We start from the raw sequence: 288,358 nt of genomic DNA, 5'->3' as shown, positions 1-288,358 counted from the left end.
TCTTTGAGCGTGTAGCAATCCCTTATTCCTAGAACATTCCTTTTTCCAAATCGTCTTATTAAATCGATTGATCTTGATACGGAGTTTTGGAAAAACAAAGTTGGCACCTAAAGAATTAGGGTAGTACTTTTTAGAACATTTACAACTTGTTTGGATCCTGATATGTTAACATATTATTAATATTGTATCATATTATTATATTAAATATAATATTTGTTTCGATTGTTATTTAAATTTTATTATATCGTATCGTTAAATTCATTATTATGTAATAACGAAAAATGTCAATTTATGGAACGATAGATTTGGTGTGGTGGTGTCGTTTCCTTTCTTTTTTCTCTCATTTTGCCCTTCTTTATTATTAAATAATTATATTTTATCATTTATCTTACTTTTTTATATAATAATTCTGCTCTGTATCCTATTTTTTCTTAGTAATGGTGTAAGTTTATTTTTCATATTGTTGGTGCGTGACATTACGAAACGATGACAAATGATACAATCTATCCAAATATTGTATTAACCAAATAATATAATATAATACAATACGATGCACTATAAAACTACATGTAATAACAATCAAGATGTTAAAGTTGGCACACATCCGTGATACAAATTAAAAAGTAAAAAAAAAGGAAAATATGACTTAATTATGTTTTCTAAACAATTGGAGATCAAGTAGACCATGTTCAATTTTGAAGTGTGGTTAATTATTAGTTTTTCTCACGAGGAGAATAATCGATTGTCATTACTATTTTTGTTTGGTTAAACACAATATCACTTCATAGGCACTGCCACACTGAAGCTGGAAAGTTTGTACATATATAATGGCAAGTTTGATTTTCTAAAAAAGGTTTCATAACTCGCTTCCCTTTGAGTTTTAGTTGCATAATAAAAATCAATTAATTAAACTATATTAACAATGTAGTTTAATCAATAGTGGAGTAACAAGTTACTTTCCTACCTTGTTTTCGATTGTCAATCTACACTAACTAGAGTACAATTTTTTTAGCTAGCCCTTAAATAGCCTAATAGTGTAGAAAGATTTTTACACTGTCAATATATTACACTATAACTGATATAAGTTCACGTTCTTAAAATATGAAGGCAATGTAGGTAAAAGCTTGATAATGAGGAGCTACTTGGGATCAGTAGCATTCAACAACATAACAAGGCTAACATTTGGGAAGAGGTTTATGAACTCACAAGGTAAGGTTGATGCGCAAGGCCAAGAACTGAAAGACATAGTTTCCAATGGGATGAAGATTGGAGGAAAACTCAACCTAGGGGAGTTTGTTCCATGGCTACGTTGGGCTTTCAAGGATGACAACGAAGCTCTCAAGGCTCAAGATAGTCGTTTGGATAGGTTTACTAGGGTTATTATGGAAGAACACACTATTGCAAGGAAACAAACTGGTGAAACCAAACAACACTTTGTCGATGCTTTGCTCACTCTTCAGAAAGAATATGATCTTAGCGATGACACCGTTATTGGCCTCCTTTGGGTAAGTCATGATTAACATTCTTTCCCTCCCATTTCAAGGTTTCAGTATTTGGTTGAGTTTGTTAATTTTCTTGGCAGGCACAATGTTTTGTTTATTACTGCTGTTAGATACTCGGGTTACGCCTAACAAATTTTAAAATTGAAAATTGACTCCTCCTACAGGAGTTAATGGTAATTTGGTATTATCATTAAATGTTTATAATAATAGAAATAATATATATATATACTTAATGCATGAGTAGGTTTTTAAATGAAGAACCAATAAAGTAAAGAAGAAAGAATATAAGCGTATAATAAATTAATGAAAGTGAAATAATTGGATGAGTTAGGTGTTAGAAGTGGAAAACAGCACAATCTTTTTCGCTTTTGGTCATTAGCGTGTCTTCATGATCAGAAGAAAAGTTTTGACTAAAATTAATTTGTTATGAATCAATTATTGTAGGATATGGTAACAGCAGGGATGGATACAGTTGCTATAACAGTTGAATGGGCTATGGCAGAAGTAGTGAAGAACCCAAGGGTTCAACAAAAGGTCCAAGAGGAGCTAGACCGGATTATTGGGTCGGACCGTATCTTAACCGAACCGGATATATCCAAACTGTCCTACCTACAAAGTGTAGCCAAGGAATCACTAAGGTTGCACCCTCCAACTCCACTAATGCTTCCACACATGGCTGGTGCCAGTGTCAAAGTTGGTGGTTACAACATTCCTAAAGGTTCAATTGTACACGTAAATGTTTGGGCACTTGGACGTGATCCAAAGGTGTGGAAGGATCCTTTGCAATTCAGACCCGAAAGGTTCATAGAGGAGGATGTTGACATGAAGGGTCATGATTTTCGACTGTTACCTTTTGGTGCTGGTAGGCGTATTTGTCCTGGTACGAATCTTGCCATCAATTTGGTCACCTCTATGTTAGCTCACTTATTGCACCATTTTAAATGGTCTCCACCTGCTGGAGTCAAGCTTGAGGACATTGACATGTTGGAGAGCCCTGGAACTGTCACTTACATGCTAACGCCTCTACAAGCTGTGCCTACTCCTAGATTGTCTGCACACTTGTATCAACGTCTTCCTATTTTTATATAACATCTTTGATCCTAGTCTCATGTTACACTCACCTTTTCTTTTGCTTTTTTGTTGTTGTAGTAATTTGACAGACTTCGAACTTAATCAATTTACTGCTTCGACTATGAATGAAATTGTGACCTATATATTTTTCTGGAATAAATATAATTGTCGTTCCAAAAGTACAAATGTGAGATTTCAATATATTGTCCTATTCTCAAACGTCTTCCGTTTGTGTATGCATATATACCCACGGATCGTGATTTTCATTGTTGTATATGATGAGATTACTATTTATCGTGCATTTAAACGTAGTATATATATTCTATCACTTCTCATGATTAAAAGTTTGAGGGGATATTGTTGGGATATATGTTATTAACTATGTATTTAGATATAGTATTTATTATAAAATAATATTTAATTATTACTTTCTTTGTTCCACAATAAGTGATTTTTTTGGTTGTTTTCACACAGATTAAGAAATTTACCTTTTAAAGTTAATTAACAATAAAATTGGTCATATTAACCATTACTATCTCTTCATATAAATACTCCAACACTATTTACTCCAAGGGGAGTGTAGGAAAAAAATAATTAATTCATTCTTGAAATCTGAAAAAATCACTTATTTTGGACCACAAAGAAAAGACTAATAAATTAATTATTGTGGACTGGAGGAAGTAAAATTTAATAAATTGTTGCATTAAATAGATCAGTGATTCGTCTGTGTGTTAATTTTCTTATATAATGGAGTAGATAATTTGGTGTATGGAGTAAAGTTTATACACACAAAAATAAATTATTAGTTCTTATAAGTTATGAAGTTTAAGTTCACAATTTAAGATGGAGCTTGGATATGCCATGTAGTACATGATTAAATATAACTTATTTTAATTATGACAATGGTGTAATTTCAACTTCTTGCGATGATATATTATGACTGCATTAAAATGACTAAATAGAAATAAGTATTTAATACTAACTATCTTAAACAAATTATCTAGTTCATTTAATGTATTAATATTTTTTGGATCAATATGCCTAATAGATTATAGATTGGATGATGGCAATATATAATTGTGAAGTAATAATTAGTTGATATAATTCATGTTTTAGTTTACATTTAGAAAACTTATAATTTTTCACGTGTAAACCAGGTCGGTAAATTTCATTTATGAAACCTGAAGTAAGTCAAGCTTAAGTCTAAAGGAATTTATAATTAAGAAATTAAATTTTCAGTAAGTTAATTAAAATGATTGGTATCTATACTCTTAATAAGGGGAGTTAAACAAGATTTTAATGAAATAACTCGAAATTCTATTGAGGAGTGAAATTATGAATTTTTAGTAAAATAATTTAAAATTTATCATGGTATGAACAATTCGGACAAAGGAAATAATTTTCATGAAAGAAATCCTCACTAATTAATTATGGGGTCTCTGTTTTGCCTAAGTCAAGTTAGGACTGAAAAATCTTTTTTTAGTGGAAGAAAACCATACATATTTTGGTAGAGGATTTACCTAAGAAAAAGATATGATATAGAAAGGGGATTATTTCCTACGGAAAAATGAATGCATTTTTTTTTTCTTTTGGAGAGAATGTGTTTTTTTTGTGTGTGGAGAAAAAGACTCTATCTTTCTAGAAAAATACTTGCCCACACAAGTATCAAAGTCCAGCCATTTGGTTCACGCAACAGAACATTGCGGAGGAAGATCAAGTTTGTGGTTAAAATCGGTGGCGGATTCAGAATTTTTCGTCAAGGGGTACCAAAATATAAATAATTAGATACATCAAAAAATCAAAAAAAGTCAACGTATAATAAATAAATAAAAAATATATAACAAAATAATATAATTTTCCGGCGAAGTCACTTCACCCTGTCCTTGCTTCAACGTATCTCCTCCGCTGGCTACAATTCACGCTTCATAAGTAAGTGGCAATACTATGGCTAAAACCTACACGAATATATATATATATATATATATATATATATATATATATATGCAAGTGATTCTTACTTTTTGGTTTCGTACCTTGTTGGCTTGTATTATATTCCTTTAATATAATGTTATCCAGATGTTCAGCCTAGTGTAATCTTTCTTTAGGAAAAGCTTGCAAATGTGTGCCCACGATTGTTTGTCCGAAATTATTCACTATTTCCCGGTTAGTTTGCCATCATTACAAGAACCTTTATACTTTTCTTTTATAACTAGCCTAATGATATTTGCGTGTACTTTATCTAATTAATTAATAAATTTTTAAACGGAATATAAATTTTAAAAGTCCTCGATCATCCACCAATATATTTAAAAATCATCAATCAACTATTCCTCTCAAAGAAGCCAAACAAATCTAAGCATATTGCTACCAATAGATCCTATCATAAGTTTACAGCAAATTACATGCCCAAAGGAGCGCAAACACTAGATCTAACCCTGACATAGTCTTCAAAGGAGAAACCTCTATCCTAGGAATATTTCCTAAAAAACTATGTGCATATTTTACTCTAAGAAAAATCAGTTTCTTCTGTTCGATTTTATTATGTTGAAATTTATTGTTATTTACTTGGTTTTAATTTTTTGTTTAAAAACAGAACAACCAAAATACTGAATTATACATATGTAAATTTATAGGAATTTCGTTTCTTTTCTCTATATTTCGTTATTTTGAAATTTAATTACTGTAACTTAGTTGGATTTAATTTTAAAAAATTAAAAATGAAAAATATATTGAATTATTTATTGTGATGATAAGTTAAAGTTTGACTTGGACTCCATAATGACTAGATATAAAAGACAAATATAGATGGACGACTCCACTGGTAATGAAATTCGAGATCGAGTAGAATTGGTTACATACTTGTGTAATTGCTAATTTCCCGAGAAAGTATTAATTTTTATTAATTGTGATCATAATTTAATGTTTGTTCTAGATGAAGTAAAATAGAACTGTTACACTGCTTATTAATTGTCATTAATTGTATTGACAATTTAATGTTTAATTCTAACTTGGACTTAACAAAAATAAAAATACACAGATTTATTCAAGTCTCCAAATTTTAAATAAAATAAAGAAAATAAGAATATTTAAATTTAGTCGCAATTACAATTTTATCTAACATAAATAACACTTGTTGGGGGTAAAAAAGACAAACGATATTTCAGTAAGGGACCTTTGTGTATTCGATATAGTACTAGTCTTAGGGTACATATCAATGGATATATAATTTTTTGCATTCAGAATTTGTGCTTTTATAATGTTATAGAAAATATAGATATTTTTTAACTCCTTTCTTACTTGAGCAACAATTTTTTCTCTTCGTCGATATTTCACATAATATTTAAAATTACATTTAGTAATTAAAAATTAGTTAATTTAGTACATACGTCTCTCGTTTAGTAGTAAGAATATATAGAATCCTCCTCTTAGAAGTATAAGTTCAAACATATTTCATATAGAAATTGGCACAAGCAAATATAAGCAAAAGAAAATATAATATTCTTATTTCTCCCAAACAATATTTATGTTAAAGCCCTAAATATTAAGACTTCCTACGTAACCCAAATAAGAAAAAATTTAATAACAAAAATTTTAGTTGATTTTAAAGTACTAAATATTAGAAAAATAACTAAATTACGACTTTGTCTAATGTAAAGTTTATTTTTAAAGGATAAAAAAGACGAGCGACATTTCGCTAACGTCATTCCTGCTTTTACATCAACAACAACGACCCAATAAAATCTCACTAGTGGGGTTTGGGAGGGTAATGTGTATGCAAACTTTACCCCAACTCCTACCCCTTCGTGGTTTTAATATAGTATAAATATAGATATATATATATATAGATAGACGGATCTAACAAATTATAAATGCAGAGCAAAAGTCGCTGCACTTACCTATTTTTCTTTAGTATAGCTTTGAAACTTTATATAAGACCTCAAAAGATTTCGACTAAACTTTTTATGGTAAAATCTTAAAACTCAAAGATCGTATAATATCCATAAAGAAAACAAAGAAAATTTAAAAAGAAAAACTAAAAAGGAAAAGGGAAGGGCGAGACGCCTCTATGCCAACTTTCCAGCCCATTTTCCCTTCTCTAGCCTCCTCCTCTCGTTTTCAATTTTGGAGGCAAAAGAGGTAAAGTGTGTGTAGTGGAGGCTAAGACTGAGGAAGCTACCGTATATGTCCGGTTCGCGCACATACTTCCTTACTTGTCTCTTTTTCAAATCCTTTGTCTTGTTGTACTCATCTCTTCTCTTTCTCCTTTTCTTCCCTTTTCTTGTCTTCTCCTCTTAATCTTTGCTATTAATTACTATGAAAAAAAAAATGTGATTAAGTACCTACAGAGCGAGATTTCTAGCACCAAATGACAGAAGGCATGTTGTTTAATTGAGAAGTATACGTGCGTCTATAATAGAACTTAAGAATAAAAAAATTTCTTATTCTCTACAGCTTTTTTCATATAAGTTAATAGATATCGAGATTCAGATTGGAAATAAAAAATCTAGTAATTCAAACTATAAGACATAAGAGTAATTCAGATTGATCAGAACAAATAGATATAGCAAATAAATGGAAGTGGATGCTATGTCAATCCCATATATGGAATTGATATTCACATATATCAAGATAATATTGTAGATTGATCTATAGATCCATATCAAAAGATACATATCAAATGAAGCCTCTATCTTTATTTTATTCCAGGGAGCGCAGCTTTATAACTACAATCTAACTAATAAATAGTATGGTAGAAAGAAATAGATGAATCTTTCTTTCTACCATACTATCTATCTATTAGAATACTGCCGATTCTAGTCCACTCATTTCATTTAAGACATGAAATTAGAATTTTTTTCATTTTATTTCGTCAATTTTGGCTAAGAACTCAGAAGTCAAGTTTCATTCAAATTAGTTAATAATTAATCATTTTGACTGACTGTTTTTACGTAAATGATAAGTAGAAAGCGGTAGGAACTAGAATAAATAGTGCAGTAGCAATAAATGCAAGAATATTTACTTCCATAATCTCATCGGCTTTTTACTTCGCAATAACTCGGGATTTAATTCCATAGAGATGATAAGTCTTTGGCCTGTAAATTCAATGAATGAATATTACCTCTCGATGATCTTGAATCGGATCAATATCATGAATAACAATATTTGAACTATCAAATTAATTTGTCGTCGAGAATTGAATAGTATAACATATGAAGTTCTTTTATTCATACCGCCCCAAACTTGAATTCCTGACCCAATCCAAAATTCCTTTATTTATTTATCATTATCATTTTTTCTCATATGTTCTTTTTCTCTCTCTAATCTATCTAGTTCCTTCTTGTACAATCATCTGATGAAGTCTTATCAAATAGCTCTTCCACTTCCGGTGGTCACATAGTTACAAACCCAAACAAACAATAAAAGCTAAATGGAAAAAGAAAGGAGTTTAAAACTAAACTATTTTTGACTTGGAAGACAAAGAAGTGTGATAAAGATGAGACTGTATAAAATAAATATTTATCAAATTGACTATTTTCTGATTTGTTCTTTCGTCGATGGGGCCTTAAAACAAAATAAAAAATCGAAAAAATGATTCATTCCCCTTTCTAACAGGAGTAGGATCTTTGGTTGATCTGCCCTTTTCCCTCCTTTCTTCGTAGATTATTAGCCCCGGAATACCTATACCAAAAGCTCAGTGTGCAATTTGCATGAAAACTATTTTTCAACTTCAAACTAGTAAGTGAGGTTCCATAAATCCGTAGCCAGAAAAATAAATTGTTTTTTTTTGTTTTTTATGGAAAGTATTTTCTTATATTAAATTTTGTATTGGACAAGAAAGGAATTCCCCTTGTGTATGCGCGCCTCAAAAAGGTAAAGTACTCGATTCCATTACATGCATCGGGAGCAATCGAAAAAGCCAGCATTTCTTGGAATACTGACTATAATGCTACCAATAATTATACTAATCCAACCGCATATGTCTTTCTCCTACCAAAAGTAAAGAAAAAGAAATAAGAATTTCCCCTTTGCTTTGCAGTCATAAGATTTTTACCTATTCATTCTTCCATGAATTGCTGAAAGTGAAAAGAAGTTCATCAAAATTAAATCAAAACATATAAGTGAAAATGAAATGACTCTTCAAATAAATAAAATTAACGAGTTTTTGTCTCTCGAATGTCCAACTGATTAATTAATTCTTTATAACATACTCTATTTTTTTTTTTTTGACAAATAAGCTAGCAGTCGTTGACATTTTTCCAAAATTTTCTTCAAACCTCTCTAAGATAAATAGTCTTTTTTGTGCAATTCTAAATGTGAAGTGAGTTTTCGTATCTTATTGGTGAAATTGAATACTTGAAATTCAACAAATCCTCTCTTTTCTTCTTGAGAAATAACTGAAATGACAGAAATTTTTTACCATAAAAGAATTTTCCCTTTCTTTATTTTACAAATATGGATTTTATCGATCAATAATAATAATAATAATGCCAGTAATTTAAACGTGGTATATAGACTTAATTTCTTTATGAACTCCTAATTTTATCAATTCCAATAAATTAATCAAATTCAAAAATTGATTCAGATAGGAATCCAAAAAGATGGTAGGTACGTTTTTTTCATTCCCAAAAGCGACTAATTTAAACCTAAAATCCTAAAATGAAGAAGATTCTGTTGATTCATTTCTAAATCTAATCGATACCTTATTGATTTAGTATCGTCTACTCGAATTAGATTTGAATGAGATGTAAGACAAAGCATGTGTGCATTTGTTTGCTTTCAGATACTCTATACGAGACAGGGTATATAGTACTATCAATTTATTTTCAATCGTGGATACATATGTATCCTTAAGATACTGAAACGACTACCATTATTGGTATCAAACCAATAACGATTCATACAAGCTAAATCTTCTAATCGATAATTAGGCCAAAGAAAGAACTTCAATTTAATTAATTCATTTTTCTCTTTATAAAGAGGTTTCCTTTCATCCAAAAATTGACTCCAGTTTTTTACATTGTTTTCGTTGCAAAATACTGAATTTCTATCGACGCCATTCCAATTCAAAGAATTAAAAAAACTTCGAATTCTCAATTCTCTACGACGTCTAGACCATAAAATATTTTCAGGAACAAGCAAATCAAAATGATTTTTGTCTGTATTTATTCTTTGAGTTTGAGGTTGCAGAATGAATTCATCAAAATTCTTTTTATCAACATATCTTTGTTCTGGGTATCTTTGATTAGTTTGGTGTTTACTTTTATGAACCAATGAAATACCTATGGTTTGATACATAATAAATTGTCCATTATTTTTTACAGACAACCGAATAGGTTCGATAATCAATATCCCCTTCTTCATCAATTCTGTAAGAGTTAAATTCTTCTGAATCAGCATTATATCCAAACTCATTTCTCTCCTTTGAATTGACGATATAGCAATTTTGCTTGGATTTATCAGTCGAAGCAGGAGACAATATACCTTGATATTCTCGATCATTCTTTGATTCAAAGCATCGTTCCATCTCAATTGAAAAAGCAAATAACGTTTCAAGAACAAATCTAGTTCTGCTTCCGTGTTGCTTTTGTATTGTTTTTTCTTTTTACCCTTCTTTGTGTCTGATTCCGTGTAATCTTTTTTAAGAGCGTTTTGGTGTTTTGAGAGAACAGGGCCCAGATTTCCTTTGTTTTCTATATCTGATCCACGCTCTTTTTCTCCTTGACTTGCGGGTTCTTTTTCTTCTTGAATTCGATTCTTTATTTTTTTATTTGATCGTAGAAAAAAGTTTTGTTTTTTGTTTTTATTTTGACTAACATTTTCATTTGTATTCAAATTTAAAAGAAGTAATTTGCTTGGTATAATCCACGGTTTTATTTTATATACATTATAAAATGGTACAAATTCTGGGAAGAGCCAAAATTCCAGATTCAATATGGGACGATTTAATATTTTTTCATTCATTCCCATCCAATCAAAAAAGTCGTTTTTCGAATTTTTTTGATTGTTTTCTGGATTTTGATGAATCGTAAGATAAAAAAGGCCTTTTTTCTCAATTTTATCAATTATTTGATAATTATTAATACCAATTTTAGTATTTGGATTACTGTTGGTATCGCTCTTAACCCAGGCCTCAATATCTTCTTTTTGTCTAAGAGAAAAATGGATAATTTTCCAATCAAAATATTTTCTATCGAGATTTCTTTCTATATATAGAATATTGCCCTTTCTTAGATAATTATTGATATGAAGATTGCCGAGCATATAAAAAAGGTTGTGTTTGGACGTGTTGGAATTAGAAGAAATTTCGAGGTTCTTATTTACTTGAAAGGGTAATCTACAAATGAAAGAGTCATTTTTATTTTCATAATTAATCGATTTATATGCTAAAAGATCATATCTATAACATTTTTTAAAATTATCTTTTTGGTTTGATAATGAATAGAGTTCAGAATCATTTTCTTTTTTGTAATGAATTAATTGGTCTTTTTCATATGAATTCCATTTGTTTAAATTTCGATTTTGAGCCATACAACTTTGATTAACCCTATTTCGCCGTTTTTGTGGCATTAATCTAGACCATCTAATCTGAGATAAATCGTATTGATAATGCCGTCTTAACCAGTTTTTCCATTGATTGATTCTATAACTCTGAAGTTTCTTATGTTTTAATTCAGAATGAAATATTCCTAGTGTTCTAAAATAGTCCTTTAGTTTAGTTTTAAGGAAAAAAGACGTTCTGTTATATTGAAGAACAGATCTTAATTTAGACAAATTAATAACTTGGGTTTGTGATAATTTGTAAAATACATATGCTTGTGACAAGTATGATAAATCAAAAACAATATGTGAATTTTTCTTACTAATATTATAAAGTGACTTTTTTATAGTCGAAATAAAGTGATTTTCTTTTTAATTTATTTCATTATTGGAAATGTATTTATCAACCAATTTGTTTGTTGATTCAAGAAAGAGTTGGGTATTAATTCTGGGAATATTAATGATAGATAAAAATAGATCGATGTATAATCTTTGAATGAAATTTTTTAGAAAATAGTGAAATTTCTATATTAATCGAGTATTTCTTCTTTTTAATATTTGGAAAATATTTTTTGGTGATTCGAATTTTTTAATATGACTTGTTTTATTAGGACTAATGTCTATTTCTTGAGTTACTTTGTTTTTCTCTTTTGTAATTCTTTCTATTTGATTTTTGATTGTACTTGTTCTATCAGTCAAATCCTTCATTTTGCTTTCTATCAATGAAAATTTGGCCAATTTCCAGATTCAATTTGACTAAATGATTCGTTAATTATCTGATTACTAATTAGAGAATCTTTTTCTTTTTTCATTTCATTCGATTCATCTATTTCTTTGAATCTAAATAATACAATTGGCTTTACTTTTGAAAGTTCATTTTTCATTTTTTTTTATACATAGACTACTTTTGATAAGCCATTTTTTTGGTTTCTTTTGAAACTCTTCGAAATAATTTTATTTTTCCTTTTAAAACTTTTAGAGTTTTAAAATATTTCTTTTTGAATTTTCCATTTTTTTTTTGAATTCCTTAAAAATGGGCTCAAAAAAGGAAGGACGTTTTTGGGGAGAACCAAAGGGAAGTTCAGCTTCCATTCCCCAAACTAGTGACTTTGGCATATGTTATCTATAGTATAGGAGTAATAGTTATTATTAATACTAGTCTTTGTAGTCATGCGTCAAGTATCTCAAGTTATATTGGATTTGAAATAAAATACCATATGTAGTGTTGGATTAGGTTTTAAAATTCTTTTGAATCGTAATACGTTGTTAGTTTCAAATATCAACTCAAAATACTTTAAGAAAACAAAATTAATTTGACTTTTGTTTTTCCCTTGGAATTCAAAACGAAAACTAATAGTTTTTCTTCAATTCTGTAAACTAAATTATTAAGTTAATAAAATTAAGATAGTTGGAATATAGACAATGAAAATTAAACATTCTTTTTCCGAAGATATACCCATTTTGAATGATAGAATGCCAGAAGAAGGACCAAAGATGCACTTTCTAGGCAAAACCGCTCGTGGGAATACCTCTCTCACGTTCTCTTCTTCCTCAAGTTAATTTTATGCCTTCATCCGCTACCATATATCTTTCTTTAAGTATCTGCTCAAACTCGTAAAAACACATGTAATATCAACCTAGCAATCAACATCACAAATGAAAAGAAATATACAAATACAAAACATATTGGACTGCAAATTTGTGTATAATCCGATAAAAATACTAAGCATGTGTATTGCAAATTTATCTATTACCCATACGTCTTTAACAGGAATGTGTACCGGCAAAACGGTGGGCGAAGCATTCCCCGGTTCCCCGATGAGAGAACGAAGGGGAAGCACGGATCGACGTGATTATAATCGAGGCCAGAAACCTATCGTATCGAGACCCGGGAAGTTAATGATGAATCTAAGACCGGACACGATAAACGACACCCCGGACCGAGTACAACTTCTGGATCTTGGAAAAGCGGTGAACGGTTACTAATGACGGATACGGGACCGTAATATTCGCCCTCAACCGGATATTACGGCGCGAACCCCGTTCAGTATCACTTATGGATCAACAATCACCAGAAAAATAAGATTTTAACCCTTTTTAGACTTATATTAAGGCTAAAATTCTCCTACTATATAAAGAAAAAGTTTTTCTTTAATATGATACATGATAACACGCACTTCAAAGCAATAAGAAAATTTACTTTATGTCTTTTAGCTACTGTTCAGGGCGTTTCTTGTATGTTCTTTTCTTTACTCACGACCGACCTTGCACCGTGGGTCCGATCGAGGACAAATTTCACTATTCAATCTAAGATCAGACTTGATCGTTTATTCTGTCTTTAATTCATCTATCTGTTATTCTTAATTATTCGTATTGAATTATACCGCGTATCCTTTAAATCGCATACAAATTTAATTGTTCCTCATTTTTGGGGTAAACAATTTGGCTCCCACCGTGGGGCCAAGGATAATAGTGGTGATTTGATACGAATCTCTATAACACACCCTATTTTACGCTTGTTCTTTGAAATCTTAATTATAGGCCAGCCTAAATATGTGAAACTCTGAGTCTGCTCACTTGAACAATTACGCTGAGTCAGGCCATCACGACGAAAATAATAATGATGTGCCTAGTAATGATGCACTTCCTGCTGATCCCAATGGTGTCCCAGCCGCCGACCCGATTGATCCCAACTCACAAGTGGCCATCAACATCAATTTGACAACTGATCTTGAAAACAGTATTCGCGGGGGATCCCGATCAACGGTTCGAAAAGCGCCTGAGGGTGAGGGTGAAGGTGATGGGGTGAGCCTACGATTGATTTTTGAAATGTTGTAAGCTCAACAAGCGGCAATAGCACAGCTACAAAATCAAAGACACACCCCTAACAGGGTCGAGCCAGAACAATCCCGGGAAAGTACTCGGAGAGATGAACAAATTATCGTAAGACCGGGTGAAGCCGAGCCCAGAGAAACTTCAGAGGTAATGAAGATGCTCAAAGCGTTGACTAAATGCGTGGAGTCAGGAAAGAAAAAGATTGTGGCCAACAACAAGAAGGTGGAAACATACAACTCCAGGGTTGTTCAAATCCGGTAGCACCTCCGATATTGAAGGGACCAGACTCCAAAACATATATCCAAAGCCCTTTCTTTTGAGCGCGACACCAAAGACGATCCCAAAGAGGTTTTGTATGCTCGACATACCCAAATATAATGGGACCACTGATCCAAATGAGCATGTAACCTCCTATACATGCGCGATCAAAGGGAACGATTTGGAAGATGACGAAATTGAATCCGTGTTGCTGAAAAGATTTGGGGAAACTTTGTCCAATGGAGCAATATATGGTATCACAACTTGCCTCCAAATTCTATTGACTCATTTGCTATGCTTGCAAATGCTTTCGTAAAAGCCCATGCCAGAGCCATCAAGGTCGAGACCTGAAAGTCAGATCTTTTCAAGGTCAAACAAAGGGATAACGAGATGCTTAGGGAGTTCGTGTCAAGATTCCCCATAAAGCGGATGGACCTGCCACCAAATGCAGATGTTTGGGACATTCAGGCATCCACTCAGGGGCTCAACCCTCGAAGTTCCGTGGCCTCTCAACAGCTAAAACAAAATTTGGTGGAGTACCCAGCGTTAACCTGGGCCGACGTCCACAACAGGTACCAGTCCAAGATCAGGGTCGAGGATGACCAACTCGGGCCCCTTCTGGATCTAATTACCCCACCAGGACCGATGATAGATCTAAGAGAGACATTGATCAAGAGACGAGACCAATCCGAGATTGATATCAACCATACAACACGGATCGAAAAAGAAATGGATCCGGGCATCACCCAGTAAGGAATGAGAAGAGAAGCGATCGAGGGCCTAGTGGCCGGGGCTTGATGAGCAAAAACGTGTTCGACATGTCGCTCGGGAGTTGGGAGGTACCAAGATTATCGGAGTATAACTTCAACGTAGATGCTATAAGCATCGTATCGGCCATAGGGCACATCAAAGATACCAAGTGGCCCCGACCATTGCAATCCAACCCAACCCAGAGAGATCCTAACTTGATGTGTAAGTATCACGACACTCATGGTCATAGGACCGAAGATTGCTAACAACTAAGCGAAGAAGTTGCTCGACTATTCAACAATGGGCACCTCCGAGAATTCCTAAGTGAGCGAGCCAAAAACTACTTTAGAAACAAGAACGCCAACAAACAGGTCGAGCAAGAGGAGCCTCAGCACGTGATCAACATGATCATTGGGGGAGTCGAAGTCCCCAAGGGCCAATGATAAAAATCACTAAAGTATCTATTACAAGGGAAACCACACCCGGGATTACATTCAGGAGGGAGATATTTCATTCCGCAACAAAGACGCCGAGGGTATCGTACAACCTCACAACTATGCACTGGTAATATCTATGCTTATCAGTAAATCTCAGATTAAATATATGTTGATTGATCCAGGTAGCTCGGCCAACATCATCAGATCAAGGATCGTAGAGCAATTGGGGTTACATGATGAAATCGTACCGGCAGTTTGGGTATTGAATGGATTCAACATGGCGTGTGAGACCACGAAAGGAGAGATAACTTTGTCGGTAAACGTAGCTAGGGCAATCCAAGAAATGAAGTTCTATATTATCAAAGGGGATATAAGCTACAACGCTTATTTCGTAAGGCCATGGTTCCATAACATGAGGGCGGTACCTTCGACCTTACACCAGGTGCTAAAATTTCCCACACCGGCGCGGGGGAGGGGGGGGGGAGGGGAAAGGCTTCAAAACAGTCTTCGGAGAACAGCCGACCGCAATGGAAATATTTGTTGTCGATGAAGTGATCTCGGTGCACATGGTTTCGACATCGAGGTGCACGGAACTTTCCAAAAAAGAAGAGATTAAATAGCAATCAATGATATTGGCCTCAGCCGAATCGGATAAATAGGAAGAACAAGGAGCAGACGATGAGGATGATTACAGTGTCCCGAGATCATTCATAGCTCCCGATGACACCAACGCCACCAAATCAATGATTGAAGAGTTGGAGAAAGTCATATTAATCGAGCATCTACCAGATCGAAGGTATACCTGGGCACGAGGTTAACCCCTGAGCTCAGGAAAAAACTTATTAATTTTCTTAAAGCTAACACCGATTGTTTTGCTTGGTCCCATCTTGATATGACATGGATCCCACCGGAGTTAACACTCACAAGAAGAGTTTGGACCCGAAGTTCCATCCGGTTAAGAAGAAGAGAAGGCCATAGTCCAAGGTCAAACACATGTTCATCAAGGATGAGGTATCCAAACTCCTAAAAATAGGATCCATCCGGGAAGTTAAATACCCGTATTGGTTAGCCAACATAGTGGTAGTACCTAAAAAAGAAAATAAACTAAGGATGTGTGTGGATTATAAAGATCTAAACAAACCATGCCCAAGGATTCTTTCCATTTGCCTAACATCGATCGAATGATTGAAGTGATGGTCGGGCACGAGATATGCAGCTTTCTCGACGCCTACTCCGGGTACAACCAAATTCGAATGGATCGGACGATCAAGAAAAAATTTCTTTCATAACAAAATTCGGCACCTACTGGTATAACGTAATGTCGTTCGAATTAAAGAATGTCAGTGCCACCTACCAACGCCTAGTAAACCGTATGTTCGAAGAACAAATAGAAAAATCAATAGAAGTTTATATTGGTGATATGTTGGTCAAGACCCTGCGAGCAGAGGAACATTTGCAGGAAACCTTCGACATACTAAGGATGTAGAACATGAAGCTAAACCCAGAGAAGTATGCATTTGGGGTCGGTTTGGGTAAATTCCTCGGGTTCATGGTATCTAATCGACGGATAGAGATCAACCCCGACAAAATAAAGGCCATAGAGTACATCACCCGTAGTCGAAAATATCAAGGAGATTCAAAGACTGACCGGGCGTATAGCCGCATTGGGCCGATTCATCTCGAGGTCGTCAGAAAAGAGCCATCCGTTCTTCTCACTATTGAAAAAGAAGAACAAACTTTCTTGGACTTCGGAATGCCAGCAAGCTTTGGAAGAACTAAAGCGATACCTGTCGAGCCCCCATTTTCTGCACACTCCGAAGGCAGACGAACAACTATACCTCTACTTGGTAGTTTTCGAGGTGGCGGTAAGTGGTGTCTTAGTCTGTGAGGAATAAGGTACACAATTTCCTGTTTATTATATTAGTAGAATCCTAGGCGATGCCGCAACAAGGAATCCTCACCTAGAAAAGTTAGCGCTCGCCTTGCTAAGCGCTTCTAGGAAACTAAAAACGTACTTTCAAAACCACCCCATATATGTCGTAACCTCTTACCCGCTGAGGAAAATCATGCATAAGCCGGAGCTTTCGGGCCGGCTGGCCAAATGTGCATTGGATATTAGCGGGTATAATATTGAGTACTGACCCCGAACTGCCATAAAATCTCAGATTTGGCCGACTTCGTGGCTAACTTTAGGCCGGCATTGATACTCGAAGTCGAAAAGGAATTACTGCTCTCTTCGGGGGCTAATGTAGGAATCTAGACCCTATTCACGGATGGTGCCTCCAGCACGAAGGGTTCCGGGCTCGGTATCGTGTTTAAACCACTTGCGAGAAGCGTAATTATACAGTCTACTAGAACTTTAAAATTGAATAACAATGAAGCCGAGTATGAAGCTATGATTGTAAGTGTAGAACCGGCTAAGATCCTTGGGGCCGATGTCATCAAAGCCAAATGCGACCCCCTCATCGTCGTAAATTAAGTCAACGGAAAGTTTGAAGTAAAAGAGGAACAGATGCGGAGATACTTGGACAAATTGTAGGTAACCCTGCACCAATTCAAGTAACGAACTCTGCATCATGTACCCCGAGATAAAAATAGTAAGGCTGATGCACTGGCCAACTTGGGGTCGTCTGTCGACTCTGATGAATTTAGCTCTGGGGCATTAGTGCAACTGATGAACTCGGTGGTAGAAGAAGGTCACGCCGAATTAAACTCGACAAGTTTGACTCGGGATTGGAGAAACAAATACATAGTGTACCTGAAGACAGGAAAACTACCATCAGATCCAAAGGAATCGAGAGCCCTGCACACCAAAGCTACCAGATCTAGCTTAATCAAAGGGGCATTGTTCAGAAGATCATTCTTCGGCCCATTGACTATATACTTAGGTCCGGGAAAGACAGAATACGCTATGAGAAAAGTCCATGAGGGAACTTGCGGGAACCACTCAGGGGCAGAATGCTTGGTTCGGAAGCTAATCAGAACCGGATACTACTGGAATAAAATGGAGAAGGACGCGAAAGACATTGTATGAAAAATGCAACGAGTGCCAAAGATCGACCGAGATCGTTTGCGACAACGGAAAATAATTCGTTGGCAGCAAGTTAAGTATGTGTTTCAAAGACCACAAGATCAAGAAGATATTATCAATGCCTTACCACCCTAGTGGGAATGGGCAAGCTTAATCGACGAACAAAACTATACTCCAAAACCTAAAAAAGAGATTGGTCGGTTCGAAGAGAAAGTGGAAAGAGATCTTGTCCGAAGTCCTGTGGTCATACTGTACTAATTCAAAGTCGAGTACCGGGGCGACCCCGTTCTCTCTAGTATACGGAGCGGAAGCCCTAATACTAGGTTAGGTAGGGGAACTGTAACGACTCGATCAGTCAGTTTGAGGCCTTGAGTAGCTTTACTTCATGTTTTATAACTTGTACGCGTAATCGGAATTAAATTTCGGGAAGTTCAGAGTTGAATTGGAAGGAAAATTCTCAATTCAGAAGCTTTAAGTTGGAAGAGTTGATCAAGGTTTGACTTTTGAGTAAACGACCTAAGAATCAAAATTTGAAGTTCCAATAGGTTCGTATGATGCTTTCGGACTTGGGCGTATATTCGGGTTGAGTATGAGGTGGTCCGGGACCATTTCAGTGCTTATTATGAAACGTTGGCATTTTTAAAGTTTTTGAAATTTCCTAAGTTAGATTTGAAGTGAACTTTGGTGTTATCGATGTCCGTTTGGGGTTCTGAACCTTGGAATAGTTTCATATCGCAATTCCTGACTTGTACGTAAAGTTTGGTGTCATTCCGGAATGTTTAACTATGATTCGGACGCGTTCATCAAAGTTTGAATGTTTGAAAGTTTGAAGAAAGGTATCAATCGCCGATTCATAGTTTTGATGTTGTTTGGTGTGATTTGAGGCCTTGAGCAGGTTTGTATCATATTTTGGGACTTGTTGGTGTGATTGGACTGGGTCCCGGGGGCCTTGGGTATGTTTCGGGATGGTTTCTGACCATTTTCCCTTGTTTTGTGATTGCTAGTTTCTGATGTTCCTGGTAAGCATTGCGATTGCGGTTGAAGGGACACGATCGCGAAGAGAAGCTGGAGTTGGGGAGGAATTTGTGCAATGCGAACACGACAAAGGGGTTGCGAACGCCTAGATGAGGCTGAGGTGCTCTACGCGAATGCAACTGGGCGTCGCGAATGCGATAAAGGAAGGGGAGCTGGGGCCTGGAGGCGCTAAGCCATCGCGAACGTGACCCGAGGACCGCAAACGCGAAGCAGTTGGGACGTGGAGGCATTGGAAATGCGAAAAGGCAACCGCGAATGCGAAGTAGGTTTTTTAGGCAGCTGGGCTTTTGGCCTTCACGATCGTGAGGGTGTTTCCACGATCGCGAAGAAAGGAATTCTGGGCAGATTTTTTTTAAATCGGGTTTGGCTAATTTTCACCTCATTTCTTCCATGTGAGCCGACTTTGGGGAGATTTTGGAGGGCCATTTTCATCATCAATGTAAGTGGTTTCTACACCTTGTGAGTTAAATACATGGTTTATATGTGAATTTAAACATGAAAATTTATGGAAATTGTGGGATTTTAGGAGAAAACCTATAATTCGGTATTTTTGGATTTTGACTACGAAATTGGACATGGAATTGAGAATAAATTATATATTTGAGTTCATGGTATCTTGAGTAATGTTTATGTTAGAAAATGTCGAAATCCGGGCATGTGGGCTCGAGAGTTGACTTTGTTGAATTTTTGACCGGAGTTGAGGATTGTTATAAATTGTTAAATTAGAAACATTGGAGTATATTTTGATTGATTTACATGTTGTTTGGATAGTTTCGGATTGATGGGCATCGATTTGAGGTGTTAGAGAGGCGTTGGAGCCAGTTATGGAACATTAGAGCGAGGTAAGTCTCCTGTTTAACCTTGTGAGGGGAAAATTACCCCTAGGTAATGAAATTGTTATGTGCTACTAGTTGTGGGTGCTACGTACGCACGAGGTGACGAGAGTCCGTATATAGCTAAAAACATGTATGTCCGGGTAGACTTAGGACTTTATTATGTAATATTGTAATTATTTGAATTCATTTTTTTAGATTAATTAAGTGAATTTATGATTGAAATTGATTTGGGAATATATTAGGCCGAGATTTATCACCTTGGGTTGTCTGGCGAGATATTTGATAAACAGTAAAAGTCATGTTTACTTTATGCTCCTGTACCTGTGTAGTGCGCACTTGACTCGTAGTACGATAAGTTTCTTCCTTTCCTGTGGATCGGGCTAAACGCTTCGACAGTATATTGAGATGAATCTCTATTTCGGACCGGTCGACTCTCGGAAATGTACACACCACTCTGGATCGGGCCGTACGACCTTGGCATAATCGTGCGTTATATCGCTAACAGTCCACACATTCACGAGATTTCCCTTCTACTGAGGACTGACATTTTATATGGTATTCCTTATCTGTTTGAGATTGGAACTTGATATTTCTAATATGTTGATATAGAATATGAGATTTTAGAGATTTATATCGTTAAAAGAAATTTTGGAAGATTATGTTAGTTACAATGTTTTTTATCTCACTACTACTGTTGTGCTTCCCATTTGTTATGAGTTATCATATTGATTTATTGGTCCACTAGTAAGTGTTGATGTCGACCCCTCATCACTACTTCTCTGGAGTTAGGCTAGATATTTACTGGGTACACGTTGATTTACGTAGTCATGCTACACTTCTACACTAATTGTGTAGGATCTGACAAGTTCATTTGGTGTTTATTTGGCGCGTTGACACAACTGCTGAGGAGACTTTACGGTGAGTTGCATTCTAGGCTATATATCATAGCCCACATAGTCTCCATCGTATTATTTACTTTATCTTGCATAATTTACATTCTGGACAGATGTATTATTATTATGGTACTCCATAGTAAATGCTCATGTACTTGTGACACTGGGTTTTGGGATACTCTAGTGGTTGTTTATGGTTCGGCTTTATATTGTCATCTTTTATTTTATATCTTACTATTTTTAAGTATTCATGATTTTTAAATGCATTGAATTCATTACTTAATAAGACTTATGATTTTAAAAAAATTTAAAATAAAATGAATAATTGAATTGATAGTTCACCGTTGGCTTGCCTAAGGGCGATGTTGGGCGCCATCATGACCTATAGTGGGAATTGGGTCGTGACAGCTTGGTATAAGAGCTCTGTAGTTATCTTCGAGAGGCTACAGGGTTGTTAAGAGCACTTCCCTTCTTGATTTCTTGTCGTGCAATTTGATTTCATTGAAGCTTATGCCTTTATTTCTTTCCTTCTCATTCTTAGACGATGTTGAGTGTTCGTTATCAAATGGGCATCGAGGAGTAGTAGTGGTACTGCAGATGTGGTCCAGGATATTTATCCATGCGTATTCAAGCGGGTTATTATTTTTGTCTTGTGGAGGGGTGCTCCGTCATTTCAGCCTAGTGCTAGTGTTGCCTAGGGTTTTGAGGCTATGCACAGTGTATTATGATGTCTATGCGTTGTTATCGCGCAGTGTTGGTATAAATGGTATGGTGCTTATTTATGCATCGCAGTTATGAATGACTCGATAAGAGGATTTCTCGGTTCATAGTTTAGAGGTTCGACATTTAATTCCAGTTGAGGAAAGACAATTGGACTATGGATGATCAGGACTTGGTTGACGGAGTAGCGGGACTTGATATTTTTGAACGTGGTGGAATTATTATTGGGGTGTGGTGTCGTCATCCTTGTTGGAAAGCATTAAGGCTGATCGGTGTTATAGTTTACTTTGATTTGCCTTCGGGGCAGGGTGTTATGGAATGGTGCCTTAGTAGCGGTTGTCAGAAATGGCAGTGTGTGACGGCTTCAGGGTCAAATCAGTGTTTCTAATGTTGATGGATCGAGGGAGATGATCCCAATGGAGGCCTAGAACTGGCAACAATTTATTAGTTCGGGTGCTACAAAGATGGATTATGAGTGGAGGCAGTATTTGGGCAGCGAAGGATGAGGAAGGACATGGTGGGAGGTGCCTTGTGGTGGTTGAATTGCTAGCAGGTCAAGTATGAACAACAGAGGTCCAGAAGTTGCTTAAGGAGATGGTTTAACCGAAGTGGGAGTGGCAGGGTAGCATATGGATTATGTGGTAGGATAGCCACATGCCTTGAGAGAGTTTAGAGCGATTTGGGGATCATGGTGGATAGTGACTAAGTCTACGAATTTCATTTGGGATGGTGGCTACTGTGCCGAGGAAGGTTGAATATGACGGAAAAGAGTTTGCCGGGAATGAAAAGGGGTGTAAAAGCTTGATTATTGTTATGGGATGCAACGTGACTTCGAGTTTGGAATGTATTGTCGGACCTTCAGTTTATGCTAATGGGGAATGAACAGACTCTTACATCCGATGGACGAGCGTGGGCTCAGGAGGGTTTTGCTGATTTTGTGGTAGTTATAACCAGGGAAATGCCGTTGGAAGGTGTCGATATGGAATTACATAGGTGGGCTATCTCCTGTGAGCAGGCTAGCAGTTGCATGATTTTGATAAGGTTCCTATGAAGAGCTCTACTTTCTACCCAATGGGAGGCATGTACTGCGATGTGAGCTTGGACTTCTCTTGAAGAAGATGATACGACTGTCAGGAGGTTGAATGTGCGATTCTGGCTAATAATTCTGAATGTTTTATGAAACGTTTAACAAGTGATTACAAGAAATTTGGCGGGTGACGGTGCTAGATCATGGTAATTGAGAAGGATGAGTCATTGTGAGTTCTAGATTTATATGATTGTAGCTTAAAGCTAAGTGGGGGAGCCTACCGTCTACGATTGGGTCACGCGGTTGTGTGCTGATGTAGTTTCTGGTATCAGTGCTTTGGTGGATCAGTTATGACCAAGAAAAGAAAATATCAAGGGTATCTTGGGCAAGGGATTTGATGTATATGTGCTAGATTTCACCTTATAGATTCATGTGCAGATGTTGGGGATGACTCGGAGTTATGCTTCTTGTGGATGTGATGTACAAGGAAAAGAATTAATCCGGTTGCTTCTTTGAGAGTGTTCATGTGCTAACAGAGCGTTGGAGTTTAGTTATATACGGGACCAGGTCAGAGTGGGTAACTCTCATTAATTGTTCTAGTGAGTTCAAGAATTAAAGTGCAGTGTCTGAGGAGTTTGGGTCCGTTGTGTGGTTAAGGATTGAGGTTTTGTAGTGGATTATGAAGGGGACTTAGAGTGTTTCCATGTTATCACCAGGGGTTTGCAGTGCGATGTTAGAGAGATGGAAGGAAACAACTTCGTATTTGTAGAAGATCTTTCAGAACGGGTTTACCAGTTGGAGATACTATTGAGTTCATGAGGAGGGTATGAGATGGCTGATGGGTATTGAGGCGATGTGGTCTCGTGATTTGGGATCACTCGGGATGAGTGTTGTTTGAAGTCCGTTATGTGTTTAAATATAACTATTATTTAAAGGGGAAGTCTAGAGTAAATTGGAAAAAGTCGAGTCGGTTCGTAATGGTTTGGATAAGCATGGTTGTGGAAATGACCCTTTCCTTCAGTGTGTTAAGTTATATAGGTGGTTTGTGGATGTACGTGCGGGCTTGACAACCACCATAATTTGATTGATTTGGGGGATATTCGATTATGATGACCTTATTATATGTAAATGGATCCCAGAATAGTTATGGGAGTTTAGACCATGACTTGAGTTCTGTGTCTTTCACAGTTTTGAGGAGTTGGCTGTGTGTTGCGATTCGTCTTCTGAAATGAGTTAAGTGAAATATTTCTAGCCAATGAAAAGTTTATTCTACCAATGTTTCAGGGGTTATGATAAATTCTTTTACTCTCGCGTAGCAGTATGATAGGTGAATTAAGCGGGATATAAAATGCTAGTTGAGGATCAAGGTTGCAGTTCTGTTTTGATTGGAATGTTACGAGCTTAGAGGAGTGGGGGAAAGAATTCAGATGTTCAGAGTAAGCTGGCATTATCTTAATATCGCCTGAGGACGGTGTTCTGTGATAGAGGCATTGTGCATTGGTTTGTGGATTCTTAATTGGCATTATAGATATAACATGGTCGATGGCCATCGATGTTCAGGTTTTTCTACCTGACACAGAAGGTTGTGGGAGTATATCCCACGAGAAGATTGTATAAGTGTGACGTGTTAGTCATTTGATTATTAAAGACGGAAAGCGGGTATGAATATTTTGGTATTGTCATTGACGGGAGAGGTTATGATTGAGAGGAGCTATATTCCTTTGGTTTTAGACTGTGGGAGTTTGTTCAAGATTTGACGACTGCTCATATATGTCATGGATACGGTCATTGTGGATCCTTGAAAGGTTATTGGCCCAGTAGGGATGATCGGAATTGTCTTGAGGTCCGTTAGTAGATCTAATGTGAATGTGTACTCTACATCAGGTCAGATGTGTTCATTCAGCATAATATTGCTTATGGAGGAGTCTTCGGGTGTTGGATGTTATTCCTTTCGTCAACTATTCTATGTATTACTCTATTATGCAATGTAGGTTGTGAAACACTCGATTATTCGCACATGTTTTATGATCCCGTGTGGATTGTGGTGTTATATGAGCTAGATGCCTGTCTAGATGCAGTTCGTTTATTGCACCTTGGTTGTGCTTGAGTTTTTGTAGCGCATTGCGCTATCTGTATCCCCATGGTTGTATTTATGCACTTGGCATGCTTGTGGCCGATATTCGGGCATTTCGTAAGTATAAGCATTATGGCTTGATGGGTATTTCCTAATTGATTGTCATGTGTGGATCGGGTGGCCCGTCGCCACAAGTATGTTGTTTGGATCGGGTTTCACGCCACAACGATGTCTTGTTTGGATCGGGTTGCATACCGCAATAGTGTCATGTGTGGATCGGGTTGCACGCCGCAACAGTGAGATGTTGAGTACAGTTCCTTATACTTATTTGTGTGCCTTGTTTCACATCTTTGAGATATGTTCATAGCATATGTTCGGCTATTTTATTCGTTACGCGGGTTGGTTAGTTCCTTGCCAGAGTTCATTCTTCCTTATGGGTCATATTCAAGTTGTAGCTTGTTGGCACAATGATTATTCCATATGAGATTTTAGACAGTATTTGAGTTGGCTTATTGCCAAGCAGCTTGTACTGGGTGAGGCGGGGTTATTGGACCTGAGATCAGTGCGATCAGATTCATGTAAGGTATATTTAAGATAAAATATCACTATTCAGTTCAGAATGAAGTAATGGTTCTTGTCGAGCAGAGATACTCCATAATTTATTATTTTGGCAGGCAGTTATGAGCTTTTACGGGTCTCTTTTGCCGTGGCAGTATTGTGAGAGTTAGAACAGGGCTTATATGTGTTATGAGATGTATTACGGGCATCCGATTAGTGAAATTTTAGCTATTGCGGTTGGAGGATGTTATTTTGGGCATACGACTTATGTGGTGCATGGTGTGATTTTAGCATGAGTGCGTGATCATGTTTTTGTACAGTATGTAGATATTGATCAGGAGTTCGTATGTTAAAATCAGGTCTCACAGAGAATTTCAGATGTTGGAATTTGGTTCTAAGGCTTGTGGGCTAAGATGGCTGGAAGGATCTTCAGTCTGGTTCGGGCTGATGTGCCCACATGGGTTATGGTGGCATGGGTAGGTGGACGAGGTGTTAAACAGTGGTTTTGGGTAACTCCAGAATAGTTCTTGTCCCGTTCAAGTACAAACGTATGTTTAAGTGGGGGAGAATGTAATGACCCGACCGGTCGTTTTTAGATCTAGCTCGTCATTTGGTGGTTTGAGGCCTTGAGTAGCTTCACTTCATGTTTTATGACTTGTACGCGTAGTCGGAATTGAATTTCGATAAGTTCAGAGTTTTTGGAAGAAAAATTCTCAATTCGGAAGCTTTAAGTTAGAAGTGTTGACCAGGATTTGTCTTTTGAGTAAACGACCTCAGAATCGGAATTTGAAGGTTCCAATAGGTTCGTATGATGATTTTGGACTTAGGTGTATGTTCGGGTTGAGTATCGGGTGGTGCGGGAGCATTTCGTCGCTTATTATGGAAAGTTGGCATTTTGAAGGTTTTGGAATTTCCTAAGTTAGGTTTGAAGTGGACTTTGGTGTTATCGATGTCTGTTTGGGATTCCGAGCCTTGGAATAGATTTGTATTATAATTCTTGACTTGTACGTAACGTTTGGCATCATACCAGAATGCTTAAGTATGATTTGGACGTGTTCATCAAAGTTTGAATGTTTGAAAGTTTAAAGAAAGGTTTCGATCGCCGATTCGTAGTTTTGATTCTGTTTGGTGTGATTTGAGGCCTTGAGCAGGTTCGCGTCATGTTTTGGGACCTATTGGTATGATTGGACGGGGTCCTGGGGGCCTCAGGTATGTTTCGGGATGGTTTCAGACCATTTCTATTGTTTTGTGATTGCTGGTTTCGGAATTCCTGGGAAGCATCGCGATCGCGGTTGAAGGGATGCAATCGCGAAGAGAAGCTGGAGCTGGGGAGGAATTTGTGCATCGCGAATGCAACAAAGAGGTCGCGAACGCGTATATGAGGCTGAGCTGCTCTACGCGAACTCAATGAAGGAAGGGGAGCTAAGGTCTTGAGGCGCTAAGCCATCGCTAACGTGGCTCGAGGACCGCGAACGTGAAGTAGTAGGATGTGGAGGCATCACAAACGCAGGAATGCAACCGCGAATGCGAATTGGGATTTTTGGGCAGCTGGGCTTCTGGCCTTCGCGCTCGCGAGGATGTTTCCGTGATTGTGAAGAAGGGAATTCTGGGCAGACTTGTTTTAAATCGAGGGTTTGGCTCATTTTCACCTCATTTTTTCTATGGGAGCCGACTTTGGGGCAATTTTGGAGCGCCATTTTCATCACCAATCTTGCGGTAAGTGATGTCTACACCTAGTGAGTTAAATATATGGTTTATATGTAGATTTAAACATGGAAATGTATGCAAAATTGTGGGATTTTAGGAGAAAACCCATAATTTAGTATTTTTTTATTTTGACCACGAAATTGGACATGGAATTGAGAATAAACTGTATATTTAAGTTTGTGGTGTCATGGGTAATGTTTATCTTTGAAAATTTTCAAAATCCAGGCATGTGGGCCCGAGGGTTGACTTTGTTGACTTTTCGAGCGGAGTTGAGGATTGTTATAAATTCTGAAATTATAAACATTGGAGTATATTTCGATTGATTTGCACATTTTCGGCTAGTTTCATATTGTTGGGCATTAGTTTGAGGTGTTAGAGAGGCGTTAGAGGCATTTACGGAACTTTGGAGTGAGGTAAGTCTCCTATCTAACCTTGTGAGGGGGAAACTACCCCCTAGGTAATGAAATTGTTATGTGCTAAAACTAGGTGTGGGTGATACGTTTTCACGAGGTGACGAGAGTTCATATGTAGCTAAAACTATATTTATGTCTGGGTAGACTTAGGACTTTATCATGTAATATTTGAATTATTTGAACTCATTTTGCTAGCTTAATTAAGTGAATTTATGATTGAAATCAATTTGGGAATATATTAGGCCGAGGTTTATCGCCTTGTGTTGTATGGAGAGATATTTTATAAACAATAAAAGTCATGTTTACTTTATGCTCCTGTACCTGTGTAGTACGCACTTGACTTGTAGTTCGATAAGTTTATTCCTTTCCCTTGGATCGGGCCGAACGTCTCAGCAATATATTGAGATGCATCTCTGGTTCGCGCCTATCGGCCCTCGACAGTGTACACACCACTTTGGATCGGGCCGTACGACCTCGGCATAATCGTGCGTTATATCGCTAGTAGTCCTGACATTCACGAGATTTTCCTTCTACCGAGGCCTGTCATTTTATATGGTATTCCTTATCCGTTTGAGATTGGAACTTGATATTTCTGATCTGTTGAGATAGAATATGAGATTTTAGAGATTTATATCGTTAATTATTTTTTTGGAAGATTATGTTAGTTACAGTGTTTTTTTATCTCACTACTACTGTTGTGCTTCCCATCTGTTATGAGTTATCATATTGATTTACTAGACCACTAGTAAATGTCAATGTCGACCCCTCATCACTACTTCTCCGGGGTTAGGCTAGATACTTACTGGGTACGTATTGATTTACGTACTCATGCAACACTTCTGCACTAATTGTGTAGGATCTGACAGGTTCATTTGGTGGTTATATGGCGCGTTGACGCAACTACTGAGGAGAGTTTACGGTGAGCTGCATTCCAGGCTACATATCGCAGCCCACAGACTTTCCATCATATTATTTACTTTATCCTGTCTAATTTACATTCCATACAGATGTATTATTATTATGGTACTCCTTAGTAAATGCTCATGTACTTGTGACACCTGGTTTTGGGATACTCTAGTGGTTATTTATGGTTCGGCTTGATATTGTCATCGTTTATTTTATATCTTACTAATATTTTAAGTATTCATGATTTTTAAATGCATTGAATTCTTTACTTAATAAGACTTATGATTTTTAAAAAAAAATGAATAATTGAATTGATAGTTCACCCTTGGCTTGCCTAACGGCGACATTGGGTGTCATCACGACCTATAGTGGGAATTAGGTCATGACAGGAACGAGCCTTAGGTTCAAGTATGCTATTGAAGAGTCAAACGACAAGGCCATGGCCACGAGCCTGGAATTATTAGACGAAAGGCAGGAAGTCGCACTGGTCCGGTTGGCTACCCAGAAACGAGTAGGGAGGTACTACTATTGAAGAGCCAACCTCCGACATTTCCAAGTCGGGGACCTGGTATTGAGAAAGGTGACACTACACACCAGGAACCCAAACAAAGGGAAATTGGGCTCAAATTAGGAAGGACCGTATAGAGTCAGTCACCGGAATAACCGGCAAAGGCTTGTATAAACTCGAATCGAGAAACGGTGTACAACTACCGAACAACTGGAATGCGGCACACTTAAAATGGTACTACTTCTAAGGTACGAACTTAATTCCGTTTTTAATTTCGTTACATTACGGACTAACGTATGCATGTACTTGGTCAAGGTTGAATATGACTATTAGGTATGAATGCACATGTTGTACTCTTTTTCCTTGAACCAATTTTGTCCCGAAGTGGGTTTTACGGTAAGGTATTTAATGAGGCAACAGTAAAATGTGCTACCTTAGTTTTGAAGACCGGCCTTAAACCAGAATTGATGATCGTTTGCACCAAATCAATAGTATTCGAGCCCTTACAATTTCGGCCTCAAATAATGGTGGCCATTACCCATAGGTTAAGATCCTCAAAAAAGAAAAAATTTATATGTCTAAAGCCAAGGCTTGGGGATTAGGATTCATTGTAAGGGTCAAACGATCATACGAACCGTGCCCATGCAGCCCACTCTAGCCACGACACAAGTCTTACGCACCTCCAATCATGTGCCCTACATATAAGATAATGAAAGAAATCTTTGCTTCACTCATACTACTTCTTCGATGCTTTACAACGGATCCTAGATATTAAAGCCCACGGGCTACCCCAACTCGGGGAGTGTCATGCAATAAAAAATTCTGACGGCCCAGGCTATCGAATCCCGGAGGCACCAAGCCTATCAGGAAGTGCTCGAATATGAAAGGCTACGACCACCCTAAAATGGCTAGTAGATGTCCGATATCCGTACCCAGAAAGTAAGGCCATTACGTATAATAAAAAACTATTAAAAGGTTACCCTCGGCAAAAACATCGTCGTATATGACTAAAATACTTCAGCATCGTAAAGGCCTTTGATTTTATCAAAGTCTCGAAGCCACGAATAATCTGGAGTTGACATTGAAATCAGGCCCCATTCGGGTCTTCGAAGAATGGATGCTCTAGATTACATTTGATTCTATGCTAAGGCATTAAAAATGATACACAAATAAAATAATTGTAAATAGATGCTGAAAAGTAAAGATATGGTATTGCCAAAGGGAATTTTTTTATATATTTTAAAACATATTTACAAAGGCACGATAAAACGGCCTAAAAAAAAGAAAATATAAAGGGATAACCAAAAAATAAATAAGGCATCTATGCCTGGTCTTCACCGGGGCTCGAATCGCCACCAGAACCGTTGGAACGCCCGGAACATTCGGAGCCTTCAGGAACTTCGGGCTCATATAGTTTCTTTGCCTCGTCCTCGAGCCTCTTGGCTTCTTCGATCTTGGCCGACATGCCAAATCCTTGGGCGTGAATCTCCTCGAGGGTATCCCTCCGGGATAGCCGCATTATATACTCGATTTTCGTCTTTAAGCGGGCCTCGACTATCTCCACATCAGCCTTATACTGGGCCTGCATTTCCTAGACATCGGAGGAATTGATCGAAGTTGCCTCCAATTTGGACCTCGGCGTAGTGTATTCCTAGCCGAGGGCATCTCGCTCCATAACGGCTGAGTTTAGCTGTTCCCGGAGTTTATCATTTAGCCGAGACCACATGTCAGCCTTTTCCTTTGCCACCCCGAGTTGGTCCTTTACCGATGCCAGCTCCTCTTTCGTAGCCTTTTTTTCTGATGCCAGCAAGTCCATCATGCCCCTAAACTCCTCGACCGTGGCCTTGACCTCATCCATCTCGGCTCGAAGCTGGTCAGTCAAGTTTATCTTCTTATGGACCTACGAAGTTGCGTCGTTAGTCATCATGAGTAGCTTCTCATTTTTTTCCTCAAAGATCCTTACCTTCTAGACCAGATCGGCATGCTCCCGCTTCATAGTCGAGGCCTCCTTCAGCGCCTTTTCCAGCTCCGGCCAGAGAGTTGGGAGATCCTTAAGAGCCTCGTCTTGTTGTTCACTGAGAGCCCTGTACATGTCCTTCTTCCGGACCTGCTCTTTGAGCTCGAACTCAAGCTGGCTGATTTCCAAGCGCTGCCGAAGGAAGATTTCATGATGAAACACCGAGGCTTGAAAAACATTGAGGTCTTTAGAACATGCTAAAACTAAGCAAAATTTGCAAAGGATAAAAAGGGTAGACGTTTTACCCGGTTTAGTTCCTATTGCGCCTCATTGAAGAGGCTCAATGTGCCTACTTCGTTTATCTTCTCTTGGTCCTCCTCGGTCACCAGGCAACGGAGGTAGATGGAAACACCCACCGGAGCCAACAACCCACGAGCGTCCGTTGGGATAGTGAGAACGACCATTCTTTTACGGTCGGGATCCACAGTTGGGGCAGGGAATTGCCTCACTAGTTTTGGGCTCGAGCTCAGCTCGCCCGTTCCCATTGGCACGTCCTTCTTTGGGACCTCCAGGTGACTAAGCCCAGAGTATTCCTCCAACACGCTCATGTCTATGCCATCGAAGAACATGTTGAGGGCATCATCTAGACCCGGTGCCATCTCATTTGATTTTTCTTTATCGGTTTGATCCTCTTCGAACATGGACTCTATGTGGGATAGTGTCTCCGTGATGTCAATGACACCAGCTACCTCCTTCGTGGCAGGAGTGTCTTCTTGGTAGGATGTTGCCTCCGACTCTCCTTTTGGTTTCTGAGCTAGAGGAGGATCAACCTCTTCGCCACCTTTTTCGATTGACTTCTGCTCCCCTCATTGATGGTCGACGTGTGAGCATTGAACTCAAAGTCGTCATCCTCGGGGTAATTCCTGAGCCGAAAGAGGGAATCAGAGTCCGATATCCTAGCTTTGGTGCTCTTTTTATTGCTTTTCCGGACTTTGGACGACTACTGTTTTCTTCTTGACCTCGACATCCGGGGAGCCTGAGGATTTCCTCTTCTTCTTCTTTTTCTCCTTCTTTGCAGCATCCCTGGGCTGTCCTGAAGCAAAGGGTTCGGCGAGAGAGGACGGATCCTCATCCTTATCCAACAGCCGAAGCTTGGTGGTCTTTGGCAAACCTGTGAGATGGAAGAAGACTTAGCGAAAATACAAGTCAAGCGTGTGAGTATAATTATTCGGTTGAAAGCCTCACAATGGGAACGGGCCTCCCACTTTCCCTTCGAGAGCTTGCGCCATGCGCTCTTGAAATAAGACATTTGTTGCAGTAAAAATAGGCAATTACGAAAAGAATAAAAGAAAATGCCAAATACTTAAGGAGGAAAAGACTTACGGGATGCGTTCCACTTTTCAGGGAACGATAGAAATTTGGGGGGAATAAGGTCTTATGTTTTCACCCGAACTAACCTCCCCAGCCAACCTCGATCTCGATCTTCATCAATGCTCGAGAATGGAGCTTTACTTTCTCGGTGAACGAGTTTGATCAACCCTACTTGGAAGATTCATGGACTGTAGAGACGAAGCATATAGTCGAGGGTGAAGCGAGGTGCTTCATTGTTGTTTACGAAGAGGATTATGATCCTCCAAAAGTACGGGTGAATCTACCCTAGGTAAACCTCGTATATTTTGCAGAAGCCGAGGATTATAGGGTCCACCGGGGCAAGCGTGAAGGAGTAAGTGCAAATACTTAGGTACCCTTCCATGTGAGTGGTGATGTCTTTGCTGGGATCGGGGACGACCACCTCCTTACCCTCCCAGTTACAGTCAGCCCGAATTGTGGGGAGTGTGTCCTCAGTAACGGAGCATATGTACCTCTATACTCCCTCGCCTCTATCCTACTTACTGGAGGCCTTCTCAACTTTAAAGTTGTTCTCAATGGAGAAGCCCCCCAGATGAAACTCTTCAAGGGAGGCTCCTGGGCCACCTCAGCATCTATGGCCGAGTTGGAAGATGAAGGGGCAGTTTGTTGAGGAGCGGATTTTGAAGTTTTTGCCATCAGAATATGAAACATATGATGATTTTAGGAGAATATATGAAGGTATGGAGATGAGAATGAAGATTTGAAGATGGGATGAAGATTAGAAGGCCTGGATTAAAGATTCAAAGAAGTAGTATGAATATTTGAGGATGAAGATATCAAGGTCTAAGAAAAAATATATGAAGATTTGAAGAGGATAGAGTTAAGTGGAGAATTCGAGAGTAAATAAAAGTGCTCTGGAATCGGAAAGTGAAGAAATGAAGAAGGGATCAGAGTTTTTATAGAGGGAAGCTAATCAATGCGTGACGTTTCGCATTCGAGAATAGTCAACCGGTGGCTAACACATGTCCGAATTCAGAGCGACGCGACTTATGGGACATTTCATTGACCCGTAAACTCGGTTGTAACTTACGAAGGAAGGAACCAGGGTTAATTTATCGCTTCCCTTCACTTCGATAAATCTACTTCCCAAAAAATGAGGGGACTATTTGTGTACTTGTAAAACCATGTGCGAAGTTTTCCCCAGTTCCCCAATGAGAGAATAAAGTGAAAGCACGAATCAACGTGATTATAATCAAGGCCAGAAACCCATCGTATCGAGACTCAGGAAGTGAATGATGTATCTAAGACCAAACATGATAAAGCAGCGCACCACAGACCGAGTACAACTTCTGGACCTCGGAGAAGCGGTGAACGATTATGCATGTGCCGTAATATTCTCCCTCAACCAGATATTACAGTGGGAATCCCATTTAGTGTCACTTATAGATCAACAATCACTGAAAAAAGAAGAATTTTACCCTTTTTAGGCTTATACTAGCGTTGAAATTCTCCTACTATATAAAGGGGAAGCTTTTCTTTAGTCCAATACATGGTAACATGCAATTCAAAGCAATAAAAAAATTTACTTTTTGTCTTCTAGCTACTATTCAAGGCATTTCCTATTTGTTCTTTTCTTTACTCACGACCGACCTTGCACTGGGGGTCCGTTCAAGGACGATTTCCACTCTTTTGGTCATCGAATTGTAATTGGTTTGATCATTCATTTTGTCTTTAATTCATCTATTTGTTATTCTTAGTTATTCATATTGAATTAAATCGTGTATCCTTTAAACCGCGTACAAATTTAATAGTTACTCATTTTTGGGGTAAACAAGGAAAACAACACTGATAATTCTTATGCATGAAAAATTAACCTTTAGAAAAGATTTTAATTGAAATTCCATATGATATCAAGATGTAATATATGAAATTTCATTTATGAGTTGTGTTGAAATTTTAGTTGTAAAACATTAAACTTCAGAAACAAAAAGAAATTTATTCTGAAATTCATATGCTAAAACATCTGATATAGGTAATTGACGATTTTCTATAACGGCCTCACCGATCGTTTTTCTTTCTAGAATTCCATTTCCATATTTGAGATTTTTCATAGGTGCTTTTCTTGTTTTATGACTTGTGGGCACAATTGGTGTAGTTTCGTAAGGGGTTGGGTTGCATTTGGAACACTTAATTCCATAGTGGTGGCCTAAGGTGGCCATGTTTGACTTAAGTAAATATTTTGAATAAACAACCTCGAAATTGGAATTTGAAGGTTCCAATAGGTTTGTATAGTGATTTTGAAATGGGCGTATGTTCGGGTTGAGTTTCGGATGGTGCAAGAGCGATTCGGTGCTTATTGTTGGAAGTTGGCATTTTAAAGCTTTTTGAATTTGCTACGTTTGACTTAGAGTGGACTTTGGTGATATCGGATCCGGTTTGGTATTTCGAGCCTGGCACAGGTTCATGTTGTTATATTAGACTTGTGTGTGAAATTTGGTTCCATTCTTAGTTGTCTAAATATGATTTCTCGCGTTTAGAGTTAGTTTAAAGAAGTTGGAGGTTTGAAAAGTTGATTAGTTTAGTTTGGGGTGCAATTCTTGGTTGTGATATTATTTTTTGTGTTCTTAGACCTCGAGTAGGTCCGGGTTAGATTTTATGGACTTGTTGGTATAATTTGACGGAATCTCGGATGGCTCAGGTGAGCTTCAGACCACCCAAAACATTTTGAAGATTGACAGATGTTTGCTGGTATGCTTCATGATCTCGACGAGAGGGGGGGGGGGGGCTGGCAGGTGAGCTTTTGTTCTTCGCGAACGCAATAGGAGGGACAAGAACGTGAACGTGAACACGAAAAAGGAACTGGGGACAAGGGAATTTTTTTCGATGCGAACATGACTGAAGGGGGTTGCGAACATGATGAGGAGGCATCTGGGCAGGTTACTCTTCGCGAATGTTGTTGGGTGATCGCGAACGCAAAGAAGGGGTACTGAGATGGCAGGTGTTGGCCATTGAGAATGTGTTGGGGATCACATGAACGCAAAGGGTCTGGATCACTGTCCTTCATGAACGCGGCCGGAGGTCCAGAAACGCGAAGAAGGGCCTGATAGATGCTTAAAATCAGTGAGCTCGGACTTGGCTCACTTATTTTCATTTCTCTCATACCAAGGGTGATTTAGGAGGATTTTGATGAGCCATTTTTATCATCTAATATAAATTGAGTAATTCCAACTTGTTGTGAGCTAAACATATGGATTATATATGAAATTTAACATCAGAATAAGCAAAGCTTTATTGGATATTTTGACTTTTTATTGAAAAACCTAAAAATTGGTAAACAGGGAATTTAACCACGAAATTGGACTTGAAATTAGGAATAAATTATATTTTTGAGCTCGTGATGCTATGGGTAATATTTATTTTTGAGAATTTTTGGAATCCAGGTGCGTAGACCCGAGGTTGACTTTGATTGACTTTTTATGCAGGGTTGAAAAATGTTTCTAATCTATAAATTACGGATTTTGACTATGTTTTGATTGGTTTGCATATTCTTTGGCTAGTTTTGGATCGTCCCGCATTGGTTTGAGGTGTTAGAGCAGTATTGGAGCCGATTATCAGATTTCGAAGATAGGTAAGTTTCTTGCCTAACCTTGTAAAAGGAAATATTTTCCCCATAGGTGTGGTATTTGCTATGTGCTATGTTTTATGGGGCTACGTACTTACAAGGTGACGAGCGTATGTGCGTATTCTATATTTTAGACATGTCCGAGTAGACTTAGAATATATCATGCTTTAGTTGTGTTATTTGAGTTAATCTTGCGTGTTTGCCTTAATTCATGACTTAGACTAGACTTGTAGTTTATCAAATTTTGCTATTTTAAGGACTTGGTGGAATACTTGATTATTTGTAATGTTATGCCTTTTCTTATGAATGTACTCCTATGTTGTACTTATTTGTTCGGAAGTTCCATGAATTCGTAACTTGTACGTATCTTCACGAGTTGGGCTAGTGACCCATCGAGAGTTTCAACACTCTTATGGAATCATGTCCCTAGCCTCGGCAGAATTCTATAACACTACTCTTATGGGATCAGACCGTTCACCTTGGCAGGAATATGTAACACCACTCTCATAGGATCTTATCGTTCGTCTCATTAGGATTATGTAACACGACTCTTATGTGATTGGGCCATTCGCCTTGGCAGGATTATATAACATCACTCTTATGGGATTAGGCCGTTTGCCTCATGGTTCGGATCTTGATATTTACCCTTGATATTGGTTAATTATACTCTATTCGAGATGGAAATGGGTACTTGATGATTTCATATTTTTCTCTTTCATGGAAAAACATGTTGTTCATTTTTATCTACTGCGTTACTACATGCCATGTTTCATACTTGTTTAGTTACTATGTATATTTGAATATTGGACAACTAGTAAGTGTCAATGTCGACCCCTCGTCACTAGTTCTTCGAAGTTAGACTACATACTTACTGGTTACGCGTTGAATTACATACTCATACTATACTTCTGCACTAATTGTGTAGGTATTGAGATAAGTACATTTGGTGATCTCACAAGCGAGTAGGAGCACTTGCTGAGAGACTTAAATGTGAGTTGACTTCTATGCTTCGGTCCACAACACATGGAGTATCCTTTCACGTTATTTATCGTATTCTATCTACTTCTCATTCCAGACAATAGTTGTAGTAGTATTGCATATTCTAATAGATGCTAGTGCACTTATGACACTGAGTTTTGGGAATTTTAGACCGCTGTTCATGGTTGTAGCGTTGTTATGACATTTAACTGTATATTTTATTCATGCTTCATATCTTGGTGAAGGTATCGGTATTTTACCATGATTTTCAAACTGAATTTTGCTTATTTATTTTATCACTTGTTTTAGAAAGTGTTATAAGCTATTGATTGTCACGTTAATTTATTGTTGGCTTACCTGATGACAGCGTTGTACGTCATCATAGCCTATGATGGGAATTGGGTTGTGACAGCTTGGTATCTGAGCACTAGGTTCATATAGGTTTAACGAGTCATGAGCAGGCCTAGTAAAGTCTTGTCGATCTGTATGAAAATGTATGTACTTATCTTTGAGAGGCTATAGGGCATTAGGAAAATTAACTTTCTTCATTTTCCTATCATGTTGTCGATGTTGTTCTAAGTCTAAACTTTTCTCTTCTTCTCTCACAAGTGGTATAAATGCACGCAACGGTACCAGCTGGAGGTAGAGGGGATGTGCATCTACCCGATAAAGGCCGGGGTAGAGGTCGAGAGACAACCAGTTCTCCTGCCAGAGGATGAGGGCGTCCTAGAGTAGTTCCAAAGGCACCACTAATAGATCTAGTGGAGGCTCCTATTGTTGAGGGTCAAGGCGAGATATCTGCAGCTGAGCAGGCTCAAGCCCAAGCAAATTTCACGACCGCACCGGGCTTCCAGGAGGTCATGGGTCATGTGTTGAGATTTATGGATACCATGACCCATGCAAGACTAGTTCCAACGGATCCGACCATATCGCAGGCGAGAAGAGGGATTATCGACCCCTACCACTCATACACCAACACGTGTTGCTGCTATTTTCAGGCACTAGGGGTATTACCTATAAGCGATGTTCAACTGGTTGCAGCGGCTGGAGCAGAGACTACACCATCCGCGACTATCGATTAGCAGAAGTGGCTGGACATATTTACTAGGCTTCATCCTCCCCACTTTGATGGTGAGCGCCCAGAGGACCCACAAGATTTTATTGAGCATTGCATGGACATGCTGTATAATTGTGACTAATGAAGTCCAATGGGAGTGGACGTCACCACTTTTCAGTTGAGGGGAAAAGCCCGTAAATAGTGGCAGTCTTATCTTCTAGGTAGACCAACATGCTCAATTACCTTGACATGGGATCAAATTACTCAAATATTCCTGGAGAAGTGCATTCCGTCCACCGGGAGGGATAAGTTACATAGCCAGTTTGAGCGACTTAAACAGAGCCAGATGTCTGCGACCGACTACAAGATGAGATTCACTATGTTGTCTCGTTGTGTGAATATAGTACTTCCCATTGAGGCGGAGAGGGTGCAGTGGTTTATTTCGGGCTTGCGCTATGGGATTCAGTTTACTATTGCCCGAGAGGAAGAGTTGGGGATTTCCTTCCACTAGACTGCGGAGATAGCTTAGAGGATCGAGTATGTCTGAAGCCATAGCAGAGAGGACACTACGAGGGACAAGCGACCTTGATATTTTTGGGGGTTCAGTGGCGCCCCCTTTAGGGGCTGAGGTCAGTTTGAGAGGGTCCATCATAACAGGCCTATGTATTCAGCACTGTAACCTGTTCGGTGTGCTCTAGTGCAGTAATACTTCAGTGCCATTCAATAGAGTACCTACCGTCCATCGAATATTCAGGGTTCCTCTAGTAGGCATTCAGACCATCAGGGACAGATTCAGAGTCAACAGTTTCCCACAACTAGGGTTTGTTTCGAGTGTGGGGAGCTTTGTCACATGAAGAGATTTTGTCCCAGACATTGGGGTAAGGCATTGCAGTAGGGCCATTAATCCTTAATTATAGCACCAGCATCCAGACCGCCTGTCCGGCCGTCCAGAGGCAGAGGGTTGGTTGGAAGAGGCTACCTAGAGGTAGAGGCCAGTTAGGTGGTACTCTCAGTCAAATTTTACGCCTTCCCAACTAGGCTAGAGGTGTTGACGATCAATTTTGACCATCCCTTTTATAATTAATTTATTTATACTTATTGATTTTCAATAAGTATGTTGGAAATATTTCTAAATCAATAATACCTATTTTTTAGTAATTAATGGTGTAAATTAATAATTTACTATTGTATAATCATAAATATATTACTCTTACTATTTTTGAGATTATTAAAATAACTTTTATATTCATTACATGGGTTTATAATTAATTTAGTAAGGTTATTCCTTAAATTTGGTCAAATAGCCCACTATTTCAAAATAAATCTGAAATTAGTGTAGTAAGTAGGAAAATAAGATATTAACTAATTACAGTAATTAGTAGTGTATTTGGTGGTTTTAATTTCTATTACATTTATTAAAATTATTTAAGTTTATTTAAATTAATTCTAAAAGGGTTCAAACTAAAATGGCTACATTTGCAATTGTATAATTAATTACAAAATGGCCATTTTAAAAATAAAATACGGCCCAACACCCAAGCCCAAGACGAAAATCTGACCTATGTCCAACCCATCTCTTTCCATCTTGGCGATCCATGACCTCTCTCTAAACCCAATGAAATCGTGCCACGTCACCCCTTCACCACACTCACAAAAGAAACACAATTAATATAAGCCATCAATCCATATGATCAACGGCCCACGTTTTACTTCCTATTTCTTTTAATTTTAAAAATATCACCGGATTTAATCCTAACCGTCAAAATCCAAAGATCCAACGACAATCATATTTTCTCATTTTTAATTGTTTAGTCCCTGAATTTTCAGGCCCGTTGATCTAAAGATTAAAGACCCTAGATTACCTTGTCAATTTTTAACCCTTAGAGACCGCTCCTGTGTCCCCAAAACCCTAATAATTTGCCCTGTTGACTAGCCGCCCATTTCCCCTTCCTCTCTCAATTCTCTCAACCCACAGAACCAAATCAATCACAAACCTTGCACCAATTCATGCAAGGTCATGAATCAGATATAAAATCATCTCCTTTGTTTTCCCTAGTCGCGATTCTCGCCGATTCCTTGCCTATTTCATGACTTGAAATTCAAACGCCCAAATTTGAACCCCTAGATTCAACGGTGCAATGTCAAATCTTCAGATATCTCATATGCTCTGTTAAATCTATGGCATGCATGGCCATCTCTCCTGTGTTAGCATCATTACTCTTGGTCCTGAGGTCAAGCTTAGCGACCTCTAGACATTGGGGCTTTTATCCGGTGGATTTGCTTTCAATGGACAACTTCCCCACCTCAGGTAAAATTTATCACTGCTCTCACCTCCGTCTTCTTTGATTTCATCTGATTGTGTTCGCATCATTAACTCTCTGTCACTCTCCACTATCGTTTTAATCTATTGAATCTTAAGGCATCGAATGCCACTATAAAAAAGGGGCTTTAATGCTCTCAACAACAAGCAGAAACATTGACCTAACTACAAAAATATCATCTACTACACTTAAAGTTCGGAGTAGCAAAATCAAATCTAGGGTTTCTAACTAGGTTTTGATTTCTTTCCGGTTCTGATCTTACATTGATTGAAGTTTGAGTTTTCGATTCTTAAACGGCTAAGAAAAGAATCTCGTTTGGTTTACTACTCAAAAGAAGGTCAGTGAGCCTCGACCTTTCTTCTCTTTGAATCATCTAATTGAAATCATGTGTAGTATGTTGTTTCCTGTTAATTGGCTCTTTTTCTTATATGTTATAGTTAATTATCTCTGCCTTAACATATATGTCATCAGTTTATGATTAATTATCAAACTTTAGATATGCTTCTTTGACAATCTTAAAACAAGATCATATATTAATCAATTACTCTTGTAATCTTAATAAATATGTCTTTAATTAGTCTATGTATTGTTGAGTTTCTATGATTAATAAAGAGTTTTCAAATGATCCCATGTAGTTATCTTAACTTTAGATCTCCCTGATGTTCTACTATAGCTCTCATGTATGCTATACTAATTTGTCTTAGTGTTGTTTGTATTTGGATTGATTCACATGATAAACTAGGCTAAATGGATATGAATCTTTACGAATGAAGACAAGACTGTCACCTTAGTTTGGGTACATTAGCTCATGACATTTAAATCAATTTCTTCTTTCTAATGTTCTTATGCGATTCTATTGACTCTTGGAAGATCATTAATTTTCTATTAAAACTCATGATTGTGTGGTCACATCTGGGATCTCACTATATAAGCATGTTCTAAACTAACTGGATCCCTGTACTTACCCTTGTGTGTATTCTGATAGCTGCTACTCATTTACCCTAAGCTATGGAACTTGGTTAAGATATATTTATGGTGTTTGAGTTTCATCTGTTGTGTTAGAGTGTTAAAATTAATCTTCATCATGACTAAGTTCCCATACTTAACCTGTATAACAGATTTTTAATACAATGCTTTTCAGTGTCTTTTCTGGAACTTATGCATAGTGATACTGATATTTTGAGTCAACCGTCTTTGTGATGTTGTAACCCTATTAAAATGTCCTATGTATGTGCTCCCTTGGATACACAACACTTATCTTCTTCTTGAACAACTCCGCCTGCGGTTCATGTTCATGTATACACCTTCATTATCCCCGAACTTCACCAAGCTTACCTAAATGAATTAGGCTTGACTTATGAATCTAAGATTAATCTTCTTCTATTACTTGTTCTATTTGAGTATAATAGTATGCTTTAATCCCCAATGAGGTTGGTATGAATATGAAGTTAAGAGCTTTTAGAAGGAAGTAATCATGTCATTTGCTTAGAATGAAATTGACATGTTAACTTGCATCTCTGTTAACACCCTTTTAAAGATTCCAGTTGAAGATATTAACTTGTATATCTAATACAAGTTTAAGACTTAGTCTAGGGATAAATTCTTGAACACAGGCTGTTAAGATAATGTGATCATGACTTGAGATTTTTGAACTATGTACCTTCCACTCTTAAGTTATATGATTTAGTTGTCTGTGTTTCTAAAGTAACCTGTTAGTGCTCTTTTCCCCTATGTGTGCCTGTAACTGGTTTCTTTGAGCACACTTGATCATATTGAAAATATCCACAATGCATCATACTTATGTGTCTGGGATTATGGTTATAATAATTTGATTAGCTGTCTTAAGTCATAATGATATTTTGTATAGTTGCTGTGAGAAATGTACATCTCTATGTGTGTTGTTATTACAGTTGTACTGGAATTTACAATGAGTGACTTATTGGCATTTAAACCTATAGGGAAGAGTAAGTGTGAGTGGTTAAGGATATTTAGGAGTAAAATTTAGTTTGTGGTTGAGATACTCTACCTCACACAAGCACTGATCGGGGTCCCTGAGACCGTTGTGATCTTTGAAGTGCCAGGGATCCAAAGGCTGTCTTGGCCATAAATGGAATTTTACCTTAAGCCTTTAATTACTAACATTTGCTAATATCTTTAGTCTTAGTGTTGAATGAAAGTAAAGGTTTCACTATAAATTGCTTTACTCTGTTTGACTTCACATTAATTTCATTTGCATTCCTAATTACTAATGATTGTTACAGTTTTGTCTTGGCCTATATTGATGTTACTTGTGTTTAAATATTATATTGGGCCATATATCTAATGATTTCTTCTCCGTTGTTTTTACATGTGGCTGAATTGGGCCTCCCGAGTGTACATGTTCCCGGGGGTACGATTTCTTCAAAGGCTGTAACCTGTTACTCCAAATATGGGCCACAAAGCGCTTCTTTCAACGAGAGGCCACAGTTGGCTATTTCTTGGGTGTTAGCAATATGATCAGGAGTCACAACAAAAGAATGAGGCATTGGGTCTCCTCGCATGAACAAGAAGAATGGGGATCGATGCTGACAAACTTGAGTGTAGAATGGATAAACTAGAAACTTTCGTGGCTGAGTGGTAGGGCAATTCTAAGGACCCCCTAGAAGTATTTTTTTATTAAAGTCAAATTTTTATTAATCAAAAATATATTTGTACAATTCCAAGTAGTTGCTGACCAACTACTTTCCTGAATATAATTCTAGTCATAGATTACAAATTTTCATCCATGCCTACTACAAATCTAGGAATTGTGCGTAATACTAGAAACAGAAGATGCACAATACATTACATACAAAGAATATAAGCAAATCTATCTCAGCTGTGTAATGTGTGCTGCCATGATGTATATCTTTTTCCTCTAGTGTGCACATGAAGGACAATCTATCTGCAGATTTTGTGTTCCTCAAAAGTGCCCCGCTTGAATCTAATCATGTTCCTTTCCCTCCATATATTGTAAACAAGCATAGCAAACCCATAGCTAGCAATGGAACCATGCCCTGTCTTCTATCTAGCCATTCGACATGCCCAACTAAGCTCCTCTTTCCAGCCAGTTATGTTCCTTTTCATGCCTAGCCACACTAGTAGTCTGCTCTATACTCTCCCTGTTAGTGAGAATTCAAAGAATAGATGCTCAAGTGTTTCAGTAGTTTCTTTGAAGAATGCACAATCTTGACGCACTTGCACTCCTATTTTATATAGTCTATCTATTGTGGCTAGTCTTCCATGTGCAGCCAGCCATAAGATGAATTTGAATATGGGGTGGATGTTTGTCTGTAAGACTATGCTCTTCCAAGGGACCTTTGGATACTGAGGCATCATCATGAGGTAGGCCTGCTTAATCGAATATTGATCGTGTACTTGCAATATGCTCAGTCTATCAATCAAGGTGCCCTGCATGGATTGACTCTACAGGGTCTCTCTAGTCTCTAAGATTTTTCTGATCACCCAAGTTGCAGCCGTACGTGTAGGCATGTGCTCCAAGTACTATTTTTTGATGTAGTAGTTATTTACCTATTTTATCCACAATTATTATTTTTTAATTGCAATAGCCTATAATTGTTTGATTACATCAGCTTTGTTTCAGGTGCACAAGTTTATGACATTTAGTCCACCTGAAGTTTGGGGCATAAAATCATTTTTCTAGGATACCAGTGCTTTTTTTGTAATGGATGCCTCACTAGTCCACAAGAATGATCTGCACACTGTTTCAATCATCTTCATAACCTTTTTGGGAAGGATAAATATTTGTGCCCAATAGGTGTCAATACCAAACATCACTGAGTTGTTAAGTTGTAATCCGCCAGAGTAAAAAAGCAGCCTTGTAGACCAACAACTGATTCTTGCTGTGATCTTCTCAATTAGGGGTAGGCATTGATGAACAATTAACTTTTTAGAGGACAATGGAACTCCCAGATATATGATAGGAAGAGTACCTTTTTCAAACCCAGCAGATTCAAGATAGCTTATTTTTCATGTGCATCAACCCCAGCCAGATAGATAGAGCTTTTATCAATTTTTGCTTGTAGCCCAAAAGCTGTAGAAAATCTTTGAAAGACCCCTTGAAGAAGTATTATGGATTCAATGTCTGCTCTACAGAACATAAGTAAATCATCAGCAAAACAAATATGGATTATGCCTAGTTTCCTGCATCTTAGGTGGAAATTGAAGTCTCCATTCTCTACCAGTTGCATCACTTCTCTTTCCAGGTACTCCATAGTAATGACATAGAGGTAGGGAGACATGGGATCCCCTTGTCTGATCCTTCTTTTTCCTTGGAATTGTTTTGTAAGACCTCCACTCATTGAGGAATATGAGATAGTTGTAACACATTCCATAATCCATTCAATGAATTTGAAAGGGAACCCATGATCACTAAGCATTATTCTCAAAACCTCCGATCTATAGTATCGTAGGCCATTCTTAAATATACTTTCATAACACATCTAGGAGATACACCCTTTCTGTTGTACCCTTTGAATAACTCATGGTTGAAAAGTATGTTGTTAATGATACTTCTTCCTTCTATAAAAGAAGACTGTGAGTGCCTTATTAGATTGCCAATCACCATCTTGATTCTCAATTGTAAAACCTTGGCAATAATATTGTACAAGGTAGTACAACAAGCAATAGGTCTATAATCTTTGACCTGAGATGGTGAGCTAAATTTAGGTATCAGTGTAATAGCTGTGCAATTCACCTTTCTCAGAAGTTTCCCTGTTTTAAAGAAGCTTTGTACTGCAGCATAAACCTCCTTCTTCATTAGGTCCCAGTTCTTAGTGAAAAACTCTATAGGATATCTATTAATCCCTGAAGCTTTGTCTGCTGGCATGCCTTTGATGGCTATGTCCATCTCTTCTGTTGTCACAGGCTGTACCAATGTAGTTTTCTGATCCATATTCAAGCATGGTCCCTTATTGATAACTTCTGAATTTGGACATATAATATCCCACTGTAGTTTCCCATTGGCCTTGTGAAGAATATAAGTGTAGGGTCGGTGAGCTTGAGACCTGTGTCTGTATATACAGATGTGATTGGGTTTTTGCTTTGTCTGATCTTTCATTATGCATGAAAGTACTTGGAGTTAGTGTCACCACATATAATCCAACTTGCCGTGGATTTCTGTGTGAGAACTTGTTCTTTAATGTTACTCAATTTGTCAATCTGAGCAACCAGTTCCTTCTTCTGGTCAAATAAGCTTTGGTAAAAAGGTTGAATGAGTATGATAGTTTGTACAACCTCTAGTTTTTGCCTAGTTTGATTCAGTATTTGTGCATACAAAGCCATATACTGATTTAGGTCCTTTAGCTCATGCTTCAAGTCCTACAAATTTCTACAGATGCTAACCATAGCATCTTGTCACACCCCGACCTCGGGGAGCGTGACCGGCGCTCAACCGAGATACCCTGGCCGAGCAAGCATGTACAATATCTTCTACCCAACTCACCTATTAATAAAGAGAAGAATTCAATTCATTAATTAGACAGTAAGAGGTCATGTAAATAACATTAGTTTATTTCCATTAGTTACGTCATTAAAAAGTTTCCAAAACAGTACACTATACATTCGTAGTTAAAGTGGGACAAATTATATAATTACAACAAGTTTAGTTCAACCTTCCCAAAATAGGATATAACCCACACTATGTCTACAGAGCCTCTAACAAAAACAAAAGAGTGCTATGATAGTGCTGGCGACAAGGCCTTGGCTATACCACAAAACACTATTTACATGGAACAAGAGATACATGACCCCGAAATGAAGTGGAGCTCACCAAGTCAGCTGAGGAGAGGGTGTGCTTCTATCACTGATCAATACCACCTGCTATGGAACCACCTGTATCCATTAAAGATGTAGTGCCTCCAGTAAAATAGACGTTAGTACATGTCGAATAATACTAATATGAAAACCAAACACCTATGCAAGGACTTGGAAATACAACATGAATATAATGAATCATAGTAACAATAAAAGGCTTTGTTAGCCGTTAAAGCCATAGCAAATTTATTAAGAGCTTTCAACAACATTTATAAATTCATAAGTCGGGGATCCTCTACAACTACCTTTACACAAAGAGGTCCTGCCGCCTCATCCCAACGTATGCGAGTGGAGGTGCAATCACAATATCAGAAACACTACACAAAGCGGCCCTGCCGCCTCACCCCAATGTATGCGGGTGAAGGTGTATTCACAATGCCACAAACTTTAGACAAAGCGTTACTGCCGCCTCACCCTGATGTATGCGGGTGGAGGTGTATTCATAATACCATCATTCTACGCATAGCGGCCCCATCGCCTTACCCCAATGTATGCGGGTGGAGGTGTATTCACAATGCCATATTTACGATTCCCAAAACAATAATAGTTTATACAAAAGAGTTCCCTTTTAAATCAACCATTTGGCACCTTTGGCCTTAGCAAGTGTAAGTTAACAAGGTCTCATCATATGAGAAATAACTGTTTAATCATATTGATTTCATACAAGATCTTCTCCCAAAGACGGGGTATAACATAATTAAGTCAATAATAGAGAATCATTAACACACGAGGGTTCTAACACGTTATGCCAATCGGGAATCAATTTTACTAGTTTGAATACCTTACATCAATAGCATTTCAAGTTCGACTACACATGATAGGATTTTATAAGGATTCGGGAATTCTGATACCAGGAGAAGAGTTTAGCCGTCATACCTCGAAAGAGCTTTTAGTAGTGCCACAATAATGCCCCAACACTCCTAACGATGCCAATCTATAAAGGATGAGAGAATTATAAGCACGATTAGAGGAATTTGCATGGCAAAGGCTGTTACGATTATGACCCGACCTTTCCCTCAACTAATGTAAGAACAAAACCACCCAAGATGGTCCAACAACCTCCCCACGGTCTTTAATAGCTCACGCATGTGATATCTCCCCTCATCACCCATAATCAACCTAAACCCAAAATTGAAGAATTGGGGGAAGAAATTCTTACCTTTTTGAAGCCCTAGCAAGTTCCCTTTTATGGAATTCCAAGGTTTGATCAAAGTAGAGTAGTGAAATCTTTAGTCATCCCTTCCCTCTCTCTAGAATAGCTCTCTCCTCTCTTTAAAATGTTAGGTAATCCCCTAAAAATGAACCCTTAGGCTAGATTAATGAAATAGGGGTCGGGTTATAAAATTGAAAAAATGAAGCCTCGACACAGATCTGCGGTCGCATATGCGACAACATAATGCTTTTGCGGTTCGCAAAATGGACCGCATAATGGCCCTCCAGAATTGGGCACCCCTGCCTCACTCTGCGACCGGTCTGCGATCGCACAATGTGCTGCAAAACTGCCCTCCATATTTTTTATTGTTGAATCTGTGACGGGTTATACAGACCGCAAAAAGATTATGCGGCCGCATAATGGTCCCAGTATTTGCCTAAATTTTCTGCCTCAGTCTGCGGTAGATTTGCGGTTTGCAGATCAGTTCTATGACCGTAGAATGGGCCGTAGAAATGCCCCACAATTCCAAAACATTTCTTCGACTCCCCAATGCACTGTTCAACCTAACAATTTCTTTAATTCGCAAGCTCGCCGCGAACAATCTCTACAATCCTCAATGCTTAAGTCTATTTCGGCACCACAAAACCCCATGTTTTAGGTAAAATTTTACGGTGACTTACATCCTCCCCGATTTAGGATCATTCGTCCTTGAATGAGGGTCAAAATTCACTCTTATCACACAATGTGACTCAGCTGATATAACACACACCAACCGTTTTAATTATTTTGACTAACTCCCCAAATTTCCAAAGTTTTCGCCAGAGTTTCCCCCGTAACTGGGCCTATCCACCTGCGAATCCCAAAACCATTCCAAACAAGACATAACCACAACACAACGATATAAAACAATAGTAAAACAACACCGACCATAATGCCTTTAAACATTACATTACCAAGGAGGAGCAACCTCTACATAAGCCGTACATGGGAAACATAGTTTATAGAGAGTTAACTTTCAACATCATGGACACAATTACATAGCTATTCAAATAAATTTGGATACTTCTTCCTCATCTCCTCCTCAGGTTCCCAGGTGGCCTCTTCGACTTGTTGGCTTCGCCATAACACTTTCACGGAGGCAATTTCTTTGTTTCTCAACTTTCAAACTTGCCTATCAAGAATGACAACTGGAATTTCTTCATACGTTAGCTCTTCATTAACCTCAATAGTCTCAACCGGAATAATAGGCGATGGATCTCGAATCACCTTCTTCCACACGGATACATGAAACACCGGGTGCACTAAAGACATCTCTGGAGGTAGTTGTAGCCTGTAAGCCACCTGGCCAATACTCTAAATGATTTTGTATGGTCCGACATACCTCAGATACAATTTCCCTTTCTTACCAAACCGCATTACACCCTTCACAGGGGAAACCTTCAAGAACACCCAATCATCGTTTTTGAACTCCAAATCCCTGCGACGCACATTTGAATAGGACTTTTAATGACTCTGAGTAGTTTTCAACCATTTTGTAATGATCTTAACCTTCTCCATAGCCTAATGCACGAGGTCCAATCCTATCAATTCCGCTCCCCCAATATCGAACCACCCAATGAGAGATCTATATCTCCTACCATATAAAGCCTTAAATGGTGCCATCTGGATACTAGCATGATAACTGTTGTTGTAGGCTAATTCTATGAACAACAAATGATCATCCAAGATGCCTTTGAAGTCAAGAACACAAGCGCGCAACATATCCTCGAGCATATGAATAGTCTGTTCTGCTTGCCCGTCAGTCTGCGGGTGAAAAGCTGTACTAAGATTCACCTGAGTACCCAAACCTTGCTGAAACGTCTTCCAAATATTAGCCATGAACTATGCCCCTCTATCCGAGATAATAGAAACTGGAGTGCCGTGCAACCTGACTATTTCCTTGATATACAACTGAGCATATTGTTCCACCGTGTCGGTAGCTTTAATAGCTAAAAAGTGTGCTGATTTCATGAGTCGATCCACAATCACCCAAATCGAGTCAAACTTGCGAGGAGTGCGAGGTATTACTACCACAAAGTCCATATTGATCATCTCCTATTTCCACAATGGAATTTCTATGTTCTGTGTCAACCCACCCGGCCTTTGGTGTTCGGCCTTCACTTGCTGACAATTTGGACATCTTGCCACAAAGTCCGCTACATTTCTCTTCATATCATTTCAGCAGTAGACTTCCTTAAGATCGTGGTACATCTTGTAGAACCCGGGTGCACGAAATACCTAGAAGTGTGAGCCTCGGTCATGATTCTTTCCCGGAGACCATCCACGTTTGGAACACATAGTCGCCCTTGGTACCATCATCCATACCAAGAGAAAAGGCCATGGTTTTATGTTTATGAATCCCCTCCTTCAATTGTACCAACAATGGGTCGTTGTATTGCTTTTCCTTGACTTCTATAACAAGCGATAATTAAACCCTTTTTTGCACAATCACTCCTCTTTCACTAGAATCCTCAAGACGTACTCCCAAACTAGCCAAACGATGAACCTCCTTGGCTAACAACCTTTGATATGCCTTCAAGTGACCCCAACTACCTATAGATTTCTGGATAAGAGCATCTGCCACAACATTAGCATTCCCCGAATAATATAGGATATCGATGTTGTAATCCTTGAGTAATACATGTCACCTTCTCTACCTCAGATATAATTCCTTCTGTTTGAAAATATATTAAAGAATCTTATGGTCCTTGAATATATCCACATGGACCCCATATAGATAATGATGCCAAATCTTCAATGCAAATACCACCGCCGCAAGCTCCAAGTCGTGTGTTAGATAGTTCTTCTCATGATTCTTGAGTTGCCTAGAAGAGTAAGATATCATCTTGCCATGTTGCATTAATACACACCTAAGTCCAATTCTTTAAGCATTTCAATATACCACAAACCCATCTATACCCTCTGTTAGGTTCAACACCAGTGTCGTAGTTAATTTTGATTTCAAATCCTGGAAACTTCTTTCACAAGCATCTGACCATTGGAACTTAACTGCCTTCTATGTCAATTTAGTCAACATAGAGGTAAGAGTAGAGATCCACAAACTTCATGTAATATCCAGCTAAGCCCAAGAAACTGCGAATCTTTGTTGGGGTAGTAGGTCTAGGCCAATTCTTCACAGCTTCAATCTTCTGAGGATCAACCTTAATTTCTTCTCCAGAGACGACATGCCCCAAGAATGTAACAGATTCAAGCCAAAAATCACATTTTGAAAATGTCGCATATAACTTATGTTGATATAGAGCCTGTAGAATTGCCTTGAGATGAGTCCTCTCGACTTCGGGAATATACAAGGATATTGTCAATAAACACTATTATGAATGAATCAAAAAAGGCTTGAAGACTCGATTCATAAGATCCATGAAAGCTGCCGGGGCATTTGTTAGCCCAAAAGACATTACCAGAAATTCAAAATGCCCATACCGGATCTTGAAAGCTATTTTTGAAATATCTTGCTTCCTGATCTTCAATTGGTGATACCTGGATCTTAAATCGATCTTGGAGAAGTACTCAGCACCTTGCAATTGGTCAAACAAGTCATCTATCCTTGGCAGTGGGTATTTATTCTTGATTGTAACCTTGTTGAGATGCCGATAGTTGAAAAACATCCTTAATGAACCATCTTTCTTTCTTACGAAAAGGACTGGTACGCCCCACGGCAACACACTTGGCTGGATGAAAACTTTCTCTAACAAATCCTTCAATTGTTCTTTTAGTTCCTTCAATTCTGGCGGTGCCATTCTGTAGGGTGGGATAGACATAGGTTGCATTCCTGACATCAAATTAACCCCAAAATCAATCTCCCTATTTGGTAGGATCCGAGGGAGCTCATCCGAAAAGACCTCCGAAATTTCATTCACAACAGGCACAGACTCAATTGTGGGTGCCTCAACATCGGTGTCCATAACCCAAACCAAATGGTAGATACACCCCTTGTTAATCATCTTTATGGCCATAAGCTAAGATATAAACCTACCCTTCAGCACCACATCCTCCCCCTTCCATTCAATCAATGACTCATTTGCAAATTCAAACCTAATGGTCCTGGTTCGATAATCAAGCTTAGCAAAACATGAATAAAGCAGTTCATCCCCATTATTACATCAAAATCAACCATCCCCAATTCTATGAGATCGGCCCGGGTGTCCCCACCATGAACCTGACAAAATAATCCCTATAAACCCGCGTGGCCACAATAGACTCACCAACTGGAGTAGATACACAAAATGACTCATAAAGCTGTTCCGGTTATATCCCAAATTCCATAGTAACATAAGGAGTTACATATGAAAAAGTGGAACTGGGATCAATAAGAGCATATACATCATGGGATTGGACAGTCAATATACCTATGAGTACATCTAGAGAAGCCTCTGAATCTCGACGCCTCCGCATAGTATAAAATCTGCTGGGTCCTCCCGAACTCTGGGAACCACCCCTAGCTGCACCACGCCTTGCGGGTGCTGGGGTGCCTCAAGCTAGAGGAGGTGTTGTGGATGTAGTAGCTGTAAAGCTAGCTGGTTGTACCGCACCTCTGCCCATGATCCGGCTGGACGAGCGGCAATCCCTCTGAATGTGACCCCTCACACCGCACCCGTAGCATATAGGTAGGTCCATGAAGCAGACCCCAAAGTGCATCCTCCCACACTTAGGGCATGGGGGCCTCCGCTGCTGCTGGAATCTCCCTCTAGGACGACCCTGCTGATGGGGTCCCCTATTGCCCTGGTTGGGTCCGGATGATGGTGCACTCATCGAAGAATGAGCTAACAACTGAGATGGCCTTGATGACCCTCCCCTAAATGCCGACCTACCACCACCAAAAGAACCACCCAAGTTGCCCGCGGTCCGGGCTTTGCTGCTACCCTCACACTCCCTTCTATTTTTCAGTTTATGATCCTCTGTAGCTTGAGAAAATGCCACCATCTTCCCATAGTTCAAAATAGAATTCAAGGCAGCCGTAGCAGCCTCATTAATAACAAAGGGGATAAGGCCCTGCACTAACTGGCGCACTCTAGCCTCCACAGTGGGCAACCTGTGAATAACAAGCTTGGACACGCACGCGAATTCTATATAGTACTCCCATACATATATGCTACCCTCTTTCAGGCTCTCAAACACAGCGGCACGGACCGCCTTAGTCTTGGCAGGCAAGAAATGATCCAAAAGGCATCGGTGAACTCACTCCACTTCGCCGGAACTCCTCCCACATCTCAAACCAAGAATATGCCACCACTTTCAGGTGGTAGGAGTCCAATTACACTCCCCCCGTCTCAGTAGCACGCATATCTCGGAGATTCTTGTGCATCTCATCAATGAAGTCCAGGGGGTCTTCCTTAGGATCAGTACAAGTGAACACTGGAGGATCCAACTGGAGAAACCTATTCACCATGGAACTTGCGGAATCCCCTAACTGACTAGAAGAAGTAGGTGCAACATTTGATCTCTGGGCCTAGGAGGCCACTATCTAAGCCAACATCTGTATGGCTCCCCTAAGATCCCCATCAGAAACACCGGGACCGGAAGCTGCAGCTTGAGGTAGAACTGGAATATCAGTTGGAGGGACCGTTGCACCCTCAGTAGGTGTAGGAACTGGTGCAGTCTGAACAGGAATAGTAGATTTAGTCGGTATAGTAATTGTGGGAATATCCTCACCACTTGGGTGCTCACCCACATCATCAAATATCGAATCAACTACAACTCCTGGGGTGACATTGGCTCCTTGGCCAGTTCTTGCCTTCTTCCTAGGCGCTATGTATTGAAAGTTAGAGTAAAACACGACTAAAAGGAGGAACAATCTTACAATCAACTTTATCGCACGATCGAGAACATCAAAGAAGGGCATTATTCCCAAGTAGCCTCCTAATTATAGATGTGATCGACAACACACCGGTAAGAAGGATTCTACTAGACATGGCTCCGAAACATCTTAGGACACTTTAAAACCTTAGGATATGATACCAAGTTTGTCACGCCCCGACCTCGGTGAGTGCGACCGACGCTTAACTGAGATACCTCGACCGAGCAAGCCTGTACAATACCTTATACCCAACTCACCCATGAATAAAGATAAGAATTCATTTCATTAATTAGACAGTAAGAGGTCATGTGAATAACAACAGTTTATTTCCATTAGTTACGTCATTAACACGTTTCCAAAACAGTACACTATACATTCGTAGTTAAAGTGAAACAGATGATACAAATGCAACAAGTTTAGTTCAACCTTCCCAAAACAGGATACAACCCACACTATGTCTAAGGAGCCTCTAACAGAAACAAAAGAGTGCTACGAAAGTGCCGGCAACAAGGCCCCGACTATACCTCAAAACACTATGTACATGGACCAAGAGATACATGACCCCAAAATGAAGTGGGGCTCACCAAGTCAGCTGAGGAGAGGGTGTGCTACTATCACTGATCAATACCACCTGCTATGGAACCACCTGCGTCAATTAACGATGCAGCGCCCCTGACAAAAGAGACGTTAGTACATGTCGAATAGTACTAGTACGAAAACCAAAAACCTATGCAAGGACTTGTAAATACAACATGAATATGATGAATCATGGTAACAATAAAAAGTTTTGTTAGTCATTAAAGCCATAGAAAATTTATTAAGAGCTTTCAACAATATTTAAAAATTCATAAGTCGGGGATCCTCTACAACTACCTTTACACAAAGCGGCCCTGCCGCCTCATCCCAACGTATGCAGGTGGAGGTGCAATCACAATACTAAAAACTCTACACAAAGAGGCCTTGCCGCCTCACCCCAATGTTTGTGGGTGGAGGTGTATTCATAATGCCACAAACTTTGCACAAAGAGGCCCTGCCGCCTCACCCCGATGTATGCGGGTGGAGGTGTATTCACAATACCACAGCTATACGCAAAGCAGCCCCGCTGCCTTACCCAAATGTATGCGGGTGGAGGTGTATTCACAATGCCACATTTCGGATTCCCAAAACAATAATAGTTTGTAATAAAGAGTTCCCTTTTAAATCAACCATTTGGCACCTTTGGCCTTAGCAAGTGTAAGTTCACAAGGTCTCATCATATGAGAAATAAGTGTTTAATCACATTAATTTCATACAAGATCTTCTCACAAAAAGGGGGTATAACATAATTAAGTCAATAATAGAGAATCATTAATACACGAGAGTTCTAACACATTATGCCAACCGGGAATCAATTTTACTTGTTTGAATACCTCACATCAATAGCGTTTCAAGTTCAACTACACATGAAAGAATTTTATAAGGATTCGGGAATTCCGATACCAGGAGAAGATTTTAGCCTTATTACCTTGAAAGAGCTTTTCATAGTGCCACAATAATTCCCCAACACTCCTAGTGATGCCAATCTGTAGAGGATGAGAGAATTATAAGCACGATTAGAGGAATTCGCATGGCAAGGGCTGTTGTGATTATGACCAGACCTTTCCCTCAACTAATTTAAGAACAAAACCACCCAAGATGGTCTAAAAACCTCCCCACAGTCTCTATTAGCTCATGCATGTGATAAATCTTCCCTCATCACCCATAATAACCCCAAACCTAAAATTGAAGAATTGGGGGAAGAAATTCTTACCTTTTTGAAGTCCTAACAAGTTCTGTTTGATGGAATTCCAAGGTTTGGTCAAAGTAGAGTAGTGAAATCCTTAGTCCTCCATTCCCTCTCTCTACAATAACTCTCTCCTCTCTCTAAAATGTCAGGAAATCCCCCAAAAATAAACCCTTAGGCTAGATAATTGAAATAGGGGTCGAGTTATAAAATTGAAAAAATGAAGGCCCGACACAGATTTGCAGTCGCATATGGGACCACATAACGCTTTTGCGGTCCTAGAAATGGACCGCATAATGGCCCTCCGGAACTTGGCACCTCTGCCTTACTATGCAACCGGTCTATCGTCCGCACACCTATTCTGTAGTCGCACAATACGCTGTAGAACTGCCCTCCAAATATTTTTGTGCTGAAATTGCGATTGGTTATGCGGCCCGCAAAATGATTATGCGGCCACATAATGGACCGCATAATGGTCCAAGAATTTGCCCAGATTTTCTGCCTCAGTCTGTGGCAGATCTGCGGTCCGCAGATCAGTTCTGCGACCGAAGAAACGCCCTGTACTTCCTAAACTTTTCTTCAACTCCCAACGCATGTTCAACCTAAAATAGTTTTTCAACTCGCAAGCTCATCGCGAAGAATATCTACAATCCTCTATACTTAAATCTACTTCGGCACCACGAAACCCCGAATTTTAGGTAAATATTTACGGGGCCTTACATCCTCCCCCATTTAGGATCATTCGTCCTCGAAAGAGGGTCAAAATTCACTATTAGCATCCAATGTGACTCAACTGCTATAACACACACCAACAATTTCAATATTTTTGACTAACCCCCCAAATTTCCAAACGTTTCGCTAGAGTTAGCCCTATAACTGGGACTATCCACCTGCGAATCTCAAAACTATTCCTAACAACATAACCACAATACAACGATATAAAACAACAGGGAAACAATACCAACCACAATGCCATTAAACAATACATTACCAAGGAGGAGCAACCTCAACATAAGCCGTACAGGGGAAACATAGTTTATAGAGAGTTAGCTTTCAACATCATGGACACAATTACATAGCTATTCAAATAAATTTGGATACTTCTTTCTCATCTCCTCCTTAGCTTCCCAGGTGGCCTCTTCGACTTGTTGGTTTCGCCATAACACTTTCACGGAGGCAATTTCTTTGTTTCTCAACTTTCAAACTTGCCTATCAAGAATGGCAACTGGAATTTCTTCATACGTCAGTTCTTAATTAACCTCAATAGTCTCTACCGGAACAATAAGCGATAGATCTACAATCACCTTCTTCAACATGGATACAAGAAACATCAGATACACTAAAGTCATCTCGGGAGGTAGTTCTAGCCTCTAATCCACCTGGCCAATCCTATGAATGATTCTGTACGGTCTGACATACCTTGGACCCAATTTCCCTTTCTTACCAAACCGCATTACACCGTTAATAGGGGAAACCTTCTAGAACACCCAATCATCTTCTTTGAACTCCAAATCCTTGCGACACACATCCGAATAGGACTTTTGATGACTCTGAGCAGTATTTAACAATTCTGTAATGATCTTAACATTCTCCATAGCCTGATGCATGAGGTCCGGTCCTATCAATCCCGCTTTCGCAATCTCGAACCACCCAATGGGAGATCTATATCTCCTACCATATAAAGCCTCGAAGGGTGCCATTTGGATACTAGCATGATAACTGTTGTTGTAGGAAAATTCAATGAGCAAAAAATGATCATCCCAGCTACCTTTGAAGTCAAGAACACAAGTGCGCAACATATCCTCGAGCATCTGAATAGTCCGCTCTGCCTGCCCTTCAGTCAGTGGGGCAAGGCTGTACTAAGATTCACGTGAATACCTAAACTTTGCTGAAACGTCTTCCAAAAATTAGCCGTGAACTCTGTCCCTCGATATGAGATAATAGAAATAGGAGTTCCATGAAACCTGACTATTTCCTTAATATTCAACCGAGCATATTGTTCCAACATTTCAGTAGCCTTAACAGTTTAAGAAGTGTGCTGATTTTATGAGTCGATCCACATTCACCCAAATCGAGTCGAACTTGCGAGGAGTGCGAGGTAGTTCTACCAAAAAGTCCATATTTATCATCTCCCATTTACACAACGAAATTTCTATGTTCTGTGCCAACCCACCCGGCCTTTGGTGCTCGGCCTTCACTTGCTGACAATTTGGACATCTTGTCACAAAGTCCGCTACATTCCTCTTCATATCATCCCCAGTGAGCTTCCTTAAGATCATGGTACATCTTTGTAAAACCCGGGTTCACGGAATACCTAGAAGTGTGAGCCTCTATCATGATTCTTTCCCGAAGACCATCCACGTTTGGAACACATAGTCACCCTTGGTACCTTAGTGTACCATCATCCATGCCAAGAGAAAAGGACATAGTCTTATGTTTATGAATCCCCTCCTTCAATTGTACCAATAATGGGTTGTTTTATTGCTTTTCCTTGACTTCCACAACAAGCGATGATTCAGTCCTATTTTGCACAATCATTCCTCCTTCACTAGAATCCTCAAGACGTACTCCCAAACTCTTTAGATATGACTGGTTTCCCAATTCTATCCTCACTAGAGAGAACATTGTTGAAATCTCCACAGAGAATCCATGGTAAACTTATAGGTGCACCCACCCGCTGTAGTTCAGCCCATAATTCCTCCCTGTGTTGCAATGTATTCTTTGCATAGACCATATTGAGAACTATGCTAAAGTGGCCAGTGATATCCTCTACTGAGCAATGTATATATGTTCCTTTGTTGCTAATATCTGTACATTCATATGATCCCTCCATAAGATCCAAATTCTGCCATTTATTTATGTGTTGTAATTATGTCAATAGTTCCATCCTTTAGCTACTTTTTGAATTATCTATCTTGCTTTACTTTCTTTAACTCTAGTTCCACACAACCCATGATGTCTACGTTATGTCTTGACAGAAAAAGCTTGAACTCTTTCTATTTTGAGAGCTTGTTCAGTCCTCTAATATTCCAAGTGCACACAATCATGGAGGATCTGTCATCCTCTGTGCAGATACAGGCCATCCCATTGTAGTTCTAGGCTCCTCAATTCTTAGGAAAGCAAATATGTTGACATTCTGCAGTATCATAGGATCATGCATTCTGCTATTAGAATCACTATGTGTGGTAGCTTGTGCAGCTATGGTTTTGCCCTTTGCCCCTTTACTCTTCTGCATTAACCCATTCTGATGTTCAGGAAAGGTTTCTTTTGCAGGCAGGGAGACATGTTGCTATGCCTCAACCTGGCTATTCCCTGAATCAAATCCTCTCAGTTGTTTTCCCAATTTTTTGCCTCGCACCTTTGCTTGCCACACTGGTCCATTAGTGTTGGCCTTTTTCCTATTTCTTCTCCTTTTCCTCCTAGCCACTTTCTAGTAAGGTTCTTCCTTAGACTCTGAAGTATTCCTTCTGAAGTTGTTTGAGTCATGTCTAAATTTTATGAGTCTACAAAAAACATTTGTCTCGAATCATAAATTACCTGCTGTTGAAAGACACCAGAGGGTGTATCAATTTCTATACACTCTAGTAGGGGATGAGAAACATCTGCTTCAACTAAGACTCTAGCATATGAGATCTTCTCCAGTTCTACAGTGAATTTGTCTATATACCATGGTTTTACTACTTCACTAGCCAGTTTGCTTAAAGCTTCAAGGGACCAATAACTCGTATACCTGGAAATATCACCCACATGGGAATGGTGCTAAGGCATTCCAGATCAAAGTAGAAATATATTTCCCAATTCTTCAAAATGAAATGGTTATTGTGGTATGTATATGGGCCAGCATGCATAACCAAATCTCCATCCTCTATCGTATGGAATTTTAAAATATAGTACCTTTCATCATGATACAGTATCTTAGGCTTTGTGACAAAATTCCATGTCGTTCTTACATAATTGTCCATTGATCGAGCATATGGGGTATCACCAAGTAAATATCTAATCAGGGTTGACTTTCAGAATTCCTCCTAAGATTTGATGTCTTTTACTACAATCTTAACCACCAGCTTACCATCCCTCATCGACGGAGGAACATAGGGAAGATGTTTCCCCATTTGCGATCCACGATTTTGTCTTAATTGGATCCCTCGCCTCTATAGGTGTTGGATGTGTAGCAGTACCAATTTCAGAGAATTGCAGTCTGCAAGGTGCATAGATTTCCTTCTTCACTTGCTCGTTCTTTCCTCCCCTGACAGGAGAACGAGTGTATACAAATTGAATCTGAGACAAAACCTCGAGAGGATGATAATCGAGTGTATACAAATTGAATCTGAGACAGAACTAGAAGAAGATCCTGAAGAAGAGCCCGAGTACAATGATGAAGAAGAAGAATTTGAAGAAGATCCAGAAGAGGAAACAGAAGATGAAGAATACAATGGAGATTATTTCGGGGATGGCTGCTAGTGGCTGGTTGATTTTCCCATTTTCTGTACCTTGCATCCTTTACCCTATACCTTTCATTTCCATAAGGGTAAGTCTGTTGAGCCCATGTAATCCTGTTAATGTTGAAAAAAATGTTGTAATCCTTGTTCACTCCTGTTAAAATCCAAATATTATTAATGAAAAACCAAAGGTTTCTTCGGATCTAAACGTGTCAAATTTGATTATTTGTCAAATATTCGTGACGTAGGCCCACCTCTGGCAAAGAGAGGCCCCTCACATATTAGGAAACGTGCTTACTTGAATACATGAACTAACTGCTCTATGTGCTCATATTTGTGCAAACACTGAAACTGACCTTTGCTCTTCTTTTCTTTTCTTTTCTTGCATTACTTTATTATTATTCCCCGAAACAGAGGTTGGTTTATGTTGACTCAAAATACTGGCTGAACCACCAAACAACCTAAAGTCAAAAAGGAAAATGTCTACGATTGATGTCCTGACTGGACACGCTTTGGTGATAGTTGATAGCCTGGAGCACACAGGGAAAAAATAATGATACTCGGAACGACGAACATGTTGCTAGGATGGCACAAGATATGGAGTCGCTAAAAGAGGAGGTACAATATATTCGGGAATTGGCACATCAGGTCACGATGACGCTCCCACAACCACCCCATTTTCCTTCACTAGACTCGATCCCTGATCACTTTCCTTTAGCTACCCGCCAAGCAAACAATACCCTGACTTCAAAGACTACAACCCAAATTATACCCCCAGTAACACCTGCAAACCCACCAAATCCTCCTATACATACCCCTTATGTACCAAATTATGCTTAGACACCGCAAAACCCATAAATCGCTACCAACACAGTTCATACCCCTCCATGTGACGGCGTCACATTTGCCAACAATCAAAACTAACACATACCTGCGACATATATCGCTACACACGAGCGATATATTCCACCCGTATGTTCCATTTCAGAACCCGCCTTCACATTGCCCGTTACAGTGAAGTTGCCTTATGAAATTGATTAGTATTCTAAAATGGAGAAGGAAGCAAAGTATAAAGAGGAACAATCGGTATCCGAACAATTACGAGCTTTGAGGAAACAAACGAAGAACCTTCAGGTTGCTAGAGGGAGCGAGAGCCTAGATTACGAGGATTTGTGCTTACACCCTGATGTGGACATGCCAGTAGGGTACAAGCCTCCAAAATTTGACATCTTTTATAGGACAGGTGATCCCCATGCCCACTTGAGAGCCTACCGCGATAAGCTGGTTGGAGTAGGAAGGAATAAGAAGTTAAGAATGAAGCTATTTATAAGGAGTTTGACAGGATAGGCACTCACTTGGTATACCTGCCAGGATCCCAAAAATTGGAGAGAATGGCAGGATATGGCAGAAGACTTCATGAATCATTTTTGGATTAACACAGAAATTACCCCAGATAGGTTCGCCCTGGTAAAGTTACAGAACAAACCGTCCGAATCATTCCAAGAAAAATGCCCGTCGATAGAGTCAGAGACTGCCAGGACCCAGCCCCGGCTAGATGACAATGAGCTAACCAAATACGTAATCAGGGCCCAAGAAGGAATCTATTTTGAATTTTGGAGGAAGGTATTTAATCAGGCAAGATACAATCTATGGCCGCATTGCAAGCATCCAGTAAAGCAATTCAGTCCGGTTCGATAAGCAGTGGAAAGAAGAAGAAAGAAGATGTATTAACAATCATTCCCTATTACCAATCCAGTTCATCCCACAGAAACAACTCTTATTCTCTAAACACCCATTCCCCACACCCACCTACTTATGCTCCAGTATACAATGCACAACCATACTATAACCCCCCAACCTCAATATAACCCACCTCGCGCCCATATAAATCCAAATCCACCACGACCATACGCTCCAGTTAAAACCACCACCCATCAAAATCGACCCACCTATGCACCCCGACCTCACCCAAATTTTGAAGAAAGAGGTCCCATAAATTACACCCTTATTTCTGAACCCTTAGAACAATTGTTTGAGAGGTTGAGAAGATCTGGCTTGATATATCCAATAGAAGGGATGATTCATAAGCATCCTTCAGAATATTTTTATACGACCAAATGGTATGTCTACCATTCAGGTGTAGCGGGACATGATACCGAGGATTGCTTCAAGCTGAAGAATGAAATTCAGTGAATGATCAAAAGTGGAGCCATTCAGTGCACCCCAGCTCCGCTAAATGTGAACCAAAACCCATTGCCAAACCATAGGAATCAAGGAGCTAGTATGATCGCTTTGGATGAAGAATATGACTTAAAAGGGACTATTGTCACAATAGGTAACACCGAGGCTACAAGGGTTCCACCCCGAAGAACTTCATTGATCACCGGACAGTTAAACCTAGTGATTGTATAAACATACCGACAACAGTCCATCACCGCTACCAGGAATGAAGAAAGTATGATGTACAAGACAGTCCCGTGGACGTACCAGCAGAAAGGGAAAGGCAAGATGAAGGATTCCACAACGGCTCATGGAATGACCAGATCAAGAATGTGTTACACTCCGAAGGAGGTAAACCGAGGAAATCAAGGAAGAGAACAAATTCAGAGAAGGAATAAAATAGATGCTGAGGATGTAGAATTTTGGAAGAAGATGTAAGCAAAAGAAAAATCCGTGGAGGAGCAATTGAAGAAAACCCTTGCACATATATCGATCATGGATCTGCTAATGAGTTCTGACAGTCGTAAAGATGCCTTGATGAAGGTATTAATTATAGTGAGCGTGCCGAGCAACACTACCAGTGAGGCGTTAGAAGAAACCATCGGGAAGATGGTTGAGGTGAACATGATCACCTATGAAGAGATAAACTTCCAGCAGAGGGCGTGGGTCATAACAGAGCCTTACACATTACCGTCAAATACGGAGACACAGTGTTGTCCTGAGTACTTGTTGATGGAGGATCTAGAGTTAATATATTCATGCTCTCTACCCTACGAGAGTTAGGTATTCATCTGAGAGAACTGAAAGAAAGCCATGTGAGAGTGAGAGCCTTCCATGGATTGCATAATGACATCATTGGGGAAATATATTTGGAGGGGGCAGTTCCATCCACCCTCCATCAGTGCGTGATGTTCGAGTGGGGTTGTCAAGAGATTGTAGTTCACGGTGAATGGAGCTAGTCAACTTATCTAGAACATGTAGTTTCATTCATAGAAGGATTGGATGAGGTCACTTTTTATGCGGTCGAGATCATGTAGATCACAAAGATAATAAAGACGGAGCAAAATCTAGGTACGTAATCACAATGCAGATGAAAGATGGATATGAGAGAAATGATGAAATACAGATACTGACCAGGGACCTGGCTGGGAGCCCGATCAAATGGGTTAATGGAGCCGATTGAGCCAAAGGGACAGAAGGGTAGAGCTGGCTTAGGATATCAACATCCGATTGGGAAAACTTACACCGATGACTTCGGGGAGAAGGCATTTATGCCAGAGCGTGTTTCGAGTCCGGGTCAATGCTCGACACCAGAGGACGACATCATTGATGGAATTGGAACACTGCTCGTGATGCAGTGTGCCAGGGTCAGCTATATCAAAATAAGATGGCCAATGCATTCAACAAGAAGGTGAAATCTCAGTAATTTACACCGAGGCAGTTGGTTTTGAAGAAAATATTCCCTCATCAAGAAGGAGACAAGGGAAAGCTGGCGCCAAATTGGCAAGGTCCTTACGTGTTTCATCATATATTGCTGGGAGGATCTCTGATCTTAGCAGAAATGGACAAAAAAGTCACCACGGAGCCCATCAATTCAGATGCAATCAAAAGATACAACATTTGAAGACCGTAGAGTTAGGGTTTAGTTGTAACAAAACTACACCTGACCTGACTTCCCACAGTGTGATACGTAGGCAACCCACATAGGATCCAGTCTCTCTCCCCATCTTCTTTTGTAATAGAAAATCCAAATATCATTTTGTATGTATTCAGAATTATGACACGACTTGATTTCCTTTGGCAGGAATACGTAGGCAATTCTCATCGGATTCAGTCATCTATTTTAATTGAACTACGTTCTGGCCTGATTCCATTTCGATATGTAGGCAGTCTGAGTCAAATTCGGCCACTTCATTTTCAATTTCCCATCATTTTGCATCTATTGTGATCAAACTACATTTTGAAATGATTCTATTTGGATACGTAGGCTGCCTGAGTCAGGATCGGTCATCATCGTAAATGTTTTATCATTACCCACGAACTAAGTTCTGACCTAATTCCATTTCGGATACGTAGGCAACCTAAAACGGTTTGGTCATAACCCTATGAAAACATTTGTAACGCATTCGTTTGGATTAGGACGCAATCGTAGCGACAAGAAGCTACGTCATCAGAGGAATCTCCAAGAATCAACATCAATGGGACATAGTCTTCTAATCTCAACGTTTGCGTCTGAGAGAATTTCTAAACAAGTCATAATCTGGAACGACGACATTTTCCATAAAATGGACGATTTAAAAAAAATATTTTTCTAAATAAAATTATCATTCCACCTACCGAACATCATGGCATAACCTCATCAGAACCGGGGAAAACCTAGGACTACGGTCAACACAAACCAACGCCCCCTACTCTTTGAATGCATGATCGACAAGATACAAGTAAATGCGGGGACCACTGGTAGCAATGACAGATTCCTAAAATGACTAAATACTAACTCCCAAATTCCTTGCAGGTATTCTGGAACCAGGGCTCCAACGCGATCGGGGCATATTGTAAATAACAAACCGTCTGCTCAATCAAGCGAAGCACTTTGTATATAGCGAGCAACTGGGCCCGCCAACCGTAGCTATGTATATAGCAAACCATTTACTTAATCAATCAGAACGCCCAGTACAAATCGAACCGTTGGCTTTACCAATCAAAGCCTTGTATATAGCAAGTTGTTCGCTTCGCCAACTGGAGCGTTTCACACCGCCACTTTGCCATATCGACGGCCGCAATTAGTTTTGCAGTCAAGAGTATCTCTTGGGCATTCTTCTTATTTTTTTATTTTATCTTGAATGATTTGACGTTTTGCTTATGCAGCTTACATGTATTTTACATTTTTCAAGTCGGAATCTCCCATCGTGCGAAGATACTTTATATTTCAATGCAACTACTCCCATCGCGTGGTGATACTCCCATAGGGAGGAGATATTTCACATTTCAAGTCAACTACTCCCATCATACGGCGATACATTTTCCATTATAAGTCAATTACTCCCATTGCGCGGAGATACTTCCATCATGAGGAGGCTTAATGCTCCGACAACTACGGAATGGTATATAGCCCGGCTAACAATCGAGTTAAATTCAAGTATCATGTTGCCACGATCCCGAATAACGGCTAGCCGGCAGCCAGGCAACATCATTCCTGCATCATTTACATTACATCTTAAAATATATGTATTACGACATTTGGTATGTGTGTGTTTTGTTTTTGCAGGACCAAACATCGCGACGTGGGACTTCTTCTAAGCAGCAAACCAAGCCACAACTCTATGAGGGACAACAAACTCATAAGCGGGCTAAGGTTCCAAACTCAAAACTTAAATATGATCAGTTTAACCGTAATTCATTAAATCTTTCAAATCAAGACGCAATTCAGAGCTATCATGGGTACCAAAATCTTTCATCTTGTAGTATTGTCATAAAATGATACTGGGGCAATTCTTGCAAGAATCGTCTTCTCCAAATCATCTTTCCAGAACTACATGAGGCTTGATTCTCGTTTACCCAGAGGTATGTAAGCAATTCAAAGCCAGAATTTGGCCAAACTCTCCAAATTCCCCCCGAAATCTTCCTTAACTCCTTCCCTAATTCTAAAACTCATAATCTTCCTTAAATCAATATGCCATTCCTGCGATGTATGCCTAAAATCGGGACAAATTTAGTCTTGGTTCGATTTCTTTGCCCGAAAACTCTTTTATCGTCTCCGGTCAAAGAGGGGCAGTTGTTGACGACCAATTTTGACCCTCCCTTTTATAATTAATTTATTTATACTTATTGATTTTCAATAAGTATGTTGGAAATATTTCTGAATCAATAATACCTATTTTAGTAATTAATGGTGTTAATTAATAATAGTATTGTATAATCATAAATATATTAGTTTTACTATTTTTGAAATTATTAAAATAACTTTTATATTCATTACATGGGTTTATAATTAATTTAATATGGCTATTCCTTAAATTTGGTCAAATAGCCCAATATTTCAAAATAAATCCGAAATTAGTGTAGTAAGTAGGAAAATAAGATATTAACTAATTACAGTAATTAGTTGTATATTTGATGGTTTTAATTTCTAATACATTTGTTGAAATTATTTAAGTTTATTTAAATTAATTCTAAAAGGGTTAAAAAACTGTAATGGCTACATTTGCAATTGTATTATTAAGTACAAAATGGCAATTTATTAAATCAAAAACGACCCATCACCCAAGCCCAAGACAAAAATCTGACCCATGTCCAACCCCTCTCTTTCCATCTTGGCGATCCATGACCTCTCTCCAACCCAATGAAATCGTGCCACGTCACCCCATCACCACACTCACAAAAGAAACACAATTAATCTAAGTTGTCAATCCATTTGATCAACGGCCCACATTTTACTTCCTATTTTCTTTAATTTTAAAAGCATCCCCGAATTTAATCCCAGCCGTCAAAATCCAAAGATCTAACGGCTATCATATTTTCTCATTTTAATTGTTTATTCCCTGAACTATCAAGGCCGTTGATCTAAAGATCCAATGGCCATATTACCTCCTCTGTTTTTAACCCTTAGAGACCACTCCTGTATCCCCAAAACCCTACTAATGTGCCCTACTGACCAGCCGCCCCCTTTCCCTTTCCAATCTATATTCTCTCAACCCACAAAACCAAATCAATCACAGACCTTGCACCAATTCGTGCAAGGTCATGAATCAGACAGAAAATTATCTCCTTTGTCTTCTCCAGCCGTGATTATCACCGGTTCCTTTCCCCTTTCATCACTTGAATTCAAACGGCCAAATCTAAAACCCTAGATTCAACGTTGCAATGTCAAATCTTCAAATATCTCATATGCTCTGATAACTCTATGGCATGCATGGCCATCTCTCCAGTGTTATCATCATTATTCTTGGTGAAGAAGTCAAACGTAGCAACCTCTGGACATTGGGGCTTTTATCCGGAGGATTTCCCTTTAACGGACAACTTTCCCACCTCAGGTAAACGTTATCATTTCTCCCACCTCTGTCTTCTCTGATTTCATCCAATTGTGCTCACATTATCAACTGTCCATTAATCTCCACTATCGTTTGAATCTGTTGAATCTTAAGGCATCGAATGCCGCTATAAAAAATGGGCTTTAATGCTCTCAACAACAAACAAAAACATCGACCTAACTACAGAAATATGATTTACTACACTTAAAGTTCTGAGTAGCAATCTTAAAGCTAAGGTTTCTAACTAGGTTTTGATTTCTTTCCGGTTCTGAGCATACACTGATTGAAGTTTGAGTTTTCAATTATTAAATGGCTAAGAAAATACTCTCGTTTGGTTTACTACTCAAAAGAAGGTCATTGAGCCTCGACCTTTCTTGTCTTTTAATCATCTAATTGAAATCATGCGTATTCGTCATTAGTTTATGATTAATTATTAAACATTAGTCTAGGGATAAGCTCTTGAATATAGGCTATTAAGATAATGTGATCATGACTTGAGATTTCAAAACTATGTACCTTCCCTACTCTTAAGTTATATGATTTAGTTGTCTGTGTTTCTAAAGTGACCTGATAATGCTCTTTTCCTCTATGTATGCTTGTATTTGGTTTCTTTAATTACACTTGAACATGTTGAAAATATCCATAGTTCATCATATACATGTGTCTGGGATTGTGGTTACAAGAATGTGATTAGCTGTCTTAAGATCATAATGATATTTTGTACAACTGATGTGAGAAATATACATCTCTTTGTGTGTTGTTGTTACAGTTGTACTGGAATTTACAATGACTAGCTCATTAGCTTTTAAACCTATATGGAAGAGTAAGCATGAGTGTTTAAGTGTATGTAGGAGTAAAAGTTAGTTTATGGTTGAGATACCCTCCCTGATACAAGCGCTGCTCGGGGTCTCTGAGACCTTTGTGAACTTTTAAGTGCCAAGGATACAAAAGGTGTCTTGGCCATAAATGAAATTTTACCTTAAGCCTTTAATTACTGATATTTTCTAATCTCTTTAGGTTTAGTTTTGACTGAACGTAAAAGGTTCATTTCAAATTGCTTTACTCTATTTGACTTCACATTAATTTCATTTACATTCCTAATTACTAATGATTGTTACAGTTTTGTCTTGGGCCTATATTGATGTTACTTGTGTTTAAATATTATATTGGTCCATATATCTAATGACTTTCTTATTCTTTTTTACACATGTGATTGAAATGGGCTTCCCGAGTTCTCAAAGAACGTAGGCCCAAGTTCTAGCCTGAACTTGGATTCGTCTGAAGCTGTTGTTGCTGTTTCGTTGTTTGCTAGGCCTAATTTCCTTCAGGCCCAAACCATGAGTCAATCTCCTTCCCTTATTTCTCTTATAAGTTTTGCTGCTGTTTTTTATATGTATACAATATTTACGATATTTGATTGAATATTTTCTTTTATCTATTTGAGTTACGTTAACAACCTACGCAAGCCTTGAAAAACATAGGTAAAGATAAAAGAAGTATTGCAAATTAGTAGTAAATAACTCTAATTTATTAATCACTTCGATTGTCACGACTCAAAATCCACTATAGGTCGTGATGGCACCTAACGCCGCAGTCAGGCAAGCCAACGGTGATTTATCATTTTAATTACTCATTTTAGTATTTTAAAATCATAATTTTCCTTAATTGAACAATATAAAATAGAATTTATAGAGTAATAAAATATTTACACAAACCACCATAATAAATAACCTGAAGGAAACCCCCAAAATCCGGTGCCACAAATGCACGAGCATCAAATAGGAAATATTATAAGAATACAACATCTGTCTGGAATACAAATTAGACAGGAGATTATAAATAACTCTGATGAAGACTCCACAGGCTACGTACCATAACATAAAATGCAACGCACTATAAAGTCCCTGCAATAGCCGTGCCTCTGCGCCCAAAAGACCACCAGACATATATGTACCTGCACAAAAAGTGCAGTAAGTGAAGCATGAGTACGTAAATCTACGCGTACCTAATAAGTATCTAGCCTATCCCCAGAGAAGTATTGACGAGGGGTCGACATCAACACTTACTAGTGGTCCAATAAGACAGATACAATATAAATAAACAAGTGTGAGTCAGAGTAAATAAGAAAAATAACAAGTATAAAACGTGGTGCAATCCTCCTCTCAAAAATAACTCAAACTATCAGCTAGTAGCTACCTCCTCAATCAGAGTATGTATACAATGGACCTTACTAGATAGGTCATCACGGTTCAGTAAAAGCTCACAGATATGCTGGTTTGTTGCCAATTATTACGCACGATTTCATAAGAGTATTTTATAGAAATGACGAGGCGTACGGCCCGATCCATCATATTATTTCCGAACCATAGATACATCTATTTTATTGCCTAGGCGAACGACCCGCTCCCATAAAAGTGTGGTACATAATCCTGCCTGGGCGTACAACCCGATCCCATTATAGTGTGCGCACTGCCGAGGGTCGAATGATACGAACCATAGATGTATCTATTATGCCGAGACAAACGGCCTGATCCCATTAGAATAGGAAGCTTTGACGGGTCCTTGACCCCGCTCACGAGTAGACATGTGAGTTATGTATATTAAGGGAAACCTTTCGGTGAACCGCAATATGCGGAAGAATTTCATACAAGAGTAAAATTATTTCGCGGCTAATCATGAAGCCCGTTGAATCTCTACGATATCGAGTCCATCACTCTACGCAAGTCTAGTCTCAAGTCGCAACGTAAAATAAAGGAACTTAATAGACAAGAGACAACTCAAATAGTACAATTATAGCATGGCGAGAACCTAAGTCTACTTGGACATAACATGAATCTAGCTACGTACGGACTCTCGTCCCCTCGTGCGTACATAGCCCCCGCAACAAATAGCACATAATAAATATATCACCTAGCGGTAGTTCCCCCTCACAGAGTTAGACAGGAGACTTACCTCGCTCCGAAGTTCCATAACCGGCTCCAAAACCTCTCTAAGACCTCAAACCAAAGGCCGTTGATCCAAAACTATTCAAAAAAATGTAAAAACCAATAAAAATATATTCTAATACCCATAATTAATCATTTTAAACAATTCCCAACTCCGCTCGAAAAGTCAATAAAATCAACGCTAGGGCATACGTGCCCGGATTCCAAAAAGTTTTGAAGATAAACTTTACCCATAACACCACGAACTAAAATATATAACTTATTCAAAATTCCATGTCCAATTTCATGGTCAAAAAATAAAATTGTCAATTCTAGATTTTCTACAAAAACCCCACAATTTCTACTATTTTAGATGCATAAATCCACATATAAATCATGTATTTAACTCACAATCTGTGGGATTTACTTACCTTGACATAGATAATGAAAATCACTTCTTCAAGCTTCCCAACAGTCACCCAAACCAAGTGAGAAAATGAGGGAAATGAGCAAAACTCCGATTTTAAAACAATCTACCCAGCCGACCTTCCACACCTGCGGAACACCAAGCCAGGCAAAATCTGCTTCTGCGGACCGTTTTTCGCTCCTACGAGGCCGCATCTGCGGTCCCCCATATGCTCTTGCAGTCCCGCACGTACGGTGATCTTCCGCTTCTGCAACCCCAGCTGCCCATCTCATTTTTCCGCTTCTGCGGAGTACTCTTCGTATATGCGGGCTCACAGATGCGGAAATACACTCGCATCTGTGGCCATCCCAGCCTAGTCCAAAAGTCACTTCTGCGGCCACAATGCCTCTTCTGCGGCTCCGCACCTACAGCCAAAACTTCGCAAGTGCGGTTACACCAGATGCCAGCTGCTTCAGCCCTCCTCCCAAGTCCAAACTTGATCCGTTTACCATCTTGAATACACCCGAGGCCCTCGGGACCTTAACCAAATATACCAACACATCCCAAAATATATTACAAACTTAGTCGAGCTTTCAAATCACAACAAACAATGAAAAAACCATGAATCACACCCCAATTCAAGCTTAATGAACTTTAGAGCTTCAAACTTCTACATTCGACGCCGAAACCTACAAATCAAGTCCGATTGACCCCAAAATTTGCACACAAGTCATAAATGACATAACGAAACTATTCCAAGGCTCGAAATCCCAAACGTATATCGATAACATTAAAATCCACTTCAAGTCAAACTAAAGAATTTCTTAAACTTTTAAAATACAAACCTTCCATAATAAGCGCTGAAACGCTCGCGCGTGATCTGATACTCAACCCGAGCATACGCCCAAGTCTAAAGTCATCATACGAACCTATGGGGACCTTCAAATCCCGATTCTGAGGTCATTTACTCAAAAGTCGAACCTTAGTCAATTCTTCCAACTTAAAGCTTCCGTAATTAAAATTTTCTTTCCAAATTAGTCCCGAACTTCACGAATTTCAATTCTGACCACGCGCACAAGTCATACTACTTGAAGTGAAGCTACTCAAGGCCTCAAACCGCCAAACGATGCACTAGGGCTCACAACGACCGGACGGGTCGTTACATTTTCCCTCACTTAAATATACGTTCATCCTCGAAAGTGCTAAGAACTGTTCCAGAGTTGTCCAAAATCATTGTTTAACACCTCGTGCACCTACCCGTGCCACCACATTTCAGTTGAACACATTAGCCTGAGCCAGACTGAAAGTTCTCCCTATAACCTTAGCTAACAAGCCTTAGAACCAAGTTCCAATTCTCGCAATACTGCTACGACGAAAGAGACATGTAGAAACTCATAACCACCTGCCGAATCAATAATTTATGGAGTCTCTCCTCCTGACAAGAACCATTACCTCATTCCGAGCTGAATACGATACTATCCCTTTAATGCACCTTATATAAATTTGATTGCACTAATTTTAGGTCCAATAATATTGTCTCACCCAGTAGAAGCAGCTCAGGCACTAACCCACCTCAAACACTAACTTAGACCTCATATGACGCCATCAATGCGCCGACAAGCTACAACTCGAATATGACACATAAGGAAGAACGAACTTTGGAAATGAAATACCCAGCCCGCTTAACGAATAAAATGGTCGAATAGATATTATGAACCCCTCTCAGAGGATGAGAAACAAAATATGTAGGAATAGATATTGGGAACCGTACTCAACATAACACTGTTGCGGCATACAACCCGATCCAAATATGATACCGTTGCAGCGTGCAACCTGATCTAAATAACGTACCCGTGGCAGCGTGCCACTCGATCCACTCCTAACAATAAATAAGGACATACCCATCAAGCCATAATGCTTCTACCTACAGAATACCGAATATCGGCTACAAGCATGCCAAGTGCAAAAATACCACTCTGGGGAGACGGATAGCGCAATACGCCACAACCCAAGCACGACTAAGGTGTGATAAATTACCTGCATCTCGAGAGCCATCCTGCTCATATGACACCACAAGCTACACGGGACCTTAGCATATGTGCGAATAATCAAGCCATCTCAATCCGTCACAACCTCCCACAATTCACAACAAAAGGAATAGAGCGCCTTCCAAGAATAAACTCTCACATTAACGATGGTACCAAAAATATGCATACTTGGTTTTGATATTTAACAATTAAGTGACTAGCATGTCACACTCATACAATTTCCCCGTGGGGTACGCTCCCACGACCTTCCGCCTAGGTAGATAAGTCCGCACATCCATACCACCAACTGTACTAATCATGTAAAGAAAATCACAATCCGCAATCAATACATAATGCCTCTTCCGCAGAACACCATTCTCAAACGACATTAAGATAATGCAAGCTTTACTCTAAACATCTAAATTCTCCCCTGCTCATCCGAGCTCGTGACATTCTTATCAACACCGGACCGCAACCATGACCTTCAACTTCCAATTCCCATACCGCCCACTGCAACCATCATGCCGCTATGCAATAATACACGCATTCACCATAACCCTTGAACTACTAGTAGATTAGCCAAATTAATGGCTAGAAACCTTTCACTTAGCTCATTCCAGAAGAACCACTGTAACACGTGACTAAATTTTCAATCCGCAAAAAATGCAACCTCAAGCCGTGATCCAGACCGTCATAATTCTACCGGAATCCACTTACACAACAAGGCCATCGAAATCAAATACTTCTCAAATCAATTAAGTCAAATAGCCGAAAACTATTCAATCAGTCCGATCCAAAACTATTCAAACAAATGTGCAAACCAATAAAAATATATTCTAATACCCATAATTAATCATTTTAAACAATTCCCAACTCCGCTCGAATAGTCGATAAAATCAACCATCGGGCACACGTGTCGGATTCCGAAACTTTTCGAAGATAAACTTTACCCATAACACCACGAACTAAAATATATAACTAAATCCAAATTCCATGTCCAATTTTGTGGCCAAAATCCAAAATTATCAATTCTAGGTTTTCTACCAAACCCACCACAATTTTTACTATTTCACATGCTTAAATCCACATATAAATCATGTATTTAACTCATAATGTTTGATAATTACTTACCTTGACATAGATGATGAAAATATCTTCTTCAGACTCCCCAACAATCGCCCAAACCAAGTGAGAAAATGAGAGAAATGAGCAAAACCTCGATTTTAAAACAATCTGCCTTGCCGACCTTCCGCACCTGCGGAACACCAGCCACACCTGCGGCCCCACACTTGAGGAAAAATCATCACAGGTGCGGCTCCTTCCAAGCCAGGCAAAATCCGCTTCTGCGGACTATTTTCCGCTCCTGTGAGGTCGCATCAACGGTCCCCCAACCGCTCCTGCGGTCCCGCACGTGCGGTGATTTTCCGCTTCTGTGACCCCAGCTGTCCATCTTATATTCTGCTTCTGCGGAGAACCCTTCGCATCTGCGGTCTCGCAGATGCAGGAAATACACTCGTATATGCGGCTATCCCAACCTAGTCCAAAAGTCACTTATGCAGCCACAATGCAGCTTCGCACTTAAGGCCAAAACCTCGCGGGTGCGGTTATACTAGATGCCAGCTACTTCATCCCTCCTCCCAAGTCCAAACTCAATCCGTTTACCATCCGGAATCCACCCGAGGCCCTCGGGTCCTTAACCAAATATACTAACACGTCCCAAAATACATTACTAACTTTGTCGAGCTTTCAAATCACATTAAACAATGCTAAAACCACGAATCACACCCCAATTCAACCGAAATGAACTTTAGAACCTAGAACGTCTACATTCGACGCCGAAAACTATCAAATCAAGTCCGATTCACCCAAAATTTTACACACAAGTCATAAATGATACAACAAAGCTATTCCAATTCTCAAAATCCCAAAAGGACATCGATAGCATTAAAATCCACTCCAGGTCAAACTTAAGAGTTTCTTTAACTTTTAAAATACCAACCTTCCATAATAAGTGTTGAAACGCTCCCGGGTCATCTGATACTCAACCTGAACATACGCCCAAGTCTGAAATCATCATACAAACCTATTGGAACCTTAGTCAAACCTTAGTCAATTCTTCCAACTTAAAGATTCGGAAATTAAAATTTTCTTTCCAAATCAGTCCTGAACTTTCTGAAATTCAATTCTGACCACGCGTACAAGTCATAATACCTGAAGTGAAGTTACTCAAGGCCTCAAACCACCGAACAACGTACTAGAGCTCAAAGCGACCAGTCTGGTCGTTACATCAATTATTCAATTTCCATTCTTGCTCTTACTAACAATTTTCATAAAGCTTTGGGAAATTAAAACAGATTTGCAAAGTTGGCAACTACTCTTTCTAAAAGAAGAAGAAATCCAAAAAACAGAAAATAATTTCTAAAGGTGGGCTTTTTCTATAAATCAAACAAACGTTGCTACAAATTGATTCTTGTTCGACTTTGAGTATAAGATTTGAAATCAATTTCCAAGGGTATATCTAAACCTCACAGTCCTTACTTTACACAAATAGCCACTTTGTTTCTAAAGTCAAATATTTTAAACTTAACCCTATTTTCTTAGTAAGTGTAAGTGTTATAAATCTATTTTTTCCTAAACACTCTTTCAATTGTATAGACATTTTCAAAGGTTCTTCTTTTAAATAAAACATACACTTTTCTAAGGTATATACTACTTCTCTTTCAAAAGTGATAAGTTTTTAAAATATAACATAATGTAAGCCATATACTTTGAAGCACTAACTAAGTAAGATATAGACATTTAATTCCACGAACATAGTATAAATTCTATGGATCTACCTTAGATAAATTATTGGGGGTGCCTGACACTTTCCCCCTATAAGAACAAGAACCCTTACCCAAATCTCACTAGTTAGCGAACCAATAGGAAAATGATCTTAATAATCAAATAGGTACCCTAGTATACCTTTAAATATTAGGTGGTCACTCTCTTTATCATCAACAGAGAAACCACTAGTTGAATCTTGTTTTGACTCGTGTAAAATAAGATGCAACAAGAGGCACTAGGCTCCGACGCTGTGATCACATGTATTATTTCCGTTTGGCATAGATATGCATCAATATTATTTGATATGATGTACACCTATTCCTATGTGTCTTCTTATTTTGCTCCTTATCTTGATATTTCTCGTGAGTCTTTGGGTGTTCTTGTGTATTTGTCCACGCCGGTGGGTGATTTTGTTATTGTGGATTGGGTATACTAGTCCTGCGTGGTAACTTTCTGTGGGTGTGAGACTAGGGTAGATATTATATTTCTTGATGTGACTGACTTCGAGGTTATCCTTGGTATGGATTGGTTGTCTCCCCATCATGCTATTCTTGATTGCCATGCAAAGATTGTTTAATTGGCAATGCCAGAGTTGTCTAGGATGGATTGGAGAGGTTCCTTTAGTAGTGCATCCAGTCAAGTTATTTCTTTATTGAAGGCTCAACATATTGTTAAGAAGGGTTGTGCGGCCTATCTGACATTTATTCAAGATACTACTATGGAGACTCCCACGATTGATTCGGTGTCTATAGTGAGGGAGTTTTCCGATGTATTTCTTGTTGACTTACCAGGCATGCCACCCGATCGTGATATTTACTGCGATATTCATTAGGTGCCAAACACCCAACCTATCTCTATTCCGCCTTATTGTATGGCTCCTACAGAGTTAAGAGAGCTGAAGGAGCAGATTAAGGAGTTGCTCGAGAAGTGATTCATCCGGGCGCATGTGTCGCTTTAGGACGAACCAATGTAATTTTTGAAGAAAAAAGATAGGAGTATGCGAATGTGCATTGATTACCGCTATCTAAATAAGGTCCTCATTATGAAAAGTATCCATTGTTGCACATTGATGACTTATTTGATTAGCTTGAGATTTGCTAATGTGTTATCGAATATCTACTTGAGATCTGGGTACCATCAATTGAGGATCGTGCTTCGAATGTTCCAAAGATGGCTTTCAGACTAGATATGGGCACTATGAGTTTCTAGTGATGTCTTTCGGCTTGACTAATGGCCAGACAATATTTATGGATTTAATGAATAGCGTGTTCAGGTCATATCTTGACTCCTTTGTGATTATCTTCATTGATGACATATTGATCTATTCGTGTAGCATAGAGGAGCACGAGCAACACTTGAGGGTAGTGCTTCATACTTTTAGGGAACAAAAGCTATATGCTACGTTTTGTAAGTGCGAGTTCTTGTTAGATTTTGTGGCCTTCTTGGGGCTTGTTGTATCAGGTACGGGTATTATGGTGGATCCTAGTAAGATCGAGGCGGTTCAAAGTTGGCCTCGTCCTACCATTGCGACTGAGAAATTTTTTGTTATGGTATGGTATGGCCATTCCTTATCATTCAGGTGAGGTGAATATGGTCACAGATACCTTGAGTAGGAATGTTGAGAGTATGGTAGCTTGGCATTCATTCCAGCAAAAGAGATGTCATTAGCTTTAGACATTCAGTGTTAGCCAACTGACTTGTGAGGCTGGATATATCAGAGCTTAATCGAGTTCTTGCATGTGTTGTGGCTCAGTATTTTTTGTTCAAACGGATTAAGGTTCATCGATATGATGATTTTCACTTGCTGGTTCTTTGAGAGATGGTACTATAAGGTGGTTCCAAGGAGGTGACTATTGGTGATGGTGGTGTTCTGTTACTCTAGGGTCGCTTATGTATTCCTAATGTTGATGGACTCAGTGAGTTGATATTGGAGGAGGCTCACAGTTCACACTATTTTATTCATCCAGGTTCCACGAAGATGTATCGTAACCTAAGGTAGCACTGCTGGTGACGGCAAATGAAGAAGGACATAGTTAGATATGTATTGCAGTGACTGAATTTCCAGTAGGTCAAGTATCAGCACCAAAGGTCAGGTGGTTTATTTCAGTAGATGGTTATACCAGAGTGGAAACGGGAGCGCATCACTATGGATTTTGTGGTTGGTTTGCAGCAGACATTCAGGAAATTTGATACTGTTTGGGTCATTGTCGATAGATTTGTGCACACTTTATTCCGGTGATGACTACATTTACTTCGGAGAGCTTGGCCTATATTTACATTAGGAGATCGTCCGGTTGCATGGCGTGCCTATTTTCATTATATTAGATCGAGGCACTCAGTTCATTTTGGATTTCTGGAGAGCAGTATAGGATATGTTGGGTATTGTTGATACTCAATTTTACCCTCATGTTTGTCACTTAGCAAGTATATTTTATAATATATATATTTTTACATATTTTAAATATTATTTGTAGAATACTTCCTTGCACTACTATTCGGAATATGTTTTAAATATCAATCTGTTATACTTTTGGCAAATTATTATCATGGAAGTGTTATACAAATAATTTTTGTTCATTTTATAAGCATTTCTAAATAGATTCTAGCATTTTAATTAATACATATTACGCTCTTAAAATTATTTCTAAGCGATTAATTATCCAAACTAATTATCTACATTTACATGCATATTTTATAGTATTTTACATCATTTTATACAATTATATTTGCTTTTTTATACTATTTATATATTATTGCAATAATAGGCTATATTTTGTAAATAATTATGTTTATTATGCTATTTAGGCTAGAATGGAATTTTTATATTTTTTCCAACTACAACTTAATATTTTTAAGCGTTAATTTTATAAATAGCATTTTTATCATTTTTATTAATTATTTTATAATTTATTTTATTTAATTTTCATATATTTTTAATTGTGGCCCAACATAGATGCAAAATTCGGACCCCAACTGGCCCAAAACACTAGGACCACTCACTTTGACCCATCTGCAGCCCAAACCAAATGCCCCACACTTGTCAAGACCCCAATTTCCCTCTGTAGGATGTCGTGATGATACCTAATCTTTATGACTAGTTAAACCTAACATTCGATAACAACTTGACAGATATAGTTAACAAATACTAAACAAGTCTGATAAGCTAATATAAACTTCCGAAAACAGAATCTCAACAATACACTCCCCAAGACCGGTGGAACTCAGCCATATGCTCTATAGAATAAAAACTAGAATATCTACTACATCACTATCTAAAAGAAAATACAAAGGGAAGTAAAGATAGGAAAGGTGACTCCAAGGTCTGCGGACGTAGAGCAGGTATACCTTGAAATCTCCAAAGGAAATTACTCAAATAAACTCTAGCGTCCGGCACGGGAATACGTATCTAGATCTGCACAAAATAATGTGCAGAGCATAGTATGAGTACATCACAACGGTACCCATTAAGTATCAAGTCTTACCTCGGTAGATTAGTGACGAGGCCAGGTCAAGACACCTACTAGGATATAAATAAACAGTATGAAAGCGTAATAAGTGTCATTAATGGAAAGCGGAGAAATAACTGATACGAAACAATTACCAGCATGAACTAATTCTGGAATTGTAAGAACGAAAATGACATAAATAAATCAGTTAAAGATAACCACAATGGTCGTATACGGACAATAACTAACAAAAACAAGGAAGAACATAACAACAATAATCACAACGAGGTACGACCTCTTGTACAATAAGATTCACCATCAAGGTACCGCCTTGTGTATATATATCAAGAATCACGACGAAGGTAACGCCTTAGATTCACCATTCACAATCTCAATCACAATTTTTCCTTGTACCGCCGCGTGAACCTTACATTTGAAATAGGTTTTGAAACTTTTTTTTCCGAAATAGCTACATGCACTTTATCCCACCTTATGACGCTATGTGGCTTCACGTAGTTCCCCTACAAGCAACACGCACATACGTCCCACTTTATACTGTCGCATGCACATTATCCCCAAGCCTTATACCGCTGCATGCTCGTCAATACCACATTACAATAACAACTCGTACCACAAGCGCCCATATATCACAAGTTACCAACAATCAACAATATCAATGTTTCCACCACAATAGCGCACGACTCCACCATAACTTATACAAGAATATCGACAACAACAATGAATGTAAAATGCTCACAAGGAAAAAGTTTCAACAATAACAATTTCGCCTCAACGTGATAACGACTTTCACAACTTCATCACCAATAGCTCACAATAAGAAACAATGTATAACCACGATATTAAATAAGAATAGCCCACAATGGAAGATATAACGTGTAAGAATGACTTCAATTAATGGAGATCAACAAGGAAAGAGATACCATGAGAAATAACTCCAAGTAATGATAATCAATAATGAAAGAGATAACATGAACAATAGCTTCAAATAATGATAATCAAAAATGAAAGAGATAACATGAAATATTAATAGAGGCAACAAGTTTAACTAAAGCATGAGAACAATTTATCAATTAGAATGTAGAACAAGTGTTAACGAAATCATATAAGGCATGAAGGGATAGACTAACACAAGTAAGAATAGATTGACTCGGGGAATTTAGAACATGCTACTACAATTCAACTAAAGCAGGGAAAGAGTCTAAGTGGCCTAAACCGGTCAAATACCACATACAACACGTGTACCCACTCGTCAACTTGAGTAAACGACTTTCACATAGCACAAATGAATAAATCAATACCAATCCTAAGGGGTAGTTACCCCACACAAAGTTAGATAAGACACTTACCTCAACTAGGCCAATTCAACACTCGGAAATAGCCTTTCCCTTAAAATTCGCCTCTACACGACTAAAATCTAACCAAAATTGATTTAATATCATCAAAACATCTAGGAAAACCAATTAGAATAGATAAAGCTAAGATCTTTACACTTTACTCAAAAATTCAACAAAAGTCAACTCGGGACTTGTCCGGTCAAAACCCGGGTCCTATGCTAGATTCCGACTACCTATGACCCCACGAGTTGATATATGTGATTAGCTTCAAAATCCGAGTCCAAATCGACTCCCAAAACTCAATTTTTTATTTTTCAAAAACTTGACAAAGTTTCACAAATTTTCACTTTGATTCACATGATTTTGACATTAAATCTAAGATATATTAATGGAATATGATTAGAAATAGATTAGAATCACTTATACAAAGTTTGTAGGTGAAAATCCCCTCTCTGAATCGCCTTCTACCGAGTCTAGGGTTCAAAAATGAAAGAATGAGAGATGAAATCCCGACTTTCAGCCCTTATGTTCAGCTGCAATTATTACAATTGCGATATGGGTCCACAATTGTGAACCCTATCAATTGCGAAGAACATCACGCAATTGCGGCACTGACAGGCCTGAGATACTCTTCACAAATTTGAAAAGGGGTTCACATATGCGAACCCTGCTGCCCTCGCAAAAGCGATGAAGACCATCACAAATGCGAACTTGCCCAGCCTAAGACCTCTTCGCAAATGCGGCCCAGACACTGCAATTGCGAACCCTTTTTGGTTTCCTTACTAAGGTCGCAAATGCGACCCTGATGTTTGCAATTGTGACACTAGAGGCACCAGACACAATATTTTGAAAAGTTCAGTCCAAAACACTCCGGAACATGTCTGAAACTCATCCGAGCCCTCGGGGCTCCAAACCAAACCTCCACACAAGTCTACAAAAATCATACGAACTCACTCACGCAACCAAAACAAAAACAATAACATCTAAAACTACGAATCGCACTAAAATACATAAGTTTTTATGTAAATTTTCAAGAACTTCTAAAATTGAAACTAAACGTTTGAATCCTATCAAACTAACTCCAAATGATATCAAATTTCACCGACAAGTTCTAAATACCATAATGGACCTATTCCAAGTCCCAAAATCAAATTCTGAGTTCGATAGCTAATAGTCAACCTATGATCAAACTTTTCAACTTCAAATTGCAAAATTTTTGTAAATCAACACAAATCAGCCTATGAACTTTCGAAATATACGCTCAAGTCCAAAATCACGATAGGAAACTATCGGAGCCATCAAAACACAATTCCAGGGTTGTTTTAACAAATTCAAAGTTTTGTCAACATTTGTAGTTTAGACTTCTCAATTAAGAATCAAATGGTCCAAATTAACCCGAATGATTCCTGGAACGAAATTAATCAACCCCGCAAGTCATAAAGTCATAAACATACATGTGTGAAGCATCAAAAGGAGTAACGGGGCGCAATTACACAAAATGACTGTACCGATCCACAAAACTCCGTACCGAAGATAAGTACAGACGTCTTCGTACCGATCCACAAGACTCTTCTAAACCTGCTTATAACTCGTAACACCTATGAACCAAGAGCTTTGATACGAACTTGTCATGACCTTAATTTCCCTCTGTAGGATGTCGTGATGCCACCTAGTCTCTACACCTAGGTAAGCCTAACATTCAATAACAACTTGAAAGATATAATTAACAAAATACTAAACAAGTCTCATAAACTTCCGAAAATAGAATCTCAACAATACACTCCCCAAGACCGGTGGATCTAAGTCATACGCTCTATATAATAAAACCTAGAATATCTACTACATCACTGTCTAAAAGAAAATACAACAGGAAGTAAAAATAGAGAAGGTGACTCCTGCGGACGTTGAGCAGGTATACGTTGAAGTTTCCAAAGGCAACTACTCAAATGAACTCTAGCGTCCGGTATGGGCAGACGTACATGGATCTGCACAAAAAGATGTGCAGAGCATAGTACGAGTACACGACAACGGTACCTAGTAAGTATCAAGCCTAACCTCGGTAGAGTAGTGATGAGGCCAGGTCAAGACACCTACTAAGATATAAATAAATAGTATGAAAATGTTATAAGGGTGATTAATGGAAAACGGAGAAATAACTGATATGAAATAGTTAACAGCATGAACTAATATCGGAATTGTAAGCACGAAAATGACATAAATAAATAGTTAAAGAGAACCACAATGGTCATATACGGACAATAACTGACAGAAATAAGGAAGAACATAACAACAGGAATCACAACAAGGTATCGCCTTGTGTATATATATCAAGAATCACGACTGATGTACCGCCTCGTATTCACCATTCACAATCTCAATCACAATCTTTCCTTATACCGTCGCGTGAGCCTTAACATTTGAAATAGGTTTTGGAAACAATTTTCCCGAAATAGCCACCTTATGATGCCACGTGGCTTCACGCAGTTCCCCTACGAGCGACACACACATAAGTCTCACCTTATACTACCGTATGGACATTAACCCCAAGCCTTATACCGCCACATGCACATCAATACTGCATTATAATAACAACTCTCACCACAAATGCCCGTATTTCACAACTTGCCAACAATCAAAAATATCAATGTTTCCACCACAATAGCCCATGGCTCCACCACAACGTATATAAAAATATCGACAACAACAATGAAATTCAAATGCTCACAAGGAAGATGTTTTTATAATAAAACTTTAGCCTCGACGTGATAACGACTTTCACAACTTCAACACTAATAACTCAACAATAAGAGACAATGTATAACTAGGATATTAAATAAGAATAGCCCACAATGGAAAAGATAACGTGTAAGAATGACTTCAAATAATAGAAATCAACAAGGAAAGAGATAACATAAGCAATAACTCCAAGTAATGATAATCAATAATGAAAGAGAAAATACGAACAATAGCTTCAAATAATAATAATAAAAAATGAAAGAGATAAATTGTAACATTAATAGAGGCAACAAGTTCAACTAAAGCATGAGAGAAATTTATTAATTAGAATGTAGAACAAGTGTTAACGAAATCATTTAAGGCATGAAGGGATAGACTAACACAAGTAAGAATAGATTGACAAGGGAAATTTAGAACATGATACTACAATTCAATTAAAGCATGGAAAGAGTTTAAGTAGCGTAAATCGGTCAAATACCTCGTACAACCCGTGTACCCACTCATCACCTTGGGTACACGACTTTCACATAGCACAACTGAATCAATCAACACTAATCCTAAGGGGTAGTTCCCCTACACAAAGTTAGGCAAGATACTTGCCTCAACTAGGGCAATTCATTACTCGGAAATAACTTTTCCCTTAAAATACGCCTCCACACGGCTCAAATCTAACCAAAATCGACTTAATATCATCAATCAATGCTAGGGAACCCAATTACAATAGATAAAATTAAGATCTTTACACTTTTCCCAAAAAGTGAAAAAAGCCAACCCGGGGATTGTCTGGTCAACACTAGGTTCCAATGGTAGATTCCGACTACCCATGACCCCACGAGTTCATATATGTGATTAGTTTCAAAATTCAAGTCCAAATCGACTCTCATAACTCAATTTCTTATTTTTCAAAAACTTGACAAATTTTCACTTTGATTCACATGATTTTGTTGTTAAAATCTAAGATATATTGATGAAATATGGTTAGAAATAGATTAGAATCACTTACCCAAAGTTTGTAGGTGAAACATCCCTCTTCAAATCGCCTCCTACAGAGTCTAGGGTTCAAAATGAGAGAATGAGAAGAAAATCTCGTAATTGCAATACTAACAGGCTTGGGAAGCTCTTCGCAAATACGAAGATGGGTTAGCAAATGCGAATTCTGCTGCCCTCGCTATACCTATGAAGACCATCGCAAATATGAACTAGCCTAGACAATACTTCTTCGCAAATGCGACCCAGGCATCGCAATTGTTATACCTGGGATTTCCCTGCTAAGGTCGCAAATGCGACCCTGGTGTTTGCAATTGTGACACTAGAGGCACCAGACACCAGATTTTGTAAATGACAGTCCAAAACACTCCAGAACATGTTCGAAACTCATCATACAAACTCACTCGCGTGATCAAAACATCATACAAACTCACTCACATGACCAAAACACAAAAATAACATCTAATACTACGAATCGAACACTAAAATGCATAAGTTTCAAAGTAAATTTTCAAGAACTTCTAGAATAACAACTAAACGTCTGAATCCTATCAAACGAACTCCAAATGATATAAAACTTTGCCTACAAGTTCTAAATACCATAACGGACCTATTCCAAGTCCCAAAATCATATTCCGAGTTCGATAGCAAAAAGTTAACCTACGGTCAAGCTTTTCAACTTCAAATTGTCAAATTTTGACAAATCATCAAAAAATAACCTACAGACTTCCGAAAATAATTCTGGGCATATGCCGAAGTATGAAATCATGATACGAAGCTATCAGAGCTATTAAAACACAATTCTGGGGTCGTTTTTACAAAAGTAAAAGTCTGGTCAACCTTTCTAGTTTAAACTGCTAAGTTAAGAATCAAAGGGTCCAAATTAACCCAAAAACATCCCGAAATGAAGCTAATTAACCCCGCAACTCATAATGTCATAAACACGCATGTGTGAAGCATAAAAAAAATACAATAGGGCGCAATTACACAAAATGACCGGTGGGGTAGTTACAACACCCTATACATCACCATTGTTTAATCCTAGCCGTTGATCTAAAAAAATCAACGACTCATAATACATCCCCATCTTTTATCTCATCCAAACCCCAACCCTAATATTCATCTCCCCACTCTAGCTGCCCCTAAATCCTCTCCACTCTTTCCCTTTCTCTGTTAACCCTAACAGTCTCGATTCTTCTTCGAATCCTACTAAAAAAATTAAACCCTCCCATGATTCTCTTGCCTTATTTGTATTATCTCATAAATATTCACGTGTTTGTGGTATTACTTAAGTAGTTGCCCGATTTCGGAAAGTACTATATTTCAAGATCGGACCGGACTAAGTTCAATCTATGGGATTTGGACTATATTTCATCTATATACATGTGAAAGGGGACCATTCTCTCATTCACCTGCTGATTTGTGATCAAGGAACCCTAACTACGGTTCAAAAATCGATTTATTTCCTCTGCCACTATGGTATTTCTTAAACAACCTCCTCCGGTGCAAGCACTACTCGGAGCCCTTTCGACGCTCTTGTGAACACTAAAGCATAAGAGATTTGGGGTTCTCACTATTCTCTTTCAATTGCTGCTATTGCGCCACTGTTGGAGCTATAATATTTCTCATTCATTGCTTGTTTATATTGCAAATGGTTAGTGCTGGACTCTTCAGTTTAACTGTTACTTCGATACTGTCTAAACTTCTAACAAATAGAGGAGCATGACTTAGGTTTTCTTTGCAATTGTTGAATTATGTGTGGTGCCATGTTGAATGTTTCACTGCAATTTTATTGTCAAAATGATGTTTTGAGAATTCAAGTCTGTCGAAAATAAGTTTTCTTAAGTCTAATACCCTTAAGGCAATCTTTGATATACATAGTTGTTCTTACAATATGTGATCAACTTGTATAATTTTTTACCTTCTCAAAATTAGGTACTTACCTGCTGATTGATTTGTTGTATTGAGTTTATGACCATGTTGGCCCAAAATTTTAAGATAAGTCTTTTTTGTGGGTACTTCTGCTTGTCATGTTCACAGTATTAAGTTCTTGGTTATGTCTTGCCTTATATTTTCATGTTGAAATCTTCCTGTGGGGACTACTATTGGTATTTGCTCAGAATTGCTTCTTGAACACGTTTTATTTTAAGAGTTTCATGCTAAGTCTTTCATGTGTGAATTGCTACTTGCTAGTTTATCAAAATTAGTTCTTAACCATGCCTATCTTAGGTTTTCATGTTAGAAGATATCCAGTAGGAATTCTATTTGGACAACTTCTTAGGATTGATTCATGATTTCCCTTGAATTTTCATGCCAAATCATTCCTGCGAGGAACCCCTGTTTGTTATGCTTCTTGTGATTAAGTCCTGACTACTCTAGGGTGTCTATCTTTGTGATGTTGTTACTTTGAATTAATTTCATGAAACGGTAAGACACCAGGTGTGTGTGTTTTGTCACGACCCAACCCTCACCGGAGCCGCAACGACACTTAACTTTACTTGCTAGGAAATCAAACAATCACATCATAACTATGAATTTGAATAAATATGGGTTATTAAACTCAACGGAAGAAATATCATAATTATAAAATGAAAATAATAACAATACTGCAACAACTATCCCAATGATATGGTGCCAACGAGTGCATGAGTATTACTGAGTATCAAATACAAATCAAATCCTCAGTACAATTATTTGGACAATAGAACAGTAATAAGGAAAATAATGAAAAGAGAGTCAAGATCTGCGGATGACATAGCAGCTACCTCAAAGTCTCCCAAATACTGGTACCACACGATCCTAGCAATCACCACGTGCAGATGTACCTGGATATGCACACAAAGTGTAGAGTGTAGTATGAGTATAACTGATCTCATATACTCATTAAGTAACAAAACAAACCTTGGTTTGAAAGTAGTGACGAGCTCAAAAAAAGTCAGTTAGAAACCAATATTAATGAGAACACAGATATAATGATGGCAGTAAAAATAATTAACTTAAATGAATTATCATAATCAGCTCATTCACATAACAATTTAAGCCCAACACTGATAGTAACATTTCATTTACCAAGTAGCATGAGGAACGATACATTTCTATGCCTACATGTCAAATATGCATGTCAAATGAATAATTTCACGGTGGTATCCCCAAATGCTCTCACTCTCAACATACTCAAGTTGTCTATCTCAAATGCCCATTTCATCACCACACACAATCACGCAACACTGTACGGGTGTTTGGCATCAATGCCCCTTACCAAAGCACATGTATGTATATCACTGTGCCTGCACTCACTGCTGGCATGTCAGACTACGGAGGGGTGGATATTTCCCAAGCGCTAATGAAAAGCCACTATGGCCTGCTGCGGCGTGTAACCCGATCCAAATAATAATAAAGCCAATATGACCTGCTGTAGCGTGTATCTTGATCCAAATAACACTCTCAATATGGCTCTAAGGCCCACCTCAGTCATCAACCTCTCAAGTCTCGAAGGCACACAATCTCATATCACTCAGACCAACAACACCACATATTGAATAACAATAACAACATGCGATGTAAAAATGAATGATGGACATAGACTGAGATATGATTTGCAAATGAACAAAAATGATTGAGTGTATAATTACAGTTACGTCATATAGCCCAAAACAACAAAGGTAGTCTCACCAGGTCTCAACCAAATAATCTCGTAGCCTAAACTGGATTTCTAACATGAATAGCAGCTCAAATAATTAGACAAGTAGGAAGAACGCGGATGTAACAAGATATAACAACAAAACAAGTCTGGTAATAGTCTAAAAGCCAACTCGGATTATGATTACCCTGGTGCAAGCCCACACGCTCGTCACCTAGTATGTGCGTTACCCTAACACATCATAAACAACATAGTTCCTAGGGATAATTACCCTCAAATCCAAGTTTAGAAATGTTACTTACCTCAAAGCATGCAACTCAATACTCCAAACAGTCCTTGCCTCGCGAATCGGATTTCGAGCGACCCGAATCTAGTCAAATCAACTTAATACCATCAATAATAGCCATAGGAATCAATCCCAAATGATAAATTTAAAGTCTTGAATCAAATATGCAAAGTCAACCACGGACCCGTACCCCGGAACCCGACATAATTGACAAATTTCGAACACCCATTCAATAATGAGTCCAACCATACTAATTTCATTATATTCCATCCATGAATCGACCCTCAAATCACCAAATCTCACTCTCCAACAACATAGTCTAAAATCCCCAAATTTCAATTAAATTTCACATAAACTAGGTGTAATAATCAATGGATAATCAATATCTAAGATCAAAAGTGATTAAACTTTACTTACCTCTTCAATTATAGCAAAATGTCTTGCAACAATTGCCCTTAGCCGAGCTCTACAAATCCAAAATGAGAAAAATGACCAAAACCCTCGTTTTTAATATCTTCCCAACAAAACCGCACCATCGGCTCCATCCATTGCACTTGCGACGCTGCTTTTGCGATCAAAATTCCGCAGCTACGAAACCCGCTAAAGTCCCGACCAAGAGCACTTGAGGTCCTATATCTGTACATGCGAGACCGCATATGTGATCCAACGTCCGCAACTACAGACTCCCTACCCCCCGACCAGCTTTGCATCTGCGCTCATTCCCCCACATTTGCGCTCCTCCTAGCTCCAGCCAAACTCCGCTCCTGCGGGCCCTCACTCGCAAAAGCACATTCGCTTCTCTAGAGTCCTTTATGCATCTGCGACCATTCCCCCAGCTAAGCCAACCTCGCATATATGCCTAATAGGCCGCACCTATGGCCAATCCCATAGTAGCTGCGAAAACACCAGAATCCAAATTCATCCGAATAACACCTGAGGCCTCCAGGACTCCATCCAAACATATCAACAAGTCTTAAAACACAATACGAACTTACTCGAAGCCTCAAATTATGTCAAACAACACAAAAACGATGAATCATACCCCTATTCAAGCCTAATGATATTAATGAACTTCCAACTTCTAAAACTCGTGCCAAACCATATCAAACCAACTCCGAATGATCTCAAGTTTTGCACACTGGTCCAAAATGACACAATGGACCTATTCTAACTCCCCAAAACCAAAATCCAAATCCGGTATCAATAAAGTCAACTCTTCGTCAAACCTCTCAACCTTTCAAACCTTCAACTTTCAAACTTTTGCCAAAAAACATCAAATTCACCTACGGACCTCCAAATCAACATCCGAACATACTCCTAAGTTCAAAATCACCATACAATGCTATTAGAATCACCAAACCACTATACCGGAGTTGTCTACACAAAAGGCAAACTCCAATTAACTCTTCCAATTCAAGCTTCCAACCTTGGGACTAAGTGTCCCAATTCATTTCGAAACTTCCCCAAAATAAATCCAAGTATCCCGATAAGTCACATAACAACAAATGAACATAGAAGAGGAAATAAATAGGCAAAAAAGGGCTACATCACACAAAATGACCGGAAGGGTCGATATATTCTCCCCCTCTTAAATAAATGATCATCCTCGAACGAGTCTAGAATCATAAATGGAGTCTCAAATAGGTGTGGATATCTTCTCCACATCACCTGCTCGGTCTTCCATATAGCCTCCTCGACCAGCTGACCTCTCCTATGCACCTTCACTGATGCTATATTCTTTGACCTCAACTTTCAAACCTACCAACCCAAAATGGAAACCAGCTCCACATCATAACTCAAATTCACGACCAACTACACCGTGTTGAAGTCCAAAACATATGATGGATCACCATAATACTTCTGGTGTGTAAAAACATAAAACACTGGATGAACGCCTGATAGACTAGGTGGCAATATAAGTTTGTAGGCCACTTTTCCAACTCTCTCAAGCACCTCAAACAGACCAATTTACTGAGGGCTTAACTTGCCCTTCTTCCCAAACCACATCACACCCTTCATGGACAAAACATTAAGCAAACCTCGTCCACCATATATGTAACATCACGAACCTTCCTATCGGTATAACATTTCTGTCTGGACTGTCATGTACGGAGCCACTCCTGAATCACCTTAACTTTATCCATAACATCACAAACCAAATCAGTGCCCAACAACCTAGCCTTCCCAGGCTCAAACCAACCGACATCTTATCGTATATAAGGCCTCATAAGGAGCCTTCTGGATACTCGACTAAAAGTTGTTGTTGTAGGAGAACTCTGATAACGGAAGAAACTGATCCCATGAACCCCCGAAATCCATAACACAAGCACGTAACATGTCCTCCAAGATCTGAATAGTGCGCTTGGACTGTCCGTCCATTTGAGGATGGAATGTTGTACTCAACACAACCCGTGTGCCCAAGTCTCACTGCACCGCTCTAAAAATTGCAATGTGAATTGTGTGCCTCGGTATAAAATGATGGAAATAGTCACCCCATGCAAGTGGATAATCTCCCAGATGTAAATCTGAGCCAACCGCTCTAAAGAATAGAAAATCATCACCTGAATGAAGTGTGTGGACTTAGTCAACCAGTCCACAATAACCCAGACTGCGTCATATTTCTTGAAGGTACTTGGCCACAAAATCCATAGTGATGCGCTCCCACTTCCACTCCGGTATCTCCAATATCTGATTCAATTCTCCCAATATCTAATGCTCAAACTTCACCTCTTGACAATTCTAATACCGAGAGACATAAGAAATAATATCTTTCTTCATTTTTTGCCACAAATACTATCGTTTCAAGTTCCGATACATCTTCGTGACACCTGGGTGAATGGAATAACACGAGTTATGAGCCCCCTCAAGGATCAAATCTCTCAATCCATCAATATTTGGAACACAAACCTGGCATTGAAGCCGTATAACACCATCATCACCAATCACAACTTCACCACCCCGTTGAACTGTGTCTCTCAACACCATCAAGTGAGGATTATCAAACTGACGAGCCTTGATACGCTATAACAATGATGACTAAGCCACCACGCAAGCAGGCACCCGACTAGGCTCCGAAATATCCAATCTCACAAACTGATTGGCCAAAGCCTAAACATCCATGGCTAGTGCCCTCTCTGCTACCGGTAAATATGACAAACTGCCCATACTCTCAGCCTACCTACTCAACGCATATCGGCCTTCCCCATATTATATAATATGGTGATATCATAGTCTTTAGCAAGTCTAACCATCTCCACTACTGCAAATTAAGGTCTTTTTTTCTTGAATATGTGTTAGATACTCCGATGGCCGGTATATACCTCACATGGAACACCGTACAAATAGTTCCTCCAAATGCGCATGAACAATGGATGCAAACTCTAAGTCATGCACAAGGTAATTTTTCTCATAAATCTCTAACACCGTGCCAAGCCCAATGCACGATGTATCACATTATACGGTGTAAGACCCTGAACCTGTAGGCAACACCAACACTGGGGTTATAGTCAATGCAGTCTTGAGCTTCTGAAAGCTCTCCTCACACTCATCATACCTCCTAAATGGGGCACCCTTTTAGGTCAATCTAGTTAAAGGTGCGACAATGGACGAGAAACCCTCCACAAAACGGTGATCATATTCGGCCAAACCAAGGAAACTCCGGATCTTTGTAGTTGAAGACGGTCTGGGACAACTCTAAATTGCCTCAATATTCTTCGAATCTACCTTGACCCCCTCACTAGATAACACATGTCCTAAGAACGCCACTGAATCAAGCCAGAACTTAAACTTAGAGAATTTAGCATATAGCTTCTTCTCCCTCAAAGTCTGGAGTACGATCCACAAATGTTTCTAATGATCCTCGTGGCTACGTGAGTACACCAATATATCTTCAATAAATACAATGACAAAATAATAAAGATACGACAGGAACACATTGTTCATCAAGTGCTTAAAGGTTGCTGGGGCATTGGTCAGCACAGAAGATATCACTAGAAACACTAGTGCCCACAGTGGGTCCTAAAAGCCATATTTGGAATATCTAAATCCCGGTTCTTGAACTGGTGATACCTAGACCTCAAATCAATCTTCGAGAACACACTAGCACCTTGAAGCTTATCAAATAATTCATCAATGCATGGTACTGGGTACCTGTTCTGAATAGTAACCATGTTCAGCTGCCTATAGTAAATACACATCCTCAAAGTCCCATCCTTCTTCTACAGAAAAAGAACCGGTACACCCCAAGAAAACACACTAGGTTGGATGAAGACTTTATCAAGTTGCTCCTACAACTACTCTTTCAACTGTTTCAAATCTATAGGTGCCATGTGATACAGTGAAATAAAGATGGGCTGAGTGCTCGGTACCAAATAAATACCAAAATTAATGTCCTTATCAAGTGGCTTGCCCGACAGATCTGCAGGGATTATATTTGGGAAGTCTCTCACTACCGCAAGTCGATCTATTATTACTCAGTACGTGGTACTTGTACGTTACCTCTGTCATGGATTGGTTGTCTCCCTATCACACTATTCTGGACTATCACGCCAAGACTGTGATATTGGCTATGCCATGTTTGCCGCGTTTGGACTGGAGGCATACATTATATTATATTCCTAGTAGAGTTTTGTCCTTTGTTAAGGCACAACTGATGGCTGAGAAGGGGTATGAAGCATATTTAGCCTTCATGAGGGATGTCAATCCTCACACCCCTACCATTGAGTCAGTTCTGGTAGTAAGAGATTTTCCAGATGTGTTCCCAGTAGACCTACCAAGCATACGACCGTATAAGGATATTGATTTTGGTATTCACCTGGTGCCGGGCAATCAGCCAATTTCTATTCCACCATATCGTATGGCACCAGTGGAGTTGAAGAAGCTAAAGGAACAACTTCAAAAATTGCTTGATAAGAGCTTCATCCGGCTGAGTGTTTCACCTTGGGATGCTACGGTTCTGTTTGTGAAGAAGAAAGATGGTACTATGTGGATGTGTATTGATTATAGTCAGTTTAACAAGGTTACAGTAAAGAATAGATATGCATTACCAAGCATTGATGACTTATTTGACCAACTTCAGGGTGGTAGAGTGTTCTCGAAGATTTATTTGAGGTCAGGGTATCATCATCTGAAGATTTGGGATCCGAACATCCTGAAGATTGCTTTCAGGACTTGGTATGGTCACTACGAGTTTATAGTGATGTCATTTACGCTGACCAATGCCCCCGCAACATTCATGCACTCGATGAATAGTGTATTTCAGACATATCTTGATTCATTCTCCATCATATTTATTCACGACATCTTGGTTTATTCTCGCAACCGGGAGGATCATGAGAAGTACTTGAGGATTGTGCTCCAGACCATGAGGCATACGAAATTTTATGCACAATTCTCCAAGTGTGAGTTTTGGCTTGATTTAGTGGCGTATTTGGGTCATGTGGTGACTAGTTAGGGGATCAAGATAGATCTGAAGAAGATTGAGGCAGTTCAAAGTTGGGCTAGACCGTCTTCAGCTACCGAGAATTAGAATTTCCTTAGTTTGACTAGAAATTATCATCGTTTCTTAGAGAGTTTCTCATCCATTGCTGCACCTTTAACTAGATTGACCCAGACGGGTGCTCTTTTTAGATATGTTGACGAGTATGAGATGAGCTTCCTGAAGCTCAATACTGCATTGAGCACGACCCCAGTGTTAGTGTTGCCTACAAGTTTGGGGTCTTACACTCTATATTGTGATGGGTCACATATTAGTCTTGGCACGGTGTTGATGCAAGATGGTTAGGTCATCGGCGTCTTGGAAATTGAAGGTTTATGAGAAGAATTACTTGGTGCATGACTTAGAATTGGTAGTTATTGTTCATGCATTGAAGATTTAGAGGCACTATCTGTACGGTGTTCTATGTGAGGTCTATACCGACAACCAGAGTCTCCAGCACTTGTTCAACCAGAAGGACCTTAATTTGAGACAAGAGAGATGGTTATGGTTGCTGAAAGACTATGATATCATTATTCTGTATCATCCTTGGAAGGCCAATATGATAGCCGATGCCTTGAGTAGAAATGCCGGGAGTATGGGCAGTTTGGCATCTTTATCTGAAGCAGAAATGCCATTAGCCATGAATGTTCATACTTTGGCCAATCAGTTTGTGAGGCTGTATACTTTGGAGCCCAGCCGAGTTCTTGCTTGCGTGGTTTCTCAGTCTTCTTTGTATGAGCGCAACAGAGCATGCCAGTTTGACGACCCCCACTTGTTTGTTCTTAAGGACACAGAGCATCACGGTGATGCCAAAGAGGTTTCCATTGGAGAGGATGCGGTGTTGTGGATGCATGGCCGGATATGTCTACCCAATGTGGATGGGTTGCGTGAGTTGATCCTTGAGGAGGCCCACAGTTCGCGATATTACATTCATCCGGGTGCCGCCAAGATGTATCAGGATTTGAGACAGCATTATTGGTGGAGAAGAATGAAGAAAGACATAGTGGAGTATGTGGATTTGTGCTTAAACTGTCAGCATGTGAATTACGAGCATTAGAGGTTGGGAGATTTGCTTTAAAGGCTTGGCATTCCCAAGTGGAAGTGGGAGCATAATATGATGGATTTCGTTGTTGGAATCATACAGACTATGAAGATATTTGACGTAGTATGGGTGATTATGGATAGGATGACCAAGTCGGCACATTTTATTCCGGTTTTATCAGATAAACTGGCTCAGATATATATCCATAAGATTGTTCGTCCCCACGGTGTGTCAGCATTCATTATCTTTGATATAGTAATGCAGTTCACATCGTATTTCTAGAGAGCCATGAAGTATGAGTTAGGCACACGGGGTGAGTTGAGTACAATAGTTCACCCCCAGACGGACGAGCAGTCTGAGTGCACCATTTAGATCTTGGAGGATCTGCTATGCGCCTGTGTTATAGATTTCGGGGGTTCATGGGATTCCTACCACTTGCAGGGTTCGCGTACAACAACAACTACCAATCTAGTATTCAGATGGCTCCTTGTGTGGCCCAATATGGGAGGCAATGTCATTCTCCAGTTGGTTAGTTTGAGCCGGGAGAGGCTAGTTTGTTGGGCACCGATTTAGTTCGGGATGCCTGGATAATGTCAAGTTGATTCAGGATCAACTTTGTACAACACAGTCTAGGCAGAAGGGTTATGTTGATTAGAAGGTTTGTGATGTAGCATTTATGGTGGGTGAGAGGGTTTTTCTTCGGGTATCACCCATGGAGGGTGTGATGAGGTTCAGGAAGAAGGGCAAGTTGAGCCCTAGGTGTATTGGTCCTTTAATTTTGAGATCCTTGGGAGAGTTGGTGAGGTGGCCTATCGACTTGCATTTCCACTCAGCTTATCGGTAATTCACTCGGTGTTCCATGTTTCCATGCTCCGGAAGTATTATGGTGATTTGTCCCGTGTATTATATTTCAGCTCAGTCCAATTGACTAAGTACTTGACTTATGATGAGGAACCAGTGGCTATCCTGGACAGGTAGGTCCAAGGGTTTAGGTCAAATAACATTGCTTCAATAAAGGTTTAGTAGAGGGATCATCCGTTCGAGGTGGCGACCTGAGAGACCTAGAACAACATGCGGACTTGTTAACCTCACCTTTTCGTCACTTCAAGTATGTCTATATGCACGTTCAAGGATGAATGTTTGTTTTAAGAGGTGGAGAATGTAACAACATGACTGGTCATTTTGTGTATTTGAGCCTTGTTTCCCTTTTTGATGCTTCACACATGTGTATTTGTTGTTTTATAACTTGCGGGGTTGTTTAGTGTTGTTCCGGGAAGGTTTTGGGTTGATTTTGACCCTTTTTAGAAGCCTAAGTTAGAAATGTTGACCGAAGTTTGACTTTTGAGAAAACGACCCCTAAATGGTGTTTTGATGGCTCAAGTCATTCATTTCATGATTTTTGACTTGGGCATATGCCCGGAATTGAATTCGGAGGTCCCTAGGTTGATTTGACTTGTTTTGCCAAAAGTTGGCAATTTGAGGTATAGAAGTATTTCAAGTTTGACCGTATATTGACTTTTTGGCTATAGAGTTTGGAATTTGATTTTGCGACTTGTAATAGGTTTGTTTTTTGATTTGGAACTTGTCTGCAAAATTTGGTATCATTTGGAATTGGTTTGATAAGATTCAGATGTTTGGTTGCAATTCTAGAGGTTCTTGAATTTTCTTTTGAAATTCATGCGTTTTGATGTTCGATTCATAAGTCTAGATGTTATTTTTGTGTTTTGATAGCGCGAGCTAGTCCATATTATGTTTTTATACTTGAGTTTTGGATGTGTTTCGGAATAGTTTTGAACTGAACCAGGTTGTTGGTGTGCTGGTGTCTCTAATGTCGCAATTGCGAACACCAGCATCGCAATTGTGATTATAGTAGAGGGCCCTGAAGTATCGCATTTACAATGCCTTGATACATTTGCGAAAAATAGGCTATTCTGGGTAGGTTTGCATGTGCGACACTTTAGTCGCATTTGCAAAGGGAGCAGGCTTCGCAAAAGTCGCATTTGTGACTTCCCACATAGGTTGTCAGTGCCGCATTGGCTAAGAATTCTTCCTCGCAATTTCGAAGCCACTATCGCAATTGCGACATTTACAACTGAACAAAAGGACTGGGAGTCGGGATTTCATCTTTTTTTTCTCATTTTAGAACCCTAGACTCGGTAGTAGGAAATTTGGAGTGGGGCTTATCACCAACAATCATTAGGTAAGCAGTTTTAATCAATTTTTAACTATATTTCATTATCATATATGAGATTTAGCATCCATTTTATGGGAATCAAAAAGGATTTTTGTCTAAGTTTTGAAAAATAAAAATTTGGGATTTGAGAATTGAATTGGACTCGTATTTGAAAACAAAACACATATATAGGCTCGTGGGGTTGTGGGTAGTTGGAATCTACCCTTGGACCCGAATTTTGATCGGGTGAGCCCGGGGTTGACTTTTGTTGACTTTTGGGAAATTGTGTAAATATTATAGCTTTATCTATCGTAATTCGTTTCTCTTGAATTGTTTGACGTTATTAAGACGTTTTTGTTAGATTTGAGCCGTGCGAAGGCGAGTTTTGAGGGAAAATCTATTTTTGAGGGTTGATTTGGCCTAGTTGAGGTGAGTATTTTGCATAACTTTGTGGGGGGGGGAAACTACCCCTTAGGAATTGGGTTGCTTGTGTTATTTGTATTATGTGGAGGACGTGTACACTAGGTGACAAGTGTCTACACAGGCTTATATGTGATATTTTGACCGGTTTAGACTTTTAGACTTCTTTCATGTATTTAATTGAAAAGGCCATAACATGTTATATCTTCCATTGTTGAATTTGCTCTCACATGATTTATTTGACATTGTTAGCATATGTTCTATCATTTATTGTTAAGTTTTCTCTTATATGCTTTAGTTGAAGTTGTTACCTCTCTTATTGTCTTGTTGCCTCTTTTATTGTTGAGTGATTCTTATTTGAGGTTGTTACCTCTCTTATTGTCTTGTTCCCTCTTTTATTGTTGAGTGATTCTTATTTGAAGTTGTGATTATTTGGATATCTTTCCTCTTTGAAAATTCCTCATTCATTTTGTGAATATTGAGATTCTTGTTCACATTGTTGGTTGAGCCGTGTGCTATATGTTGTGGTAACATTGGAATTGTTGATTTTTGGCAAGTGTTGTGGCTTATGGGACATATGGTGTAAGTTACTTGTTGTATTGTGATATTGTTATTCATGCAGTGGTATAAGGATAGGGATTGATACGCATGCAGTGATATAAGGTAGAGTTGATACACGTGTTGCTAGTAAGGGAATTACTTGACGCAACCCGATGAGATAAGGGGGCTAAAACGTGTGTAGCTATTCCGGGAAAAATATTTTCAAAATAAATGCAAGGCTCAGGCGGTGATATAAGGAAGATTGTGACTTGTGTAATGAGATTGTGAGGTGTGGTACCCCGGTTGTAATTCTTATTTTACATTCTTTGTTGAAAGACTTGTTCATTGAACGATTTGGGTTATTTCCTCCTTTGTCTTACTTGTATTTTTCCGTATTTGATTTCTTGTTGTTCTTGTCATGCGTTCACTCCTTATTTCCTTAAATTTTGTTGTTAGCCTACATTGTTGTACTGCTTTGTTATCAATCATTTCCTGCTTTCCGCTATTAGTCTATATTATACTTTGTTCAGTTTGTTTGCCCTAGCAGGTGTCTTGACATGGCCTAGTCACTATTCTACCAAGGTTGTGCAGATCCATGTACATCCGCTCGTGACAAACGTTCGCAGGATTCGAAGTCACCTTCTTCTATTAGTTGAATTACTGTTTATTTCCTGTTCAAAATAGTATTGTAGTTCGAAGTTACTAGTACACTCTTTGTAGAGCTTATGACTCGGTTTCCACCAGGTTTTGGGAGTTATTGGTAGTTGTATCTATTTGTTTTTACTATGATAGATTACCAGTTTAAGTTGATAATTAAATCATTATTTTTTTAAATCTTGATGTATGTTAGGCTTACCTAATCTTAGAAACAAGGTGCCATTATGACATCCTAAGGTGAGAATCGGGGTCGTGACAACTTTAATCTCGGGCATTCATACTTTCGGAATCTACCCTTTGACTATGAGGGTTTCATAAGAGAGGGCCCTTATGTTTTTGGTGTTCTTGAAGAGGACGTCGTATGTTTATTCCGGCACAAGCATTTGTAGTCTAATTAACTTCCAAACAGAAAATAATTTAACATATCATTTGGACAAGAAATAAGATTTAAAAAAGGACTTTCATTTATTCATTCCATCTTTAAAAGTACATTTACATAAAAATTAATTTGCTTAAGTAAATAAAGTTGCCAATACATATGGCTAACTTGTATAACTTATTTCTACGGAGCTGATCATGCAGTCCTTGGTTCTGATAAGACATAGCCTCTGGTTCTTAATGTCCTCAGTTTTCGTGACACTTTTAGTGCTCTAATATGCAATAACTCCCCACCAGTGTTCCGATGCTAAGTATGAGAATTCGAACACTGGAGATCTTGCTATCGCCGATGACCCTTTATTTATAGTATGCTTTACATTGTTGTCTTATTAAAAAACTTGCCAGAAAAACCCAGTTGGGACAAAAGCTAGACGAAGGGAAAAAGAGTGCAGCATATACTTTCAGTATCAACACGGATCTTTAGCAGTAATACCTTTTGAGGTGAGTGACGTTCGAATTGCTTGGCAATTTAACTCCATCTTGATTTTCTAATTGATATGAATCTTTATCGATTATGGATGAAATTTGGTAAGATCCTTCCCACATTGGTCACGGCTTCCTGGCATTAACCTCTCGAGTACTTCGAGTTACTTTTCTCAAAACCAAATCTCTGACTTTAAAATATCGATGATTTGCTCTGCGGTTGTAATATCTTTCCATTCTTTTCTTTTGTGACACCATCCTCACATACGCTAAATTTCAATGTTCTTCGAGCAGATCCAACTTAATCAGCATTGCTTCATTATTCGCCTCCTCGTTTTCTCAGGAATACCTTATTGTTGGTTCCCCAATCTCCATCGAGATCAGAGCCTCCACACCGTACACAAGCGTAAATGGTGTTCCCCCCTCCTTAACTTCACCATCATTAGCGTATTCCCATAGTACTCATGGTAGTTCTTCCGGCCAATTACATTTAGCATATTCTAACTTATTTTTGAGATTTTGAATTATTATCTTGGTGGTTGACTCCGTTTCTCCTCTAACACTAGGATGGTATGGGGAAGATGTAATCCATTTGATCTTCAATCCTTCCAAAAATATTGTGACTTTGGAACCTATTGATTGCGGCCCATTGGTACATACAATTTCTTTTGGTACTCCAAACCGACAGATGATGTGATCCCATATGAAATCAATTACTTCTCACTCTCCGATCTTATTGTAAGCACCTGTTTCGACCCATTCAGTGAAAAAGTCAGTTAGAACAAGAAGCAATTTTACGCACTCGGGTCCTTGTGGTAAGGGACCAACTATGTCTATCCCACATTTCATGAATGCCCATGGTGACACCTTCGAATGAAAAAGATCTACTGGTTGATGCACTAACTGTGCATGACGCTGATACTTATCACATTTTCGAACAAATGCTTTAGCGTCTTGTTCCATCTGGGGCCAATAGTATCCAGCCCTTATTAATTTGAGAACAAATAAATCTACACCTGAATAATTTCCACATACTCCTTCATGAACTTCTCTCATCACATAATCAGCCTCTGATGTCCCTAAACACCGAGCCAATGGTCCTTGAAAAGACCTCCTAAATAATTGACCATCAACAAGCCAATACCGAGCAGCTTTAATCCAGAATGCCCACGATGAATTCGGATCTTCAGGCAATTTTCCATGCCTTAAGTACTCTATAAACTCATTTTTCCAATCCCAAATTAGGTTGGTTGAATTAACTTCACAATATTCGTCCATGTCCAATACCAAATACAACAATTCAACTACCGCACTAAAATCAAATCCCTTCATTTCCGTAGATGACCCCAAATTGGCCAATGCGTACACCTTCAAGTTTTCTTCTCTTGGAATGTGGATGATCGACCATTCCTTGAGCCAGGAAAGCAATACCTGAACTTATTCAAGTATTGTTGCATGCGCTCCTCCTTCGTGTTGAAAACTTCATATACCCGGTTCACTACCAGTTGGGAGTCAAACTTTATTTAAATTACCTCGGAGCCTAGTCCCCGAGCTAACTCAAGTCCTGCAACTAAAGCCTCGTACTCAGCTTCATTGTTTGTTAATGGTACAGTTCTAATGGTCTGTCTCAGGATTTCTCTCGAAGGAGTGATTAACACTATCCCAAGATTGGACCCCTTTTACATTGGAAGCTCCATTTGTAAACAAGGTCCATACACCTGATACAGTTTCCGACACCAATACTGTTTCTTTTGCAGCTAAAGGAATCAGTCTCGGACTAAATTCAACCACGAAGTCAGCCAAAACTTTTGACTTGATCGCAGTCCTAGGCTTATATTCAATGTCGAATTCACTAATTTCTCCTGGCATTTAATTAAACGACCTGACAATTCATGTTTAAGAAGGAGTTTCCTCAAGGAAAAATTCATCACAATGGCTATTGGGTGGTACTGAAAATAAGGCCTTAGCTTTCAAGAGGCGACTACGAGAGCTAGAGCCAATTTTTCTAGGTACGGATAATGTGTCTCTACTTCTGCCAAAACCTTACTAACATAATAAACATGAAATTGCGTACCTTCTTCTTCTCGGATAAGAGCACCATTTATTTCTACTTCTGTAACCGCTAAATAAATTAACAACTTTTCACCTTCCATCGATTTTGACAATAGCGGTGGACTAGATAAGTAACTTTTCAAGTCTTTCAATGCTTGTTGACATTCGGGAGTCCACACGAAATTATTCTTCTCTTTTTAGAGCAAATATAAATGATGATATTTCTCCGAGGATCTTGATATAAATCTGCTTAGGGCCGCTAACCTTCCGATCAACCTTTGCACCTGATTCACACTTGTCAATTGAGCCAGGATATCTTCGATGGATTTGATCTTATCGGGGTTTACTTCCGTTCCTCTTTGAGAGACCAAAAACCCTAGAAACCTTTCCTGAACCAACTTTGAAAGCACATTTTCCAGGATTGAGCTTTATGTTATACTTCGTAAAATATCAAATGTCTCTTGTAGATGAGCCAAATGATCTCCTGCATTAAAAGACTTAACAAACATATCATCAATATATACCTCAATTATTTTACCAATTTGTTGTTCAAACATTTTATTGTCGAGCCTTGGGTAAGTGTCTCTTGCATTCTTAAACCCGAAAGTCATCACATTATAGAAGTATGTGCCATAATTTGTGATAAACAAGGTTTTTTATTGATCTTCTGGGTGCATCTTAATTTGATTATACCCGGAATAAGCGTCAAGAAAGTTGATTAACTCATGCCCGGCCGTAGCATCGATCATTTGATTAATGTTTGACAACGAAAAAGAGTCCTTAGGGCATGCCTTATTCAATTTTTTATAATCTACATATATTCTATATTTATTATTCTTTTTAGGTACTACACTACATTAGCTAGTCAATCAAGATGATTTACCTCTCGAATTGAACCTATATTCAGTAACCGGGATTCCTCTTCTTTGACAAATATGTTTCTGAATTCTCCTATCGGTCTTATCTTCTTCCTTAACGGAGTGAAGTTAGGGTCAAAACTTATTTGTGGACAGCCACTTCCAATGGAATACCTACCATATCTTAATGTGACCATTCAAACAATCGACAGTAACTTTAAGAAAATTAATAATTTTTAATCTTAGTTCTGGCTGAACTCCGTTCAAGTGGATTTTCCTTTCTAAAAACTTTATGAATAAGGAAAATGTCATGCCCCATCCTCGGGAGGCGCGACTGGCGCTCAACCGAGTGAACCCGGTCGAGTAAGCCTGTTAGATACTTTTTACCCAACTCACCCATGATCAAGAAAATACATGATTTCATTAATTAGACAGAAGGAAGTTCATACATACAACATTAAACCGTTTCGTTAGCTAGTTCACCTTTAAGTCTCAAAATACACAGATTCTTATAGTCTGAGTGGAACAAGTGATCAAACACAATATATACTTGTTTAACATTTCCAACACCCATATACAACCCACATAGTGTTTACAGAGCCTCTAAAGATAGAAAAGAGAGTAAAGATGGTACCGATAATGCGGCCCCCGGCTATACCTCAAAAAGTGACTACAATATAAACAAAAGGTAGAATACATGACCCCAAAATGAAATGGGGCTCACCGAATCCGCTGAGAAGAGGATGCAGCACTATCTGTGATCAACACTGTCTGTTATGTAACCACCTGCATCCATTTAAAGATGCAGCGCCCCCGACAAAAGGGATGTTAGTACTGTCGAATAGCACTTGTATGTAACAAGAGGAAAAGGCAAGAATTCAATAAGGGCTTCAAATAAAATTAGAACAACAAGTTAAGGATCATATACATTTTCAAGTAAATTTCCATACTATTAGGTTGGGTGATCTTTAGTACCGATATTCCACAATTCACAATACCTCTGTATTCTTACACGGAGTCCGATCTCAACCCGATCGGCTAGGTCATCTCATTTGATACAATACCACAATTTCGTTATAATTTCCAGAACAATACCACCATGTGTGCGACATGGCATCCGATCACAGCCCGATCGGCTAGGTCATCTCATTTGAGACATCAACCATTTTCACAATTTCATCCACAATACCACTGTGTTCTTACATGGAGTCCGATCTCAGCCCGATTGGCTAGGCCATCTCATTTGAGACTTTCAATTCATTGGCACTAGTTATTACGATTACAAAGTCATTCTCAGCACTTGGCCGTATTTCATAGTTCCAGTCCCATTTTTTCTACATTTAAACATCATTATCATTATCCACAACAATAAGGATTCCAATTCAAGACATTAGATTCACATATGAGCAATTTGAGAATCTTAGGCACATAGAGGCTTTTCATACAATTTGGCATAACAACCTTTATTTCGATCTTGACATGAAGTCTTAACATTCCTAAGATATATTCCACATTTTGAACATATTCTCAAATGGTAAGTTGACATGATGAAGAATTTAGAATAAACATTGAACAAACATCCTTCAACACAACCACATTAAGAATAGCCAATTCAATAATGATCAAGGACTTACTCTAATTACATAAACATCATGGGATTCGATTTTAAGAAGAAGGGGGTTTAGCCAACATACCTCAATTGAGCTCCTCAAACTCTAAAATGACCCGAAATTCTCAGCAACTTCAATCTATTTTTGAAATATAACAAGTTGGACCAAAATTAGGAAGCTGAATATGATTTTAGCTCATTTCAGCATATTATTAAACACTAGGTGTGCATCAATATTTCCAGGCCCTTTTTGTGGAAGATTCCATCATTCCCCAAATCATTCTCTATCATTTTTAGCTCACAATCTTCCCACATCCTACAAGGATACATGCATGCAAGGTAAGCACTCCCATCCCCATGAATTACCTTACTAATGGCCCATTCTAGTTACATTTTGAAATTGAGAGTTGGGGTGATAGAATCTTACCTCTTAGAAAGAAGACCTAGGTGCCTCTCTTAATAATCTTCAAGGTTTTAAGTGAGAATTGAAGCGCAATTTGCTGAAGATCGCTTCCTCCCTCTAGGACACTCTCTCTCACTCTAAAAATATCATAAAATATGATCGAAATGGTCCAAGGTAGGTGTTTTAACGGAATACGACCGGGTTTAAAAACACCAAAACTGAAGCTCCAAAATAGGTTTTGCAGTCGCATTATGCGGTCCGTGAAATGACCGCAAAATTGGGGTGCCAACACTGGAAAAAACACTAACCGGTTCTGCGGTTACTATGTGGCCCTTAGACTTGTTCTGCGGTCGCAAAATACACTGCAGAATAGTTCTGCAATCGCATAGTGCAGAGGAGAACCTCCCTCCGAAAAACTCTCAAGGTGGGATATGCGACAAGAGTGCGGCCCGCAAAATGGTTTTGCGGTTGCATAATGGCCGCAAAATTGACAACAAAATGCCCCAGAAAACTGTCCCACTATGCGACCAATCTGCGGTCCGTAGAAATGCCTACTTCTGCCCAACATTTTCCTTCAACTCCCTAGTGCACTGTTCGATCCAAAAAGTACGAAGAATTTGTAATATTATTAACCTCTACGCCTACTTTGGCATTATGGAATCCGGGTTTTTAGGAAAATGTTTACAGGGCCTTACAATAACTTGTTCGAGCTCCTCTGCAGTCGATTTGGTTGCGTCTATTTCCTCCGATACCTAAAAAGACCTTGGTACCTGATAGAAATCCGATGAATCTTCTTCATTATCTTCAAACGGTATGGAATAGGGCACCAGATCCTGTAGTTGTTATTTGCTTGTTTATTTCCCCTTACTACTGGACAAGGTAACTGCGTTCATTTTCTCTTACAGCTGGTTGATCTCCTCTAATCCGTTTGAACCCTTCAAGTGTAGGAAACTTCAAACGTTGATGATAATTTGATGGACAACCTTCATTTCATGTATCCATGGCCTTCCAAGGATCACTTTGTATCATGTTGCAGCCAAACGCATACGCAAGTATACGCGGTCGTCAAGTAATAAAGTGACTAAAAGTCGGATGTCGAACCCACGAGGACTTATGATTAACTATTAACTAAATTAGACTATCCTAATTATCTAAACAAGAATTAAACCTAAAAATATTTGATTCTAAACTAATAAAATAAAATAATATAAATAATGAACTTTGAACAGAGAAAGAGCAGATTTTTATGATATCAATGTAATGAAAACGATTCTAGGGTTATGGGCTATCTAACAATCCTATTGTATTCTTCAATTGAATTGACCGACTAATTTATCTAGCTTATTGGTTGACAGGGTTAATATTGCTCATAAGAATCTGTCGAGTTCTTACTCGCCTATTCAAGCTAACCTAACGCCTATATGTCTATGGAGTTAGAATCAACAAGAACGCATTTATAATTCCTGTAAATCAACCAAGCAAGGCAATTAGGTATATGTCTATCCTAACTACGAATCCGTTCCCCGATGCCCGAGTTCAAGAACTTGCCCTACTCAATCCTATATGCAATATAGAATTCCCACTTTCGAGTTCAATTCTAGATTCGTAGATAGTATTCAATTGGTGATCAAGCAATTAAATAATTAAGCGCAAGATTGAATAAATAAACTATGATAAATCAAGAAGTCAAAATCAATACCCGAATAACAATAGTCATGAAAGAACCACAACCCTAGAACGTGAAGTTTAGCTCCACATAGACATGGTAGCCAAACAACAAATCATACAAAGAAACATATAATTTACTAAGTTTGGTGGGAGAAAGATGGAACTTGATGAATTCCGGCCTCCACGGCGGCTCTGTGCTTGTGTTTTCCTCTCAAAAACGTCCTCCCCCTCCAAAATAGGTTTAGGACCCCTTTTATACAAGTTGGGACCGTGTAGGACCGAAATAACCAAGTCCCAGTCGAAATAGGACACTTTCCCGTCTTGAGCGTCCAGGGTAGCGTGGGGCGCTGGCCCTGGCGCTCAAATTTCTTGGCTACTGTAAATTGCGCCACATCGAGAGCCCCACGCTCGCTGTGGCCCTCAAATTTCACTTTTTGCATTTTTGTCCCGATTTCGCTCCAATTCACGCCCTTTCGTCCCAAATTGCATCCGAATGATCCCTACACATAGAAATACCAAAATTTAGCACAAATAATCATATTAAACATCTCAAATCGTCGAGACATGAGCAAAATGTGAGGCGATATATATCAAAATATGCATACATTAAGCCAATTATCATATCCCATGTCACCATCTACCACTTCAATAAAAGCGGTCTTCGTTACGCATTCGGCATGTGTGGGCAATAGAATATCTCCCCGGGTCATTACATTTGTTAGGTTGAACATAGCCAAAAGCTTTTTTGCTGGAACTATGTTTCTGGTAAACTATACTTGCTCCAAAACTCTCCATTGTATGATATTGGGTGAACTACATGGATCAACCAACACACGTTTAATTTTAAAATCTAAGACATTAAGAGATATTACTAGAGCATCGTTGTGTGGTGGAAGAAGGCCATCAAAAACCTTTTTTGTGAAGGTGATGTTATCATCTTTCGAAGCTTCTCGGATCCTCTGGCCATGAGTTACTGATATATTCATCTTCTTTGCCAATGAAAATGTCACCCCATTTACTTTGTCGCCAACAAAGATCATGTTAATCGTCAAGCGAGGTGATCCTGCAACCAGTTTAGCTGGCTACCCAGCGTCTCAATTTTTCCCATAGTTACCTTTGGCCCGATCACTTAGAAATTCTCTAAGGCGACCATGCATTCCATGGAAATCACACCATAGATTAGGATCCCTTTGACTAGGAACCAATCGAATTAATTTTGGAAACCTAGCCTCCTTAATGTTTTTCATAGTTGACTCCAATTGTGCTAAGCTGATATTAAAGTTATAATCGGACAACCAGTGGTATAATGAATCCCGAGACCCCGATGATTCCTTCTCTTATAAAGCTCTGCTATTATGTCACGACCCAAAATCCCAACCCGTGGTGATGGCTCCTAACACACTGGCTATGTAAGAGAAAACATAATAATAAAGAGCTAGAACAACGTAAATTATAGAAATAGCATATGTCTGAAACCTCAATGTAACAAAATATTGCCAATACAAGGTAAATTCCCCAGAAATCTATAAATACGGAGTCATGAGCTCTATAACGGAATACAAGTTTGAACTAAATAATAATACTGTCATAATTGAAACAATAGTACATAAGAAAAGACAAGTCAAAACTGCGGCAAAGATGCAGCTCTACCTCGCCTCTCGAAGCTGGGTCCAACAATTAAATTTACTGCTAATAATTGGTTCCCACACTTGGATCTACACAATTAAATGTAGAATGTAATATGTATACAGCCAACCCAATACACACAATAAGTATTGTAACTAACCTCGGCTAGGTAAAAGAAGAAAGAACTATAAATTATACTAGCTATAACCTATACATATCATCATTTTTAACAAGTACAGAAAAATAATAAAATCAAGTCATAAAGCACAGGAAAAGGCATAGGGGTGTGTATGTGTACAATTACTCAATTACCATGCCCATTCAATATTCAGCATGTAGAGATGATATGCAGTTCAATCAGGTAATAATTAACCACGGAAATTGCTAGTAAAGATGAAATGTAAAATCCTAACAAAACACTAGCAAGATTTCCTCAATCTTTCCATATCCGAACCAAACCACCTATAGGTTTTCCTCAATATCCGCGTGTATGCAATCAAGAGAGAAACATGCGAGGGTGATCCCAGGGGGATGGATCCATATCCACATACAAGCACGGCCATATCAATGTGCTATTAGCCCGGCATGGTCACAGGCCCAATGTCATAATCCGTTCGGCTTGATCACAGGAATAACAGTACAATCTAGCCAACTTGGTCATAGGAATAAAAACATAATTTGCCAGGCGTGGTCACATGCATAACACAATCCGCCCAGCATGACCACAGTCACAACAACACAATCGGCCTGGTGTGGTCACAGGCACCCAATCCGAATTATATCACAGAGAAGCCAATGTACAAAAATACATGTATTTGATGAATGAATAACATATATCATGCTCCTATACTGGTATAAGTTACATGCTAGAGTGAGGCATGTGCATAGTGTGCTATCGTAGCTCAAACCGGCAATTTCATCACAAAAAATAACAATTGTCAAGTTCATTCAGGGAATAAGCCTCTATGTATCCTCAAACACGGCTCAAATAATTCACAATAATGTTACAAAAATGAGAAACATCATAGCTTAAAGCTTAACAGTCAACTCTAGGCATATCATAGCCCAAGCACTACCCGATCATGATTAAATCCTTGATATGCGCTTCCATCGACAGCAAACCTGTCCGATGACTTAAATCCTTTGTTTCCACGCCCCTCAACCCTTTCGTAAGGCTTAAATCGACTCCTGGATGACCTTCGATCTGATCGAAATCAATTATGAACTTTTCTTGATTTCGATAATGATTACGTCCTTTAGAAGACACCGAAGAGTTCAACCGATCATCTCCAATTCTAGTCTTTGATTCATAACGATTATGGACATATGCCTATGTAGTTGTTTGAAATTCCAACATGCTTTCCTTTAATTTCCTTGAGGCACCGTACATTAATAGATTGAGACCTTTAGTGAATGCTTCAACTGGCCACTCATCTGGTACTGCCGACAACAACATCCTCTCATTTTGAAACCGGATCACGAACTCTCACAATAGTTTGAATACTCCTTGAGCAATTCTGAATATATCCACCTTCTAGCATGGACATTTCTTGCCCCGGCATAAGCTTTAATGAAATAATCTACAAGTATTTCATAAGAATCATTGGAATGCACAGGTAAAAGAGAATACCAAGTTAAAGCAACATTCATTAGTGTTTTGCCAAATTTCTTTCCAACATGACCATGGCCGCCATGTAGGATGATACCTCCTACCCATATCCCAACACCCTTACAGAGTACCTTACGGATGCACGAGTAGAGCCCAGGGATTTTGACGCAAAGATTCGGGCAAAAAAGCCTTTCTCTTGGTATTCTCTGATGGACCTGAAGAACCCAAAGAGAAAGGGTAAGCCGACTACTACCGTAAGCCAGTCTGATTAACCTTCGGTGGTAGCTTCAGAGTCCGCATATGTGCCTTCCACTTCAGCAGTGCCATCTTCCAGTACAGCTGCCATTCCTCCTCCTTAAGCCTCAGTACATCCCTCATCGGTTTTGAAGCCGGTGCCTATGCCTTCTCCTCCACTATCTACACTGCGAGTCTCCCAGACTTTGGAGATCCTCAACAACTGGATGCAGATAGCTACTGCAAAGCTGTCTGACTTATCGGTCATTTTGCAGCGCAGTCATCTATGCCGGAATCCTAGATACCTCCGACAGTGGAGGAGACTTTGAAGAAGCTCCTGGAGAACCAGACCACAATAATGAACACCTTGGTACATCATGGATTAGCGATTGAGGAGCTGGGCAAGCAAGTAAAGAAAATGAGGAAGTCCCAAGCATCCAAGAAATCAATTGAAAGGCTGCAGAAAGAGGTGACCAAGATTGCAGCAGCTGGAGATCTTCCATTTGACATGCTGATAGATCCAACAATGTTAGGACCAGCACCATCACTTCCAGTGACACCAGCTGGACAGTCTAAGGAGCCAAACCATATTGCTGACACTGCTGAGGCAGTCCGCCAGATGTTCACCAACCCAGCTACTCCCGTATTTGAGAATGATGAGATCCAATTGGAGACTGAGGTCGGGGCCACTGTTGGGGACATAGATATGGCCACTGAGCCATAGGGAGTTTTCTTCACTCTCACCCTTCTTATACTTTTATTTTGTTAAGTATTGGGGACAATAATTATTTTTATTCGGGGGGGGGGTGGAGTTTCTTTGGCATTTTGATGATTCTAATGATGTATTTTGATAACTATGAGACAAATTGGCCTGTAATTAACTTAGTACTATTTTCTCCTTACGTTATGTATATATTCTCTCTTATCCCTCTTTATGTATATTCGTTTAGCTTTCAATAGCTTTTTGTTTTATTAGCTTCTTAATCTTTATGTTTGTCTTCTTTTTGAATTGGTAGCTTCTTTTTTATTTTCCTTTTGAAGTAGTAGCTTCTTTTTGCTTTAATAGCTTCTTTTTATATTTTAGTGGATAATAAGCCTTTGGTTTTCTTAATGCCACGGTTCTTTCCAAATGTGGGTTTTTGTGTGAACCGGGTGACTATTCCTAACGACGGATAGCGTGACAACCTTCTTATGGGATTGAGTCCGTTGTTGGTAGTTAGGTAATAATAGTAGTAAAAATGAATAAAAAGACCTAATTGAGTCATGTTCGAAGAGTCAAACATGCTTCACTTGGTACCAGCACACTTAACTACGTGCTTATGGTTAAAAGAAAGGTTGTTGGAAAGAAATAGCTCTAGTTAGTGACCTTTTGACTCTTCTGTTGACTTAGGCAATCATCGAATAGTTTAGTCGAACCATAGTGACTTTCAATCTTGAATATGGTCTTTGTGGGCCCTCGACTCTATCCTTTTTAACAATCCAACTGCGTGAGGGGTGAGATGTTGTTGTTGTAAGTCCAAGTACCCATGCAAATGGTCTAGAACTTGCCCCGAATATGTTTCTAGGAAAAATGTTAAGTTTTGCTTGTCTTAAGAAGTGATTGTAGGCTCTCCTTGACCCGCTTGAAATTTTCCATGGCCCACCAATGTTGTTATCCCTAGTCAACGCAATTGAGCCTAAAACCATTCTCATTTGATAACCACGTTACAAGCCTTTACCCATCTTATTGTGACCCTCTCTTGACACCCGAGCTTTTCTTAATACTCTTGTGAAATAATTGGCTAAAAACATAAGTATGAGGGAGATACGAGGAGTTTGAAAAAGGTATCAAGACAAAAGAGAAAAGAAATAAGGCAAAGGAAAGGCAAGAAAAAGAAAGAACAAAAAGAAAAATACAAAAAGAAAGTGAATAAGTTGAAACGTTGAAGAGATTCAAAGAAAAGTAATGATGCGAATGGAAAAAGCAAAGAAGGAGAAAATGAATATCATGACCAAGAAAGAGTGACGTTAAGTCTCTCTAGTTCCCCTACGGAAAAGTAAATACCTCAAAGAGTTGGCAAAAGCATGAGCCGATAAAAGAAAATGGAGTGCTTAAGGAAGGTGATCTTGTTCTATCATAGCTTATCCAACCTTAGCCCTAAAGCCTTCATTGCATCCCGAAAAAGCCCTACGTGATTTCAAGCCGAGTAAGCTTACATTAGTGGTGATTTACATGAGGGAAAAGCCTATGGTACTTAAACCGTACTTGCGACATTCTTTTGAGAGAGATGAATGAATCTTTCACAAATATTTGAATTGAGTGCTATATTCTTAAGTGAGATAGGCAAACAGAGAGTAGAGGAGGAGGAGTTTGGGATCCACAATGACCTACATAAAAGGGCGAGCTTCCTTGATGAATAAAGTCAACTCTTGATGCTCAAGTGTCACATCAGAACCATTCGTGCTTAAAAGTTCAACTTGTTGCCTTGTTGATAATTCACAAGTGTCGTAGGTAATTGTTGGTCCCAATTGATGTGTGATTGATTCACCTTTGATTAGTTAGAATGACTCTTAACTTGTGGAGGAGGGAACTACTTTATTTGCTTGAGGACAAGCAAAAACTTAAGTTTGGGGGAATTGATAAGTGAGGATTTTGACTACTTATTAGCGCCTTTTAGCTTTCGTTTTAGTTCAAAAGCGCTTAATTGTGTTCCCGAAAACTGATAAAATGTACTTAATTGCAGGAATATTGGAAGATGAGCTCCCGAGATGAAATCTAACTCAAGGAGTAATATGAACTCAAGGACAAAAATAAGCACAAAAGCTCAGAGTGCAGGCCGTAGAATATCATTTGCGGCTGCAGGTCGTGAAGCAATTCCATCAGAGAATGTTGCAAGATGCGGACCGCACACGAATTGTGCGGCCGCAAAAGCTGGGTCAGAGCAAAAGTTCAGAGAACCTGCACCTCCAGTCCAACACAAGTACGGACCGCATAATTATTGTGCGGCCACAGAATAAGAGCTACGCGACCACACAGTTCCATGTGCAGACCGCAGAAGAACAAAGTGCGGCCGCATACATTATTGTGCGGACCGCAGAAAGAGGGTAGTGCGGCCGCACTTCATTATTATGTGGCCGCAGATTTCCAACCTTTTCAAGATGAAGCAAAGTGCGGACCGCACATGGAATTGTGCAGCCGTAGAACCTCCGAAAGGGTATTTTTGTCTGAAAATGCCAGCTTTGTATAAATAGAAGAGTTTCACTTTTTAAGTCAACTTTTGACATCAGCTGCTATAGTAGACGGTTTCTTTTATTCGTTTTAGTAGTTTTTGCTATTTTGAGCTTTTTGAATATTGATTTCATCATTTTAATTATCAATATGGGTTTAATTATCATTTCTTCTCCTGTTTCTTCTAGTTTAAGCATGAGTAGCTAAATGTTTAGTAGGGTTGTGACTCAACACTAGTGTGTAAACTTAATGGGTATTTGATTTATTTCTTGTTTATGGTTGGGTGTTTATTATCTAGCCTTGTTCTTGACTTTTCGAAACCTTCCCAATCATGCCGGTTCTCTTCGGTATCAGTACGGTTCGGTTAATTTTTACTATTTTTTAAATATCATATAAAATTCACTAGTAGAAGTAGAATGCAATAACATATGTTCTTTTATAGGACTTAGCAAAACTCTCTAGACATTTTTACTGTTTAAAAGGTGATGAATTAAAAAAATAAAAGATGGCTAGAGTATAGATCCATCAACTATTCTACAACAACGTAAATGAAACCAAATAAAGGCAAAAAATATATAAATTACACGAGTGGAAAGATATTAACCAAGTTGGGACTCAAGAATAAAGTCTATAGAAGATTAAATATTCAAAAAGATAAATCTAAATTATATGAAAGGAAACATATTCAATACATTATAGTTTACTACTCATAATCGCTAGAATACTTTGTGTCTTGCTAATGAAGATACTTGAAATAACTTAGTGGGCGTTTGGATATAAGAATTGTAAAATTGTGAAATTAAATGAATTTCTTTTTCAAGTGAAAATGATATTTGAAAATTAGAGTTGTGTTTGGACATGAATATAATTTTGGGTTGTTTTTGAAGTTTTGTGAGTGACCTGAGAGAAAATTTTGAAAAACAGTTTTTTGGAGTTTTTCAAATTTTTGAAAAATTTCAAAATTCATTTTCAAGTGAAAATTGGAAATTTTATGGACAAACACTTATTTCGAAAAAAAGGAAAAAGTTTTCGAAAAAAAGTGAAAAAATTCTTATGTCCAAACGGGCTCTTAGTTTAAGTAGAAGTAGCATAATAGATTTTAGAAATTAGTATTTTAAGTTTAATTACTTGTTGGCTTGTAACAGTTTTCATAATCCCAAGGCCCAAAGAAAAATTTAATGCATTATTATTTTTAGACTTACTATATAAATATATTTTCCACATATAAAATTTATTTGGTACGATTATGTATTTTTCGGTTTATTTTCATAAAATAAAAAATCTACCCTAATTATCGATGCGGTTATAGATTTATATAAAAACCTATGGTTTATTTAAAAGAAACCTAAAAATCGATTCGGTGCGGTACGGTTCGGTCGGTTTTCGAATATCCATTGACATCCCTAGTCTATACCTTGTTTGTGTCTTCTCGAATGAACTTGAGAATAGCTTTTAAAAAAATATTAGAATAATCTTAAATCTTCAAAGGCTATGCGTTTTTACTGAAACTAATAAAGAAGCACGATAACTCATGAAATTAAAATGAAACAAATATAAAATTGAAACATAATTAAAGGTGAATATATTGAATAATGATTGAGGACTTTTATGAACAATTTTTTTTTCTTTTACTGAGTTAGCTATAGAGGATCAGTAGTTATCAATTTCAAAAGTTTACACTTTATTTTATAACTCAAATATAATTTTAAAAAATATATGTAATTTTCTTATAAAATATTACTTATCGAGAAGGAGAACATGCGCGTACACTAAGACTATTATTAATTAAAAAGGACAAGGAAAATTATGGTTTTGTTCGTTTATTATATATAAAAAGTATTGATTAAAAAGAACTATACGAGGATTGAACCCCTGACCTAAAGGGGTACTTAGTCACTAGTGCATCAAAGTTGTCACTTGAGCACGGATAGCTATAAATATATTTAGGTACATAATCTGAAAAAATTAGTACTATTTATAAATAACTTAGGGAGGAGAGCATGAGCTCATGTACCCCACCACATCCACATAAATCCGCCCCCCAACGGCGGCAAACAAAATCTTTTCCCACATGAGATTTTCTATTTTTCTTTGTCAAGCATAACGAAAATAAAACTTTTACTAGTAAATGTCTATTTATAGTAGCATTTGTTTAACTACATACTCTTCCAAATATAATGAATTCGAGAATATGTGGATGAAGGTTTAAAGATTGAGGTGACTTTAAGACTTATTTGGAGTCCAGATTATAAGCGAATATAAATCTTTTGTGATGATTGGAATGAAATTGGTGTTATACATACACGCACAAATTATTTAACTATGTATTTAGTTGAATCCAGATGTATAGTGCATCTGTTTCGTAATATGTTGCATATTCTATATTGCTTTAAATCAAGGGCGCTTAGGTGTCCCTTAATCTGTCGTCCAATCTCTACAGCATGGACAATAGTCTTTTTGTCCAAACGTACTAAGTGAATTACATTGTTATAACACATGTTGCAGAATATTAAACAATTATTCTTATGCGAGGTTGCGGAGCATTGCTGGGTCAACCGGAGGTTTCGCTTTAAGGGACGAATAAAAATGTTAGCTTGGCTGTTGGTTTCATAGATAAGAATTAAATCATCTGCAAATCAATTTAAAAATGATAGTATTAAAAAATAATTTCATGATAGGAGGCCACAATACAAATACTTCCTCTATCTCAATTTACACAAAGGTATTTGATTGTGCACGGAATTTAAAACATTAAAGGAAGACTTTTGAAACTTATGGTCCAAAATATTTATCCGTAAAACGGTACAGTTGAATTTGTAACGTGGTTTATAGACATATATTTACTTTCACCCAAGAATATGAAAGTAGTAAGAACAGAAATAAGATTATTTAAATAATTTGAAGAAAATACAAGCCTGGTTGTGGATCTAGCTTTTCCGGAAGTAATGATAAGAATAGAGTTGAGAGCAAAAGAAAGAGAATAATTTTATTAAGTAAGAGCACATTTTAGCCTTTGAGTATAGATGATTTCTCGTGTCCAATTATGGAAACAAATTTTCCTATTTATAGCTCTATTCAGGGAGACAAGATCCCCAATCAAGCCCTTCTTGAATGAGAATAAAACCCCTATTTATGGCTGCATAACGGTCGAGCATTAACACTGAGATTCTTTGTAACGACTGCTCATTGAATGCTACCCTTTCTAACCGATGTCATCCTTTCAAATCTTGGTTCTCAGTTCCAATGCCTTCGGAACTTACTCAGCACCGGTCACATGCTTGTATCTGGTGCCAACTATTTGCTGACTCATATCCTACTTGCCTTCAGTTCCACGTGCCATCTCATAATTCATCCAACTATCACTAACCAATTTTACCACATACAGATAGTCTCCCAACACTTTGGTGACAAAACTTTGTGGTATCGAGAAGTAGATAAGACCCCTTTTCTTGGCGGGAAAGCTCCTCAACGGTTTCTGACACTTTTAAAGGCGCACGTCTTTTCGCATTTAATGATTCGAACACGTATAATTTCGTGATTCAGCAAATATTTTTTCCACTTTTCAAGGTAATCATGACCATGAATTTTGCCGTCTATAAACTTCTCCACTACTCATCACTTTTACCTTTCAATTTTACAAACTCTTCTTCTTCGAATTTTCTTAGAATCGTACCACAAAAGCCTTCTTCCTCAGTAAAGTACTTTTACTTAAACTTCTTACCACAATGTCTTCTACTACCGCTGTCTTCGAAAACTTGGTTTTCTCATCGGTGGTGGCCCTAAAAAGAATAGAGCCAAAGAAGTTGATACCGAATCCGAGCCTCCTACCGTTAACACCATCATACCTTCACGACTTTATTCTGATTTGGACCTTCAAGTACAGAAGGAACCAATCAACCCCAAAAGTGATAGAAGTTGGCTTGTCCGTAGATATCCATCTTCCATTCGCCTTATCAGTATTCTCGTTGTAAAAGAATATTTCAACTGGAATAACATCGAAATCTTGGCCCCCAATGAAGTGGAAGGGTCATCTTCACCAAACCAGGGTTCATGTATGTTTATACATACCCTGTACTTTGAGATTGGATCAAAAAATTGGCCCCATAATTTTAGAATTCAGCCACCGTAACCAAATCTGCTTGACTCAGATAGGCCCATCAGTATGGCGTACTGTGGCTTTCCTTCAAAATTTATGCCCCAAGGCCGGAAAAACAAGTGACGGCCCCATTCTCCCACCGTAAGATGTCGTGATGACACCTAGTCTCTAAGACTAGGTAAGCCTAACATGCATGGAGAAATAACGAAAATAATAATAGCACTTCAAATTTAAACCAAGTAGCTATCATAAAGGAACTCAACAATACCACTCACAATAACTTCCAAAATCTGGTGAGACTGAGTCATAATCTCTACATGAATATTCTGAAACATCTTTAATACATCACTGTCTAAGTAAAGAGTAAACAGTATAAAAACAAGTACAAAGGGTGACTCCGAGGCCTGCGAACGCCGGACAGGTATACCTTGAAGTCTTCGAACTGAATGCTCTACTCACTGGTACCTAGCCTAGGTCAAGAGACATGGATTTACATAAAAATATGCAGAAGAGTAGTGTAAGTACACCACAATGGTACCTAGTAAGTATCAAGCTTAACCTCGGTAGAGTAGTGACGATGCCAGGTCAAAACACCTACTAGGATAAGAAAAAGAAGCTGAATAAGTATAGTACAGTCTAATAATGGGAACGAGGAAAATGAGGCAATAAAGAAATACAACAAGATAATCTACAACCGAATTTAAAGCAATAAAGGCAACAAGGAAGGAGCACATAATAAGAACATCAAGAAAACAATGCAAACAAATACAAGTGAGGTAAATGAGAGATAACAACAAGAATCACAACCGAGGTACCGCCTCGTAATTTTATTTCATAATCACAATCATAATCTTTTCTTATATCACCGCGGGAGTCTTACTTTTAGTTTTGAAATTATTTTTTCTGAAAATGCTACCCACGTTTTAGCGCGCCTTATCACACCACATGGCTTCAAGTAGTTCCCGTACTAGCAACAAGCGTATCAAGCCCACTTTATCTCACTGCATGCATATCAACCCCTAGCCTTATACCACTGCATGCATATAAATATAACAACATATCACAACTCGCACCTCAAGTTCCCAAATTTCACAACTTGCTAAAAGAATCAACAATATCAATATTTTCACAACAAATAGCTCATGGCTCAACCATCATGTGTACATGAATCTCAACAATAACAAAATAATGGTGAATAGCTCAACAAGAATGATATCTCAACAATTAACAACTTCGCCTCAAAGTGATAACGACTTTTACAACTTCAACACTAATAGCTAAACAAGAGACATTCCATGAATTAACAACTCCAAGTACGAAATTCCACAATTAAAGAAGTAACAAGATAATAATGAAGGCAATAATTTCAACTAAAGCATATAAGAGCAAAATAACAAATCAGAGGTGGAACAAGTGTTAACAATGTCAAATAAAGCATATGTGGGTAGATTAACAATGAAATATATAACATGCTATGACAATTCGATTAAAGGCACGAAAAAAGTCTAAATAGCCTAAACCGGTCAAATACCACACATAGCCCGTGTACTCACTCATCGCCTTGTGTACACAACTTTCACATACCACAAATAACACAAACAACTCCAATTCTAAGGGGTACTTCTCCCACACAAAGTTAGGCAAGATACTTATCTCAAACAAGCTAACTCAATCTACTAGTAATACTTTTCCACGAATATCCAACTCAGGACAGCTTGAATCTAGACAAAATAACTTTATACCATAAATACAAATCATAGAAAACTATTCTGGATAATAAAGTTACAATCTTTAAAGAAAATCAAAAAGTTAACTCAAAAAGTCAACATAGGGACCGTGTCTCGGAACCCCACCAAACTTACAAAATCCGAACACCCATGCAATAACGAGTCCAACCATACTAAAATTATCCAATTCTAACCTCAAATCGATCATCAAATCCTCAATTTATAGTTTAGGCAGTTTTCAAAATATTTCCCAATTTTTCCAACTCAAAACATTAATTAAATTATAAAAACATTGATGAATTCGTGAATAATAATCAAATCCGAGTAAAAAATACTTACCCCGATCAACTCCTTGAAAATCCTTTCCAAAATCGCTCAAAACCGATCTCTCTAACTCAGAAGATGAAAATGAAACAAAACCCTCGATCTGCCCCTTTTCTGCCCAGCTATTCGGCTTCTGCGGACCAACAGCCGCATCTGCGGCGCCGCACCTGCGGAAAATCCATTGCAGGTGCGGATTTTCATTAAGCCCATGCAAATCCGCTTTTGCGGTCAGAAATCGCTTCTGCGGTCCCGATTCTGCAGACTAGTGACCGCTTCTGCGAGCCCTCTTTTGCGGACGCTCGACCACACCTGCAGTCCTTTTTCAATTGACGAAGATACTCTTATGCGAAAAAACCGCTTTTGTGGGTGCGCACATGCGCTCAGGTGTTCGCACCTATGATACCAACTCAACCCAGCTCTTCTTCGCACCTGCGACTCAGAGGCTGCTTCTGCGGTGCCACACCTGCGGCCCAAAGTGCGCAAGTGTGATTGCTCCATACTCAATAGTTCTTCAGAAATCAACCAAGTCCAAATGAACCCGATTTCTAACTGAATCACACCAGGGGCCCCCTAGGACCCCGTCCGAACATACCGTCAAGTTCCAAAACACATAACGAACCTACACGAAGCCTAAAACCGCATCAAAGAATATCGAATCTACGAATCGCACCCCATTTAAAGCCTATGGAATCAATGAACATTCATATTCTAAAACTAACGTTGATTCATACCAAACCAACTCAGACCCCGATATCAATAAAGTAAACTCTCGGTCAAACTTCTCAATTTTCCAAATCTTCAACTTTATAACTTTCGCCAATTCAAGCCAAAACGACCTATGGACCTCCGAATCATTATCCGGACATACCCCTAAGTCTAAAATCACAATACAAAGCTATCGGAACCATCAAAACTCCATTCTGGAGTCGTCTACACAAAAGTCAAACTCTTTCAACTTTTGCTTCCAGCTTTGGAACTAAGTATCCCAAATCACTCCGAAACTTACCCGAAACTAAACCAACCACCCCGACGAGTCATATAACCACAATATAATATAGAGGAGGCAATAAATAGGGGGACAAGGCTAAAGTACTCAAAACGACCGGCGAGGTCGTTATATCCCCCCCTCTGAAGACAAACGTTCATCCTCGAACGAGTATAAAGACATACCTAAAATGGTAAAATGATGAGGATAACGGCTACACATATAATACTCGGTCTCCCAAGTCTCCTCCTCGATTGGTTGACCCGTCCACTTAACCTTCACTAAATCAATGTCCTTTGACTTTAAATTTTGGACCTGCCTGCCCAAGATGGCTGTCGACTCCTCAACATAAGTCAAAACCTTGTCCAACTGGATTGAGCTGAAATCTAAAACATAGGACGGATCACCGTGATACTTCCGGAGCATGGAAACATGGAACACCGGGTGAACTGTAGATAAGCTAGGTGGAAATACAATCTTGTAGGCCACCTCCCCCACTCCCTCGAGAATATCAAAAGGACCAATATACCTATGGCTCAACTTGCCCTTCTTCCCGAACCTCATCACACCCTTCATGGGTGAAACCTAGAGCAAAACCCTCTCTCCAACCATGGATGCAACATCACAAGCTCTCCAATCGGCATAACTCTTCTGCCTATACTATGTTGTACGGAGCCGATCCTGGATCAACTTGACCTTCTCCAAGGCATCTCGAACCAAATATGTGCCCAATAATCTAGCCTCACCTAGCTCAAACCAACCAACTGGAGAACGGTTATAGGTCCTCATAAGGGGCCATATGAATACTCAATTGGTAGCTGTTGTTGTAGGCAAACTCCGCAAGTAGCAAGAACGGATCCCAAGAACCCTTGAAATCCATAACACAGGCACGAAGCATATCCTCTAATATCTTAATAGAGTGCTCAGACTGTCCATCCGTCTGGGGGTAAAATGTTGTACTCAACTCAACCCGTGTGCCTAACTCACGCTGTACAGATCTCCTGAAGTGCGATGTAAACTGCGTGCCCTCATCAGATATGATAGATACCGACATGCCATAAAATCGAACAATCTCGCGGACATAGATATCAGCCAACTGCTATGAAGAATAGGTAGTCACCATCGGAATGAAAGAACCGACTTGGTCAACCTATCCACAATCACCCATGCAACATCAAATTTATTCAAAGTCTGTGGGAGCTAACGAGCTCAAAACACATACCAAAATATGCTCGCTAGTTAAAGATAGTATAGAAAATTATCGTATCCACATGGATTTGAGTTAAACAGTATTTTCGTAGCTTGTAGCTAGATTGCTATCCAAGATGATCAACAATTGAGATTATATGATTAAGAACTAAAATTAACTAAGAATCTAAAGCTAATTAACGAATGACAATCGAAACAAAAGTAAACAAAGAAGATATCAATAGGAGAAAATAGGGGTTGATTGGATAGGTGCAAGATAATTGTCTCGGATTTAACACTCGTTAATTCACTTCTAATGTTCAAGTGAGTCTCTCTAATTCACTCAATTATTAGTTCAAACATTTAGTACAAACTCCTCTCACGATTAAGTCTCAACCTCACAATATGAACCAATTTATGCTCGGTGAAGATATGCACGAATTCATAGTGGACTGGTCTTTAGGACAACCTCTTTCGATTATCCTCTTAACTAGGTCTAAACAATAATTCAACTAGCCTCTTTCGATTACTAAGAAGAATGAATGAATTCAACCAACAAGATAATGCAAAAATATCGCAAGTTATGCCTATCTCGATTACATAAACACGTGAATATAGATGCAATAATTAAATCATCCAAAATAATTCAATACATAAAAATTAGAGTTAATATCCACAAACAATCATCAAAACACGAAATTCATCAATCCCTAAAGAGAACTACTCCATAGATATGGAGTAATTCATCACAAATATAAAGAAAAACATTAAACGATCCAAACTCTTGTCTTGAGTGAGGATTGAATGATGAATTCCTTGTGCTTTGGCTTCTCCACCTTCTCTCTAGCCTCCTTAGGTCTTAGATGTGTCAAAAGCATAGAAAATACCATTTTTCCATGTATTTAAACCAAGTATGGTCGGGCCCAAACGAACTCACCCTTTCCCAGCCGAAATAGGAAAACTTGCAAACTCATTGCTTTTCATGCGTAGCAGGGTGCGTAGCATTAGTGTTTTTTTCCTGACAGACCCCAAAAACCCAGTCTCTGAAGTTTGCTATTTTCTGATAGATTTTTACACTGATGCATTGTACTGTGCATCGCCCAGTGCGCCGCACCAGTGCATTTTTTTAGCAGATTATTCTTCCTTGAATGTTGACGCCCAGAAGTGATCCTCGACTCTCGAACAAGATTCCGACTTATTCCTTTGGGCTTTTACTCAGACTTCAAAGCTTCAATTAGCTCGAATTAGTTTCATAACATCTACATAGCTCGGAATCACTCATACAAGACATAACACACACAATTAGCGCAAAACACTAGCAATTAACACTCAAACTCAATTAAAGTGCAGTAAATTGGAATGTAATAAGCGACTAAAACACAAGATTATATCCTACCATCAACACCCTGCACTTAAACCATTGCTCATCCTCGAGTAATCACACCACACTTTATATAGACACAAACTTACTAAGCAACTTTCCTAACTCATTACACCAAGAATCTTTAAAATAGACTAAGCACAATGGTGTAACATCTTCACCTCAAGAATTGACTCAAAAGCCCCATGCATTATTTACTACATACTCACTTACTCTAATATAGAGGTCAACAACATTGCCTTTCCTTCATGAATCAAGTGCCCTCACAATAATAGAGAGTAGTTCCATACACAATAAAAGTTAAGAATAATTAGGAACTCAGGATAGAAAACATTCACTCACTCTCAGAAACAACATTCATATGCCACAAAAGATGCACCATAGGCTTGCCCGTAGTGTAGTACTCAACTAATCAAGCCCATTCAATCAAGGATCAAATAGAACTTTCATTGGTTGTAATGTAAGCTGCGGGACGAGTAGGATACATTTAGATATAAGAGTGACTACACCTCCCTAAGCACTTTAATACATACATTTCATTGTTCAAAACCCCACACTTATGTCCAACAATAATTCCACCTTCACATCAATATACATTAAATCCCAACTTATTTAAGCACCATTACATCATAAGTAACCACTATCAAGGAATATTTTTCACAATCGTACAACTAATCTCTTTTGTTTTCCAATTCAAGTGGCTCTTACTTTTTTAAAACAGTGCACCTTTTTCCTTATTTCAATAGTTCCAGTCGAAAGCCCAACCAAACCCCACACTTTAACTTTTACAAAGTTCATACCAAATTCAAGTGCTCACAAGAGGTAAATGGTTCAAATAGATGGACAATTCAAACAAATGGGTAAGGCTTGTAATGTGGTTGCTAAAAGAAACAGGATTACAGGCTCAATGGGGTTAACTAAGATATATAACAATTAGGTGGGTAAAAGCATATAACTGGCTCAACAAAGAAATGCCTATATCACTTCCCAGATTGAACAAAACTACTATTTCGCCTTGCAAACACACGGGACAAGTTCTAGACATCAAATGCAATGAACAAAATAACACAAAAACCTCACACATACATGGCACATAACTTACTCAAGATTGGAAGATCAAGACTCTCTAGTCAAAACAGTTAAGCAAAGTTAAACTTATACAATTTAAGGTGCGTATGCAAGAGTAAAAAACTGAGCCTAAGCGTCACAACTAAAGCACTCACTATTCTCAAGGCATAATAAAGTCAATAGACATTGCTTCCAATTCAAATCATAGCACAAGGTTTCCTACTTCTAAAAACAAAAACTAACTACACCCGGTTCAAAACAAAACCCTTGGAAAAGAACCGCGTCACAAAGAAAAACCAAGGGGAAATTATTACACTATCTAACAAAAGAAAATCTTTTTGTCTTTTTCTTTCAACTTAAATCTCTCAAGAAACCTGTCGAATGATATCCATTGACGGGAAAAGTCGAAAATTTTAATTTTTTTTTTTGAATTTCTTTTCTCTATCTCTACTACTCAAACTAACAAAAGAAAACTAAAACTAATATACATACATACATACATACAACATATCCTCCACCCCACACTTTAAGTTGTTGCATGTCCCCATGACACACAATTAAAAAGTATAAGGTAAAGGAAACTTTCGTGAATTTTCTTCTTTTCCGAGAACTTATGAACTCCACCGTTAATTCTGAATTCATTCCCCGTTTTCGCTCCTTGGGATTCTTTATGGAGCTCATTAAGCCCAGTTCTTTTGATGATACCTGCAAGACCCGCTCTTTTCTTTCTTTCTTGTCCTCATCTTGAGCGGTGAATTGCTCGTTCATGATGATCCTTAACTTGTTTCTGCATTCTTTCACAGGATCAATCCATACATATTCCTGTAAATCCCCAAAAATAAAATCCACACGATCAAGGTTAGAATGAGAAAATAAAGAAGAAAGGTCAATTGAATAATTCTCTGGTATGTCCAAGAATATTTGTTTCTCATTCTCTTCTACCTAATGTTGCAAAGTGGAAAGGTGGATGGGGGTTTGAACTCTTCTTTCGTTGCTTCACACTCAACCACAGTCTTATTCTCAATAATCTTAGTTGAATCAGAGTCATCTTGAACAGTGGAAAGCTCTCTGTGTGGATGCTCATCCTCTTAGGTAGGCTCATTCTCACAGGGTATCTCCTCTATATATTTACCATCACAACGCAATGAGCTTTCTGAAAGTGTACTTATTATTTGACTTTCTTGCATTGTTAAGTTGTTCATGGCTTCATCATCTTGTGTAAATCTCTCTGCCGGCTTATTTATGAACTTATACACAAGCTCTTTCAAACTACCATTCTCTCTTGAGGTGGTTTTCTCACTTCGCTTCCATTCCAGTTATAATAAGGGTATTCATTCCAATCAGAGTCATGATTGTGCCCATATGAATCCTCATACATGTACGGACTAGAAAAAAGTGAGACTGTTCAAAATACGAACCATAGGAGGAATATACCTGCTTGACAGTCAACCCATAGATGATTTCCACCGCATTTAAAACACATAGCAGACCATTGATAATATTCAACTGCTAACTCTTCAACCGTTTTCTTAGGCTGGTTGCACTCCATCTTCACAGCATTTAGGGACCGTTTGGACCTAAGAAATTTTTCTCTTTTTTTTTCATAATATTTTCACTTTTTCCGAAATCAGCGTTTGTTCATAAAATTTCTAATTTTCACTTGAAGATGCATTTTGGAATTTTTTGAAAATTTGAAAAACTTCAAAAAACTATTTTTCAAAATTTTCACCCAGATTACTCACAAAACTTCAAAAACAACCCAAAATCATATTCATGTCCAAATACAACTCTAATTTTCAAATACCATTTTCACTTGAATTTTTTTTTCACTTTGTTTTTGAAATTTTACAATTCTTTTGTCCAAACGCCCACTTAGAGTTCAATATCTACAGTATCTTCTACAACTTATTAGGAACTACAAACCAAATCTTGAAAAGAAGTTAACTAATAAAGAAAATAAAATACAAAAGGAAAAAGAAATTAAAAAACTAAAACATAATTCCTGATTTATCACTACAAACTATTTCAAACACTATTGCTTGCCAATCTCCGACAACGGCGCCAAAATTTGTCGAGCTCAAAACACACACCTAAATATGCTCGCTAGTCAAAAATAGTATAGAAAATTATCGTATCCATAGGAATTGGAGTTAAACAGTATTTTCGTAGCTTGTAGCAAGATTTCTATCCAAGATGATCAACAATTGATATTATATGATTAAGAACTAAAATTAACTAAGAATCTAAAGCTAATTGATGAATGACATTCGAAACAAAAGTAAGCAAAGAAGATATCAATAGGAGAAAATAGAGGTTGATTGGATAGGTGCAAGATAATTTTATGGGATTTAACTCTCATTAATTTACTTCTAATGTTCAAGTGTGTTTTTCAAATTCACTCAATTATTAGTTCAAACATTTAGTAGAAGCTCCCCTCTCGATTAAGTCTCAACCTCACAATATGAACCAATTTATGCTCGGTAAAGATATGCACGAATTCGTAGTGGACTGGTCTTTAGGAGAACCTCTTTTGATTATCCTCCTAACTAGGTCTAAACAATAATTCAACTAGACTCTTTTGATTACTAAGAAGAATCAATGAATTCAACTAACAAGATGATGCAAAAACATCGCAAGTTATGCCTCTCTCGATTACATGAACATGTGAATATAGATGCAATAATTAAATCACCCAAAACAATTCAATACATAAAAACTAGAGTTAATATCCACAAACAATCATCAAAACACCAAATCCATCAATCCCTAAAGATAACTACTCCATTAATATGGAGTAATTCATCACAAATATAAAAAAAAGCATTAAACGATCCAAACTCTTGTCTTGAGTGAGGATTGAATGATGATATCCTTGTGCTTTGGCTTCTCCACCTTCTCTCTAGCCTCCTTAGGTCTTAGATGTGTCAAAAGTACATAGAATACCATTTTCCATGTATTTATACCAAGTAGGGTCGGGCCCAAATGAACTCACCTTTTCCTAGCCGAAATAGGAAAACTTGCAAACTTATTACTTTTCATGCGTCGCACTGTGCATAACATTAGTGTTTTTTCCTGATTGACCCAAGAAACCCAGTCTCTGAAGTTTGCTATTTTCTGAAAGATTTTTACACTGATGCGTCGCACTGTGCGTCGCCCAGTGTGCCGCACCAGTGCATTTTTTCAGCAGATTATTCTTCCTTGAATTTTGATGCCCAGAAGTGATCCTCAACCCCCGAACATGATTTCGGCTTATTCTTTTGGGCTTTTACTCATACTTCAAAGCTCCAATTAGCTCGAATTAGTTCCATAACATCTACATAGCTTCGAATCACTCCTACACGGCATAAAATACACAATTACTGCAAAATACTAGCAATTAACGCTCAAACTCAATTAAAGTGTAGTAAATTGGAATGTAATAAGTGAATAAAACACAAGATTATAGCCTACCATCAGGAGCCCAACAACGAAGTCCATGGTAACATGCTCCCATTTCCACTCGGGAATCTCAAGTCTCTGGAGCATGCCGCCTGGCCTCTGATGCTCATACTTCACTTTCTGACAATTTAGGCACCGAGCTACATACTCTTCTATGTCTTTCTTCATTCTCCTTCACCAATAGTGCTGCATCAAATCCTGATACATCTTAGCGGTACCCGGATGAATGGAGTACCGCGAATTATAAGTCTCCTAAAGAATCAACTCATGTAACCCATCCACATTGGGCACACATAACCAACCCTACATCTGCATCACACCATCATCTCCGATAGAAACCTCCTTCGCATCACCGTGCTGTACCGTGGCCTTAAGGACAACCAAATGTGGGACGTCATATTGATGCTCTCTAATGTGATCATATAAAGAAGACCGAGAAACCACGCAAGCAATAACCTGACCGGGCTCCAAACATCTAATCTAACAAATTGATTGGCCAAAGCATGAACATCCAATGTTAATGACCTCTCCGTTACCGGTAGATATGCCAAACTACCCATACTCTGTGCCTTTCGACTGAAGGCATTGGCCACCATATTGGCCTTCCCGAGATGATATAGAATATTGATATCATATTCTTTAAGCAACTCTAACCACCTCCGCTGCCACAAATTAAGATCCTTTTGTTTGAATAGATGTTGGAGACTCTAGTGATTGGTGCATACCTCACATGGGACACCGTACAAATAGTGCCGCCAAATATTCAAGGCATGAACAATTGCTGCCAATTCCAAGTCATGGACAGGATAATTCTTCTCATGAACCTTCAACTGCCGAGATGCGTAGGCAATCACCCTACCATCTTGCATCAACACTGCGCCAAGGCTAACACGTGATGCATCACAATGCACAGTGTAGGACCCCGAACCCGTAGGCAACACCAACACTGGGCTGTAGTCAAAGAAGTCTTGAGTTTGTGAAAGCTCGCCTCACACTCCTGGACCATAATACCCGGCGATAATACCTGGCCAAACTAAGAAAACTCCAAATCTCTGTAGCTGAATACAATCTGGGCCTACTCTTAACTGCTTCAATCTTCCTGATAGTCTAGGCCAACTCTAAACTGCTTCAATCTTCCTCGGATCTACCCTAATCCCCTCACTCGACACTACATGACCTAAAACGCCACCGAATCAAGCCATAATTCACACTTTGAGAATTTTTCATACAACTTCTTTTCAAGGTTTGGAGCAGAATCCTCAAATGATGCTCATGATCCTCCCGGTTGCGGGAGTACACCAAGATGTTGTCAATAAATACAATGATGAATGGATCAAGATATGGCTGGAATACACTGTTCATCAGGTGCATAAATGTTGCTGGAGGGTTGGTCAGCCCAAATTACATCACAAGGAACTCGTTGTGACCAAACCGAATCCTAAAGGCAGTCTTCAGAATATCCGGATCCCGAATCTTTAGCTGATTATACCCTGACCACAAATCAATCTTTGAGAACACTCTGACACCTTGTAACTGATCAAATAAGTCATCAATGTGCGACAATGGGTACCTGTTCTTCATTGTAACCTTGTTCAACTTCTAATAATTAATACACATGCGCATAGAGCCATCCTTCTTCTTCACAAATAGAATTGGAGCACCCCAAGGTGACACACTAGGCCAAATGAAACCCTTCTCAAGCAACTCTTGCAATTGCTTCTTTAACTACTTCAACTCCACTAGGGCCATACAATATGGTGGAATAGAAATGGGCTGAGTTTCCGGCAATAAGTCAATACCAAAATTGATATCTTCATCAGGTGGCATGCTAGGAAGATCTGCCGGATATACATCTGGGAAGTCTCTCACTATCGGAACTGACTCAACAGTAGGAGTATCAATACTGATATATCTCAGAAAGGCTAGGTATGCATCATACCCTTTCTCAATCATTCGTTGTGCCTTAAGGAAGGACACAACCTTGCTAGGAATATAATCTAATGTACCCCTCCACTCTAACTATGGCAAACATGACATAGCCAGTGTCACGGTCCTGGCGTGACAATCCAGAATAGCATGATAGACTGACAACCAGTCCATGCCCAATATAACATCGAAGTCTACCATATTGAGCAGTAATAGATCAACTCTGGTCTCAAACCACCACCAACAACTAAACACGATTGGTACACATGGTCCACAATAATAGAATCTCCCACAGGCGGGGACTCATATACAGGAGAAATCAAAGAATCAAGAGATATATCCAGATACAAAGCAAAGTAAGATGACACATATGAATAAGTGGAACATGGATCAAATAAGACTGATGCATCTCTATGAGAAATCGAAAAAATACCCATGATAACTGCATCTGATGCTACTACCTCTGTCTTACCCGAAAAAGAATAGAATCTAGCCTGGCCTCCCCGTCTAGAGCGTCCCCTACCCGCCTGACCTCCACCCCTAGCTGGATGTGTAGGTGGAGCAGCAACTGTAGCAACAACCACAACCTGAGAAGTCTGTGAACCCAGTGGAACACGTGGAGTCTGTGTACTTTGTGGAGGTGCACCCTCCTGATCTGGGGCACTCCCTCAACATATGTAGGGTATCGCCACACTCAAAGCAAGCTCTCAGTGGGTGTGGCTGCTGAAACTGGCCATGGCCTGATCGGCTAAACTGACTGCTGAAAGCACCCCGTGGATGAGGTGCACTAGAAAATAGCGGTGCATAATGGGTAACCTGAGACCTGGAAGTAGCTAGAGCACCACTAGAAGCTGGAAGTGCTGAATGAACTGGACAACTCACATAGCCTTTACCATGACAAGCTACAACTGGGGCACGAGTACCACTATATCAGCCAGAATCGCGAGCCCCGCATACCCTCCAACCTCTATGCAATCTCTACCACCTGTTGATATAGGGTATCTATCTCAACTCTCGAGTCATGCTGAATATAATACCATATTTGAGCCCCTCAATAAATCGACGGACTCGCTCCCTGATTGTAGAATCCAAGGCAGGTGCATGTCTAGATAACTAACTGAATCTGACAGCATACTCTGACACTATCATAGTACCCTGGCACAACTACTCAAACTCCGTGCGCCATGCATCCCGAAGGCTCTGGGGAACAAACTCTCTCAAGAACATCTCTGTAAATTGAGTCCATGTGAGTGAAGCTGCATCGGCTGGGCTACCCTCCTTGTAAGCTTGCCACAACTGATATGCTACTCTTGATAGTTGGAATGTAGTAAAAGCAACCCTACTCATCTCCACAATACCCATGGTGCGGAGAATTCGATGGCACTTCTCTAGAAATTCCTGTGCATCCTCTGTAGGTAGGCCGCTAAGATTAGAAGGATGATACTTCCTAAACCTATCAAGTCTAAGTTGCTCCTCCTCAGATGCCACTGCCCTAACCTTGGGTTGAACTATACCAACAAGCTGCACTGGCATAATCTCTAGGACCTGATCAACGTGGACCAACTGCTCTGGAGTACGGGCCGTAGGAGTCTGAGCTCCTCCCCCAACCTGAGATGTGGCTGTTGCAAGTAAAATCAACTCCGTCTGAGCTAGAGTACCGAATATGCTCAGGAACTATGTGAGGGTATCCTGAAGTGCAGTGGTGTAAATAGGTGCCTCGGGTGTCTTCCCCCCAATTGGAGCTACCGGTGGCTCCTCTGTCGCAGCTCAAGCAAGTGTTCTAGCTTCACTACGTGTCCCTCCTCGGCCTCTGCCCTAGCCTCGACCTCTCGCGGCTCTAGTAGGGAGCGGGTGTCTAATCGACGGATCCAGTGGTGCGTGTCCTCATCATCTGTGAGAGAATAGAAAGACAAAGATTCCTAATTTAGAAGTTAGAAAATTTGTACGATAATGAATCAAAGAAGTGAAGTTTCATAATAGTTCCTTAGCATCTTGAAGATACATACAGATGTCTCCGTACCGATCTGCAAGACTCTACTAAACCTACTTATGACTCATAACACCTATGAACCTAGAGCTCTAATACCTACTTGTCACGACCCCAATCTCCTACCGTAGGATGATGTGATGGCACCTAGTCGACTAGGTGAGCCTAACATGAATGGAGAAATAACAGAAATAATAATAAAACTTCAAATTTAAACCAACTATCCATCATAAAGGAACTCAACAATACCACTGACAATAACTCCCAAAATTTGGTAAGGCTGAGTCATAAGCTCTACATGAATATTCTGACACATCCCTAATACATCACTGTCTAAGTAAAGAGTAAACATTAGAAAAACAAGGACAGAGGATGACTCTGAGGCCCGCGAATGCCGAGCAGGTATATATTGAAGTCTTCGAACTGAATGCTCTACTCACTGGTGCCTAGCCTGGGTCGAGATACCTAACCTCAATGGTACCTAGTAAGTATCAACCCTAACCTCAGTAGAGTAGTGACGAGGCTAGGTCAAGACACCTACTAGGATAAGAAAAAGAAGCTGAACAAGTATAATATAGTCTAATAATGAGAACGAGGAAAATGAGGCAATAGAGAAATACAACAAGATAAGCTACAACCGAATTTAAAGCAATAAAGGCAACAAGGAAGGAACACATAATAAGAACATCAAGAAAACAATGCGGACAAATACAAGTGAGGTAATTGAGAGATAACAACAAGAATCACAACCGAGGTACCGCCTCGTAATCTCATTTCACAATTACAATCACAATCTTTCCTTATATCACCGCGGGAGTCTTACATTTAGTTTTGAATGTCATTTTTTCCAAAATAGCTACCCGCATTATATCCCACTTTATCACACCGCGGAGCTTCAAGAAATTCCCCTACTAGCAACCCATGTATCAAGCCCACCTTATCTTACCGCATGTGTATCAACCCCTAGCCTTATGCCACCACATGTGTATCAATATCACAACATATCACAACTCGAACCTCAAGTGCACAAATGCCATAACTTTCTTCCACAACAAATAGCCCATGGCTCAACCACAATATGTACAAGATTCTCAATAATAACACAATAATGGTGAATAGCTGAACAAGAACGATATCTAAACAATTAGAAACTTTGCCTCAAAGTGGTAACGACTTTTACAACTTCAACACCAATGCTAAACAAGAGACATTCCATGAATTAACAACTCCAAGTATGAAATTCCACAATTAAAGAAGTAACAAGACAATAATGAAGGCAACTAAAACATATAAGAGCAAAATAACAAATAAGAGATGGAACAAGTGTTAACAATGTCAAATAAAGCATATGAAGGTAGATTAACAATGAAAGATATAACATGCTATGACAATTCGATTAAAGGCATGAAAAAAGTCTAAATAGCCTAAACCGGTCAAATACAATACATAGCCCTGTACCAACTCGTCACCTTGCATACACAACTTTCACATACCACAAAAAAACAAAAACTCCAATCTTAAGGAGTAACTTTCCCACACAAAGTTAGACAAGATACTTACCTCAAACAAGCTAACTCAATCTACTAGTAAGCCTTTTCCGTGAATATCCAACTCAGGACGGCTCTAATCTAGCAAAAATAACTTTATACCATAAATACAAATCATAGGAAACTATTCCAGACGATAAAGTTGCAATCTTTAAAGAAAATCAAAAAGTCAACACTGGGGCCGCGTCTCGGAACCCGACCAAACTTACAAAATCCGAACACCTATTCAATAACGAGTCCAACCATACTAATATTATCTAATTCCGACCTCAAATCGATCTTCAAATCCTCAATTTATAGTTTAGAAAGTTTTCACAAAATTCCCCAATTTTTCAAACTTAAAACATTAATTACATGATAAAAACATTGATGGATTCATGTATAACAATCAAATCTGAGTAAAAAATACTTACCACGATCAACTCCTTGAAATTCCCTTCCAAAATCATTCAACATTGAGCTCTCCAACTCAAAAGATGAAAAATGGAACAAAAACCTCGATCTTCCTTTTTTTTGCCCAGCTATTCCGCTTCTGCGGACCAACAATCTCTTCTGCGGCTCCGCACCTCCGAAAAATCCATTGCAGGTGAGGCTTTTCACTAAGCCCAGGAAAATCCATTGCAGGTGAGGTTTTTCACTAAGCCTAGGCAAATCCATTTCTGCAGTTAGAAATCACTTCTACGGTCTCGCTTCTGTGAACCAACGACCGCTTCTGCGAGCCTGCTTCTGCGGATGCTCGACCGCAATTGCGGTCCATATATAGCTGACCAAGATCCACTTCTGCGGGTGCGCACCTGCGCCCAGGTGTCCACACATGCGATACCTGCTCAACCCAGCTCCTCCTTGCACTTGCGGCTCAGAGGCCACTTCTGCGGTGGCACACTTGTAGCCCAAAGTGCACAAGTGCGATTGCACCAGACTCAACAGTTCTTTAGCAATCAACCAAGTCCAAATGAAACCGATTTCAATCCGAATAACACCCGCGGCCCCCAGGACCCCATCCAAACATACCGTCAAGTTACAAAACACATAATGAACCTACTCGAGGCCTAAAACCACATCAAACAATATCGAATCTACGAATCGTACCCCATTTCAAGCCTATGGAATCAATAAACATTCAAAATCTAAAACTAACACCGATTCAAACCAAACCAACTCCGATTGGCCTCATTCCAACTTCCAGAATTAGAATCCGACCCTGATATCAATAAAGTCAACTTTCGGTCAAACTTCTCAACCTTCCAAACATTCAACTTTCTAACTTTCGCCAATTCAAGCCAAAATAATATACGGACCTCCGAAATAATATCCGGATATACGCCTAAGTCTAAAATCACCATACGAAGCTATCAAAACCATCAAAACTCCATTCCGGAGTCGTCTATTCAAAAATCAAACTCGGGTCAACTCTTTCAACTTAAGCTTCAAACTTTGGGACTAAGTATCCCAATTCACTCCGAAACTCACCCGAAACCAAACCAACCACCTCGTCGAGTCACATAACCACAATATAATATAGAAGAGGCAATAAATAGCAGAACATGGCTAAAATACTCAAAACGACCGGCTGAGTCGCCACAAAACCCTAACCCTCGGACATTTGATCAACCTCTACACCCCAAAGATCTTCCGTGGATGTCACGCCCCAACCTCGGGGATCGCGACCGGCGCTCAACCGAGATACCCTGGTCAAGCAAGCCTACTTAATGCCTTCTATCCAATCTTACCCATGACCAATATAAAATCAATATCAAGAGAAATACATGAGGAGAATAAAGTGTTCCACATTCTTTTCCCATTATTCAAAAGATATCCATTTATGATTTCCAAATAATTACAAGTTTATAGATATAATGAAAAACATGTTTGCCAAATACTAACACTTACTAGTTTAATTCCCAACATCAAACACCACCCACAACCTGTCTATGGAGCCTCTAAGTACAACAAGAGTGAAGAATGAAAGTGCCGGTGACAAGGCCCCGGCTATACCTCAAAACATAAAGTACAACGTCAACTGACATGAAGCCCGAAATAGAGTAGGGCTTACCAAAATCTGGCGAGCAGAGAGTAACTGCTAACGAGGATCAAAACCGCCCGCTGACGAACCATCTGCATCCATTGAAGATGCAGTGCCCCTAGCAAAGATGACGTTAGTACATATGGAATAGTACTAAGATGTAAAGCTAAGTGTCCTTTTTCAAAATAGCATGTCAATATAAGAAAGGGAAAAACCATAGAAATAACAAGTCACCATTAACAATATCCAATTAGCCAGTTAAAACATAACAATTTTAAAAATACGAAAATAATATATATTTTTGATTGGGAGATCATTAGCTCCAATATACCACCGTACTTTTAGCAAGGAGTTCGATCACGCCCGATCGGCTAGGCCATCTCCCCACGAACAATGTGGTTAGATATGTGATACGAAAAAGGTGTAACCAAGAGTAGTACCACCATGTGCGCAACATGGCATCCGATCTCCACCCGATCGGCTAGGCCGCCTTCCCACATTTGCCGTGTGGGTTGACTTTAAATCCAGGGCTATCAACAATCTCATCCCAATTAAGGGGAATAATCACAATCACATCAATATTTCAATATCATAGCAAATAAGGGGAATAATCATAATCCACTCCTACACTGACACATGTAGTTTCGGGTGTAGGCCTTAAGACCCAACCTTCCTCGGTTTGCTAATGATACTCCCAAAAACCTTTTTATTTTTGCACACAAGGAACACAAAAGTACAAACATATTTTATATTCACCTCTTAGCCTTTCACACTAAATATATAGCTTCGTTAGTACTTTTAACCATTCACAACATCATTATTTCTTTGGCTCTCTTTGCCATACTTATGATTTTTCATTCATGGAACGGTGGCCGTATCTCATATTCCACACCTTCATTTCTTTACTTTCACGGATCATCATCATAAATATCAACAAATAGAATGTTCCGGAAATCACGACTTTAGGTTTATTAATAATGAAGACTTTAAACACAATGGATTTCTTTCAAAGAAATGTAGTAAAATGATTGGCAATCGAAGCACAAGTTAAAATCATAAATGTGTAACACATCATTTGTTCTTGAATTACTTTTCACCAAAAAGGGCGATACACAATTTCAACTCATGAAGATATAAGATCTCAAAATACATTGGAAATACGTACAAAGTATAACATTTGTTAAAACAACCACATTTGAGCATGACTTGGGTACATAAGCTTCTAGAAAACTCTATTTTCGAAATCAGTTTGGAACAGTTGAATCAAGGCTTATTTCATAACCTTTCTCACATCATTTCAATTCCTCGGCACCATTGACCATAATTATAACTTTAATTCTTGGCACGTTGGCCACACTTTACATCTCCAACCCACTTCTTTCACTTTCAAGCATCCTTATAGATTATTAACAACAAGGCAATTTAAATCAATACTTTTGGCACACATATAATCAATTGGAGTTTTAGACGCATGGAGTATTCTTTCTAATTTAAGCATAATGGACTTTCATTTGAAACACGACTCAAGACATAATATTTTAATACACATATCATTCTTGAACACATTCCCGAAGGATAACATAATGTGATAGGAACATTCGGAACACATTTTGAATACATAATTCTCGACACTTGCTTACTTGGGGCAATCCAATTTATTGGGAACAACTCGAAATATGGGAATATGGAACTTGAGCCAACCATACTTGAAACTTTCGGGAACATAATGGAATTCAATTCTAAGAGAGTAGTTTAGCCAACATACCTGGAATTTGCCCCTTAATAATACTACGACGTCCCACCACACTAAACAACTTCAATCTATAACAATGCATCATAATTTCACCAATATTAGCAAGATTTCCATACTTTAAGTCATTTTGACTTTTTATCAAACATCTAATGTGCATATCTTTCTACAGCCTCCTCCAACGGAATTTCTTCACCTAACAACCACCTTCCACACCAATGATTCACTTCTTAGTCGCCTCTTGGCCATCCACAACTTCCATTAGCACATACATACCCAACAATTCACTCCCAAACCATCAATCTCATCAATTAGACCATTTTACAATCTCTACAACACCAACACAACCTAGGTTAGGCACTTGTGGCTTTCAATCACTACCCCATAAGTCCTAACACATATTTCATACATAAATAATCACCATGAATTAGTTAAGATGGTCGACATACCTGTTAATATAAGTGTTTAGGAGTAGTAATCAACTCAAAATTATTCCAAAAACATTACCTTGGTTCATGGGAGGGAAGTGTTAGACGGATTCCCCTTGATATGCAAGCCCTAGCTCAAAGAAATGACTTAGCCCATCCCTCTACCCGGCCTTGGGGATATTTATACGGCTCCTACGTGCGAGGCCGCACACCTGGGCAAGTGACCGCACATCTGGCCAAGCACATGAGGCAGAAACTCCCCTTATATGCGCGGCCGCGCATCTGGGCACACTTATGGCATAGGTCTGGTAAAATGGCCATAACTTTCTATATTCATTCCAAATGAAAAACAGTTTGATGCGTTGGAAATTAGACTCAAAAGGATTTAATATGACAGGTATATCACCATATAAGTCTTTATACTTTGGGAGTGACATTTGTTTGAAGTCGGGTCCGATGCTAGTTGAGACATCATTTCCACTCAATGTATCCAACTTATTGCACTTAAATTTTTTCCATTCAGAAAACTCCTTAGTATGTTCCAACTCATCTTAAACATACATTTTCCTTTCAAAATGATGTGGCTCTATCTCATAGGTCTCCTTTAATACTTGAATACGTTATTCCTAACTACCGCTGGCGCACTTTAACATCTTAAGTCATTAGGAATATTTTTTACGGGGATTTACATTCTCTCCCGCTTAGGATCATTCATCCTCAAATGAGGAGTAGAGTCCACCCCGAACACCTAACATAAATCGACTCTTCTTTCAAATATTTCAAGCCCCCAAATTTGACTAACTCCCAAAATTTCCAGAAATTTCGGTAGAGTCTCTCCTTTAATTAGGTCCATCCACCGCCAGAGTAACACCAAAACCACCCTAACAACACCTTCATAACTCAACAAAATATTACAATATATATATATATCAATAACAATAATATCAATATTACAGGCATTACACCATCCGCAGTGGTATCCTGACATGAACTGTACATATTTTAAATCATAAAACATAGAATGTACCTTTCAAACCACAACCATGTGTCTATACAAACAAGTGAGAATATCTTATTTCCACAACACTCTCGGCCTTCGAGGTGACCTCCTCGACTCACAGACATAGCGATGTGGCAGAGGCAATCGCAACTTCCGGACTTATCTAACAAGGATGACCATTAGGTACCTCTCATAAGCCAATTACCCATTAACTTTACCTTCCATAGCTTCCACCGGAATGAAGACAAATGATTACCAACTAACCTTTCGGGCATAGACACATGAAACACTGGGTGCATGGAGAACAACTATGGGGGACATCATACGCGCAACTCGGCCTATTTCCCTCAAGATTCCATAAGGCCCAATGTGTACTACACCTACTTTACCTTTATTAACAATTCATATAATATCTTCATGATGAAAATCTTGAGCCTAACCCGTTCACTTTCTTCCACTCTAAATCTCTATGCCTAACACCCAAACTAAACCTTTGGCGACTTTCAACAATTATTCTACGATATGCTAGAATGAATATGACTATTGAGTTCCTACCCAATATGTTCAATCATGGAATGATGCTTCTTCTTTGACATGTTTGAACTTACAATTCTCGGTAGATTTACTACAAATAGGAACAACGAGGTTCGAGATTGGACTGGAATTATTCAAAAATCCATCAATGTATTAAGAATTGCATTTCAGGAGATTATATCCTAAGAGACATAAAGGTTACTACCAATAGCTCTGACATGGTTAATCATCATAATGCCATCATTGGTTAGAAAGGTTCTAATGGGTGATATGATGCTCCAGAGAGAAAGACAATTAACTCCTATCCACCCAGGGATGTGGAACATTGAGGATAGTAAATTCTCCGCACATGACAATGACATAGTTAATGATTCTAGAAGCCAAGTGCTTAAAGATAACGGACCCCAGGGAGACACTATAAAGTAATCATGAAAGGTTTGCAAATGTTCATAATGAGTTCGCCACTGATTTTATGACTTGAAAAGTACCTAGATGCTAATGAAAGATAGGAAAACATGAGAAGCAGACGTGATGCTATGATAACCCCAAAGGTGAATTTGGTCTTGATGGAGAGCCTATTAAATACCCTTATGAAAAAGGAAGTGTTGTAGCAACATATGCAAGGATGCGATCTCTCATGGTTATCCAAAAAGTGTCGGGAAACTAGCACAATGAATTCACTAACTAAGGAACACAGTTAATACATGTTTAGAGGTGTAAAGAGAAAATGAACATTTGTTATGAGCTGGACATGTTTCTGCTATATTAACTCCCAAACTGCAATACAAGGCCACGTCATGGGCAACTACAATACTAGGAACAAAGTGAGATACTTACTGCAGAATATCCTAAGTGGACACGAAAGTTATACTAAGATGGGCGACATAAGATCTTCCTATGACGGAGGTGTGAGGATCTCAAATTTCAAAGAGACTTCATGCAAACAAGGGACCATTTCGATTGACATGTACACATATGATAGGTACTGAGATATGCTTTTATGTTACTAACTAGTGAAGGGGGTTTATGATAATGTTCACAAAGGGAGTAGAGTGAATGTTCAAACCATATGAGCCACATACACAGGAAGAAAGAGTGACTCAAGAAGGACCTTAACACTAGGCTGCTTTACATTAGATTTGATACCACGTAGGTAAACATTATGATGGTGCATGCATAAACACAAGTGAGCAGATGTTATCCATTTGAATCAGAAGGTTCTATAAGAAATTCATCAGGTATAGTACTTTGTTGAGAATTTGGCGAAGCAAGTGGGAAGTATTAACCTAGGGTTGTGACTCAATTCAAAGAAATCATTATAGAACTCAATTCCTCAAGAGGTTGTAAGTAAGATAATGGTGATAAAGAGGCTTCCCGAATAATGCGTCTCGTTCAAATAGTGGGTACATGCAATATTTTGTGATTCAGACTCTTGTTAAGGCCATATCTATGTAGACTCTCAATATATATGTACATATACAATAAGGAAAAGTATGTGGTGTTCAGAATGATGTACTAAGGAGTGACTTACTTGGTAACTTTAGATTGACGGGGCAGTGCCTTAACTGATGCCCCCTGACTCCACATCTATAACATACATTGGTACCATAGTGACATACCCCTGAGTGACATCTGCTAAACTTCACGTAACAGGATGAGGTCCACTTAACTGACTCGCCTCACTGACATGATATTTACTCTTTTTGCATACATTATAAGCATCCCCTTTATCCTTCCTCCAAGCCTTCATGGAGGGAGTAATAATATCTGTACCGGCTTGCTGTGAAGGCCTTTGGAATTACCCAAATCTACCACCCCTAACACACTGATGATCATAATCACAACACGACACCAAATATTCCCACCCACATATCAGGCAAACCGGGCTAGGTGAACCTAACCTAGGGCATTTGTTCTCCTTGTGCCCCCTTTTTCCACAACCACAACATATTTAAAGAGTCATCCAACATCTCCCTAAGTGTCACTTCTTACAAACCAAACAATCTGGCTCATTGGTACCAACAACCCTCTTTTGTTTCTTAGGTGCTCTCACCACATGATCCGGTGGTGCGGTGATATTAATAGGAACAAGGACACTTCCCCTAGAAACAAGTTCTTCCAATCCCTCCATGGCTCAACACATTCTCCCAACAAACTCTTGTGCAATCTCCCCCAAATTTAATAGCGGGGTCATTCACTCATTGCTGGTTTGAACTCATGGATTACTCAACTGGAAAATGAGACATGACGAGGAAATTAGCTTCCTATCTTGAGCTCTATCGCACGATCCGGAGTATCAAAGAAGGGTGAAATTCCTAAATTTCTAAGTAGCCTCCTCATTATAGATGTGGTTGACAACACACCGATAAGAAGGACTCTACTAGACACAGCTCTGAGACATCCTAGGACACTTTTAAACCATAGGCTCTAATACCAAGCATGTCACGTCCCGACCCCGGGGAGCGCGACCAGCGCTCTACCGAGATACCCCAGTCAAGCAATCCTACTTAATGCCTTCTATCCAATCTTACCCATGACCAATATAAAATCAATATCAAGAGATATACATGAGGAGACTAAAGTGTTCCACATTCTTTTCCCATTATTCAAAAGATATCCATTTATGATTTCTAAAATATTACAAGTTTATAGATATGATAAAAAAATATGTTTGCCGAATATCAACACTTACTAGTTAATTCCCAACATCGAACACCACCCACAACCTGTCTACAGAGCCTCTAAGTACAACATGAGTGAAGAATGAAAGTGCCGGTGACAAGGCCCCGACTATACCTCAAAACATAAAGTAGAACGTCAAATGACATAAAGTCCGGAATAGAGTAGGGCTCACCAAAACTTGCTGAATAGGGAGTGACTGCTAACGAGGATCAAAACTGCCCGTTGACAAAACCACCTGCATCCATTGAAAATGCAGCGCCTCCGGCAAAGGGGACATTTGTACATATGAAAAAGTACTAGTATGTAAAGATAAACGTCCTCTTTCAAAATAGAATGCCAATATAAGAAAGGGGTAAACCATAGAAATAGGAAGTCACCATCAACAATATCCAAATGCCCAGTTAAAACATAACAATTTTCAAAATACAAAAATAATATATATTTTATGTTGGGAGATCATTAGCACCGATATACCACCGTGGCACGGAGTCCAATCACGGTCGATCCACTAGGCCATCTCCCCATGAACAATGTGGTTTGATATGTGATATGAAAAAAGGTGTTACTAAGAGTAGTACCACCATGTGCGCAACATGGCATCCGATCTCCACCCGATCGGCTAGGCCGCCTTCCCACATTTCCCGTGTGGGTTGACTTTAAATCCAGGGCTATCAACAATCTCATCCCAATTAAGAAGAATAATCACAATCACATCAATATTTCAATATCATAGCAAATAAGGGGAATAATCATAATCCACTCCTACACTGACACATGTAGTTTCGGGTGTAGGCCTTAAGACCCAACCTTCCTCGGTTTGCTAATGATACTCCCAAAAACCTTTTTATTTTTGCACACAAGGAACACAAAAGTACAAACATATTTTATATTCACCTCTCAGCCTTTCACACTAAATATATAGCTTCGTTAGTACTTTTAACCATTCACAACATCATTATTTCTTTGGCTCTCTTTGCCATACTTATGATTTTTCATTCATGGCACGGTGGTCGTATCTCATATTCCACACCTTCATTTCTTTACTTTCACGGATCATCATCATAAATATCAACAAATAGAATATTCCGGAAATCACGACTTTAGGTTTATTAATAATGAAGACATTAAACACAACGGATTTCTTTCAAAGAAATGTAGTAAAATGATTGGCAATCGAAGCACAAGTTAAAATCATAAATGTGTAACACATCATTTGTTCTTGAATTACTTTTCACCAAAAAGGGCGATACACAATTTCAACTCATGAAGATATAAGATCTCAAAATACATTGGAAATACGTACAAAGTATAACATTTGTTAAAACAACCACATTTGAGCATGACTTGGGTACATAAGCTTCTAGAAAACTCTATTTTCGAAGTCAGTTTGGAACAGTTGAATCAAGGCTTATTTCATAACCTTTCTCACATCATTTCATTTCCTCAGCACCATTGACCACAAGTATAACCTTAATTCTTGTCAAGTTGGCCACACTTTATATCTCCAACCCACTTCTTTCACTTTCAAGCATCCTTATAGATTATCAACAACAAGACATTTCAAATCAAGACTTTAGGCACACATATAAGTAATTGGAGTTTTAGATGCATGGGGTATTCTTTCCAAGTTAAGCATAATGTACTTTCATTTGAAACACAACTCAAGCCATAACATTTTAATACACATATCATTCTTGAACACATTCCAGAAGGATAACATAATGTGATAGGAACATTCAGAACACATTTTGAAGACGTAATTCTCGACTTTTGCTTACTCGGTACAACCGAATTTATTTGGAATAACTCAAAACATGGGAATAAGGAACTTGAGCCAACCATACTTGAAACTTACGAGAACATCATGGAATTTAATTATGAGAGAGTAGTTTATCCAACATACATGGAATTCACCCCTTAATATTACTACGACGTCCCACCATACTAAACAACTTCAATCTACAACAATGCAACATAATTGCACCAATATTAACAAGATTTCTATACTTTAAGTCATTTTGACTTTTTATCAAACATCTAATGTGCATATCTTTCTACAACCTCCTCTAATAGAATTTCTTAACCTAACAACCTCCTTACACACCAATGATTCACTTCTTAGTCGCCTCTAGGCCATCCACAACTTCCATTAGCACATGTATGCCCAACAAATCACTCCCAAACCATCAATCTCATCAATTAAACTATATTTCAATCTTTGCAACACCAACACAACCTAGGTTAGGCACTTGTGGCTTCCAATCACCATTTCATAAGTCCTAACATATATTTCATACATAAATAATCTCCATGAATTAGTTAGAGATGGTGGACATACATCTTGTAATGAGACTCTTGAAAATCCTAACTTGTAGTGTTCTTGACCAATTTGGGGATTTGAATGGAAATCTATGTATATTCAAGATTAATCCTAGTTAATATAAGTGTTTAGGAGTAGTAATCAACTCAAAATTACTCTGAAAACATTACCTTGGTTCATGGGAGGGAAGTGTTGGACGGATTCCCCTTGATATGCAAGCCCTAGCTCAAAGAAATGACTTATCCCCTCTCTCTACCCGGCCTTGGGGGTATTTATAGGGATCCTACGTGCTCGGCCACTCACCTGGGCAAGTGACCACGTATCTGGCCGCGCACACGAGGCAGAAACCCCCCTTATATGCGCGATCGCACATCTGGGCGCCCATATGGCATAGGTATGGTAAAATGGTCATAACGTTTTGTATACATATCCAAATGACAAACGGTTTAATGCGCCAGAAACTAGACTTATAGGTATTTAATATGACACGTAAATCACCAACTAAGTTTTTATATTTTAGGAGTGGCATTTGTTTGTAGCCGTGTCTGATGCTAATTGAGACATCCTTTCCACTCAATGTATCCAACTTATTCCACATAAATTCTTGACATTCACAAAACTCCTTAGTATGTTCCAACACACGTTAAACATACATTTTTATTTCAAAATAATGTGGCTTTATCCCATATGTCTCCTTTAATACTCGAATACGTTAATCCAAAATACCGCTGGCGCACTTTAAAATCTTAAGTCATTAAGAAATTGTTTTATGGGGCCTTACAGTGGAGGTGGGCTAAAGCTTAGCAAATGCGGCCATCATGCCAGTTTTACCAGTGTCGATGATGATAACGACCATGACTGGATCAAACGATTTGTTGTCATTGCCACCAGAGACGTTCTCCTGGTGTCAGATACTGCTATTCATGAATTCTGGAATTTTGCTCTTAAGTTTTCGGACATATTTTTCTTTATTATGTTGAAGAAAATTCCCTTACCTACTAACTTTTACTTTCTTTAATCCAGCTGCCCATTGGGAACCACCATCTGTGCAAAACTTGACTCAATGAATACAAAATATTCTAGACGTTTCCACATCGGACTCTCGTAGGTGGAGAGAAGTTGCTCCCATATTCAATTGGAAACCAAAACCACGGTAAGTAAAAGTTCTTCTTTCCTTATTTCAATTTTCAACATGACTCGAAATCGGTTTGTTGACTCCCCCTTTTGCAATACACATGCCTTTTGAAGGGATCTATTGTTTGCCCTGTTGTTGACATTTTTGATGACCCAGAGGAAGCCTAACAACAATTACAAACTCTTCTTAACCGGAAGATGGCTCATGAAGCCAAAGAGAAAACGTACCTCTACAGTTAGGACCAGGGATAACCTTCAACAAAGAAGCTCCAACTGGACCAGTCACAGTGGTCCTTGATGAAGAAGAAAATGATGATGAAGTTGTTCCTCTTCAAAGAAGAAAAAGATCTTCGTCAGCGCAACAGGATGCTAAGCCTGGAGAGCCTTAAACTCCTGAATCGGGAGAGCTTCAAGTACTCGTCACGAAAATGGAACTTGTTGAAAATACTGAGTCTCGTTTCGGGGCTCCTATCGACTCTTCCATTCAGAGGAGAATTACCCCTGACATTCACCCTCCATCAACTTCTACACCAACTGCAACCGCAACACCTTCTACATCAACTACTCCTGCTCCACCAGCCCCAACCAAATAGAAAGAAGATGTTCCTTTCCCACGGTCATCTGATCATGGAAATCTAGGGAACACTTATCTAGAACCCACTCATAACCCTAGTGGAAAATAGAGTGTAATTCTCAAGTTTTCAAATGAGTTCCACCTACTCTCCAAACCTATGGAGGTCGCTAATTACCTAAAGCCTCTGGCCATGAACAAAGATTAGAGTAAGATGGATAATCTTTCTGGTGAATTTTTTATCAACAAAAGCATGCATTGTTTAATCCAAGTATCAATTTAATCTTTCTCTTTTATTTTTCCTTGCTAAACTTTTGCCTCCATAACCTCAACTTTAACCTTTCTAGGCTAACCTCCTTGTTTTCGAGGGCCTACAAAAGTTTATTTTGGACAAAGATAAGCTTACTACGAAACAAAATCAACTTGTTGCCGAAAAATATCAGCTTGCCGAGTGCCTTCCGATTTTGGAAGTATATATCACTCAAATGGGTGAACTCGAAGCCCGACTTGAGCAATCTGAGCAAGAAAAGATGGCCCACAGTGAAGAAGTCGCTCAATTACATGAAGTTCTTAAGGAGGCAACGGCCAAGTGGGTTGAACTACAAGATGCCATAACTGACGCGACCGAGCGTGAGTCTACTTTTATGGAGAAAATCAACAACTTGGAAGCTAGCTTACGCTCCAAAACTGAAGAGGTTACTGCTGCCAAGGATAAGAGTGCCAGAATGGAAGAGCGGTTCAAAAAGGTCATGGAGTAGAACTATGAACATACAAGAACAAATACCGACTTGGATTCCAGGATCAACATAGTGTGAGCTGAAAGTGATAAGCTTCAATTCAAAATTGAGAAACTCCTAGCTAAACTTCAAAATCATGAAGAATTTTTCATCCTTGAGAAAATGTATGCTATTTACCACATTAGGAGGAAGACCTTTGAGGAGTCCAGAGAAGGCATTGCAAATATATATGATTGCATTGCCAAAGCTCGTGGATTGGAGACAACTGCTCTCGATAATATTCCAGCTCGGCCCATTGCTTTAAGCTCTTCGAACACCAGCTTCGAGTATTCAAAAACCGGAGGGGAAGCAGCAGCAGCAGAAGAAGAAGAAGAAGAAGAAGAAGAAGAAGAAAAAAAAAAGAATAAGAAGAAGATAAAGGTGAAGGGCTTGAACCGAATGTGGAAAAACCTTCTCATGCAAAAGAAACAGAAGACAATTTTCTTCATTTGGGCTCCACAAGAAAAAATAATTAGTGTATATATTTTATTTTTCCTTTGTAACTATGCCAAAACGTCGTTATAGAGTTTGGCATTTTAATTAATGAAAAAAATGTTTTTCTTAAATATTGTGTAAGAAATATTTTTTATTTAACTAATAAAGCGCGGGAATTTGTTTTATATCCAATAACTTTTGTAATGACCTGACCTGTCATTTTATGTATTTGACCCTCGTTTCCCCATTTGATGCTTCACACATGTGTATTTGTGGATTTACGACTTACAGGGTTGGTTAGTTTTGTTCCGGAAAAGTTTTGGGTTGATTTGGACCCTTTAGTTCTTAGTTTAGAAGCCTAAGTTGGAAATGTTGACCAGAGTTTGAATTTTGTGAAAATGACCTCGGAACGGTGTTTTGATGGCTCCGATAGGTTTGTAACGTGATTTTTAACTTGGGCGTATGCCCGGAATTGAATTCGTAGGTCCCTAGGTTGATTTGACTTGTTTTGCCGAAAGTTGGCAATTTGAGGTCTAGAAGTTTTTCCAAGTTTGATCGTAGGATGACTTTTTGGCTATTAGGTTCAGAATTTGGTTTTGGAAAATGGAATAGGTCTGATTTTCTATTTGGAACTTGTATGCAAAATTTGGTGTCATTTGGAGTTAGTTTGATAATATTCGGATGCTTCGTTGCAGTTCTAGAGGTTCTTGAGTTTTCTTTTGAAATTCATGCGTTCTGATGTCTAATTCTTAGTTCTATATATTATTTTTTGTGTATTGATCGTGCGAGCGAGCTCGTATGATATTTTTAGACTTATGTGTATGTTTTATTTTGAGCTCCCAGGGCTCGGGTGAGTTTCAGACGTGTTTCAGAATAGTTTTGAACTGAACCAGGTTGCTAGTGTGCTGGTGTCTCTGATGTCACAATTGCGAAAACCAACATCGCAATTGTGATAGAGGGGCCTCAGGTATCGCATTTGCGATGCCTTGATCACATTTACAAAAAATAGGCTATTATGGGTAGGTTTGATTTTGTGACACTTTAGTCGCATTTGCAAAGGGAGCAGGCTTCATAATTGCGAATCCAAAGTCATATTTGCGACTTCCCACATAGGGTACCAATGCTTCATTTGCGAGGGTTCGCAATTGCGAACCCACTGTCGTAATTGCGACATCTGCAAATGAACAAAAGGGTTGGGAGTCGGGATTTCATCTCATTTTCTCTCATTTTAGAACCCTAGACTCGGTAGGAGGCGATTTGGAGAGGAGCTTTTCACCTACAATCATTGAGTAAGTAGTTTTAATTAATTTCCAACTATATTTCATGTTCATATGTGAGATTTAACATCAATTTTATGAGAATTAAAGAGGAATTTTGAGGATTTTGTCTAAGTTACGAAAAATGAAAATTTGGGATCCGAGAGTCGAATTGGACTCGGGTTTGAAAACAAAACACATATATAGAATAGTGGGGGGCCGTGTTTGACTTTTGAGGAATTGTGTAAAGATTATAGCTTTAACTGTCGTAATTGGTTTCTCTTGAATTATTTGATGTTATTAAGTCATTTTTGGTTAGATTTGAGCCATGCGGAGGTGAGTTCTAAGGCAAAAGCTATTTTTGAGGTTTGATTTAGCCTAGTTGAGGTAAGTATTTTGCCTAACTTTGTGGGGGGGGGGGGGAACTACCCCTTAGGAATTGGGTTGTTTATGTTATTTATATTATGTGAAAGACGGTTACACAAGGTGACGAGTGTGTACACGGGCTTATATGTGGTATTTTTACCGGTTTAGACTTTTAGAATTCTTCCATGCATTTAATTGAAACTGTCATAACATGTTATATCTTCCATTGTTGAATTTTCTCTCACATGTTCTATTTGACGTTGTTAGCACATGCTCTATCATTTATTCTAAGTTTGCTCTTATATGCTTTAGTTTAAGTTGTTACCTCTTTTATTGTCTTGTTGCCTATTTTATTATTGAGTCATTCTTATTTGAAGTTGTGATTATTTGGATATCTTTCCTCATTGAGCATTCCTCATTCATTTTGTTATTATTGAGATTCTTGTTCACATTGTTGGTTGAGCCATGGGCTATATGTTGTGGTAACATTAGTTTTGTTGATTTTTGGCAAGTGTCGTGGCTTACGGGTACATGTGGTGAGAGTGAATTGTTGTGTTGTAATATTGATACGCATGCGGTGGTATAAGGATATGGATTGATACGCATGCAGTGAGATACGGTGGTGTTGATACGCGTGGTAAGGGAATTACTTGAAGACTCGGAAAAAATGTTTCCAAAATAAATGAAAGGCTCACGAGTTGATATAAGGAAGATTGTGATTGTGACTTGTGTAATGAGATTGTGAGGTGTGGTACTTCGGTTGTGATTCTTGTTGTACATTATTTGTTAAAAGACTTGTTGGTTGAACGTGTTGGTTATTTCCTCATTTGTCTTAATTGTACTTGTCCGTATTTGATTTCTTGTAGTTCTTGTCATGTGTTCACTCCGTATTGCCTTTATTTCCTTAAATTTAGTTGTTAGCCTACATTTTCGTAATGCTCTGTTATCATTCATTTCTCGCTTTCTGTTATTTGTCTATATTATACTCTGTTCAGCTTTCTTGTCCTAGTAGGTGTCTTGACCTGGCCTCGTCACTACTCTACCGAGGTTAGGCTTGATACTTACTAGGTACCGTTGTGGTGTACTCATGCTACGATCCTGTACATTATTATACAGATCCAAGTACGTCCGCTCGTGTCAGATGCAAGTAATTGATCAGTTATTGCTGGAGACTTCAAGGTACACCTGTCCGACATTCGTAGGCCTCGAAGTCACCTTCTGCTTTTAGTTGTATTACTGTTTATTTTCTGTTAAAAATAGTATTGTATTTCGAGGTTACTAGTACACTCTCTGTATGGCTTATGATTCGGTTTGCACTAGGTTTTGGGAGTTATTAATATTTGTATCTATTTGGTTTTACTATGATAGATTACCAATTGAAGTTGATATTTAAATCGTCATTTTTGTTAAATCTTGATGTAAGTAAGGCTTACCTGGTCTTAGAGACTAGGTGCAATCACGGCATCCTAAGGTGGGAATTTGGGGTCATGACAAGTTGGTATCGGAGCTCTAGGTTCGTAGGTGTTAAGAATCATAAGCAAGTTTAGTAGAGTCTTGTGGATCGGTACAAAGACGTATGTACTTGTCTTCGAGAGGCTATAGAACTATTAGAAAAACTCCACTTCTTTGATTCCTTATCGTGAGAATTTTTTGAATTTCGAATATGAGTCTTTGTATTTCTAATCTCTCACAAATGGTGAGGACACGCACTACTAAATCAGATGATTAGACACCCACGCCCTGCTAGAGCCATGAGAGGTCGAGGATGAGGTAGAGGCTGAGGAGGGGCATGTGCTGCAATTAGAGCACCTGCCCGAGCAGCGACTGAGGAGCCACCAGTAGATCCGGTCGGCGGACAGGCACCCGAGGCACTTGTTGTTTCCCCTGGGCTTCAGGAGACCCAAGCACAGTTTTAAGCATGTTCGGTAGTCTAGCTCGGGTGAGATTTATTCCCTTTGGGGGAGAAGCCCGGACTCCCATGGCCCGTACCCCAGAGCAACGGGTCCACCTTGATTAAGAAGAAGCAGAGGAGACTTGAGAGGTTTAAGAAGTATGATCCTCCTTCTTTCAGCTGCACATCTATTGAGGATGCGCAGGGTTTTCTAGAGAAGTTCCACTGTATTCTCCGCACCATGGGTATGGTGGAGGTGAGTAGAGTTTCTTTCACATCATTTCTGCTATCAGGAGCAACGTATAGATGGTGGCAAGCTTACGAGGAGGGTAGACAACCTGATGCAGCCCCACTCACTTGGCCTTAGTTTTTAGAGATGTTTTTGAGAGAGTTTGTTCCCTAGACCCTTCAAGATGCATGGTGTATATAGTTTGAGTAGCTGCGCTAAGGGACTATGTTGGTGTCAGAGTACGCTATCAGATTCAATGAGTTTTCCCGACATGCACCTGCGTTAGTTTCTACTATAAGAGAGCGTGTCCGCAAATTCATCTGGGGGCTCAATTATGCTCTTTGTTTCAGCATGGCTCGAGAGTTGGAGACGGATACTCCGTTTCAACAAGTGGTAGAGATCGCATGGAGGTTGGAGGGTATGCAGGGCCGAGAGAGGGAGGACAGAGAGGAAAAGAGGCTTCGAGGTTTTGGAGGATATAGCGATGCCCGCGCTCCAGTTGCAGACCATCATGACAGAGGCTATGTAGGCCTCCTAGTTCATTACCACTCCTAGCTACCAGTAGTGCTCCCATTTTGGTCAGCTACTTTCGAGTGCACCTCCTGCACGGGGTGCCTTCAGTGGTCAGTCTAGCCGACTAGGCTAGGGTTAGTTTCAGCAGCCACGCCCACCAAGAGCTTGTCTAGTGTGGTGATACTAGACATATAGTGAGGGACTTCCCCGTACTCAAGAGGGGTGCACCTTCACATACTACACAGGTTCCACGGATTCCGTAGTCCACAGGGCTCACAGGGCATGGTTGTTGCTCCACTTGCCGCTTCACCTGCACTGCTAGCTATGGGTGGAGGACAGGTGGGTAGAGGTTGCCCTAGAGGGGGAGGCCATTCTCATTTCTATGTCTTTCTTGGTAGGACATAGGCGGTTGCATCAGATGATGTTATCACATGTATTGTTCCGGTCTATCATAGGGATGCATCCATTTTATTTGATTCGGGTTCCACTTATTCATATGTGTCATCTTACTTTGCTCCATATTTGGATATATCATGTGATCCTTTGGGTGCTCATGTATATTTTTTCACGCATGTGGGAAATTCTATTTTTGTAGATAGTGTTTATCGGTCATGTTTAATCATTATTGGTGGTTATGAGACCAGAGTCCAACTCAATGGTAGGAGCATTAGCACTAACATCCTTCACAAAGGCCAAATATGCCAAAAATCGCTTCTCAACCATCCGTTGAGCCTTTAATGTGAAATCACTCTACTAGGAACATAATCCAGGGAGCCTCTCAACTCCAACCTTGGCACCCCCATCATCAACAATATCATGGTCTTAGCGTGACAATCTAGAATAGCGTGACATGGAGACAACCAATCCATGCCAAATATCACAGCAAAATCAAACATGTTGAGTAGTAAAAGATCAACTCTGGTCTCATAACCCTCAATACTCACCAAACACAACCAATACACACGGTCCACAACAATAGAATCACCCACCGGCATAGATACGTGAATTTGCGTAACTAAAGAATGACGGGGCATACCAAATAATGAGCAAAGTATGATGACGAATATGAATAAGCGGAACCGAGATCAATTAATACTGAAGCATCCTTGTGGTACACTGACACAATACATGTGATCATAGCATCAGAAGCAACTGCCTCTAGCGTAGTAGGAAAATCATATAACTAAGCCTGACCACCACCTGATCGACCTCCCCCTATAGGGAGACCTCGAACTGACTGAGTCCTACCCCGAGCTGGCTGAGCAGGTGGTGTAGTAACTGGTACTGGAGTCATAGCCTGACTTCTCTATTGCTCGGGACCTCCAATGAAATGGGGGAAAAACCTCCTTACATGCCCCAACTTCCCATACTCATAGCAACCTTGACCTAGGGATGACTGGGTGGCCTGAACAGGACCCCGAGAACTAGAATAACCACGGGAAGAACATGGTGCCGACGAACCCTGAACTGATGGAACACGGTACGAACTCTGAGCTGGGAGTGCACTGAAAGATGATTGAATGAGACAAGTACTGTATGAAGCATGGCTAGCTGATGCACCATAATAAACCAGATGAACCATCTGAGGGGCCTGAAAGGACGACCTCCGTTGTGATATGACTGACCTCTAGATTAGGTACAACTGAAACCACTTGAACCACGGGGCCTCTTTCCCTCCCTCTCCTCATGCTCAAGCCTGCAAACCTGCTCCAAGCGCCTAGCGATCTCGACCACCTGGTCAAATCTAGTATCTATCTCGGCCTCTCGAGCCAAACTGTAGCGTAGGCCATAGTTGCGGTCATAAATGAACATTCTGATACTCTCTCTCTCAGTAGGAACCAACCATACCGCATGATGAGACAAATACACGAATCTCATTTCATACTGAGTCACAGTCATAACTCCCTAGCGTAACTGCTCAAAATCTCTACGGAGCTTCTCTCTACAAGTCGGCGGAACAAAATTCTCTAAGAATAGAACTGAGAACTCATGCCACGTAAGTGGTGCTGTTCCGACTGGCCTGCTCAACTCATAAGCCTGCCACCATCTATAGATTGCCCTTGTTAGCTGAAATGTAGTAAATGCAACCCCACTGGTGTCAAAAATATCCACTGTGCGAAGATTCCACTAACACCTATCTAGAAAGTCCTGAGCATCCTCTGACTCTACTCCACTAAAATCTGGAGGCTTAAGACTCCCAAACTGCTCCAACCTCTTCTGTTCTCTTTACTCATAGCTGGGCCAACATCGGCTCGAGCAGTAGCAACTAGCTGATCCGGTAACACCCCCAGCATCTGAAGACCCTGAGCTAGTTGCTCTAGAGTACGGATGGTAGGAGTTTGGCACCTTCCCCAGCCTATGAGGTGGCTGGTGCAGCTAGAATCGAAACCATCTTAGCTAGGCTCGTGCACACAATCAAAATTTGGTCTAAGGCCTCTTGAAGGCCAGGAATAACAATGAGCACTACTGGTTCCTAAGCTAGTCCCACCGGCTCAACAACAACGGGTACCTGCTCCTCAGCTGGAGCAACTAGTGGATCCACAGGTGCTTCTTTGTCCATGGTGCAAGCCCCACCTCGGCCTCGACCTCTAGCGGCCCTAACTGGTGGTACTGGTGACCGTCCGCCTGATCCGTTTGCACGTGTCCTCACCATCTATGAGAGAATAGAAGAGTTATGTTTCAAACTTCGAAAATAACAGATCTGCATGACAAAAATGCAAGAAAGTAAAGTTTCCTAACAGTTCTGTAGCCTCTCGAAGATAAGTACAGATGTCTTCGTATCGATCCGCAAGATTCTACTAAAACTGCTCATGACTCGTGAGACCTAAGCAACCTAGGGCTCTGATACGAGCTTATCATGAACCAACTCCCACCGGAGCCACAACGGTGCCTAACTCTACTTACCATGCCAACAGTCACATAATAACTATGAATTTGAATAAACATGGTTTAATAAACATAACATGGAAATATCATAATTTTATAATGAAAATAATAACAATACTTCTACAACCATCCCAATAATCCGGTGTCAATGAGTACACGAGCACTACTAAGTATCAAATACAAACCAAATCCTCAATACAAATGTCTGGACAATAGATCAGTAATAAGGGAAATAAAGGAAAGAGATTCAAGGTCTACGGACGACATAACAGCTACCTCAAAGTCTTCCAAATACTGATACCATAGAACTCTAGCAATCACCACGTCCAGATGTACATGGATCTGCGTAAGAAGTGCAGAGTGTAGTATGAGTACAATCAACCCCATGTACTCAATAAGTGACAAAACTAACTTTGGGTTGAAAGCAGTGACATGCCCAAACGAAGAAGTCATAAACCAATATTAATGACAACCAAAATATAATGATGTCACTAATAATAATTAACTCAAAAGAATTATCATAATCAGCTGGTTCACACTTAGACATGCTTTCACATATGACAATTTAAGCCCAACACTGATAATAACATTTTATTTACCAGCTAGCATGAGGAATTATTCATCTCTATGCCTACATGTCAATTATGCATGTCAATTGAGTGATTTCACGGTGGTATACCCAAGTGCTCTCACTCTCAACATACTCAAGCTGTCTGTCTCAAATGCCCACTTCATCACCCACACATAATCACTCAGCACTATATGGGTGCTTGGCATCAATGCCTCTCACCAAAGCACATGTGTGTATATCATTGTGCCTGCCTCACTGCTCACATGTCAAACTCTAGAGAAGTGGATCCTTCCCAAGAACTAATCATAAGCCATTATGGCCTGATGCGGCGTGCAACCCGATCTAAATAATAATAAAGCCAATATGGTCTGTTGCAGTGTGTAGTCCGATCCAAATAACACTCAAAACACGGCTTTAAGACCAACCTCAGTCATCAACCGCTTAAGTCTCAAGGGCTCAAAATCTCATATCACTCGGCCCAATAACACCACATATAGAAAAACAACAACAACATGCGATGTAACAATGAATGATGAACAAAGACTAAAATATGATATACAAGTGAAAGAATCATGACTTAGTGTATAATTATGGTTAAGTCAGATAGCCCAAAACAACAGAGATAGTGTCATCATGTCTTAACCAAATAATCACATAGCCTAAACATGATTTCTAACATGAATAACAACTCAAACAATCAAACAAGTAGGGAGAACACAAATGTAACAATATATAATAGCAAAACAAGTCTGGCAATAGTCTAAAAGTCAACTCGGATCATGATTACCCCGGTGAACATCCACATGCCCGTCACCTAGCATGTGCGTCACTCCAACACATCACAAACAACATAGTTTCTAGGGATAATTACCCTCAGATCCAAGTTTAGAAATGTTACTTACCTCAAAGCACGCAACTCAACACTCTAAAAAGCCTTTGCCTCGCGAATCGACCTTCGAGCGACTCGAATCTAGTAAAACCAACTAAATACCATCACTAATAGCCATAAGAAATAATCCTAAACGATAAAGCTAAAGTATTGAATAAAATATGCAAAGTAACGAAAAATGTCAACATCGGGCCCGCACCCCGACACCCAACAAAATTCACAAATTCTGAATATCCATTCAATTATGAGTCCAACCATACTAATTTCATCTAGTTCCATCCACAAATCGACTCCCAAATCACCAAATCTCACTTTCCAACAACATAGTCTAAAATCCCCAAATTTAACTTCAATTCACATAAACTAGGTGTAATAATAAATGGGTAATCAATATCTAACATCAAAAGTGATTAAACTTTACTCACCTCTTTAATTGTAGAAAAAGGTCTCCCAAAAATCGCCCTTAGCCGACCTCCATAAATCCAAAATGTGAAAAATGACCAAAACCCTCATTTTTAGCATCTGCCCAGTGAAACTGCACCCGTGGATCAATCCATCACACCTGTGATGCCTCTTCTGCGGTTGAAATTCTGCATCTGCGGAACCCACTAAAGTCCATATATCCGCACTTGCGGTCCCTATCTCCGCACCTACGGGGACCGGTTCTACGACTCAACGTCAACATCTATAGACTCCCTAGCCCCCGACCAGCTCTTCTTCTATGCTCATTCGCCCGCATCTGTGAGCTCATAGATACGGAAAATACCTTGCACCTGTGCTCCTCCCAGAGCCAGCCAAACTCCGCTTCGGCAGACCCTCACTCGCATAAGCGCATGCGCTTATGCGGAGTCCTTTATGAATCTCCGAACATTCCCCCAGCCAAGATAACCTCGCACCTGCACGTAAAAAGCAGCACCTACGGCTCCACATCTGCAGCCAATCCCACTGTAGGTGCGAAAACACGAGAAGACAGATTTCCTTCAGCAATTCCTCTAAGTCCAAAATGAATTCGAACTCATCCGAATCATACCCGAGGCACTCGGGATCCCATCCAAATATAACAACAAGTCCTAAAACATAATACAAACTTACTCGAAGCCTGAAATCATGTCAAACAACATCAAAACCACGAATCGTACCCCAATTCAAGCCTAATGAAACTAATGAACTTCCAACTTCTAAAACTTGTGCTGAACCATATCAAACCAACTCCGAATAATCTCAAATTTTGTACACTAGTCCCACCTTACACAATGGACCTATTCCAACTCCCGGAACCAAAAACTAAAAAAGGTATCAATAAAGTCAACTCTTGATCAAACCTAACATCCTTCCAAACCTTCAACTTTTCAACTTTCGCTAAAAAGCATAAAATCAACCTACGTACATCCAAATCAATATTCGAACATACACTTAAGTCCAAAATCACCATACGAAGCTATCAGAATCATCAAAATACCATTCCAGAGTCGTCTACACAGAAGTCAAACTCCGGTCAACTCTTCTAACTCAAGCTTCTAACCTTGGGACTAAGTATCCCAATTCACTCTGAAACTTTCCCAAAACCAATCCAACCATACCACCAAGTCACATAACCACAAATAAACATAGAAGAGGAAATAAATAGGGAAAAGGGCTACAATTCTCGAAATGGCTGACTGCGTCGTTACATGTTTGCTCAGATTTATGTGTTATGTATACCCACTTCATTTTGTAGGAACCCTTTCATGAGATTTTTTATAAGACTAATAGGCTCTAAATGGTATTCTGGTCTTGTGTATGTGTTCTTTTACCTCTTAGGTATCACATCCCAAGATGTTATTCAAGAGTGTTGTTTCTTTGATAATTATACACTGAGAACCCAATATGCATATGTTTTTGCCTAAATTTGAAGTTGTGTGGATAACTTTGTTTTCATATTCTATCACTTGTATTCTTTGTATTCATGTTGGTTGTTGGTAATAATGGGTAAACAAAGTAGTTGCTCCTACTATTTGGGCCTAGTCTGTTGGGTCAGGTTTTGGTATTGGGGTCTGAAGTACATTGTCACCGTGGCCTTTTGCGCCTGAATTTGGGCATGCCGTCCACATGAAGATCTAAGCCTACGTGAAGGCCCAAATGTTTTACTGGGTTATTTGTTTTTTGTAATTAGGCCTTTAACTATTCTATTTGGTCTGTAATAACTTGTAAAAATGAATAATGGGGAGAATAGTTAAAGAAGGGGCTGGGCTAGTTTAATTATCGCATAGATAGGTAGAAAGCATGCCTATACGATCAAATGATTTTATTTTGCTACTTGTCCATCATGTTCTACTTCTGAGTGTTTGCGCTTTCCAATTTTTTTCCTTTTTTACCATGTAAAATACCCTTTTTTTAAATCGGAAAGGCTTATTAGCAGTAGACTAGTCGATCAGCGGTGCAGTTGATGGTCCCGTGCCTTTCTCTCTCAAGTTTTCTGCTTGAGAGTACCATTTTATACCCCTTAGAAACCTACTCTGATAGAAACTTTGCATCATGACTAAACCTAGGATGGATTAAATACCCGCTGCCTAGTAAATTCGTTTAGATAGATTTTGTCCAAAGTAAAAAGTCCAAATGGATCTCTACAATTCCAAGGGACACATTCATATTTTGTGCATTGCTTGGATAAAATGTGTCGACATGTTGACTATTATCACTTAATTAATCAAATCAGGAGGAGGCAGGGCTAACTCTTTTTCTTCAATGTAGAGAATTGTTACGACCCGACCGATCATTTTGTGTAATTGCGCCCTATTTACCCATTTGATATTTCACACATGTGTGTTTATGGTTTTATGACTTGCAGTTTTGGTTAGTTTCATTCCGGAAAGCTTTCGGGTTGATTCAGACTCGTTGATTCTTGACTTAGAAGCTTAAATTAGAAATATTGACCAAACTTTGACCTTTGTGAAAATGACCTCGTAACGGTATTTTGATGGATCCTATAGCTTCTTATCGTGATTTTGGACTTGGACGTATGCCCCAAATTGATTTCGAAAGTCCGTAGGTTGATTTATGTTATTTTTTCAAAATTTAGCAATTTGAAGTTGAAATGTTTGACTGTAGGTTGAATTTTAGCTATGGAGTTTGGAATTTGATTTTTGGACTTGGAATAGGTACATTATGCTATTTAGAACTTGTCTGCAAAATTTGGTGTTATTTGGAGTTGATTTGATAGGATTCAGACGTTTAGTTGTAATTCTAGAGATTCTTGAAATTTACTTTGAAACTTATGCGTTTTAGTGTTTGATTCATAGTTTTAGATGGTATTTTGGTATTTTGATCATGCGAGCGAGTTCGTATGATATTTTTAGACTTGTGTGGATGTTTTGTTGGGAGCCCCGAGGGATCATATGAGTTTCAGATATGTTTGAGAAGGTTTTCGACTGAAAATGGATTGCTGGTGTTGTTGGTCTTAGTTATCGCAATTGCGAGCACCAGCCTCGCAATTGCGAATCTGACAGTGAGGGCTCAGATGTCGCTATTGCGAATTCCCCTTCGCATTTGCAAAGTCAATAGGATTTTGTCTTGGTTTGCATTTGCGAACAATTGTTCTCTTTTACGATATGTCCAGCTTCGCAATTGTGATTAACATTGAGGCTGTCAGGGTTCACAAATGCAAACCTGTGTCGCAAATGCAACAATTGCAACTGGTACAAAGGGTTGGGAGATGAGATTTTTCAACATATTCTCTCATTTTAGAATCCTACACTTGGCAGGAGGCGATTTGGAGAGGCAAGTTTCATCTACAAACATTGGGAAAATGATTCTAATCTATTTCAAACTATATTCCATCAATATATCTTATATTTTAACATCAAAATCATGTGAATCAAAGTAAAAATTTGTGAATCTTTGTAAAAAAAAATTGAGTTTTGAGAGTCGATTTGGACTCGGATTTTGAAAATAATATATATATATATATATATATATATATATATATATATATATATATATATATATATATATATATATATATATATATAGACTCGTAGGGTCATGGGTAGTCAGAATCTACCATTGGATCCGGGTTTTGACCGTGCAAGTCCCGAGTTGACTTTTGTTGACTTTTTTGGAAATGTATAAAGATCTTAGATTTATCTATTATAATTGATTTCCCTTGCATTGTTTGACGATATTAAGTCAATATTGGTTAGATTTGAGCCATGTGAAGGCAAATTTTAGGAGAATAGCTATTTTCGAAAGTTGAATTGGCCTAGTTGAGGTAAGTATCTTGCCTAACTTTGTGTGAGGGAACCACCCCTTAGGATTGGGATTGATTGTTTTTTGTGCTATGTGAAAGCCGTGTACACAAGGTGACGAGTGGATATACGGGTTGTACGTGGTAGTCGACCGGTTTGGGCTACTTAGACTCTTTCCATGCTTTAATTGAAATGTCATATCGTGTTCTAAATTCTCATAGTAAATCTATTCTTACTTGTGTTAGTCTATCCTTACATGCCTTAAATGACTTGTTTAACACTTGTTCTACATCCTACTTGATAAATTGTTCTCATGCTTTAGTTGAACTTGTTGCTCCTTTTTATTATCACATGTTATCTCTTTTATTGTTGATTATCATCATTTGAAGTCATTGTACATGTTATCTCCTTCATTCTTGATTACCATTATTTGAAGTCATAGTTACACATTATCTCTTCCATTGTGAGTTATTCTTATTTAATATCGTGGTTATACATTATCGTTCTCATTGTTGAGTTATTGGTGTTGTAGTTGTGAAAGTCGTTATCACGTTGAGGCGAAGTTGTTATTTGTTGATATATCCTTCTTGTTGAGAAATTTACATTCATTGCTTTTGTTGATATTCTTATACACATTATAGTTGAGCCATGGGCTATTGTTGTGGAAATATTCATATTGTTGATTATTTGAAAAGTTGTGACATATGGGAAATTGTGGTGTGAGTTGTTATTGTGAAGTGAAGTTGACGCGCATGCGGCGGTATAATGATAGGGGTTAATGTGCATGCGATGGAATAAGGTGGTACTTATGTGCGTGTTTCTTGTAAGGGAATTACTTCAAGCCACGTTGCGTCATAAGGTGGGCTAAAGTGCGTGTAGCTATTTCGGGAAAAAACGCTTTCAAACTATTTAAATGCAAGGCTTACATGGCGGTGTAAGGAAAGATTGTGATTGAAATTGAGAAATGTCAATACGAGGCGGTACCTCGGATGTGAGAACTGTTTTCATTCTGTATATTATATATTATTAGGTGTCTTGACTTGGCCTTGTCACTACTCTACCGAGGTTAGGTTTGATACTTACTAAATACCATTGTGGTGTACTCAGACTACACTTCTACACATTGTTTTGTGCAGATCCAGGTACGTCTGCTCGTACCGGATGTTAGTGATCACTGTTAGCTGCTTTACGGAGACTTCAAGATATTCCTGCTCGGCGTCTGCAGGCCTCGGAGTCACCTTCCTTTGTCTTTACTTCCTATTGTATTTTCATTCAGACAGTGATGTAGTAGACATTTTAGTTTACTCTATAAAGCTTATGACTCAATTCTACCAGTTTTGGGAAAGTATTTGTTGAGATTATGCTTTGAGATATTTTATGAGCTTATTAGACTTGTTCTAGTATTTCTGTTAATTATTTCTATCAAGCTATTATTGAATGTTAGGCTTACTTAGTCGTAGAGACTAGGTACCATCATGGCATTCTATGGATGGAAATTGGGGTCGTGACAAGTTTGTATCAGAGCTCTAGGTTCATAGGTGTTACAAGTCATAAGAAGGTTTAGTAGAGTCTTGCGGATCGATACGGAGAAGTCTATACTTATCTTCGAGAGGCTACGAAACTTTTAGGAAAACTTCACTTCTTTGATTCCTTATCTTGCGAATTGGTTGACTTTGAAAACTAAATCTTTGACTTTCTAATCTCTCAATGATGGTAAGGACATGCACTACTGGATCTGACGATTAGACACCTGCACCCCCTGCTAGAGCCGCGATAGGTCAGGGCCGGGGCAGAGGCCGAGGAGGGGCACGTGGTGCAGCTAGAGCAACTGCCCAATCAGCGAAAAAGGAGCTGCCAGTAGCTCCGGTTGGGGGGCAGGCACCCGAAGCGCCTGTTGCCACCCCTGCACTTCAAGAGACCATTGCATAGTTCTTGAGCATGTTTGGTACTTCAGCTCATACATGGTTTAATTCACTCGCACCAGCCATATCTCAGGCTGGGTGAAGAGCTCAGACTCCCGCGACCCATACTCCAGAGCAGCGGGTCCATGTTGATCAGGTCCCAGAGGTTATACCAGTACAACCTGTGGTTCCAGTTCAACTTGGGGTTAGGGCAGCAACATCTGAGAAGAGAAGCTTAGACTTGATAAGTTCAAGAAATATCACCCTCCTACTTTCTGTGGAATGGATTCATAGGATACACGTGGTTTTCTAGAGGAATGCCACTGTATTCCTCGCACCATGGGTATTGTGGAGACGATTAGAGTTGGTTTTACTACATTCCACCTGTCAGGAGCAGCGTATTAGTGGTGGCCGATTTATGAGGAGGGTAGCCCAACCGATGCAACTTCACTTACATGGACTCGGTTTTTAGAGTTGTTCTTGTGAGAGTTTGTTCCCTAGACCCTTAGAGACGTATGGAACATAGTGTTCGAGCAGCTGTGCTAGGGTACTATGACAATGTTAGAGTATGTTGTCCAATTTAGTGATTTGTCCAGACATGCACCTGCCTTGGTTTCTACAGTCAGAGAGTGAGTTCATCGATTTATCGTGGGGCTCAATTATCGTATTAGATTCAGCATGGCTCAAGAGTTGGAGATAGATACCCCACATCAACATGTGGTATAGATTGCATAGAGGTTGGAGGGTATGCCGGGCCTCGAGGTAGTGAAGGATTTAGTGGTGGTCACGTTGCAGCTACAGGACATGTTATTTCGTGTAATTGCGACTCGTATCCCCTTTTGATGTTTCACACATGTGGATTTATGGTTTTATGACTTGTGGGGTTGGTTAGTTTTGTTCTGGAAAGCTTTCGGATTGATTCAGACCCTTTGATTCTTGACTTAGAAGCTTAAATTAGAAATGTTGACCAAACTTTGACCTTTTGTGAAAATGACCCGGAAAAGTGTTTTGATGGCTCTTATAGTTTCGCATTGTGATTTCGGACTTGGGAGTATGCCCAGAATTGATTTCAAAGGTCCGTAGGTTGATTTATGTTGTTTTGCCGAAATTTGGCAATTTGAAGTTGAAATGTTTGACTGTAGGTTGACTTTTAGCTATCGAGTTAGGAATTTGAATTTTGGGATTGGAATAGGTTCGTTATACTATTTAGAACTTTTCTGCAAAATTTAGTATCATTTGATGTTGATTTGATAGGATTCGAACGTTTAGTTGTAATTCTAGAGATTCTTGAAATTTACTTTGAAACTTATGCGTTTTAGTGTTCGATTCATAGTTTTAGATGTTATTTTTGTGTTTTGATCAAGCAAGAGATTTTTTATGATATTTCTAGACTTGTGTTGATGTTTGGTTTGAAGCCCCGAGGGCTCGGATGAGTTTCGGACATATTTTGGAAGGTTTCTGACTTAAAATGGATTAATGGTGTTGATGGTGCTCAGTTATCGCAATTGTGAGCACTAGCCTCGCAATTGCGAAGGTGATAGTGAGGGCTCAAATGTCGCAATTGCAACATCCCCTTCGCATTTGCGAACAATTGTTCGCTTTTGCGACATGTCCATCTTTGCAATTACGAAGCCTTTGTGGCAATTGCGATTAACATTGAGGCTGTCAGGGTTCGCAAATGCGATCCTTGGTCCGTAATTGTGAGGGTTCTCAAGTGTCGCAAATGTGACAACTGCAGTTGGTACAAAGGGTTGGGAGACAGGATTTTTCAACACATTCTCTCATTTTAGAACCTTAGACTCGGTATGAGGTGATTTGGAGAGGAGATTTTCATCTACAAACTTTTGGTAAATGATTTGGACTCGGATTTTGAAACTAATCATATATATGGACTCGTGGGATCATGGGTAGTCGGAATCTACCATTGAACACGGGTTTTGATAGGGCGGGCCCTTGGTTGACTTTTGTTGACTTTTTGGGAAAAGTGTAAAGATCTTAGTTTTATCTATTGTAATTGATTTACCTTGCATTATTTGATGATATTAAGTCAATTTTGGTTAGATTTGAGCCATGTAGAGGCGAATTGTAGGGGAAAAGCTATTTTTGAGAGTTGAACTGCCCTAGTCTAGGTATGTATCTTTCCTAACTTTGTGTGGGGGAACTACCCCTTAGGATTGGGATTGATTGTTTCATTTGTGCTATGTGAAAGTCGTGTACGCAATGTGACGAGTGGGTACACGGGTTTGACATGGTGTAGTTGATTGGTTTAGGCTACTTAGACTTTTACATGCTTTAATTGAAATGTATCATGTTCTAAATTCTCATAGTCAATCTATTCTTACTTGTGGTAGTCTATCCTTACATGCCTTAAATGACTTGTTTAACACTAGTTCTACATTCTACTTGATAAATTGTTCTCATACATTAGTTGAACTTGTTGTCCCTTTTTATTGTCACATGTTATCTCTTTTGTTCTTGATATCATCATTTGAAGTCATTGTACATGTTATCTCCTTCATTGTTGATTATTATTATTTGAAGTCATTATACATGATATCTCTTTCATTGTTGATTACTATAAGTTAAAGTCATTGTTACACGTTATCTCTTCTATTGTGAGTTATTCTTATTTAATATCATGCTTATACAATATCTTTATCATTGTTGAGTTATTGGTGTTGTAGTTGTGAAAGCCGTTATCGCATTGAGGCGAAGTTGTTATTTGTTGAGATATGCTTCTTGTTAAGAAATTTACATTCATTGCTTTAGTTGATATTCTTGTACACATTGTGATTGAGCTATGGGCTATTATTGTAGAAACATTGATATTGTTGATTATTGGCAAAGTTAAGACATACGGGCACTTGTGGTGAGAGTTGTTATTCTGATGTGAAATTAATGCGCATGTGGAAGTATAAGGATAGGGGTTAATGTGCATGCGTCGGCATAAGGTGGGACTTATGTGTGTGTTGCTTGTAAGGGAATTACATGAATTCTCATGGTGTTATAAGGTAGGCTAAAGTGCGTGTAGCTATTTCGGAAAAAATGTTTTCAAAACTATTTAAATGTATGGTTCACGCGGTGGTATAAGGAAAGATTATGATTGAAATTTAGAAGTGTGAATACAAGGAGGTAATTCAGATGTGATTCTTGTTATATACGAGGTGGTACCTCGGTTGTGATTCTTATTGTGCATGAGGCGGTACCTCATTGTGACCCTTGTTGTTTATCTCATGTTGCAAAGAGTTATTTGGTGGGAACACTTCTTGTTGTTTTGATCTTTTTTGTTCCATCAGTTGTTGTCCGTATATGAATATTATGGTTCTTTTCAATTGTTTCATTTATGTTATTTCTATGCTTACAACCCTTTCATTAGCATGTGCTATTGACTTGTTTCATATTACATATTTTTCGGCTTTCCACTACTTCTTGTTATTACGTGTTCATTCTGCATATTATATCCTAGTATGTGTAATGACCTAGCCTCGTTACTACTCTACCGAGGTTAGGCTTGATACTTACTGGGTACCATTGTGGTGTACTCATACTATACTTCTACACATCTTTTTGTGCAGATCCAGGTATGTCTGCTCGTGCACGACGTTAGTGATTGACAATTAGGTGCTTTATGGAGACTTCAACGTATGCATGGTCGACGTCCGCAGGCCTCAGAGTCACCTTCCTTTGTCTTTACTTCCTGTTGTATTTTCATTCAGACAATGATGTAATAGACATTTTAGCTTACTCTCTAGAGCTTATGACTCAGTTCCACCGGTTGTGGGGAAGTGTTTGTAGAGATTCTATTTCGGGTGATTTTATGAGTTTATTAGACTTGTTCTAGTATTTATGTTGATTATTTCTATCAAGCCATTATTGAATATTAGGCTTACCTAGTCGTAGAGACTAGGAGAAATCATGACATCCTACAAAGGGAAATTGGGATCGTGACATAAATGAAGCACGACATTCCTATGTTTGATTGGTGGAACGACCTCCATCAGTGTGATAGTAATCATGCAAGAAAGATACTGGGTAATTTTCCCTCCCTAATAGACATTCGGCCGAGCAGGGAACTGATCGAGACTGCTACTATGTTTTTGGTCGAGAAGAGGGCCGTCTTTCAATTTGGAAACTTGGAGATGAACCCGCTCTTGCAGGAAATTGGAGGATTTGCTAGAGTCCCGTAGGATAGTTCAGCTTTGTTGGTACCAGAAAATCATTCACCCCGCGATTTTTTGAAAATGTTAGGGATCAAGAAGAATGATGAACTAGGTTGCCTGAAGAAGTATTACATTCCCTTCAAATTTCTATATGAACGGTATGGACATAGTAAATCATACCAGTTATATCATGAAGATGTGGCCATCTCTTCTGTTGGGTGGATTCACCATCGGGATTGTTCTTTATTGTGTGTTTTTTGGGGCTGCTGATCTTCCCGATACAATAAGGGGAAATTCATACTCGACTAGCCATGGTGTCCAAAACCATGATGGAAGGAATTGAGAGACAAACCTACACTATTGTTCGCATGATATTAGCAAAAATGTATCGAGCCATGGACCGATGCAAGCACAGGGCTGGTTACTTTGAGGGGTGCAACATTCTATTACATATATGGTTAATAAATCACCCCCAAAACGGCAACTACCGTAAGGAATTCCTTCATAGGACGATGAATGAGTACATCACCAGTCACCGTCCGAAGATGGTGACCTTTGCTCCTGAAAGATTGCAAGGCCAACGAATGCTCAAGGATGGGTACACCTCTTCAGCAACCTGACTAATGAATAGGTACAATGGATGTTCGAATGGTTTCTAAGCAAGGAGTTCATAATCGGATCCAAGAAGGCCACTCATTTGGAGTTTATTGGATTGTGAGGTATTTACCCTTACTCTCCAATAAGAGCAATGAAGCAGGCTGGAAGAAAGAAGATTATACCCCAAGTAGACAACATGACACCATACCCGGTAGATTTCAAAGGGATCAAGCTAAAGGAAAGGATTATAGATGAAGAGGCTGAAGCTCAAGTGAAATACAAAATGCTGTGCAAAATGGTCTTCGAATCTGAATCCAAGCACAAGTAGTAACTCAAGACAAATTTGGAAGCAATAAAGGAATGGAGAGAGATAACAAACAAAGAGATGGAGAGGTTGGAGTATTTGGAGCAAGGATTGATGGAGTTGGAGGGAAAAATGAGGAAGAGACTCTAGGACTGCTAGGGTATGGGATATGACGAAGGTGGAAAGCTAGAAATGGCCTACATGTTTCTTAACATGCGTGACCTCAGGAACATGATCGAAGGAATAAAGAGAGCAAGACATGGAGAGGGGCCATTCGAGGACAAGTAGAATATGAATTTTTCTCTAATATCTTATAGTTAGATTTCCTTTTAGAATTGATATAATAAGGCTTTTCTGCCAAGAGTGACTATATTTTATTTTTAAAATTTAGTAATAGAATGATTTGATTTAATTTTGCGTTGATGGGATGAAACAATGTTTGAACAAATTTCTCCTAGTTTACTTATCACTTAGGCCTAACTCGGGTACAACGAGGTCCCTAAATTAGGACGTGAATTACTGAATGCCTTGTGTGTTGTCTATTTAAATACCTCAAGGCTATTTTATTTCACCATACTGACTTGGCTACCTTTTGTTTTTCTTTATTTTGATTATTCTCATTCCCAAAGGCTGGTTTACGGACTCTAGCAACATCAACATACCACACCAGATCTAGAGGCCCTCCGTCTCCACCCCCTTCTAGCAACATCACAAGAAAGGGTAAAGGAAAGATGGATGATTTGAGTTGCAATAGGAAAGACAATGCTCCTAAAGAAGAAAATGTGGAAATATCAGATGGGAGAATTACACCGAGGCAGAACGAGTTGGTTCTGCGATTAGAGAAAAATATTCTTGAACTACAAGTCGAACTAGAGCAGGTCCGCAACCTCGCCAACCTGTTCCTTATTTTAAACGTCCCTGATATCAATCACCAAAGTTCTACCACTCAAAACCCTCCACAACCCTAGAATCTGCAATCCCAAGATCCAAACAATCCCTCTACCACTCAACAGTACCACAACCCCACACTCCTACAAAACCTAAACCCTGCACCATTACAAGTTCCGCACCAACACCCAAAAACTACCACTTATCCCACTCCTCAAAATATACCACAACCTACCTACGATCCACCCCAGGAATCCATCAATGATCATACATACACCCAAGTCTCTGGAACCAAAGTAACCCCATATATGTGGAGACCCTACCATACAAGCCACAACAATCCTTATACACACCCGAATCCATTGAAAATGATCTTCTCATTGAAAACATAGCTGAGGAATTGAAGAAGTTATCTGGAAGGGTCTAGAGTGTCGAAGGAGAAAATGGTAGCGAAGGCTTGAATTGTGAAGATCTAGGAATTTAACTAGATGTAGAATTACTTGAGGGATACAAACCTCTAAAGTTTGAGATTATTGACGGTACTGGCGTCCCAAGGAACACTTGATGACTTACTGCGACAAACTCGTCGGTGTAGGTAAGAACGAGCAAATCCGTATGAAGTTGTTCATGTGAAGTCTCACAGGGGATGCCTTGTCCTGGTACATCAGCCAAAACCCGACTAAATTATCTAATTGGGTTAGTATGGCATCCGATTTTATGGACAAATTCAGGTTCAAAATAGAGAATGCACCGGATGTGTTCTATATTCAGAACCTCAAGAAGAAACCCACAGAAACCTTCCGTGAGTATGCTATCCATTGGAGATCAGAATCCGCTAAGGTGAGACCATCACTTAAAGAAGAACAAATGCATAAGTTCTTCGTATGGGCTCGAGACCTGCAATACTATGAAAGATTTATGGTCATAGATAATAACATATTCTCTGACATCATCAAGATAGGAGAATGAATTCAAGAGGGTATCAAGAGTGGCATGGTTACTAATTTTGAGGCTCTGCAGGCCACTAATAAATCTTTACAGTCTGGAGGTATTTCTAAGAAGAAGGAAGTTGGTTCTGTGATGGTAGCCCAAAGGCCAAAGCCTCCCCTCACCTATCAAACACCCCCACAAGTATATCATCCCTCATCCCCAATATACCATTATCCTACTACCACCTACCATACCTATAATACCCAACCCGTATACTATCATCCATCCTCACCTGCCCATCAGAATTACCCTAACCCTAGAGCCACCAGAAGGTTTGGGTTACAACCCGGCATTGCACATTACTGTGCAATAAGAAACCAAGTTTATTGCTCGAGTCCTGATCAATGGAGGTTCGAGTATGAATATATGCCCTCTGACCACTTTGAGAAGGTTCGGTATTGGAATACCGGAGATACAACTCAGGAGCATGAAGTGAAGGCATTCGATAGGTCCTAGAGGGCTACAATTAGATAGATTGATATGAGTTTAAAGATAGGTCTGACCGTGTTCGATGTCAAGTTCTAGGTTCTTGACATCTCAACCACTTATAAATTATTGCTTGGGAGACCATGGATACACACGGCTAGGGAAATTGCTTCTACTTTACATCAGGCTGTAAAGTTGGAGTGGAATCATCAGGAGGTGGTCATTCCAGAGGGATGGCAATAATCCTATCTATTCCAACTAGACTGTATCGGCCGTCGAAGGCAAAAATAAGTTAGAAGGAGAGACATTCCACAACATTGAATGGGTAAACACAATCAAGAATGGACGATGGTGGAGTAACAAAGTGCTGAGCATGCTACTTTGGCTAGGGTATGAGCCAGGCCGGGGCCATGGTCCCAAGCTTCGGGAGATAACAAAACCAATACGACCCCAGACTGAAAATAATACCTTTGGTCTTGGGTATGAATACACCATACAAGAATATCATGATGGGATGGCTCCGTGGAATGATTTCTACTATCCATTGCCTAAATATAAACCACCTTTATACTAGACATTCCGCAAGGCCGAAGTGATTTGGGGTTCTGAAGAAGATGAGATTCTTGCTGGAATGAGGAACCTATTCTTGGATGAAGAAGACATGGATTGAAACGTGACTTTGGGAGAGGAGAGGGATCTCCCCATTCAGATGGCAGGAGATGGAGATGTTCCAAGGAATTGGACTGCTACACCGTCCTAGGTTCGTCGAGCACCTGCATAGCTTTGGTAGACTAGCATAATTTTAAAATTGTTTCTAGCATTTGAAATATTCAGTATTTCATTTTAAAATAAATACTCGATATATCGAGTTACGCTTGCTTTGAAATTTTTAAATTTCAAATTAATGCATTATTTCTCTTTGTTTAATTATGTTATTTTCTCTGCGTACTTTTCCACATAATTATTTCTTATTCTGTTGAATTTACAACTATGTCATATAATGAGACAATGCAACACAATGAGAGTGATTCATAGGAATGGGATAATGAGGTAATACCTGAGGAAATCATCAGGGAAATAGAGAACTTTGAGAACAAACCAAAGTCAAACTTAGAGAAAATTGAGACAATTAATTTGGGAAATTCCAAAACGGTCAAGGAGACCAACATTAGTATCCATCTATCATCATCCGATAAGGAAGAATACATCAAGTTTTTGAGAGAATATGAGGACATCTTTGCCTGGTCCTATGACGACATGACAGGGTTGAACACATCCATAGTAGCCCACAAGCTTCCTACCAACTGAATGTGTCCACCAGTGAAGCAGAAACTCAGAAAATTCAAGCCAGACATAAGTTTGAAAATAAAAGAGGAGGTTACCAAGAAGATCAATGCCAAGGTCCTTAGAGTAGTCAAGTATCCGACATGGTTAGCCAATATCGTGCCCGAACCAAACAAAGATGGGAAGGTTAGGGTATGTGTGGGCTCCAGAAATCTGAACGGAACAATTCCCAAGGATGACTTTCCACTGCCAAACATACACATCCTGATAGACAACTGAGCCAAGCATGAAATCTTGTCCTGGATGGATGAAAAAGATGCAGAGAAAACAGACTTCATCACACTATGGGGTGTGTATTGCTGTAAAATGATATTGTTTGGTTTAATGAATACTGGAGCTACTTACATGAAGGGCCATGACCACTATTTTTCATGATATGATACATAAAGAGATTGAGGTTTATGTGGATGATGTCATCATCAAATAAAAGAAGAGCTATATCAAATAGAAGACATGAGAAAGTTCTTCGACCTCCTGTGAAGATACAACTTGAAGTTGGAACCTTTAAAATGTGCCTTCGGGGTCCTTGTCGGGAAGCTACTAGGTTTCATTGTTAACCGCCAAGGGATAGAGCTAGACCCATAAAAGATAAAATCTATTGAGAACTGGCCGCCGCCAAGGAACAAGAAAGATATAATGAGCTTCTTGGATCATCTCAATTACATCAGCCGTTTCACAGCGCAGTCGACGGTAATATGTGAACCAATATTGAAGATGCTAAGGAAGGATGCTGCAACAAGATGGACTGAGGAATGTTAGAGGGCTTTCTATAAATATCAATGAGTATCTATCCAAACCTCATGTGTTGGTCCCACCGGAGCCCGGGAGACCTCACTATTGTACCCGTCCATGCTGGATGGAGCATTTGGATGCATCTTAGGACAACATGATGAAACCAGAAGGAAAAATAAAACAATTAACTATATGAGTAAGAAGTTCACACCATACGAAACTCGGTACTCTCTATTAGAACGTACCTGTTGCGCTCTAACATGCATAGCCCATAAATTGATACATTATTTTTGTGCATACACCACATATCTCATATAGAGAATGGACCCCTTAAAGTACATTTTTCATAAACCAATGCCTACTGGCAAGTTGGCAAAGTGGCAAATACTACTAAGTGAGTTTGACATCATCTATGTGACTCATAAGGCAGTCAATGGGCAAGCATTACCCTTTCACCTAGAAGAGAACCCTGTGGGCGGAGAACACGAACCATTGAAGACGTATTATTTTAACGAGGAAGTATGTTTCATAGGAGAAGATATCGCTGAAGCTTACGATGGTTGGAAAATATTCTTTGACGGAGCCACAAACTTCAAGGGAGTGGGCATTGGAGCTATCCTAGTATCAAAAATCGGCCAAAATTATCCGGTATCCACCAAGCTTAGGTTACAATACACCAATAATATGGTAGAATACGAGGCTTGCATTTTGGGACTTAGGTTGGCCATCGACATAAACATCCATGAATTATAGGTAATCGGAGACTTAGACTTGTTGATATATCAGGTACTCGGAGAATGGGCCACCAAGAATACCAAGATATTGCCCTACTTACACTGTGTGCAATAATTAATCAAGAGGTTCAAAAAGATAAAATTCAAACATGTTCTCCGAATCCAGAACGAGTTCGCAGACACATTGGCCACCCTATCTTCGATGATATAACATCCAGATAAGAATTATATCGACCTCATCCCAATAGATATCCATAAGAAGCTTGCCTACTGTGCTCATGTTGAAGAGGAATTCCATGGGAATCCATGGTTTCATGATATCATGGAGTATTTGGAAAATGGAGAGTACCTAGAAAATGCTACACACACTCAAACGCACACATTACGGAGGTTAGATAACCATTTCTTTCAGAGCGGAGTAATTATGTATAGGAGAACTCCCAATCTAGGATTGCTAAGATATGTCGATGCCAAGGGAGCATCTAGATTGCTCGAAGAGATACATGCCGGGACATGCAGACCTCATATGAATGGGTTCATTCTAGCCAAGAAGATACTGATTACGGGATATTTATGGATGACTATGGAAATTGACTGCATCAAGTATATACAGAAATGTCACCAGTGTCAGGTACATGCTGACATGATATGAGTTCCGCCTAATGAACTCAATGTGACGAGTTAGCCTGGGATTTTTGCCGCTTGGGGCATGGATGCCATTGGCCTAATCGACCATACTGCCTCCAATAGGCACAGATTTATCTTGATAGCCATTGATTACTTTACCCAATGGGTCAAGGCCGCCTCTTACAAATCCATGACAAAGAAGGTCGTAGCGGATTTTGTTCGGGATTGTATTGTTTGCCGATTCAGGGTGCCCGAGTCAATTATAAATGATAATAATGCCAACCTAAATAGTGATCTGATGAAAACCATGTGCTAAACATTCAATATCAAACACTGAAATTCCAATGCATATAGGCTACAGATGAATGGAGCTGTAGAAGCTGCCAACAAGAATATTAAGAAAATACTAAGGAAGATGGTGGAAAACTACAAACAGTGGCATGAGAAATTATCGTTGACTTTTCTTGGATACCGCACTATAGTTCGAACATCAAGTGGGGAAACTCCCTATCTATTGGTTTATGGTACTGAAGTTGTCATATCCGACGAAGTATAAATTCCTTCTCTACAGATCATACAGGAAGCCGATCTTAGTGAAGAAGAATGGGTACAGAATCTATATGATTAGTTGTCTCTCATCGACAGTAAAAAGATGAATGCAGTGTTTCACGGATAAGTTTACCACAATAGAATGGCAAGGGCTTTCAATGAAGGTTATACCAAGACAATTCACATGGGGGCAACTGGTTCTAAAGAGGATCTTCCTACATCAGGTTGAGGCAAAGGGTAAATTCTCACCAAACTAACAAGGTCCTTACATGGTTCACCGAGTGTTGACGGGATGAGCACTCATCCTAGCAGAAATGGATGGAGAGATATGGACAAGACCAATCAAATCAGACACCGTCAAAAGATATTATGTCTAAATTTGTTTTGACACTTTCTTCTTGATGTAACATGAACTACACTTGACCTGATTTCCGTTTAAGAGTCGATACATAGGCAGACCTGTGAGTTCGGTCACATTATAATAAAATTTCCATTTCCTTCTGTCGTGTGAAACTGGGGCAAGATTTTTAACTTCGTCAGATTTAATATTGTCGAACCAAGGGTCGCCGAAAGAGTATTTCCGGAAAGTATTCGTCAAGACTGAGGCAAAATTTTGAGGGAGTCCTCAAAATTCCATTTACGACAAGGATGTTTCAATGTCTCAAAATGTGTCATGGTCTATGATTCGACAAAAACTATGTATTTTTTATACATTTTTAATAACTGCATTCTTTTTGACTGACAAATTATAAAATGCATATTTTCAAACTCAATGTTTTGTTATAGCCAAATATTACACATGCTAGCTCAAGAGCATGGAAGTACCTCAAGAGCCAGCAACAAGGACGAAACAAGGAATCAAAAGCACGAACCAACCTTCCCCTAACTTATATTTTTTCTTTGAATGCAGGAATAACAGATGCAACACTATCAGGAGTAGCCACAATGGATATATGAAAAGACTGTTATCTTCACACAGAAAAAATCTACGAAGATTGCATATGTCATGCAAAGAATTGCTTTCCTTTCTTGCATTTACTTGAGGCTAAGCACTGACTCCCCATCTGCATAGGTCTTAGCACTACCCTCATCATTGTATAAGGCTAGGCATTGCCTTTCTCTGCATAGGGCTAAGCACTGCCCTCGTCATTTCCAAACAGCTAAGCACTACCCTCATCATTCGTATAGGGCTAAGCACTATCCTCACTATATGCATAAGGCTAAGCACTGCCCTCATTATCTGTATAGGGCTAAGCACTACCATCCTCACTTGCATAGAGCTAAGCAATGCCCTCGTATTTTCATAAGGCTAAGAGTTGCCTTCTACTTGTGTAAGGGCTAAGCATTTCCCTCATTCCTCATCACTCACACAAGGTTAAGATCTGCCTTCACCATTATTTGCATAGGGCTAAACACTGCCTTCATACTTGCATGAGGCTAAGCTCTGTCTCCGTCATTGCATAAGGCTAAGCATTGCCTTCTACTTGCATAGGTCCAGGCACTGCCCTCATCACTTACATAGGGCTAAGCACTACCCTCATTAATTTCATAAGGCTATGCTCTACCTCCATCATTGGATAAGGCTAAGAATTTCCTTTTACTTGCATAGGGCTAAGCACTACCCTCATTACTTGCATAAGGCTAAACACTGCCCTTATTACTTGCATGAGGCCAAGTTGTGCCTCTTTATTTGCATAAGGCTAAGCATTGCCTTACTTGCATGGGGCTAAGCACTGCCCTCATTACTTGCATGAGGCTAAGCTCTACTTCCATCTCATACGAGGCTAACCCTGCCTCTGTTATCTGCATATGGCTAAGCACTACTTATTTCCTCTGTCGAATAGTCAAATATCACCACACCTTTGCATTTCATGGGCTGAAATATTGCCAAATTATCCAAATGCGTCATAGTCTGAAGGCATCATCCTCATAGCCTAAGGACAACATACCATGGCCTAAGGATCTCAAAGCTGCATATCATTATTCAAAGGCATCATAGTCCAAAGGCACCATTCCCATGGCCATAGGACACTATTTCATGGCATGCAAATCCCTTTATGATATGTTTCAGGGCCCAAGACGTCATGGTCTAAGGACATCATCCTCATCGTCCAAAGACAATGTTCACGGTACAAAGGAAATTTGCATCATGTTTAAATTTTTATACTGGCAATAATGATAGTATCACTATTATATATATGTTTTTGTATTCGTTGTATTTTAAGCTTTTCATGTAACTTGGAAGGTAACCGTTCTCCAAAGGGGAGCAATCCTCGATCCGGTTTCTGTTCATACATTTACACTCCTTGAGTGTCTCCAAGTAACCGCCAACCAACAATTTATTACTTTTCTTTTCCTTAACTGTCCCCCAATTCCATTGCCTCATACATCTGTAATGATCGATTCCCCATTATTGTCATTTGTACTCTTCACCTGAGATATCAACTATTCACGACATTGTCTATTCAAAGAAAACCATTTTTTAAAGTGCCTGGTCTTTATACAATAACTATATAGGCTTCGTTCGCTTGTGGATCCAGAACTACACGCGACCAAATTCTTATAAAATCAGGATATGTAGACAGCTCAAGAACCAAGGTCTGACCCCCATATTTTTAACATCTCACATCCGATTCTCGTCTATTTAGACAAAAATAATTATCATCTCGATTTCTTTACCCGACAATTATTTCATCATTCCCAGGTAAAGAGAAGCAACTGTTAATACTCACTTTTGCCCTCATGTTTGTCACTTAGCCAATATATTTAATAATATTTTTTTAAAATAATTTTTAATATTATTTGTAAAATACTTCCTTGCACTACTATTCCGAGATATATTTTAAATATCAATCTGTTATACTTTTGTCAAATTATTATCATGGAAGTTTTATACAAGTCATTTTTATTCATTTTATAAGCATTTCTAAATTGATTCTATAATTTTAATTGATAAATATTTATTAATTGCTCCCTTACAATTATTTCTAAGTTATTAATTGTCCAAACTAATTATTTACATTTCCATGCATATTTTATAATATTTTAAATTATTTTATATAATTATTATATTTATATGTTTACATTATTTACATATTATTTACAATAATATCCTATATTTTACAAATAATTATGTTTATTATGATATTTAGGCTAATATGGTATTTTTATTTTTTTTTACAACTACAACTTACTATTTTTAGTGTAAATTTTATAAATAGAATTTTTATCATTTTTATTAAATATTTTATAATTTATTTTATTTAGTTTTTGTATATTTTTAATTATGGCCCCACATAGATGCAAAATTCGAACCCCAAATGGCCCCAAATACCATGCACATTCACTTTGACCCATCTGCATCCCAAATCAAATGCCCCAGACCCAAACCAAATGCCTGGCACCCGACCCGGCACCATTTTTTAATCCCAACCATTGATCTCAAAGATCAACAACTCATAATCCATCCCACTTTTTTATCTCATCCAAACCCAACCCTAATCTTTTTTTCTTCGCTCCAGCCGCCCAAGTATCCTCTCCACTCTTTCACTTTCTCTGCTAATCCTAGCCATCTCGATTATTCTCTGAATCCTGCTAAAACATGGTAGCTACCATGATTCACTTACCTTCTTTGTATTATCTCACTATTATTCACGCATTTGTGGTATTACTTAAGTACTTGCCCGATTTTGGCAAGTACTATCTTTCAAGATCGGACTGGACTGACTTTAATCTATGGGATATGGACGATATTTCATCTATATACATATGAAAGGGGACGATTCTTGCATTCCCTGCTGATTTGTGATCAAGGAACCCTAACTAGAGTTTAAAAATTGATTTCTTTCCTTTGCCAGTTGTTTTATTGTTTGCGTGCGATATTTTATTTTCCTTATTTGTGTATGCTTGATTTTATTCCTTGTTTGATCACCTAATTAAGCACTATATAAATCCCTCCCAAATTTTCTCTTGGGACAAACTTTGAATCACTCTCTCTTACTTGCAGTTGTTCTATTCTTTGTTCTGGTTCTCTGAGACTATTGTGTTCGATTACTTATTAGCCGGCTAAAATCTAAAGCCATTGTGGTATATTTTTAACAACCTCCTCTAGTGCAAGCACTGCTCGGAGCCTTATCGAGGCTCTTGTAAACTCCAAAGCACCGGAGATTTGTTCTCACTATTCTCTTTCAATTGATTCTATTGAGCCACTGGTGAAGCTATAAGTTTTCTAATTCTTTGCTCATTTATCTTGCACTGGTTAGTGTTCTTGACTCTTCAGTTTAACTGTTAGTCCTCTATTTTTTCATCTTATGTTTATTCTGTGCCAATACTTTCTAAACTCATATCAAATAGAAGAGCATGACTTAGGTTTTCTTTGCAATTGATGAATCATGTGTGGTGCCATGTTGAATATTTCACTGTAATTTCATTGTCAAAATGATGTTTTGAGAATCCATGTCTGCTGGTGTTAAGTTTTCTTAAGTCTAACACCTTTAAGGCAATCTTTGATACACATAATTGTTCTTACTATATGTGATCGACTTGTATAATTTCCAAACTTCTATGAATTAGGTACTTACCTACTGATTAATTTGCTGTACTGGATTTATGGCCCTGTTGGACCTGAATTTTATGATAAGTCTTTCCTGTGGGGTACTTCTGCTTGTCATATTCTCAGTATTAAGTTCTTGGTTATGTCTTGCCTCAGATTTGTCATGTTAAAATCTTCCTGTGGGGATTGCTATTGGTTTTCCTCAGAATTTCTTCCTAAAAATATTTTATTTTAAGAGTTTCATACTAAGTATTTCATGTGTGAATTTCTACTTGCTAGTTTCTCAAAATTAGTTCTCAACCATGCCTATCTTAGATTTTCATGTTAGAAGCTATCCATTAGGAATTCAATTTGGACATCTTCTTAGGATTGAGTCATGACTGTGTCTTGCCTTATATTTTCATGTTGAATTCTTACCAGTAGGGGTTGCTATTTGTTATCACAATTGGATCATGATCATGTTTACATTGAATTTTCAAGCCAAATCTTTCCAGTGAGGAACCCCTGTCTGTTATGCTCCCTGTAATTAAGTCCTGACTACTCTAGGGTGTCTATCTTTGTGGTGTTTTCACTTTGAATTAACTTCTTGAACTTGTAAGCCACCAGGTGAGTGTGTTTGCTCTGACCTATATGTTATGTATACCCCGTCATGTTGTAGGAACCCTTTCATGAGATTTTTATAAGACTAATAGGCTCTAAATGGTATTCCGGTCTTATTTATGTGCTCTTTTACCTCTTAGGTATCACATCCCAGGATGTTATTTAAGATTCTTGTTTCTTTCTTAATTGTATACTAAGAACCCAATATGTATATGTTTTTGCCTAAATTTGAAGTTTCCTGGATAACTTGGTTGACATAGGATGTCACTTGTATTCTTTGTATTCTTGTTGGTTTTTAATAATAATAATAATAATGGGTGTTGACTGTCAATTTTGAACCTCCCTTTTATAATTAATTTATTCACGCTTAACAATTTACAATAAAATACTCTAAAAGTATTTTTCTATTAATGAATATCTATTTTATAAATTAATTAAGCATTAGTTTCAAAATTAATCACATAGTACTAATATTATGTAATTATAAATGTATTTACAATTATAGAAATAACTTGTGTATATACATTACACAAGTTTTATAATTTGACAAAATTACTTCTTAATTTCCAATAAATTTGGTTACTATATTAATATTTTAAAATTAGTGCTATAATTTGAAATATGTGTCATTTATAGATAATTAATTAATATAATTAGTAATATATAGTAATTATAATTTTACCATATTTTTATTAAAATTATTAAGTTTATTTAAATTGATTTTAAAAAAAGGTTAAAAACTAGAAGGCTACAATTGGGATTCCTTAACCAAGTACAAAATGGCTATTTATTATATTATTTTAGCCCAAATGTACAGCCCAATCCGAAAATACCCAGCCCAAGTCCACCCTTCTATTCCAACTTGGCAATCCAAGTAACTCTATTCGCACCAATCAGTGTTTGCCACATCACATTTCTTTACCACCCATAAAACAAACACACACATATCTGAATCGTTGATCTATCTTAGATTTTCATGTTAGAAGCTATCCATTAGGAATTCAATTTGGACAGCTTCTTAGGATTGAGTCATGACTGTGTCTTGCCTTATATTTTCATGTTGAATTCTCACCAGTAGGGGTTGCTATTTGTTATCACAATTGGATCATGATCATGTTTACATTGAATTTTCATGCCAAATCTTTCCAGCGAGGAACCCCTGTATGTCATGCTCCCTGTAATTAAGTCATGACTACTCTAGGGTGTTTATCTTTGTGGTGTTTTCACTTTGAATTAACTTCTTGAACTTGTAAGCCACTAGGTGAGTGTGTTTGCTCTGACCTATATGTTATGTATACCCCGTCATGTTGTAGGAACCCTTTCATGAGATTTTTATAAGACTAATAGGCTCTAAATGGTATTCCGGTCTTATTTATGTGCTCTTTTACCTCTTAGGTATCACATCCCAGGATGTTATTTAAGATTCTTGTTTCTTTCTTAATTGTATACTAAGAACCCAATATGCATATGTTTTTGCCTAAATTTGAAGTTTCCTGGATAACTTGGTTGACATAGGATGTCACTTGTATTCTTTGTATTCTTGTTGGTTTTTAATAATAATAATAATAATGGGTGTTGACTGTCAATTTTGAACCTCCCTTTTATAATTAATTTATTCACGCTTAACAATTTACAATAAAATACTCTAAAAGTATTTTTCTATTAATGAATATCTATTTTATAAATTAATTAAGCATTAGTTTCAAATTTAATCACATAGTACTAATATTATGTAATTATAAATGTATTTACAATTATAGAAATAACTTGTGTATATACATTACATAAGTTTTATAATTTGACAAAATTACTTCTTAATTTCCAATAAATTTTGTTACTATATTAATATTTTAAAATTATTGCTATAATTTGAAATATGTGTCATTTATAGATAATTAATTAATATAATTAGTAATATATAGTAATTATAATTTTACCATATTTTTATTGAAATTATTAAGTTTATTTAAAGTGATTTAAAAAAAGGGTTAAAACCTAGAAGGCTACAATTGGGATTCCTTAACCAAGTACAAATTGGCTATTTATTATATTATTTTAGCCCAAATGTACAGCCCAATCCGAAAATACCCAGCCCAAGTCCACCCTTCTATTCCAACTTGGCAATCCAAGTAACTCTATTCGCACCAATCAGTGTTTGCCACATCACATTTCTTTACCACCCATAAAACAAACACACATATCTGAATTGTTGATCTATCTTAGATTTTCATGTTAGAAGCTATCCATTAGGAATTCAATTTGGACAGCTTCTTAGGATTGAGTCATGACTGTGTCTTGCCTTATATTTTCATGTTGAATTCTTACCAGTAGGGGTTGCTATTTGTTATCACAATTGGATCATGATCATGTTTACATTGAATTTTCATGCCAAATCTTTCCAGCGAGGAACCCCTGTCTGTCATGCTCCCTGTAATTAAGTCATGACTACTCTAGGGTGTCTATCTTTGTGGTGTTTTCACTTTGAATTAACTTCTTGAACTTGTAAGCCATCAGGTGAGTGTGTTTGCTCTGACCTATATGTTATGTATACCCCGTCATGTTGTAGGAACCCTTTCATGAGATTTTTATAAGACTAATAGGCTCTAAATGGTATTCCGGTCTTATTTATGTGCTCTTTTACCTCTTAGGTATCACATCCCAGGATGTTATTTAAGATTCTTGTTTCTTTCTTAATTGTATACTAAGAACCCAATATGTATATGTTTTTGCCTAAATTTGAAGTTTCCTGGATAACTTGGTTGACATAGGATGTCACTTGTATTCTTTGTATTCTTGTTGGTTTTTAATAATAATAATAATAATGGGTGTTGACTGTCAATTTTGAACCTCCCTTTTATAATTAATTTATTCACGCTTAACAATTTACAATAAAATATTCTAAAAGTATTTTTCTATTAATGAATATCTATTTTATAAATTAATTAAGCATTAGTTTCAAATTTAATCACATAGTACTAATATTATGTAATTATAAATGTATTTACAATTATAGAAATAACTTGTGTATATACATTACATAAGTTTTATAATTTGACAAAATTACTTCTTAATTTCCAATAAATTTTGTTACTATATTAATATTTTAAAATTATTGCTATAATTTGAAATATGTGTCATTTATAGATAATTAATTAATATAATTAGTAATATATAGTAATTATAATTTTACCATATTTTTATTGAAATTATTAAGTTTATTTAAAGTGATTTAAAAAAAGGGTTAAAACCTAGAAGGCTACAATTGGGATTCCTTAACCAAGTACAAAATGGCTATTTATTATATTATTTTAGCCCAAATGTACAGCCCAGTCCGAAAATACCTAGCCCAAGTCCACCCTTCTATTCCAACTTGGCAATCCAAGTAACTCTATTCGCACCAATCAGTGTTTGCCACATCACATTTCTTTACCACCCATAAAACAAACACACACATATCTGAATCGTTGATCTATCTTAGATTTTCATGTTAGAAGCTATCCATTAGGAATTCAATTTGGACAGCTTCTTAGGATTGAGTCATGACTGTGTCTTGCCTTATATTTTCATGTTGAATTCTTACCAGTAGGGGTTGCTATTTGTTATCACAATTGGATCATGATCATGTTTACATTGAATTTTCATGCCAAATCTTTCCAGCGAGGAACCCCTGTCTGTCATGCTCCCTGTAATTAAGTCATGACTACTCTAGGGTGTCTATCTTTGTGGTGTTTTCACTTTGAATTAACTTCTTGAACTTGTAAGCCATCAGGTGAGTGTGTTTGCTCTGACCTATATGTTATGTATACCCCGTCATGTTGTAGGAACCCTTTCATGAGATTTTTATAAGACTAATAGGCTCTAAATGGTATTCCGGTCTTATTTATGTGCTCTTTTACCTCTTAGGTATCACATCCCAGGATGTTATTTAAGATTCTTGTTTCTTTCTTAATTGTATACTAAGAACCCAATATGCATATGTTTTTGCCTAAATTTGAAGTTTCCTGGATAACTTGGTTGACATAGGATGTCACTTGTATTCTTTGTATTCTTGTTGGTTTTTAATAATAATAATAATAATAATAGGTGTTGACTGTCAATTTTGAACCTCCCTTTTATAATTAATTTATTCACGCTTAACAATTTACAATAAAATACTCTAAAAGTATTTTTCTATTAATGAATATCTATTTTATAAATTAATTAAGCATTAGTTTCAAATTTAATCACATAGTACTAATATTATGTAATTATAAATGTATTTACAATTATAGAAATAACTTGTGTATATACATTACATAAGTTTTATAATTTGACAAAATTACTTCTTAATTTCCAATAAATTTTGTTACTATATTAATATTTTAAAATTATTGCTATAATTTGAAATATGTGTCATTTATAGATAATTAATTAATATAATTAGTAATATATAGTAATTATAATTTTACCATATTTTTATTGAAATTATTAAGTTTATTTAAATTGATTTAAAAAAAGGGTTAAAACCTAGAAGGCTACAATTGGGATTCATTAACCAAGTACAAAATGGCTATTTATTATATTATTTTAGCCCAAATGTACAGCCCAATCCGAAAATACCCAGCCCAAGTCCACCCTTCTCTTCCAACTTGGCAATCCAAGTAACTCTATTCGCACCAATCAGTATTTGCCACATCACATTTCTTTACCACTCACAAAACAAACACACACATATCTGAATCGTTGATCTATCTTAGATTTTCATGTTAGAAGCTATCCATTAGGAATTTAATTTGGACAGCTTCTTAGGATTGAGTCATGACTGTGTTTTGCCTTATATTTTCATGTTGAATTCTTCCCAGTAGGGCTTGCTATTTTTTATCACAATTGGATCATGATCATGTTTACATTGAATTTTCATGCCAAATCTTTCCAGCGAGGAACCCCTGTCTGTTATGCTCCCTGTAATTAAGTCCTGACTACTCTAGGGTGTCTATCTTTGTGGTGTTTTCACTTTGAATTAACTTCTTGAACTTGTAAGCCACCAGGTGAGTGTGTTTGCTCTGACCTATATGTTATGTATACCCCGTCATGTTGTAGGAACCCTTTCATGAGATTTTTATAAGACTAATAGGCTCTAAATGGTATTCCGGTCTTATTTATGTGCTCTTTTACCTCTTAGGTATCACATCCCAGGATGTTATTTAAGATTCTTGTTTCTTTCTTAATTGTATACTAAGAACCCAATATGCATATGTTTTTGCCTAAATTTGAAGTTTCCTAGATAACTTGGTTGACATAGGATGTCACTTGTATTCTTTGTATTCTTGTTGGTTTTTAATAATAATAATGGGTGTTGACTGTCAACTTTGAACCTCCCTTTTATAATTAATTTATTCACGCTTAACAATTTACAATAAAATACTCTAAAAGTACTTTTCTATTAATGAATATCTATTTTATAAATTAATTAAGCATTAGTTTCAAAATTAATCACATAGTACTAATATTATGTAATTATAAATGTATTTACAATTATAGAAACAACTTATGTATATACATTACATAAGTTTTATAATTTGACAAAATTAATTCTTAATTTCCAATAAATTTGGTTACTATATTAATTTTTTAAAATTAGTGCTATAATTTTCAATATGTGTCATTTATAGATAATTAATTAATATAATTAGTAATATATAGTAATTATAATTTTACCATATTTTTATTGAAATTATTAAGTTTATTTAAATTGATTTTAACAAAGGGTTAAAAACTAGAAGGCTACAATTGGGATTCCTTAACCAAGTTCAAAATGGCTATTTATTATATTATTTTAGCCCAAATGTACAGCCCAATCCGAAAATACATAGCCCAAGTCCACCATTCTCTTCCAACTTGGCTATCCAAGTAACTCTATTCGCAGCAATCAGTGTTTGCCACATCATATTTCTTTACCACTCACAAAACAAACACACACATATCTGAATCGTTGATCTATATTAGATTTTCATGTTAGAAGCTATCCATTAGGAATTCAATTTGGACATCTTCTTAGGATTGAGTCATGACTGTGTCTTGCCTTTTATTTTCATGTTGAATTCTTACCGGTAGGGGTTGCTATTTGTTATCACAATTGGATCATGATCATGTTTACATTGAATTCTCATGCCAAATCTTTCCAGCGAGGAACCCCTGTCTGTTATGCTCCCTGTAATTAAGTCCTGACTACTCTAGGGTGTCTATCTTTGTGGTGTTTTCACTTTGAATTAACTTCTTGAACTTGTAAGCCACCAGGTGAGTGTGTTTGCTCTAACCTATATGTTATGTGTACCCCGTCATGTTGTAGGAACCCTTTCATGAGATTTTTATAAGACTAATAGGCTCTAAATGGTATTCCGATCTTATTTATGTGCTCTTTTACCTCTTAGGTATCACATCCCAGGATGTTATTTAAGATTCTTGTTTCTTTCTTAATTGTATACTAAGAACCCAATATGCATATGTTTTTGCCTAAATTTGAAGTTTCCTAGATAACTTGGTTGGCATAGGATGTCACTTGTATTCTTTGTATTCTTGTTGGTTTTTAATAATAATAATAATAATGGGTGTTGACTGTCAATTTTGAACCTCCCTTTTATAATTAATTTATTCACGCTTAACAATTTACAATAAAATACTCTAAAAGTATTTTTCTATTAATGAATATCTATTTTATAAATTAATTAAGCATTAGTTTCAAAATTAATCACATAGTACTAATATTATGTATTTACAATTATAGAAATAAATTGTGTATATACATTACATAAGTTTTATAATTTGACAAAATTACTTCTTAATTTCCAATAAATTTTGTTACTATATTAATATTTTAAAATTAGTGCTATAATTTGAAATATGTGTCATTTATAGATAATTAATTAATATAATTAGTAATATATAGTAATTATAATTTTACCATATTTTTATTGAAATTATTAAGTTTATTTAAATTGATTTTAAAAAAGGGTTAAAAACTAGAAGGCTACAATTGGGATTACTTAACCAAGTACAAAATGGCTATTTATTATATTATTTTAGCCCAAATGTACAGCCCAATCCGAAAATACCCAGCCCAAGTCCACCCTTCTCTTCCAACTTGGCAATCCAAGTAACTCTATTCGCACCAATCAGTATTTGCCACATCACATTTCTTTACCACTCACAAAACAAACACACACATATCTGAATCGTTGATCTATCTTAGATTTTCATGTTAGAAGCTATCCATTAGGAATTCAATTTGGACAGCTTCTTAGGATTGAGTCATAACTGTGTTTTGCCTTATATTTTCATGTTGAATTCTTACCAGTAGGGGTTGCTATTTTTTATCACAATTGGATCATGATCATGTTTACATTGAATTTTCATGCCAAATCTTTCCAGCGAGGAACCCCTGTCTGTTATGTTCCCTGTAATTAAGTCCTGACTACTCTAGGGTGTCTATCTTTGTGGTGTTTTCACTTTGATTTAACTTCTTGAACTTGTAAGCCACCAGGTGAGTGTGTTTGCTCTGACCTATATGTTATGTATACCCCGTCATGTTGTAGGAACCCTTTCATGAGATTTTTATAAGACTAATAGGCTCTAAATGGTATTCCGGTCTTATTTATGTGCTCTTTTACCTCTTAGGTATCACATCCCAGGATGTTATTTAAGATTCTTGTTTCTTTGTTAATTGTATACTAAGAACCCAATATGCATATGGTTTTGCCTAAATTTGAAGTTTCCTGGATAACTTGGTTGGCATAGGATGTCACTTATATTCTTTGTATTCTTGTTGGTTTTTAATAATAATAATGGGTGTTGACTGTCAATTTTGAACCTCCCTTTTATAATTAATTTATTCACGCTTAACAATTTACAATAAAATACTCTAAAAGTATTTTTCTATTAATGAATATCTATTTTATAAATTAATTAAGCATTAGTTTCAAAATTAATCACATAGTACTAATATTATGTAATTATAAATGTATTTACAATTATAGAAACAACTTGTGTATATACATTACATAAGTTTTATAATTTGACAAAATTAATTCTTAATTTCCAATAAATTTGGTTACTATATTAATATTTTAAAATTAGTGCTATAATTTTCAATATGTGTCATTTATAGATAATTAATTAATATAATTAGTAATATATAGTAATTATAATTTTACCATATTTTTATTGAAATTATTAAGTTTATTTAAATTGATTTTAACAAAGGGTTAAAAACTAGAAGGCTACAATTGGGATTCCTTAACCAAGTACAAAATGGCTATTTATTATATTGTTTTAGCCCAAATGTACAGCCCAATCCGAAAATACACAGCCCAAGTCCACCCTTCTCTTCCAACTTGGCAATCCAAGTAACTCTATTCGCACCAATCAGTGTTTGCCACATCATATTTCTTTACCACTCACAAAACAAACACACACATATCTGAATCGTTGATCTATATTAGATTTTCATGTTAGAAGCTATCCATTAGGAATTCAATTTGGACATCTTCTTAGGTTTGAGTCATGACTGTGTCTTGCCTTTTATTTTCATGTTTAATTCTTACCGGTAGGGGTTGCTATTTGTTATCACAATTGGATCATGATCATGTTTACATTGAATTCTCATGCCAAATCTTTCCAGCGAGGAACCCCTGTCTGTTATGCTCCCTGTAATTAAGTCCTGACTATTCTAGGGTCTCTATCTTTGTGGTGTTTTCACTTTGAATTAACTTCTTGAACTTGTAAGCCACCAGGTGAGTGTGTTTGCTCTAACCTATATGTTATGTGTACCCCGTCATGTTGTAGGAACCCTTTCATGAGATTTTTATAAGACTAATAGGGCTCTAAATGGTATTCCGATTTTATTTATGTGCTCTTTTACCTCTTAGGTATCACATCCCAGGATGTTATTTAAGATTCTTGTTTCTTTGTTAATTGTATACTAAGAACCCAATATGCATATGTTTTTTTCTAAATTTGAAGTTTCTTGGATAACTTGGTTGGCATAGGATGTCACTTGTATTCTTGTTGGTTTTTAATAATAATAATAATGGGTGTTGACTGTCAATTTTGAACCTCCCTTTTATAATTAATTTATTCATGCTTAACAATTTACAATAAAATACTCTAAAAGTACTTTTTTATTAATGAATATCTATTTTATAAATTAATTAAGCATTAGTTTCAAAATTAATCACATAGTACTAATATTATGTAATTATAAATGTATTTACAATTATAGAAACAACTTGTGTATATACATTACATAAGTTTTATAATTTGACAAAATTAATTCTTAATTTCCAATAAATTTGGTTACTATATTAATTTTTTAAAATTAGTGCTATAATTTTCAATATGTGTCATTTATAGATAATTAATTAATATAATTAGTAATATATAGTAATTATAATTTTACCATATTTTTATTGAAATTATTAAGTTTATTTAAATTGATTTTAACAAAGGGTTAAAAACTAGAAGGCTACAATTGGGATTCCTTAACCAAGTTCAAAATGGCTATTTATTATATTATTTTAGCCCAAATGTACAGCCCAATCCGAAAATACATAGCCCAAGTCCACCATTCTCTTCCAACTTGGCTATCCAAGTAACTCTATTCGCAGCAATCAGTGTTTGCCACATCATATTTCTTTACCACTCACAAAACAAACACACACATATCTGAATCGTTGATCTATATTAGATTTTCATGTTAGAAGCTATCCATTAGGAATTCAATTTGGACATCTTCTTAGGATTGAGTCATGACTGTGTCTTGCCTTTTATTTTCATGTTGAATTCTTACCGGTAGGGGTTGCTATTTGTTATCACAATTGGATCATGATCATGTTTACATTGAATTCTCATGCCAAATCTTTCCAGCGAGGAACCCCTGTCTGTTATGCTCCCTGTAATTAAGTCCTGACTACTCTAGGGTCTCTATCTTTGTGGTGTTTTCACTTTGAATTAACTTCTTGAACTTGTAAGCCACCAGGTGAGTGTGTTTGCTCTAACCTATATGTTATGTGTACCCCGTCATGTTGTAGGAACCCTTTCATGAGATTTTTATAAGAATAATAGGCTCTAAATGGTATTCCGATCTTATTTATGTGCTCTTTTACCTCTTAGGTATCACATCCCAGGATGTTATTTAAGATTCTTGTTTCTTTCTTAATTGTATACTAAGAACCCAATATGCATATGTTTTTGCCTAAATTTGAAGTTTCCTAGATAACTTGGTTGGCATAGGATGTCACTTGTATTCTTTGTATTCTTGTTGGTTTTTAATAATAATAATAATAATGGGTGTTGACTGTCAATTTTGAACCTCCCTTTTATAATTAATTTATTCACGCTTAACAATTTACAATAAAATACTCTAAAAGTATTTTTCTATTAATGAATATCTATTTTATAAATTAATTAAGCATTAGTTTCAAAATTAATCACATAGTACTAATATTATGTAATTATAAATGTATTTACAATTATAGAAATAAATTGTGTATATACATTACATAAGTTTTATAATTTGACAAAATTACTTCTTAATTTCCAATAAATTTTGTTACTATATTAATATTTTAAAATTAGTGCTATAATTTGAAATATGTGTCATTTATAGATAATTAATTAATATAATTAGTAATATATAGTAATTATAATTTTACCATATTTTTATTGAAATTATTAAGTTTATTTAAATTGATTTTAAAAAAGGGTTAAAAACTAGAAGGCTACAATTGGGATTACTTAACCAAGTACAAAATGGCTATTTATTATATTATTTTAGCCCAAATGTACAGCCCAATCCGAAAATACCCAGCCCAAGTCCACTCTTCTCTTCCAACTTGGCAATCCAAGTAACTCTATTCGCACCAATCAGTATTTGCCACATCACATTTCTTTACCACTCACAAAACAAACACACACATATCTGAATCGTTGATCTATCTTAGATTTTCATGTTAGAAGCTATCCATTAGGAATTCAATTTGGACAGCTTCTTAGGATTGAGTCATAACTGTGTTTTGCCTTATATTTTCATGTTGAATTCTTACCAGTAGGGATTGCTATTTTTTATCACAATTGGATCATGATCATGTTTACATTGAATTTTCATGCCAAATCTTTCCAGCGAGGAACCCCTGTCTGTTATGTTCCCTGTAATTAAGTCCTGACTACTCTAGGGTGTCTATCTTTGTGGTGTTTTCACTTTGATTTAACTTCTTGAACTTGTAAGCCACCAGGTGAGTGTGTTTGCTCTGACCTATATGTTATGTATACCCCGTCATGTTGTAGGAACCCTTTCATGAGATTTTTATAAGACTAATAGGCTCTAAATGGTATTCCGGTCTTATTTATGTGCTCTTTTACCTCTTAGGTATCACATCCCAGGATGTTATTTAAGATTCTTGTTTCTTTGTTAATTGTATACTAAGAACCCAATATGCATATGGTTTTGCCTAAATTTGAAGTTTCCTGGATAACTTGGTTGGCATAGGATGTCACTTATATTCTTTGTATTCTTGTTGGTTTTTAATAATAATAATGGGTGTTGACTGTCAATTTTGAACCTCCCTTTTATAATTAATTTATTCACGCTTAACAATTTACAATAAAATACTCTAAAAGTATTTTTCTATTAATGAATATCTATTTTATAAATTAATTAAGCATTAGTTTCAAAATTAATCACATAGTACTAATATTATGTAATTATAAATGTATTTACAATTATAGAAACAACTTGTGTATATACATTACATAAGTTTTATAATTTGACAAAATTAATTCTTAATTTCCAATAAATTTGGTTACTATATTAATATTTTAAAATTAGTGCTATAATTTTCAATATGTGTCATTTATAGATAATTAATTAATATAATTAGTAATATATAGTAATTATAATTTTACCATATTTTTATTGAAATTATTAAGTTTATTTAAATTGATTTTAACAAAGGGTTAAAAACTAGAAGGCTACAATTGGGATTCCTTAACCAAGTACAAAATGGCTATTTATTATATTGTTTTAGCCCAAATGTACAGCCCAATCCGAAAATACACAGCCCAAGTCCCCCCTTCTCTTCCAACTTGGCAATCCAAGTAACTCTATTCGCACCAATCAGTGTTTGCCACATCATATTTCTTTACCACTCACAAAACAAACACACACATATCTGAATCGTTGATCTATATTAGATTTTCATGTTAGAAGCTATCCATTAGGAATTCAATTTGGACATCTTCTTAGGTTTGAGTCATGACTGTGTCTTGCCTTTTATTTTCATGTTTAATTCTTACCGGTAGGGGTTGCTATTTGTTATCACAATTGGATCATGATCATGTTTACATTGAATTCTCATGCCAAATCTTTCCAGCGAGGAACCCCTGTCTGTTATGCTCCCTGTAATTAAGTCCTGACTATTCTAGGGTCTCTATCTTTATGGTGTTTTCACTTTGAATTAACTTCTTGAACTTGTAAGCCACCAGGTGAGTGTGTTTGCTCTAACCTATATGTTATATGTACCCCGTCATGTTGTAGGAACCCTTTCATGAGATTTTTATAAGACTAATAGGGCTCTAAATGGTATTCCGATTTTATTTATGTGCTCTTTTACCTCTTAGGTATCACATCCCAGGATGTTATTTAAGATTCTTGTTTCTTTGTTAATTGTATACTAAGAACCCAATATGCATATGTTTTTTTCTAAATTTGAAGTTTCTTGGATAACTTGGTTGGCATAGGATGTCACTTGTATTCTTGTTGGTTTTTAATAATAATAATAATGGGTGTTGACTGTCAATTTTGAACCTCCCTTTTATAATTAATTTATTCACGCTTAACAATTTACAATAAAATACTCTAAAAGTATTTTTCTATTAATGAATATCTATTTTATAAATTAATTAAGCATTAGTTTCTAAATTAATCACATAGTACTAATATTATGTAATTATAAATGAATTTACAATTATAGAAATAACTTGTGTATATACATTACATAAGTTTTATAATTTGACAAAATTACTTCTTAATTTCCAATAAATTTGGTTACTATATTAATATTTTAAAATTAGTGCTATAATTTGAAATATGTATCATTTATAGATAATTAATTAATATAATTAGTAATATATAGTAATTATAGTTTTACCATATTTTTTTTGAAATTATTAAGTTTATTTAAATTGATTTTAAAAAAGGGTTAAAAACTAGAAGGCTACAATTGGGATTCCTTAACCAAGTACAAAATGGCTATTTATTATATTATTTTAGCCCAAATGTACAGCCCAATCCGAAAATACCCAGCCCTAGTCCACCCTTCTCTTCCAACTTGGCAATCCAAGTAACTCTATTCGCACCAATCAGTGTTTGTCACATCATATTTCTTTACCACTCACAAAACAAACACACACATATTTGAATCGTTGATCTATCTTAGATTTTCATGTTAGAAGCTATCCATTAGGAATTCAATTTGGACAGCTTCTTAGGATTGAGTCATGACTGTGTCTTGCCTTATATTTTCATGTTGAATTCTTACGAGTAGGGGTTGCTATTTGTTATCACAATTGGATCATGATCATGTTTACATTAATTTTCATGCCAAATCTTTCCAGCGAGGAACCCCTGTCTGTTATGCTCCATGTAATTAAGTCATGACTACTCTAGGGTGTCTATCTTTGTGGTGTTTTCACTTTGAATTAACTTCTTGAACTTGTAAGCCACCAGGTGAGTGTGTTTGCTCTAACCTATTTGTTATGTATACCCTGTCATGTTGTAGGAATACTTTCATGAGATTTTTATAAGACTAATAGGCTCTAAATGGTATTCCGGTCTTATTTATGTTCACCCTTCTCTTCCAACTTGGCAATCCAAGTAACTCTATTCGCACCAATCAGTGTTTGTCACATCATATTTCTTTACCACTCACAAAACAAACACACACATATTTGAATCGTTGATCTATATTAGATTTTCATGTTAGAAGCTATCCATTAGGAATTCAATTTGGACATCTTCTTAGGATTGAGTCATGACTGTGTCTTGCCTTATATTTTCATGTTGAATTCTTACGAGTAGGGGTTGCTATTTGTTATCACAATTGGATCATGATCATGTTTACATTAATTTTCATGCCAAATCTTTCCAGCGAGGAACCCCTGTCTGTTATGCTCCATGTAATTAAGTCATGACTACTCTAGGGTGTCTATCTTTGTGGTGTTTTCACTTTGAATTAACTTCTTGAACTTGTAAGCCACCAGGTGAGTGTGTTTGCTCTAACCTATTTGTTATGTATACCCTGTCATGTTGTAGGAATCCTTTCATGAGATTTTTATAAGACTAATAGGCTCTAAATGGTATTCCGGTCTTATTTATGTTCACCCTTCTCTTCCAACTTGGCAATCCAAGTAACTCTATTCGCACCAATCAGTGTTTGTCACATCATATTTCTTTACCACTCACAAAACAAACACACACATATTTGAATCGTTGATCTATATTAGATTTTCATGTTAGAAGCTATCCATTAGGAATTCAATTTGGACATCTTCTTAGGATTGAGTCATGACTGTGTCTTGCCTTATATTTTCATGTTGAATTCTTACGAGTAGGGGTTGCTATTTGTTATCACAATTGGATCATGATCATGTTTACATTAATTTTCATGCCAAATCTTTCCAGCGAGGAACCCCTGTCTGTTATGCTCCATGTAATTAAGTCATGACTACTCTAGGGTGTCTATCTTTGTGGTGTTTTCACTTTGAATTAACTTCTTGAACTTGTAAGCCACCAGGTGAGTGTGTTTGCTCTAACCTATTTGTTATGTATACCCTGTCATGTTGTAGGAATCCTTTCATGAGATTTTTATAAGACTAATAGGCTCTAAATGGTATTCCGGTCTTATTTATGTGCTCTTTTACCTCTTAGGTATCACATCCCAGGATGTTATTTAAGATTCTTGTTTCTTTGTTAATTGTATACTAAGAACCCAATATGCATATGTTTTTGCCTAAATTTGAAGTTTCCTGGATAACTTGGTTGGCATAGGATGTCATTTGTATTCTTTGTATTCTTGTTGGTTTTTAATAATAATAATGGGTGTTGACTGTCAATTTTGAACCTCTCTTTTATAATTAATTTATTCACGCTTAACAATTTACAATAAAATGCTCTAAAAGTATTTTTCTATTAATGAATATCTATTTTATAAATTAATTAAGCATTAGTTTCAAAATTAATCACATAGTACTAATATTATGTAATTATAAATGTATTTACAATTATAGAAATAACTTGTGTATATACATTACATAAGTTTTATAATTTGACAAAATTAATTCTTAATTTCCAATAAATTTGGTTACTATATTAATATTTTAAAATTAGTGCTATAATTTGAAATATGTGTCATTTATAGATAATTAATTTAAATAATTAGTAATATATAGTAATTATAATTTTACCATATTTTTATTAAAATTATTAAGTTTATTTAAATTGATTTTAACAAAGGGTTAAAAACTAGAAGGCTACAATTGGGATTCCTTAACCAAGTACAAAATGGCTATTTATTATATTATTTTAGCCCAAATGTACAGCCCAATCCGAAAATACACAGCCCAAGTCCACCCTTCTCTTCCAACTTGGCAATCCAAGTAACTCTATTCGCACCAATCAGTGTTTGCCACATCATATTTCTTTACCACTCACAAAACAAACACACACATATCTGAATCGTTGATCTATATTAGATTTTCATGTTAGAAGCTATCCATTAGGAATTCAATTTGGACATCTTCTTAGGATTGAGTCATGACTGTGTCTTGCCTTATATTTTCATGTTGAATTCTTACCGGTAGGGGTTGCTATTTGTTATCACAATTGGATCATGATCATGTTTATATTGAATTCTCATGCCAAATCTTTCCAGCGAGGAACCCCTGTCTGTTATGCTCCCTGTAATTAAGTCCTGACTACTCTAGGGTCTCTATCTTTGTGGTGTTTTCACTTTGAATTAACTTTTTGAACTTGTAAGCCACCAAGTGAGTGTGTTTGCTTTGACCTATATGTTATGTGTATCCCGTCATGTTGTAGGAACCCTTTAATGAGATTTTTATAAGACTAATAGGGCTCTAAATGGTATTCCGGTCTTATTTATGTGCTCTTTTACCTCTTAGGTATCACATCCCAGGATGTTATTTAAGATTCTTGTTTCTTTGTGTCACGGCCCCAAATTCCCTCCGTAGGATGTCGTGATGGCACCTAGTCTCTAAGACTAGGTAACCCTATCAATGCGGAATAATAATAAATATTTGAAATAAATAAACTATAATTCAAACAATTTCAACTCCCAAAACCCGGTAGAAATAAGTCACAAGCTTCTAAGAATTTATTCTTAATGTCTCTATATGTCAAGGTCTAGATAAAATATAAGGAAGCAACATAAAATGATAGAAGGGGACTTCGGAGTCTGCGGACGCTGGCTGTGATGACCCAAAATGTCATCTTTAAATTTAATAATTAATTCTGTGTTCTAAGACCTCGAAAAACACTATTTATCATTTCTCGACTTGCGTGTGCAGTCCGTAAAACTTTTTCGGAAAATTTAAGGTGAAAAATGAATTAAAATGTGAATTAGAGCTTTAAAACTCAATTGAGTTTACTTTGGTCAACATTTTGAGCAAACAGACTCGGATCAGTGTTTTGATAATTTTTGTAGGTTCGTATCGTGATTTTGGACTTAGGCATATGCCCGGAATCAAATTCCGAGGTCCCTAGCCCGAGATATGGAATTTTGATAAAAAATTAAAAGTTTAAGTTCAAATAGTGACCGGATGTCAAAATATGTGCAGACCGCCCCGGAATAGAATTTTGATGATTCCAATAGCTCCGTATGGTGATTTTGGACTTAGGAGTGTGATCGGAATTTTATTTGGAAGTCCGTAGTAGAATTAGGCTTGAAATGCCGAAAGTTGAATTTTTGGGAAGTTTGACCGAGGGGTTGACTTTTTGATATCGGGGTCGAAATCCGATTCTGAAAATTTTTATAGCTCAGTTATGTCATTTATGACTTGTGTGCAAAATTTGAAGTCAGTCCGAATTGATTTGATGTGTTTCGACACAAGATATAGAATTTGAAAGTTCAAAGTTCATTGATTTTGATTTGAGGTGCGATTCGTCGTTTTGATGTTGTTTGATGTAGTTTGAAGCCTCGACTAAGTTTGTATGATATTTTGGGACATGTTGGAATAATTTGTTAAGGTCCCGAGGGTCTCGGGTGGATTTCGGAAGGTAAACGGAATGGATTATGGACAAAGTGCTTTAAATTTCTGTTTGCAGCAGAAATTTCTGTTGCAGAAATTCCATGCGTGGAGCCAAGTGTGAAAGCTTATATCTCGCAATTCATAAGGAATCCGAAAATGTGCAAAACATGAAAGTTGTAGTCGTATGATTATAGGTTCCATAAAGTTAAACTATGCATTATTTGGAAATTTGTACAGAAAGTTATGATGGATTGAATGAAGACTGGTAAAGCAGTTTTTCCAGAAATTTCGCCAGAAATTCTGATGCATGCAGCCGACTTTGGGAGCTTATACCTCGCAATGAATAAGGAATCAGAATAATTACAAAACATGAAAGTTGTAGTCGGTGGATTCTAGTTTCCAGAAAGTTAAACCATTTATCATTTGGATATTTGTACAGAAAGTTATGATCCATTGAAGTAAGACTGGTAGAGCTATTTCTGGTAAACTTTTAGTGACGAAAAAATGGACTTTTAGTGACGGATTGGCAGAAACTTAAGGACCAAAACTGCTCATTTCATTCATTTCGTTTTGGATTTTTGGAGCACGGTTTTTGGGCGATTTTCACGGGAAAACATTGGGGTAAGTGTTCCTTATCCTATATTGATTATATTTCATGATTCCATACTCATTTACATCATGAATCCGTGAATTTATGGAAGAAAAATCAAGATTTTTACAAAATCTTCCAAAAACGAAAATTTAAGATTTGGAGGTCGAGTGGTTATCGGATTTTGGTAAAATTGGTATGGGTGGACTCATAATTGAATGGGTTGTCGGATTTTATAAGTTTCGCCGGATTCTGAGATGTGGGCCCCACGGGCAAAATTTGAGCTAATTTCGGATTTTTAATGAAAATGTAATATTTTCTTATGAAATTGATTACTATAATTTTTGTTGATTGTATCGAATTAATTATGACTAGATACGAGTCGATCGGAGTCGGAAAATCGAGGAAAAAGCATAATACGTGGTTAAATTGGAGCAAGTCGAGGTAAGTGACTTGTCTAACCTTGTGTGGGGGAAATTTCCCCTAGAATTAGTATTGATGTGATTATTGAAATGTGTTGAAAGTCGTGTTCACGAGGTGACGAGTGTGTACACGGGTTAATTTGCGAAAGATTATATTTTTAAATTGTGTAGATCACTGTTGCGCATTTATTAAATTATTTTATCTTGTTATATTCATCATTGATGTGAGATATATACTTCAAATTTGTTTGATCTTTTCTTACTAATTGTTTTACCTGTTTAGTTGAAACTTGGTTTCTTTTATTCTGTGCATTATTTGAAGGTTGATTTTCTTTAAATTAAATATTATTAATATGAAGTATTTGACATTTTTAAACTTGATATTGAAGCAACATAGTAAAGATTTTAAAATATTATTTTTCCTAAATTATTTACTCCTGAATATTTTTATACTCATTGTGAGGGAGCCGTGAGCTCTTTATTGTGGAAGCATATTATTGATGAATTATTTTGACATGAGCCGTGAGCTCTTTATTGTGAAAAACTATTATTGATGATTTATTTTGGCATGAGCCGTGAGCTCTTTATTGTGGAAAACTATTATTGATGATTTATTTTGGCATGAGCCGTGAGCTCTTTATTGTGGCAAACTATTATTGATGATTTATTTTGGCATGAGCCGTGAGCTCTTTATTGTGGAAAAATATTGTTGTTGAATTATTTTGGCAAGTTAAATTATTTGAGCACTTGAGGTGCAAATTGTGATATATTGTGATATTGATACGCATGCGGTGGTATAAGGTCTGGGTGTTGAAACGCATGCGGTGAGATAAGGGTGGCTTGATACGCATGGCTAGTAGGGGAACTACTAGAAGTCATGTGGTGTGATAAGGGTGGCTAAAACGCGGGATGCTATTTCGGGAAAAATATTTTCTTTAAATAAATTGTGAAGGCTCCCGCGGTGATATAAGGAAATGAGATATTGTGAATTTATTTATGATTTGGGACTACGAGGCGGTACCTCGGGAGTGCCCTTGTTGATATTGATTTATGGCCGTAGTTGCCTTTGATTATTATTGTGATTTTCATAAAGTTGAAGGAAATTGTGTTTTGATTTCCACGAGATATTATTTGCAATTATTTGGTGTCATTAAATGTGACATACTATTTGATCCATTTTCAATGTCATTTTATTTTACTACATTGATAAACATTTTACCATGCCATTATTATTTTCCAGTAGGGCCTCACCTGACCTCGTCACTACTCTACCGAGGTTAGGCTTGGCACTTACTGGGTACCGCTGTGGTGTACTCATACTACACTTCTGCACATCTTTTTGTGCAGATCCAGGTACATTTTACCAGCCTAGACGTCATTGAGTTACATGCGCACGGAGACTTCGAGGTATATCTGCCAGCGTCCGCAGACTCCGAAGTCCCCTTCTATCATTTTATGTTGCTTCCTTATATTTTATCTAGACCTTGACATATAGAGACATTAAGAATAAATTCTTAGAAGCTTGTGACTTATTTCTACCGGGTTTTGGGAGTTGAAATTGTTTGAATTATAGTTTATTTATTTCAAATATTTATTATTATTCCGCATTGATAGGCTTACCTAGTCTTAGAGACTAGGTGCCATCACGACATCCTACGGAGGGAATTTGGGGTCGTGACAAGTTGGTATCAGAGCACTAGGTTCATAGGTGTTATGAGTCACAAGCAGGTTTAGTAGAGTCTTGCGGATCGGTACGGAGACGTCTGTACTTATCTTCGAGAGGCTATGGAACTGTTAGGAAATATTCACTTCTTCGACTCCTTATCGTGCGGCATTGATTTAGCTTGAAACATATATCTTATATTCCTTTGTATCCACTCGTGTATGACATTGCGCACTCAATATCAGTTGTGCGTCGACAGTTCGTGATGCCGCAGATGGACTACGAGGGAGCGAGAGATGCTCAAACATTGACTTAACTTGTGGTTCTGACTGAAGATGTGGGCGTATTGAGAGATCACCTAGTGAATCATGTGCGGGGTGCAACGGACATTGGCGTCTGGTTGATTTATATGAGTTGTGAAGGTTATTATTGTGGATCATCGGACGTTGTGGCCTATGACTTCACGTCGGCCACTACCAATGGGTGGATTGCAGGGTCATGTATTATATCAGTTTTGGCCTGAAATGTATATATGTGGTACTGAAAGGTTCCCTAAAATTTACACATGTTTAAAACCTAAGATTTTGTAGAGGATAAGGTTGGGACTTGTGGTATGTCCGCCTCCTTAATAATCCTATACTTCAATACCATTATAGAAACAACTCTAAATTTGTAAAAGGTCTACTCAGCGTGGACGTCACTGTTGCGAATTTTGGGGTGCTTCGGAGTAAGTACACTTGTTGACGAGAGTCTGGACTATGTGGTTCATGACAAGATTTGTCTGTATGGAGTTTTACTTTTATGATCGTTGTGTATAAATAGGGGTAAGGGTTACCCCAAAGAAGAGTCGAAGAGTGTGTTAAGAAATGGGTCAGCTCAGCAGTGTTGAGTCAGCATAACAAAAGAAGAGATTTGCCTTGGGAGAGATAATTCACCACCGGTATTCATGGTAAACCTATGAAGAGGGCAGACTAGGCAATGCAACACCTCCCACTTGGATTAGTTCTCAAAAATTCTTTTGAAAGAGTTTGTTTCCCGGACTCTCTATAATGCGTGGCACATAGGGTTTGAACGGTTGCATCATGTAACCATTGACGATGTCAAAATATGCCATCAAGTTCAATAAGTTAGCCCATCATACTCCTACTTTGCTTCCTACAACCAGAGGGCGAGTCCACAGACTCATTAAAGGACTTAATTATGATCGTAAAATTTTGTACGACTCGGGAGCTACAAGCTAATACCTCATTTATGCTAGTTGAACAAATTGCCAAGATATTAGAATGTGTTCGGGGTGAAAAAAAAAAAAAAAAGAAAAGAAAAAAACTAAGGAGACCAAGACGTCTCAAGGTTCTGGGGGATTCAGTGGATTCTACTGTGCAAGTATAAATCATTATGGAGGGGGCTCGGGCAGTCGACCAGCCGAGTTCGCACATCGGATTACTCGGGGTGCTCCAGTAAGTTTTTTTTAATGCACCACCGACATAAGTTCCTATAATGGTTAATCCAGTTATCTGCACAGACTCAATATGAGCAGCCTAACCCGCAAAAGGGTTGTTATGAATACGGTGATACTAGGCACATCATGAGAAAATTGTCCCAAACTTGGGAGAGACATATTTGATCAATGCACTCAGGCTACGTGACTCATTGCAGTTACTACACCACCCACACAACCAGTTAATAGTGGAGGACAGACGGGTAAAAGGCGTCTTAGAGGTGGAGACCCAGCCGTTGATATATTTATTTTTCGGTATGGCAGAGGTCGCTACATCAGATGGTGTCGTTACAGGTACGACCTCGATTTAATATAAAGGAATAATTTCCTTAAGTTGATTCGGTTCTCAATATCGAAACGAGTCTTCCTATTGTGCTCCACTTATGAGTGAGCTTCATAATTCTATAATTTACTTATGTGTTTACCCCTGTTGGGAGATTTTATGGAGATAACTACGCCTATCATTTCGTGTTGGTCACTAATAAGAGCTGCGAGGCTAAATGTGGCTTTTTGTTACTCATTTCGGTAAATTTTGATGTAAATTCCGAATAATTAATTACAAATTGTGAATTATATGCCTTATCGGTGTGGGGTTCATTATGTGTTATGATTTGGTGTAACCGAAATTATTTAAAAGGAGAAAATAGAAATTTGCAATTGGCACGATGTGCATATTACTTGTGATTCAGAACTGAGGACGAGATCCTCACATTTTTATATAAATTGATATGTTTAAACCGGGCTACGAGCTGCGGTGGAAGTTATAAAAGGACGAGATCCTTGTGAGGAAAATTCTTGTGTTTAAGTTCTCCCTTGTGAAATTAAATTTGTACTATAGTACTAATAGGGAGTCATGCCTATTAGGCTTATTTGAAAATTCTTATATGAAATTCTCTGTGCATAGTTGTCAAATTCGTGTGGTAATTATTAATTTTTAACCTACGAGGTAGGTGCCCACCTAGGTGGCGTTAAATGTGACTCGTTAATTCGAGTAAATAATTATGAAGTCTTTATGCCTCGCATCTAGTTATCAGTATTGTGAAGGTTTGCAATGAGATTTTTGTTAACATGAGGTTAAATGACGATTCTGTAATTGATTATGAACAACTATTAAGACCAAATTGATCCAAGAGGGTGCCTCATTTACAGGGTCAGACGAGTGTGAGTTAAGCTTTCAGAAGCTCAAGATCACTTTGACTCCGACACAAGCGTTGGTATTAGTTACATATTCAAGGTCTTATACTGTGTATTGTGACGCATCGCATATTGGTCTCGGCGCGATGTTGATGCAAGACGGTAGGGTGATTGCTTACGCGTCCAGACAGTTAAAGGTGCATGAAAAGAATTATCATGTACATGACCTGGAGTTAGCAGCTATTGTTCATGCCTTAAAAATTTGGCGGCATTATTTGTACGGTGTCCATTGTGAAATCTACACTGATCACCGGAGTCTACAACATCTGTTTAAATAGAAGGATCTTAATTTGCAGCAGCGGAGATGGTTAGAGTTGCTTAAGGATTATGATATCACCATTCTCTATCATCCGGGGAAGGCCAATGTGGTGGCCGATGCCTTGAGTCGTAAGGCGGAGAGTTTGGGTAGCTTAGCATATTTACCGGTAGCAAAGAGGCCTTTAGCCATGGATGTTCAGGCCTTGGCCAACCAGTTTGTTAGATTGGATATTTCCGAGCCGAGTCTGATTTTGGCTTGCGTGGTTTTCCAGTCTTCACTTTATGATCGTATCAGGGAACGTCAGTATGATGACCCCCATCTGCTTGTCCTTAAGGACACAGTTCAGCACGACGATACCAGGGAAGTCACTATTGGAGATGAAGATGTATTACGAATGCAGGGTAGGCTATGTGTGCCTAATGTAGATGGTTTTCGTGAATTGATTCTCCAGGAGGCTGATAATTCGCGGTACTCCATACATTCGGGTGCTGCGAAGATGTTGCAGGACTTGAGGCAATATTATTGGTGGAGTAAGATGAAGAAAGACATAGTGGAGTATGTAGCTCGGTGTTTAAATTGTCAACAAGTGAAATATGAGCATTAACGACCTAGTGGATTGCTTTAGAAATTAGTGATTCAAAAATAGAAATGGGAGAGGATCACTATGGATTTCGTTGTTGGGCTCCCACGGACTCAGCGGAAGTTGGACGCAGTTTGGGTGATTGTGGATAGGCTGACCAAATCAGCTCATTTCATTCCTGTGATTACTACTTACTCTTCAGAGCAACTGGCTCAGGTATATATTCACGAGATTGTAAGACTTCACGGTGAACCGGTATCTATCATCTCTGACTGGGGTACACAGTTTACCTCACGGTTTTGGAGGGTTGTACATCAAGAGTTGGGTACTCGTGTGGATAAGAGTACAACATTTCACCCTCAGACGGATGGGCAATCCGAACACACTATTCAGATATTAGAGGATATGTTTCGTGCGTGTGTGATAGATTTTGGGGGTGCTTGGGATCAGTTCTTACCACTTGCGGAGTTTGCTTACAATAACAGTTACCAGTCAAGCATCCAGATGGCTCCGTATGAGGCCTTGTATGGTAGGCGGTGCCGATCTCCAGTGGGTTGGTTCAAACTAGACGAAGCTAGACTTTTGGGTACAGACTTGGTTCAGGATTCCTTGAAAAAGGTTAAGTTGATTCAGGATCGACTTCGTACAACCCAATCTAGACAAAAGAGTTATGCGGATCGGAAGGTTCGTGATGTTGCATTCAAGGTTGGTGAGCGAGTATTGCTCCGGGTTTCGCCTATAAAGGGTGTGATGAGGTTCGGGAAGAAGGGAAAGTTTAGCCCCAGGTATATTGGGCATTTTGAGATTCTTGAGAGAGTTGGAGAGGTGGCTTACAGACTTGCACTACCACCTAGTATTTCTGTGGTTCATCCGGTATTCCATGTTTCTATGCTTCGAAAATATCACGGCGATCCGTCTCATGTGTTAGACTTCAGTCTGTTTCAGTTGGACAAGGATCTATTTTATGTTGAGGAACCAGTGGCTATTTTAGATAGGCAGGTTCGAAAGCTGAGGTCAAAGAACATTGCTTCCGTGAAGGTTCAGTGGAGGGGTCATCCGGTCGAGGAGGCAACTTAGGAGACCGAGCATGATATGCGCATATGTTATCCACACTTATTCACCAGCTTAGGTACTTTTTCTAACTCCGTTCGAGGACGAACGTTTGTTTTAGAGGTGGAGAATGTGATGACCCAAAATGTCATCTTTAAATTTAATAATTAATTCTGTGTTCTAAGACCTCGAAAAGCACTATTTATCATTTCTCGACTTGCGTGTGCAGTCCGTAAAACTTTTTCGGAAAATTTAAGGTGAAAAATGAATTAAAATGTGAATTAGAGCTTTAAAACTCAATTGAGTTGACTTTGGTCAACATTTTGAGCAAACAGACTCGGATCAGTGTTTTGATAATTTTTGTAGGTTCGTATCGTGATTTGGGACTTAGGCATATGCCCGGAATCAAATTCCGAGGTCCCTAGCCCGAGATATGGAATTTTGATGAAAAATTAAAAGTTTAAGTTCAAATAGTGACCGGATGTCAAAATATGTGCAGACCGCCCCGACATAGAATTTTGATGATTCCAATAGCTCCGTATGGTGATTTTGGACTTAGGAGCGTGATCGGAATTTTATTTGGAAGTCCGTAGTAGAATTAGGCTTGAAATGCCGAAAGTTGAATTTTTGGGAAGTTTGACCGAGGGGTTGACTTTTTGATATCGGGGTCGAAATCCGATTCTGAAAATTTTCATAGCTCAGTTATGTCATTTATGACTTGTGTGAAAAATTTGAAGTCAGTCCGAATTGATTTGATGTGTTTCGACACAAGATATAGAATTTGAAAGTTCAAAGTTCATTGATTTTGATTTGAGGTGCGATTCGTCGTTTTGATGTTGTTTGATGTAGTTTGAAGCCTCGACTAAGTTCGTATGGTATTTTGGGACATGTTGGAATAATTGGTTAAGGTCCCGAGGGTCTCGGGTGGATTTCGGAAGGTAAACGGAATGGATTTCGGACAAAGTGCTGGAAATTTCTGTTTGCAGCAGAAATTTCTGTTTGCAGCAGAAATTTCTGTTGCAGAAATTCCGTGCGTGGAGCCAAGTGTGAAAGCTTATATCTCGCAATTCATAAGGAATCCGAAAATGTGCAAAACATGAAAGTTGTAGTCGTATGATTATAGGTTCCATAAAGTTAAACTATGCATTATTTGGACATTTGTACAGAAAGTAATGATGGATTGAATGAAGACTGGTAGAGCAGTTTTTCCAGAAATTTCGCCAGAAATTCTGATGCATGCAGCCGACTTTGGGAGCTTATACCTCGCAATGAATAAGGAATCAGAATAATTACAAAACACGAAAGTTGTAGTCGGTGGATTCTAGTTTCCAGAAAGTTAAACCATTTATCATTTGGATATTTGTGCAGAAAGTTATGATCCATTGAAGTAAGACTGGTAGAGCTATTTCTGGTAAACTTTTAGTGACGAAAAATGGACTTTTAGTGACGGATTGGCAGAAACTTAAGGACCAAAACTGCTCATTTCATTCATTTCGTTTTGGATTTTTGGAGCACGGTTTTTGGGCGATTTTCACGGGAAAACATTGGGGTAAGTGTTCCTTATCCTATATTGATTATATTTCATGATTCCATACTCATTTACATCATGAATCCGTGAATTTATGGAAGAAAAATCAAGATTTTTACAAAATCTTCCAAAAACGAAAATTTAAGATTTGGAGGTCGAGTGGTTATCGGATTTTGGTAAAATTGGTATGGGTGGACTCATAATTGAATGGGTTGTCGGATTTTATAAGTTTCGCCGGATTCCGAGATGTGGGCCCCACGGGCAAAATTTGAGCTAATTTCGGATTTTTAATGAAAATGTAATATTTTCTTATGAAATTGATTACTATAATTTTTGTTGATTGTATCGAATTAATTATGACTAGATACGAGTCGATCGGAGTCGGAAAATCGAGGAAAAAGCATAATACGTGGTTAAATTGGAGCAAGTCGAGGTAAGTGACTTGTCTAACCTTGTGTGGGGGAAATTTCCCCTAGAATTAGTATTGATGTGATTATTGAAATGTGTTGAAAGTCGTGTTCACGAGGTGACGAGTGTGTACATGGGTTAATTTGCGAAAGATTATATTTTTAAATTGTGTAGATCACTGTTGCGCATTTATTAAATTATTTTATCTTGTTATATTCTTCATCATTGATGTGAGATATATACTTCAAATTTGTTTGATCTTTTCTTACTAATTGTTTTACCTGTTTAGTTGAAACTTGGTTTCTTTTATTCTGTGCATTATTTGAAGGTTGATTTTCTTTAAATTAAATATTATTAATATGAAGTATTTGACATTTTTAAACTTGATATTGAAGCAACATAGTAAAGATTTTAAAATATTATTTTTCCTAAATTATTTACTCCTGAATATTTTTATACTCATTGTGAGGGAGCCGTGAGCTCTTTATTGTGGAAGCATATTATTGATGAATTATTTTGACATGAGCCGTGAGCTCTTTATTGTGAAAAACTATTATTGATGATTTATTTTGGCATGAGCCGTGAGCTCTTTATTGTGGAAAACTATTATTGATGATTTATTTTGGCATGAGCCGTGAGCTCTTTATTGTGGCAAACTATTATTGATGATTTATTTTGGCATGAGCCGTGAGCTCTTTATTGTGGCAAACTATTATTGATGATTTATTTTGGCATGAGCCGTGAGCTCTTTATTGTGGAAAAATATTGTTGTTGAATTATTTTGGCAAGTTAAATTATTTGAGCACTTGAGGTGCAAATTGTGATATATTGTGATATTGATACGGTGGTATAAGGTTTGGGTGTTGAAACGCATGCGGTGAGATAAGGGTGGCTTGATACGCGTGGCTAGTAGGGGAACTACTAGAAGTCATGCGGTGTGATAAGGGTGGCTAAAACGCGGGATGCTATTTCGGGAAAAATGTTTTCTTTAAATAAATTGTGAAGGCTCCCGCGGTGATATAAGGAAATGAGATATTGTGAATTTATTTATGATTTGGGACTACGAGGCGGTACCTCGGGAGTGCCCTTGTTGATATTGATTTATGGCCGTAGTTGCCTTTGATTATTATTGTGATTTTCATAAAGTTGAAGGAAATTGTGTTTTGATTTCCACGAGATATTATTTGCAATTATTTGGTGTCATTAAATGTGACATACTATTTGATCCATTTTCAATGTCATTTTATTTTACTACATTGATAAACATTTTACCATGCCATTATTATTTTCCAGTAGGGCCTCACCTGACCTCGTCACTACTCTACCGAGGTTAGGCTTGGCACTTACTGGGTACCGCTGTGGTGTACTCATACTACACTTCTGCACATCTTTTTGTGCAGATCCAGGTACATTTTACCAGCCTAGACGTCATTGAGTTACATGCGCACGGAGACTTCGAGGTATATCTGCCAGCGTCCGCAGACTCCGAAGTCCCCTTCTATCATTTTATGTTGCTTCCTTATATTTTATCTAGACCTTGACATATAGAGACATTAAGAATAAATTCTTAGAAGCTTGTGACTTATTTCTACCGGGTTTTGGGAGTTGAAATTGTTTGAATTATAGTTTATTTATTTCAAATATTTATTATTATTCCGCATTGATAGGCTTACCTAGTCTTAGAGACTAGGTGCCATCACGACATCCTACGGAGGGAATTTGGGGTCGTGACACTGGCAGATATACCTCGAAGTCTCCGTGCGCATGTAACTCAATGACGTCTAGGCTGGTAAAATGTACCTGGATCTGCACAAAAAGATGTGCAGAAGTGTAGTATGAGTACACCACGGCGGTACCCAGTAAGTGCCAAGCCTAACCTCGGTAGAGTAGTGACGAGGTCAGGTGAGGCCCTACTGAAAAATAATAATGGCATGGTAAAATGTTTATCAATGTAGTAAAATAAAATGACATTGAAAATAGATCAAATAGTATGTCACATTTAATGACACCAAATAATTACAAATAATATCTCGTGGAAATCAAAACACAATTTCCTTCAACTTTATGAAAATCACAATAATAATCAAAGGCAACTACGGCCATAAATCAATATCAACAAGGGCACTCCCGAGGTACCGCCTCGTAGTCCCAAATCATAAATAAATTCACAATATCTCATTTCCTTATATCACCGCGGGAGCCTTCACAATTTATTTAAAGAAAATATTTTTCCCGAAATAGCATCCCGCGTTTTAGCCACCCTTATCACACCGCATGACTTCTAGTAGTTCCTCTACTAGCCACGCGTATCAAGCCACCCTTATCTCACCGCATGCGTTTCAAAACCCAAACCTTATACCACCGCATGCGTATCAATATCACAATATATTACAATTTGCACCTCAAGTGCTCAAATAATTTAACTTGCCAAAATAATTCAACAAAAATATTTTTCCACAATAAAGAGCTCACGGCTCATGCCAAAATAAATCATCAATAATAGTTTGCCACAATAAAGAGCTCACGGCTCATTCCAAAATAAATCATCAATAATAGTTTGCCACAATAAAGAGCTCACGGCTCATGCCAAAATAAATCATCAATAATAGTTTTCCACAATAAAGAGCTCACGGCTCATGTCAAAATAATTCATCAATAATATGCTTCCACAATAAAGAGCTCACGGCTCCCTCACAATGAGTATAAAAATATTCAGGAGTAAATAATTTAGGAAAAATAATATTTTAAAATCTTTACTATGTTGCTTCAATATCAAGTTTAAAAATGTCAAATACTTCATATTAATAATATTTAATTTAAAGAAAATCAACCTTCAAATAATGCACAGAATAAAAGAAACCAAGTTTCAACTAAACAGGTAAAACAATTAGTAAGAAAAGATCAAACAAATTTGAAGTATATATCTCACATCAATGATGAATATAACAAGATAAAATAATCTAATAAATGCGCAACAGTGATCTACACAATTTAAAAATATAATCTTTCGCAAATTAACCCGTGTACACACTCGTCACCTCGTGAACACGACTTTCAACACATTTCAATAATCACATCAATACTAATTCTATGGGAAATTTCCCCCACACAAGGTTAGACAAGTCACTTACCTCGACTTGCTCCAATTTAACCACGTATTATGCTTTTTCCTCGATTTTCCGACTCCGATCGACTCGTATCTAGTCATAATTAATTCGATACAATCAACAAAAATTATAGTAATCAATTTCATAAGAAAATATTACATTTTCATTAAAAATCCGAAATTAGCTCAAATTTTGCCCGTGGGGCCCACATCTCGGAATCCGGCGAAACTTATAAAATCCGACAACCCATTCAATTATGAGTCCACCCATACCAATTTTACCAAAATCCGATAACCACTCGACCTTCAAATCTTAAATTTTCAGTTTTGGAAGATTTTGTAAAAATCTTGATTTTTCTTCCATAAATTCACGGATTCATGATGTAAATGAGTATGGAATCATGAAATATAATCAATATAGGATAAGGAACACTTACCCCAATGTTTTCCCGTGAAAATCGCCCAAAAATCGCCCAAAAACCGTGCTCCAAAAATCCAAAACGAAATGAATGAAATGAGCAGTTTTGGTCCTTAAGTTTCTGTCAATCCGTAACTAAAAGTCCATTTTTCGTCACTAAAAGTCTACCAGAAATAGCTCTACCAGTCTTACTTCAATGGATCATAACTTTCTGTACAAATATCCAAATGATAAATGGTTTAGCTTTCAGGAAACTAGAATCCACCGACTACAACTTTCGTGTTTTGTAATTATTCTGATTCCTTATGCATTGCGAGGTATAAGCTCCCAAAGTCAGCTGCATGCATCAGAATTTCTGGCGAAATTTCTGAAAAAACTGCTCTACCAGCCTTCATTCAATCCATCATAACTTTCTGTACAAATGTCCAAATAATGCATAGTTTAACTTTATGGAACCTATAATCATACGACTACAACTTTCATGTTTTGTACAGTTTCTGATTCCTTATGAATTGCGAGATATAAGCTTTCACACTTGGCTCTACGCACGGAATTTCTGCAACAGAAATTTCTGCTGCAAACAGAAATTTCCAGCACTTTGTCCGAAATCCATTCCGTTTACCTTCCGAAATCCACCCGAGACCCTCGGGACCTTAACCAATTATTCTAACATGTCCCAAAATACCATACGAACTTAGTCGAGGCTTCAAACTACATCAAACAACATCAAAACGACGAATCACACCTCAAATCAAAATCAATGAACTTCGAACTTTCAAATTCTATATCTTGTGTCGAAACATATCAAATCAATTCGGAATGACTTCAAATTTTGCACACAAGTCATAAATGACATAACTGAGCTATGAAAATTTTCAGAATCGGATTTCAAACTCGATATCAAAAAGTCAACCTCTCGGTCAAACTTCCCAAAAATTCAACTTTCGGCATTTCAAGCCTAATTCTACTACGGACTTCCAAATAAAATTCCGATCACGCTCCTAAGTCCAAAATCACCATACGAAGCTGTTGTAATCTTCAAAATTCTATTCCGGGGTCGTTTGCACATAATTTGACATCCGGTCACTATTTGAACTTAAACTTTTAATTTTTCATCAAAATTCCATATCTCGGGCTAGGGACCTCGGAATTTGATTTCGGGCATACGCCTAAGTCCCAAATAACGATACGGACCTACAAAAATTATCAAAACACTGATCCGAATCCGTTTGCTCAAAATGTTGACCAAAGTCAACTCAATTGAGTTTTAAAGCTCTAATTCACATTTTAATCCATTTTTCACTTGAAAACTTTCCGGAAAATTTTATGGACTGTGCACGCAAGTCGAGGAAGGATAAATAGTGCTTTTCGAGGTCTTAGAACACAGAATTAATTATTAAATTTAAAGATGACATTTTGGGTCATCACATTCTCTACCTCTAAAACAAACGTTCGTCCTCGAACGGAGTTAGAAAAAGTACCTAAGCTGGTGAATAAGTGTGGATAACATATGCGCATATCATGCTCGGTCTCCTAAGTTGCCTCCTCGATCGGATGACCCCTCCACTGAACCTTCACGGAAGCAATGTTCTTTGACCTCAGCTTTCGAACCTACCTATCTAAAATAGCCATTGGTTCCTCAACATAAAATAGATCCTTGTCCAACTGAAACAGACTGAAGTCTAACACATGAGACGGATCGCCGTGATATTTTCGAAGCATAGAAACATGGAATACCGGATGAACTGCAGAGAGACTAGGTGGTAGCGCAAGTCTGTAAGCCACCTCTCCAACTCTTTCAAGAATCTCTAAAGGCCCAATATACCTAGGGCTCAAATTGCCCTTCTTCCCGAGCCTCATCACACCCTTAATAGGCGAAACCCGGAGCAATACCGGCTCATCAACCATAAATGCAACATCACGAACCTTCCGATTCGCATAACTCTTCTATCTAGATTGGGTTGTACGAAGTCGATCCTGAATCAACTTAACCTTTTTCAAGGAATCCTGAACCAAGTCTATACCCAAAAGTCTAGCTTCGTCTAGTTTGAACCAACCCACTGGAGATCGGCACCGCCTACCATACAAGGCCTCATACGGAGCCATCTGGATGCTTGACTGGTAACTGTTGTTGTAAGCAAACTCCGCAAGTGGTAAGAACTGATCCCAAGCACCCCCAAAATCTATCACACACGCACGAAACATATCCTCTAATATCTGAATAGTGTGTTCGGATTGCCCATCCATCTGAGGGTGAAATGTTGTACTCTTATCCACACGAGTACCCAACTCTTGATGTACAACCCTCCAAAACCGTGAGGTAAACTGTGTACCCCAGTCAGAGATGATAGATACCGGTTCACCGTGAAGTCTTACAATCTCGTGAATATATACCTGAGCCAGTTGCTCTGAAGAGTAAGTAGTAATCACAGGAATGAAATGAGCTGATTTGGTCAGCCTATCCACAATCACCCAAACTGCGTCCAACTTCCGCTGAGTCCGTGGGAGCCCAACAACGAAATCCATAGTGATCCTACATTTCCATTTTTGAATCACTAATTTCTGAAGCAATCCACTAGGTCGTTAATGCTCATATTTCACTTGTTGACAATTTAAACACCGAGCTACATACTCCACTATGTCTTTCTTCATCTTACTCCACCAATAATATTGCCTCAAGTCCTGCAACATCTTCGCAGCACCCGGATGTATGGAGTACCGCGAATTATCAGCCTCCTGGAGAATCAATTCACGAAAACCATCTACATTAGGCACACATAGCCTACCCTGCATCCGTAATACATCTTCATCTCCAATAGTGACCTCCCTGGTATCGTCGTGCTGAACTGTGTCCTTAAGGACAAGCAGATGGGGGTCATCATACTGACGTTCCCTGATACGATCATAAAGTGAAGACTGGAAAACCACGCAAGCCAAAATCCGACTCGGCTCGGAAACTTCCAATCTAACAAACTGGTTGGCCAAGGCCTGAACATCCATGGCTAAAGGCCTCTCTGCTACTGGTAAATATGCTAAGCTACCCAAACTCTCCGCCTTACGACTCAAGGCATCGGCCACCACATTGGCCTTCCCCGGATGATAGAGAATGGTGATATCATAATCCTTAAGCAACTCTAACCATCTCCGCTGCTGCAAATTAAGATCCTTCTATTTAAACAGATGTTGTAGACTCTGATGATCAGTGTAGATTTCACAATGGACACCGTACAAATAATGCCGCCAAATTTTTAAGGCATGAACAATAGCTGCTAACTCCAGGTCATGTACATGATAATTCTTTTCATGCACCTTTAACTGTCTAGACGCGTAGGCAATCACCCTACCGTCTTGCATCAACATCGTGCCGAGATCAATACGCGACGCGTCACAATACACAGTATAAGATCATGTACTTGTAGGTAATACCAATACTGGGGTTGTAGTCAAAGCTGTCTTGAGCTTTTGGAAGCTTTCCTCACATTCCTTAGTCCATATGAATAGAGCACCCTTCTGGGTCAATCTGGTCTTAATAGTTGTTCATAATCAATTACCGAATCATCAATTAACTTCATGTTAAAGAAAATCTCGTTTCAAACTTTCACAATACTGATAACGAGATACGAGGCATGAAGACCTCATAATTATTTACCCCAATTAATGAGTCACATTTAACGCCACCTAGGCGGGCACCTACCTCGTAGGTTAAAAATTAATAATTACCACACGAATTTGACAACTATGCACAGAGAATTTCATATAAGAATTTTCAAATAAGCCTAATAGGCATGACTCCCTATTAGTACTATTGTACAAATTTAATTTCACAAGGGAGAACTTAAACACAAGAATTTTCCTCACAAGTATCTCGTCCTTTTATAACTTCCACCGCAGCTCGTAGCCCGGTTTAAACATATCAATTTATATAAAAATGTGAGGATCTCGTCCTCAGTTCTGAATCACAAGTAATATGCACATCGTGCCAATTGCAAATTTCTATTTTCTCCTTTTAAATAATTTCGGTTACACCAAATCACAACACATAATGAACCCCACACCGGTAAGGCATATAATTCACAATTTGTAATTAATTATTCGGAATTTACATCAAAATTTACCGAAATGAGTAACAAAAAGCCACATTTAGCCTCGCAGCTCTTATTAGTGACCAACACGAAATGATAGGCGTAGTTATCTCCATAAAATCTCCCAACAGGGGTAAACACATAAGTAAATTATAGAATTATGAAGCTCACTCATAAGTGGAGCACAATAGGAAGACTCGTTTCGATATTGAGAACCGAATCAACTTAAGGAAATTATTCCTTTATATTAAATCGAGGTCGTACCTGTAACGACACCATCTGATGTAGCGACCTCTGCCATACCGTAAAATAAATATATCAACGACTGGGTCTCCACCTCTAGGACGCCTTTTACCCGTCTGTCCTCCACCCTTAACTGGTCGTGTGGGTGGTGTAGTAACTGCAATGGGGCACATAGCCTGAGTGCTTTGATGAAATATGTCTCTCCCAAGTTTGGGACAATTTTCTCATGATGTGCCTAGTATCACCGTATTCATAACAACCCTTTTACGGGTTAGGCTACTCATATTGAGTCTGTGCAGTTAACTGGAATAACCATTGTAGGAACTCATGTCGGTGGTGCATTAAAAGAACTTACTAGATCACCCTGAGTAATCCGATGTGTGGACTGGGCTGTCCGACTGCCCGAGCCCCCTCCATAATGATTTATACTTGCACAGTAGAATCCACTGAATCCCCCAGAACCTTGGGACCTCTTGGTCTCCTTAGTTTCCTTTTTTTTTTATTTCACCCCGAACATATTCTAATATCTTGGCAATTTGTACAACTAGCATAAATGAAGTATCAGCTTGTAGCTCCCGAGTCGTACAAAATTTTATGATCATAAATAAGTCCTTTAATGAGCCTGTGGACTCGCCCTCTGGTTGAATGAAGCAAAGTAGGAGTATGACGGGTTAACTTATTGAACTTGATGGCATATTTTAACATCGTCAATGGTGACATAACGCAACCGTTCAAACCCTATGCACCACGCATTACAGAGAGTCCAGAAAACAAACTCTTTCAAAAGGGTTTCTCAGAACTGACCCAAGTGGGCGGTGTTGCATTGACTGGTCTGCTCTCTTCATAGGCTTGCCACGAACACCGGTGGAGAATTATCTCTCCCAAGGCGAATTTCTTCTTTTGTTATACTGACTCTACACTATTGAGCTGACCAATTTCTTAACATACTCTTCGACTCTTCTTTGGGGTAACCCTTACCCCTATTTATACACAACGATCACAAAAGTAGAGCTCCATACAGAAAAATCTTGTTATGAACCACATAGTCCAGACTCTCGTCAACAAGTGTACTTACTCCGAAGCACCCCAAAATCCGCAACAGTGACGTCCACGTTGAATAGACCTTCTACAAATTTAGAGTTGTTTATTTAACTCCTTTGGTATTGAAGTATAGGATTATTAAGGAGGCGTACATACCGCAAGTCCTAACCTTATCCTCCACAAAATCTCAGGTCTTAAACATGTGTAAATTTTAGGGAACCTTTTAGTACCACATATATACATTTCAAGACAAAACTGATATAATACATGGCCCCGCAATCTACCCATTGATAGTGGACGACGTGAAGTCATAGGTCACAACGTCCGAAGATCCACATTAATAACCTTTACAGCTCGTATAAATCAACCAGACGCCAATGTCCGTTGCACCCCGCACATGATTCACTAGGTGATCTCTCAATACGCCCACATCATCAGTCGGAACCACACGTTAAGGCAATGTTTGAGCATCTCTGGCTCCCTCGTAGTCCATCTGCGGCATCACGAACCGTCGACGCACAACTGATATTGAGTGCGCAATGTCATACACGAGTGGATACAAAGGAATATAAGATATATGTTTCAAGCTAAATCAATGCCGCACGATAAGGAGTCGAAGAAGTGAATATTTCCTAACAGTTCCATAGCCTCTCGAAGATAAGTACAGACGTCTCCGTACCGATCTACAAGACTCTACTAAACCTGCTTGTGACTCATAACACCTATGAACCTAGTGCTCTGATACCAACTTGTCACGGCCCCAAATTCCCTCCGTAGGATGTCGTGATGGCACCTAGTCTCTAAGACTAGGTAAGCCTATCAATGCGGAATAATAATAAATATTTGAAATAAATAAACTATAATTCAAACAATTTCAACTCCCAAAACCCGGTAGAAATAAGTCACAAGCTTCTAAGAATTTATTCTTAATGTCTCTATATGTCAAGGTCTAGATAAAATATAAGGAAGCAACATAAAATGATAGAAGGGGACTTCGGAGTCTGCGGACGCTGGCAGATATACCTCGAAGTCTCCATGCGCATGTAACTCAATGACGTCTAGGCTGGTAAAATGTACCTGGATCTGCACAAAAAGATGTGCAGAAGTGTAGTATGAGTACACCACAGCGGTACCCAGTAAGTGTCAAGCCTAACCTCGGTAGAGTAGTGACGAGGTCAGGTGAGGCCCTACTGGAAAATAATAATGGCATGGTAAAATGTTTATCAATGTAGTAAAATAAAATGACATTGAAAATAGATCAAATAGTATGTCACATTTAATGACACCAAATAATTGTAAATAATATCTCGTGGAAATCAAAACACAATTTCCTTCAACTTTATGAAAATCACAATAATAATCAAAGGCAACTACGGCCATAAATCAATATCAACAAGGGCACTCCCGAGGTACCGCCTCGTAGTCCCAAATCATAAATAAATTCACAATATCTCATTTCCTTATATCACCGCGGGAGCCTTCACAATTTATTTAAAGAAAATATTTTTCCCGAAATAGCATCCCGCGTTTTAGCCACCCTTATCACACCGCATGACTTCTAGTAGTTCCCCTACTAGCCACGCGTATCAAGCCACCCTTATCTCACCGCATGCGTTTCAACACCCAAACCTTATACCACCGCATGCGTATCAATATCACAATATATCACAATTTGCACCTCAAGTGCTCAAATAATTTAACTTGCCAAAATAATTCAACAAAAATATTTTTCCACAATAAAGAGCTCACGGCTCATGCCAAAATAAATCATCAATAATAGTTTGACACAATAAAGAGCTCACGGCTCATGCCAAAATAAATCATCAATAATAGTTTGCCACAATAAAGAGCTCACGGCTCATGCCAAAATAAATCATCAATAATAGTTTTCCACAATAAAGAGCTCACGGCTCATGTCAAAATAATTCATCAATAATATGCTTCCACAATAAAGAGCTCACGGCTCCCTCACAATGAGTATAAAAATATTCAGGAGTAAATAATTTAGGAAAAATAATATTTTAAAATCTTTACTATGTTGCTTCAATATCAAGTTTAAAAATGTCAAATACTTCATATTAATAATATTTAATTTAAAGAAAATCAACCTTCAAATAATGCACAGAATAAAAGAAACCAAGTTTCAACTAAACAGGTAAAACAATTAGTAAGAAAAGATCAAACAAATTTGAAGTATATATCTCACATCAATGATGAATATAACAGGATAAAATAATTTAATAAATGCGAGAACTTGAGCCAATTTTGAAAACCATTATGCGGCCGCATAACCATAAGACTATGGCCTTTTCTCTTGTTAGGCTAATGTGTTTGACTATCCGTTGTTGGTACAATTGAATAAGGGAATTAATAAACATAAGACCATGGATTTTTCTCTTGGTATGGATGATGGTACGCTAAGGTACAAAGGGCGATTATGTGTTCCAAATATAGATGGTCTCCGGGAAAGAATCGTGACCGAGGCTCAGACTTTCAGGTATTCCGTGCACCCAGGCTCTACAAAGATATATCATGATCTTAAGGAAGTCTACTGGTGGAATGATATGAAGAGGAATGTAGCGGGCTTTGTGGAAAGATAGCCAAATTGTCAGCAAGTGAAAGCCGAACAACAAAGGCCCGGGGGGTTGACACAGAACATAGAAATTCCAATGTGGAAGTGGGAGATGATCAATATGGACTTTATGGCAGGACTACCCCGCACTCCTTGCAAGTTTGACTTGATTTGGATAATTGCGGATCGACTCACAAAATTAGCACACTTCTTACCTGTTAAGGCTATCGACACAGCGAAATAGTATGCTAAGTTGTATATCAAGGAAATAGTCAGGTTGCATGGAACTCCAGTTTCTATTATCTCAGATCGGGGGGCACAATTCACAACTAATTTTTTGAAGACATTTCAACAAGATTTGGGTACTCAGGTGAATCTTAGTACAACCTTCCATCCACAGACCGACGGGCAGGCAGAGCGGACTATTCTGACACTTTAGGATATGTTGTGCGCTTGTGTTGTTGACTTCAAGGGTAGCTGGGATGAGAGTTTACCACTTATAGAATTTGTCTACAACAACAGGTTCCATGCTAGCAATCAGATAGCAGCGTTCGAGGCTCTATATGGTAGGAGATGTAGATATCCCATTGGGTGGTTTGAGATTGGGGAAGCAGAGTTAAAAGGGCCAGACCTCGTGTATCAGGCTATGGAGAAGGTTAAGATCATTAAGGAACGATTGAAAACTGTCCAGAGTCGTGAGAAATCCAATTCGTATGTACGTCGCATGGATTTGGAGTTCAAAGAGGATGATTGGGTATTCTTGAAGGTTTCCCCCATGAAGGGTATAATGCTGTTTGGTAAGAAATGGAAATTCAGTCCGAGGTATGTCAAACCGTACAAGAGTGGGTTAGGAGGCTTACAGGCTTAAGCTACCTCCAGAGATATCTTGTGTGCACCTGGTGTTTCATGTATCCATGTTGAAAAAGGTGGTTGGAGACCCGACACTCATTGTTCTAGTGGAGACTATTGAGGTTAATGAGGAATTGACTTATGAAGAAATTCCAGTTGCCATTCTTTATAGGCAAGTCCGAAAGTTGAGAAATAAAGAGATTGCCTTCGTGAAAGTCCTTGGTGAAACCAACATGTTGAAGAGGCCACCTGGGTGGCCGAGGAAGAGATGAAGAAGAAGTACCCTCATTTGTTTGAATAACTATGTAATTAGGTAGTTGTGTTCTATGAAAATGTTAAGAGCTTACCTTCTATGAATTATGTATCACTTGTACAGTTGATGTTAAGGGTGTTCCTTTCTGGTAATATGTATTGCTTATGAGGCCACTGTTGGTATTGTTTTCATGTTATGTTACGTCATTGAATTATGTATTTATTGTTACGACTGGTTTCTGGGATTATTTGACAGGTGGATAGGCCCAGTTATAGGGGAAACTCTGCCAAATGTTTTAGAAATTTATGGAGTTAGTCAAAATTTGGAATTGCTGGTGTATGAAGTAATAGTTGAGCCACATTGGATGCTAATGGCGGATTTTCACCCTCATTCGAGGATGAATGATCTTAAGTGGGGGAGGATGTAAGGCCCCGTAAACTTTTACTAAAACATGGGGTTTCGTGGTACCGAGGTAGGCTAAGTCTCGTCGCGGTACAGACTTTTTGGGTTGTACAGTGCGTCGGGGAGTTCAAGGAAGAATTTTGCAAAATATGGCATTTTTGCGGTCCACTATGCAGTCGCAGAATCACTATACGGACCACAGATCGGCCGCAGAGTGCAACAGGACTTGAGCCAATTTCGAAGACCATTATGCGATCCATTATACGACCGCATAACCATTTTGCGGGCCGCATAACCATTTTGCGGGCCGCATAATCCATCGTAGAACCAGCATGAAAATTCTCGGAGAGAGATTCTGTGGTGCATTATCAACCGCAGAACTGATATGCGGACCGCAGATCTATCGCAGACTGGACTAGGCAAGCCTAGTTTTGGAGGACCATTTCAGGATCCACTTTGCGGGCCGCAGACTTGATCTGCAGTGCACTCTGCGACCGCAAAGTTTAATTCAGAGGGTCCATTTTCTGATTTTTATAACCCGATCCCACTTTTATAAAAATGACATAGGGGTTATTTTGGCGTCTAGACTGCCATTTTAGAGAGAGGGGGTGCTTTAGAGGGAGAGGAGGAAGCCCCAAGTGTTTTTTCATCAATCCCTATCGAGCTTTGAAATTCAACAAGGAAAACTTGCTAGTTGTCTTCTAAAGAGGTAAGGTTCCATACCCTAGTCTTCAATTTCGAGTTTGGGGTAGAAGATGGGTAATGGGGAGTGTAATTCTTGGGTAGGAGAGTGTTATTTATGCATGATTTTACCTACAAGGTTTGTGAGAAGGTTGTTGAGCTCAAATGGATAAACATTGGGTTGTGGGATGAAGGAATCCACCATAGAGGAACCTTGATATCATAATGCACACATAGTATTTGACGAATTGCTCAAATGAGCTAAACCCATGAACTTCTTCCTAATTATGGTCCAATTTTGTTATGCCTTTAAATAGATTGAAGTTGCTCGTATTTCCAAAATATTGTAGTAATTTAAGGAGAGCTTAAAGAGAGGTAAGTTGGCTAAACTTCTCTTGTAGAATCGAATTCTATGCTATACTCGTAAGTCTCAAGTGTGATTGGCCATGTTCTTATTCCTCACGTTCCGAGTTAGTCCTAATAAATCTGATTATTCCAAATAAGCGTTGTGTCGGAAATTATAGGCTCAAAATGTGTTTCAATTGCTTCTATCACATTATGTTCTTCTTCAGGAATGTGTTCAAGTATGATTTGTGTGTTTAAATGCTATAACTTCAATTCGTGTTTCAAATAACGGTTATTGTGCCAAACCGTGAAAGAGAATTCAATGTGCTTATGACTCATATTGCTCATATACATGTTCAAAGTCTTGGTTCCGTGTGCTCTTGTTGTTGATAATCCATGATGAAGCATGAAAATGAAAAATGTGAAAATGAGATGTAAAATATGGCCATCGTTCCAAGAATGAGAATTATACTTGTGGCCAATAGTGCCAATGAAATGAAAGAGAATGTGTGAAATACTATGAAACGAATTGTAACTTATTTGTATAATAAATGATATGGTAGTATCGTTGGCCACCGAAGAAGGGTAGGTTGAAATAACCTAACCCCGAAACTACACGTGTTGGTGTAGGTGTGATTCAGGGGTAAATCCCTGTACTGTTGTGTTGAGACTGTTTTCCCCTAAATGGGATGAGATGGATGTATTGAGATTATTCCCCTTGATTGGGATGAGATTGTTGCTTACCTTGGATCGGATGTTGACTTGTACAACACATGTGGGGAGATGGCTTTGCCAATCGGGCTGAGATCGGATGCCATGCCGCGCACATGGTGGTGTTGTGGGTGGATGTTCGGGGTGAGACAGCTTAGCCGATCAGGCTGAGATCGAACTCCGTGCTAAAAGCACAGTGGAATTATGATTGGATGTCTTTGAAGAGAGACGGCTTAGCCGATTGGGAAGTGATCGGACTTCGTGATAAAACTATGGTGGTATATCGGTGCTAAAGATCTCCCAACCTAAAATATTGGAACTTACTTGAAACTTATCTTGCTCCTAACTTGATGCTTTTATATTGTTTGAGGCTTTCATTGATTCTATGTTGTTCCTCCTTATACTGTTACTCGATTATTTGAGAGGGTGTTTAGTCTTACATACTAGTATTATTCGATATGTACTAACGTACCTATTTCTGGGGCGCTGCATCTTTAATGGATGCAGGTGGTTCTATGGCAAGCGGCATCGACCCGTGATAGCGGTACACCATTTCTCCTCAGCTGACTTGGTGAGCCCCACTTCATTTCGGTGTCTTGTATCTTTTGTCATCTATGTATAGTGTTTTGAGGTATAGACAGAGCCTTGTTGCCAGCACCATCATGTTACTCTTTTATGTCCATTAGAGTCTCCATAGACATACTGTGGGTTGTATTGTGGTTTTAGGAAAGTCAAACTAAAGATGTTGTATTTTGTATCACATGCTTCCACTCCTAAACTATGAATGTCTAATATAATATTTTGGGAAGTCTCGAATGATGTACTAATGGAAAGGAATTTGGTATTGCTCATGTAATCTTCACATTGTCTAATTAATGGAATACATCCTCACTTTGTTCATGGTTAAGTTTGGGTACAAAGCATCTAGTAGGCTTGTTTGACCGGGTTATCTCGGTTGAGCGTCGGTCGCGCTCCCCGGTGGTCAGGGCGTGACAAGCTTGGTATTAGATCCAAGGTTTTAAAGTGTCCTAGGATGTCCTAGAGCCGTGTCTAGTGGAGTCCTTCTTATCGGTGTGTTGTCGACCACATCTATAATTAGGAGGCTACTTGGACATTTAGGAATGTCACCCTTCTTTGATGATCTAGATCGTGCGATAAAGCTAACTATACGACTGTTCCTCCTTTAACCCGTGTGTTGTTATAATTATTAGTATATGGCCCCTAGAATGAAAGCAAGAACTAGACAATTCCTACACCCTAGGAGTGGCAGTTGAGTCTATATCTAATGATGCGGGTGAGCACTGAGGGGTGATGATATTCCCCCAACCACTACACCACCTGATTCTACTACTCCTGCTCAGACTACACCAATTCCTACACCTACTGAGGGTGCAACGATTCCTCTAACTGATATCCAAACCCCACCTCCAGCCTCAGTTTCTGGTCCCAATATTTGTGAAAGGGACCTTAGGGGAGTCGTTCAGATGCTGGCTCAGATAGTGGCTTCCCAGCCCCAGAGATCGATTATTGCACCTACTTTTTCTAGCTAGTAAGGGGATTCTGCTAGTTCCAGGGTGACAGGTTTCATTAGCTAGATCCTCCAGTGTTCACGGGTACCAATCCCGAGGAGGACCCCCAAGAATTCATTGATGAGATGCTCATGACCCTCCGAGTTATGTGTGCTACGGAGACTGAGGAAGTGGAGTTGGCCTCCTACTGCCTAAAAGAGGTGGAATATTCTTGGTTTGAGATATGGGAGGAGTCTCGTTATTAGGGGAGCCCACCGGCAAGGTGGAGGGAGTTTGTCGATGCTTTCATTGATCATTTTTTGCCTGCCGAGACTAAGGCAGCTCTTGCCGCTGAGTTTGAGAGCCTGAGGTAGGGTAGTATGAGTGTGTGGGAGTACTATATGATATTTTAGCGCCTGTCCAAGTATGCTATTTACATGTTCCACACAATGGAGGCTAGAGTGTGCCGGTTTTTGTAGGGCCTCAACTCCCTAGTTATTAATGAGGTCGCTACAGCTGCCTTAAACTCTGATATGAACTATGGGAAGATGGTAGCATTTGCTCAAGCCACGGAGACCTACAAATTGAAGAATAGAATGGAGCGATAGGGTAGGAATAAGGCCCGGTCCAAGGAACTTTGGTGGTTCTTCCGGTGTCAGTAGTGGTGGTAGGTCAGCATTTAGAGAAGGGTCATCAGAGCCATCCCAGTCCTTTGCTCAGTCTTCAGTTGGTGCACTGCCACCAGGGACCAATCAGCAGCAGTGGAGCCATTTCAAGCCAAGTCAGGGCAATAGGAGATCCTACTAGTAGGGTCGGCTTGGTGGGAGATTCCAGCAGCAGCGGAGGCCCCCATTCCCTAGGTCTGGGAAGATGCATTTAGGGGTCTGCTACATGGATCTGCCCATATGCTACGGGTGCGGTATGAGGGGTCATATTCAGAGAGATTGTTGTTCGTCCTGCCATAGTGTCGGCAGGGAAATGACACAATCAGTCAGTTCTACAGCTTCTTCATCCACAACACCTCCTCCAGTTTGAGGCACTCCAGCGCCCGCAGGGCGTGGTGTAGCTATGAGTGGTGCACAGAGTTCGGGAGGACCCAGTTGTTTCAATGCTATGAGGGGTCACCAAAGTTCAGAGGCTTCTCCAGATGTTGTCACAAGTATATTGACTATCCAATCATGATGTATATGCTCTCATAGATCTTGGTTCCACTTTGTCATATGTCACTCCTTATGTTGCTATGGAATTAGGGATAGAATCGAAACAGCTTCATGAGTCGTTCTCTGTATCTACTACGGTTGGCGAGTCTATTGTGGCCGCATGGGTTTATAGGGATTATGTTTTCACGGTGCGTGGTAGGGACACCATGGACGATCTCATTGAATTGGGAATGGTTGATTTTGATGTGATAATGGGGATGGACTGGCTTTATTCATGTTTTTCCAAGCTTGATTGCCGAACCCGAACTGTTATATTTGAATTTCCAAATGAGCCAGTTATTGAGTGGAAGGGGGATGACATAGTGACGAATGGCATGTTTATTTCTTACCTTAAGGCCATGAAATTAATCAACAAGGGATGTATTTACCATTTAGTCCGGGTTACGGACAAGGATGCTGAGGCACCTACACTAAAGTCTGTGCTAGTTGTGAATGAATTTCCAGAGGTCTTTCTTGATGAGCTCCCTGGGATCCCACCAGGCAGGGAGATTGATTTTGTGATCGATGTGATGCCAGGCACGCAGCCTATATCTATTCCACCCTACAGGATGGCACCGGCAGAATTGAAGGAATTAAAGGAATAATGGGAGGATTTGTTAGAGAATGGTTTTATTTTGCCGAGTGTGTTTCCATGGGGCGCAAGTATTTCTCTAAGATTGACTTAAAATCTGGGTATCACTAATTGAAAATCATGGAGCAGGATATTCTAAAAATAGCTTTCAGAACCCGGTATGTGCACTTTGAACTTTTGGTGATGTCTTTTGGGCTAACAAATGCCCTGGCAACTTTCATGGATCTTATGAATCGTGTCTTCAAGCCTTTCCTCGACTCTTTTGTGATAGTGTTCATTGATGATATTCTGGTCAATTCACGAAGTAGAGAGGACCATGCCGACCATCTCAGGGCAGTTTTGTAGACTTTATATAAGCACAAGTTGTATACAAAGTTTTTGAAGTGTGAACTTTGGCTTGAATCTATCACATTCTTGGGTCATGTCGTTTCTCAAGAAGGAATTATGGTTGACCCTCAGAAGATTGTAACGGTGAAGAATTGGCCTAGACCTACAACTCCAACAGAGATTCGTAGGTTATTGGGCTTAGCTGGGTATTACAGGAAGTTTTTGGAGAGGTTCTCTACTCTTGCCTCTTCGTTGACTAAATTGACGCAGAATGCAGTTAAGTCCCAATGGTCAGATGCTTGTAAAAAGAGCTTCCAAGAGTTGAAATCAAGATTGACTACGGCACCGGTGTTGACCCTACCAGAAGATACGGATGGATTTGTGGTGTATTTTGATGCTTCAAGGATAGTACTTGGGTGTGTGTTGATGCAACATGGAAAGGTAATTGCTTATACTTCTTGGCAAATCAAGAATCATGAGAAGAACTATCCAACGCATGACTTAGAACTCGCGGTGGTGGTTTTGGCAATGAAGATTTGGCATCATTATTTGTATGTGGTCCATGTAGACATATTCACGGACCATAAGAGCCTTTAATACATTTTCAAGTTGAAGGAATTGAATCTGAGGTAGAGCAGATGGCTTGAGTTACTCAAACACTACGATATTTATATCCTATATCATCCGGGAAAGGCTAATGTAGTGGCAGATTCTCTTAGCCGGAAATCCATGGGTAGTTTGGGTCACTTGGAGGCATATCAAAGGCCATTGGCCAGGGAAGTTCACCAGTTGCCTAGTTTGGGAGTTCGTCTTGTGGATTCTAGTGAAGAAGGGGTAGTTGTGCAAAGTAAGGTTGAATCATCACTTGTTGTGGAAGTCAAGGAAAAGCAATACGATGATCTGTTGTTGGTATAGTTGAAGGAGGAAATTCATAAACCTAATACCATAGCTTTTTCTCTTGGTATGGATGATAGTATGCTAAGGTACTAAAGGCGATTATGTTTTCCAAATGTAGATCGTCTCCGGGAAAGAATCATGACCGAGGCTCACACTTCTAGTTATTCCGTGCACCCAGGCTCTACAAATATGTATCATGATATTAAGGAAGTCTACTGATGGAATGATATGGAGAGGAATGTAGCGGACTTTATGGCAAGATATCCAAATTGTCAGCAAGTGAAGGTCGAACACCAAAGGCCCGGGGGGTCGGCACAGAATATAGAAATTTCAATATGGAAGTGGAATATGATCAATTTGGACTTTGTGGTAGGACTACCTTACACTCCTCGCAAGTTCGACTCGGTTTGATTAATTATGGATCGACTCACAAAATCAGCTCACTTCTTACCTGTTAAGGCTACCAACACAGTGGAACAATATGCTCAATTATATATCAAGGAAATAGTCAGGTTGCATGGCACTCCAATTTCTATTATCTCAGATCGGGGGGGGCAGTTCACAGCTAATTTTTGGAAGAAATTTCAGCAAGGTTTGAGTACTCAGGTGAATCTTAGTACAACCTTCCATCCACAGACCGACGGGCAGCCAGAGCAGACTATTCAGACGCTTGAGGATATGTTGCGCGCTTGTGTTCTAGACTTCAAGGGTAACTGGGATGATCATTTGCTACTCATAGAATGTTTCTACAATAACAGTTACCATGCTAGCATTCAGATAGCACCATTCGAGGCTCTATATGGTAGGAGATGTAGATCTCCTATTGGGTGGTTCGGGATTGGGGAAGTAGAGTTGATAGGGCCAGGCCTCATGCATTAGGTTATGGAGAAGGTGAAGATCATTAAGGAATAGTTGAAAACTGCTCAGAGTCGTCATAAATTCTATTTGGATGTACGTCGAATGGATTTGGAGTTCAAAGAGGATGATAAGTATTCTTGAAGGTTTACCCCATGAAGGGTATACTTCGGTTTGGTAAGAAAGGGAAATTAAGTCTGAGGTATGTCGGATCGTATAGAATCATTTAGGGGATTAGTTAGGTGGCTTACAGGCTTGAGCTACCTCCGGAGATGTCTTTAGTGCACCCGGTGTTTCATGTATCCATGTTAAAGAAGGTGGCTGGAGACCCGACACTCATTGTTCCGGTGGAGGCTATTGAGGTTAATGAGGAATTGACTTATGAAGAAATTCCAGTTGCCATTCTTGAGAGGTAAGTCCGAAAGATGAGAAATTAAGAGATTGCCTCCGTAAAAGTGCTATGGCGAAACCAACAGGTTGAAGAGGCCACCTGGGAGGCCGAAGAAGAGATGAAAAAGAAGTACCCTAATTTGTTTGAATAACTATGTAATTAGGTAGTTGTGTTCTATGAAAATGTTAAGAGCTTGCCTTCTATGAATTATGTATCACTTGTATAGTTGATGTTAAGGGTGTTACTTTTTGGTAATATGTATTGCTTATTTGTCCACGGTTGGTATTATTTTCATGTTATGTTACGCCATTAGATTATGTATATGTTGTTAGGACATGTTTCTAGGATTCTCTGACAGGTCGATAGGCCCAGTTATAGGGGAAACTCTGCCAAAATTTCTAGAAATTTAGGGAGTTAGTCAAAATTTGGAACTGCTGGTGTATGAAGTAATAGTTGAGCCACATTGGATGCTAATGATGGATTTTCACCATCATTCGAGGATGAATGATCTTAAGTGGGGGAGGATGTAAGCACCCATAAAATTTTACTAAAACCTGGGGTTTCATGGTGTCCAGGTAGGCTAAGTCTCATCGCGGTACAGACTTTTTGGGTTGTAGGGAGTTAAAGGAAGACTTTTGCAGAACATGGCATTTTTGCGGTCCACTATGCAACCACAGAATCACTATGCGGACCGCAGATCGGTCGCAGAGTGAAACAAGACTTGAGCCAATTTTGAAGATCATTATGCGGTCCATTATGCAATCACATAACCATTTCGTGGGCCGCACAATCCATCACAGAACCAGTATAAAGATTCCTAAAGAGAGATTCTGCGGCGCAATATGTAACGGCATAACTAATCTGCGAATCACAGATCTGTTGTAGACTAGACCAGGCCAGCCCCATTTTGGAGGACCATTTTGCAGTCCACTTTGTGGGCCGCAGACCTGATCTACGGTGCACTTTGGACCGCAGAGTTAAATTCAGAGGGTTTATTTTCTAATTTTTATAACCCGATCCCACTTTTATAAAAATGACCTTGGGGTTATTTTGGCTGGTCTAGACTGCCATTTTAGAGAGGGGGTTGTTTAGAGGGAGAGGAGGAAGCCCCAAGTGTTTTATTAATCAATCCCTGCCCGAGCTTTGAAATTCAACAAGGAAAACTTGCTAGTTCTCTTCTAAAGAGGTAAGGTCACTTACCTCGACTTGCTCCAATTTAATCACGTATTATGCTTTTTCCTCGATTTTCCGACTCCGATCGACTCGTATCTAGTCATAATTAATTCGATACAATCAACAAAAATTATAGTAATCAATTTCATAAGAAAATATTACATTTTCATTAAAAATCCGAAATTAGCTCAAATTTTGCTCGTGGGGCCCACATCTCGGAATCCGGCGAAACTTATAAAATCCGACAACCCATTCAATTATGAGTCCACCCATACCAATTTTACCAAAATCCGATAACCACTCGACCTCCAAATCTTAAATTTTCATTTTTGGAAGATTTTGTAAAAATCTTGATTTTTCTTCCATAAATTCACGGATTCATGATGTAAATGAGTATGGAATCATGAAATATAATCAATATAGGATAAGGAACACTTACCCCAATGTTTTCCCGTGAAAATCGCCCAAAATTCGCCCAAAAACCGTGCTCCAAAAATCCAAAACGAAATGAATGAAATGAGCAGTTTTGGTCCTTAAGTTTCTGTCAATCCGTCACTAAAAGTCCATTTTTCGTCACTAAAAGTCCATTTTTCGTCACTAAAAGTCTACCAGAAATAGCTCTACCAGTCTTACTTCAATGGATCATAACTTTCTGTACAAATATCCAAATGATAAATGGTTTAGCTTTCTGGAAACTAGAATCCACCGACTACAACTGTCATGTTTTGTAATTATTCTGATTCCTTATGCATTGCGAGGTATAAGCTCCCAAAGTCGGCTGCATGTATCAGAATTTCTGGCGAAATTTCTGAAAAAACTGCTCTACCAGCCTTCATTCAATCCATCATAACTTTCTGTACAAATGTCCAAATAATGCATAGTTTAACTTTATGGAACCTATAATCATACGACTACAACTTTCATGTTTTGTACAGTTTCTGATTCCTTATGAATTGCGAGATATAAGCTTTCACACTTGGCTCTACGCACGGAATTTCTGCAACAGAAATTTCTGCTGCAAACAGAAATTTCCAGCACTTTGTCCGAAATCCATTCCGTTTACCTTCCGAAATCCACCCGAGACCCTCGGGACCTTAACCAATTATTCTAACATGTCCCAAAATACCATACGAACTTAGTCGAGGCTTCAAACTACATCAAACAACATCAAAACGACGAATCACACCTCAAATCAAAATCAATGAACTTCGAACTTTCAAATTCTATATCTTGGGTCGAAACATATCAAATCAATTCGGAATGACTTCAAATTTTGCACACAAGTCATAAATGACATAACTGAGCTATGAAAATTTTCAGAATCGGATTTCAAACTCGATATCAAAAAGTCAACCTCTCGGTCAAACTTCCCAAAAATTCAACTTTCGGCATTTCAAGCCTAATTCTACTACGGACTTCCAAATAAAATTCCGATCACGCTCCTAAGTCCAAAATCACCATACGAAGCTGTTGTAATCTTCAAAATTCTATTCCGGGGTCGTTTGCACATAATTTGACATCCGGTCACTATTTGAACTTAAACTTTTAATTTTTCATCAAAATTCCATATCTCGGGCTAGGGACCTCGGAATTTGATTTCGGGCATACGCCTAAGTCCCAAATAACGATACGGACCTACAAAAATTATCAAAACACTGATCCGAATCCGTTTGCTCAAAATGTTGACCAAAGTCAACTCAATTGAGTTTTAAAGCTCTAATTCACATTTTAATCCATTTTTCACTTGAAAACTTTCCGGAAAATTTTATGGACTGTGCACGCAAGTCGAGGAAGGATAAATAGTGCTTTTCGAGGTCTTAGAACACAGAATTAATTATTAAATTTAAAGATGACATTTTGGGTCATCACATTCTCTACCTCTAAAACAAACGTTCGTCCTCGAACGGAGTTAGAAAAAGTACCTAAGCTGGTGAATAAGTGTGGATAACATATGCGCATATCATGCTCGGTCTCCTAAGTTGCCTCCTCGATCGGATGACCCCTCCACTGAACCTTCACGGAAGCAATGTTCTTTGACCTCAGCTTTCGAACCTACCTATCTAAAATAGCCACTGGTTCCTCAACATAAAATAGATCCTTGTCCAACTGAAACAGACTGAAGTCTAACACATGAGACGGATCGCCGTGATATTTTCGAAGCATAGAAACATGGAATACCGGATGAACTGCAGAGAGACTAGGTGGTAGCGCAAGTCTGTAAGCCACCTCTCCAACTCTTTCAAGAATCTCTAAAGGCCCAATATACCTAGGGCTCAAATTGCCCTTCTTCCCGAGCCTCATCACACCCTTAATAGGCGAAACCCGGAGCAATACCGGCTCATCAACCATAAATGCAACATCACGAACCTTCCGATTCGCATAACTCTTCTATCTAGATTGGGTTGTACGAAGTCGATCCTGAATCAACTTAACCTTTTTCAAGGAATCCTGAACCAAGTCTATACCCAAAAGTCTAGCTTCGTCTAGTTTGAACCAACCCACTGGAGATCGGCACCGCCTACCATACAAGGCCTCATACGGAGCCATCTGGATGCTTGACTGGTAACTGTTGTTGTAAGCAAACTCCGCAAGTGGTAAGAACTGATCCCAAGCACCCCCAAAATCTATCACACACGCACGAAACATATCCTCTAATATCTGAATAGTGTGTTCGGATTGCCCATCCATCTGAGGGTGAAATGTTGTACTCTTATCCACACGAGTACCCAACTCTTGATGTACAACCCTCCAAAACCGTGAGGTAAACTGTGTACCCCAGTCAGAGATGATAGATACCGGTTCACCGTGAAGTCTTACAATCTCGTGAATATATACCTGAGCCAGTTGCTCTGAAGAGTAAGTAGTAATCACAGGAATGAAATGAGCTGATTTGGTCAGCCTATCCACAATCACCCAAACTGCGTCCAACTTCCGCTGAGTCCGTGGGAGCCCAACAACGAAATCCATAGTGATCCTACATTTCCATTTTTGAATCACTAATTTCTGAAGCAATCCACTAGGTCGTTAATGCTCATATTTCACTTGTTGACAATTTAAACACCGAGCTACATACTCCACTATGTCTTTCTTCATCTTACTCCACCAATAATATTGCCTCAAGTCCTGCAACATCTTCGCAGCACCCGGATGTATGGAGTACCGCGAATTATCAGCCTCCTGGAGAATCAATTCACGAAAACCATCTACATTAGGCACACATAGCCTACCCTACATCCGTAATACATCTTCATCTCCAATAGTGACTTCCCTGGTATCGTCGTGCTGAACTGTGTCCTTAAGGACAAGGAGATGGGGGTCATCATACTGACGTTCCCTGATACGATCATAAAGTGAAGACTGGAAAACCACGCAAGCCAAAATCCGACTCGGCTCGGAAACATCCAATCTAACAAACTGGTTGGCCAAGGCCTGAACATCCATGGCTAAAGGCCTCTCTGCTACCGGTAAATATGCTAAGCTACCCAAACTCTCCGCCTTACGACTCAAGGCATCGGCCACTACATTGGCCTTCCCCGGATGATAGAGAATGGTGATATCATAATCCTTAAGCAACTCCAACCATCTCCGCTGCCGCAAATTAAGATCCTTCTGTTTAAACAGATGTTGTAGACTCCGGTGATCAGTGTAGATTTCACAATGGACACCGTACAAATAATGCCGTCAAATTTTTAAGGCATGAACAATACCTGCTAACTCCAGGTCATGTACATGATAATTCTTTTCATGCACCTTTAACTGTCTAGACGCGTAGGCAATCACCCTACCGTCTTGCATCAACATCGTGCCGAGATCAATACGCGACGCGTCACAATACACAGTATAAGATCATGTACTTGTAGGTAATAACAATACTGGGGTTGTAGTCAAAGCTGTCTTGAGCTTTTGGAAGCTTTCCTCACATTCCTTAGTCCATATGAATAGAGCACCCTTCTGGGTCAATCTGGTCTTAATAGTTGTTCATAATCAATTACCGAATCATCAATTAACTTCATGTTAAAGAAAATCTCGTTTCAAACTTTCACAATACTGATAACGAGATACGAGGCATGAAGACCTCATAATTATTTACCCCAATTAATGAGTCACATTTAACGCCACCTAGGCGGGCACCTACCTCGTAGGTTAAAAATTAATAATTACCACACGAATTTGACAACTATGCACAGAGAATTTCATATAAGAATTTTCAAATAAGCCTAATAGGCATGACTCCCTATTAGTACTATTGTACAAATTTAATTTCACAAGGGAGAACTTAAACACAAGAATTTTCCTCACAAGTATCTCGTCCTTTTATAACTTCCACCGCAGCTCTCGTAGCCCGGTTTAAACATATCAATTTATATAAAAATGTGAGGATCTCGTCCTCAGTTCTGAATCACAAGTAATATGCACATCGTGCCAATTGCAAATTTCTATTTTCTCCTTTTAAATAATTTCGGTTACACCAAATCACAACACATAATGAACCCCACACCGGTAAGGCATATAATTCACAATTTGTAATTAATTATTCGGAATTTACATCAAAATTTACCGAAATGAGTAACAAAAAGCCACATTTAGCCTCGCAGCTCTTATTAGTGACCAACACGAAATGATAGGCGTAGTTATCTCCATAAAATCTCCCAACAGGGGTAAACACATAAGTAAATTATAGAATTATGAAGCTCACTCATAAGTGGAGCACAATAGGAAGACTCGTTTCGATATTGAGAACCGAATCAACTTAAGGAAATTATTCCTTTATATTAAATCGAGGTCGTACCTGTAACGACACCATCTGATGTAGCGACCTCTGCCATACCGTAAAATAAATATATCAACGACTGGGTCTCCACCTCTAGGACGCCTTTTACCCGTCTGTCCTCCACCCTTAACTGGTCGTGTGGGTGGTGTAGTAACTGCAATGGGGCACACAGCCTGAGTGCTTTGATGAAATATGTCTCTCCCAAGTTTGGGACAATTTTCTCATGATGTGCCTAGTATCACCGTATTCATAACAACCCTTTTACGGGTTAGGCTACTCATATTGAGTCTGTGCAGTTAACTGGAATAACCATTGTAGGAACTCATGTCGGTGGTGCATTAAAAGAACTTACTAGATCACCCTGAGTAATCCGATGTGCGGACTGGGCTTTCCGACTGCCCGAGCCCCCTCCATAATGATTTATACTTGCACAGTAGAATCCACTGAATCCCCCAGAACCTTGAGACCTCTTGGTCTCCTTAGTTTCCTTTTTTTTTTCTTTCACCCCGAACATATTCTAATATCTTGGCAATTTGTACAACTAGCATAAATGAAGTATCAGTTTGTAGCTCCCGAGTCGTACAAAATTTTATGATCATAAATAAGTCCTTTAATGAGCCTGTGGACTCGCCCTCTGGTTGAATGAAGCAAAGTAGGAGTATGACGGGTTAACTTATTGAACTTGATGGCATATTTTAACATCGTCAATGGTGACATAACGCAACCGTTCAAACCCTATGCACCACGCATTACAGAGAGTCCAGAAAACAAACTCTTTCAAAAGGGTTTCTCAGAACTGACCCAAGTGGGCGGTGTTGCATTGACTGGTCTGCTCTCTTCATAGGCTTGCCACGAACACCGGTGGAGAATTATCTCTCCCAAGGCGAATTTCTTCTTTTGTTATACTGACTCTACACTATTGAGCTGACCAATTTCTTAACATACTCTTCGACTCTTCTTTGGGGTAACCCTTACCCCTATTTATACACAACGATCACAAAAGTAGAGCTCCATACAGAAAAATCTTGTTATGAACCACATAGTCCAGACTCTCGTCAACAAGTGTACTTACTCCGAAGCACCCCAAAATCCGCAACAGTGACGTCCACGTTGAATAGACCTTCTACAAATTTAGAGTTGTTTATTTAACTCCTTTGGTATTGAAGTATAGGATTATTAAGGAGGCGTACATACCGCAAGTCCTAACCTTATCCTCCACAAAATCTCAGGTCTTAAACATGTGTAAATTTTAGGGAACCTTTTAGTACCACATATATACATTTCAAGACAAAACTGATATAATACATGGCCCCGCAATCTACCCATTGATAGTGGACGACGTGAAGTCATAGGTCACAACGTCCGAAGATCCACATTAATAACCTTTACAGCTCGTATAAATCAACCAGACGCCAATGTCCGTTGCACCCCGCACATGATTCACTAGGTGATCTCTCAATACGCCCACATCATCAGTCGGAACCACACGTTAAGGCAATGTTTGAGCATCTCTGGCTCCCTCGTAGTCCATCTGCGGCATCACGAACCGTCGACGCACAACTGATATTGAGTGCGCAATGTCATACACGAGTGGATACAAAGGAATATAAGATATATGTTTCAAGCTAAATCAATGCCGCACGATAAGGAGTCGAAGAAGTGAATATTTCCTAACAGTTCCATAGCCTCTCGAAGATAAGTACAGACGTCTCCGTACCGATCTACAAGACTCTACTAAACCTGCTTGTGACTCATAACACCTATGAACCTAGTGCTCTGATACCAACTTGTCACGGCCCCAAATTCCCTCCGTAGGATGTCGTGATGGCACCTAGTCTCTAAGACTAGGTAAGCCTATCAATGCGGAATAATAATAAATATTTGAAATAAATAAACTATAATTCAAACAATTTCAACTCCCAAAACCCGGTAGAAATAAGTCACAAGCTTCTAAGAATTTATTCTTAATGTCTCTATATGTCAAGGTCTAGATAAAATATAAGGAAGCAACATAAAATGATAGAAGGGGACTTCGGAGTCTGCGGACGCTGGCAGATATACCTCGAAGTCTCCATGCGCATGTAACTCAATGACGTCTAGGCTGGTAAAATGTACCTGGATCTGCACAAAAAGATGTGCAGAAGTGTAGTATGAGTACACCACAGCGGTACCCAGTAAGTGTCAAGCCTAACCTCGGTAGAGTAGTGACGAGGTCAGGTGAGGCCCTACTGGAAAATAATAATGGCATGGTAAAATGTTTATCAATGTAGTAAAATAAAATGACATTGAAAATAGATCAAATAGTATGTCACATTTAATGACACCAAATAATTGTAAATAATATCTCGTGGAAATCAAAACACAATTTCCTTCAACTTTATGAAAATCACAATAATAATCAAAGGCAACTACGGCCATAAATCAATATCAACAAGGGCACTCCCGAGGTACCGCCTCGTAGTCCCAAATCATAAATAAATTCACAATATCTCATTTCCTTATATCACCGCGGGAGCCTTCACAATTTATTTAAAGAAAATATTTTTCCCGAAATAGCATCCCGCGTTTTAGCCACCCTTATCACACCGCATGACTTCTAGTAGTTCCCCTACTAGCCACGCGTATCAAGCCACCCTTATCTCACCGCATGCGTTTCAACACCCAAACCTTATACCACCGCATGCCTATCAATATCACAATATATCACAATTTGCACCTCAAGTGCTCAAATAATTTAACTTGCCAAAATAATTCAACAAAAATATTTTTCCACAATAAAGAGCTCACGGCTCATGCCAAAATAAATCATCAATAATAGTTTGACACAATAAAGAGCTCACGGCTCATGCCAAAATAAATCATCAATAATAGTTTGCCACAATAAAGAGCTCACGGCTCATGCCAAAATAAATCATCAATAATAGTTTTCCACAATAAAGAGCTCACGGCTCATGCCAAAATAAATCATCAATAATAGTTTTCCACAATAAAGAGCTCACGGCTCATGTCAAAATAATTCATCAATAATATGCTTCTACAATAAAGAGCTCACGGCTCCCTCACAATGAGTATAAAAATATTCAGGAGTAAATAATTTAGGAAAAATAATATTTTAAAATCTTTACTATGTTGCTTCAATATCAAGTTTAAAAATGTCAAATACTTCATATTAATAATATTTAATTTAAAGAAAATCAACCTTCAAATAATGCACAGAATAAAAGAAACCAAGTTTCAACTAAACAGGTAAAATAATTAGTAAGAAAAGATCAAACAAATTTGAAGTATATATCTCACATCAATGATGAATATAACAAGATAAAATAATTTAATAAATGCGCAACAGTGATCTACACAATTTAAAAATATAATCTTTCGCAAATTAACCCGTGTACACACTCGTCACCTCGTGAACACGACTTTCAACACATTTCAATAATCACATCAATACTAATTCTAGGGGAAATTTCCCCCACACAAGGTTAGACAAGTCACTTACCTCGACTTGCTCCAATTTAACCACGTATTATGCTTTTTCCTCGATTTTCCGACTCCGATCGACTCGTATCTAGTCATAATTAATTCGATACAATCAACAAAAATTATAGTAATCAATTTCATAAGAAAATATTACATTTTCATTAAAAATCCGAAATTAGCTCAAATTTTGCCCGTGGGGCCCACATCTCGGAATCCGGCGAAACTTATAAAATCCGACAACCCATTCAATTATGAGTCCACCCATACCAATTTTATCAAAATCCGATAACCACTCGACCTCCAAATCTTAAATTTTCGTTTTTGGAAGATTTTGTAAAAATCTTGATTTTTCTTCCATAAATTCACGGATTCATGATGTAAATGAGTATGGAATCATGAAATATAATCAATATAGGATAAGGAACACTTACCCCAATGTTTTCCCGTGAAAATCGCCCAAAAATCGCCCAAAAACCGTGCTCCAAAAATCCAAAACGAAATGAATGAAATGAGCAGTTTTGATCCTTAAGTTTCTGCCAATCCGTCACTAAAAGTCCATTTTTCGTCACTAAAAGTCCATTTTTCGTCACTAAAAGTCTACCAGAAATAGCTCTACCAGTGTTACTTCAATGGATCATAACTTTCTGTACAAATATCCAAATGATAAATGGTTTAGCTTTCTGGAAACTAGAATCCACCGACTACAACTTTCGTGTTTTGTAATTATTCTGATTCCTTATGCATTGTGAGGTATAAGCTCCCAAAGTCGGCTGCATGCATCAGAATTTCTGGCGAAATTTCTGGAAAAACTGCTCTACCAGCCTTCATTCAATCCATCATAACTTTCTGTACAAATGTCCAAATAATGCATAGTTTAACTTTATGGAACCTATAATCATACGACTACAACTTTTATGTTTTGTACAGTTTCTGATTCCTTATGAATTGCGAGATATAAGCTTTCACACTTGGCTCTACGCACGGAATTTCTGCAACAGAAATTTCTGCTGCAAACAGAAATTTCCAGCACTTTGTCCGAAATCCATTCCGTTTACCTTCCGAAATCCACCCGAGACCCTCGAGACCTTAAACAATTATTCTAACATGTCCCAAAATACCATACGAACTTAGTCGAGGCTTCAAACTACATCAAACAACATCAAAACGACGAATCACACCTCAAATCAAAATCAATGAACTTCGAACTTTCAAATTCTATATCTTGTGTCGAAACATATCAAATCAATTCGGAATGACTTCAAATTTTGCACACAAGTCATAAATGACATAACTGAGCTATGAAAATTTTCAGAATCGGATTTCAAACTCGATATCAAAAAGTCAACCTCTCGGTCAAACTTCCCAAAAATTCAACTTTCGGCATTTCAAGCCTAATTCTACTACGGACTTCCAAATAAAATTCCGATCACGCTCCTAAGTCCAAAATCACCATACGAAGCTGTTGTAATCTTCAAAATTCTATTCCGGGGTCGTTTGCACATAATTTGACATCCGGTCACTATTTGAACTTAAACTTTTAATTTTTCATCAAAATTCCATATCTCGGGCTAGGGACCTCGGAATTTGATTCCGGGCATACGCCTAAGTCCCAAATCACGATACGGACCTACCAAAATTATCAAAACACTGATCCGAATCCGTTTGCTCAAAATGTTGACCAAAGTCAACTCAATTGAGATTTAAAGCTCTAATTCACATTTTAATCCATTTTTCACTTGAAAACTTTCCGGAAAATTTTATGGACTGTGCACGCAAGTCGAGGAAGGATAAATAGTGCTTTTCGAGGTCTTAGAACACAGAATTAATTATTAAATTTAAAGATGATATTTTGGGTCATCACACTTTGTTAATTGTATACTAAGAACCCAATATGCATATGTTTTTGCCTAAATTTGAAGTTTCTTGGATAACTTGGTTGGCATAGGATGTCACTTGTATTCTTGTTGGTTTTTAATAATAATAATGGGTGTTGACTGTCAATTTTGAACCTCCCTTTTATAATTAATTTATTCACGCTTAACAATTTACAATAAAATACTCTAAAAGTATTTTTCTCTTAATGAATATCTATTTTATAAATTAATTAAGCATTAGTTTCAAAATTAATCACATAGTACTAATATTATTTAATTATAAATATATTTACAATTATAGAAACAACTTGTGTATATACATTACATAAGTTTTATAATTTGACAAAATTACCTCTTAATTTCCAATAAATTTGGTTACTATATTAATATTTTAAAATTAGTGCTATAATTTGAAATATGTATCATTTATAGATAATTAATTAATATAATTAGTAATATATAGTAATTATAGTATTACCATATTTTGTTTGAAATTATTAAGTTTATTTAAATTGATTTTTAAAAAGGGTTAAAAACTAGAAGGCTACAATTGGGATTCCTTAACCAAGTACAAAATGGCTATTTATTATATTATTTTAGCCCAAATGTACAGCCCAATCCGAAAATACCCAGCCCTAGTCCACCCTTCTCTTCCAACTTGGCAATCCAAGTAACTCTATTCGCACCAATAAGTGTTTGCCACATCACATTTCTTTACCACTCACAAAACAAACACACACATATCTGAATCGTTGATCTATTTTAGATTTTTATGTTAGAAGCTATCCATTAGGAATTCAATTTGGACATCTTCTTAGGATTGAGTCATGACTGTGTCTTGCCTTATATTTTCATGTTGAATTCTTACCGGTAGGGGTTGCTATTTGTTATCACAATTGGATCATGATCATGTTTACATTGAATTTTCATGCAAAATCTTTCCAGCGAGGAACCCCTGTCTGTTAAGCTCCCTGTAATTAAGTCCTGACTACTCTAGGGTGTCTATCTTTGTGGTGTTTTCACTTTGAATTAACTTCTTGAACTTGTAAGCCACCGGGTGAGTGTGTTTGCTCTGACCTATATGTTATGTATACCCCGTCATGTTGTAGGAACCCTTTCATGAGATTTTTATAAGACTAATAGGCTCTAAATGGTATTCCGGTCTTATTTATGTGCTCTTTTACCTCTTAGGTATCACATCCCAGGATGTTATTTAAGTTTCTTGTTTCTTTGTTAATTGTATACTAAGAACCCAATATGCATATATTTTTGCCTAAATTTGAAGTTTCCTGGATAACTTGGTTGGCATAGGATGTCACTTGTATTCTTGTTGGTTTTTAATAATAATAATAATGGGTGTTGACTGTCAATTTTGAACCTCCCTTTTATAATTAATTTATTCACGCTTAATAATTTACAATAAAATACTCTAAAAGTATTTTTCTATTAATGAATATCTATTTTATAAATTAATTAAGCATTAGTTTCAAAATTAATCACATAGTACTAATATTATGTAATTATAAATGTATTTACAATTATAGAAACAACTTGTGTATATACATTACATAAGTTTTATAATTTTACAAAATTACTTCTTAATTTCCAATAAATTTGGTTACTATATTAATATTTTAAAATTAGTGCTTTAATTTGAAATATGTGTCATTTATAGATAATTAATTAATATAATTAGTAATATATAGTAATTATAATTTTACCATATTTTTATTGAAATTATTAAGTTTATTTAAATTGATTTTAACAAAGGGTTAAAAACTAGAAGGCTACAATTGGGATTCCTTAACCAAGTACAAAATGGCTATTTATTATATTATTTTAGCCCAAATGTACAGCCCAATCCGAAAATACACAGCCCAAGTCCACCCTTCTCTTCCAACTTGGCAATCCAAGTAACTCTATTCGCACCAATCAGTGTTTGCCACATCATATTTCTTTACAACTCACAAAACAAACACACACATATCTGAATCGTTGATCTATATTAGATTTTCATGCTTGAAGCTATCCATTAGGAATTCAATTTGGACATCTTCTTAGGATTGAGTCATGACTGTGTATTGCCTTATATTTTCATGTTGAATTCTTACGAGTAGGGGTTGCTATTTGTTATCACAATTGGATCATGATCATGTTTACATTGAATTTTCATGCCAAATCTTTCCACCGAGGAACCCCTGTCTGTTATGCTCCCTGTAATTAAGTCCTGACTACTCTAGGGTGTCTATCTTTGTGGTGTTTTCACTTTGAATTAACTTCTTGAACTTGTAAGCCACCAGGTGAGTGTGTTTGCTCTGACATATATGTTATGTGTACCCCGTCATGTTGTAGGAACCCTTTCATGAGATTTTATAAGACTAATAGGGCTCTAAATGGTATTCTGGTCTTATTTATGTGCTCTTTTACCTCTTAGGTATCACATCCCAGGATGTTATTTAAGATTCTTGTTTCTTTGTTAATTGTATACTAAGAACCCAATATGCATATGTTTTTGCCTAAATTTGAAGTTTCTTGGATAACTTGGTTGGCATAGGATGTCACTTGTATTCTTTTTGGTTTTTAATAATAATAATGGGTGTTGAGTGTCAATTTTGAACCTCCCTTTTATAATTAATTTATTCACGCTTAATAATTTACAATAAAATACACTAAAAGTATTTTTCTATTAATGAATATCTATTTTATAAATTAATTAAGCATTAGTTTCAAAATTAATCACATAGTACTAATATTATGTAATTATAAATGTATTTACAATTATAGAAATAACTTGTGTATATACATTACATAAGTTTTATAATTTGACAAAATTACTTCTTAATTTCCAATAAATTTTGTTACTATATTAATATTTTAAAATTAGTGCTTTAATTTGAAATATGTGTCATTTATAGATAATTAATTAATATAATTAGTAATATATAGTAATTATAGTTTTACCATATTTTGTTTGAAATTATTAAGTTTATTTAAATTGATTTTAAAAAAGGGTTAAAAACTAGAAGGCTACAATTGGGATTCCTAAACCAAGTACAAAATGGCTATTTATTATATTATTTTAGCCCAAATGTACAGCCCAATCCGAAAATACCCAACCCAAGTCCACCCTTCTCTTCCAACTTGGCAATCCAAGTAACTCTATTCGCACCAATCAGTGTTTGCCACATCACATTTCTTTACCACTCACAAAACAAACACACACATATCTGAATCGTTGATCTATCTTATATTTTCATTTTAGAAGCTATCCATTAGGAATTCAATTTGGACAGCTTCTTAGGATTGAGTCATGACTGTGTCTTGCCTTATATTTTCATGTTGAATTCTTACCAGTAGGGGTTGCTATTTGTTATCACAATTGGATCATGATCATGTTTACATTGAATTTTCATGCCAAATCTTTCCAGCGAGGAACCCCTGTCTGTTATGCTCCCTGTAATTAAGTCCTGACTACTCTAGGGTGTCTATCTTTGTGGTATTTTCACTTTGAATTAACGTCTTGAACTTGTAAGCCACCAGGTGAGTGTGTTTGCTCTAACCTATATGTTATGTATACCCCGTCATGTTCTAGGAAACCTTTCATGAGATTTTTATAAGACTAATAGGCTCTAAATGGTATTCCGGTCTTATTTATGTGCTTTTTTACCTCTTAGGTATCACATCCCAGGATGTTATTTAAGATTCTTGTTTCTTTGTTAATTGTATACTAAGAACCCAATATGCATATGTTTTTGCTTAAATTTGAAGTTTCCTGGATAACTAGGTTGGCATAGGATGTCACTTGTATTCTTGTTGGTTTTTAATAATAATAATGGGTGTTGACTATCAATTTTGAACCTCCCTTTTATAATTAATTTATTCACGCTTAATAATTTACAATAAAATACTCTAAAAGTATTTTTTTATTAATGAATATCTATTTTATAAATTAATTAAGCATTAGTTTCAAAATTAATCACATAGTACTAATATTATGTAATTATAAATGTATTTACAATTATAGAAACAACTTGTGTATATACATTACATAAGTTTTATAATTTTACAAAATTACTTCTTAATTTCCAATAAATTTGGTTACTATATTAATATTTTAAAATTAGTGCTTTAATTTGAAATATGTGTCATTTATAGATAATTAATTAATATAATTAGTAATATATAGTAATTATAATTTTACCATATTTTTATTGAAATTATTAAGTTTATTTAAATTGATTTTAACAAAGGGTTAAAAACTAGAAGGCTACAATTGGGATTCCTTAACCAAGTACAAAATGGCTATTTATTATATTATTTTAGCCCAAATGTACAGCCCAATCCGAAAATACACAGCCCAAGTCCATCCTTCTTTTCCAACTTGGCAATCTAAGTAACTCTATTCGCATCAATCAGTGTTTTCCACATCATATTTCTTTACCACTCACAAAACAAACACACACATATCTGAATCGTTGATCTATATTAGATTTTCATGTTAGAAGCTATCCATTAGGAATTCAATTTGGACATCTTCTTAGGATTGAGTGATGACTGTGTCGTGCCTTATATTTTCATGTTGAATTCTTACGAGTAGGGGTTGCTATTTGTTATCACAATTGGATCCTGATCATGTTTACATTGTATTTTCATGACAAATCTTTCCAGCGAGGAACCCCTGTCTGTTATGCTCCCTATAATTAAGTCCTGACTACTCTAGGGTGTCTATCTTTGTGGTGTTTTCACTTTGAATTAACGTCTTGAACTTGTAAGCCACCAGGTGAGTGTGTTTGCTCTGACCTATATGTTATGTATACCCCGTCATGTTCTAGGAACCCTTTCATGAGATTTTTATAAGACTAATAGGCTCTAAATGGTATTCCGGTCTTATTTATGTGCTCTTTTACCTCTTAGGTATCACATCCTAGGATGTTATTTAAGATTCTTGTTTCTTTGTTAATTGTATACTAAGAACCCAATATGCATATGTTTTTGCCTAAATTTGAAGTTTCCTGGATAACTTGGTTGGCATAGGATGTCACTTGTATTCTTGTTGGTTTTTAATAATAATAATAATGGGTGTTGACTGTCAATTTTGAACCACCCTTTTATAATTAATTTATTCACGCTTAATAATTTACAATAAAATACTCTAAAAGTATTTTTCTATTAATGAATATCTATTTTATAAATTAATTAAGCATTAGTTTCAAAATTAATCACATAGTACTAATATTATGTAATTATAAATGTATTTACAATTATAGAAATAACTTGTGTATATACATTACATAAGTTTTATAATTTGACAAAATTACTTCTTAATTTCCAATAAATTTGGTTACTATATTAATATTTTAAAATTAGTGCTATAATTTGAAATATGTATCATTTATAGATAATTAATTAATATAATTAGTAATATATAGTAATTATAGTTTTACCATATTTTTTTTGAAATTATTAAGTTTATTTAAATTGATTTTAAAAAAGGGTTAAAAACTAGAAGTCTACAATTGGGATTCCTAAACCAAGTACAAAATGGCTATTTATTATATTATTTTAGCCCAAATGTACAGCCCAATCCGAAAATACCCAACCCAAGTCCACCCTTCTCTTCCAACTTGGCAATCCAAGTAACTCTATTCGCACCAATCAGTGTTTGCCACATCACATTTCTTTACCACTCACAAAACAAACACACACATATCTGAATCGTTGATCTATCTTATATTTTCATGTTAGAAGCTATCCATTAGGAATTCAATTTGGACAGCTTCTTAGGATTGAGTCATGACTGTGTCTTGCCTTATATTTTCATGTTGAATTCTTACCAGTAGGGGTTGCTATTTGTTATCACAATTGGATCATGATCATGTTTACATTGAATTTTCATGCCAAATCTTTCCAGCGAGGAACCCCTGTCTGTTATGCTCCCTGTAATTAAGTCCTGACTACTCTAGGGTGTCTATCTTTGTGGTGTTTTCACTTTGAATTAACTTCTTGAACTTGTAAGCCACCAGGTGAGTGTGTTTGCTCTGACATATATGTTATGTGTACCCCGTCATGTTGTAGGAACCCTTTCATGAGATTTTATAAGACTAATAGGGCTCTAAATGGTATTCCGGTCTTATTTATGTGCTCTTTTACCTCTTAGGTATCACATCCCAGGATGTTATTTAAGATTCTTGTTTCTTTGTTAATTGTATACTAAGAACCCAATATGCATATGTTTTTGCCTAAATTTGAAGTTTCTTGGATAACTTGGTTGGCATAGGATGTCACTTGTATTCTTGTTGGTTTTTAATAATAATAATAATGGGTGTTGACTGTCAATTTTGAACCTCCCTTTTATAATTAATTTATTCACGCTTAATAATTTACAATAAAATACTCTAAAAGTATTTTTCTATTAATGAATATCTATTTTATAAATTAATTAAGCATTAGTTTCAAAATTAATCACATAGTACTAATATTATGTAATTATAAATGTATTTACAATTATAGAAATAACTTGTGTATATACATTACATAAGTTTTATAATTTGTCAAAATTACTTCTTAATTTCCAATAAATTTGGTTACTATATTAATATTTTAAAATTAGTGCTATAATTTGAAATATGTATCATTTATAGATAATTAATTAATATAATTAGTAATATATAGTAATTATAGTTTTACCATATTTTTTTTGAAATTATTAAGTTTATTTAAATTGATTTTAAAAAAGGGTTAAAAACTAGAAGGCTACAATTGGGATTCCTAAACCAAGTACAAAATGGCTATTTATTATATTATTTTAGCCCAAATATACAGCCCAATCCGAAAATACCCAACCCAAGTCCACCCTTCTCTTCCAACTTGGCAATCCAAGTAATTCTATTCGCACCAATCAGTGTTTGCCACATCACATTTCTTTACCACTCACAAAACAAACACACACATATCTGAATCGTTGATCTATCTTATATTTTCATTTTAGAAGCTATCCATTAGGAATTCAATTTGGACAGCTTCTTAGGATTGAGTCATGACTGTGTCTTGCCTTATATTTTCATGTTGAATTCTTACCAGTAGGGGTTGCTATTTGTTATCACAATTGGATCATGATCATGTTTACATTGAATTTTCATGCCAAATCTTTCCAGCGAGGAACCCCTGTCTGTTATGCTCCCTGTAATTAAGTCCTGACTACTCTAGGGTGTCTATCTTTGTGGTATTTTCACTTTGAATTAACGTCTTGAACTTGTAAGCCACCAGGTGAGTGTGTTTGCTCTAACCTATATGTTATGTATACCCCGTCATGTTCTAGGAAACCTTTCATGAGATTTTTATAAGACTAATAGGCTCTAAATGGTATTCCGGTCTTATTTATGTGCTTTTTTACCTCTTAGGTATCACATCCCAGGATGTTATTTAAGATTCTTGTTTCTTTGTTAATTGTATACTAAGAACCCAATATGCATATGTTTTTGCTTAAATTTGAAGTTTCCTGGATAACTAGGTTGGCATAGGATGTCACTTGTATTCTTGTTGGTTTTTAATAATAATAATGGGTGGTGACTATCAATTTTGAACCTCCCTTTTATAATTAATTTATTCACGCTTAATAATTTACAATAAAATACTCTAAAAGTATTTTTTTATTAATGAATATCTATTTTCTAAATTAATTAAGCATTAGTTTCAAAATTAATCACATAGTACTAATATTATGTAATTATAAATGTATTTACAATTATAGAAACAACTTGTGTATATACATTACATAAGTTTTATAATTTTACAAAATTACTTCTTAATTTCCAATAAATTTGGTTACTATATTAATATTTTAAAATTAGTGCTTTAATTTGAAATATGTGTCATTTATAGATAATTAATTAATATAATTAGTAATATATAGTAATTATAATTTTACCATATTTTTATTGAAATTATTAAGTTTATTTAAATTGATTTTAACAAAGGGTTAAAAACTAGAAGGCTACAATTGGGATTCCTTAACCAAGTACAAAATGGCTATTTATTATATTATTTTAGCCCAAATGTACAGCCCAATCCGAAAATACACAGCCCAAGTCCATCCTTCTTTTCCAACTTGGCAATCTAAGTAACTCTATTCGCATCAATCAGTGTTTTCCACATCATATTTCTTTACCACTCACAAAACAAACACACAAATATCTGAATCGTTGATCTATATTTGATTTTCATGTTAGAAGCTATCCATTAGGAATTCAATTTGGACATCTTCTTAGGATAGAGTCATGACTGTGTCTTGCTTTATATTTTCATGTTGAATTCTTACGAGTAGGGGTTGCTATTTGTTATCACAATTGGATCCTGATCATGTTTACATTGTATTTTCATGACAAATCTTTCCAGCGAGGAACCCCTGTCTGTTATGCTCCCTATAATTAAGTCCTGACTACTCTAGGGTGCCTATCTTTGTGGTGTTTTCACTTTGAATTAACGTCTTGAACTTGTAAGCCACCAGGTGAGTGTGTTTGCTCTGACCTATATGTTATGTATACCCCGTCATGTTCTAGGAACCCTTTCATGAGATTTTTATAAGACTAATAGGCTCTAAATGGTATTCCGGTCTTATTTATGTGCTCTTTTACCTCTTAGGTATCACATCCCACGATGTTATTTAAGATTTTTGTTTCTTTGTTAATTGTATACTAAGAACCCAATATGCATATGTTTTTGCTTAAATTTGAAGTTTCCTGGATAACTTGGTTGGCATAGGATGTCACTTGTATTCTTGTTGGTTTTTAATAATAATAATAATGGGTGTTGACTGTCAATTTTGAACCACCCTTTTATAATTAATTTATTCACGCTTAATAATTTACAATAAAATACTCTAAAAGTATTTTTCTATTAATGAATATCTATTTTATAAATTAATTAAGCATTAGTTTCAAAATTAATCACATAGTACTAATATTATGTAATTATAAATGTATTTACAATTATAGAAATAACTTGTGTATATACATTACATAAGTTTTATAATTTGACAAAATTACTTCTTAATTTCCAATAAATTTGGTTACTATATTAATATTTTAAAATTAGTGCTATAATTTGAAATATGTATCATTTATAGATAATTAATTAATATAATTAGTAATATATAGTAATTATAGTTTTACCATATTTTTTTTGAAATTATTAAGTTTATTTAAATTGATTTTAAAAAAGGGTTAAAAACTAGAAGTCTACAATTGGGATTCCTAAACCAAGTACAAAATGGCTATTTATTATATTATTTTAGCCCAAATGTACAGCCCAATCCGAAAATACCCAACCCAAGTCCACCCTTCTCTTCCAACTTGGCAATCCAAGTAACTCTATTCGCACCAATCAGTGTTTGCCACATCACATTTCTTTACCACTCACAAAACAAACACACACATATCTGAATCGTTGATCTATCTTATATTTTCATGTTAAAAGCTATCCATTAAGAATTCAATTTGGACAGCTTCTTAGGATTGAGTCATGACTGTGTCTTGCCTTATATTTTCATGTTGAATTCTTACCAGTAGGGGTTGCTATTTGTTATCACAATTGGATCATGATCATGTTTACATTGAATTTTCATGCCAAATCTTTCCAGCGAGGAACCCCTGTCTGTTATGCTCCCTGTAATTAAGTCCTGACTACTCTAGGGTGTCTATCTTTGTGGTGTTTTCACTTTGAATTAACTTCTTGAACTTGTAAGCCACCAGGTGAGTGTGTTTGCTCTAACATATATGTTATGTGTACCCCGTCATGTTGTAGGAACCCTTTCATGAGATTTTATAAGACTAATAGGGCTCTAAATGGTATTCCGGTCTTATTTATGTGCTCTTTTACCTCTTAGGTATCACATCCCAGGATGTTATTTAAGATTCTTGTTTCTTTGTTAATTGTATACTAAGAACCCAATATGCATATGTTTTTGCCTAAATTTGAAGTTTCTTGGATAACTTGGTTGGCATAGGATGTCACTTGTATTCTTGTTGGTTTTTAATAATAATAATAATGGGTGTTGACTATCAATTTTGAACCTCCCTTTTATAATTAATTTATTCACGCTTAATAATTTACAATAAAATACTCTAAAAGTATTTTTCTATTAATGAATATCTATTTTATAAATTAATTAAGCATTAGTTTCAAAATTAATCACATAGTACTAATATTATGTAATTATAAATGTATTTACAATTATAGAAATAACTTGTGTATATACATTACATAAGTTTTATAATTATTCAAAATTACTTCTTAATTTCCAATAAATTTGGTTACTATATTAATATTTTAAAATTAGTGCTATAATTTGAAATATGTATCATTTATAGATAATTAATTAATATAATTAGTAATATATAGTAATTATAGTTTTACCATATATTTTTTGAAATTATTAAGTTTATTTAAATTGATTTTAAAAAAGGGTTAAAAACTAGAAGGCTACAATTGGGATTCCTAAACCAAGTACAAAATGGCTATTTATTATATTATTTTAGCCCAAATATACAGCCCAATCCGAAAATACCCAACCCAAGTCCACCCTTCTCTTCCAACTTGGCAATCCAAGTAACTCTATTCGCACCAATCAGTGTTTGCCACATCACATTTCTTTACCACTCACAAAACAAACACACACATATCTGAATCGTTGATCTATCTTATATTTTCATGTTAGAAGCTATCCATTAGGAATTCAATTTGGACAGCTTCTTAGGATTGAGTCATGACTGTGTCTTGCCTTATATTTTCATGTTGAATTCTTACCAGTAGGGGTTGCTATTTGTTATCACAATTGGATCATGATCATGTTTACATTGAATTTTCATGCCAAATCTTTCCAGCGAGGAACCCCTGTCTGTTATGCTCCCTGTAATTAAGTCCTGACTACTCTAGGGTGTCTATCTTTGTGGTGTTTTCACTTTGAATTAACGTCTTGAACTTGTAAACTACCAGGTGAGTGTGTTTGCTCTGACCTATATGTTATGTATACCCCGTCATGTTCTAGGAAACCTTTCATGAGATTTTTATAAGACTAATAGGCTCTAAATGGTATTCCGATCTTATTTATGTGCTTTTTTACCTCTTAGGTATCACATCCCAGGATATTATTTAAGATTCTTGTTTCTTTGTTAATTGTATACTAAGAACCCAATATGCATATGTTTTTGCCAAAATTTGAAGTTTCCTGGATAACTAGGTTGGCATAGGATGTCACTTGTATTCTTGTTGGTTTTTAATAATAATAATGGGTGTTGACTATCAATTTTGAACCTCCCTTTTATAATTAATTTATTCACGCTTAATAATTTACAATAAAAGACTCTAAAAGTATTTTTCTATTAATGAATATCTATTTTATAAATTAATTAAGCATTAGATTCAAAATTAATCACATAATACTAATATTATGTAATTATAAATGTATTTACAATTATAGAAACAACTTGTGTATATACATTACATAAGTTTTATAATTTTACAAAATTACTTCTTAATTTCCAATAAATTTGGTTACTATATTAATATTTTAAAATTAGTGCTTTAATTTGAAATATGTGTCATTTATAGATAATTAATTAATATAATTAGTAATATATAGTAATTATAATTTTACCATATTTTTATTGAAATTATTAAGTTTATTTAAATTGATTTTAACAAAGGGTTAAAAACTAGAAGGCTACAATTGGGATTCCTTAACCAAGTACAAAATGGCTATTTATTATATTATTTTAGCCCAATCCGAAAATACACAGCCCAAGTCCATCCTTCTCTTCCAACTTGGCAATCCAAGTAACTCTATTCGCACCAATCAGTGTTTGCCACATCATATTTCTTTACCACTCACAAAACAAACACACACATATCTGAATCGTTGATCTATATTAGATTTTCATGTTAGAAGCTATCCATTAGGAATTCAATTTGGACATCTTCTTAGGATTGAGTCATGACTGTGTCTTGCCTTATATTTTCATGTTGAATTCTTACGAGTAGGGGTTGCTATTTGTTATCACAATTGGATCATGATCATGTTTACATTGTATTTTCATGCCAAATCTTTCCAGCGAGGAACCCCTGTCTGTTATGCTCCCTATAATTAAGTCCTGACTACTCTAGGGTGTCTATCTTTGTGGTGTTTTCACTTTGAATTAACTTCTTGAACTTGTAAGCCACCAGGTGAGTGTGTTTGTTCTGACATATATGTTATGTGTACCCCGTCATGTTGTAGGAACCCTTTCATGAGATTTTATAAGACTAATAGGGCTCTAAATGGTATTTCGGTCTTATTTATGTGCTCTTTTACCTCTTAGGTATCACATCCCAGGATGTTATTTAAGATTCTTGTTTCTTTGTTAATTATATACTAAGAACCCAATATGCATATGTTTTTGCCTAAATTTGAAGTTTCTTGGATAACTTGGTTGGCATAGGATGTCACTTGTATTCTTGTTGGTTTTTAATAATAATAATGGGTGTTGACTGTCAATTTTGAACCTCCCTTTTATAATTAATTTATTCACGCTTAACAATTTACAATAAAATACACTAAAAGTATTTTTTTATTAATGAATATCTATTTTATAAATTAATTAAGCATTAGTTTCAAAATTAATCACATAGTACTAATATTATGTAATTATAAATGTATTTACAATTATAGAAATAACTTGTGTATATACATTACATAAGTTTTATAATTTGACAAAATTACTTCTTAATTTCCAATAAATTTGGTTACTATATTAATATTTTAAAATTAGTGCTATAATTTGAAATATGTATCATTTATAGATAATTAATTAATATAATTAGTAATATATAGTAATTATAGTTTTACCATATTTTTTTTGAAATTATTAAGTTTATTTAAATTGATTTTAAAAAAGGGTTAAAAACTAGAAGGCTACAATTGGGATTCCTTAACCAAGTACAAAATGGCTATTTATTATATTATTTTAGACCAAATGTACAACCCAATCCGAAAATACCCTGCCCAAGCTCAACCCTTCTCTTCCACTTGGCAATCCAAGTAACTCTATTCGCACCAATCAGTGTTTGCCACATCATATTTCTTTACCACTCACAAAACAAACACACACATATCTGAATTGTTGATCTATATTAGATTTTCATGTTAGAAGCTATCCATTAGGAATTCAATTTGGACATCTTCTTAGGATTGAGTCATGACTATGTCTTGCCTTATATTTTCATGTTGAATTCTTACCAGTAAGGGTTGCTATTTGTTATCACAATTGGATCATGATCATGTTTACATTGAATTTTCATGCCAAATCTTTCCAGCGAGGAACCCCTGTCTGTTATGCTCCCTATAATTAAGTCCTGACTACTCTAGGGTGTCTATCTTTGTGGTGTTTTCACTTTGAATTAACTTCTTGAACTTTCAAGCCACCAGGTGAGTGTGTTTGCTCTAACCTATATGTTATGTGTACCCCTTCATGTTGTAGGAACCCTTTCATGAGATTTTATAAGACTAATAGGCTCTAAATGGTTTCCGGTCTTATTTATGTGCTCTTTTACCTCTTAGGTATCACATCCTAGGATGTTATTTAAGATTCTTGTTTCTTTGTTAATTGTATACTAAGAACCCAATATGCATATGTTTTTGCCTAAATTTGAAGTTTCCTAGATAACTTGGTTGGCATAGGATGTCACTTGTATTCTTTGTATTCTTGTTGGTTTTTAATAAAAATAATGGGTGTTGATTGTCAATTTTGAACCTCCCTTTTATAAATAATTTATTCACGCTTAACAATTTACAATAAAATACTCTAAAAGTATTTTTCTATTAATGAATATCTATTTTATAAATTAATTAAGCATTAGGTTCAAAATTAATCACATAGTACAAATATTATGTAATTATAAATGTATTTACAATTATAGAAATAACTTGTGTATATACATTACATAAGTTTTATAATTTGACAAAATTACTTCTTAATTTCCAATAAATTTGGTTACTATATTAATATTGTAATATTAGTGCTATAATTTGAAATATGTGTCATTTATAGATAATTAATTAATATAATTAGTAATATATAGTAATTATAATTTTACCATATTTTTATTGAAATTATTAAGTTTATTTAAACTGATTTTAACAAAGGGTTAAAAACTATAAGGCTACAATTGGGATTCCTTAACCAAGTACAAAATGGCTATTTATTATATTATTTTAGCCCAAATGTACAGCCCAATCCGAAAATGCACAGCCCTAGTCCACCCTTCTCTTCCAACTTGGCAATCCAAGTAACTCTATTCGCACCAATCAGTGTTTTCCACATCATATTTCTTTACCACTCACAAAACAAACACACACATATCTGAATCGTTGATCTATATTAGATTTTCATGTTAGAAGCTATCCATTAGGAATTCAATTTGGACATCTTCTTAGGATTGAGTCATGACTGTGTCTTGCCTTATATTTTCATGTTGAATTCTTACGAGTAGGGGTTGCTATTTGTTATCACAATTGGATCATGATCATATTTACATTGTATTTTCATGACAAATCTTTCCAGCGAGGAACCCCTGTCTGTTATGCTCCATATAATTAAGTCCTGACTACTCTAGGGTGTCTATCTTTGTGGTGTTTTCACTTTGAATTAACGTCTTGAACTTGTAAGCCACCAGGTGAGTGTGTTTGCTCTGACCTATATGTTATGTATACCCCGTCATGTTGTAGGAACCCTTTCATGAGATTTTTATAAGACTAATAGGCTCTAAATGGTATTCCGGTCTTATTTATGTGCTCTTTTACCTCTTAGGTATCACATCCCAGGATGTTATTTAAGATTCTTGTTTCTTTGTTAATTGTATACTAAGAACCCAATATGCATATGTTTTTGCCTAAATTTGAAGTTTCCTGGATAACTTGGTTGGCATAGGATGTCACTTGTATTCTTTGTATTCTTGTTGGTTTTTAATAATAATAATGGGTGTTGACTGTCAATTTTGAACCTCCCTTTTATAATTAATTTATTCACGCTTAACAATTTACAATAAAATACTCTAAAAGTATTTTTCTATTAATGAATATCTATTTTATAAATTAATTAAGCATTAGTTTCAAAATTAATCACATAGTACTAATATTATGTTATTATAAATGTATTTACAATTATAGAAATAACTTGTGTATATACATTACATAAGTTTTATAATTTGACAAAATTACTTCTTAATTTCCAATAAATTTGGTTACTATATTAATATTTTAAAATTAGTGCTATAATTTGAAATATGTGTCATTTATAGATAATTAATTAATATAATTAGTAATATATAGTAATTATAATTTTACCATATTTTTATTGAAATTATTAAGTTTATTTAAATTGATTTTAACAAAGGGTTAAAAACTAGAAGGCTACAATTGGGATTCCTTAACCAAGTACAAAATGGCTATTTATTATATTATTTTAGCCCAATCCGAAAATACACAGCCCAAGTCCATCCTTCTCTTCCAACTTGGCAATCCAAGTAACTCTATTCGCACCAATCAGTGTTTGCCACATCATATTTCTTTACCACTCACAAAACAAACACACACATATCTGAATCGTTGATCTATATTAGATTTTCATGTTAGAAGCTATCCATTAGGAATTCAATTTGGACATCTTCTTAGGATTGAGTCATGACTGTGTCTTGCCTTATATTTTCATGTTGAATTCTTACGAGTAGGGGTTGCTATTTGTTATCACAATTGGATCATGATCATGTTTACATTGTATTTTTATGCCAAATCTGTCCAGCGAGGAACCCCTGTCTGTTATGCTCCCTATAATTAAGTCCTGACTACTCTAGGGTGTCTATCTTTGTGGTGTTTTCACTTTGAATTAACTTCTTGAACTTGTAAGCCACCAGGTGAGTGTGTTTGTTCTGACATATATGTTATGTGTACCCCGTCATGTTGTAGGAACCCTTTCATGAGATTTTATAAGACTAATAGGGCTCTAAATGGTATTTCGGTCTTATTTATGTGCTCTTTTACCTCTTAGGTATCACATCCCAGGATGTTATTTAAGATTCTTGTTTCTTTGTTAATTATATACTAAGAACCCAATATGCATATGTTTTTGCCTAAATTTGAAGTTTCTTGGATAACTTGGTTGGCATAGGATGTCACTTGTATTCTTTGTATTCTTGTTGGTTTTTAATAATAATAATGGGTGTTGACTGTCAATTTTGAACCTCCCTTTTATAAATAATTTATTCACGCTTAATAATTTACAATAAAATACTCTAAAAGTATTTTTCTATTAATGAATATCTATTTTATAAATTAATTAAGCATTAGTTTCAAAATTAATCACATAGTACTAATATTATGTAATTATAGAAATAACTTGTTTATATACATTACATAAGTTTTATAATTTGACAAAATTACTTCTTAATTTCCAATAAATTTGGTTACTATATTAATATTTTAAAATTAGTGCTATAATTTGAAATATGTGTCATTTATAGATAATTAATTAATATAATTAATAATATATAGTAATTATAATTTTACCATATTTTTATTGAAAATTATTAAGTTTATTCAAATTGATTTTAAAAAAGGGTTAAAAACTAGAAGGCTACAATTGGGATTCCTTAACGAAGTACAAAATGGCTATTTATTATATTATTTTAGCCCAAATGTACATCCCAATCCGAAAATACCCAGCCCTAGTCCTCCCTTCTCTTCCAACTTGGCAATCCAAGTAACTCTATTCGCACCAATCAGTGTTTGCCACGTCACATTTCTTTACCACTCACAAAACAAACACACACATATCTGAATCGTTGATCTATCTTAGATTTTCATGTTAGAAGCTATCCATTAGGAATTCAATTTGGACATCTTCTTAGGATTGAGTCATGACTGTGTCTTGCCTTATATTTTCATGTTGAATTCTTACCAGTAGGGGTTGCTATTTGTTATCACAATTGGATCATGATCATGTTTACATTGAATTTTCATGCCAAATCTTTCCAGCGAGGAACCCCTGTCTGTTATGCTCCCTGTAATTAAGTCATGACTACTCTAGGATGTCTATCTTTGTGGTGTTTTCACTTTGAATTAACTTCTTGAACTTGTAAGCCACCAGGTGAGTGTATTTGCTCTGACCTATATGTTATGTATACCCCGTCATGTTGTAGGAACCCTTTCATGAGATTTTTATAAGACTAATAGGCTCTAAATGGTATTCCGGTCTTATTTATGTGCTCTTTTACCTCTTAGGTATCACATCCCACGATGTTATTTAAGATTCTTGTTTCTTTGTTAATTGTATACTAAGAACCCAATATGCATATGTTTTTGCCTAAATTTGAAGTTTCTTGGATAACTTGGTTGGCATAGGATGTCACTTGTATTCTTTGTATTCTTGTTGGTTTTTAATAATAATAATGGGTGTTGACTGTCAATTTTGAACCTCCCTTTTATAAATAATTTATTCACGCTTAATAATTTACAATAAAATACTCTAAAAGTATTTTTCTGTTAATGAATATCTATTTTATAAATTAATTAAGCATTAGTTTCAAAATTAATCACATAGTACTAATATTATGTAATTATAAATGTATTTACAATTATAGAAATAACTTGTTTATATACATTACATAAGTTTTATAATTTGACAAAATTACTTCTTAATTTCCAATAAATTTGGTTACTATATTAATATTTTAAAATTAGTGCTATAATTTGAAATATGTGTCATTTATAGATAATTAATTAATATAATTAATAATATATAGTAATTATAATTTTATCATATTTTTATTAAAATTATTAAGTTTATTCAAATTGATTTTAAAAAAGGGTTAAAAACTAGAAGGCTACAATTGGGATTCCTTAACCAAGTACAAAATGGCTATTTATTATATTATTTTAGCCCAAATGTACATCCCAATCCGAAAATACCCAGCCCTAGTCCTCCCTTCTCTTCCAACTTGGCAATCCAAGTAACTCTATTCGCACCAATCAGTGTTTGCCACGTCACATTTCTTTACCACTCACAAAACAAACACACACATATCTGAATCGTTGATCTATCTTAGATTTTCATGTTAGAAGCTATCCATTAGGAATTCAATTTGGACATCTTCTTAGGATTGAGTCATGACTGTGTCTTGCCTTATATTTTCATGTTGAATTCTTACCAGTAGGGGTTGCTATTTGTTATCACAATTGGATCATGATCATGTTTACATTGAATTTTCATGCCAAATCTTTCCAGCGAGGAACCCCTGTCTGTTATGCTCCCTGTAATTAAGTCTTGACTACTCTAGGGTGTCTATCTTTGTGGTGTTTTCACTTTGAATTAACTTCTTGAACTTGTAAGCCACCAGGTGAGTGTGTTTGCTCTGACATATATGTTATGTGTACCCCGTCATGTTGTAGGAACCCTTTCATGAGATTTTATAAGACTAATAGGGCTCTAAATGGTATTCCGGTCTTATTTATGTGCTCTTTTACCTCTTAGGTATCACATCCCAGGATGTTATTTAAGATTCTTGTTTCTTTGTTAATTGTATACTAAGAACCCAATATGCATATGTTTTTGCCTAAATTTGAAGTTTTCTGGATAACTTGGTTGGCATAGGATGTCACTTGTATTCTTTGTATTCTTGTTGGTTTTTAATAATAATAATGGGTGTTGACTGTCAATTTTGAACCTTCCTTTTATAATTAATTTATTTACGCTTAACAATTTACAATAAAATACTCTAAAAGTATTTTTCTATTAACGAATATCTATTTTATAAATTAATTAAGCATTAGTTTCAAAATTAATCACATAGTACTAATATTATGTAATTATAAATGTATTTACAATTATAGAAATAACTTGTGTATATACATTACATAAGTTTTATAATTTGACAAAATTACTTCTTAATTTCCAATAAATTTGGTTACTATATTAATATTTTAAAATTAGTGCTATAATTTGAAATATGTGTCATTTATAGATAATTAATTAATATAATTAGTAATATATAGTAATTATAATTTTACCATATTTTTATTGAAATTATTAAGTTTATTTAAATTGATTTTAACAAAGGGTTAAAAACTAGAAGGCTACAATTGGGATTCCTTAACCAAGTACAAAATGGCTATTTATTATATTATTTTAGCCCAAATGTACAACACAATCCGAAAATACACATCCCTAGTCCACCCTTCTCTTCCAACTTGGCAATCCAAGTAACTCTATTCGCACCAATCAGTGTTTGCCACATCATATTTCTTTACCACTCACAAAACAAACACACACATATCTGAATCGTTGATCTATATTAGATTTTCATGTTATAAGCTATCCATTAGGAATTCAATTTTGACATCTTCTTAGGTTGAGTCATGACTGTGTCTTGCCTTATATTTTCATGTTGAATTCTTACCAGTAGGGGTTGCTATTTGTTATCACAATTGGATCATGATCATGTTTACATTGAATTTTCATGCCAAATCTTTCCAGCGAGGAACCCCTGTCTGTTATGCTCCCTAAAATCAAGTCCTGACTGCTCTAGGGTGTCTATCTTTGTGGTGTTTTCACTTTGAATTAACTTCTTGAACTTGTAAGCCACCAGGTGAGTGTGTTTGCTATGACCTATATGTTATGTATACCCCATCATGTTGTAGGAACCCTTTCATGATTTTTTAATAAGACTAATAGGCTCTAAATGGTATTCCGGTCTTATTTATGTGCTCTTTTACCTCTTAGGTATCACATCCTAGGATGTTATTTAAGATTCTTTTTTCTTTGTTAATTGTATACTAAGAACCCAATATGCATATGTTTTTGCCTAAATTTGAATTTTCTTGGATAACTTGGTTGGCATAGGATGTCACTTGTATTCTTGTTGGTTTTTAATAATAATAATGGGTGTTGACTGTCAATTTTGAACCTCCCTTTTATAATTAATTTATTCACGCTTAACAATTTACAATAAAATACTCTAAAAGTATTTTTCTATTAATGAATATCTATTTTAAAAATTAATTAAGCATTAGTTTCAAAATTAATCACATAGTACTAATATTATGTAATTATAAATGTATTTACAATTATAGAAGTAATTTGTGTATATACATTACATAAGTTTTATAATTTGACAAAATTACTTCTTAATTTCCAATAAATTTGGTTACTATATTAATATTTTAAAATTAGTGCTATAATTTGAAATATGTGTAATTTATAGATAATCAATTAATATAATTAGTAATATATAGTAATTATAATTTTACCATATTTTTATTGAAATTATTAAATTTATTTAAATTGATTTTAACAAAGGGTTAAAAACTAGAAGGCTACAATTGGGATTCCTTAACCAAGTACAAAATGGCTATTTATTATATTATTTTAGCCCAAATGTACAGCCCAATCCGAAAATACACAGCCCAAGTCCACCCTTCTCTTCCAACTTGGCAATCCAAGTAACTCTATTCGCACCAATCAGTGTTTGCCACATCATATTTCTTTACCACTCGCAAAACAAACACACACATATCTGAATCGTTGATCTATATTAGATTTTCATGTTAAAAGCTATCCATTAGGAATTCAATTTGGACATCTTCTTAGGATTGAGTCATGCCTGTGTCTTGCCTTATATTTTCATGTTGAATTCTTACCAGTAGGGGTTGCTATTTGTTATCACAATTGGATCATGATCATGTTTACATTGAATTTTCATGCCAAATCTTTCCAGCGAGGAACCCCTGTCTGTTATGCTCCCTGTAATTAAGTCATGACTACTCTAGGGTGTCTATCTTTGTGGTGTTTTCACTTTGAATTAACTTCTTGAACTTGTAAGCCACCAGGTGAGTGTGTTTGCTCTGACCTATATGTTATGTATACCCCATCGTGTTGTAGGAACCCTTTCATGAGTTTTTAATAAGACTAATAGGCTCTAAATGGTATTCCGGTCTTATTTATGTGCTCTTTTACCTCTTAGGTATTACATCCCAGGATGTTATTTAAGATTCTTGTTTCTATGTTAATTGTATACTAAGAACCCAATATGCATATGTTTTTGCCTAAATTTGAATTTTCTTGGATAACTTGGTTGGCATAGGATGTCACTTGTATTCTTGTTGGTTTTTAATAATAATAATGGGTGTTGACTGTCAATTTTGAACCTCCCTTTTATAATTAATTTATTCACGCTTAACAATTTACAATAAAATACTCTAAAAGTATTTTTCTATTAATGAATATCTATTTTATAAATTAATTAAGCATTAGTTTCAAAATTAATCACATAGTACTAATATTATGTAATTATAAATGTATTTACAATTATAGAAATAACTTGTGTATATACATTACATAAGTTTTATAATTTGACAAAATTACTTCTTAATTTCCAATAAATTTGGTTACTATATTAATATTTTAAAATTAGTGATATAATTTGAAATATGTGTCATTTATAGATAATTAATTAATATAATTAATAATATATAGTAATTATAATTTTACCATATTTTTATTGAAATTATTAATTTTATTCAAATTGATTTAAAAAAAGGGTTAAAAACTAGAAGGCTACAATTGGGATTCCTTAACCAAGTACAAAATTGCTATTTATTATATTATTTTAGACCAAATGTATAGCCCAATCCGAAAATACCCGGCCCAAATCCACCCTTCTCTTCCAACTTGGCAATCCAAGTAACTCTATTCGTACCAATCAGTGTTTGCCACATCACATTTCTTTAGCACTCACAAAACAAACACACACATATCTGAATCGTTGATCTATCTTAGATTTTCATGTTAGAAGCTATCCATTAGGAATTCAATTTGGACATCTTCTTAGGATTGAGTCATGACTGTGTCTTGCCTTATATTTTCATGTTGAATTCTTACAAGTAGGGGTTGATATTTGTTATCACAATTGGATCATGATCATGTTTACATTGAATTTTCATGCCAAATCTTGCCAGCGAGGAACCCCTGTCTGTTATGCTCCCTGTAATTAAGTCCTGACTACTCTAGGTTGTCTATCTTTGTGGTGTTTTCACTTTGAATTAACTTCTTGAACTTGTAAGCCTCCAGGTGAGTGTGTTTGCTCTGAACTATATGTTATGTATTTCCCGTCATGTTGTAGCAACCCTTTCTTGAGATTTTTATAAGACTAATAGGCTCTAAATGGTATTCCGGTCTTATCTATGTGCTCTTTTACCTCTTATGTATCACATCCCAGGATGTTATTTAAGATTCTTGTTTCTTTGTTAATTGTATACTAAGAACCCAATATGCATATGTTTTTGCCTAAATTTGAATTTTCTTGGATAAATTGGTTGGCATAGGATGTCACTTGTATTCTTGTTGGTTTTTAATAATAATAATGGGTGTTGACCGTCAATTTTGAATCTCCCTTTTATAATTAATTTATTCACGCTTAACAATTTACAATAAAATACTCTAAAAGTATTTTTCTATTAATGAATATCTATTTTATAAATTAATTAAGCATTAGTTTCAAAATTAATCACATAGTACTAATATTATGTAATTATAAATATATTTACAATTATAGAAATAACTTGTGTATATACATTACATAAGTTTTATAATTTGACAAAATTACTTCTTAATTTCCAATAAATTTGGTTACTATATTAATATTTTAAAATTAGAGCTATAATTTGAAATATGTGTCATTTATAGATAATTAATTAATATAATTAATAATATATAATAATTATAATTTTACCATATTTTTATTGAAATTATTATGTTTATTCAAATTGATTTTAAAAAAGGGTTAAAAACTAGAAGGCTACAATAGGGATTCCTTAACCAAGTACAAAATGGCTATTTATTATATTATTTTAGACCAAATGTACAGCCCAATCCGAAAATACCCGGCCCAAGTCCACCCTTCTCTTCCAACTTCGCAATCCAAGTAACTCTATTCGCACCAATCAGTGTTTGCCACGTCACATTTCTTTACCACTCACAAAACGAACACACACATATCTGAATCGTTGATCTATCTTAGATTTTCATGTTAGAAGCTATCCATTAGGAATTCAATTTGGACATCTTCTTAGGATTGAGTCATGACTGTGTCTTGCCTTATATTTTCATGTTGAATTCTTACCAGTAGGGGTTGCTATTTGTTATCACAATTGGATCATGATCATGTTTACATTGAATTTTCATGCCAAATCTTTCCAGCGAGGAACCCCTGTCTGTTATGCTACCTGTAATTAAGTTCTGACTACTCTAGGCTGTCTATCTTTGTGGTGTTTTCACTTTGAATTAACTTCTTGAACTTGTAAGCCTCCAGGTTAGTGTGTTTGCTCTGACCTATATGTTATGTATATCCCGTCATGTTGTAGGAACCCTTTCATGAGATTTTTATAAGACTAATAGGCTCTAAATGGTAGTCCGGTCTTATTTATGTGCTCTTTTACCTCTAAGGTATCACATCCCAGGATGTTATTTAAGATTCTTGTATCTTTGTTAATTGTATACTAAGAACCCAATATGCATATGTTTTTGCCAAAATTTGAAGTTTCTTGGATAACTTGGTTGGCATAGGATATCACTTGTATTCTTTGTATTCTTGTTGGTTTTTAATAATAATAATGGGTGTTGACTGTCAATTTTGAACCTCCCTTTTATAATTAATTTATTAACGCTTAACAATTTACAATAAAATACTCTAATAGTATTTTTCTATTAATGAATATCTATTTTATAAATTAATTAAGCATTGGTTTGAAAATTAATCACATCGTACTAATATTATGTAATTATAAATATATTTACAATTATAGAAATAACTTGTGTATATACATTACATAAGTTTTATAATTTGACAAAATTACTTCTTAATTTCCAATAAATTTGGTTACTATATTAATATTTTAAAATTAGTGCTATAATTTGAAATATGTGTCATTTATAGAAAATTAATTAATATAATTAGTAATATATAGTACTTATAATTTTACCATATTTTTATTGAAATTATTAAGTTTATTTAAATTGATTTTAAAAAAGGGTTAAAAACTAGAAGGCTACAATTGGGATTCCTTAACCAAGTACAAAATGGCTATTTATTATATTATTTTAGCCCAATCGAAAAATACCCAGCCCAAGTCCACCCTTCTCTTCCAACTTGGCAATCTAAGTAACTCTATTCGCACCAATCAGTGTTTGCCACGTCACATTTCTTTACCACTCACAAAACAAACACACACATATCTGAATCGTTGATCTATCATAGATTTTCATGTTAGAAGCTATCCATTAGGAATTCAATTTGGACATCTTCTTAGGATTGAGTCATGACTGTGTCTTGCCTTATATTTTCATGTTGAATTCTTACCAGTATGGGTTGCTATTTGTAATCACAATTGGATCATTATTATGTTTACATTGAATTTTCATGCCAAATCTTTCCAGCGAGGAACCCCTGTCTGTTATGCTACCTGTAATTAAGTCATGACTACTCTAGGGTGTCTATCTTTGTGGTGTTTTCACTTTGAATTAACTTCTTGAACTTGTAAGCCACCAGGCGAGTGTGTTTGCTCTAACCTATATGTTATGTATACCCCGTCATGTTGTAGGAATCCTTTCATGAATTTTTTATAAGACTAATAGGCTCTAAATGGTATTCCGGTCTTATTTATGTGCTCTTTTACCTCTTAGGTATCACATCCTAGGATGTTATTTAAGATTCTTGTTTCTTTGTTAATTATATACTAAAAACCCAATATGCATATGTTTTTGCCTAAATTTAATGTTTCGTGGATAACTTGGTTGACATAGGATGTCACTTGTATTCTTCGTATTCTTGTTGGTTTTTAATAATAATAATGGGTGTTGACCGTCAATTTTGAACCTCCCTTTTATAATTAATTTATTCACGCTTAACAATTTACAATAAAATACTCTAAAAGTATTTTTCTATTAATGAATATCTATTTTATAAATTAATTAAGCATTAGTTTCAAAATTAATCACATAGTACTAATATTATGTAATTATAAATGTATTTACAATTATAGAAATAACTTGTGTATATACATTACATAAGTTTTATAATTTGACAAAATTACTTCTTAATTTCCAATAAATTTGGTTACTATATTAATATTTTAAAATTAGTTCTATAATTTGAAATATGTATCATTTATAGATAATTAATTAATATAATTAGTAATATATAGTAATTATAATTTTACAATATTTTTATTGAAATTATTAAGTTTAATTAAATTGATTTTAAAAAAGGGTTAAAAACTATAAGGTTACAATTGGGATTCCTTAACCAAGTGCAAAATGGCTATTTATTATATTATTTTAGACCAAATGTACAGCCCAATCCGAAAATACCCTGCCCAAGTCCACCCTTCTCTTCCAACTTGGCAATCCAAGTAACTCTATTCGCACCAATTAGTGTTTGCCACATCACATTTCTTTACCACTCACAAAAAAAAAACACATATCTGAATCGTTGATCTATCTTAGATTTTCATGTTAGAAGCTATCCATTAGGAATTCAATTTGGACATCTTCTTAGGATTGAGTCATGACTGTGTCTTGCCTTATATTTTCATGTTGAATTCTTACCAGTAGGGGTTGCTATTTGTTATCACAATTGGATCATGATCATGTTTACATTGAATTTTCATGCCAAATCTTTCCAGTGAGGAACCTCTGTCTGTTATGCTCCCTGTAATTAAGTCATGACTACTCTAGGGTGTCTATCTTTGTGGTGTTTTCACTTTGAATTAACTTCTTGAACTCGTAAGCCACCAGGTGAGGGTGTTTTCTCTGACCTATATGTTATGTATACCCCGTCATGTTGTAGGAACCCTTTCATGAGATTTTTATAAGACTAATAGACTCTAAATGGTATTCCGGTCTTATTTATGTACTCTTTTACCTCTTAGGTATCACATCCCAAGATGTTATTTAAGATTCTTGTTTCTTTGTTAATTGTATACTAAGAACCCAATATGCATATGTTTTTGCCTAAATTTGAAGTTCCCTGGATAACTTGGTTGGCATAGGATGTCACTTGTATTCTTGTTGGTTTTTAATAATAATAATGGGTGATGACTGTCAATTTTGAACCTCCCTTTTATAATTAATTTATTCACGCTTAACAATTTACAATAAAATACTCTAAAAGTATTTTTCTATTCATGAATATCTATTTTATAAATTAATTAAGCATTAGTTTCAAAATTAATCACATAGTACTAATATTATGTAATTATAAATGTATTTACAATTATAGAAATAACTTGTGTATATACATTACATAAGTTTTATAATTTGACAAAATTATTTCTTAATTTCCAATAAATTTGGTTACTATATTAATATTTTAAAATTAGTGCTATAATTTGAAATATGTGTCATTTATAGATAATTAATTAATATAATTAATAATATATAGTAATTATAATTTTACCATATTTTTATTGAAATTATCCAGTTTATTTAAATTGATTTTAAAAAAGGGTTAAAAACTAGAAGGCTACAATTGGGATTCCTTAACCAAGTATAAAATGGCTATTTATTATATTATTTTAGCCCAAATGTACAGCCCAATCCAAAATTACCCAGCCCAAGTCCACCCTTCTCTTCCAACTTGGCAATCCAAGTAACTCTATTCGCACCAATCAATGTTTGCCACATCACATTTCTTTACCACTCACAAAACAAACACACACATATCTGAATCGTTGATCTATCTTAGATTTTCATGTTAGAAGCTATCCATTAGGAATTCAATTTGAACAGCTTCTTAGGATTGAGTCATGACTGTGTCTTGCCTTATATTTTCATGTTGAATTCTTACCAGTAGGGGTTGCTATTTGTTATCACAATTGGATCATGATCATGTTTACATTGAATTTTCATGCCAAATCTTTCCAGCGAGGAACCCCTGTCTGTTATGTTCCCTGTAATTAAGTCCTGACTACTCTAGGGTGTCTATCTTTGTGGTGTTTTCACTTTGAATTAACTTCTTGAACTCGTAAGCCACCAGGTGAGGGTGTTTTCTCTGACCTATATGTTATGTATACCCCGTCATGTTGTAGGAACCCTTTCATGAGATTTTTATAAGACTAATAGACTCTAAATGGTATTCCGGTCTTATTTATGTACTCTTTTACCTCTTAGGTATCACATCCCAAGATGTTATTTAAGATTCTTGTTTCTTTGTTAATTGTATACTAAGAACCCAATATGCATATGTTTTTGCCTAAATTTGAAGTTCCCTGGATAACTTGGTTGGCATAGGATGTCACTTGTATTCTTGTTGGTTTTTAATAATAATAATGGGTGATGACTATCAATTTTGAACCTCCCTTTTATAATTAATTTATTCACGCTTAACAATTTACAATAAAATACTCTAAAAGTATTTTTCTATTCATGAATATCTATTTTATAAATTAATTAAGCATTAGTTTCAAAATTAATCACATAGTACTAATATTATGTAATTATAAATGTATTTACAATTATAGAAATAACTTGTGTATATACATTACATAAGTTTTATAATTTGACAAAATTATTTCTTAATTTCCAATAAATTTGGTTACTATATTAATATTTTAAAATTAGTGCTATAATTTGAAATATGTGTCATTTATAGATAATTAATTAATAATATATAGTAATTATAATTTTACCATATTTTTATTGAAATTATTAAGTTTAATTAAATTGATTTTAAAAAAGGGTTAAAAATTAGAAGGTTACAATTGGGATTCCTTAACCAAGTACAAAATGGCTATTTATTATATTATTTTAGCCCAAATGTACAGCCCAATCCGAAAATACCCTGCCCAAGTCCACCCTTCTCTTCCAACTTGGCAATCCAAGTAACTCTATTCGCACCAATCAGTGTTTGCCACATCACATTTCTTTACCACTCACAAAAAAAAAACACATATCTGAATCGTTGATCTATCTTAGATTTTCATGTTAGAAGCTATCCATTAGGAATTCAATTTGGACATCTTCTTAGGATTGAGTCATGACTGTGTCTTGCCTTATATTTTCATGTTGAATTCTTACCGGTAGGGGTTGCTATTTGTTATCACAATTGGATTATGATCATGTTTACATTGAATTTTCATGCCAAATCTATCCAGTGAGGAACCCCTGTCTGTTATGCTCCCTGTAATTAAGTCATGACTACTCTAGGGTGTCTATCTTTGTGGTGTTTTCACTTTGAATTAACTTCTTGAACTTGTAAGCCACCAGGTGAGTGTGTTTGCTCTGACCTATATGTTATGTATACTCCGTCATGTTGTAGGAACCCTTTCATGAGATTTTTATAAGACTAATAGGCTCTAAATGGTATTCCGGTCTTATTTATGTGCTCTTTTACCTCTTAGGTATCACATCCCAGGATGTTATTTAAGATTCTTGTTTCTTTGTTAATTGTATACTAAGAACCCAATATGCATATGTTTTTGCCTAAATTTGAAGTTCCCTGGATAACTTGGTTGGCATAGGATGTCACTTGTATTCTTGTTGGTTTTTAATAATAATAATGGGTGTTGACTGTCAATTTTGAACCTCCCTTTTATAATTAATTTATTCACGCTTAACAATTTACAATAAAATACTCTAAAAGTATTTTTCTATTAATGAATATCTATTTTATAAATTAATTAAGCATTAGTTTCAAAATTAATCACATAGTACTAATATTATGTAATTATAAATGTATTTACAATTATAGAAATAACTTGTGTATATACATTACAAAAGTTTTATAATTTGATAAAATTACTTCTTAATTTCCAATAAATTTGGTTACTATATTAATATTTTAAAATTAGTGCTATAATTTGAAATATGTGTCATTTATAGATAATTAATTAATATAATTAGTAATATATAGTAATTATAATTTTACCATATTTTTATTGAAATTATCAGTTTATTTAAATTGATTTTAAAAAAGGGTTAAAAACTAGAAGGCTACAATTGGGATTCCTTAACCAAGTACAAAATGGCTATTTATTATATTATTTTAGACCAAATGTACAGCCCAATACGAAAATACCCAGCCCCAGTCCACCCTTCTCTTCCAACATGGCAATCCAAGTAACTCTATTCGCACCAATCAGTGTTTGCCACATCACATTTCTTTACCACTCACAAAACAAACACACACATATCTGAATCGTTGATCTATCTTAGATTTTCATGTTAGAAGCTATCCATTAGGAATTCAATTTAGACAGCTTCTTAGGATTGAGTCATGACTGTGTCTTGCTTTATATTTTCATGTTGAATTCTTACCAGTAGGGGTTGCTATTTGTTATCACAATTGGATCATGATCATGTTTACATTGAATTTTCATGCCAAATCTTTCCAGCGAGGAACCCCTGTCTTTTATGCTCCCTGTAATTAAGACCTGACTACTCTAGGGTGTCTATCTTTGTGGTGTTTTCACTTTGAATTAACTTCTTGAACTCGTAAGCCACCAGGTGAGGGTGTTTGTTCCGACCTATATGTTATGTATACCCCGTCATGTTGTAGGAACCCTTTCATGAGATTTTTATAAGACTAATAGACTCTAAATGGTATTCCGGTCTTATTTATGTACTCTTTTACCTCTTAGGTATCACATCCCAGGATGTTATTTAAGATTCTTGTTTCTTTGTTAATTGTATACTAAGAACCCAATATGCATATGTTTTTGCCTAAATTTGATGTTTCCTGGATAACTTGGTTGGCATAGGATGTCACTTGTATTCTTTGTATTCTTGTTGGTTTTTAATAATAATAATGGGTGTTGACTGTCAATTTTGAACCTCCCTTTTATAATTAATTTATTCACGCTTAACAATTTACAATAAAATACTCTAAAAGTATATTTCTATTCATGAATATCTATTTTATAAATTAATTAAGCATTAGTTTCAAAATTAATCACATAGTACTAATATTATGTAATTATAAATGTATTTACAATTATAGAAATAACTTGTGTATATACATTACATAAGTTTTATAATTTGACAAAATTACTTCTTAATTTCCAATAAATTTGGTTACTATATTAATATTCTAAAATTAGTGTTATAATTTGAAATATGTGTCATTTATAGATAATTAATTAATATAATTAGTAATATATAGTAATTATAATTTTACCATATTTTTATTGAAATTATTAAGTTTATTTAAATTGATTTTAACAAAGGGTTAAAAACTAGAAGGCTACAATTGGGATTCCTTAACCAAGTACAAAATGGCTATTTATTATATTATTTTAGCCCAAATGTACAGCCCAATCCGAAAATACACAGACCTAGTCCACCCTTCTCTTCCAACTTGGCAATCCAAGTAATTCTATTCGCACCAATCAGTGTTTGCCACGTCACATTTCTTTACCACTCACAAAACAAACACACACATATCTGAATCGTTGATCTATATTAGATTTTCATGTTAGAAGCTATCCATTAGGAATTCAATTTGGACATCTTCTTAGGATTGAGTCATGACTGTGTCTTGCCTTATATTTTCATGTTGAATTCTTACCAGTAGGGGTTGCTATTTGTTATCACAATTGGATCATGATCATGTTTACATTGAATTTTCATGCCAAATCTTTCCAGCGAGGAACCCCTGTCTGTTATGCTCCCTGTAATTAAGTCATGACTACTCTAGGGTGTCTATCTTTGTGGTGTTTTCATTTAGAATTAACTTCTTGAACTTGTAAGCCACCAGGTGAGTGTGTTTGCTCTGACCTATATGTTATGTATATCCCGTCATGTTGTAGGAACCCTTTCATGAGATTTTTATAAGACTAATAGGCTCTCAATGGTATTCCGGTCTTATTTATGTGCTCTTTTACCTCTTAGGTATCACATACCAGGATGTTATTTAAGATTCTTGTTTCTTTATTAATTGTATACTAAGAACCCAATATGCATATGTTTTTGCCTAAATTTGAAGTTTCCTGGATAACTTGGTTGGCATAGGATGTCACTTGTATTCTTTGTATTCTTGTTGGTTTTTAATAATAATAATGGGTGTTGACTATCAATTTTGAACCTCCCTTTTATAATTAATTTATTCACGCTTAATAATTTACAATAAAATACTCTAAAAGTATTTTTCTATTAATGAATATCTATTTTATAAATTAATTAAGCATTAGTTTCAAAATTAATCACATAGTAGTAATATTATGTAATTATAAATGTATTTACAATTATAGAAATAACTTGTGTATATACATTACATAAGTTTTATAATTTGACAAAATTACTTCTTAATTTCCAATAAATTTGGTTACTATATTAATATTTTAAAACTAGTGCTATAATTTGAAATATGTGTCATTTATAGATAATTAATTAATATAATTAGTAATATATAGTAATTATAATTTTACCATATTTTTATTGAAATTATTAAGTTTATTTAAATTGATTTTAAAAAAGGGTTAAAAACTAGAAGGCTACAATTGGGATTCCTTAACCAAGTACAAAATGGCTATTTATTATATTATTTTAGCCCAAATGTACAGCCCAATACGAAAATACCCAGCCCAAGTCCACCCTTCTCTTCCAACTTGGCAATCCAAGTAACTCTATTCGCATCAATCAGTGTTTGCCACATCACATTTCTTTACCACTCACAAAACAAACACACATATATCTGAATCGTTGATCTATCTTAGATTTTCATGTTAGAAGCTATCCATTAGGAATTCAATTTGGACAGCTTCTTAGGATTAAGTCATGGCTGTGTCTTGCCTTATATTTTCATTTTGAATTCTTACCAGTAGGGGTTGGTATTTGTTATCACAATTGGATCATGATCATGTTTACATTGAATTTTCATGCCAAATCTTTCTAGCGAGGAACCCCTGTCTATTATGCTCCCTGTAATTAAGTCCTGACTACTCTAGGGTGTCTATCTTTGTGGTGTTTTCACTTTGAATTAACTTCTTGAACTTGTAAGCCACCAAGTGAGTGTGTTTGCTCTGACCTATATGTTATGTATACCCCGTCATGTTGTAGGAACCCTTTCATGAGATTTTTATAAGACTAATAGGCTCTAAATGGTATTCCGGTCTTATTTATGTACTCTTTTACCTCTTAGGTATCACATCCCAGGATGTTATTTAAGATTCTTGTTTCTTTGTTAATTGTATACTAAGAACCCAATATGCATATGTTTTTGCCTAAATTTGATGTTTCCTGGATAACTTGGTTAGCATAGGATGTCACTTGTATTCTTTGTACTCTTGTTGGTTTTTAATTATAATAATGGGTGTTGACTGTCAATTTTGAACCTCCCTTTTATAATTAATTTACAATTGTAGAAATAACTTGTGTATATACATTACATAAGTTTTTTAATTTGACAAAATTACTTCTTAATTTCCAATAAATTTGGTTACTATATTAATATTTTAAAATTAGTTCTATAATTTGAAATATGTGTCTTTTATAGATAATTAATTAATAATATATAGTAATTATAATTTTACCATATTTTTATTGAAATTTTTAAGTTTATTCAAATTGATTTTAAAAAATGGTTAAAAACTAGAAGGCTACAATTGGGATTCCTTAACCAAGTACAAAATGGCTATTTATTATATTATTTTAGACCAAATGTACAGCCCAATCCGAAAATACCCAGCCCAAGCTCAACCCTTCTCTTCCAACTTGGCAATCCAAGTAACTCTATTCGCACCAATCAGTGTTTGCCACGTCACATTTCTTTACCACTCACAAAACAAACACACACATATCTGAATCGTTGATCTATCTTAGATTTTCATGTAAGAAGCTATCCATTAGGAATTCAATTTGGACATCTTCTTAGGATTGAGTCATGACTGTGTCTTGCCTTATATTTTCATGTTGAATTCTTACTAGTAGGGGTTGCTATTTGTTATCACAATTGGATCATGATCATGTTTACATTGAATTTTCATGCCAAATCTTTCCAGCGAGGAACCCCTGTCTGTTATGCTCCCTGTAATTAAGTCCTGACTACTCTAGGCTGTCTATCTTTGTGGTGTTTTCACTTTGAATTAACTTCCTGAACTAGTAAGCCTCCAGGTGAGTGTGTTTGCTCTGACCTATATGTTATGTATATCCCGTCATGTTGTAGGAACCCTTTCATGAGATTTTTATAAGACTAATAGGCTCTAAATGGTATTCCGGTCTTATTTATGTGCTCTTTTACCACTTAGATATCACATCCCAGGATGTTATTTAAGATTCTTGTTTCTTTGTTAATTGTATAGTAAGAACCCAATATGCATATATTTTTGCCTAAATTTGAAGTTTCTTGGATAACTTGGTTGGCATAGGATGTCACTTGTATTCTTTGTATTCTTGTTGGTTTTTAATAATAATAATGGGTGTTGACTATCAATTTTGAACCTCCCTTTTATAATTAATTTATTCACGCTTAATAATTTACAATAAAATACTCTAAAAGTATTTTTCTATTAATGAATATCTATTTTATAAATTAATTAAGCATTAGTTTCAAAATTAATCACATAGTAGTAATATTATGTAATTATAAATGTATTTACAATTATAGAAATAACTTGTGTATATACATTACATAAGTTTTATAATTTGACAAAATTACTTCTTAATTTCCAATAAATTTGGTTACTATATTAATATTTTAAAACTAGTGCTATAATTTGAAATATGTGTCATTTATAGATAATTAATTAATATAATTAGTAATATATAGTAATTATAATTTTACCATATTTTTATTGAAATTATTAAGTTTATTTAAATTGATTTTAAAAAAGGGTTAAAAACTAGAAGGCTACAATTGGGATTCCTTAACCAAGTACAAAATGGCTATTTATTATATTATTTTAGCCCAAATGTACAGCCCAATACGAAAATACCCAGCCCAAGTCCACCCTTCTCTTCCAACTTGGCAATCCAAGTAACTCTATTCGCACCAATCAGTGTTTGCCACATCACATTTCTTTACCACTCACAAAACAAACACACATATATCTGAATCGTTGATCTATCTTAGATTTTCATGTTAGAAGCTATCCATTAGGAATTCAATTTGGACAGCTTCTTAGGATTAAGTCATGGCTGTGTCTTGCCTTATATTTTCATGTTGAATTCTTACCAGTAGGGGTTGGTATTTGTTATCACAATTGGATCATGATCATGTTTACATTGAATTTTTATGCCAAATCTTTCCAGCGAGGAACCCCTGTCTGTTATGCTCCCTGTAATTAAGTCCTGACTACTCTAGGGTGTCTATCTTTGTGGTGTTTTCACTTTGAATTAACTTCTTGAACTTGTAAGCCACCAAGTGAGTGTGTTTGCTCTGACCTATATGTTATGTATACCCCGTCATGTTGTAGGAACCCTTTCATGAGATTTTTATAAGACTAATAGGCTCTAAATGGTATTCCGGTCTTATTTATGTACTCTTTTACCTCTTAGGTATCACATCCCAGGATGTTATTTAAGATTCTTGTTTCTTTGTTAATTGTATACTAAGAACCCAATATGCATATGTTTTTGCCTAAATTTGATGTTTCCTGGATAACTTGGTTTGCATAGGATGTCACTTGTATTCTTTGTACTCTTGTTGGTTTTTAATTATAATAATGGGTGTTGAGTGTCAATTTTGAACCTCCCTTTTATAATTAATTTACAATTGTAGAAATAACTTGTGTATATACATTACATAAGTTTTTTAATTTGACAAAATTATTTCATAATTTCCAATAAATTTGGTTACTATATTAATATTTTAAAATTAGTGCTATAATTTGAAATATGTGTCTTTTATAGATAATTAATTAATAATATATAGTAATTATAATTTTACCATATTTTTATTGAAATTTTTAAGTTTATTCAAATTGATTTTAAAAAATGGTTAAAAACTAGAAGGCTACAATTGGGATTCCTTAACCAAGTACAAAATGGCTATTTATTATATTATTTTAGACCAAATGTACAGCCCAATCCGAAAATACCCAGCCCAAGCTCAACCCTTCTCTTCCATCTTGGCAATCCAAGTAACTCTATTCGCACCAATCAGTGTTTGCCACGTCACATTTCTTTACTACTCACAAAACAAACACACACATATCTGAATCGTTGATCTATCTTAGATTTTCATGTAAGAAGCTATCCATTAGGAATTCAATTTGGACATCTTCTTAGGATTGAGTCATGACTGTGTCTTGCCTTATATTTTCATGTTGAATTCTTACTAGTAGGGGTTGCTATTTGTTATCACAATTGGATCATGATCATGTTTACATTGAATTTTCATGCCAAATCTTTCCAGCGAGGAACCCCTGTCTGTTATGCTCCCTGTAATTAAGTCCTGACTACTCTAGGCTGTCTATCTTTGTGGTGTTTTCACTTTGAATTAACTTCCTGAACTAGTAAGCCTCCAGGTGAGTGTGTTTGCTCTGACCTATATGTTATGTATATCCCGTCATGTTGTAGGAACCCTTTCATGAGATTTTTATAAGACTAATAGGCTCTAAATGGTATTCCGGTCATATTTATGTGCTCTTTTACCACTTAGGTATCACATCCCAGGATGTTATTTAAGATTCTTGTTTCTTTGTTAATTGTATAGTAAGAACCCAATATGCATATATTTTTGCCTAAATTTGAAGTTTCTTGGATAACTTGGTTGGCATAGGATGTCACTTGTATTCTTTGTATTCTTGTTAGTTTTTAATAATAATAATGGGTGTTGACTGTCAATTTTGAACCTCCCTTTTATAATTAATTTATTCACGCTTAACAATTTACAATAAAATACTCTAAAAGTATTTTTCTATTAATGAATATCTATTTTATAAATTAATTAAGCATTAGTTTCAAAATTAATCACATAGTACTAATATTATGTAATTATAAATGTATTTACAATTATAGAAATAACTTTTGTATATACATTACATAAGTTTTATAATTTGACAAAATTACTTCTTAATTTCCAATAAATTTGGTTACTATATTAATATTTTAAAATTAGTGCTATAATTTGAAATATGTGTCATTTATAGATAATTAATTAATATAATTAGTAATATATAGTAATTATAATTTTACCATATTTTTATTGAAATTATAAAGTTTATTTAAATTGATTTTATTAAAGGGTTAAAAACTAGAAGGCTACAATTGGGATTCCTTAACCAAGTACAAAATGGCTATTTATTATATTATTTTAGCCCAAATGTACAGCCCAATACGAAAATACCCAGCCCAAGTCCACCCTTCTCTTCCAACTTGGCAATCCAAGTAACTCTATTCGCACCAATTAGTGTTTGCCACATTACATTTCTTTACCACTCACAAAACAAACACACACATATCTGAATCGTTGATCTATCTTTGATTTTCATGTTAGAAGCTATCCATTAGGAATTCAATTTGGACAGCTTCTTAGGATTGAGTCATGACTGTGTCTTGCCTTATATTTTCATGTTGAATTCTTACCAGTAGGGGTTGCTATTTGTTATCACAATTGGATCATGATCATGTTTACATTGAATTTTCATGCCAAATCTTTCCAGCGAGGAACCCCTGTCTGTTATGCTCCCTGTAATTAAGTCCTGACTACTCTAGGGTGTCTATCTTTGTGGTGTTTTCACTTTGTATTAACTTCTTGAACTTGTAAGCCACCAGGTGAGTGTGTTTGCTCTGACCTATATGTTATGTATACCTCGTCATGTTGTAGGAACCCTTTCATGAGATTTTTATAAGACTAATAGGCTCTAAATGGTATTCCGGTCTTATTTATGTGCTCTTTTACCTCTTAGGTATCACATCCGAGGATGTTATTTAAGATTCTTGTTTCTTTGTTAATTGTATACTAAGAACCCAATATGCATATGTTTTTGCCTAAATTTGATGTTTCCTGGATAACTTGGTTTGCATAGGATGTCACTTGTATTCTTTGTACTTTTGTTGGTTTTTAATTATAATAATGGGTGTTGACTGTCAATTTTGAACCTCCCTTTTATAATTAATTTACAATTGTAGAAATAACTTGTGTATATACATTACATAAGTTTTTTAATTTGACAAAATTACTTCTTAATTTCCAATAAATTTGGTTACTATATTAATATTTTAAAATTAGTGCTATAATTTAAAATATGTGTCTTTTATAGATAATTATAATTTTACCATATTTTTATTGAAATTTTTAAGTTTATTCAAATTGATTTTAAAAAATGGTTAAAAACTAGAAGGCTACAATTGGGATTCCTTAACCAAGTACAAAATGGCTATTTATTATATTATTTTAGACCAAATGTACAGCCCAATCCGAAAATACCCAGCCCAAGCTCAACCCTTCTCTTCCAACTTGGCAATCCAAGTAACTCTATTCGCACCAATCAGTGTTTGCCACGTCACATTTCTTTACCATTCACAAAACAAACACACACATATCTGAATCGTTGATCTATCTTAGATTTTCATGTAAGAAGCTATCCATTAGGAATTCAATTTGGACATCTTCTTAGGATTGAGTCATGACTGTGTCTTGCCTTATATTTTCATGTTGAATTCTTACTAGTAGGGGTTGCTATTTGTTATCACAATTGGATCATGATCATGTTTACATTGAATTTTCATGCCAAATCTTTCCAGCGAGGAACCCCTGTCTGTTATGCTCCCTGTAATTAAGTCCTGACTACTCTAGGCTGTCTATCTTTGTGGTGTTTTCACTTTGAATTAACTTCCTGAACTAGTAAGCCTCCAGGTGAGTGTGTTTGCTCTGACCTATATGTTATGTATATCCCGTCATGTTGTAGGAACCCTTTCATGAGATTTTTATAAGACTAATAGGCTCTAAATGGTATTCCGGTCTTTATTTATGTGCTCTTTTACCACTTAGGTATCACATCCCAGGATGTTATTTAAGATTCTTGTTTCTTTGTTAATTGTATAGTAAGAACCCAATATGCATATATTTTTTCCTAAATTTGAAGTTTCTTGGATAACTTGGTTGGCATAGGATGTCACTTGTATTCTTTGTATTCTTGTTAGTTTTTAATAATAATAATGGGTGTTGACTGTCAATTTTGAACCTCCCTTTTATAATTAAGTTATTCACGCTTAACAATTTACAATAAAATACTCTAAAAGTATTTTTCTATTAATGAATATCTATTTTATAAATTAATTAAGCATTAGTTTCCAAATTAATCACATAGTACTAATATTATGTAATTATAAATGTATTTACAATTATAGAAATAACTTTTGTATATACATTACATAAGTTTTATAATTTGACAAAATTACTTCTTAATTTCCAATAAATTTGGTTACTATATTAATATTTTAAAATTAGTGCTATAATTTGAAATATGTGTCATTTATAGATAATTAATTAATATAATTAGTAATATATAGTAATTATAATTTTACCATATTTTTATTGAAATTATAAAGTTTATTTAAATTGATTTTAGAAAAGGGTTAAAAACTAGAAGGCTACAATTGGGATTCCTTAACCAAGTACAAAATGGCTATTTATTATATTATTTTAGCCCAAATGTACAGCCCAATCCGAAAATACCCAGCCCAAGTCCACCCTTCTCTTCCAACTTGGCAATCCAAGTAACTCTATTCGCACCAATTAGTGTTTGCCACATCACATTTCTTTACCACTCACAAAACAAACACACACATATCTGAATCGTTGATCTATCTTTGATTTTCATGTTAGAAGCTATCCATTAGGAATTCAATTTGGACAGCTTCTTAGGATTGAGTCATGACTGTGTCTTGCCTTATATTTTCATGTTGAATTCTTACCAGTAGGGGTTGCTATTTGTTATCACAATTGGATCATGATCATGTTTACATTGAATTTTCATGCCAAATCTTTCCAGCGAGGAACCCCTGTCTGTTATGCTCCCTGTAATTAAGTCCTGACTACTCTAGGGTGTCTATCTTTGTGGTGTTTTCACTTTGTATTAACTTCTTGAACTTGTAAGCCACCAGGTGAGTGTGTTTGCTCTGACCTATATGTTATGTATACCTCGTCATGTTGTAGGAACCCTTTCATGAGATTTTTATAAGACTAATAGGCTCTAAATGGTATTCCGGTCTTATTTATGTGCTCTTTTACCTCTTAGGTATCACATCCCAGGATGTTATTTAAGATTCTTGTTTCTTTGTTAATTGTATACTAAGAACCCAATATGCATATGTTTTTGCCTAAATTTGATGTTTCCTCGATAACTTGGTTGGCATAGTATGTCACTTGTATTCTTTGTATTCTTGTTATTTTTTAATAATAATAATGGGTGTTGACTGTCAATTTTGAACCTCCCTTTTATAATTAATTTATTCACGCTTAACAATTTACAATAAATACTCTAAAAGTATTTTTCTTTTGATGAATATCTATTTTATAAATTAATTAAGCATTAGTTTTAAAATTAATCACATAGTACTAATATTATGTAATTATAAATGTATTTACAATTATAGAAATAACTTGTGTATATACATTACATAAGTTTTATAATTTAACAAAATTACTTCTTAATTTCCAATAAATTTGGTTACTATATTAATATTTTAAAATTAGTGCTATAATTTGAAATATGTGTCATTTATAGATAATTAATTAATATAATTAATAATATATAGTAATTATAATTTTACCATATTTTTATTGAAATTATTAAGTTTATTTAAATTGATTTTAAAAAAGGGTTAAAAACTAGAAGGCTACAATTGAGATTCCTTAACCAAGTACAAAATGGCTATTTATTATATTATTTTAGCCCAAATGTACAGCCCAATCCGAAAATACCCAGCCCAAGTCCACCCTTCTCTTCCAACTTGGCAATCCAAGTAACTCTATTCGCACCAATCAGTGTTTGCCACTTCGCATTTATTTACCACTCACAAAACAAACACACACATATCTGAATCGTTGATCTGTGTGATTAACGGCTCCCATTTAATCTCTGATTTTTCTTTGATTTTTAAAAACAACCGCCCAAAGACCCGATATCCACCGTTCAAGCCTCTTAATCCAATGGCCCTTAAAATTCTTTCTAAAAAATCCTAAATGCCCTAAATTCCAGGGCAGTTGATCACCAGATCCAACGGCCCATATTCTATCTCTCAACATTAACCTAGAGACGGACCCCTATTCCCCCAAAACCCTAATTCGTCTTCACATCACTCAGCCACCTCACCTCCTCCTTTCCTCTTCTTCTGTCTTCTCACTCAAGCCTATAGACCAATTAATTACCTGATCATTGCACAAATTGGTGCAAGGCCACGAACCTATCAAGGAATCATCCATCCTGTCTTCCTCATCAAGCATTATAATTTTGAATTATAAAACAAGGCGGAGAATAATTTTATTTCAAATATGGTGCCATGATATCAAACTTCAACTTCCAAAATATTAAACATCTTTAAAATAAAAAATAAGTACGAAAGGAATAATTAAAGAAGTAATAATATAATATAATCATGGATAACATAATTATCAAAATAATATAACACAAAGAAATAATTTCCACCCGCATGCTTTAACCCAATGACAATGCATAGGTACTTGTCACCTCACATATACGTTGTCCCCACAGATAAAAATCGTAGCAAATAGACCAACAAGTTCTAATCCCTCAAGTCAAGGTTAACCACGACATTTACCTCACTCCCCAACCAAATTAATGCTCAACCACGACTTTTCCTCTAGAATTAGCCTCCAAAAAAATAAATCTAACCAAATATAGTTAAAATAATTCAAAATAAGCTTTAGGAACTACCCACGAGTGAAAAATATTCAATCTTTAATGATTTTGGAAAAAGTCAACCCTGTGTTTGCTTGGTTAAAATACGAGATTCGGACCAAATCCCAATTACCCATTCACCCCAGAGCCCGGTTATATGATTAGTTTTGAAATCCGACCTCAATTCAACATCTAAATCTCATTTTCTGAAAATTCCCAATTTCTACCTAAATTCCTAATTTCTAACATGAAAAAAGGAGGAGGAACCCCTAAACCCCAACCCAAGTCTCGGCACCATCAAGGTGACTGATAGCTACAGTAACGCCGTCTATTGTTCATGGCTACTGATCCTTCGTCCGGTGGTGGAAAGCGACCGGACAACCACCAAGAAACGCCCAGCTTGATAAAGAAGCAACCCCAACAAAAACCCACTGCAAACATCTCCCCAGCAGCAATAGATTCGCAAAATGGGATCGGAGTCACTGCAGCGCCAAATCACCCGGGCTGTCCAACAACTACTTAGTTCGATTCAATATTAAATCGGCCAATGCCAAACACTGGAAATGCTTCTACAGATCAACATCAATACCCACATGATAATTTGGAGGCTCGCACCATAGATATAGAGGGCCTCGATCAACTTAAATGCCCAGAAATTCACCAGCTGATTGAGAGTGTATTAATAGAAGCTCAAATTGGCCAAGGCAAATTCCAATCGATTGGTACTGATACATGGATTTGTTCTGAATTGCCCAAAGGCCACTTCGAGAAACAGAACATAACAACAATACTAGAAAGTGCTAATGCAAATTCACAAATACCAGCTGGTCGACGAAATGACACAGACAACTACATTAATAATTTGAAGGAGAAAATCGATGGACATGCTTCTCAACATGATATTGAAGGTAGTCGTCAAGGAAATTCACATGGAAAACCAACAAAAAATGGTGATCATTTGGTTCCTACTTCATCAGCGGGCTTGTTATCAGGGCATAGTGAAATGCCTGATAAAGCCACTATGCCCCAAATGCAGGAGCAATGTGGAGCCAAGAAGAACAGTCAGAGCAATCCTATACCAGTGCAACATAAGCAAAGTCAAATAGATACAAGCCACACAATTACTGATGCACTGGTGAGCGACCAAAATGCTACTCCTCTAGCACAAGTGCAAAAGCAAACTGTAAGGGAAGACCAGTTACACAGAAATACCTCACAGACCCTTCCACCTATTGAATCACCTAACCTCACCAATTATCCAAAGATATCATCCAACTTTGACAAGCAGACCTCCCAAAACCAAAAAACAACAATAATCAATACTCCAATTACTCCTAACCTTAACTCAACACCAACAGATTCCAGTTCACAACTCAAAAAACCACCTAGGGATCCATCACCACCACCACCCACGGTTACACATTCCTAAGCTACCAAATTAAGAGCTAAACTACTTTGTGAGACGACACCAATTAGCTTTACCCCACCCAAGATCACCACCAAACAAGGCCAACCTACAGTCATATTCACCAGGAAGGATTATATGATCACGTTGGCTAGCAGGTGTCAATACACGATCGTAGGCAAGTTTCTTCACACTATGCCAAGAATGGAACAGATCAGGAGAAGCTTTATTGCACAAACATAACTGAAAGGAGGAGTGAAAATTGCTCATTTCAATGCTAGAACTGTCTACATTGACCTTGACAATGAGTATGATCACACTACTGTCTGGACAAAACAATTCATGTTCATACAAGGGCAGAGAATGCAACTCTAAGCATGGACTTCTAAGTTTAAAGCCAATGAAGACTCACCTAGTACCAACTTGGGTGATAGTACCAGAACTGCCATGGCACATATACTATATGGAGATCCTCACAGTGTTGCTATCACCAGTTGGTAAGGTCCTGCATCTTGATCTTGCCTTAATGCAGAAGACTAGGGGTAGTGTTGCAAAGGTAAGGGTACATATTGATTTGTGAAAACAAATACCTCATCATGTTTGGCTTGGTTTTGATGAAGAACAATATGAGAATGGCGATGGTCAATGGCTTGAAGTGGAGTATGAGGATCTGCCAACTTACTGCCTACACTGCAAACACCTTAGGCATACAATCCAATTCTGCCCAATCAAAAAAAGAGAGGAAGATGGGAAAAAAAATGATGCTGCTAAAACAACAGCTCATAAAGATACTCAGAAACTACACAACAATTCTGGGAGCACAGACATACATCAACCAGAGATGCAAACAGGACAGATGTAGGACAAGGATATAAATCAGAAGCAAAAGCAGGTTACACAGAACTAAAACAAGGACCACACTTAAGGACATCATAAAAAATAGCAACACAACAAGCAGCAAAGAATAACCATTCCAATGAATAATGGCAAACACAAAGGAGGAAGAACTTCAAAGGTGTGAATGCTAAGACCACACATCAAAAGAATAGGCAATCTGTGAACACACAACTGGAAGACAAACACCAGTGATCACTCAGACCACAGACATGGCATCTAATCCATCAAATAATACTGCACATGTTCAGGAGAATGGAGAGATAGTTGGACTTCATATAACTACCAATCCCAACCCTGCGTGTACAGAATTTGAAAGAGGGAAGCTGGCTGATCAGGGTGAACCCTCATCAGTAAGGTATGGGGAACCAAAAGAATTGGAGGTCCCCCTAGTGATACATGATATTGTAATGACATATGGTAACTCCATACTACATATCCCTAGTAGTCATGAGAAGGTTCACATGACAATTATTGATCGAGAGAAGGAATCCATAGGAACACAACAACACACAACCAAGTCCAAATCTAATCCCAGCCAAAAGAAAAGGAAATAATTGACAAGACAAAGGGAAGAGGCAGATTTGAATACAAATGCAGCAACTACTAGCTTGATACAAAAGAATCTAGGAACAATACCATATACAACAACATCACCAGATAAAGAATATGATACAATGTCACAACTTGCACCCTCACCTCACCCTCAAGTAGTAGAGCCACAAGTAACACCTTCATTGAGATCTCACGAACATGGAGTAATTGTTGGAACTGCAGATTGCCTCCAAGCTACAACATCACCTTATGCAAAAGAAACAATAATTGGAATATTAGTAGTAGCATTAGCAGTAGCTACCATGGATCAGATCTCACCATTGCCTAAGCAGCAGGAAGCAGGAAAAAAAGACTTTGAATCACTCACACATCATAGAGAACATTTCCAGTTCAACAAGTTCTCTCTCTGGGCTAGAGGAAGATGATCCCAAGCACAATTAGACTCAAAATGAAGAATCCGAATACAACAGTGAGGACTTAGATGGAGAGGATCAGCAACTCATGATATTACGGGAAAACGTAGGGACTATGGAGCACACTGAGCTCGAGACTAAGGTGCAAACAACTACAAAAATTCCTAAGATGGGTTCCACATACAATCTTTAAATGAGAGAAGAAAATGTGGGAGTTATGGAGATGACTTCTGAGGTGTTAAAGGAGGCAACAATGAGGGCTCATGATGCTATTGATCAAGCTATAGTACCAAGGGAATCAGGTACAATTGAGATAATGCCCATGGCATGTGCTTCAGCTACTGGATATCCAATACCAATATAGATTAATGTACCATTACAATCTCCAGAGCAGGTGTTACATGATATAATCACAGACAAGGTCTTTCCTGTGGAAATTCACAATGAAATGGTGGAACAACAACAATAAGAAGATGAGGGTGATGATGAGTCTACTGATGGGAAATTTAAAGTTATTGCAAGAGAAGGAGATCTATCACCTAGAGTTTCAACTAGAAGTGCTAATAAAGGTAAGAAATGTAAGAAAGAAAAGAATAAAGAAGCTCTACAACCAACAAGATATTTTCCCAATAGGGCATCCTCAATGACTAAATGATGATTAAAACATTAATATGGAACAAAAGGTTTGTTAAGACTCAACATGCCTATCAGAGAGTCATCAACATGAAAAGGGAACATGGTTTTTTCATTGTTTCACTTATGGAGCCATTTCAAAAACCAAGGTATATTCAGAACAGCAAGAGGACGTTAGGTAAGGAAGATGCAATATCAAATGTCAATGGGAAAAATTTGGTTATTCTTTGATCCTGTTGTGGAATGGGAGTTGGTGATTGATACTAAAAAACATCTAACCATCAAGGTGTATCATCAGGATATTAGGAAATACATTATGATGACTTTTGTATATACAAAATGCTCATCACTGGAAAGATTAGAATTGTGGGACAATCTATATTACCTTGCCAGTGACACGGAACTGCCTTGGGTAGTTGGAGGAGATTTTTAATATGGTTCTTAGTGAAGAGGAGAAGATAGGAGGACTGCCTATATACCCTCCAGCATATGAAGTTTTTGCTTCTTGTGTTAACTCATGTGGATTATATGATCTTAGATATAAAGGCAACCCCTTCACTTGGTGCAATGGGAGGTCAAATGCATAATGCATTTTCAAACGATTGGACAGAATATTTGTGAAGCTACCTTTCCAGACATTATTCCCTAATATAGAAGGGGAGCATCTCATTAGAACAGGGTCAGACCAAGCCCCACTATTGATGAGTTGTGATGATCAAGTTTTGCAATTTCTAAAACCATTCAGATTCCTCAACTTCTGGACAGAAAATGACTCTTTCATGGAGGTGGTTAGACAAAATTGGATGGCTGACTTCACTAGTGATCCTTTCTTAATGTTCAAACAGAAACTAAAGACGACTAAGATTGCACTATCTAAATGGAGCAAGCTCACTTATAGAGACATTTTCAAGCAACTGGCTATTAGAGAGATGTGGTTAGAGTGAAGGAAATGTGTTTTGAAGAAGAGCCAATCGTGGAGAATAGAATAGTACTTCAGAAAGCCCAAGCTGAACTGAAGAAGTACCAGAGCATTGAGGAGCAATATTGGAAACAAAAAATAGGTATGACATGCTTTGTAGAAGGGGACATAAATACTAGATTTTTCCATAACCTTGTCAATAGCAAGAGGCAGAAGCTACAACTGAAGAGAATACAGAATAATAATGGTGCATGGATAGAGTCACAACATCTCATGGTTGAGGCTGCAGTGGACTTCTTCCAGAGATAATTCACATAAGAAGCTGAGGCTACCCTGCCTTTCCCACTTCGGTCAAACCATCTCCTTTAAGTAACTTCTCGACCTCCGCTTCTCATACTTAACCTACTAGTAATTCATCTGTTGTGAGACACCTACCGCCATGTCCTTACTCATACTTCGCTGCCCCAATGTTGCCTCAAATCAAATGTATATTTGTAGCACCATAACTAATGAATTGCTACCAACTCTAAACCCCCTAGAAGATCATCTTTCTCTCCAACCATCAGCGTTAGAAATACCAATTCGATTCTGAACCACTACATACTGCTATTTTTGACAACTGCTCCTCAGGCACCTTTTCACAACACCTTGCTCCGAAGGCAAAATCAAAGAAGACCTTAACACCGACGAACCTTAATGCATTCAAACAATGATGGTGACACTGCATTAAAATGAAAATTCTACCATGCTCAAAAATATCAAGTCTCGTTACTTCATCAACCAAACATGGACATCTATAGTCCGATTGCCTTTCCTCCCCTGGAATTAAATATTGAACCTCTAAATCATGCACTGAGAAATCCTAATTTCACATCATTCACTGCCTCGACACTTAACCAAGCACCTTACTATTACACCAACATTGTGCGATAACAACACAGACATCGTAGCAATCCGTGCACAGTCAAGAAACCATAGAAAATACGGATACTGAGCTGGAACAAAAGAACATCCTTTTGCAAGGTGACAATAATGGCCAGCCCGAACACGAAGGGAAAAACATCTTGCACTACGTCTGCAGTACCAATACAACTCCTCGACGCCCAATTGATAACAAGCGCTTCACGTCGCATAAGATTGAGTAGGAAGGAAATAAAGGCACAACCCTCCATGGAATCGAACTGGACGATAAGGAAATCAAGAAGGGAAGTGCTCCTAATAGACGTCTCCGTACCGATCCGCAAATATCTACTAGACTTTCTCATGACTCGTGAGACCTAAGTGAACCTAATGCTCTAATACCAAGCTGTCATGCCCCAAAATCCGTTGAAGGTCGTGATGGCGCCTAACACCGCTATCAAGCAAGCCAACGGTGATTTACCAATTTGATTACTCATTTTAGTATTTTAAAATCATGATTTTCATTAATTGAACAACATCAAATAGCATTTATAAAGTAATGAATATATTTACACAAACCACAATGATGAATATCCTAGAGTATCCCCAAAATCCGGTGTCACAAGTGCATGAGCATTTTCTAAGGAATATAGTCATAATACAACATTTGTCCCGAATGTAATAAGACAGAATAAAATAAATAGTACAATGGAGACTCGGTGGAATGCGATGCATAGCCTGAAATGCAGCTCACATAAAGTCTCCTCAACAGGTGCGCCTACGCGCCAAGGTGATCATCAATGAACCTGTTAGATCTTGCATATTTAGTGCAGGAGTACAGCATGAGTACGTAAATCAACGCGTACCTAGTAAGTATCTAGTCTAACCCCGAAGAAGTAGTGATGAGGGGCCGACATCGACACTTACTAGAGGTCTAAATAATTAACATGATAAATCATAACAGATGTGAAGTGCACAACAATAGTGGAGTAAGTCTGTACTTTCATAATTTTTCCCAATTATTTCCTCTAAAGTATAAACTTCCTCAAACTTGTATTCTTCCTTAATATCTCAGAACATGCCAAGTGTCAATACCAAAACAATAAGAAATAACATAAAATGCCGGGCATCAGTGGAAATATCAGCTCGTAAATATTCGGCTACTAGCGATATAACGTACGATACTTACGAGGTCATTCGGCCAGATCTAGAATAATGTGTACACTGTCGAGGAACGTGCGACACGATCCATAGATGCATCTATACACTGCCGAGGCATTCGGCCCACTCCATAAGAAAAGGAAAAAAGTTACCCAATTACGAGGCATGTGTTTACAATATAGCACATGAGCACAAAATGAATACAATCTTTACCATTTCTCAAATAACTCTCCCATAACTCAAGTGTTAAGGCTTGGCCTAGTATACATGTATTTATTTCTAAATCAATTTCATTTATAACTTCAATTAATTAAGCCAGCACCATGAGTTCAAATAATTCAAATATTACATGATAAGATCCTAAGTCTACCCGGACATAACATGTTGTAGATACATACGGACTCTCATCACCTCATGCGTACGTAGCACGCATAACTAGTTGCACATAACAATAAATATCACCTAGGAGTAGTTTCCCCCTCACAAGGTTAGACAGGAGACTTACCTCGCTCCGATGTTCCATACCCGGATCCAAAGCATACCTAACACCTCAAACCAATGCCCGTCGATCCACAAAAGGTCAAACAATATGCAAACCAATCATAATATATTCTAATACCCATAATTAATCATTTTAAATAATTTCCAACTCCGCTCGAAAAGTCGATAAAAGCAACCCTCGAGCCCACGTGCCCGGATTCCAAATATTTTTAAAAATAAACATTACCCATAACACCACGAACTAAAATATATAACTTATTCCAATTTCCACGTCTATCTTCGTTGTCAAAATCCAAAAATACAAAAGTTTAGGTTTTTTACCAAAATCCCAAATTTCTACTAATTTCCATGATTAAATCAATATATAAACCATGTATTTAACTTGTAATAGGTGGGAATCACTTACCATGTGATGCTTGATGAAACTATCCCCTTGAAGCTCTCCAAAATTTCCCTAACCAAGTGAAAATGGAAGACAATAAGCCAAGTCCCGTTTTTCTAAAACTTCACTGCCTTGCGACCTCTTGCATCTACGATCCATTAGCCATTTCTGCAGCTCCGCAGATGCGATGCTCCTCCTCATTTCTACGGATAAAGGTCCGCTGTTATTGACTCACTTCTGCGAAGCAACCCTCTCTCACAGTTTCTGATTCTGCAATCGATCCTCCGCAGGTGCGACTCCGCTTCTGCGGCCCACCTGCTCGTTTCTGCGACCCCAGCCCCAGGCCACTTCCGCTTCTGCGCTCCCTCGCCCGCATCTGCGAGCCAGCAGGTGCGGAAAAACTCCTTGCACCTGCGAATCCCATCTATCTCACTCCCTACCACTTCTGCAACTCTCTTGGCTGCTACTGTGGTGCCACATCTACGTCCAAAACCTTGCAGGTGCGGTTACCTCAGATGTGCTGCCACCAAGAATTTCATAAGTCCAAATTCAATCTGTTAACCCTCCGGAATCCACCCGAGGCCCTCGGAACCTTAACCAAATATACCAACACATCCCAATTTAAGCTTAATGAACTTTAGAACTTCAAACTTCTACATTCAACACCAAAACCTATCGAATCATGTCCGATTGACCCCAAATTTGCCACATAAGTCATAAATGACATAATGAAGTTAACTCAAGGCTAGGAACCCCAAACAGACATCAATAAACCAAAATCCACTTCAAACCAAACTTAGGAATTTCTTAATCTTTTAAAATATCAACCTTCTATAATGAGCGTCGAAACGCTCCCGGGTGATCCGATACTCAACCCGAACATACGTCCAAGTCCGAAATCATCATACAAACCTATGGGAACCTTCAAATCTCAATTCTGAGGTCGTTTACTCAAAACTCAAACCTTAGTCAATTCTTCTAATTTAAATCTTTCCAAATTAGAATTTTCTTTTCAAATCAATCTCGAATTTCTCAAAATTCAATTTTGACCATACGTACAAGTCATAATACCTGAAGTGAAGCTACCCAAGGCCTAAATTCGCCGAACGATGCACTAGAGCTTAAAATAACCGGTCGGGTCATTACATAAGATGAGGGAGTAAACTTGCTAATGTGGTGATCAAACTTGACATGGCAAAGGCATATGATAGGGTTTCATGAAAATACCTAATGTATGTGCTGAGGAAGATTGGATTTGCAGAATGCTTCATCAATATAATATGGAATCTAATTGCTAATAACTGGTACTCAGATCTGATTAATGGTCAAGCATCAAGTTTATTTCACTCAACAAGAGGTGTTAAATAAGGGGACCCTTTATCACCAACCCTATTCATTATCTCAATAGAGGTACTGTCCAGATCATTGAATAAGCTTATTGAAGACAAACTGTTAAAGTGTTATGGCATGCCAAAGTGAACTGATCCATTGAACCAGCTAGCCTATGCTGATGACACTATCATTTTTGTTTCTGCTGATCAATACTCCTTATAGAAGATAGTTGAGGTTTTGGCTAAGTACGAGCATATATCTGGGTAACTAATTAACAAAGAAAAGAGCTCATTTTGTGTGCACTCAAATACTGTTGCAACATTGATCAATACAATAGCACACATCAGTGGCATCTCAGAGGGTGAATTTCCTTTTACTTATTTGGGTTGTCCCATTTTTTATACTAGAAGAAGAAAGGAGTACTGCAATGAACTTACGTAGAAGGTGAAGGCTAAACTACATCCATGGAAGGGTAAGCTCTTATCTTATAGAGGAAAAGCCACCCCGATTTCCAGTGTGCTTCAAAGCATGCCGACTCACATTCTGTTAGTACTTGATCCACCTGCCAATGTACTACAACACTTACATAAGATATTTTTAAGGTTTTTTTGGAGCACCAAGGATGAAGGAAGAAGTAGATACTGGACAAAATGGCAAAACTTATGCTTCCCAAAAGAGGAAGGTGGAGTGGGGTTTAGGTCTCTTGTTGATACTGCAAAAGCATTATTTGCAAAACTGTGGTGGAACTTCAGGACTACTAAATCACTATGGGCAAATTTCATGTGGAATAAATATTGCAAGAAAGAAATTCCTACAATGGTTCAATTTAAATAAGGCTCACATGTTTGGAGAAAAACATTAGAGGCAAGGGAAGAAGTAGAACATGAATTATTATGGGAGCTGAAGAGTGGATCTTCAAACATATGGCATGAATTATTGGACTAGTTTAGGTGCATTGTATTATGTCATACCTCCAGAATTTCATATCAATGAAGAACTTCAAGAAGTAGCTGAATTGAGAGAGGAGAATGCCTGGAATGACCAGCTGGTGGAACAATCTTTTCCAACAGAAATTGCATAACACATAAGACACGATGTGTACTATGAGAACAATGATGACTATTGGGACAAACCAAAATGGATGCCTACAGCATCAGGCAGATTCTCAGCAACCACAGCCTGGGAAATTCTAAGGCATAAGGCACATGTAAATGGTAAATATAAGTTGTTGTGCACAAAGGGGATTCCATTTAAATTATCTTTCTTTTTATGGTGATTATGGAAAGGCAAGATACCTACTGATGAATTGTGGAGAACGAATGGTTATATGGTAGTATCAAAATATTGGTGTTGTGATCAACCCCAAGATGATTCCTATCAGCACCTATTCTTACTAAATCCTACAACAAATAGAGTGTGGAGGACATTTGTACAGGCATCAGGTATAATTGATAATCTAGTGCAAGTTCATCAAGTCATTCGAGCTTGGTGGAATTTTGAATGTTGTCCCAAACTGAAGCCCTTATACTAGGAAGCCCCTGCAGTGATCACTTGGGAAATCTGGAAGAGGAGAAACACCAAAAAGTATGGAGGTACAGTTTCATGCAACGGGGTGATTCATGAGGTTAACAAGATACTAAATAATCTAGCTAAGATTAGGTATCCTTGGATGCCACATATCCCTTTACTCTGGCCAGACATGATAACAGTTTTTGAAGGATACAGACCTTATGTTATGACAAAGAGAATAACATGGGAGCTACCTTATGAAGGATGGTTCAAATGTAACACTGATGGTGACTCAAAAAGTAATCCAGGACCAAGCTCTTATGGTTTTTGTGTGAGGAACAATAGTGGAGATTTGGTACATGCTAAGGCAGAGAGGGTTGGAGAAATTACTAATATTGTGGCAGAAGCAAAAGCAAATGTAGAAGGGTTAGCTTTTTGTGTTAATCAGCAGTTGCACGCTTTGATCATAGAGACAAATTCACTGGTAATAAAGAGAATCATAGAGGGAGAATGGGAAACTCCATAGTGTATAGGAAAGGAGGTGAAGAGGATCAAGAGAATGAATGAGCAATTCAATGTGCTCTTTCAACATGTTCTAAGGGAGAGCAACACACTAGCGAATTATTTTGCTAACATAGCTTTCTCTTTTGCAGGTACAATTACATTTAACTTATTCACTGACTTGCCAAGTGCGGGGAGGAGGATACTCAACCTTGATAAGTCAAAAACTCCTAATCTAAGGATTATGATTGCTAAGATAAAAGCTCTAATTAATGATCGATGCAGCTGAATGCTCATGCCACTTTGCTGCTTTTTACCTGTACATTGTTAGTCCAGTGATTGAAATTCTGGAAGGCAACAACGTTTAGTTGGTTTTTATTGGGATCATTAATAAATCCATGCAAGAAGGTTCCAAAAAAGAAGCATGATGGCTGATGCTACTAACAGATAATCATCAAGATACACACCACTAGCAAGGACTAAACTCAAAAACAAAGTATGGACAATCGTTAAGCTAAATACAGAATTTGACGATGGTCGTTAAAGAATCTCATTTTCCTACTCCTTGGGAACGCAAAACAAGGTGCCTGGTGAGAGCGTTTGAAGGTGCTACTTTGAAGGTTTGCTAAAGGCTTGTGGATACGCACAATATATCATGCTTCAAATTAATTTTTGTAATAGTTAATTCTTAATACTTTCATAGATTTAGAACGACAAACTTTGCTATTTGTAAACTTTGGTTTTTAATTTTAATATAAATTAGCCAGTAGGGTCCAACCCAGTGGTATATTTGCTTAAAAAACATGAAAAAGCATAGATTAAGGGTTAAAATCAATGGGTGTTTATGGAAATGTAAAGAAACAAGTTAAAATCTTTTAACCTATGAAGTTTAGATGAAAAACCTCTTCACAATCGTCTATAGGCCGAGCTCAAACTTGAAAATGATAAAAAATGGGAAGAATCCCGATTTTGGACTATTTTAAATTACTAGCATCACGTCTTCTTCGCGTACGCGAAGGACCTGACGCGATTGCGAAACATAGCGGCCTAGTTGGCCTTCGCGTTCACTAGATGTTGTATGTGTCCACGATAGCCTCTCCCCCTGGCATTAATGTTCGCAGTCCTAGACTCGCGTTCTCCTAGAACATCAGACAGATCCCCTCCCAGACACCATAACCCTACGCGTTCACGAATAGACGGTCGCAATCGCGAAAGGTAAGCCCCCCTCTACTTCAAGTTCACGATTGTTCCCTCCTTTCGCTAATAAGGATTTCCGCCCCAACCCAGATTCCCCTCCGCGATCGTGAGAGTAGCTTCGGAATCACGAAGCACATTGCACCAGACACCATCAACAGTCAAAAAACCAGAATTTTCTAAATTCAAATGGTCCGTAGCCTATCTGAAACTCACCTGAGCCCCTCGGGCTCCAAACCAAACATGCACACAAATGTAATAAGTTCATACAAACTCGCTCGTATGATCAAAACAAAAACAATAACACCTAGAACTACGAATCGAACATCATAATGCATGAAATTTTTAAAAAGAAACTCAAGAACTTTTAGATTCACCACCGAGCGTCTAAATCCTATCAAATGAACTCTATTTTGAATCAAATTTTGCAGACAAGTTTTAAATAGTAAAATGAACCTATACCAAGTTCCGAAACCGAAATCCAAACCCGGTGGCCATAAAGTCAACATATGGTCAAACTTCAGAAATCTTTAAACCTTCAAATTGCTAGTTTTCAACAAATCAAGTTAGGGACTTTCGAATTCAATTTCAGGCATACACCCAAGTTCAAAAT

The 288,358-nt window shown here is 37.1% G+C and overlaps 2 protein-coding genes across 3 annotated transcripts in view; one reads left to right on the top strand and one right to left on the bottom strand.

The window, feature by feature from the left end:
• LOC104119156 (cytochrome P450 98A2-like) overlaps positions 1-2,759 on the top strand; it is a 5,471-nt gene extending 2,712 nt beyond the window's left edge. Inside the window, exons 2-3 of one of the 2 annotated variants that reach the window (XM_009630585.4) lie at positions 1,108-1,505; positions 1,947-2,759. In XM_009630585.4, coding sequence (XP_009628880.1) covers positions 1,108-1,505; positions 1,947-2,591 — 1,043 coding nt within the window. In that variant the 3' untranslated portion in view covers positions 2,592-2,759. The remainder of the gene's footprint in view (positions 1-1,107; positions 1,506-1,946) is intronic. The other variant, XM_018778617.3, reaches the window with a different exon arrangement.
• Positions 2,760-44,385: 41,626 nt separating this feature from the next.
• LOC138908921 (uncharacterized) lies at positions 44,386-44,802 on the bottom strand. The gene has a single exon (XM_070199683.1). It carries the CDS (start codon positions 44,800-44,802, stop codon positions 44,386-44,388), a length of 417 nt encoding a protein of 138 aa, XP_070055784.1.
• Positions 44,803-288,358: the final 243,556 nt, after the last annotated feature.

This window comes from Nicotiana tomentosiformis, chromosome 1, assembly GCF_000390325.3.
Source record: "Nicotiana tomentosiformis chromosome 1, ASM39032v3, whole genome shotgun sequence".
Classification (NCBI taxonomy): Eukaryota; Viridiplantae; Streptophyta; class Magnoliopsida; order Solanales; family Solanaceae; genus Nicotiana; species Nicotiana tomentosiformis.
The sequence above is the reverse complement of the archived record's forward strand: the minus strand, read 5'-3'. Positions and strand labels throughout refer to the sequence as shown.

Coding starts and splice junctions, on each gene's coding strand:
- LOC138908921 (XM_070199683.1), bottom strand. CDS start 44,802: ATGCTTAGTGATCATGGGTTCCCTTTCAAATTCATTGAATGGATTATG.